We start from the raw sequence: 264360 nt of genomic DNA, 5'->3' as shown, positions 1-264360 counted from the left end.
AGGACTGCAAAATAAAGCTTTCTATTTTAGTCAGAGATTTTTTTTTTTTTTTTACAAAGATGCCAAAGCAATTCATTTAGTGAAAGGAGAGTCTATTCAATGAATGGTGCTGGGACCATTAGAAATCCACATATGAAAAGATTGACTTATATCTTCATCTCAGACCATAAACAAAAATTAACTCAAAATGGATCATATACTTGAATGTAGGAGTCAAAATAATAAAACATTTAGAAGAATATATAGAAGAAAACCTTCAAGAACTTGTGTTAGACAAAGACCAAAAGCATAGGTCATAATAGAAAAAATTGTTAAAATGGACCTCACCAAAGATTAAACCTTTTGCACTTCAAAGACACCATTAACAAAATGAAAAGACAAGCAATAAATAGGAAGTAAATATTATCAAAACACATACCCAACAAAGGACTTATACCCAGAATTTACAAAGAATGCTTATAACTCAATAATATGAAGATAGCCCATCAAAAATAGGCAAACATGTGTACAGATATTTAGAAAAGAAGATACATGAATGGTTAATGCAAAAATGGCATGAGAAAAGATACTGAATAATATTAATTGTTAGGGAAATGCAAATTAAAACCAGAATAAGATATCATTTCACACCTACCAGAATGGCTATAAGTCAGGCAGGCAATAACAAGCATTGGCAAGGATGTGGATAAACAGGAACCTTCCTACATTGCTGATGGAAATGTAAAATAATGTAGTCATTTTGGAAAACAGTTCAGTCATTTCTCAAAATATTAAACATTAAACTACCATTTAACCCAGAATTCAACTCCTAAACCCAAGAGAAATGAAAATACCTATCAGCACAAAACTTGCACAAAAAAATGCTTATAGCAACATTTATAATAACCAAAACTTGCGATGCCTAGATGGCTCAGTCAGTTGAGCCTCCAACTTCAGCTCAGGTCATGATCTCATGGTTCATGACAACTCAGGTGAGTTCAAGCCCCACATCAGGCTCCCTGCTGTCAACACAGAGCCTGCTTTGGATCCTCTGTACCCCCCACCGCCCCTTCCCTGCTTGCACTCTCTCTCTCTCTCTCAAAAATAAATAAACATTTAAAAAAAATAACCAATCAGTTGCATTTCTATAGGCCAATAATGAAACAGCAGAAAGAGAAATCAAGGAATCGATTCCATTTACAATTGCACCAAAAACCATAAAATACCTAGGTGAAAAATCTATACAATGAAAACCACAGAAACCTTATGAAAGAAATTGAAGACACAAAGAAAAGGAAAAACATTCCATGCTCAGGCATTGGAAGAAAAAATATTGTTAATATGTCGATACTACCCAAAGCAGTCTACATATTTCATGCAATCCCTGTCAAAATAACACCAGTATTCTTCACAGAGCTATAACAGACAGTCCTAAAATTTGTATGGAACCAGAAAACACCCCAAATAGCCAAAGAAATCTTGAAAAAGAAAACCAAAGCTGGAGGCATCACAATTCCAGACTTCAAGCTATATTACAAAGCTGTAATCACCAAGACAGTATGGTACTGGCACAAAAACAGACACTCACATCAATGGAACAGAATAGAGAACCCAGAAATGGACCCACAGACCTATGGCCAACTAATCTTTGACAAAGCAAGAAAGAATGTCCAATGGGAGAAAGACAGTCTCTTCAGCAAATGGTGTTGGGAAAACTGCACAGCAACATGCAGAAGAATGAACCTGGACCATCTTCTTATACCATACACAAAAGTAAATTCAAAATGGATGAAAGATCTATGTAATACAGGAAGCCATCAAAATCCTAAAGGAGAAAACAGGCAAAAACCTCTTTGACCTTGGCTTCAGCAACTTCTTACTTGACATGTCTCCAGAGGCAAGGGAAACAAATGCAAAAAATGAACAATTGGGACCTCATCAAGATAAAAGTCTCTCTACAGCAAAGGAAACAACCAGCAAAACTAAAAGGCAACTGACAGAATGGGAGAAAGATATTTGTAAATGACATATCAGATAAAAGGTTAGTATCCAAAATCTATAAAGAACTTATCAAACTCAACATCCAAAAAACAAATAATCCAATTAAAAATGGGCAGAAGACATGAAAAGACACTTTTCCAAAGAAGACATCCAGATGGCTAACAGACACGTGAAAAGATGCTCAACATCACTCGTCATCAGGGAAATACAAATCAAAACCACAATAAGATACCACCTCACACCTGCCAGAATGGCTAACATTAACAACTCAGGCAACAACCGATGTTGGCAAGGATGTGGAGAAAGAGGATCTCTTTTGCACTGCCGGTGGGAACACAAACTGGTGTGGCCATTCTGGAAAACAGGATGGAGGTTCCTCAAAAAATTAAAAATAAAACTACCCTATGACCCAGCAATTGCACTACTAGGTATTTGTCCAACGGATACAGGTGTGCTGTTTCAAAGAGGCACATGCACCCCAGTGTTTATAGCAGCACTATCAACAATAGCCAAAGTATCGAGAGAGCCCAAATGTCCATCGATGGATGAATGGATAAAGAAGAGGTGGTATATATATACAATGGACTATTACTCGGCAATCAAAAAGAATGAAATCTTTCCATTGGCAACTACATGGATGGAACTAGAGGGTATTATGCCAAGCGAAATTAGTCAGAGAAACACAAATATCATATGCCTTCACTCATATGAGGACTTTAAGATACAAAACAGATGAGTATAAGGGAAGGGAAGCAAAAATAATATAAAAACAGGGAGGGAGACAAACCATAAGAGACTCTTAAATACAGAGAACAAACTGGGGGCTGCTGGAGAGGTTTTGGGTGGGGGATTTGCTAAATGGGCAAGGGACATTTAGGAGGACACTTTTTGGGATAAGCACTGGGTGTTATGTGAAAGTGATGAATCACTAAATTCTATTCCTGAAATCATTATTACACTATATGTTAACTAACTTGGATGTAAAGTAAAAATAATAATATAAATAAATAAATAAATAAATAAATAAATAAATAAATAAATAAAAATTTAAAAATAAGTACAATTATCCTATTTGAAAATAAAAATAAAAAATAATAAAAAATAAATAAAATAGAAATTTCAGACAAGCAATAAAAAAGTAACCAAAAGTTGGAAACAACTTAAGTGTCCATCAGCTGGTATGTAGATAGGGAAAAAGGTGGTATATCCATACAATGAAATACTATTCAGCAATAAGGAGGACAACCTACTGATACATGATCTGTCATGCATGAACCTCATACATTATGCTATATGAAAGAAGCTAACCAAAGAGAGCACGTATCATATGATATGAGTGTTTAGAATGTCTTTGTTTATATGAAATGTCTAGAAAAGAGAAATTTAAAGAGATAAAGAGTAGATTAGTGGTTTCCTGGGGCTAAGGGTGGGAAAAAGAACAAACTATATATAAGCATGAAGGATCTTATTGGGGAAAAGGAACATGTTCTGTAACTATTTTATGGGAATGGTAACACTACTTGATAAAATTGCTAAAAACCATTGAATTGTACACTTGAAATAGATGAATTTTATGATAAGTAAAACATACCTCAATAAAGTTGAAAAAAAACACAAAGTATGGTAATGTGACATGTGAAGTATTAATTGGTATTTTCCCTTATCCTTCCTGGTTTCCTATTGATCCTTCCAAATATAACTACATGTGGAAAAAAGTGTGTATTTCTTCAAGAGATTTTGGAGGTGAAAGGGAAAAAAAATGGATGTCAAATTCTCATTTCTAAGCTGCAAAGACCATTTCCAGACAGAAAATATTTTAAAGGAGAAAAAGTGATCTGAACAAGCCCTCATTAGATACAGAATCTTCTGAGCAAGAAGTAGGAGACTTTGGACAGGAAAAAGAGAATTACGCTGAGAAAAAGAGAATTACACTGAGAAAAAGAGAATTACACTGTCTACAGAGTGTCTACAGTGGCCATCTCCAGGACTTCCTGTATTTTCAAACTGAAACTCCTGCATCCTGGGAACTCTTTCATTCTCATCCAAATCCGGAGATTTAGTCACGCTGCTTTTAGTTCATACCTTCTGAGTCAAGTCCTGGGGGATTGGTGTTGGGGTGTTGGTGGGAAGCCAAGAATGAAAGAAACTTATGTTCTGGTCTCTACTTGGGATCTCTGAAAGTCAGGAGCCTATTACACCCTCAAGGACATAGAAAAAGGATGGGGAACTAGACATGGTAGTGTGGCACACTTAGGCGTGAAAGAGACATACACACCATCTCAAGATACCTATGGCAACTGTGGGGTGCAGAAGGGGTTCCAAAAGTTCCTTTTGGCCCCGCACATGGCATGGAAGCTAACTCATTATTACCCTTGCAGATGTCCTACAACTGGGATGAAGAAGAGGTGTATCCAACGGGGCCTATGGGAGCCACCCTCAAAAGAGAAGTGATAAGAATGGGCTCAGGGAGTCACCAGTGGTATGAAGCAGAGGAGATGCCAGGATAGTGCTGCATTCTACCCAGGTTGCCATTTGAGAAAGGATCATACTTAGCTTTTGCCATGAATCTGATAGGATAAATTATTATGTAGAAAGTAAAGATCCAATTTGGGACTGAGCAAATCAAGACCTGGATGAAATCAATCCTCTCTCACACCACCCAGAATGGCATATGCATAAGCCCTTAAAATTGAAAAATCCACCCAGGGTAAAGGATAACAAGAAAAAACTGAAGGCAGGGGGAGGGGAAACATCCTAAATATAATTAAATTTCAAAATTCAATGACTGAAAAACGTCTGAATTTATTTTTACTTCAAAATGACTAACCTAACATTTCTGCCTCAGGCAAAATAAGGACTTTGAGACAAAAACCAAAGTGAATTATACAGACAATAAAGGAATGGACATTTGAGAAGCTTCTAAAGTAAGAACTCTGCCCTCCACTGAGGTTCTCAAACTTTAACTTTTAGAGAACGTGGCAGAACAGTTGGCTTGTCATTTGCATGAAGACAAGTTCTGGCAGTCATTGAATCCCTGTGTATCCTTTGCAAATAAATCTCAAAGTGCCAGCACCATCGCTAGTAATGAGGTACCAGAGAGTGAGATACACCGGGAAACAGCTCATTGCATGTGCGAGAAGATTTAATGAGGAGACCTGGGAACTCATTATATACTCATTTTAATAATTTACAGACTGGGAACAAAGGTTTACTTCTACAAACAGTGATTTTAAAATTAGAGATCTTTCAGCAATCTTGCCCCTGAACTTTGGATTCTGGTTAAATAATGTCTGTTCGGGTTTTCAAATTAATATGAGCAGAGAAACATTGTTTTCATGCATTATTCTAAGCTTTCTTGAATTTAGTGAAAACTGGAAAATATGTTCTGTTTCTCTTATTAATATACTGTCTAAGCGACTGTTCTTGTGCAGGGAAATGGTATGGGCTTGCTTTCAATATGTTTTATTGAGTATTAAGCATTTTTTTCTGATCCTGTTCAGTTTAAAACATTTAAACATACCAAATTATGTTGCTTAATCCTATCTTGTTTCTCAGACACCGATGGAGTCATATCTTTTAGCCAGTATGTATAACATTAAAATACATGGTATTTTTGTACATGTGAGTGGAAAAATATTGGCAAATAATCCAATATAATTATCATTTGTGATCTCATATTTTGGCTTGGATCAAAAATCCACAACTGTCACATAATGGCATGTACTTCAAGCAAGGATTGTGTTTCTACAGAAAAAAAATGGGGGAAATTATTTGAAACTAAAAAATTTTCAAACTTTTCCATTACTGGTTCTTTTGTATAACATGTTGGCAAAATCCCCACAAAATGCATAAGAAAAAATGTCTGCCACAAAGAGACATAAGTACTAAGAAAAATATTGATATTCTTTATGAAAAATATATCACATTACACTGGTAATCAAAGAAAGATAGAAAGGTGGAGAGTGAGAAGATTAAATAAAGAAACCACTGAGAGAGGAAAGAAAGAGTTGAAGAGAAAGAAATTAAAAAGAAAGAATGGGGAAAGGAAGGAGATCTAATTTATCCTTTTGCTATTAATTACATTTTACTATTCAAATCTCAGGAGTTCTTTCAAAGTTTCTTTCATTTTATATTGATTTATAATAATGTTTTGAGGGAAATGGCCAATTTATAAAAAACCACTGCCTATAAAACAAATACAATTTGCCCAGTTCATATAGGTGGTACTTACAATTAGATTTAAAAAGACAAAAATGGTAAATGGAGGGGTGCCTGAGTGGCTCAGCTGGTTGAACATCTGACTTTAGCTCAGGTCAGGATTTCACGGTTCATGAATTTGAGCCCTGCATCGGGCTTTCCGTCAGCACAGAGCCTACTTCAGATCATCTGTTCCCCTCTCTCTCTGCTCCTCCCCCGTTCATGCTCTCTCTTTCTCTCTCTCAAAAATAAACATTTTTGAAAAATAGTAAATAGAAAGGGGAAATGGCAAATTAGTAAATGCACTTTTCAATTTTGACACTGGTCTAGAAATTTTTCATTGCATTGAAAAAAATGGGACAATGTCCAGTCTGGCTTCAGTATCATCATGCTTTAAGTCTTTGGTATAGTGATATTTGGTATAATTATATTTTATTGTATGAGTTAGGAGTATATACAAATCAAATTCTAGGAAATCTGAGTGGCTTTTAAAAATACAGTCTTCTTTCTGCTGGCATCAGAGGAAAACTGAGGTAGACATCAATTTAGTGGCTTACCTCCGTCAAGTTTCCTAATGGTCACAAGATGGCTGCTAGAGCTTGGGCGTAGTGCCAGCAACAAGGGCAAGAGGAAGAGGAGAGTAGCAGTGCTCCCTCACATGTTTCTTTCACCAGAGAATCAAGAAAATTCATGAAAATTCTCCAACTCCAGGGGTAGGAAGAACTGTTGGATCAGCCAACCAACAGTTGTCAGCAATAGTTTTTTAAGATCTGTTTTTAATTTTGTGCTAAGATCCTAACTGTGAAGCAAATCAAGTTCAAGAGCTCCACAATAAATTATAAGAAATCTATTTCAAAAGAAGTAAATATTCTATGAAGTAGGTTAACCTTTAGGTTCCCTAAATGCCAATTATACCTAGTGTTGCAAACCTCTTTCTATGAGAACTCTCTTTCCCTCAACATCTGTGTCTACTAGGAAAATACCTATCAGCAAAATAAACAGTGTTAAATTCCAACCAACTCACCTAGAAAATTAAACCAAGTCCCTTGTTGATTAACAATGGTATTAAGAAGATCAAGGCCCAGTATTTCATATGAATATGCCAAGTTCTACCAGGTGGGAACTTAAAAAATCCTTTTATGGAAAAGAACATTGAAACGTATTTTTTTCTGGACCAAAGTAGTATTAATTTTTTAAGTAGAGAATAATGCCAAAGTTTGGCTCCCTAAGTATTTTGAATATTTATCCTTAGTTTTATTTCATTTCTTTTTCATGTTTTACAATATTTCCACATGATTAGCATTCTAGAAAATATCTCAGCATTGCAATCATTTTTCTTCTTCTCCACTAGTTTCACATACACATATTGATCAGAACTGTTCTCAGGGGGAAAGTTCATAAAATAGATTCAGAAATGCTGGAACCTATCTTCCAAACCTACCAAGAAGTGAGGAGAGCCATTGGATTGTATTGGTACTTCTTCCAGTAAACTATTAGACAAGTTAGGTAAAACAAGTTAATGAACAATATCAGAGTTTCTTAAGTTGTCTATAGAGGAATCCTCAGGCCTGTCTCCATGGCTGTCTCTGATTCTGGCTAAATATTCTAATGGAGGCAGGACTTGGCCACTGATGCCCCGGCCCTATTCCTTATCTTAGAAGTATTTTGTAGAGTGATTCCACTGAATTCAGGGAAATCCATGGGCCTCACAGGGTTGTATACTAACCCTATGTTATTTAGATTTTTAAAGTGTAGTTCATATTTGAAAAAATCATGAGTTTTGCTCTTGTCTCCAGAGACAGGCAAAGGCAGAATAGTCTTTATGGCTCAGTTTCTGTGGCCAGGGAAGGTCACACACATAAACTAGGAAACTATTTTTGATAACTTGGACTTGGAAAGACCAGCTGAGCTCTCTGTAAGCTATTTAAAACCTGCTCTGGATTCTCAGGCAGCACCAGATCTTCTGATTACATGTTTACAAGCCAGTCCTTAAAGATCTGTGTGGCTTTCCAGTCCACAGCCAGGACACCTAATGCTATTCACCTTTAAAGTGAAATCCAGATACTAATGGAATAATCTCCATAAATATCTATGCATGTAAATGAGTGCAGTATTTTAGAGACCAGCCAATAAGCTCTTCATCTAGTGTTACCAGGAGGATCCACATTAAATCTGAGTTCAAATCTTACACTTTTCCAACTTAGTCAAAATGCTCAGCATGAACTTGATGTCCTAGAAATAAAGTATTTGAAGAAATATAAGATAGATCCTGAGGAGCATGAGAAGGTAGTAGTTAAGTTCATAGACTCCAGAATCAGACTGACTATGACCTTTGGCAGTTTGCTTGCTCTTCCTTTGACTTAGTTTCCCCATTTTTAAATGGGACAGATGGTAATAAGCATGCAATAAATCTGTTGTTAGAACAGAATGAGTTTAATGTTTGTAAAATGGTAAGAACAACTCCCTGGAACGTTGTGACTGCATCACAAGTATTAGCCATCATTAGCACAAAGCAAGAGATCTTGTTCTCCAAAATTACTTATTTCCCAAAAATAATTTAGTTACATATTCTCTTTGAACAAAGAGAGAATTGCTTTTCTGTGACACCGATGATCTATTTCTTTTATCTTGCTCTGGAATAAAGATGTTCCTATCAATTGTGAAATAGTGGGTGTGAAGATTTGTAACTACAAATATTTCAAAAGTCTATAAATAACATTTATTTCTCCACAACTGAAATTAATTTTAATCTCAAGCCCTAATTTGCATCTGTGGTAGAAAGTTCATTCTTGTCCATTCAAGGTAACTTTAATCACTTTTAGTTTAAAACTCAGTCTCTTATGACTATCTCATCTTTCTCTTCTCCTTTGCCCCCCTTACCCCTGTGTAAAGTTTCTAAGATTTTTTAAGTTCCTGAGATATTTGTCTGTGCTTGTGGGAGAGGAAGGGTGTTCTGAGCTCTCTCTGGTGTGACTTCAGTGAGGGTAAAGCTTGGGCTACTTTACCTTGGGCATTGCTTTTGTCTCACTTTTTTCCATACTGTCCTCATCTGGTGTAACATGCAGCCCGTTGCCTTGGCACAGCTAGTCCATCCTGCAGACCCTGTTACAGGCTCCATAACTCCAGCCCTGGATTCCTCTCTCAGATCTTAGTGCTTAACCAAAAAGCACTAAAAGGTGGGGATGAACTAGCTCATGCTGTTTTCGCTCAAGCATGCCGCATCACCATTTCTGTTGAAGCCATCTCTTGTTGGTGCTACACTACACTAGTCGTCTATGGCTGCATAACTCATTACCCCAACACTTAGTGGTTTCAAACAACAAATACGTATTATCTCACTTTCTGTTGGTCAGGAATTCAAGAGCAACTTAGCTGGGTGGTTGTTGTTCAGGGTCTCTCACGAAGCTGCAGTGAAGAGGTCAGTAGGGCTGCAGTTATCTGAAAGTTTGGCTGAGGTTAGAGGACCCATTTCCAAGGTCACTCATGTCATTGTTGGCAGGAGGCCTCAGTCCTCACTGGCTATTGGCTAAAAACCTCAGTTCCTCTGAAGATTCCCTAGCACATGGCAGTCAGCTTACCCCAGAGCAAGTGATGTGAGAGAGAGAACAACAATCTTAAAAGACTAACATGTTTTACTTGTAAAATAATGTTACACAGGACTCAATGGTTTATGTGGCTTCCAAAGCTTTTAAGGGAAGTTTGATATCTAGAATTAAAGAGATGATAACCCTGCTCTATGATTAGTCTCATTTGTTATTTACTTATTTATTTATTAAAGTTTCTTTTGAGAGAAAGAGACAGCACAAGTGGGGGAGGGGCAGAGAGAGAGACTCCCAAGCAGGCTCTGCACTGCCAGCATGGAGCCCAATGGAGGCTCGAACCCACAAAGAAGCGATGAGATCATGACCTAAGCCAAAACCAAGAGTCAGAAGCTCAATCCATTGAACCACCTAGGCGCCCCTCCATTCATTATTTAAATAACTGCCAGACATTGTGAATTTGAAGCTGTAAGACTGAATCTGCAAAAATGGGGATAATAACGACAAACTTTAAATCACAAAAATCAAATTTTGCCATATAATTATGGTACTTGAGCAGGAAATTGAGATGAGTATTATTTTAAACTGAATACATACACAAAATAACATTGTTTCTATAAGGCATTTGAAATTTTTTTTTTTTTTAATGCACACACGAAAAAATAGAGATAAATATCCTAACGTATCAGCCTTCTTCCAGGAATGAAATAAGGGAAAAATGTTGATTGGGCAAATGGCATTATCCTCATCCTAGTATCAGTAGAACCATTCAGGAAACCTGAGAGAACATTTCATTTTTTTGTAATTATTTTCTTTTAATCAAGCATAATTGAATTTACAAATTCAACAGAGAAAATACAGGAAGAGAGAGCTGAATATGAGCAACTCTTATTTAACAAAATAATCTTGCAGATCAATATTAAAGAGATATATATTGTTTAAAATAATATGAATCTACAATAGAGGTATGAATTTAGGTCTCATTATACTATTTTCACCATTATTGATTTAGCAGACACTTAATCTTTCTTAGGAATTTGGACCATCCTCACAAAGCTGTGTTGTTGTTTTTTTACAGCTTTCTGTTCTGGTAGCAATTCATCAGCTACATCAGATAAAGAAGCACTTGAAAGCAATTATAAATCAATGGTTTTCATCAAAACAAAATGAAATAGAATTTAAATATACTAAAAGTAAATAAAACATATCCCACAGAGAAAATATTACACATAGATCATCTGGAGACGTGACCATTGGTATCCAAAACAAAATAGGTGAACAGCTTAAATAGGAAAGCCCATAGAAAAATATCTGTATATTTCTCTGATGATACAGAAAACGGCATCTGGGTTAATGACCTAAAGCAACTGAAGCCATGTCTGAAGTTGTGCAATGAAACTGAATAGAAGGAGATGATTTCAGAGGGCATCTGTGTCAGAATTTTGGTTAAAAGGAAGGAGCACTCCTAAGTCATTAAACCCCATGCATGTGTCAGGATTATGACCACTTGCTGCCCTCGCCAGCTTGTGCTTAAGGAGATTTTCTTCAAGGCAGCACAAGCAATCAAATCTCATGCTAGAAAAAGTTCAGGTTATAAACCCATAGACATCATCCTGCTGTGTGACAGTCCGGATGTAGCAGGTTATTGGTGTGATTTAAGAGGCGTGTGGTGGGAGGTGGAGAATACAAAGAGGTGCTTGGACCAACAATTCCCTGAGTCAGTTCTGAGCTTCATTAATTCCCCTCCCCCAAACACCTCCACTGCTGGTGCCACTGTTTCAGCCGCTAATCTCAAACGACACAATTAAGGATTTATCCTTCTGGTGTTGAGTCATTCTGCATGCAGGCATTTTCTCTTCATTTTGAAATAACAGTGTGAAAGGTAAACCTTTCACCTAATAACTTTTAGGAGAGTCCAAAACTGAGAATAACAAAGAAACAGGAATGGACAGACGATAACTAAATAAGGGTACACAAGACAAAGGTTAGCTAATTTTCTCTTATAACTAAGGCTAGCTTTGCCACTTAAAAAATTTTTTTTTATGTTTATTTATTTTGGGGGGCAGAGGGTAGAGAGAGAGGAAGACACTGAATCTGAAGCAGGCTCCAGGTTCTGAGCTGTCAGCCACAGAGCCAGACTTGGGGCTCAAAGCCACGAATTGCGAGATCATGACATGAGACAAAGTTGGATGCTTAACTGACTGAGCTACCTAGGCGCCCTGCTTTGCCACTTTCAAAATGCAAATGTATGTCAGGTAATAAACATAATCATAAAAATTCATCTTTATTGAATGTATACAATAAGCACTATACTAAGTGCTTTGTTGTTATTTATTTATTTATTTATTTATTTATTTATTTATTTATTCAATTACTAAGTGCCAAACACTATTCTTCGTACATGGGTTATAGTAATGAAGAAAGCAGATACTATCCCTGTTTTCCCAGAATGTAGAGGAAGACAGACAAGCTGATAAACCATGTATCAATAGGTGGTAAAGGCTATGTTGAAAATAAAGGGAAAGATGGTTACAAAACAATGTCATTATCTCATTTCATATTCACAGCAAACCTAAGAAGTACAAATGAGAAAACATGAGGTTCTGAGAGGTTAAGCAACTATACCAAAGTCACACAATATTTTTTTTTGACAGTGGTTTAACAAAATTCTTTAATAAAATTTATAAAAATGAATATTTAAGAATTTTCTCAGCTTGAATCATTTTGCTTTCCCACCCCCAAAGAAAATACAAAAGTATTGGCACCCACACACATATACACTCAAAGGACAGTGAGTGACATTCCCTACACAGGAGTCTAAATTGCTGAAAAGCCAAAACAATTCCAAGAAGTGATTAAAAGAATTTTTTTTTCTTTGAAAAACAGCTGACAGTAAAGCTATTTACATAAAATTATTTTCTGTGGTTGTCAAAAGTTTCCTAAAGGTTACATTTCAACCAAAATTAAATCCAAATCAAAATTCTCCCTCCCCTCCCCTTGTTAACACCCTTTAGGGCTATATTTTCTTCCTACTTCTAAGGGAAAATAATTGGATTTCCTCATATTTTCAGTTCTCTATGCACATCCGAAATTTGGAGCAGATGTGTCCAGATCAATGTGAACTTGACTCTTAACCATTGTATGGCTTTCATGGTTATTTTTATGTAATTATGTTCACTATTTGATGAAGGAATGGGACAAAGAATAGCAAAGAAAGGGAGGCACAATACTGTACCTCTTAGAATTTCTAAAGAAGGATAAATCATAGTGTAGTGTCCCCACTGCCAGTGATAAAAACTTCTCCACTGCTAGATGTGGGGTACCTAGCACTCTTTGCTTGTCCCTAGATGGTCCTTACCATGCTATATTTTCAATTCTTTATTTTCTAACAGTTCATTGAAGTACTTGATGGAAGGGATTATTTTTCATTCATGTTTATATTCACAATATCTAACCAAGACCAAATTTGGTGGCCAGTAAATAACTGTTGGATGAATAAATTAGCAATTAAGTTAGAATTTGAGAGAAACCATTTTTGAAGCAGATAATCCACAAAACCTTTGTTCCAGCTCTTCTTTCCTGCAGCCCAGAATACTTACAGAGATTAGGTTAAGAGCTCTGACAACAAAGTCAGAAATCCAAGGTTAGATTCTCAGCCACAGGACTTGTTAGTTGTATGCCCATGGCTCTTTACTCAATTTCTCTAAGCCTCAGTTTCTCTATCTGCAAAATATAGACAATAAAAGCATCTAACTTTTTGCTGATATATTAGATACAATAGTTCATCTTAAATTCGTAGCAATATATCTGATATTTTGTAATTGCTTCATACATATTGCTTGTTATTTTAGGTACTTGACACAAGCTTATAATTAGAGCATCTTGTTCTAACTAGTTTAAGTCAAGAACTTTTTAAGCAATAATTCTCCATAATAAAACCATTGTTACCCACTCATTCTTTCTGTTGAAATCCTCCTATCTTTGAAGCACTAAAGACCAGATAGTTTTCCAGGCCCTATGGAAGAAGACTAAGATGGAAACTGTAAGTTGGCAGGTTGACATTTTGGGGTAGTTCTCAGAGCACCACTTAAGATTCTACTTGCTATATGATGAAGAAGAAACACAGGGTGCTAATTCATGAGTGACCCATTAGTGCTTTTCAAACTTCTATACATGACTAGTTGCATAACTGTTCTTCAGAAGTAGAGTTAGACCCTAGGTTACAGAGTTTCCCCGGGGGTGTTTTGGCTCTGTATGGTCCTCTGAGGAATTCAGAGGCCCTAGTTTGTCTTTGATGGCATCAACATATTGGCCGCTCATAAAAATATAAAAATTTTCAGCATGATGAAATTAAAATGACATCATATAGCTCAGACACTTTAATAGCTTCATTGAGTTCAATTCTTAAAGGCTTATGAGTTATTTTTGTTCTCTTTATAATGCAGTATACAATAGTCGCATTCTTATTTAGGATTTTCTCCTTTCTCACTTGTTCATGTCCAATAATGATATCAATGCTGGCTGCTCCTGGATATCCTTATTTCTACACTTTGCCCTTCTACACTTTTCTACAAGATCATTGTCTGCAAAGAATTTTGAAACAAAACAAAGTGACTTCAAAACTGTGTCTCCACAACATTTAACTACTTGAACCCCCCCAAAAAAGGAACACAATTAAACCAGACAATGAAACAGATCCCATCTAATATTGTGTTCTTAACAAAAATGATGAGAAAAAAAAAAAAAAAAACACAAGATACTGAAGCAAAATTGGGCAATGCACTGTGGTAAGCCTCCTAACCCTCCTGTTCTAACCATTTCCTATTCATTTCCTTGGTAAAGGAGGGATCCTTTAACCCAAATAGTATGATATGGGGGTGCATGAGTGGCTCAGTTGGCTAAGCATCCAGTTCTTGGTCTCAACTTGGGTCTCACAAACTGTGAGATCAAGCCCCACATCAGGCTCTGCACTAACAGTGAATAGCCTGCTTGGGATTCTCTCTCTCCCTCTCTCTCTCTCTACCCCACCCCACTCACTCTCTGTCTCTCAAAATGAATACATTTTAAAAAATAATTTAAATAGTATGAGATGGCTGAACACATGACACCTAACACTGGACAGATGTGACTGACAGCAGTTATCAGTCATGTAACTCACACCCCAGGGAAGGGAGACACCATATGCCCTGCAGGGCCACAGGGATTGCACTCAGGAACAGAGTGAACCAACAAGAGCTGTGGGAGTCAGGTTCTATAATGACAAGTGGATGAGGTGCCATCTGTTTTCCACTGCAGGATGTGATTGTCTTGTTCGAAAAATTTTGCAGGCTGACATGAAAGTAAAATCATTAAGTTGATGACTAGGTGTGGCACCACCGGTCCAGTTGGAAGGGGGACTAGTCAAGTCGGAAGCCTCTCCTGTTAGATGGGAGGCCTATCTAATGAGAACAGGAGAACTCACAGTAAGGCCTTTGGGGTTCATTGATGTCATGACAGCACTTGAAATTTTATGTCTTACTCCTCTATACTACTAAGTCAACAAATCCCTTAGAATTCTCTCTAACACTCCAATACTTAACTTTTGGAGTAAAACTAAGTGAGTCATCTTGTTTTGTCATAGAAATGAGTGATGGCAGAAACCAGTTCAATAGGGGAAACCAACCACGGTGAATCACACTGGATTGAAGAACTGATCAGCAGCCTGATGGTACTCACTCTTCACAATTATTTTGTGATCACCAAAGCAGGGGGTGAACCCACGTTCACCAAACCCATCTAATGCTCCTCTGGAGCACACATTTTCTCTGCATCTTCAAGCCACTCTGCAACTACCTTGGGGTCATGAAACTGAGATTCAGCCAATGAAATGTGGCTGAAAAGTTACAAATGCCACTTCCAGACCTGTATTTTCTCTTCCCTTTCCATAATGACCATAAAAGTCACAGGTTGAAGATCACAGTCTCACAAGATAAGAGGAGTTTAGTCCCTGAACGACTATGGTTCTCTTCCCCCACAATATCCTCATTGGACTAGGACATACTGAACTATCATCACAAACTTTTATTGTATTAAATCTCCAAGGTTTGAGAGTCGCTTGTTACAGCAGATAGTTTATCCTAATAGATAAGCCCAGTACAGAACACGAAGAAAACAAAAGATATGAGAGCACAGCCTAGGAATTGTTGCAAATACTGGATACCATTTCCTCTGATACTGATACCATTTTCTCCCACCATGCTTTGTGCTATACAAAGCATCTCTAACTAGTATCACAGAAAAGAAAGTCAATTCCTCATAGGGAAGGTGGAAAGAGAATCAAGAATTAAATATAATACAGCAAAGATAAGTTCTGAACAATACTACCCAAACAAGAATAAGGTGAAAAGAAATGGGAAGACAGTCTACTATATTAATAAAAAAAAATAAGAACTAAAAACCAAATGATAGGAAAAGGACCGGAGAATAAAGAAGAGATTATAAGAATTTAATTGAGGGTCAAAATAGCATGATTATAAATAAAGCAAATAAATTAGAAACAGAATAGACAGAGACGAAAATTGAATTACTGAGACAAAAGATTTGAGCAAATCACCAGTAAAATCAATCACCAGATAAAAGCATATGAGAGGGGAGATGGGTATTAAAACAGTCAAATGTAAACAAATAGATAAGGAGCATACATATCCACAATTCAACAGAAGGCTCCTGAAAGTAGAGAACTTAACAAACACGACCAAAAAGCCTCAAAAGAAGTACTACCAGCAAATAACCCTCAAAAAAAGAAAGAATGATTCCAGCACACTGAACACACATAATCAACACTAATCAAGCCGTAGCTTAGTACAATCACTCTATTTTAAAGATTAAAAACAAAAAAAAAAAACAAAAAAAAAAACAAAAAAAAAAACAGATAAAAAGGCGGGGAGGAAGAGGTAGAGAAAGAGAGGAACAAAGAAAGGAAAATTTTGGAAAAGAAGAAATTCTTCAGGCATCAGGCAGAAAACAAAAAAAAATCTCTGAAAAGAAAAAACAAAATGAGGGACAGCATGACCCAAGCCTAAATATAGGGGGGAAACATATGAAAACAATTTCTAAAGAAAAAACAAAACAAAACAAAACATATAGCCCAAGGAGATTATACTTAACCAAGATGTCAGAATATCAAACAGACAGTACAAATTTGAAGGAATTCTAGGAATATAGGACTCCCAGGCTTTTACTGGAAGGGAAGAAAAAAGAAAGAAACAGTAAAAAAACAAAATCGAATTACTGAACTCAGAAATGGAAAATCCATATAAAGGGCCGTCAGATGGGATGAAATTCACCTAATCAAGGAATAAATACTAAAGAAGTGTGGTCAAAAAACAGTGGCATGTAAAACAGTATAAGTAATATACATTCTGACAGTAGGAAACAAAAGAGTTCCACGAACGAGTGGGGATGCAGGCACCAATGTGGAAGGAGGCAGTGGGAGTTAGCACCCAGGGCTCTGGGCCCAGATCTGAATTCTCACCCTGCTGCTTTCTTTGTTGTGTGGCCCGGGTCAATTATGTGAATCTTCCTTACCGTAGTTTTCTCATCTAAAAATGAGGATGATATGTCTACCTCATGGGGCTGTTTTAGGGATGACATGATTTAATACACTTAAGGTGTTCAGAATAGTGCTTGGCACATTGTAATCACTCAGTAAGTGTTAGCTATTGTTAGTAATGACCTCATTTCCCATAGCAGGGACTTCAATCGATACTGTTTAAAATGGAAATAAGTAATTTTTAAGAATGACTCTGACTTCTTAATGTGTTTTATTATCTCTTTTGAGCTTAGAGAAATCTTAGAATATAATATTCCAGCAATTTGATTTCTCTTAAACTCAAATTTAAATTTAATATTTTAATTTAGACTATAATCTCATTACAAAATTACTTCCATCAATTTATATACCTATGCTTCCCTCTGTATATATATGTACAAAGACCTCTGGGGTAGTTATTTTTATATAGCAGGATTGGTAGTATTTTTTTTTCTAATTTTTTTTTTTTTTTGAGAGAGAGGGAGTGCACTTGTGGGTGCATGAGTTGGGGAGGGGCAGAGGGAGAGAGAGAATCTTAAGCAGGCTCCATAACTAGTGCAGAGCCCACATGGGCTCAGTCTCACCACAGTGAGATCCTGACCTGAGCTGAAATCAAGAGTCAGAGGCTAGGGGCTCCTGGGTGGCTCAGTCCGTTGAGCGTCCGACTTTGGCTCGGGTCATGATCTCACAGCTCATGAGTTCAAGCCCCACGTCCGGCTCTGTGCTGACAGCTCAGAGCCTGGAGTCTGCTTCAGATTCTGTGTCTCCCTCTCTCTCCTTTCCTCCCCACTCGCACTCTGTCTCTCTCTCAAAAAAAAAAAAAAAAAAAAAAAAAGAGTCAGAGGCTTGACCAAATCAGCCACCCAGGTGCCTCAGTAGTAATTTTTTTTAAGCTTTTTTCATTATCTAACTTCTTTATATTAACCCCATGTTATTAAAATAAAAATAATATTACAATGAGAATAAGAAAAGCTGTTTCTTGCACTCCTTAGATTATGTATCTTTGGGTATTATATACCTAGGTATGTTTAGTGTTGAAATATTAAGGGATTTATGCAATCAAACACTATGCCCTTGGCAATATTAATTGGTTTATAGTCAATAGATCTTTTGTTCACATCTTTATCCTAGTAGCTCCTTCCCTTCAGGAGCTTCTTATCACATTTGTTTTTGTCTTTTAAAGAAATCTTTTTAAAAGTGCTTTACTAGAAAGTAATGTAAACTCTTGGAAAATTTCAAAGAAAAGAAAACGTATTGAGAAAAGTAAATCCTATCCCTGACAATCCTCTTATTCTCATTTCTATGACAACAAGTTCTTACTATATCATTTCAGAAGTTTTCTAGGCATGTACAAGTACGCAAATGTGTGTGTAGAAAACATATGTTGGTTCACCACTTTTTACATACGTAAGATAAAACTACACATATGGTTTGCTGCCTTAAGATCACAGAGGAGTGATCTCAGGAACACCTGTGGGAGGATAACGGAAACAGATTGACCAGAGTGGGGAGTTGAACTCTGATACTGAAAGCATTGGCATACAAGCCACTCTTGGCAACCACAATGATTCTACACAATTTTATCCTGACCTAACCTATACCACCGTTGCTACCAGAATTTACTTGTGTATTAGATTAATATTCGATTCCATTAACGAAGCAACGTGTGAACAAACAGGTCACAGTTCAGAACCTGTGCCATATAAAAATCCACAAGAATGACCTTGTATCTTTTCTTTCCAATCTTGTTTATTTATTATAGCTTTAGATAAGCTGATCAAGAGAACACACTATGTATTAGTTATTGCTACTATAACAATATATAACAAATCAAACCAAATTCAATGGCTTACAAAAAGAGGCACTTACTCTCATGTCCAAAGATTTACTACAGATCAACTACAATTCATCTGTTTAAACTGGACTCCGCTGGGTGGCTCTACTCCTGGCTTGGGTTCAGGCTGTAGGATAAGTTCAGGTTTGTCCTATATGTTTGTTCTACCTGAGGTGTCCTCCCCTCATGGCATGTAACTGTAATGTCAGGACAAAGACATTTAAAGCTTTTGCTCACATCATGACTGCTAGCATTCTATTGGCCAAAGCAAATCACAAGGCCGAGCTCAACATCATGAGACGAGTGAAATATACTCCACCCACAGTGTGAGGGGGAGGAGAGTGAACACTTGCTGAACAACCATTCAAATCACCACAGACTATTTCACTCAACATTATAGATGCCAACTCACAGTTGTTTGATGTCATTGGTTGTTTGAAAACATTCACTCCAGCATTTTTTTAAATTTGAGGAAAAACTGGATTGGAAATACCTTTTCCAAAATAAGAAAATAACGTATGAATAATTTAAAATTACAGTATATGGACACCTGCGTGGCTTAGTTGGTTAAGCATCCAACTTTGGGTCATGTCATGAACTTACAGTTCGTGGGTTTGAGCCCCACATCAGGCTCTGTGCTGACAGCTCAGAGTCTGGAGCCTGTTTTACATTCTCCCTCTCTCTCTGCCCCTCCCCTGCTCATGTTCTGTCTCTGTCTCTCTCAAAAATAAATAAACATTAAAAACATTTTTTTAATAAAAATAAAAATACAGCAAAAATAAAAATCGCCCATAATAACATGAACAACAGGTCATTACTCTTAAGTTTGGTACAATTATGTACCCATAAGTAAATCTATTCTATATCTTTGTTTATATATTTTATGGCACATCTCAGTTATCATTATGAGTATTTTATTAGATCATTAAATATTTTTCATTAACATGGGCTGTATAATATTCCATCACATGTTGATCCCTAATGTCTTCAATAATTCCCATTATTGGACATCAATGTGCATAAATTGTGCACCTCTCATTTTTTTTTTTTTACTACCTATTGCCTTCTCACTCCTTACTCTCTTTGCTCCAGCCACACTTGTCTCCTTGCTTTTCCTCAAAATTCCAGGCACATTCCAGCCTGAAGTACACTGCATTGGCTGTTTTCTACGTCTGGAATACTCTTCCCTGAGATACCTCACATGACTTCATCTCTTACTTCATTAAAGCTTTTTCTCAAATGCCAGCTTCCCTATAAAGCCTCTTGTGACACCCCTTCCATTTGAAACTGTAACCCAAGCTTTGTCATTTTCCCCATTTCTTCTATCTTGCTCTTTTTAAAAAAATAATACTTAATATATCCTAATACCATAAATAATGTATTTATTTGCTATATTGACTATATGTCTCTTTCAGCTAAAATGTAAGTTCCACATGGGGCACCTAGGTAGCTCAGTTGGTGGAGCAATCCGACTTCAGCTCAGGTCACGATCTCACAGTTTGTGGGTTTGAGCCCCCCGTTGGGCTCTGTGCTGACAGCTCGGACCTTGAAACCTGCTTCGGATTCTGTGTCTCCCTCTCTCTGACCCTCCCCCACTCATGCTCTGCCTCTCAAAAATAAATTAAAATGTTAAAAAAAATTGTTTTTAATGTAAGTTCCATGAAAACAAATATTTTAATCTATTTTTATCACTAATTGATCCCCAGTGCCTAGGAAAGAGTCTAGCATACAGTAGGCACTCAATAAAGATTATGAATTAATAAACATCCAGAAGTAGAATCAAAGACTATACTTTAAACTTCTAAAAATTTAATTATGGCCAAACTTGGTCATTAGGCATTTTAAATAAAAGTAAGCTAGGTCACATTTTATTCACTATACTTGATAGTGTTTCTATATCCAAATAAAACTCTTGTACTATATAAAAATTATTTTCTATTCACAATCCATTCTTCTTGAAAGTTAGTTGATCATTATTCATACATAAATGGTTTCAAATATTGTTACCAGAAAAATCGATCCAGCTTTTATCTTGTTGAATATGTTCCTAGCATGGCCAAATTATTAAAATCCAACATCTTCTACTCTTCACATAATTTAAGAACAGAGATAAAACAAAGCCATTATTAAAGTCTCACATAAACTTTCTCAAACCTCTTAAACATTCACTGAAGAAGTAACAGTCATGTATTAAAAGGAATTTGCTTTCACTGTTCATAGCAGATAAGTAAATGAGATTTAGTGTTTTATTTAGGAAATTACTAATTTCCTACTTCCTTAGTTCTCTCTCTTTTCCAAATTTCCTTATCTTCCTTGGATGTGTTACTCCTACTCTTTTTTTTTTTTTTTAATGTTTATTTTTGGGAGAGAGGAGACTGAGTACGAGTGGGGGAGGGGCAGACAGAGAGGGCAACACGGATCCCAAAGCAGGTTCCAGGCTCTGAGCTGTCAGCACGGAGCCCCATGTAATGTTCCAACTCGTGAACCACGATCATGACCTGAGACAAAGTCAGATGCTCGCTTAAGCGACTGAGCCACCCAGGCGTCCCACTCTTATTCCTTTTTTTTTTTTTTTTTTTTAATTTTTAAATTTTATTTATTTTGAGGGAGAGATAGAGGGCATGAGACAGGGAGGGGCAGAGAGAGGGAGAGAGAGAATCCCAAGCAAGTTCCACACTGCTAGCCCAGAGCCCTATTAGGGCCTCAAACTCACGAACTGTGAGATCATGACCTGAGCTGAAATCAAGAGTCAGACGCCTAATTGACTGAGCCATCTAGGTGCCCCACCCCACTGCTATTCTTAATATATGTTCTTACCTTTGAAATTTTTTGTGATGCACGTTCTTATTTTTTGCCCATTTTCTATACTTAACAGGGACTCAAATACTGCTCTGATTGTCCTTATTTTAAAGACTCATTGTCAAACTGACTTTACATTAAATACCCACAAAAATATCAGGAATTATTGATTGTTTACATGTGTTTCTATTAGTCTTCAGTATACACTCTTTCAAAAGCAAACTTTTAAGAAGTAATAACTTAGAACTATTGTTAATAATGGATAATAAAACAGTTTCATATATCCTTGGAGCTTGAACCTAAGGGACAATAGAATAAATGCTTTTTTTTTGCTTTTTTTTTTTTTTTTTTTTGTATCTCAAAAACTACCTTTAAATTATCTTTGTACAGGAAACATTTTATTTCAAACGAAAAATGCCACCCATGCCAACAGTGAACACAGACATTTTTCGAACTGCAGGTCTCTGACAGATTCATTCTCACTGAAACAGCAGTAGTGGGTAACAGACTAGAGGAAAACTTGTCTGTTAATAACTTTTCTAAAACGGTCTTTAGGGAAAGTGGTGTTGACTTCCATTCTGCCCCATCTAGCAGTGGAACTAGAAGAAATTGGCTCTGATTGCAGCCCAAAAGATTTACCGTTATTATGGAAGTTTTCTTCATTCTGCTCTCCCCTCAAATTACCATCCTATCATGCCTTTCTTTCATCACAAATGTCACAAAAATAACTCCCTCTTTACACCATGTAATCCATGCAATGTGGCTTCCTTCTCCTTCATTCTCAGAGATCACTAGAATCTCAAAACAGTTCCAAATGCCCTCCTCCTATTTCAACCTCTTTAATTTCTCTGTGGCATGTGACTCATTTGACCTTCCTTCATGGAACTAGACTAGTTCTCTCTGAACATAATTGTCTACTGTCTTGACTGGATCTCTGTCTTAAGAGTAGGCATTCCCTAGCCTATGTCATCTTCCCTTTGTCTCCTTCATCACACACTTCCTTCAGGACTTTAGTCATTTCCATGGCATTATAGATGCCCTATATTATAGCCAGCTTGGTTATATGACAATTTCAGTACACATCCTATTGTTGTTTTTCCTTGTTTCCACAGCCTCACTTCTATTGTTTGTTCTGGCTCAAAAGATCTCTTTAAGATTATTTTTCAAAACTCAGCTTAAGTAGGCACCTTCTGCACGAAGCCTTCTCCAAATGAAAGTGAACATTCCTTTCCATGAATATCCATAGTAATTTCTTCCACTTTTTTTTTTTTTTTTTTTTTTTTTTTTTTTTAGTGAGAACATGTAAGTTCTGTCTTAAAAACTTTCTATTACAGGGGCCTCTGGGTGACTCAGTCACTCAAGCCTTTGGCTCTTGATTTTGGCTCAGGTCATGATCATGCAGTCACAGGTTCAGACCTCAGGTGAGCTCTGGAACCTGCTTGGGATTCTCTCTTGCCCTCTCTCTCTCTGCCCCTCTCCTGCATGCACACACACACACACTCTCTCTCTCAGCATAAATAAATAAACTTTTAAAAAAAGAAAATTTTCTATTATACAATACAGTATTATCAACTATGTTCACTGTATTATACATTAGATCATCAGACCTTATGTGAACCATTACAAATTGGGCATGCTGGGACCTGAACATCATCGCTGCTTGCAAGTTTTTTCTGAACAAGGCTTTCTCAAATCAGGGAATTCCATTATGAGAAAGTGTCCAAAATACAGATGGCAAAGTGAAAATATCACCTGGTTCTCTCCAGAGACTTGGGCAGCCACAGAGGCAAGCAGGAGATGGTGGAGATGGAAAGCTGGGTCTCCCTTTCCATGGTGGGAGCAGGGCAAGAAGGCAAAAATGTGTGAGGCCCATCTGAGCCCTCAGGGGGTGCAGCCAGGATTTCTTTCTATTTTAAGGTTAAAGAATATTCCATTGCACATATACCACATTTTCTTTATTCATTCATCTGTGAGCGAAAGCTTAGATTGTTCCCCTGGCTATTGTGAAAATGCTACAATGAACATGAGAGTACAGATAACTCTTCAAGATAACAGCTTCATTTCCTTCAGATACATACCCAGAAGTGGGATTGCTGGATCATAATGGCAGTTTTACTTTTGATTTCTTGAAGATCCTTTGCACTGTTTTCCATAGTAGTTGTACCAATTTACATTCTTACCACCAATGTACAAGAGGTGCTTTTTCTCCACATCCTTGCCAGCATTTGTTATAATTTGTCTTTTTCATACTAGATATCCTAAAAGGTATGATGTGATATCTCACTGTGGTTTTGATTTGCATCCTTCTGAAGATTAATGATGTTGAACACATTTTCATGTACTTTTGGCTAATGGAAAAATGTCCATTCCATTCCTTTGCCCCCCCTTTTTAAAATTGGGTTATTTGTTTTTGCTGTTGAATTACATGATTTCCTTATATATTTTGGATATTAACCCCCTTATTAGTGGTTTCTAAATATTTTCTCCCATTACATAAACGTCTTTTCATTTTGTTGCTGGTTTCCTTTTCTGTACAGAAGATATGTAATCTGAAGCAGTCCTATTTGTTTATTTTCACTTTTGTTGCCTTTGTTTTTGGTGTCAAATCCAAAAAAAAAAAAACATTGCCTAGACCAATGTCAAGGATCTGAACCTCTATATTTTCTTCTAAAATTTTATGGTTTCAGGTCTTACATTGAAGTCTTTAATACATTTTGAGTTAATTTTTGTGTATAAGATAGGAGTCCAATTTCATTATTCTTGCATGTGGCTATCCAGTTTTTCCAACATTATTTACTGAGGACAATCTTTCCCCATTGTGTATGCATGGGTTTATTTCTGGACTCTCTTCTGTTCCACTGATTTATATGTCTTTTTTTTTTTTTAATGCCAATATCACACTGTTTGATTACTGTAGCTTTGTAGTATAGTTTGAAATCAAGAGATATGCCTCAAGCTTTATTCCTCTTTCTCAGTATTGCTTTGGCTTTTCAGGGTCTTTTTAAGCTGCATACAAATTATAGGGTTATTTGTTCTGTTACTATGAAAAATGTCATTGGAATTTTGATATAGACTGCATTTAATGTAGTACTGACATTTTAACAATCTGTTAGCATGGAATATATTTACATTTATTTGTGTCTTCTTCAATTTTTTCCATCAACATTTTATAGTTCTCAGGGTAGAGACCTATTACTTCCTTGATTAAATTTATTTCCATTTTCCAGCAACCCAATCTGTGGTAGTTTGTTATGGCAGACTAGCAAACTAGTACAGTACCATGGTGTTAAAATAGAAGGTACCAATATTATTTAATTACAGAAACAAATGCCTAAACGATAAAAGTTAATTATTTTTTCTTATCCCTTCCTTTTGACTTAGACTAAAAATGTATAATTGTAATAGCCAACATATGCTCAAAAAAAGAATTCATTTTCTCCAGGAGAGATATTCAAAGAAAGTGGGTAGAAGTTGAAAATCTGGAAATTCTTCTGCTATTGCATCTGCTTCATAGTATGCTGGTAAGAGCTCCTAAACCATCAGAGAAATACCTGTCTGATGCAAAGACAGATGGTGTCAGAGAAAAAAACTGGGGGAAAACATATATACATATACATATACATATACATATACATATACGTACATGTATATATATGTATACATACATATATATATATATGGAAAATAGTCACAATGTATCATAGAATGAACCAAATAAAAGCAAGACTAAAAGTTGGAGCTTAAGATAGAAGAATAAAGGAAAGAAGGAAGGAAGAAAAGGAAAAAAGAGAGTGAAAGGAAAGGGAAAAAAGAAAAGGGAGAAGAGAGAGAAGAAAAAAAGAAGAAAAGAGCAGGTTAGGAAAGTGAGAGAGAAAAAGTCCATTAAATAATTTTTCTTCTTTATTTAATGTTACTAATAAAATGCCATGGAGTTCTTCCAGAGTGGAAGTGTTTGTATGGGTTGATAACACTGTTTTGGAGAAAGTGGCCAATGTGCAAAAAAATAATTTTGTGAATGTTTATAAAATAACACATCTGGTTTGCTCAGTTTTTTTGCAGAGGTATTCATAACAGCGATAAAGGGTGGGAAAAAATTGTAAATGGAGAAGCAGAAGGTCTCAAATATGATGATTTTCCAAAAAAATTACAATGCATAGAAAACCAGAGAGGGGTTTATCCTGTCAATAATTGGTTTCCACAGTATTGTGCCTTCCAAGCACTTGTTAATACTGTTGCCAATACTGTTTAAATTTTTGTTACTGGATGACAACAACTCATGGATGTCTCCTTTTCCAGAGTGTTGCCCTCAGCCAAACGAGAGCCACCTTGCCTAGAAAGATATAAAAAAGGAGACATTAATTATAACACAGTTTCTGCTCGAGAGCTCCCCTAGGGGAGACTGAAGTTGAGACCATAATTTTGCTTAGCTTTTTATCCTCTGCCCTATCCTGCTTCCTTCCTTCCCCCTATCCTGAGCATATTCCTGCAGTAAATCACTTCAGTAAGATCCTCAGTCTCAGGCTCTGTTTGTGTTTTAAGATATGGTCCTAAGAAGCAGCCTCTAAGGATGAGATGCTGGAGTTGGAGCATTGCTGAAAGGCAATGAGGACACATCATGGGTAAGATGTAAAATACTCATAGTCACAGGCTTGCTATAGCTGTGCCATTGTTACATTTCACCTTTGGTAAACTGTAAAGATTTGTAAGGGCATACAAAAGCTGATGCTATGTTTTGAGCAGTTGAGAAGCATTAGAGAAACAGCAGATGAAAAGACTGGAATGAGTTGCTAAGTGTTATTGATTCATTGAAAAGAAAAACTAACAGTCTTAGATTTATTAATCAACAACTTAAAGCAAAACAAGGAAGTCAAAGGACTTCTTTGGAGGTCTTTAAAGAGAACTTCATTTCCTGTTGCTGAAACACTGAAAATTGGGTACAAGATTTGATTATAAAGTGTCAGGGCCAAAGGGAAGGCTAAATTCTCATTCTGGCAAATCCCCTATGAGCAAGTCTGGGTCTGTTGGGGAAGTAGAATCAAAATTTGGGATGGGTATATCTGGGTAGATGCACTTCAGAACTTTGTGCCTCTAAATTCCCCTGAACCCTTTGGGCGCACAGAATTGACCTATGTTCTCTTATCTGAAAGATAGATCCACCTTCAGTTCCCTGCTTGAAGCCTATGTGGAAGACTCATTTGAGGCTGACGACCTCATTGCCCTCCTCAAGATCTGCTTCCACCTCCCTAGCTACAGGCACATAATTAGGGTCAAATCTCTATATAACCAGACTGGAGATATAGAGGACCTGCTGAGGGAGGAGAGAGAGTATATGTTGAAGGGGCTCTTTAGGACCTGACTAATATGTTCCAGCAGGAATTGAAAAAGTGAGTGTATCTGGAGAGGGTTGAATCAAGAGAGATGGAATATAAAACTGGATATGGGTGTTTGTCAACATGGAGGACATTGTCCTGCAAGGCAGAACTGAATATCTTGGTCAGGGCCATGTGTAAAGGCTCCTCCAATATGCTACTGGGATAGTTCCTGGAAGCTTAGAAAAAATAATGGCCCATATTAAACAAAGTAAAGATGTCAGATCTGCCATGTCATTTTAATAGAGGAAGAGACTGAAAGGCTCAGAGAAGTGGGCACACTAGAATGGGTTCACTATATAAGACTGAAAAACCCACCATGTGACCATGTTCAATTCTAGGTACTTCTGATTTTAAAAGAAGTAAATTCAGAATTTAATCTCAGCCATTGCAAGACTCTCAGTTTCCCTTTGATCTTGCATTGTTCCCAGTAACAGTGTGAGAGAGATGGCAATGCATAAAAGGGGGATCCTTTTTATAGCTTTATATAGAAGGGGCATGAGGAGCAGGTGTCTCATCCCAATGCCTTCTTCTGGTCCTTAAAGGTGTCCACTGCAATATAGCTTCACTAGATTGCTCTTCAGGTTTTCAGATTACTGTCCGAAAAAAAAAATCTGGTTTTTTTCCCCACAATTAACTGGAAAAGGCTTTAAAAATACTCCTCTAGGGGCGCCTGGGTGGCTCAGTCGGTTAAGCGTCTGACTTCGGCTCAGGTCATGATCTCACGGTCTGTGAGTTCGAGCCCCATGTCAGGCTCTGGGCTGATGGCTCAGAGCCTGGAGCCTGTTTCTGATTCTGTGTCTCCCTCTCTCTCTGCCCCTCCCCCGTTCATGCTCTGTCTCTCTCTGTCTCTCTCTGTCTCAAAACTAAATAAACGTTAAAAAAAAAAATTAAAAAAAAAATACTCCTCTATTATCTGTTTGTATAAAACCAAATTTTCTTTATATACTTCAACTGAAACAATATACTGCAAAAGCTTGAATACAGAATAGATATGAAAATTATCTGTCTTCTATCAATCCAAACATGAAAGATATTTATAAAAATATAAATACTATTATTTTTGTTTGGGACAAAATAGTTGTTTTTCATAAGAATATGCTATCTATGTTAACATGTAATAAGCCTATTATTGATATTTTAAAATAAATTAATAAACGAATGTTTTTAAATGTGTCACTTTTAGCTTATAATACAGTAAATACAAATGGATATAACCCATATTAACAAAAGTTCTTTGGAGTCCTCAGTAATCTTTAAGAATGTAAAGAGTTCTTGGGGCGCCTGGGTGGCGCAGTCGGTTAAGCGTCCGACTTCAGCCAGGTCACGATCTCGCGGTCCGTGAGTTCGAGCCCCGCGTCAGGCTCTGGGCTGATGGCTCAGAGCCTGGAGCCTGTTTCTGATTCTGTGTCTCCCTCTCTCTCTGCCCCTCCCCCGTTCATGCTCTGTCTCTCTCTGTCCCAAAAATAAATAAACGTTGAAAAAACAAATTTTAAAAAAAAAAAAGAATGTAAAGAGTTCTTAAGAACAAAAAGCTTGAGAACCATTGATCTATAGGATAGTGATCAGGGTCCTCCTTCTTCCATAAACAAGCTGAACCAAACAGAACCTTGAGCAGAGGATCATAGATTCGGAAAATGAAAAGCATGCATCCCGTTGGATCAATAGCATCCTGACAAGACAATTCCTGCCATGGGCCCATTAACGTGTGGCCTCACTTCTTGCCCATTCTCAAGTCCAGTTATTCAGAATAATGTCCCATATCTTTCCAAAAAGTTGACTTTGCTTAAGTTAGCAGGGGTTAATTTCTTTTTTTTAATTTTGTTTTTTAAATTTACATCCAAATTAGTTAGCATATAGTGCAACAATGATTTCAGGAGATTTCTTAGTGCCCCTTACCCATTTAGCCCATCCCCCCCTCCCATAACCCCTCTAGTAACCCTCTGTTTGTTATCCATATTTATGAGTTTCTTATGTTTTGTCCCACTCCCTGCTTTTATATTATTTTTGCTTCCCTTCCCTTATGTTCATTTCTTTTGTATCTTAAAGTCCTCATATGAGTGAAGTCATACGATATTTGTCTTTCTCTGACTAACTAATTTCGCTTAGCATAATACCCTCTAGTTCCATCCACATAGTCACAAATGGCAAGATTCCATTCTTTTTGATTGCCGAGTAATACTCCATTACATATATATAACTTCTTCTTCATCCATTCATCCATCAATGGACATTTGGTCTCTTTCCATACTTTGACTATTGTTGATAATGCTGCCATAAATATTGGGGTGCACGTGCCCCTTTGAAACAGCACACCTGTATCTGTTGGACAAATACCTAGTAGTGCAATTGCTGGGTCATAGGGTACTTCTATTTTTAATTTTTAGAGGAACCTCCATCCTGTTTTCCTGAGTGGCTGCACCAGTTTGCATTCCCACCAGCAGTGCAAAAGAGATCCTCTGTCTCCACATCCTCGCCAACATCTGTGGTTGCCTAAGTTGCTAATGTTAGCCATTCTGACAGGTGTGAGGTGGTATCTCATTGTGGTTTTGATTTGTATTTCCCTGATGAGGAGTGATGTTGAGCATCTTTTCATGTGTCAGTTGGCCATCTGGATGTCTTCTTTGGAAAAGTGTCTATTCATGTCTTTTGCCCATTTCTTCACTGGATTGTTTTTTGGGTGTTGAGTTTGATAAGTTCTTTATAGATTTTGGATACTAACCCTTTATTTGATATGTCATTTGCAAATATCTTCTCCCATTCTGTTGGTTGCCTTTTAGTTTTGCTCATTGTTTCCTTCGCTGTGCAGAAGCTTTTTATTTTGATGAGGTCCCAGTAGTTCATCTTTGCTTTTGTTTCCCTTGCCTCTGGAGACATGTTGAGTAAGAAGCTGCTGCAGCCAAGATCAAAGAGGTTTTTGCCTGCTTTCTCCTCGAGGATTTTGATGGCTTCCTGTCTTACATTTAGGTCTTTCATCCATTTTGAGTTTATTTTTGTGTTTGGTATAAGAACGTGGTCCAGGTTCACTCTTCTGCATTTTGCTGTCCATTTTTCCCAGCACCACTTGCTGAAGAGACTGTCTTTATTCCATTGGATAGTCTTTCCTGCTTTGTTAAGATGAGTTGGCCATAGGTTTGTGGGTCTATTTCTGGGTTCTCTATTCTGTTCCATTGATCTCAGTGTCTGTTTTTGTGCCATAGCAGGGGTTAATTTCTGTTAGCTACAATCAACTCGTGCTAACAGATAAAGTGTCTAATAATACTCCTTTATTAGGTTCTGAGTCTAAAATCTTTCAGTTATAGTTCAAACTCTATTGTGTCAATGAGTTTCTGCCTATGGAGGCAAGCATCTGTGACACCAGAGGATCCACAACAACAAATGAGGAATTTAATTGAAAAACTTGGAAAACCCAATTCTGTTCTCCCTGGACTACTTTAAACCAATAATGAACTGTAAGCTCACAAGACCTTACCTTTTTTTTAATTATTATTATTACATGTTGACAAACCAGTCATTAAATATCTACTTAGCCCTTTACCCCAGAGTTAGGGTGTCTGTTACATTTTATCTTCAAAGCCTGGTATACACATCAGTGGAATAATCTACACAACAAATATGGGTATTGCTGGAAATGCTATTAGCCCCATTTTGGAAAGTGTAGCAATTAAATCTCTTCCCTCAGGTCCTCAAGAGGATTCATATTTAAAAACTCTGGCTCCAAAGCCCACACCACTCAACATAATCGTGGCTCCCTGAACAAACATGAATGTTCAGTATCTGTACAGAAAGAATTTGAAGACAATTTTTCTGAACAAATTTTCTGTAAGGTCTTATTTTAAAATACAATGGGCAATTCATATTGCAAATTTGCTCCAAGACTAATTTTATATTGCTATTTTCTAACATTGTCATCTAATTTCTATATTTTTCTGAAAGCAGTTGTTTCATGGGAGAACTTATTTACTAATTTTGGCTAACTTAACAATCATGCTATAGATTTGGTAAAAGATTTGTAAAATCTATAAACCTATACATGATCTAAGGATCAAAACACTTAATATAAAGAATTAGCAAAGATATAATCTTGCTGTAAACCCCCTTTGTCAGACTATATATAAAGAAATTGCATTCATTCTTAGGCAAGACACATTTAAAAAGTGTATAAAGAAAATTGAACAGGTTGATAAATCAGACCAAAAGTAGATATTTACAGAGAAATTTGGAATGATTAGCCTAGAGAAATGTGGACTAAGGAGATGATAATGATTGCCTTAAGCTAATTAAATGAAAGAGTCATTAGAGCTCACAAATTCATCACCAATTTATGAAAGCTACAAGCTTTCACAATTTTCTGAAAAGAGAGAATTCCTCATCACTGGGAATATACAAGCTGGTCATGCTATAGAAATGTAAGAATCCTTCCAGTTCTCAGATGCTTTTACTCTAATTCTTCTTGTTTGTTGTTTAAATGCCTTCCACATCTGGGGGTGCCTGGGTAGCTCAGTTGGTTGAGTGCCCAATTCTGGCTCAGGTCCATGATCTCATGGTTCATGAGTTCAAGCCCCACTTCAGGCTCTCTGCTGTCAGCACAGAAGCCTCATCAGATCCTCTGTCTCCCTCTCTCTCTGCCCCTCCCCCGCTCTCGCTCTCTTTTTCTCTCTCTCTCTCAAAAATAAAAATAAACATTTAAAACAAATAAATACCTTCCACATCTGAATCCTAAACAAACTGATGTTGAGTTAATGGGAGCAACTATCCAACTTACATCACACAAAATAATTTGGGGCTTAAAGTTAGTAATCTATAAGAATAAAATAGCTCTAAGTATATATCTTATTTGTAATTATATAAAAATATAGTAATGCTTTTCTCAGACATTTAATACAAGGAAATACACCCAGAACAAAATAAATTAAGGTTTAAGATGGTGGTACTAGAAATTTAACAAGCCAACAGAGCAACTGAAGTTGCCCTCTTAACTTGAAATCAGAGCCCAAAATAGGTTTTCAGAAAGAGAAAAAGATTTTATTTTCAGTAATTTTTAGTAAGAGTGTTGTATAGATTTAATAGAGACAGGAAAGAGAACAGAAGGAACAAATGAGTGGAAGAGGCAGGTTATAATTTATTAAGATATGAAAATGGAAGGTCTATGCCATTAAAAAAGGCACCCTTTCTGGGCAGGTGCAGCCTCTACTTGTGGTCAACAAAGCAAATGTGCATGCCAGCTGTTTGGATTGCTGCCCCCAGTAACCTGCACATCCTTAAGAAGTAGTCCTGTGAATAAAGGCATTTGATTTTCATTTTAACGAAAGAAAGTGCTCTTTAAGTATAGATTCTGTGCAGTGCTTAAAAATATACCTGTTACCATATGCTTGACAGCACATATTGTTAAAACAACAAAAAGAAGGACAACAGGCCCAAAATGGAGTCACTTGTACTAAGCCCCATGTCAGCAAACCTTGAATTAATACTTAACTTCATTGAGTTTCAGCCTTTCCCAAGAATGTAACCTTTACCAGTCAGTCTGGAATTACCTGGTCGGCACTAGTGAGGTAATACACTGGATAGTCTGCTCCTGTCCCCAGTAGGAATGTGACTTTGCCTGAAATAATCAATCCACTCTGGGCCAGAAACTCCCTTTTCCCACCCCCTTCTGCCTATAAAAGCCTTCCATCTTGTATAGATCCTTGGATTTCCTTTCTATTTGTTAGATGATATGCTGCCCAACTCATGAATCATTGAGTTAATTAGATCTTCAAATTTACTCAGTTGAATTTTATTGTTTAACAACATTTAGGTATATAATATACCTAATATAAGATTATAAAATACCTATATATAAAATTACAATATTTAGGTATATATATATAATCTCACTCTTTAAAAAAAAAAAAATGTATAGAACTTTCACACCAGTGGTTTCACCAAGGATTTATCTTTATGTAGAATTGGAGAATCCATTTCCAGATACTTCAGAGAGGAAAGCATTCACTAGGAATTTTAAATATTAAGTGGATTTTCCAAACTAAGTGGAATAAAATTGAAAACACTTTAAGTTAATTACAATAAAAATTCTTCTAGGGGCGCCTGGGTGGCTCAGTCGGTTAAGCATCCGACTTCGGCTCAGGTCGTGATCTCGAGGTCTGTGAGTTCAAGCCCTGTGTCAGGCTCTGTGCTGACAGCTCAAAGCCTGGAGCCTGTTTCAGATTCTGTGTGTGTGTCTCTCTCTCTCTGACCCTCCCCCGTTCATGCTCTGTCTCTGTCTCAAAAATAAATAAACGTTAAAAAAAAATTTTTTTAATTCTTCTAGAAAAAGGAGAAAAGCAAAGATTAAAATATATCTAGGAGACCTGATCATTAGGATCAAAGCCAAGAAGAAATTAAGGCATTCTGGCCAATAGAATAAAAACAGTTTGTTTGTTTTTTTTTAAATGCTATTTATCCAAATCCAGACATCATTTTATGTATCCCCTCCTGAAGATATAGGAAACAGCAAATGATTTAATAGGGGAAAATGAGCTAATATTAAGTTGTCAGCTAAGACTAATTTTCAAAGAGATATTATAGGTTATTTTTTTAAAGAATGTTGGTCCAAACATAACATTTAAGAATCAGATTCATGAAGCAGCATCTCTCTTTTGGAACTAAACATTTTACCGACCAAAGTAGAATGATCATTTATGAGAGTTCCTGTGGAGCTAGTATACTAAGTATCAATATGTTTCATAGAACAAATCTCAAGGCAGGAAAACATCAATGATGAAAAACACAAGTAATATATTTGTGTCTATTATCATTCACAGTTGAAAAAGATCAACAGCAAGTGGTATAATTTCAGGCCTGTGAAAAGATGGACTGTAGAGAGAAAATTTGGAAACCTGGCCAAAATAACTTTCCCTAATACGCTGCCTATAAAAGTCCCTAAAGTCTGTCTGCAGAAGCATAAATCTCCACTATTACTCTCGCCTTTGATTTTGCACTTTGAGAATCGTGCATTAAACTGTGCAGCCTGGGAAAAAAACAATGTAGGCAGATACTCCCACATATAATTTGAGAAAAGCAAGCCCTCTCCTCTACCCCAAAATATCTCCACAGTTAGTCTCAGATTTTGTACCCCATAATTAGATGTGCATTCTTTCTGGGTCCTGAAGGGCTTTTGTGTTTTGTTGTCTTGTGCAACTGGAAAATATTACTGGGAAGAGTAAATCAATTAACACTTTAGAGAGAATTAGTTACTAAATAAGGGAGTGAGAGGTCTGAAGCAACACAAAAGGAAGGTGCTAAGCAGGAGACACCTGAGCCAGATTTCAAATCCTTCTCAGTTGTTTCCAAGGCTTTGTAAATTTATGTGCATAATATGGTTAGTAACAATAAATAATGCTAATTGAACACATTCTATGTGGCAATGTACCAACCCCTCACTTGGGTATCAGATTTGAAATTCACCAGTCGCAGTGACCTCAGATGCTCAAAAAATGCTTCATTAATTTTTCTAGAATTAAATACAAACTAGTCCGTAAGTACCTATGTCCACTAATTGAGGAAAAATATAAACATTCCCAATTAAAGTAATTCTAGGCACTTCTAATTTTAAAAGAAGTAAATTCAGAATTTAATCTCAGTTGGTATAAACTTTCATCCTCCCCCTTGATCTCATCTTTTCTCTATTAATGGTGTGAGACGAAGACGGGCTCAACCCAATGCTTTGAGCCATATGGGGCTCAAAAGCCTCCACTATGAAAGTACAGTTTCTCTGGCCTAGTTTTCAGGTTCTCAGGTTATTGTCTATTATAGACACTAACTTGCCATTTGGAAACTTGAAGAAAAGCAATACTCTTTAAATCTTGACTGAATCCTCCATCTCTACGACTTCAAGGGCAAAGCCCAGATGAAGTAGGTAAATACCAGGAAATACCAGGAATGCAGAATGTCTCTGTCAGTACTTCACAAGGATTCTTCCATTGCACATGCATTATTTTACTTAAAATTGTCCATGGCTTGGGGCACCTGGGTGGCTCAGTCAGTTGAATGCCTGACTCTATATTTCATCTCAGGTCGTGATCCCAGGATCATGGAATCCAGCATGGACCCTGCTTGGGACTCTCTCTCTCTCCCTGTCCTTCTCCCCCATTGGTGTGCTCTCCCTCTCTCTGTAAAATAAAATTAAAAACTTTTTTTAAATAAATAAATAAAATAAAAATTTCCATGGTCATGGGTAGTGAGTGAAAATCTGGGATTTTCCTCACGTAGGACTGACAGCAAAGTCTGAGCAGTTACCTAGCCCTATTTATATTGTCACTTAGAGGAACAACAAAACCACCATCCACTATTAACACCTCAATTTTTATTTCACTAAGTTTAATGGCTGGTTAAGTTTGATGATCTAACAAAGGTCTAGGACACAGCAAAGCAAAAAAAAAAGGGGGGGGGGAAATATTATGTGTTACTCTTAAAGAGAGACCCTAGAAATACACTAAAATGGGGGAGCATGAAAACCTTCCTGTCAAGGTTAGGTGCTCTTCAGGGACTGTATCCATTTGGGGAGACAATTCTCTAAGGGTCTCTCATAATTCTGCACTTGTGTACAGAACCACTGATGGCCTTTTTTCTGGTTTGCTTTTCAAGAATTTTGCATAGCAAACAGCCTAGGAAGATAGAAATGGTGTCTTCCTCTACAGAGGGCAGGTTTGTTTGTTGTCAAATACAATGACGATAATGTCTCCCCTCAGGGTGAAAGTTGGAGAGATTTGCTTGCAGTGCATTAACAAAGTTTTCTTAGCTTGAGTTTCCTTAGCAGAGTGACACAAACTCATTGTATGTGCAGCATCTACCTGGGCTGTTCCACTTCCCTTGTGACTTTCGGAACAAGGGTAACATATATGAACATGAAGCTTATGCTGCATTTTGTGCTGTGAGTTAGTCCATTGTCTCTGATGCAGGTATCTCATGTCCTCTGCCAACATCCACGAAATTGGCAGGCTAATCTGTTAGCTTGCAAGAAGGGTAAAATCTCAGAACATCCACAGTTCCTGACACCCATAAAATCTTGCTCTTGCCTTAAGGTAGCCTCTACTCTAGTGTTATTCTGTTTTAGCCTATTAATAGCTACCATGGGTTATAAACTGTTCGAGAATAGTGTATCAGACAGCTCAGGCAAAGTTGTGAAATGGTAACAAACAACCTAAACTCTTAGTGACTTTAAACACTGGAGTATTGGGAAACCTGTGTAACTCAGTCAGTTAAGTGTCCAACTCTTGATTTCAGCTCAGCTCATGATCTCACGATTCATGAGTTTGAGCCCTGAGCCAGGCTCTGTGTTGATAGTGCAGGGCCTGCTTGGGATTCTGTCTCCTCTCTCTCTGCCCCTCCCCTGCTTGTTCTCTCTCTATCTCTCTCTCTCAAAATAAATAAATATTTTAAAAAATAAAAGAAATAAACATTGGAGTATTGATATATATTTTAACAATAAGCTCTCCAGGAATAAAGTCTTGATTTGTAGTATTTGGCAATTTCCATAATGTAAATACTCCTACCTTGGCCAATTTTAAGCTGCTAATATGGCATCCTAATGCAGAATTGTGAGGAGATGAGTACAATCATTTCCCACAAGCCAGTGCAAGCCAACTCTAGTACGCTACTGGCTTTATTAACAAAGGCTTATTTCTTACTCATGGTACATACTTTTTGCAGTTCAGCTTCAATTCTGCCTAAGGTCATTTTCATTCCAAGATATAGGCTGAAAGAGCTGCCTTTATTTGGGATAGGCCAATTAGTGGTAGAGGAAAAAGAGTAAGAGTGGAGCTGTAGGATGACTCAATGAATCTGCTGCGAATTGATGTAAGTCACTGCTACTCACATTTTATTGGCCAAAGCACATCATGAGGTCAGTGGGTTGGGAAATATACTCTTCCTGTCAAGATAGATCCAGTAAGGAGGGACAGCAAGTACTTTGACACTAATAAAATCAATAATAATATGTATCATATTATATCTTATTTATATTATATCTTATTTCTCTTTAAATTCACACCACCTGAGACAAAACTTTGCACATAGTTAGTGCTAGGTTAATGATAAGACTAAATAAGCAGTTAGTGATCACTGAGTCTTAATGATAACATTAGAAGGGTAGGCTAACGTGTTTGCTGTAATACTAGCTAATATTGTGACTTAAACTTTGTTTTCCTTTTCCCAATGTCTTCCCAGAGGACTACACAGTGCTCTCCAAGGAATGCAGTATATCTAGTAGTTCAGGCTGTTAATTGTCTTAGTATTTTACATTAAACAAAAATTTCTTGAACTCATACTTTTGGGACAAGCATTGTTTTGGACTTGTGAATAGATAGCGATATGAAGGAAAATGAAGACAAAGGCAATATGAAGACAAAATTATTGCTCTCATTGAACTTAAAATCTATCAGGAAACCTATCATAAGCAAATTAATAGACATATAATATGCTATTCCATGATAAGTTCTATGAAGAAAAATAATATTTCATTAACATTTATGAAACCGTTTTTATGAACATTTATGAAACCACAGCAAGAGTACAAAGGGAGAATCACCTATATTGTGTCTTTAATTAGTAATTAAAGCTCCATTTAGCAAAGAATATGACATTGTACAGATTAATGACATGTATAAGTTGTGAATTTGATAAAAATAATTTTCCTACATGTTTTTATTGTTTTGATCATTAATTACATCTTTATTTAATAAAGAATTTGTAATGTGTTTTCACAAATTTTATGTGGCTTGTACTAGATTCATTGTTTCTAGGTTTTAAAATTTTAAGTAGTCTGCTTTTTTGAAGTTTCGCTATTTCAGTTTTCTTTTACTTTGGAGGATCGGTGTTGTATTTTCAAATTTCTATTACGTTTTAAACCTGTCCTCATTCTTTTTTTATTTTTTTTAAATTTTTTTTTTTTCAACGTTTATTTATTTTTGGGACAGAGAGAGACAGAGCATGAACGGGGGAGGGGCAGAGAGAGAGGGAGACACAGAATCGGAAACAGGCTCCAGGCTCTGAGCCATCAGCCCAGAGCCCGACGCGGGGCTTGAACTCACGGACCGCGAGATCGTGACCTGGCTGAAGTCGGACGCTTAACCGACTGCGCCACCCAGGCGCCCCATAAACCTGTCCTCATTCTTAATGGTCTAAAGAATAAAAATATATAATTGTATTCAATGTACTCATAATTTGAATTTATATTTTATCTAAAAACATAAAAAAATACAAAAATTAAAATTATTTGCATTCATGTTTTCAAAAGTGCCCTAGTTTTTTCTGAAATGTTTAGAATTATCCATTAAAATTAAAGGACAAAATTTTAACTATGGTTAATGAATATAAAATTTTAAATTACACTACATGTAGTGCCCTGTAGGCTTTAGTAAAGAATTTAGATTTTATTTAGATGGAAAATCTTTGAAGAGTGTTGAGCAAAAGACTGACCTGATCTTATGTCAATTTTAAAATTATTTTTCTGAATGCAATGTGAAGAATGAATTACAAAACAGCAAAAATAGCTACAAGAAGATCAGTTTAAAAGCTATTGCAAAGGTCAGGTGGAAAATGAAGATGGTTTAGATGGTCTAACCACCATGGTTAGACATGATGGATGTGGTAAAAGTGGTCCAATTCCAGAAATATTTTGAAGACAAAGCCCAAAGGATTGGTGGACTCACACCTCCATATTTCTTTTTTTTTTAATTACAAAAAAAATTTTTTTAAGTTTATTCATTTTTGAGAAACAGAGTGCAAGAGACAGGGAGACACAAAATCTGACGCAGGCTCCAGGCTCTGAGCTGTCAGCACAACATGGTATTGGCACAAAAACAGACACATAGACCAGTGGAATAGAATAGAGACTTTAGAATTGTACCCACAAATGTATGGTCAACTAATCTTTCACAAAGAGGGAAAGAATATCCAATGGAAAAAAGACAGTCTCTTTAACAAATGGTGCTGGGAGAACTGGACAGCAACATGCAGAAGAATGAAACTAGACCACTTTCTTACACTATTCACAAAAATAAACTCAAAATGGATGAAGGACCTGAATGTGAGACAGGAAATCATCAAAATCCTAGAGGAGAAAGCAGGAAAAAACCTCTCTGACCTCAGCCGCAGCAATTTCTTACTTGACACATCTCCAAAGGCAAGGGAATTAAAAGCAAAAAAATGAGCTATTGGGACCTCATCAAGATAAAAGCCTTCTGCACTGCAAAGGAAACAATCAACAAAACTAAAAGGCAACCGACGAAATAGGACAAGATATTTGCAAATGACATATCAGATAAAGGGCTAGTATCCAAAATCTATAAAGAACTCACCAAACTCCACACCTGAAAAACAAACAATCCAGTGAAGAAATGGGCAGAAAACATGAACAGACACTTCTCTAAAGAAGACATCCAGATGGCCAGCAGGCACATGAAAAGATGCTCAACATCACTCCTCATCAGGGAAATACAAATCAAAACCACACTCATATCACCTCACGCCAGCCAGAGTGGCTAAAATGAATAAATCAGGAGACTATAGATGCTGGTGAGGATGTGGAGAAACGGTAACCCTCTTGCACTGTTGGTGGGGATGCAAACTGGTGCAGCCACTCTAGAAAACAGTGTGGAGGTTCCTCAAAAAATTAAAAATAGATTTACCCTATGACCCAGCAATAGCACCACTAGGAATTTACCCAAGGGATACAGGAGTGCTGATGCATAGGGGCACTTGTACCCCAATGTTTAGAGCAGCACTTTCAACAATAGCCAAATTATAGAAAGAGCCTAAATGTCCATCAACTGATGAATATTGTGGTTTATATATACAATGGAATACTATTTGGCAATGAGAAAGAATGAAATATGGCCTTTTGTAGCAACGTGGGTGGAACCTGAGAGTGTTATGCTGAGTGAAATAAGTCATACAGAGAAAGACAGATACCATATATTTTCACTCTTATGTGGATCCTGAGAAACTTAACAGAAGACCATGGGGGAGGGGAAGGGGGAAAAAAAGTTACAGAGAGGGAAGGAGGCAAACCATAAGAGACTCTTAAAAACTGAGAATAAACTGAGGGTTGATGGGGGGGCGGGAGGGAGGGGAAAGTGGGTGATAGGCATTGAGGAGGGCACCTGTTGGAATGAGCACTGGATGTTGTATGGAAACCAATTTGACAATAAATTTCATATTAAAAAAATAAAGTCACTTTTCTCAAATATTCTTTTTCACACCTCTAAATTTTTGCACATTTATATTTCTATAATTAAGAACTCATTGATCCTATTATTTTTCTGTCAAATATTCCTATCTATCAAGGCTTTGAATACCAAAAACCTTTCCAGTCTCAATAGAATGAAGATAAAATGCTGAAAATGGTAGGAGGTTAGTTGATGTTTGGGGGACAGGAGATCTTAATCTCCACAAGCAGTTATCTATTCTACTTATTACCTTCTAAATGTGAAACTGACTATTGAGTACTACAGAATACATATTCATTAGCAATTCATTAATTTTTTTTCAGTCTCACCTGTGTGCATGAATAGATCCACAAAAATAAAAACTAATCTTCTTGTCAAGAGAGACTAGTAATGATCTTTGCCTAACTGCTCCAGGAAACATCTCCCCTCTCATGAGAAAATATTTTGCAGTGAATTACAGAGAACTTATATTGACTAGGGCTTATATATGCTACACACCAATACACTGGAAAATTATACCTAGACTGCATTATCACTATTTGTTTTACAACTGGTAGAGTTGTAAATAATTCTCAATATTGAAGTTCTGAATATATTCTTTCAATATTATAGAACTAAAATTGTCTTCTCAAGCAACTAAAATTGTCTTTTTCCACATAAAGCCTATTATGTCCTAAAACTAGTTTCTCAGTTTTAACAGTCCTTTCATTAATTATATAGTCCAAAAGGGATTTGCAAAGTGAAGATAACTTATCAAAGCAAGTAAACTGATATGATAATCAAAATGTTTGCTACAATAGTCATTAGTGATACACTCTTAACTAGGGAAGAAGGAACTTTAAACTTTGTGAATAGTAAAAGCAGCTGGTCCTTTGGGCTAGCAGTTCAATTCAGTTTTGTAAGGAAAATACATGAGTCAGAAAGGCAGTAAATTCTCAGGTGGAAACATCAAAAAGAATGACCCATGTTATTAAGGGGATAACTCTATTAGCCCATAAGACAGACACAGAATTGCAGAGAATAAAAAAGATATATTTAAAAAGAATCACCAGTGATGTTTGCTTTGATGTATTTTTAAATGACTGCAGGTAATTCTCCTCTGGTGAAGAATACTGACTTCTACTTTCCATGGCATTTAGTTGCATTTAATGCTTCTTCTTAACCATATATCTTGTGCCTAACTCCATTAAAACAATAATATTGTGTCATAAATGTTGATTTTTATCTATTTCTTCTACTAGATTTCGAACCACTTATTGAAATAAGGAGCACTAAGAAAGGTCCTAATAAGGATGTGAGTGGTTCAGTTCTGAATATGTTAAGTTTGGGATGCCAGTGAGGTAGCGGCTTATTTTACTAAAAAGATCTTCCAAGTCTAGGATACATTCATGTTTCCTTGTATGTTGATTAGACGTCTCAGGTCATTTTATATAGTAGATGTTCAATAAATATGTTGATTGATTTAATCACTAATGAAAATTTCATTACTAGGTTTTAAAGCTGATTGTTTCATTCTGCAACTTAATAAAATTCACTCTAACTTCCTACTTTCAAAGAAAGAGATCACATCATCATGATGATCAGATAGAGTAGATCATCTTTTACTGTCTACAAAACGTACTTTTGTTAAGAGAATGCTCTTTTCACTTTGATTACACCATCTAAAGAAAAGTGCTCTTCAAGAGGGCAGTGTTCATGCTAACAAATACAGTCATACTACACGTCAAAAAGTGCTAGGCCAAGTTGTAGTCATGCAAACAATTTTCTAAGAAAGGAAAAGGAAATAGGGAGAGGAAGGAGGCTGACTCAGTGGGAGGCTGTTTGTTAATTAGTAAATATGTGCTGTACACATATTGAGCCATGTGGCTGCTTTTCAAAAAAGCAAAGTACATGGAGAAATGTGGCTGTTTCCTGAAAATATGCTCACTTACACTTCCCCAAAAGAGAGATTGTTTATTGCCTATGAGAACAAGGACTTTGTTTTATTGAGAAGAAAGAAAGAAAATGGGGAAGTGAGAAGTAGATACTGTGGAGTCAGCCTGAAAAAGAGAAAAGGTTTATGGCTGAGGGCTTGTTCAACAGAAACAAGTAGATACATATTCTTCTTACCAGAATGTCACAGTCACATTTTTTCTTCCTAGAAAATTTGCAAAATAGAGTTGAAGACAGAATTTGGGCGTGGATGGGGTAGGAGGCTGGTGACAGTTGTTGGCACCCAGTTAAGTTTTCTAAGTATGTTTAAAATGTAGACAGTTTAATCAAGGACTCTCAGGATCACTAGGGCTTGGACTGTTGTCCAGGTCCTTGGCCCATGACCATGTCACTGAGTTCATGGACTTTTGTTTATTTATTCAGCAAATATTTACTGAGAACATACTAAGAGCCAAATATTGTTCAAGGTGCTAAGAACATAGCAATGGAAAAAAAACAGATTAATGTCTCTGCTCTAAAGGAATTTACATTTTACTGCAGGAGACAGGACAATAAGCAAATAAACAGGATTTTCAGATGGTGATAAGTGCCATGAAAAAAACTAAACTAGGGTGATGTGATAGGAGTGACCTCGACATTCAGTAGAATAAAATCCTCTCCACGGTGCCAGACTGGCTGTATTGGGGTGTGACCCATTAGAGTCTCTGTAGGGATCATGGACCACTCGAAATCCAAGTCTATGCAGAAGACAGCATATTCACCCATATTGGACAACTTCTGTAAAGGCTCCTGACTGGTCCTAGACCCATGCTGGCTAAAGGCTCTTCATGATCCAGAAGCAACTGCTGTCCAATAGCTCTGAGTTGCTCTGAAATTATAGGCCTCTTTAAGCAGATGCTCTTGACTAAAATAACTGCTCCCTCCAAGCATGCCCTGATTTATGGCCGGCTTAGTTTTCTTGATGGCCTTAATGTTGTTGATATCAAATTCCATTTAACCTTGAACCTCATCTCCTTTCTCTACTGCCATACCTAGACTATCCTGCTTGCTTTCTGTAACAAGACAAGCTTACTTAATCCTATCTAAGGCCTAACTCTGTCTAGTTGTAACTTGGATGAAACATGCTACTGACATGCCCCACAATGATGACATCCTGGCAGAACCTGGTCTTTGCTCTCCCTGTGCCAGCACCAGGACTTTTGCCAACTTGCCTATTCTTACAAATGCTCTAGCAATGCCTCTTAAATCTATATATCTAGGATATTTTGCCAACTGAGGTTAAGATGTTATGCTTTGAACACTTCATAGTAAAGGGGCCGGAATAAGATATCTAAACCAAGATTGTGAATTGGCAGATAAAAACTCTATGTATCAATACCAAAAATGTCAACTGTCTGAGAGGCATACCTGTGGGCACAAGAATTCAAACTAAGTGACAGAAAAGTCTGACTCAGAAAGCAGTAGTTGTTACCAGAGCAGTAGCATCAAGTCTGTGCCAAAATGGCTCCAGAGCAAAGCAGAGGTCTTGTTAAACTGAACTTACTCAGAAACAGAAACTCAGAGCCATTTGAAATAAACCGGGCTGCCTAACAGAGAACAAAATGTAGGTATGGATAGAAAGATGCAGAGAAGAGAAATGGTACAACTTGAGAGAAAAAAGAAGAAAGGGGGCTGGTCTGAAGTTTTGGGTTTTTTTCCTCCAGTATTTATGAAGCCTAGTGGTACTATCTACAGTTGGATTGTGTGAGATTTCCACATAGCCTTCCAATAAACTCCTTTTCACTTGGTCTATTGGAAAGTTTTTCTCAGTACCCTAGGCATGTAACATTGGAGTGAGAAGCTACATAGCTCTTTCAGGGTATCTCAAATTCTTTGGTATAATAATCAATCTTGGGGAGTTATTCCCATGCTACCTGTACTTCCTCTACCTGTGCCCATAGGTATACCTCTCAGACAGATGACATTTTTGGTACTAAGGATAGGTAGTTTCTCTCCATCAACTAGCAGATCTAGAGTTCACATATGTTATTCAAGACCCTTTACCACCAAGTATTCAAAGCATAACATCTTAACCTCAGAGTCTCAGAAAGAGAATCTGGTTGGCTCAACTGTACTTTTGATTGTTTTCCTATGAGTTATCTGTCCAGTCAGCTGTGGCAAGACCCTAGAGGTGAGGATCTAAAGACTCTGTGCTACAAACGTGGCAACCATGAGTGTGGTCAGAGGAGAGATTTTCTTAGATGGAGGGCAGGGTGAGGTAGGTAATGATTAGCCAACAGGTCCAGTCATCACTCACAACTATCAATAAGGCTATACTTTCCAGGCCAATGGCCATAAAGAATCTGTGTCTCCAACTTATATGAATGCTTAAATTGTCCATTGTTAGTGAGAATGTAGTTCTAAGTTAAACCACTTTCCAAAGACAAATCAGACTGTAGATGCTGAAGATAGACATTTTGTAAATCTTGATCTAACATAATTAGTCTAGCTAAGCAAGAAGTTGCAAAGTAATGAACAAGAATGTGAATAGAAAAGAATTATAAGGCGGAGTACCGGGTGGCACAGTCAGTTAGGTGTCCGACTTCAGCTCAGGTCATGATTCCGTGGTTTGTGAGTTTGAGCCCCGCGTCAGGCTCTGTGCAGACAGCTTGGAGCCTGGAGCCTGCTTCAGATTCTGTGCCCTGCTCTCTCTCTGCCCCTCCCCAGCTCCCGCTCTGTCTCTCTGTCTCTGAGCACTGGGTGTTGTATGGAAACCAATTTGACAATAAATTTCATATAAAAAAAAAAAAATGAATAAATATTAAAAAAAAAAAAAGGAAAGAAAAGAATTATAAGGGGCTAGAAAATGGTGGCAAGCTTCCTTTGCACTTGCATATGTTGTTTCTTCTCCCTAGATTGTCTTTCCTTCCACCGTCTTGGCAAAGTCTTACTCACTCTTCAATACCTAGATTAACCATCATTTCATCTGGAAAGCCTTTACTGACATGGCCCACTTTCTTCTCTTTCAGGCAAAGATCATCAGTCTCCCCTTTGATCAATTGCAATGTGCACATCGTGTCGATCTTTATTTCAGCAATTCTCACAATAACTTACATGTATTGCTTTACAACACTGCATCTACAATGCTACTTTAAGTCCCTTGAAGGCAGAAACACCATTTTATTTGACTGCATATTCCTGGGCACCTGCTGGGTGCCTGAAACAGGGTTGGTATTCAAGAATTGTTGACTGAATGAGGAAGACTAAAAGAAAGTATATTATTGATTTGGCACAAGTGCAGTCTGAGGAATGTTCCAGATAATTGAAGTTTACACTTTCAGCAATCAAAACTCTTAAAATGTTTTATAAAGATGGAAATCTTTCAGATTTTTCTGTCTGATTTAAAAAAAAATGAAACAATATCATGAATACTTTCTAATTTATTCAAATTCCTCATTTTGAATCAATTATACTTTAATGTATTCTCAAGAAAGCTTCGTTCAGGCACCACCTCCACTAAGAAGCCTTCTCTAACTCTAATAATATATCATCTTATATTATTCATGGGGCTGCCTTGCATACTCTTACAATACTTTATGGAAACAAAAAAATCCAAACTCATATTTACAGAAAACAGATTGCCAGAGGGGTGAGGGGCTTGAGAGTGGAATTGGTGAAGGGGATTATGAAGAACAAACTTCCAGTTATAAAATGAATAAGTCACAGGGATATAATTTATAGCATGTGGGATATAGTTAATAATATTGTACTAAATTTGTATGATGAAAGATGGTAACTAGACTTATTGTGGTGATCATTTTGTAATGTATAGAAATGCCTAATCACTATTATATTAATATAATATTGTATGTCAATTATACCTCATAATAAAAAATATTGTAGTTTGCAACTATAAGCATTCTTATAGGTGACATACTTGCATCATTTTTCAGCAACAATATCACATATTAATAAATATATTTTCAAACATTTGTTTTTCAAGTACCTTTTCCATAATACTATTTAAAAAAACATTTTTTTTACCGTTTATTTATTTTTGAGACACAGAGAGAGACAGAGCATGAGCAGGAGAGGGGCAGAGAGAGAGGGAGACACAGAATCCAAAGCAGGCTCCAGGCTCTGAGCTGTCAGCACAGAGCCCGACGCTGGGCTAGAACTCACAAACTGCAAGATCAAGACACCAGCCAAAGTCAGACGTTCAACCGATTGAGCCGCCCAGGTGCCCCTCCATAATACAATTTTCCCCAAAATTGTTTACTTTCTCATTTTTTAAATATGAAATTTATTGTCAAATTGGTTTCCATACAACACCCAGTGCTCATCCCAACAGGTGCCCTCCTCAATACCCATCACCCATCCCCTGCTCCCTCCCACCCCCATCAACCCTCAGTTTATTCTCAGTTTTTAAGAGTCTTTTATGGTTTGGCTCCCTCCCTCTCTAACTTTTTTTTTTCCTTCCCCTCCCCCATGGTCTTCTGTTAAGTTTCTCAGGATCCACATAAGAGTGAAAACTTATGGTATCTGTCTTTCTCTGTATGACTTCTGGAAAGAGCCTAAAAGTCCATCAACTGATGAATGGATAAAGAAATCGTGGTTTATATACACAATGGAATACTATGTGGCAATGAGAAAGAATGAAATATGGCTTTTTGCAGCAACGTGGATGGAACCACAGAGTGTTATGCTAAGTAAAATAAGTCATACAGAGAAAGACAGATACTTTCTCATTTACTGTGAAAAAAGTTTTCTTTGCTTTAATGATACCTAAAGGATAAGCAACTTGTTTTTAAGATTTGCTAAGTAGCACTTTATTGATAAGTCTTTTGTCATCAGTGAAAAAATCAGAAAATTTTAAACACCTTTTTGTAAATAAAATACCCGATTTGTCTCTAAATTCAACAGCAGTTTTAAGTAATTTTCAATGAAGTAACCAGTAAAATTCTCTATGGTGGCAAATACTATCATTGTTATTCTCCATTTCATTACAAAGTCATGTAAATACTTGACAATATTTTAAAGGGTCATGTTTTTATGAAATTAAAAACAGTGTTGATGCACTTCTGATGAAAAGCTTTCCTGTCAATGATGCAGTTAAGAGATTTCCCATGTAAAAATATTACCTAGAATATTTTTGAATTTTCAGCTGCAGGCAAAGCATCAAAGCTTCAGTTCCATCATAATATATATTTCCCATAAACATTTTTAAAAGAAAGTCAGTAAGGATTCTCTCTTTGCTGAGAATTTATCTTTTTCAGTAAATTCTTCTCTTTAAAGTTTTTATTTAAATTCCAGTTAATTAACATACAGTGTTCAGGTATATAGTAAATTCTTCCTTTAAAGGCACAAAATTGTGATCAATTTTGAATCTCCTTTTTGAAATACAATCTAGCAAATAGATTGAGACACAGTAGAAATGCCAATATATCCATCCAATTCTATCACTACATAAATTCTAATGCTACATAATTTGTCTTAGCTGTTTCTCAAAGTCTTCAGCAAAGTTTTCTACATAAATTCCAGCACTAGTGATAAAGGAATGAATATAACTTTGTGGCTTATTACTTCATGAATTATTTCAGTCTTATTCACTGTGGAAGGAAAAACAGTTTTCCAATTGACCTCTCTCTATTTTTATTTTTTATTTTTAGAAATTCTTTATTTTCTGTCAACCTTATTTCCATTTTGTTTGCCTTTGTGGAAGAGCAGCGTAAGACCATTCAGTGGTTGTTCCTACCTATCCAGTGGCCTGAGCAGTGGGAGCTGCAGACCAGTCTTCAGTGGCAGGCTGAGTGCTCTCGTCTTCGGTAGGAGCTGCTAACAGGCACAGAGGACACGTGCATGACTTCACACCAGTCTGCAAATCAGGTTGAGTAGCGATGAACTCAGGAGCTACAACAGTCCATTCACACTGAAATTCTTCCTTGGTCACAGCCTTTTCAGCAGCAGCCTGCTCTTTCCTTTCAATATCTTCAGAATCTCTGTAGAAGTAGAGATCAGGCATTGGGTATTGTATGTAAGTGATGAACCACGGGAATCTATCCCAAAAACCAAGAGCACACTTTACACACAGCATGTTAGCCAAGTTGACAATAAATTATATTAAAATAATTTAGAATTAACCAAGAATGAATTCCAGCTTACTTTCAAATACAAATACTTGCAAATAATAGGAGAAATTCACAACATTTATTAAACAAAACATATATATATATTTATTATATACATTTCCATATATATGCAATATATATATATATATGGAAATGCCAATAGTAAGTGTATCTGGGTAATGGGAGGGTGTGTAATTTATAATTATTATAAAACCTGTATTTTCCATTTTTCTAGATGAGTATGTGTTACTTGTGTAATTAAAACATTATAAGGACAAAAAAAAAAAAAGTAGAGATAAAGCATGACCTCCCATGGGTGTTCACAGGAAATGGTGCCACACTTGTGCAGAACTTCCTGGGTCTGTGTCCACCACATCAGACCCACTGAGTGAGCTCCCTTGTTGTTGCAAGGGATGGCAATGTCTACATAGCGCAGAGGACAGTCTGTGTTACACAGAACAATGGTAGGCAGATTAACATAAGATGTCTCTGTGAGAGGCTGGTGGTCAAGTAACCACCTGGGATCAATAACCACCAAAAATCTCAGCTCCCAGAAGGCTGCCTGGATTTGGTTAGTGAAGGTTCCAGAGGTGAAATGGCCAGCAGTCCAAGGGGCTCTGGTAGCAGTAGCAAACTTCAGCACAGCTTGCTGACCAGTATTCCTGGGTGATATGACACTGACATGAGCCAGGTTTTCCATGGCAACAATGGCATCAGCTGCCAGCAGAAGCTTCTCCCAGGTTCTCTTCAGATTTATGATGTAGAGGCCATCAATTTTCCTTTTGTAGATGTATGTACTGTTCCATTTGGAAGTCAAGGTTGGTGCCAGCTAAGTGGGTTCCTGCTGCAAGGATTTTGAGGACATCCTCCTCCTCCATTTGCATGACATTGAGGGCTCTGGACATCAGGAAAGTTTCCCTTTAAGTTATGATGGGAACACAGAACAATGTTGTATGGACCCCTGGAAAGTCCAAGTGGTCTTTTTTTATAAGTAAACTTCTAAACATTTGTTATTAAACTAGTGAAATTTCACTAAATGCCAGATTGAGTAACTCTTACCTTTGAAAACTTCTGAAAAATTGCAAAAGACTGTCCTTATGTTTTGGATCCTTAATTGCTTTTTTAAAAATGTTTTTTAATGTTTTCATTTATTTATCTTGAGAGACAGAGAGAGTGCTCACGAGCAGGGGAAGGGCAGAGAGAATCCCAAGCAGTCTCCATGCTGTCAGTTCAGAGTCTGACGCAGGGCTCAATCTCAAGAACTGAGGGATCATGCCTTGAGCTGAAATCAAGAGTCGAGTGCTTAACTGACTGAGCCACACAGGCGCCCCGGGATGCTTAGTCTTTTAAAGTCTTGCTAATTTTTCAAGGCACAATATATGCAGATGAGGTTATTCATTAACAATAATAACACACACAAAAACCCTTGGAAAAAAACTTGGAATAGTTTCATCATAAATTTGAACATGAGGACAGGTGACTTTTTGTTATATCTGATTAGATCTTGTTTAATAATGTAGTTGCCGAAAAGCATGTTCACAAAGAGAAGCGTCACAGCTAAGATTTTCTTTTTAGTCCAATTGTGCTTGTATTATTAATTTTATCTGCTATTTCTTTGGAGGACTTTTTAAGTCACTTGTCCATTTCCTGAAGGCTAGTTTAGTAAAAACTTAAAGCAGCCCAGATAACCCACAATAACTCATGATGAAGAAATGGGAAGAGGTGCCACTTTGTTCTGGGGAATGCAATTCCCACTCCTTTGCTTCCATGTGATACCATGTTAAATCCTAACACCAGACATCCATGGGCTACTGACTATGATGGCCCATTGTCAATCCTTTTTATTAAATGTTAGTAAGGACTGATTTCCTTTTAAATTATTTTTAAATAAATAGAAGTTTTAATATTTTCTTCCCACACTACAGTGGATTGCCTGGTGCTCCCTGAAGTATACACACCTCGCTTTGGAGTAACTGTTCTAATATTTGCTTGAATGAGAAGAGATGTCAAACCTTTGAAAGATTTCCATGTACTGAAGTCCTGAGATTCTTACTATCTTGAGTACCAGAATGTACCATTTATCGTTTGGTGTTATTTTCATTTTAAATATATTTGTCTTGTCTCCTCAGCTAAATTATAAGCAACATGAAACCATGGCTATACTCTTTTCTTTCATTCTTCATGTTACCTAGCATAGTAATTTGTCTAGAAGATGTATGATTCATATGTTTTCTTGTGCTAAATGTTTAGCTTCTCATATACTGTTATCTTGTGTGCCTGAATTGCAGTTTCTGTAAGGACAGGAAACTTTTTATTCGTCTTTGGATTTCCCACATCTGCCACATAACTTATATGAGCTTTTAGTGAATATTTGTTGACTAAAACCAGATAACCAAATAGATTTGACTAATGACCCCATTTTATCCAGAAATTATGCCAATAAACTATGGATCAGGACTCTGATAAAATGAATTTATTCTTTCATTTATTCAATCAAGTAATGTTTACAGTGCATTTTCTATGTGCCACACATTAATTATAACTGTGGTATAGTAAAACAGAAAGTGGAGAACACAAACTAAAAGCATGATAAAGTAAACCTGTTATATAATAATCATATGATAATCAATATTGAATAGAGGATAAAAGACGATGTTACACACTCTTGTAAAACTATTCAATTCCGTATATAACACCCTATGTGCTTGTAAATTAGTTATCCAATATTGGTCTGTTTTCCTCACTGGAAAATAAGTTCCACTGAGGCCCAGACCAGGTCTGACTTGTTACTACTCCACCCCTGGGGTGTAGCACAATGCTGACACATAATCAAGTATTAAATAATCATATGTTGGATGAATACATAGATGAATGTATAGGGAGAAAAACAACACTGACAGTTGCATATATTTTTTAATCCCGAAATAGGGAGAATTATAAAACAGAAGATTAACCTTTGATTGAAGACAATTTGAGAAAGACAAATTATTCAAGTAAATTAGCCTATAAGTAAACTTAAAAGACTAATTTAAAAAATAAGTTTCTATTGGATTTTGGCAGAGGCTGACAAGTTCAAGAATTCAGTAATTTGCTCAACAAATATGTATTGAATTCATATGAAATGTTAGGCACTGTACTGGGTGCTGAGATGCAGAAGAGTAAAATAAATGTGTTCTCTGTGCATGTGGAATTTACAGATATGCAGAAGGTACTAAAAAGCACAAAGACTACTTTTCCAATATGTAAAATAAAACAAAAATCTCTATTACCAAAAAGAATTGCATATTTGATAACATAAGCAAATACCTAACAAGTCTTTGATTATACTTTGGCATACATACATATTTTAGTTATATATGTGTAACTTCTGGTCTCACATTATGTTCTGTGGTTTCCTGTATAATTGATGTTATTCCACACTCCAAATCATTGCTCATACTTTGCTCCTTGCTGGAATCCTTTCTCACCTAAGGCCTTCTTTTACTTCTCTACATCTACTTATCCTTTAAATTTCTTGGACAAATGTAGCCCCCCAACCACCACCTGACACTCTTCAACCACATTTGTGTGTGTGGCTCATCATTGTACTTACCATAGTATTTATTTCTCTGTCATGATTTCTTCGTCTCTTTTCTGAACTCTAAATCTCTCTAGGACAGAGGCTAATTTTCACTGATTTTGTATTTATAATGCCTAGTACATAACAGATGATCAATAAATGTTAACTGGAGCTGAAGCTATTTTCTATGTAGAAACCTGTATCTACCTAATATAAGAGTAAGGACTTCACCTGATAGTCTATATTTCCAAGATTTCTTTCAAAGGCATTCTACAATCTACTAGCTATCAGGAAAAATCACAGCTACAAACATTCACAAACCTGATTACATTCTTATTTCTTCTCACCAACAACTTAAATCCACATGAGAATTTGAGGCAGAGAATATAATGGATCTTTACCATCCTGATCACATAAAATCCATTTATCTTCTTAACACTTCAAGTACCAAAAGACTACATGATAAGCAAAGTCACATTTCTTCTTTGGCAAGTCTAGTGTCTAAAATGCTGCTAAAATGCTACAGGGGAATATTCTCTGTACCATTATCACTCCTGGGGTAATAAATTAGTTTTTCCAGAGACAGAAGAATACAAAAAAAAGCTATCAATATATGAAAATATCTACCATCTGTGAATATTATTTCTGACTTGGTACCTCAGATACACAGTGAGGTCCTCTCATCAATTAATTATCATGTTGGTATCTCTGTATTATCTGTTGCCACAATAATGTTTCAAAACAAACCATTGAAACCCAGTGTCTTAAAATAATAAACATTTATTTAGTTCACTGCAGGTTGTCAATATTGAATAGGTTTAGCTGGAAGCATCTTCTGATCTCCTCTAGATTTTCTCACATACCTGAGGGCTGGGTGACAATTGGCTGAACCAGGATCGCCCTGGCTCAGATGTCTGGAACAACTTAGCTTTGTTTTACATGCCTGTCACATCCTCCCTGCAGAACAGCCAGACATGTTCTCATAGCATGGCAGAGGGGAATAGTGAGCAGGCCCAGTCATGCAAAAAGGCAACAAAAAAGTACATGCACCATTCAAGCCTCTGCTTGTGTCATGTTGGCTAACATCCTATTGACAAAAGCACGTCACATGCTCAAGCATAGTCAGGGTAAGAGGAACGTTAAAGTTATAGGACAGAGACGCTTGGGTGACTCAGTTGGTTAAGCATCTGACTCTTGGTTTCGGCTCAGGTCATGATCTCACAGTTTGTGAGTTCAAGCCCTGCATTGGGCTTTGCACTGATAGCATGGAGCCTGCTTGAGATTCTTTCTCTCCTCTCTCTGCCCCTCTCCTGCTTATGCTCTCTCTCTCTCTCTCTCTCTCTCTCTCAAAATAAATAAACTTTACAAGAATAAAGTTATGGGACAAACATTGTGGATTCAAAGAAGTCATTAAGTGAGGCCATTAATACAACCCATCTATGGACACCTGGATTCCTGAACCTACCGCAAAATTTTAATGACACAAAAATTTAAAAACCTGTATAAGAGAAATTGCATAACATTTCCATATAATGAATTCAGAATACTTCAGAAAGTAAAGTTCTCTAAGAAATATACTGCAGGGTTTTAAATATACTGCAGGGTGTATTTGGAATTTGACACTCAGGTTCACAAAAGGATACATTTTTAAAAATATATTCTCCAGGGCGCCTGGGTGGCGCAGTCGGTTAAGCGTCCGACTTCAGCCAGGTCACGATCTCGCGGTCCGTGAGTTCGAGCCCCGCGTCGGGCTCTGGGCTGATGGCTCAGAGCCTGGAGCCTGTTTCCGATTCTGTGTCTCCCTCTCTCTCTGCCCCTCCCCCGTTCATGCTCTGTCTCTCTCTGTCCCAAAAATAAATAAACGTTGAAAAAAAAATATATTCTCCATCTGACATATTCGCATTAAACATAAGGTAAAGGAAAACTATGCAATAATAGTAATTATAAATTTCAAGTAATTTTGTGAAGTCCAGAAAAGTACAACTGTTAAGACAGATAATATAGAGGGTCCACTAAAGATGGGGGCACCTGATGGACTCAGTCGGTTAAGCATTGACTGCAGTTTAGGTAATGATCTCGCGGCTTGTTCGTGAGTTCAAGCCCCATATCAGGCTCTCTGCTGTCAGTGTAGAATCCACTCCAAATCCTCTATCCCCCTCTCTCTGCCCCCCCCAAAATGAATAAAACCGTTTTGCAGAAAAAGAAGAAAATAGGATGTAACAAAAAGAAAACAAAACCTACAAAGATACATGCACACACACATCAAAAATAGTATAGCCAAATCTTCCAAATGAATACTGAAAAAAAATTGCTTAAACTAGAAAATTGGATCTAGCAATATTTTAAGAAAATAATAGCATTAGTCGGGTTTTTCTGGCAGCAAAAAAGCCACAGGTAGGTTAACTTGAGTTGATTTATGGGAACATATGCAAAAACGGTTTCTCAACAGTCATATGGTCAGGCCTCCAGAAAAACTGGAATGTCATTCAAGATGCTTAGGTGCTCTATATCTCTGCAACTACAGTGATCCAGCCAGAGTGTTGTTCACCCTGTTGTCCCTCAGCAGCAAGTATCTGCTGCTTTTTACTCTAGGTTCTCTCCCATATGGCTAAACTTATCTATGCTTCTGCAATGACTATTTCTATCTCACTGCCACTTCCATCTACCTGTTTTTACTTTTACCTCATTACGTCTGACTACTGTTTTTTTTAATATATATAAAGCCTCTTTGTTTCCATGTCATTCTGTTACCTGTATCTCTCTTGGGGTGTCTAATCCCACCATTATCACCTTTCATCACCTGTTGGCAAAGTCTTTATTCCAGGCCATGTCTGAAGCTACAGGCTAATTTTTAATGTTTATTTATTTTTGAGAGAAAGAGAGAGACAGAGCACTAGCAGGGGAGGGATAGAGACAGAGGGAGACAAAGAAACCGAAGCAGGCTCCAGGCTTTGTCAGCACAGAGCCTGATGCAGGGCTTGAACTCACAAACCCTGAGATCATGACCTGAGCTGAAGTCAGATGCTTAACAGACTGAGCCACCCAGGTGCCGCAGGCTAATTTTTAAATGAATGTCTTTGGCTCTAGACTCTATCATTGTTCTGCTCAGTTATTGTTAAGTGTTGGTGTTATTGGACAAAAACGAATCCCTCAGTTAAGACTATTAGTATTCCCTGCACTCTAAGGCCTCTCAGAAGAGGGTAGCCTAAAATGTCAAGTGCTTTCAATAGACTGTTTAATATAAAAACACTACAAACAAGAAAAAATGAATCCAGGAATGCGAGGATATATCACTATAAGGAAATCTACGATACAATTCCAGTGTGTGTTTTATTTTCAACACCAAGCAATTCTCCAATTCTCAGGGGGCACTGACAGGATGTCTGGCAATTTAACTCAATTCTGAAATTATCTTCCTGGAGATAGCGTCAGATCCCACAGGTTATGAGGTGAGCCCTATAAGATGGCCCCTGCTCTTCCACAGATGCCATTTGCAAGTCCAGGTGGTCACCCGTGCTTCTCACCTACTGCCTTTAGACCGGAGGTTCCCATGATCCCCTTTCGGGGTTTGATTAATAGGCAAGAGTGGCTCACAGAACTTAGGGAAACATTTTACTTACTATTTTACCAGTTTATTATAAAATAATATAGCTCCAGAGTAGCCAGATGGAAGAGATGCATAGGGCAAGGTATGGAGGAAGTGGTGTGGAGCTTCCATGCCCTCTTCAAGCATGCCACTCTCTCCAAATCTTCATGTGTTCACCAGCCAGAATCCCTCCCATCTCTGTCCTTTGGGTTTTTATGGAGGCTTCATTATATAGACACAATTGATTAAATCATTGGTCATTGGCAATTGATTCAACCTCCAGCCCTTCTGCCTTTCTCAGATGTCAGGAGAATGTTTATGGTTTTGGTTTTTTATTTTCTCAAATTAATCTATCGGTTTAGTGCAATCCCAACTGCACTCTTGATGAGTTTTTTTTTTAATTAGATAAAAGTACCAATATAGCTGATAATAACCATCATGTGAGGAAAAAAAACTAGAAATTTTGACAAAGGAAAAATAATGAACATTTTCCTTAAAGGTAGCCTGGTTATACCCTACCATCTGTGTTCAGCCCTCTGTTATGATTGCTCAGTTCATTTGATTCATGCTTGTGCCTTACCAATTGTTAAACGTTTGGTACATTAGCGCTGTTTATAGATATTAAACCATATCCTATAGCTATAGTAATTAAAAGTGTGATACCAATGGTTGCAAAAATAGAAAGATAGATAAAAGGAAGAGAGATTATTGTTTAGTGGAATGAAAAAAAAAACAACCCTAATTTTAACATTTTCTCTTGGGAAAAAAAATCCTTGCGTTGAGAAAGATATCAATATATTGCAGAAGGGTAAAAGATGAGACCCTAGGGGCATAGGTTGGAAGAAGATAATGTAACAAAGAGATAGAAAAACTACTCTGCCCAAAAAATAAAAAGTGACAAATTTGATGAAAAGAGAGCGAATAGAGGAGAAAATCACCATGCTTGTAGAAAGGTGGTCAATGAGAAACTCCTGGCTATAGATTGGCTGCAGACTTTTTGAGAGCAGAGAGTTTTTAAGATAAATTTTAAATTGTTTTCATTGGTACATGAAAATCCCCTTTGTCTCCCTTTAACTGTCAGTGAAGAATGCTACATGATTGAGGTTTTCTTTTTCTGAGGGGCGGGATGTTGTATACATGTGTTTGTATGTGCCTTGAAATTCATGTCTAGTGTGAAGCAGAGAAGAGACCAGCCATGTAGGATGAGATGTATGTAAAAGCAGAAGTTAATTGGTATCTGATTCATAAAGCAAGAAGAGATCATGTGAAAATATTCCCTTGGGGATTCAGAGAATTTGGGAGTGAGATTGGACTTCTCATAGAATGTTGACTAAGGGGTTGGAAACAATTTTATTTAAATATCAAAGGGTGAGCCAGCCTCAACTGACAACTGGGTTAATTCAGCCTATGATAATAATAATTTTTAAAGGTGGCATTATGAATCAGTGGGAAAAGACAGCATAAATGAAAGAAAGAACACACCTTTCTTTATAGGTTTAGCAAGGGAGGGATAAAGTTTTACCTTAGAGTTTAATCAGATGGTAACCTTGTATAGTCAAAGGATCATCCATTAAGAGTAACATATCTTAGAACTTACTCTATGCTAGGCTCTGTGTTAGGCAATGGGGATATAGTAGTGAACATAGCAGACAAAACATCTGCTCTTAAAAACTTTTCATTCTAGAGGATGGAGACAGCCATTTTTAAAGTGAAGTATATACATCTTAGTGGTGGGTTATTTTTGGTCCACTGAAAAATATACTTTGAAAGCAGAGAAAATGAATGAGAAAATATACATGGTCAGCAAAATGATATGAAAAGCTACCTCAAGGTAGCAAGGGAGATGGCCTTGAAATTATGGAGTAATTAATTTATGTTTTAGAAGAAGGGTCAGCAAGCTTATTCTGTAAAGGGCTAGATAATAAATATTTTGGGGTTTGTATATCATACAGTCTATGTTGAAACTACTCACCTCTGCCATTGTAGCTCAAGGTAGCCATAGACACTACAAAAGTGAATGAGCATATGCCTGTCTTGATATAGAACTTCATTTACAAAAATACATGTCAGTTTGCAGACCATAGTTTACCAACTCCACCGCTAGAGTTAGGCTGCCTGTAGTCAAGTTTGACTTCATCTGGTACTGGATGTAAGATTTTGTACAAATTACTCAAATTCTCTAAACCTCATACTACATATGAGGAACATGAGATAATGCATGTAAGTGGGTTTTTTTTTTTTTTTACTGTTGTTGGCTCACAATAAATTCTCAAAAAGTGTTAGCCACTGTTACTAAATTAATGTTTTAGTTATGTATTTACAGCCCTGATAATAAATTTTGTCCTTGATGAGTGCATGTGTGTATACATGTGTTTATATGTGTATTCATGCATACATGGAAATGAGTGTTTGTGTGAGACTGATCTAATAACCACTTCCTGGGTTATAAAAAGATTTAAAGTGTGTAAATCACACTGGTGAAATGACCATCGAAAGTGAAGGTATTGGAGTTTTCATGGCCACAGTTGACTGAGTACCAAGCTCATATCACCTTCTGAGACAATTCTACTGGATTTGGAAGACCAAAAACTAACATGGATGGAACTTCAGGAGTGCCAGGACATTACTGTGGACTGAACAATTTATGCCTGGGAATTTTACTGCTTCAGGAGTAGTAGTAGGGAAAGACTGAATGGATACTAAGGTGAAATTAACCCTCTGAGTTGAAGAGATAGAAAATATAGCTCGGAAAGATTACTGGACTTTGTGGAGTAGAGAAGTGGAGAGGAGAAAGCGATATTTCTTTCATGAAGAAAGAGATATTGAATTCTGCATAGCAGCCCCCTTGAGACTGCTATTGAATACAATTGACACATGCATAAGGTGAAACTCTCCAAGGCTGGACAAAAGATGGATCAGGGAGCTATAAAGTGAATATTTCTCAAAGCTCACAAACAGCTTGGAGATGTTTGAGTTTTGCCAGCCAGATTGTGTGAGCCTTATTGAATACCCAGAGTACAATCTACTCTAAATCAGCCCATTAAAAAAAGCTTGAAAACAAGATTCAAAAGAATCTAGCTGTTTACCAAGTAACTTAGCTAATATATGAAAGTTTCAAAGTTTAGCATTCTTAGAAAACAAGCCAGTACTCAGCAAGCATAACTGACAATGTCCAGCATGCAATAAAAAATTTCCAGACATGCAAAGGAGCATAAACATGTTTCTCACACCAGAAGAATAATCTGTCAATAGAAAAAACATGAAATTATATAAATCATGGAATTAACAGACTAGAATGATAAAAGAGTTACTATAAACCTGTTAAAGTATTTAAAGGAAAAATAAATACAATGAAGAAAGAAGACATTTTTTAAAAGTCAAATGTACTTTCTAGAGTTGAAAAATATAATATCTGAAATAAGAAATTTGCTAAATGGTCTTAATAGTAGATTAGATATTATAAAAGAAAAGTAAAAATCAAGACAGAGCAATGGAAACCATCCAAACTGAAGTATAAACAGAAAAAAGTCTCCAATTAAATTTAATTAAATTAATTAAAATACCAACAACAAAAAAGCAGTAATTAAACAGTAATTATGTAATATATGTTATATATGTTTAATTACAATATGAGTAATCAGAGTTCTAGAAGGAGGAGAGAGACAGGAGGCAGGAAAAAAGCATTTGAAGAAATAACAACCCAAACTTTTCTAAATATAATAAAGCATATAAACCCACAAATCCAAGAAGCTCAACAAACCTCATGCAGGGTAAATACAGAGCAAATCACATAAAGACACATAATAATTAAATTGCTCAAAACCATTTATAAATAAAAATATTTTTAAAAAAACAATAACAAAAAGGAGCAACCCCCTCAACAACAAAAAGGTGTATTACTACAGAGAAACAAAAAGTTTAAATTATTTCAGATTTTTCATCAGAAACTGAAGGCCAGAGGACAAAGCACATCTTTAAAAAACAGTAGGGGAAAAAAAGCAATCCAAGTAGAATTCTTTACCCAGCAAAAAATCCTTAAAAAATGAAAGTGAAATAAAATTTTTTTGGACAAATAAAATCTGAGATAATTATTGGCAGAATTTTACTACAAGAAATATTAAAAGAAGACTTTCAGGCTTAAGGAAATTGAAATCAATTTGTAATCCAGATCCACACAAAGAAATGGATATCACTGGAAATATACATATGTGGGTAAATATAAAACTTTTTTATTTTTTAAGAAAAAAGTTTCTTAAAAATTTTTCAATATTTATTTATTTTTGAGAGAAAGAGAGTGGGAGCACAAGTAGGGGAGGGGCAAAGAGAGAGGGAGACACAGAATCTGAAGCAGGCTGTAGGTTCTGAGCCATCAGCATAGAGTCCAACATGGGGCTCAAACTCATGAATCATGAGATCATGACCTGAGCCAAAGTCAGACACTTCACTGAGCCACCCAGGCACCCCAAGGAAAATGATTCTTTAAAGTAAAAATGCTAATAATGTATTTTAGAGGATATAACATGCAGAGCTTAAACTTATGACAACAATAGCACTTAGAAAAAGAAGGGAGAAATGGAAGTATATTGCCATAAGGTTCTTACATTAAATATGAAGCAGTATAATATTATTTGGACTTAAACTGTGTAAATTAAAGATGTATTCTATAAGCCTTAAAACAAACACTAAAAAACAACTTAGAGCTATAACTAATAAGTCAGTAGTGGAGATAAAATGAAACATTAAAAAATACTCATCTAATCCAATGTAATGCAGATAAAGAAGGGAAAGAAGCAAGAAGAGATGGTGCAAAAATAAAGAAAATTTAAAAGACAAATAAATGTAAAGCTCATTGTTTCAAAATCATTAAATTTAAATTGTCTAAACACTCCAATTAAAAGGCAGAGATTGTCCCAACTAGACAAAAAAAAAAAAAAAAAAAAAAAAAAAATCAAGTTTCAACCAATGCTGTCTACAACAAAACTACTTTGAAATATAAAGATACAGATACATAAAGGTAAAATATGGAAAAAGATACTACACAAACACTCATCATAAAAAAGCTGGAGTGGGTACATTAATATTATCATTAACTCAAAACAAATAAGACTAACAGATTAAGAGGGAAATTTTGTAATAAAGAAGATAAAACAATCCTAAATGTATATACACCTAATAATAGACCTTCAAAATTCATGAATGAATTGCTGACAGAGCACAAAGGCAAAAATGGTACATCTACAATTACAGTTAGGGTCTTCAATATTCCTCTTAGTAATTGATAGAGCAAGTAGATGAAATTCACTAAAGCTACAGAATGCTTGAAAAATACTATCATTCAAATTGACCTAATAACCATCTATAGAACAATTTTCATTCTTCCCCACAACAGCAGAAAATACACTATTCATGTCCAAATGAAAAATTCACCTAGAAGCTGGGGGCTGAAAAAGCATCAATAATTTTAAAAGATAGAAATAATCGAGTATGTTCTCTGACCATAATGGAATTAAATTAGAAAACAATGACAGAAAGATTCTGGTAAGTTCCCAAATATTTAAAAATTATGCAACATACCTTCTAATACCTCATGGGCCAAAGAAGAAATCACATAAAATATCAGAAAATACCTAGGACTAATGAAAATAAACTATATAAAAATGTTGAGGATTAAGCTAAAGCAGTACTCAGAAGGAAATTTATGCTCCAAATGCTTATACTAGAAAAGAAGTAAGGTCCTGTGATGCCTGGCTGGCTCAGGCAGAAGAACATGCAACTCTTGATCTCAGGGTTGTGAGTTTGAGCCCCATGTTGGGGATAGAGATTACTAAAATAATAAATAAATACTTTAAAAAAAAAGGTAAGATCCCAAAGAATAATGTACACTTTCACTTTCAGGAACTAGAAAAGAAAGAGGAAACAAACCCAAAATAAGTCTAAATATGGCAATAATACAGATGAAAGCTAAAGTAAATGAAACAGAAAATGGACAAATTAATGAAACCAAAGTTTCTGCTTTGAAGAGATGAGTCAAACTGGAGGACATTTATTAAACTGATGAAGTGAAAAAGACAGATAAGACATCACTATAATCCTACAAATATTAAAGAATAATAAGGGAATCTTATGGACAATTTTAGGCCAATAAATCAGACAACCTAAATGAAATAGAAAAACATTTTGAAAAACACAAATTGCCAAAACCAGCACAAGAAGATATGAAAAATTGAATTGTATTTTATCTACAAACAAAATTAAATTCATAATTTAAACTCTCACAAAAAGAAAACTCCTGCCCTAGATAGCTTCACTGGTAAAATCTTTCAAACATTTAAGAAATAAATAATAAACATCTTATACAACTTTTTAAAAACAATTTTTCAATGTTTATTTATTTTTGAGAGAGAGAGAGAGAGAGGGCATGGACAGGAGAGAGACAAAGAGAGAGGGAGACACAGAATCTGAAGCAGGCTCCAGGCTGTGAGCTGTCAGCACAGCTCAAACCCACAAACCATGAGATCATTACCTGAGCCAAAGTCAGATGCTTAACCAACTAAGCTACCCAGACACCCCTTATACAACTTCTTACAAAAGTAGATAAAGAGGTTACAGTTCCAAGCTTATTTTATTAGGCCAGCCTTACTGTGATAACAAACCCAGACAAAGACATTATAAACAAACAAACAAACAAAACTACACCAATATCCTTAATGAACTTAAGTTCTTTAAAATCTCTTAAAATTAGCAAATAGAACCTAGCAACATATAAGATGTCTAATACACCATGGTAAAAAATGGTTTATTTCAAGAATGTAAGGTTTGTTTAACATTTGAAAATCAATCAGTTTAACCCACTGTATCAGGATGAGTTCAAATCAAGATGAACCCATCAAAAGCTCATCTCAATGGATGCTCCCTCCTAAAGCATTTGACAAAATTTAACATTCACTCATGATAAGAACTCTCAGCAAACTAGGAAAGAAGGGAACTTCCTCAACCTGGTAAAGGGCACACACGAAAAAAAAAAAAATGTATGTATAACATATTACTTAATGGTAAAACTCTGAATAATTTCCTTAAAATCAGGAGCAAGGCAAGGATGTCCTTTCTTACCACTTCTGTTCAGCACTGTCCTGGATGTGTTAGTGCAATAAAGCAAGAAAAGGAAATAAAAGCATATAGAATGAAAAGGGAAAAAATAAAAGTCTTTATTTGCAAAGGCATGAATGTGTACATGAAAACTCTCAAGAAATCTGTAAAGTATTAGTAGAACCAATAAATTCATTAGCAAAAGTTTCACAGTACAAGGCCAATATTCAAATCAATTTAAAAATACTATCAATGAGCCATTAGAAAATGAAATTTAAAACATCATTTATAATAGCATCAAAAGCATGAAATATTTAAGGATAAGTATATGGATTACCAATACTATATGAAATACAAAATATTGCTAACAGAATTTACAGGCTATCTAAATAAACTGAAATCTATGCCTGGGATTGGAGGATGAAATACTACCAACAGGTCAATCTTCCTAAATTGATCTACATACTCACTATTCCAAGCAAACCCCTGTAGGTATGTCCTAAAAAAAAATAAAAATTAATGAGTTACTTCTCAGATTTATATGGAGATGCAAACAATCTGGAAGAGTCAAACTTATTGTGAGAAAAAAGAACAAACTCAGAATATTTATGTTGCTGATTTTCAAGTCTTTCTAAAGTTACAGTGATCAGTATAGTGTCATACTTTCATAAAGATAGACATATAGTTAAATGAAACAGAATAGGAGTCCTGAAATAGACATTGAGTTTTTACTAAAGTTGCCAAAGTAATTCAATGGGGGAAAGAATTGTCTTTTCAACAAATGGTGTTGAAACAACTGCATATATTTGGGAAAAATTAACATTGACTCTTTCCTCACAACATATCCAAAAATTAATCATAAATGTATTATAGATCAAAATATGAAAGCTAAAAGTATAAAATTTAAGAAGAAAGCATACTAAAAATCTTCATTATCCTAGAGTAGGTAAAATTTCTAAAATATGTCATAGAAAGTGTAAGTCACAAAACAAACAATTGATAAATTGAACTTCATCAAAAACTGTTCTTTAAAAGACATTGTTAAAAAATTAAAATGCAAGTTTGTCTGTTGTGTGAAAAAATTCTTCAAGACATAGTGGTTGTAAACAAAAATAAACATTCATTAATCTCTCACAGTTTTTGTAGATCAAAAATTTGTGACTTGTGTGGCTGACCATATTGCAGTCATCTTAAAGTTTGTCAGAGGCTGGAGGATCCACTTCTAAGGTACCACCCATGGCTGGCAAGTTGCTGTTACCTGTTTATCGACAGGTCTCAGTTCCACTCTATATGGGTTTTTCTAAAGACTGAGTTTCTCTAGAACAAGCACTATACGAGGGCAAGATGGATGCTGCAATCTCTTTTATAACCTAGCCTCAGATGTCACATACCATCATTTCGACAATTTCCTCTTGGTCACACAGGTCAGCTATATAGGGGAAGGGACTCTATAAGAGTGTTGATACAGGGAGGCCGGGATCAATGGGGTCCATCTTGGATGGGCATATAGTTTACAGATGTCTATATATATGGTTTGACCACCACAGTAAGCCACAATCTATGACAAAAGATTTTATACATATACATATCTCACAATCTAGAACATATATAGAATAGATAAAAACAATTTGAAATGGAGAAAAGATTTGAACAGACACTTCACAAAAGAAAATATACAAATGATCTATAAGCAAATGAAAAGATGCTCAACATCATTAGTTATCAGTGAAATATGAGAGAAAATACAATGACTCACCAATACACATCTACCAGAATGGCTAAGATCAGAAAGGACTGACATTACCAAGTGTTGGAGAGGAAACGGAACAACTGGAACATACCTTGCTGGTGAGAACGTAAAATAGTACAACCACTTGGAAAAGCAGGTTGGCAATTTCTTATAAGGTTAAATATAAACTTACCATACAGCTCAGCAATTCCACTCCTAGTCATTATTTACCCAAGAAAAATAAAAACATGTGTCAACACAAAGATTTTTAGCCACATATTCAAGGAATCTTTAGTCATAATAGCCAAACACTGGAAATAAACAAAATATCCATGGTAATAGAACAAAAATTTTAAAAATTTGGCAAATCTATAGAATAGAATAGTAGTGAACAGTAAAGTAGAAGAAACATTGCTACACACAACATGAATGAACCTCTAAAATATTTTGAACTAAAGAAGCCAGACACAAAAAAGTATATAGTGAATGATTCCATATATACCAAATCCTTGAAAAAGTAAAATTATTATCCAGTGATAGAAAGCAGATTGGTGGTTGTTAAGGATCAGGGATAAAATAAGGTGAAGCAGCACCCAAATGAGCAAAGGATATGAAGCAAACCCACCTCTTTCACAAGTACACATGAAAGACGGGAATTTTAAGGGGCAGGGAAAACAAGTTAGTGCAAGGTTTCTCACTTTGGGCACTATATTGTCATTTGTATGTGCGTGTGTATGTGTGTGTGTACTGTCTGGTGCGCCAAAAGGTATTTAGCAGTCTCTGGTCTCTCCCCACAAGATGCCAAAAAAATTTCTCACCCTATCCCCTCCACCAGTTGTGATAATCAAAAAGGTCTCATAACATTGCCAAATGAACCTGGGATGCAAAGTTGTCCCCACTTGAAAACCACTGGGTTAGTGTATTTGTTATCTATTGCTGTGTAACAAATTATCCCTCGAATTTGGTGCTTCAGAACAATAAGCATTTATTATCTCACAGTTACTATGGGTTGGGTATTTGAGAGTGACTTAGTTGGGGGATCTGACTCAACTTTTCTAATGAGGTTGAAATCAAGATGTTTGCATCATCTAAATGCCTGACTGCAGCTGGAGAAACTGCTTCCAAGATGATTTAATCACATGGAGATTGGCAGGAGGCTCAGATCCTTGCTGGGTTTTGGCAGGATATTCTATTCCTTGCTGTGTGGGCATCTGATAAGGTTACCTGACATGTCCTCACGACATGGTGATTGCCTTTCCCAGAGCAAGTGAACTGACAGGGAGTAGGGAGCAGTCATAATACCTTTTTAAGACCTACTCTTGGAACTACCTGTCACTTCTGCTGTATTGTATCCATTAGAAGCAAGTCACTGAGTACAACTCATATTCACTTGGAAGTTAATAAGTCTCTACTTTTTAAATTTTTTTTAATGTTTATTTTTTTGGGGGGGGGGTGGGCAGAGAGAGAGGGAGACACAGAATCCAAAGCAGGCTCCAGGTTCTGAGCTGTCAACACAGAGCCTGACGTGGGGCCTGAACTCACAAGCTGCAAGATCATGACCTGAGCTGAAGTTGGATGCTTAACTGACTGTGCTACCTAGGCGCCCCGAGTCTCTACTTTATAAAGGCAGGCATATCAATAAATTTGTGGGCATATTTTAAAATAATAATGGTTGGAGAAGGATTCTTTAACAAACAAGCTGGGGAAGATCACAGAGAAAATAAAAAATAGATCATCATTCCATAATACATCTGAAAGGATTAAATTATTTAATGAAAAAACTGAAATTATCAAACAAGTAGAAAAATATAAAGATAGATGAATGATATGATCTAAGGATGAGAAAGGACTTGTGAAGCAACAAATAATAGAACAAAACAAATATGGAAAAGGTCAATCGTTTTATCTGGGATCAATATCTGCATACATATAAGTTGCCTTTTTGTGAATACCCCAGTAAGAAAATGAACAATGGACTAACAGTAGGATACATATTTACACATATGAAAATATACTGTCATGACTTTGGCACAGTGAAGGACAATCATATACTCTCAAGCAGTGCTTTGGGAAAATTGATAACAATGTAACAACAGTAATTTATTGATTATGTGCCACAAAATTTTAGGTATTTAATTTGTAGCAATTCATTTGCTTTTTACTACATCACATAGCATTATACCAATTTTCTGGTTAAGGCACTGTCAGATGAAGGAATTTGGCCAAATCTCATAGTTTGTAGGTGGCAGCAAAATTGACTTATCCAATTGTCAGTAGGCATGGTGCCTCAGGATTGCCATACTTTAGGGGCCCATAAAAATGTTTTATATTCTTTTAAAATCAGAAAGGAAAAAAATGAATGGTTAGGTTGAATAAAATGTTTTAATGTATAATATTAATGTTATTAATATGTTTGTCATTATATCAATGTAGTTATGAATGTAATTTTTGATATTGCTTTGTGGAGGAAGAGGTCCACAAAGACCCATGGAAGTCTGAATGTGGCCTTCCTGGGTGGCAGAAATGCATTTTGATCCCAGGCAATGTGACACCTAAGCCTATGTTCTTTCTGGAAGGCAACTTGCCAATGTGTTTCAAAAGGGCTAAAAGTGTTCACACATCTGATTACTTTTAAGGGTTTAAACTAAGAGTAAGTAAGGACAAAGACAATGATTTATTTAAAAATTTTTTTTAATGTTTATTTTTGAAAGAGAGACAGAGCGTGAGTAGGGGAGGGCAGAAAGACAGGAGACACAGAATCTGAAGCAGGCTCCAGGCTCTGAGCTGTCAGCACAGAGCCCTATGTGGGGTTCAAACTCACGAACTGTGAGATTATGACCTGAGCTGAAGTTGGACACTTAATCAACTGAGCCACCCAGGTGCCCTAAAGACAATGATTTATAAAAAGATACTTATTTATATTCATTTGAAACCAAAGAAATGTTGAATAATGAAAAGCTGGTTCAATATTGGCTATCAATTTAGGGGCCTAGGTGACTGTTAGGAGCTTCTGAATGGAAGTAAACCAAGGGGAAACTAAGACTCAGGGGAGCTGAACATGAGAGAGTAGAGCAGGAAGTGGAAGGAGGTCTATAGGCATCCTGGAGATGGAGTGCAGACCTCTGCTGAGTATGTGTATGTAGTATCAGAGATTGCACTTGTAAGCATGTTCCTGAATTTATTTTTAAAGGGATTAGACAAGCAAAATGGTGAGGAAAAGGTTAGAAGAATCAGTACTCATTACAGCAGAGATCAGTGAACACAATCAGGAAACTCTGAAGATAGAGCTCTGAACCCCAAAGACAGAGGAACCAAGCATGCAAGAGTAAAGAGGCCTTGAAGATCATGTTAATCTTTCTCTTGAAAGCTCTGAAGAGCCAATGAAAGATTTTAAACAGTGAAGTGACATGTTCAGATGTATATTTCAGAATAATCATAGTGGATTATTGTACATAGTGGATTACTATACCCTGGTAGGAATTCAGTGTGTAGAAACTGATGGAATGGAGAGGAAGAGAATGTACATTCATTCAATCAAGAGTTATTCAATCCTACAATTGTTCATGGGGTGTTGATGTTGTTCTTGGTATACAATTCTTTTAAAAGCTTAATTAGGACGGAAGAAGAGAGTGAACTAGAAACAGGTTTTAAAGTCAAGGAAAAATTTACAACAGAAAATACTTAAAACATGATCATGCTGAGGGGGTCACAGAAAGGAGCAGACAGTAAAGAGGTTTGCTTTGGAGAGGAGCAGGGATACCCAGCTTTTTAGACAGAAGGAAAAGTAATAAGCTTTGGTGTGGATGTAGGCAATTTGTGGGGTTTGGGTGAGGAAATCAAGCAAAAATTGTAGAAACCCGTGCTCAAAGCCCTTTATTATTTCTTAAGTAGAAGACCAGGTCATTTGGTGAGTAATGTGGTCACCACTGACTTCTATTTGCAGGGTGGCCTTTCTTCTAAATGCAACACTGTACCAACATCACTCCTCCGGACTAGTTGATTCGTTTGTATAAATGGGAATAATAGACACTTTTCCATGGTATTGCTGTGTGAATTTGTTGCATTGACACACGCACTTGCTTAGTATTGATTTATCTTTGTACTCATACTGGAGTAGGGGGAGTGAATGTTTTGATTACTCATAAAAATAAAGTAAAAGTCTTCCAGTATGATCATCTAATCTGTTAAATGCAATATTTACTCTTGCAATGGGTTCTAAGTCAGATACTGAGGTCAAGGAGTATAATTGCTGTAAAGCATTCAACAAAAGAACGCCAGTGTCCCGAGGACTTAACTTGAGGTCATTCACGGGTTCTGCCCTGAACCAGAAAGTCAGGTCAGCAGCACCTACCTCTAGTTTAGAACAGGCTCTTCCCAAATCTCAGCGGCAGCCCCGCCCCTTCCACAGGTTCGGGCCCCGCCCCCCTCTCCCATTGGCTGGCCCTCTACCTCTTCTCGACCGCTCCAAAGACCCGGAGGAGCGGAGTTTTCCAAAAGCATCATCAGGGCGCCCTCGCTGCGCATGCTCGCGGGAAGCCGGATTCCGCGTCCGGAGTTGGAGGTTTTAGGCGGCCGCGGCGCAGCGCGCTGTGCGGGGCCGGCGGGGAGGCGCGCGCTCGCGGCGCGGCGCCGGCGACGCGAGCACGCGGCGCGCTCTTGAGGAGGGAGGTGTGGGGTCCGCTGGGGGTGGCGCGTGGCCGGGGTGGGGGTGGGGGGAGGGTCGGGTGTCGGCGAGCGGGTTCCCAGTGGCTGCAGGCGGCCTGGGCTGCCGGGGCCGACGCCTGGGTGGCTGTTGCCGCCGCCGCCGCCGCGCCTGCTGCGAGATGGCGATCTTGGGTGCGGAAGGGTGAGGGCGCCCGCCGCTGGAGGAGGCGCCGCTGCTTTGGCCGCCCGACCGCCGGGAGCCGACAGCTTCGCGCCGGGTAAGGACGCTTCGGCAAGGGACTGGGGGTGCGGGCAGGGCGGGGGCGCGGGCCCAGAGCCTTCTCGGCGGTGCCGGTAGCCCGGCACTGGTAGCCCCGGGGCGGGACCCTCTGAGGGGCCGTCGGGGACGGTCCGCGCCGCCCTGGCTGCCTTCTCCAGCCCAGGGGCCGGGAGTTTTCTGGGGTGGGGTCACGGGTCTTGCCCCGAGTTGGCCTTGGCACAGGCCCGAGCTAATGATACTGGAGCGAAGTGTTTCCGTGACTCTGCAGCCGCGCTTCTCAAGCTTCCTTAGCCTTCTCAGCGTTCTACCTTCTTTATCTTTGCTTAACACCTCTCCGAAAAACACCAGTGTATGGACTTACTGCCCGTGCCCTGACTTTCACCGCAATTCTGCCGTCCCAAACCAAGGACTCCCAGGCTTCGAACGTCTTTTAATGACGTGTTTTGTTTTGTTTTGTTTTTTTAAATCACTCCGGCTTCTTCACTGACTCTGCAGTACCCCCCCCCCAACACAACCCCCACCTCCACCTTTGTGACCCGGTAGATCCCAGTGACCTTGCAGTTTTTAGTAGTCCTTATCTGTGACTTGGACCGTCTTTCATCTTTAATTTTTTTTTTTTTTAATTTTGTAGTTTGCCCATTGCTTTTACAGCCCTTAAATGATCAGTCTTCTCTTTACTCCATCGTTTGGAGTTGAGCGTCCAATGCTCCCATAATTATATGAAACCTTCCTTACCAAAGACAAGTATCTATTATTTTGACATTTTTACTTTCCAGGTTAAAATATTTTCCAGGGGCTTGATATGGCTTTCTTTTTCTGCTTGGCAAGTTTTTATCTTTTTGTGTAGGCTAATGTGCAAGAAGATTTGAGTTTCTGCTTTAAAAAGCTATTGGTAATAGTGGAAAAGAATAATGTACAAAGTTATCTTTTATCCCCCTTTGGTTTTTTACCTGTTTTTTTTTTTACCAGGTTTTTTACCTGAAGTGCCTGGTGTGCAGTGTTTGCGGATTTCTGTAAGAATTCATCCTGATGTATAAATCCACTTTACCTGTCTAAGTCTCTGTATTATACAAGCAAAATGCACCTTTTAAAAAACAAAAGGCATTCTTTTATTTGTGACTTGTTTTTAGCCATTAAGTAGGTACGTAGCTGTGATTGGAAATTATCACTTTTCGTAAATAGTTAATATATTTTTTAAGTGAAACCTTAGTGACCAAGTGTTGGGAGCTACTCAAATTGAGAAGTGTAAAGTATGTGGAATAGTTACTTGATATGTAGCTTATTAATGTTTTCAAGTAGTCCTTTCTGTAAAATGCAAAACTGTTTATAAGACATCCAACACCAGAACTTAAAAAAGGTTATGTTTTTTGGAAGCCTGGTGTGATAAAGGATGTCGCAAGTAAGTTCTCTGCCTGCAAAGAGATAGTAATTTTTGCTGTTTACCCCATGATGGCTGAAATTTCTTTTACTTCCTTGCATCTACTGCATGACTGTGTGAGGTATTTGGGGGAACGTAAAGGTGCGAATTATAGCAGTTTCTGCCTTCACAGACTAGTTAGGCAGGTAGGACTATACACAAATGCTCCATTTGTCTTTTAATACGTAGCTAAATTTCATATGGAATTCAGATGGGGAGCGGGTAGAGCTCACATCATATTTAGCAAGGTGGGGTGAGAGGTGTTAATTCATAGAGCCTTCAGGCTTCCGAAGTCTTTGTTTTGAAGGATGATTATGACTTTTGATAAGCTGAGAAAGGTAATCCAAGCAGAGAGAAGGGACTGAGAGAAAAGAGCACAGAGTTCATATATTTGCGGAGAGGCAAGTAATTCTATTTGGATGGAACATAAAGTATTTGTGCTAATGTAAAGGGTGATAAAAATTGAAGTAAAAGTTTGAACCAGTTTATGATTGCTTTTAATGCAAGGCTAAGGACCTTGGATTTAGTAGGCATTGGGGGTTTAACAGATGATTTTTGAGTTGCGAATGAAATGATTAAACTTTTGTTTTTAGAGGATGAATTTGGCAGCAGTGTGTAGTGTGAATTGAAGTAGATATCTGGAGGGAGAAAGACCTCTTGATTGCTGTGGTCATAAATAATAGGGGTATGAACTATGGCTGTCATAATAGTAATGGAAAGGAGGAAGGAAGTTGAATGGACAGAATTTGATAATGAGAGAGAAATGAAGAAAGTAAAAATAACTAAGATTCTGATCTAGGTTGGGAAAATACCATTTTGAGCAACATCTTTGGAAGCTTTATCTTTGGCAAACGTATGTTACTTTACAGCAGTTCTCAACCTTTTGATAATTACTAATCCTTGGTTAAACTAAAAAAATCTGGCCTGGAAAACTTCCATATGCACCTGTGCTTTGTGAATGTAAATTTTATTTATTTATTTTTTTAAATTATTTATTTTTTTTAACATTTATTTATTTTTGAGACAGAGAGAGAACATGAACAGGGGAGGGTCAGAGAAAGAGGGAGACACAGAATCTGAAACAGGCTCCAGGCTCCGAGCTGTCAGCACAGAGCCCGACGCAGGGCTCGAACCCACAGACCACGAGATCATGACCTGAGCCGAAGTCGGACGCTTAACCGACTGAGCCACTCAGGTGCCCCTGTGAATGTAATTTTATTTTTTTTTTTTTTTAAATTTTTTTTTTTTTTCAACGTTTATTCATTTTTGGGACAGAGAGAGACAGAGCATGAACGGGGGAGGGGCAGAGAGAGAGGGAGACACAGAATCGGAAACAGGCTCCAGGCTCTGAGCCATCAGCCCAGAGCCTGACGCGGGGCTCGAACCCACGGACCGCGAGATCGTGACCTGGCTGAAGTCGGACGCTTAACCGACTGCGCCACCCAGGCGCCCCTGTGAATGTAATTTTAGAGAAGTCCATGAACCTGAACTCACCTGAGGCTTATCCATGGAACCTGTGGGTCAGTGGGTTGGGCTAGGAGCAACTCTCAGAATTAACTGCGGCTTTTAAAACCATTGAATCTTCAAGTTCTTTCATTTACTGATAACCCTTACTATAGAGACTTACGTCATATACACTTATGTATATATCTCTTTACATTTGTGTTGTGGTTTATGGCTTACAAAGAATTTTGACTATGCTGTGTTATTTGCTATTATGTAACGACAAATTAACCCAAGGGGTTAAATGATTTGCCCTGTGTTTCAGTTAGTATAAAGTGGAATCAGCAGCTGATTGACACTGATGGTTTTCTTTCTTGTTAGATGTATGATTTAGCATTAGTTGCATATAGTTACTGCCTTTAAGTGACCTCATCAGTAAGACTAAATGATCCTGGAGGTTCCTTCTGGTGTTTAACCTTCTGTGATTCTTGGGTCTTTGATTTTCATTGAACTAACTGTACCCTTCTTGTTTTCCATGTGCAGGAGAGCTAGTGAGACAGAATGAATGGGGTGTATGGAGAGCAGCAGAGAGCAATATCAGACCAGTCATTTACTTTTTAATTTCCTTTGTATCTCAGTTTGGGTTTGTGGGTAGGGGAAGGTAAATGAAATAAGAAACCTTAAGAACTTTTATCTTTATTCTATCTTCTGTATTCAGGTATGCCTTACTTAAGAATACTCATTTTACTTCATTCATGAAGCCTTATCAAGTGAAAATAGAAACTTTATAAAAGAAGTGTGGGGTCCTAATCAGTGCATTTTTTCATTTGATTAAGTTGCTAACTCTTCCTAGTATGGTTAAAGCATAATTTGATTAGTAAATAATTGACTTTTCTCCACCTATAAGATTATCTTCCTGGAAGGGAACCTGAACAAGTTATTATTTAGTGTCTTGCATAGCTCTAGAAACTTTGATTCCATAAATATTAGAAAGACTGGGGTCTTTTTTTACCATTTCTATAAAAATATGATGTAATAACAAGTAGTGGAAAAAATAAATTGGCCTTTTTAGTGGTGTTGAAGGAAGTAGTTGCTAATACTTAATGGAGGAAAAATGTCTAGCAAAAGCACATACATAGATGATTTTTCTTCTCTGCTGGCATTAAGAAGAGTATCATATCTTACGTTTGTATAGCATTTGACATTTTTCCATAATGGCTATATAGACTATCATTTGATTCTCATGACAGCTGAGCAGTAGATGTGTCAGGAGATAATTATTGCTTTTTAGATGAATACATTGATGCTCAAAGAAGTTAAAACATTTTTTCAAGTGTATGACTTGTAGGTAGCTAAAATTAGAACTAGAGCTAAAACTCATATTTTTGTTCCTAGGTCAGCAATTTTTTTTTTTTTTTTTGCACTAACTCTTCATCTACAATGAAAATTTAGCTGAAGGCTATATGTGAGGAGTTAGAATTTATCTGTTTGGAATCTGTGTTAAACTTTTGTACTATGTACATGTGAACTTGTCTACTTCCTTTGTGTTAAAATGGTAACCTCATAGCAGTGGCTGTTGTTGGGTAATTTTTTTTTTTTTTTTTTTTTAACGTTTATTTATTTTTGGGACAGAGAGAGACAGAGCATGAACGGGGGAGGGGCAGAGAGAGAGGGAGACACAGAATCGGAAACAGGCTCCAGGCTCCGAGCCGCCAGCCCAGAGCCCCACGCGGGGCTCAAACTCACGGACCGCGAGATCGTGACCTGGCTGAAGTCGGATGCCTAACCGACTGCGCCACCCAGGCGCCCCTGTTGTTGGGTAATTTTGAAATTTGTAAGTATTCATCACAAAATAGTTAGCCTGTCAAGAAAAGAGCTAAAGTTGATTTTTTTTTTCTGAAAAAGTACATTGGTGAAATATAAATATTAATTTCTTTCTGAAAATTTGATTTTTTCTCTTTCTTTTTTTGTTTTTTGTTTTTTGTTTTTTTTGTTTTTTGTTTTTTTTGAGAGAGGGCGCAAATGAGTGAGGGGCAGAGAGAGAGAAAATCCCAAGACTGGCAGAGAGAGAGAAGCAGGGCTCACCTGAAGTGGGGCTTGAGCTAACCTGATGTGGGGCTCGAACACATGAACCACAAGATCATGAACTGCAGACCATGACCTGAGCTGAAGTCACATGCTTAGCCAGCTGAGCTACCCAGGTGCCCCTGAAAATTTGATTTTAATTCAGCTGTTTTTACAGATGAAGTTTGTTCTTCCTTTATGAAAGCCCGGTTTCTGAAAATTTGTATTTTTGGAGCATATAAATCAAGACGTGATTTCCAAAAGTGTGATGATGTTTCGTGATTTTTACTATTACATAAAAAGCTTTATCATTAAAAAAAGATTTGCCATTAAAGCTCTTGTATACACTTCAGATTCACATGATTAAGCAACTTTTGGAATATATTATGTGAAACCATATGCCAGATAATTCCTAAGTTAGAAGGAAAACTAACATTTGTCTTGACATTCCCTAAATCTATTGTTTATTCATAATACAGCCTATTATGTAACTATTACATGCCATGTATTGTGCTGAGTGCTGGGGTACAGTGCTGAGAGGAAAAACATGAAGCCTGTACTCTTGGAACTCAGAGTTTAGTAGACTCACTAACATTAAGAAGGGCATAAGACTTTATCTTACGCGGTTGCGTGGATGTTTGGGACTATAATTAATTTCATCTCTCTCCTTTTCTCTGAGTTTTGAACAAATTAGGTAAAAACACAAGGAACCAGGGGCTTCTGGGTGGCTCAGTCGGTTGAGTGTCTGACTTTGGCTCAGGTCATGATATCACGGCTCGTAAGTTCGAGCCCCATATCAGGCTCTGTGCTGACAGCTCAGAGCCTGTAGCCTGCTTCATATTCTGGGTCTCTCTCTCTCTCTCTCTCTGCCCCTCTCCCACTCATGCTGTCTCTCTCTGTCTCTCAAAAATAAATAAACAGTAAAAAAAAAAAATAAATAAAAAAAACACAAGGAACCAGGTAAACATCGTTTTGGTCATTTATTGCTGTGTGACAATCCTAAAAGTAAGTGACTTAAAACAACCACCTTTTTTTTTTTTTTAATTTTTTTTTTTAATGTTTTATTTATTTTTGAGACAGAGACAGAGCATGAGCAGGAGAGGGGCTGAGAGAGAGGGAGACAAAGAATCCAAAGCAGGCTCTAGGCTCTGAGCTGTCAGCACAGAGCCCGACGCGGGGCTCGAACTCACAAACCGCGAGATCATGACCTGACCTGAAATCGGATGCTCAATGGACTGAGCCACCCAGGTGCCCCAGAACAACCATCTTATTTGCTTACCGTTTTACTATCCTGCACTGGACTTACTTGAGGATTTTGAGTTTTGCTGATGGCTACTCTAAAGGCTGCATTCAGCTGGCAGTTCAGCTGGGAGCTGGTCTTCTCTCTTTTTTTCTCTTACTCTCTTTTTCTTCATGTTTCTCATAGTGTCACCCCCCCCCCCCACGGCCTTTCCAGCAGTTTTGCTGGCCTTACATGGTGGCTTAGGACTCACAACAAGTGCAAAAGAAGAAGCAACCAGGCCTTCTTAAGGCATAGGCTTGAGATGAGCATAGCATCATTTCTGCCACCTCTGTTGATTAAAGCAATTCACGGGTCCATCCCAGATTCAAGGGAAAGAGATGAGACAAGTATGTGAATCCCAGGATTGTACCAGACAGCTGTATTACACCAAAATGGGGCTTCTGGAAAACTGTTTATGAAACTGAGACTTAGGCTGCCTAGTACTTTCAGTACTAGGCCTGTCAGTGGGAAAATGGAGTCTGAAATGCAAAAACAATAGCATATTTGGCTTATTATACAAATGGAAATAGCTGGCAATATCCCTGGGTAGAAAAGAAAATTTTGGAACTCTGGGGTTTCACCCATAATGGGGCAGAATTGACTTGCTCTACTTGAGGGCAGTGGTGTCTAAAAAAGTGCAGAACCCAGAGCCCAGGCTGCTCCGAAGCAGTGATTTACCCAAGTCTCCCAAATTGGATGAGACAAATGTCCCAGTCAGCACACTGTGCAGAGTGGGCTATGGTGGGCAGAGAGCCCTCCTCTTAGCCCTTGTGATTAGATGTGAGGCTTAACGGTAGCAGAGCTCCTTGGTGAGTCACTCTGGCCTTGACAAACCTTGAGCAACCTGGTGCCTCACAAATACTATTTTCTGTTTGCAGTGTCTTGGGGAAAGGTTAGGATAAGCCACTCTTCCTTGGAGAGGAGTTGTTACAGTGGAGAGTATACACTTATAGAGACTGGGATGGGACTTTTCTCTCATTCGGGAATGGTAAGACAGAAAGTAATGCTTTATCCTTTCTAGGAACAAGTAGACTCTGAGTGCTTAGCTGGGTTTTTCCTCACTTTATCTTCATTGCTTTATCAGTTTATCTTAGTCTCAGTGGTATTTTCTTTTTTTTATAGTTCACGTTATCTACTGTATAACGTTATGGCTAACAGTGGGATGAAGAAGATGAATGTTACATTATTATTACAGTATAGTTTCTGGATGGAATAATGAATCAATGTATTTCATTTAAAGAATTTAGGTAGATTCGAAGCATTTCATGTATACTGAGAAATGAACTCCTGCATCCTAGTGTAAATAAATCTCTGCAAATTTCTGAAAATATTATGTTGGCTGTTGTGGGGAGGAGTTTGGTAATTGAATGTACTGAGAAACAATTTATATAAATAGGAAAGGGTAGAGCACAAAGAAGGGAACAGATAGAATTACCTTAAGGTGTTCAGAAATGTACTAGCATTAACAGAATTGTAGGTGTGATAGCTTTTTTATTTAACTAATGAAAAAAGTTCTTTTGATAGCTGTTTAGTATACCCATAATTATGATTAAATAGGGTGGGTGGAAGCAAACTGTTGAGTCCTGACTTGAAGTAGGATACTCCAGTCATATGTTAACCCCAGCTTGCCAAGTTGTACTATTTTTTGTGCTTAGTGTGGGAAGGAGAATTAGTTAAATGAACTTGCTCTGTATAAAGTAGGACATACTTTACCAAAGTAATAAACTAGATCGTGGCACTTCTAAAGTTTAAGAATTAAAGGCATTTTGGCGTGTGTGTTAAGAACTGTAGCTTTAAAGTCAGGTGTAACTGACTTCTGTCAATGCTTTTTAATAGCATTGTTGCTTCAGTTTCTTCTGTAAAATGTCGTGAATATTTTTGTTACTGGATTTTTGTAAGGATTAATTGAGATAATGTTTGTAAAGCTGAAGGCTGGTCCCTGAGACATAAGCAGCTCTTAAGTCATTTTTATTGCTCTTCACAATTACTAATAAGCAAAATTCAAACAATCCACTTTTCTGTGAACCACTCATTTCAACTCAAAGATAGTTTAGGGTTAGTTTTGGCATGAGCAGAGCAGTATGTCTGATCTTACCTTTTAACTTAAAAAAATAAGTTGCTAAAAGGTTAAGAATGAATCTGAGAAGGACACTGACTCAACATGGCTGGCAGTTTCTCAGTGGTGATGGTTTGGCTGCACAGTTTGGGAGCAAGAAATTGTTAATACCATCAATAGATGAATTACAGTATAGAACAGTGTTTATCGGTGCGCAGCCCCTTCATCAGAGTCATCTGGGGTATTTGTTAAACAAGATGTCTGAATACTTTTTGAGAACTATGGTATGGTCCTTGACAGTGGAGTTCAAGAATCTTCATTATTAACAAATATCTCAGATGATTTTATACATATTAGTTTGAGAACTGCTGGTAGAGACTGAATCAGTAATTTGGGGGTTCTAGTGTTCTCAGAGACTGTTTTTAAAGCTATAGTGTTCAGTAAACACATGTATAATGTAAACAGAGAGCTTACCATCTGAACCTTTCAGATGTTTAAAGAGGCTTAAGATAATTGCCAATGACTTGATCCAAACAAACTATAGAAACCTGATACAGGGTGATTATGTAAGTAGTAGGCAGGAGAAGTACCCATGCAAGAAGCATCCATTAGGCTTTCTTGTTCAAAAAAACTTCCCCATGCTTCTACAAAAGAAGATACTCTTTTGAGTAAAGGTATTTCTTCTTGGGATGCCTGGGTAGCTCAGTCAGTTAAGAGTCTGACTCTTGATTTCAGCTCAGGTCATGATCTCATGGTTCTTGAGTTCAAGTCCTGCACTGGGCTCTATGCTGATGGTGCAGAGCCTGCTTGGCATTCTGTCTCTCCTTCTCTCTGCCTCTCACCTGCTTGTGCGTTCGCTCACTTGCTCTCTCTCTCTCCCTCCCTCCCTCTCAAAATAAATAAACTTAGAGATATTTCTTCTATAAAAATGCCTATGGAAACAGTTAAGTTAGATATTGTAATTTTCAGTCTGATTGCTTTTCATTTAGCGAAAATAACTCAAAATAGAGAGATTGAAGTATGCCTACTTTAGAATTTGGTCATTTGGGTAGAAAGTAGGTTGGATGAAGACCATAATCTATAATCTGTCTCTTGTGGGGAAAGCCATTGCTTAGCTTAAGGGTGTTGACTTGGGAAAAATGTTGTGAGAAAAGATTTAATTTTAAATCGTCAAGAAAAAAAAGTTGATGCTTATTTTCTCTAACTTTTGTTTAAGGCAGTGGTTTGAGACAGCCTGGGTCTATGTCACTTAAACCTTCCTCAGTCCTGTGACCATATCTGATAATGGAAGAGCAGATCTTTAAGTTTGGGCTATTCCTGGAAAAACTTAACCTATGTTTATATTAACCGTATTTTTATTGTGTTAGTGCATTTTGTGGTAAAAAAAAAAAAAAAAAAAAAAAAAAACATGCCAGACCCATGATTCTTTCTAAATTTGAGTGGAAAGGATTAGTTGGCATTTGTTTGAGGAACATACTGTTTTTGTGTTTGATTTCACTGACTTTGTGGCCAGTGCTTTGGGGAGAAAAACAACAATAAACTCATTTCTTGTCCTATGAGCTGTGAAATAATATTGTCAATATTTACATGTGAATACCCAGGATGGAAAATGTACATTATACTCCAGAATTTCATTGTTCTAAGTTAAAAGTTTTGGTAATTATAACTTGTTTAAACTTTTGTGTGATTTAATTTTCCTTTAAAGTGTTAGCTATTTAATTGGTTAGGCCTTAAAGTAAGACAAACTTAGATTTGAATTTTCCAAATTCTTTTTTTTTTTTAAGTTTATTTATTTTGAGAGAGGGCACAAGCAGGTGAGGGGCAGAGAAGGAGAGACAGAATGCCAAGCAGGCTCTGTGCCATCAGCGCAGAGCTTGATGAGGGACTTGAACTCAAGAACTGTGAGATCATGACCTGAACCGAGATCTAGGGTCCTATGCTTAACCAAGTGAGCCACCCAGGTGCCTCCCCTCTTTTTTTTTTTTTTTTTATTTTTATTTTATTTATTTTGAGAGAGAGCTTGTGGTGAAGGGACAGAGAGGGAAAGAGAACCTCCAGTGTAGAGCTGACAAAGGGCTCGATTCCATAACCGACCCTGGGATCCAGGACCTGAGCTGAAATCAAGAAGAGTCAGATGCTTAACTCGAGGTTGTTATTGGCTAAGTGATCTTGGTCAAATTAACCTTGGATTAAGCCCTCATATTATCATATGTAAACTAGGTATTCATATGTAAAGTAGTAGTAATAATACGTAGTTCATAGTTTTCTTGTGTGACTTAAAACTGGCACTTAGAAACAAGTAAATAGGATGGGTTCATAATACCTTGTTGATGACAGATAGGTTTCAGAATTTATATTTAATTTAGAATGGTAATGGACTCCATACACTATGTTAGGTAAAACCCCAGTGAAATATAGGGTAGTAGCCTCTACTTTCTTCAGCAGTGTTTAAGTATGGATAAAATAATGAATGACCACACATCCAGTCAGATTGTGCTATTAAATGAGTCCAAGTCAGTTTAGTTTTTGACACCAAATGAGTTATGAATAGCTTTATGATTTTATAGTTTTCTGGGTTTTAGATTTGTGGATAAAGGACTGTGTCCCTGTATTTCTACTGTATTTTATTTTATTTTATTTTTTTTTTTTCAACGTTTTTTTTATTTATTTTTGGGACAGAGAGAGACAGAGCATGAACGGGGGAGGGGCAGAGAGAGAGGGAGACACAGAATCGGAAACAGGCTCCAGGCTCTGAGCCATCAGCCCAGAGCCTGACGCGGGGCTCGAACTCACGGACCGCGAGACCGTGACCTGGCTGAAGTCGGACGCTTAACCGACGGCGCCACCCAGGCGCCCCTCTACTGTATTTTAAACATGAGAAGACTTACATTATTCTAAGAGTAAAGTTTTAGCTGTTTAGTTGATTTTCTCATTTTGGAAAGTTTCTGTGTATTTTAGATTCTGATATTTTTCTCTAAGAGTGAGAATATCTGATGGAAGTTTATACTTAGCAGCCTGCTTTAAAATTCTTAGGAAGAGTAATAGTAAATTAACATTGTGTGTCAGTTACTTGAGTAGCTTTAGAAATCCTGAAATTGTGTATTTATAACAAAAATTTACCATTATTTCTCTTGAGTGGTTACATGTAATTTTGATCTTTACTGCAGATTCAGGGGGTTTTGCTGTGTATCATTTTGCAGCATGGCCATGTGACTGAAATGCCTTTCTTATCCTCTTATCCTCTACTGTTGTGGAAGTATGGTAGAACAGTATTGGAGTTTCTCTGCCTCAGAATCTTGAGAATATGACCAGAGTGGTGGTGGTGAAGGAATAGGGTTAGGAAATAAATACTCATTGCACATCCTCTGTATTCCAGATTCTAGAAACAGTTCTCATTTCCTAGAGTTGATGTTAATTAATACTTCCTTTTTCCTTCTTAAAACCATGTTAGTATCCTCATTTTACAGATGAGAAAACTGAAACTCAGAGGGGTTAATTATATACAAATAGAGTTGAAGTTTGACCTTAGGTGTGTCCTACTCTATAAGTAGTTCTTTATATTACATTACCTCAGTGTGCTCTTCTTACACTGGAAATTGGCACTTTGGAATTGAAGCATTAGCACATTTCCATGGCTACTTAAATGCTAGTAAATTAGCATCTTTAATGTATTAAGAAGAATCAGGAACCGTTTTGGTGTGAACTTAACTTTGGGTCATGATATCTTATCAGTGCAATGCAGAAGAGCACTAACCTCATCAGCAGGCCTGGGTTGGGACTGCCATTAAGAAGCTTTGTGTCCCTGAGTAAGTCTGTTAAATCACCTCTCAGCTTTAGCTCTAAACTTTCATGAGATGTAGCAGATACTGTATATTTGAAGAATATCAAACGTTAAAAAATTTTGGATTCAAAGGAAAAAAGTCTGGAAATCAAGTATTATACTATTAAAATACAGTGCTTTGAAACAATCAACCAATTATTTCTGGAAATCTTTTTGTCATTTTGAAATATGAGATTGTACATAATATAATTACATTAAGTTTGATCCTTGCAAAAGTAGGAATGTTATGTTGCCCTGGATGTTTTTCCCAGAATACATGGAAGTGATTTATTAACCGTGATTCCACAGTTTACCTCTTTCATTGTTAGCATGTTTACGCTTTACACGTTATCTTTTTTAGATTACTTGTTCTTTTTCAGTTTTTAGGAAAAGCATTTTTTAATGACTAGCTTAAAAGCCCCAGAAACCACCTACTTGAAGTTGCTTAATCTTTAAGTGATAAAATAAGAGAATAGTACTGTCAGGTTGATATAGCAAAATGCTCAGTTTAAGGCATGGGTTTAGCTCAGCATTTTTTTTTTTTAAGGTTTTATTTTTGAGAGAGAGAGAGAGGGAGATGGTGGGGGCAGGGGGAACAGAGAGAGAGGGAGACACAGAATCTGAAGCAGGCTCTATCCAGGCTCTGAGCTGTCAACACAGAGCCAGATGCAGGACTCCATTTCACAAACTGTGAGATCATGACTTGAGCCGAAGTTGGATGCTTAACCAATTGAGCCACCCAGGCACCCCAACATTCTTTTTTTCTTTAGTTTATTTATTTTGAGAAAGATACAGGGATCAAGCTGGGGAGGAGCAGCGAGAGGAGACAGAATCCCAAGCAGGCCTCGCTGTCAGTGCAGATCACTGTGAGATCATGACCTGTGCCGAAATCAAGAGTTGGATGCTTAGCCAGCTGAGCTACCCAGGTGCCCCGGCATTTTGTTTTTTTATATTCTGTTTTTGTAGTGAAACGTAGTAAAAAGAACATTGATTTTGAGCCCAAGAGATCAGAGTTCAAAATCCTGACTTTCACTAGTCTTATGGCCCTGGGCAATAAATTCTTAAAGCCTAATTTTCTTCATTTGTCAGTAGGAATAATTAATGACTCTGAAGGATAATTGAAAACATTAGAGATAGTTTTTTGTTTTTTTTTGTTTGTTTGTTTGTTTTGTTATGTGACTGACAAATAATAGGAGTCCAATAAACGGTCACTGTTATTCTTACTGGTTTTGAAGTCAGAGACCTGATTCAGATCCCAGGTTTAAAACTGGCTGTGTTTCTGTGTCACTTAGACACCCCATGTAAGTGCACATCGTCCCAGGTAGTTACACTGTATCATCTTAGACTTACACTTAGGAAGTATTTACTCAGCTCTTTTTATTCCTGTAAGTTGATGATGTAAGTTTGGAACTCAAGTTTTAAGATGCTCTTTGTTACTTAAATTTTATTTTCTTAATTAATGTAATCCAGCACACGAGTGGGAAATTTGTTTTCTACTGATATTCAGTAAGATGGGGAAAAAATTATCAAATACAGAAATTTTTTGCTTGAAAAGTTTTGGTGTTTTGCCATTGTAAACAATACTGTATATTGTGAGAAATTGAGAAATTATAATTAGAAAAGAAGCTATCTCATTCTCATTATTGATATTATTTTGGTGTAGTTTTCCTTTGTTGATGTAAATAAATATTAGTGTCAGTTCTTTTAAAACAAAAATAGGAATCATCTCTCTAAATTAAGAATAACTGAAAAATAAAGTAAAAATGTGTTTCACTTTTTTATGATGACCTGAGGAGGAGGAAGGCAATGGAGCAAGGAGAGAAGGAAAGTTAGTGTGATAAAAGATAGAATAACAGTGCCAAAATCCTGTGTTTTTGTTTTGTTTTTAAGGGCCATCATTGCTTAGCTTAATTAAAATAATTTCTGCTAAATTTCATGTTTTTGTCCTCACTAATGTTTTCTAGTAAATGAAGTACAAGCATTTTTGATATCCCTTGCTTCCAGCAGAATAAACTGTTAATTTCATTTTTGGGGAAGTTTGTATAATGTATTCAATTATATATATTTTTAAAGATGCATTTTATGGAGCAATATCACCATCTTGTGGCCTTCAAGAAAATTGTTGCCAAAGTTATGTTTTTACAACTGTAAGCATAAGTTAGCTTTCTCTGCTGTTTGTCACAGCTCAGTCAAGTTTGTAATAGGCAGTTCTTACTGTAAATGGGGGTGGGAAGTAGAAAACAAAATGACTTGTACACTAGGATTGCAACTTCATAAAAAAAAAGTGTATTGGAGGAAAATAATACTTTGAAAACAGTTGTGGGTTGGGTTGGTGGGAAGATTACGGATGATTGCTACTCTTATGTTCTCATGAAATATGCAGTGTTTTACAAGCAATTGTGAGCTAGAAAATCTCAGAATGTCCTGTGCTCTTTTAATAGGATTTCCAGGGCCCAGAGAAATTTAGATGTCCTGTCCCACTGTGCCATTTAGTGAGACTGTTGCCTAGAGCAGTTTTCTGAGCTAGTAACTCTTGAAGGAATATTTTCTATGGGAACTTTTACACTTTTTCTTTCATTTTGATGATAATTTTAAAAGGGAAAAAGTCAATTTGAGAAGTATGGTGTTTCATTTAAAAGAGGACCTAAAAACTAAATGAGACCATTTGGTTTTAAGTCTGGGTTTATTTAATTGTTTTTGAGATTCGGTTGATACTGATTATCTTTCATTGGCAAATAAGTATTAAGCACTCTGTGTGCCAGGCTTTGTGGTAGGCAGAGTAGGTAAGATGGTGAGAATTTGTCCTGTACTCTTGGAATTTACAGTCGCAGATGCAGTGAGAAAAATAAAGCTATTTCGAGAAACACACAAGGTAGAAATCAAGAATTCTGGATAAAAATAGCTATAACTTTTTGAGCATTTACTGTGTGTCAGGCACCATGCAAAATGCTCTCGGTACTTTTTCTCTATGTCAGAAATTTATTTTGGAATTTTGCTTTGATTTTTGCAGGAACAATGAGTATACACACAAATAAGTATTTGTGGAAGCTCAGAAACATCTGTGTGGAACAATAGGTTTCCTTATACAGTGCAAGTGGTTTAGCTGTTATGGGTCCAGTAGGCTTTTGTGGCTTGGTTTTGGTATCTTACCACCATTTATTACATTTCTGTGGGAAAATTTGTGCTGTGTTCTAAGCAGCTATCTTTCTCCCAGACATTTAGAGTCCAATCAATGTGTAATTTGGGGATTAGCATATAACTTCTGAATTATTTTGAATAGTTAGGGCTTGAAGTTTTCAAGTTTAATGAACTTTCATTAAAATTTATATACTTTTGGATGTTGGAGTATTTAATAAATCAAATGAGCATTTTAGTTAACATGTTTTACTTTTGTATTGGGTATTTTTGTATTGAGCTGTTATTGTGGACTGTGGCAATGAAATCACATTGGTAAGGCAGAAATGGATTACCAGGGCAAAGATGGGAGAGGATATAGAGGTTTATAGGATCTTATAGGATTTTCTTTATAATATTTTAAAGTTTTAGTTCTGTGCTATATGAGTACTTTTTTTTTTTTAACCTACCCACACTAGCCGATTCTACAGGGTTAATGTTTTATTAATTGTGAATTTTTATTTAACATGAATTTATTGAGTGTTCAGTAAGGGCTGAGCACTAGGCCACAGGCTGGAATTATAAAGATAAGTTGTAACAAAAAAATTTACTGTGTAATAGGGGAGATAAAGAAATAAACATGGTTCCAGTGCTGTGAAACACAAAGCAGCTAACTAGTCCAAAATTGGAGGTATGACACTTGAACCAAATCATGAAGAATGGTTAGAAATTAAGTAGATGAGGGTTTGAGAGTACCCAAATGTTTCTGTGAGAATTACCTTGAGCCCCCAGTGTGCATAGTCAGTCCCCCAGATGATTCTGACATGCAGCCAGGGTACGGGAGACTAGTAGTGAATTAGAAATATTTGTCATTAGGGGTACCTGGGTGGCTCAGGCGATTGAGCATCTGATTTCAGTTAAGGTTATGATCTCACTGTTCGTGAGTTCGAGCCCCAAGCCAGGCTCAGAGCCTGGAGCCTGCTTCTGATTCTGTGCCTCCCTCTCTCTGCCCCTCCCCTACTTGTGCGCGCTCGCTCTCTCTCTCTCTCTCTCTCTGAAAAATAAATTAGCATTAAAAATTTTTAAAAAAGAAAAATACTTGTCATTAGTGAGGTTTGGGTAAAGAGCTTTTCTTGAGACTACCAATTATCTTGTTTTCTCTAGCTGAATTTTAATAAATAAAGGTGGCAAGAGTATGTTAATATACATGATACATTTGAATAACCAGAAGTAGTTTGATAGTAGCTAGAGTATATGCCCTTTTCTCTTTTGGAACCTAAACTCTAAACGACTCTAACAATCGGTGTCATCGCTTCTAAGCATGAACTGTTAAAAACGAGTTGGAAAAAAATTCACATGTCTGTGGGGATTGGTGCTACTGCTCCCCTGGGCCTAAGTCTCTGCTCTGTTTGTCTTAAATTCCTTACCTAGCTGCATCCCTTTTCAAACAGAGAATGCCTTGTATTCCCAGTGTCTCAAGAAGTGCCTACTTCATTGAGGAAATGGGTTGGCCTTCTCACCTGTTCTTTTCTCTGTCTATACTCAGTGTGAGCTATGTCTATACCTCTGTGTTAAATCTCAACTAGCCCTGCCTTCTCAGAGATCTTGTCTAGTACTCATCATTTCTTCTATGACTTCAGCTTCTTCCTGTCTGAAAATATATTCAAGTCTCTTCCATCTTTAAAAACAAACCTATGAATACACCCTTTTAAGCCTGTATATGTCTTTTCCTTCACAAACATCTAAACAATGGTTTCTTAAGCCATTAGCTTCTGGTCCTACCACTCTGTTAAAATTATTCTTGCTAAGTGCCTGCTGACATTCATATTGTGCAGTATATAGTTTTCTCTTTTTACCTATCTTACTGTTAACCATCTCTTAGAAGCTTTTCCTGACACCTCTTCTCACCAAATCTAATTTAGGTGCTCCTCTTTTGTACTTCTGTTGTACTCTGCAATGAGCTTAAAGCTGCTGATTTCTGTGTCTGTTTCCACTGCTAAATTATAAACTCATTGAGGGCAAAGAGCTTATCTTAGATGATTTAACACACTACTGTTTAACACGTTATCTGAAGACACATCTGGTATGTATATATATATGTATGTGTATATATATATGTGTGTGTATATATATATATATGCTGAATGACATAATTCACAAAAATTGTTAAAAGAAATGCCTAACATTTATTGATAGATAGCTCCTTTTTGCCCCATGGTAAGTTGCTTTTCTTAAGCTGGAAATATTAAATGAGAGGCTTAGGTCAGGATTTTGTGGGGAGAACATGGAGGCCCAGTCAGTGTTTATTGAATGAACCATTATCTGATGATACAGAGAGGTCCTGGAAGGAATAGGTAGAGGTAGCCACAGTTTGGACATGGAAGATGAGGGGAGATATTTCAGTAGACTGCTGAGGCAGCAACCAAATTGCATGGGTAGAGAAGTGAGTAGGAGGTGAGAAGGAAGGGTGGCTATTCTTTTGAGAAGACAGGGTTTTTTTTCCCCCCCTTTTTTATTGCCATTCTTTTTTTTTTTCTTCTTATTGCACTTGTTTCATCTGGTTTGCTTTTTGTTTGTTTTAATAAAACATGAGCCCCATGCTCATGCTAATAAAGGAGAGTTGGTTATGAACGCGAAGTGGGGGGAAGCCGTATCCTAGGAAGTGAAAGTGGTGTTAAGCACTTAATCACTTTGGAAAGTAGGAGGGTATACTTCATTTTTAAAGACAGAACTTGGACAGGATTGCATGTAGTATAATTTTATAAGAATCTCTGTCAAGTTATTTAAAGTAGGTGGGGTAAGGGTCTCAAAAGGCTATAGTATTAAGTTTGAAAAGGGTAATCTCAGTGTTCAGAAAAATTAACTGATAAATTGCAGTAAATATAGTAGGACTATATATATTTTTCTGTAAACGTCTTTTTTTTTTTTTTTTACTGTTTCTCATATTTAATATTGCTTTTTTAAAGTTTATTTTTGAGACACAGAGAGAGAAAGCGAGTGGGAGAGGAGCAGAGAGAGATGAGGAGGGAGAGAATCCCAAGCAGGCTCTGTACTGTCAGCACAGAGTCTGATGTAGGGCTGCTCCAGCTCATGAACTGTTGAGATCATGACCTGAGCCAAAACCAAGAGTTGGACGCTTAACTGACTGAGCCACCCAGTCCTCCCTCTCATATGTTATATTTTTAATAATTTGGCATTTATACAGCACTTTGTAATTCACAAAATACTTACATGGATCTCACCTAGGCCATTTGCTACTTAGGTTAAATTACTTGTCCAAGGTCTTGTCAGTTTATTTATTAAGCATTTATTGTGTGCTGGGTATTTTTCTTAGTGCTTTGTCAATGTTAACTCGTTAACTCAAGGTAGGTATTGTTACCTTCTTCATTTTATAGACGTAAAAACTGATGCATTATGAGGTAAAGGAGCTTGCCAAAAGTTGAACATAGTAGTCAAGTGGAGCTAAGATTTGAATCTAGGCAGTCTGGTTGCAGAATTTACACTCTTAACCACTGTTTCACTGCCTCTTAGTAAATGTGGGAGTAGAAATTCAAATCCAAATTCAAACTAGACTTTGGTAAATGATAGTTTCTTATATTCAGTCTCCCCCTATGTACCCCTTCTTCACCTTATTAGAAATAATTGGACCACCAGGCACACTGAAAGCCTTCTATAAGTGACAGTTTAGTTGTTGACAGGACTGGATTTGTGTTTCTTGTAACTTCAAACATTACTAGTTATTTAGAGTTTTATATTAAGTTTGTAGTAAAGGTACTTTTTAAAAAATTTGTTAACCTGTGACTTTGAAAAGAGCAAAATGGTACTTTTATCAGCTCAGGATAGAAATATCTTTGATATTTGATCCTCTGGACTGGGCTTTGCTGTGGTGTGTCATAGCTACTGCTAATTTAACCTCTAGTTTACTGTTTAAATTCTCTTTTTAATTATTTATTACCTTTTTTGGAAGGAATTTGCATTCCATATAGACAAGAAGACCCTGTACATTTTGCTGGCTGGAACTTTATATGAAACACATTTTGTTTGAAAGGATGGGTGGTTAGTTTTGCCTTGGATAGGTAACTATCTTGCAGTTATTTCTCAGATTAAGTTACTGTGATCATGGTTGTGCTTTGACTGGAGGCTTGCTACCTGTGATATACAAGGCTGATTTGAAGGCAAGGATGGAATTTGAATTAACCAGAATCCAGAAGGAACTTAATTAGAATGAGAAAGACAATTGAGTCAAATAGTTTAACTAGGTATTGGACCTGAATTTCTGTAAATAGAGTGAATTTTATGTGAAGAGCAATGAGGAAGTAAATTGCAGGAAATTAATGGGCAGCTGTTAGTAAGGGTGTGTGCCATGATAATATGAGGAGACATAGGTTAAATTCAGCAAGGCTTCTGACTACCTCATAACATTCACATTGTTAACTATGAATGTTTGTTGATCTGAAGAAGGGAAAGAAGTTTGTATTAACTATATAACCATGACTTTAGATTGGTCACAGAGTAATTTTGAGAGCAAGGAATTCACATAGTTTGGAAATGGTTAAATTTGGCGATAAGAGAATCTACAGATAGATCAAGGTTTAGTGCTTAGAAAATTAAAATTATGTGTATAGTACATTTCAATGTAAGATTTTTATTTTGTTTTTGTTTATTAGCTTGAAGTGGCAGCAGAAAATATTAATGAGAGCATTTTGAGAAGTTTATTGTAAAGCAGATTTTCTGTGTAATTGAGAGAAATAACACTTAAAAGGTACAGTTGAATATAAACTCACTGTACACAAGAAAATGAGATAATAAAATAGGGAGAGAATGAATTTATGAAAGGGGAGATGTGAGATACATCTAGGGGGAATAAAGCCAAGAAAAGAGGACTAGATTTGTGTTGGTGGAAAAGTAGAGGTAAAAATGGGAGGAAAAATGAAAACAGAACCAAAAAGTTTGGGGAAAATTAATGTATTTGCCTCCTCTGGTTGAAAATCTGAAATTGAGTGGAGATATCAAATAATGAGCTGCAGATACTGATTGAGGAATTTTGACATTTTGAACATAAATACATTTTTCTCATTAAAAAAAACAACAAAAAACTTCTTGTGCTCCTGTAAAGTTCCATAATACAGTGCACTAAAAGGAACTTTGAAATTGAAAGTACAGAAGGATGGAGGAAAGATGAGTTTATTAGAGCCTGTGATTAGATAGTCATTTTTAGATTAAAATAAACCCCAAACTATAGTCAGAAATTAAAAAGTACATGTAGATGCCCATCTTTGTTTGTCCTTTGGCAGATACTGCCAAGTGTTTTTAAAGTCACTGGAATGACACAGTTTAAAAGTGTTAATTCTTTTTTACTCAGTGGCACTTGTAAATTATCAGGAGTGTGTTGTTTTGCATTAAAGAGGATTAGTGAGTGATACTTACATAGATAGGTCTGTGTGGACAAGTAAACTTATTAAGAAATCAGCTAGCTTTCATGGGGCAACTGGGTGGCTCAATTAGTTAAGCGATTCTTTGTCTCTTTGTGTGGACTCCTGCTTTTGGCTCAGGTCATGATCTCATGGTTCATAAGTTTGAACCCTATGTTGGGCTCTGTGCTGACAGCATGGAGCCTGCTTTGGATTTTCTCCGCACCACCCCCCCCCCCCCCACCGCCACCGCCCCTCTGTGGTGCACGCACTCTCTCTCTCAAAATAAATAAATAAGCTTAAAAAAAAAAAAAAATCAGCCAGCTTCCATCCCAAATAGAAATGTATGTGAAAGTTTGAAACTGTGAAGTGCTATGAAAACATAAAATAGTGATGATACTATTGCAGGATTTTTTTTTTTTTACCTCAATAGCCAAGTTCATTGTCTCACTGCTTTGATGAATGAAGAGGTGGACACAAAATGAGAAGCAGGCAAAATTTTATTAGAGTATAAGATCAGAAGGAAAGCTCTCTAAGGTTCTAGTTGCCTCCCCGTGTCCCCCCCCCCCCCCCTTTCCTTCCCCTTTGTTCCTTCTCAGGTTTTACCTTTATTGTCTGGATAACTCTAGGTGCTAGGTTGTCCATTCCTGATTGGCTTGATTGCATTGTATGAGGGGTGGTCTATGGCCATACCGTTCCTTGTTGGTCATAGGTTTTATGGTCCACTTATTTTTAGTCAGGTCTTTTGTCAAATTTCTGAGGAAAACCTGAGGGGGAGTAGGTGGTGTCTGTTATATTCTTAAGAAGGACCTTATGCCTGAGGGGGTTTGCTGTAGTCCGACATTCCCAGCATTGTTCCAAAAAATGTGTTTTTCCCCACCCAGGGATGTCAGGTCCTCATCTTTCCCTCTCTGCCTATTTTATCCTGTCTTTTCCCTATCATAATATTGCCACTAGGCACTGGTGGGAAGAAGGGGAGCTGGAGGGACTGGAGGCAGATTGTTAAGTGGACAGATTGTAGAGGGAGCATGCAGTGGTACAGCTATGGGGTCAGCCCTGCTGGTCAGTGGAATGAGATCAACTTGTGGGATACAAGGCCAAGGTGTTGTTGGCATAGATGTTGAGACAGGAGTGGGGATGATGGTGTAGTATGGGGAAGAACTGTGGGCCTGAATAGGAACTTGGAAATGCCTTTAAATGCCTTTGGATCCTTACGAGACCACAGGGGCAGTTATTTGGAGTTTAGTGAAACTAAACAATCTGAGGGCTAAAAGGCACTGGGTATCAAGAAAGCTTCTTGCCCCTTCCTCTACCCTTTGCCCAACATGTAGTCCCAGTGGCATTGAAGCCCACTGATGAGTTGTCCCTGTAAAGTTGATTTTTCCTTTCTAATTATTTAGGTCATACAGAAATATAAAATTTAATGGGATTGTGCTTTATTGTAACAGGATTCTGTAAGAACAATCTCTTTGAGGTACATCAAAAAAGCTGCCTACACAGAACCATTATACTGTTTACTAAGGTTACCAAATACCCACCCCAGTGTGTCCCGAAGCAAGAGGTTTCCCAGGGAGCAGAACTAAACACTGGATGGTCCTGGAAAGTCAGTATGAGTCACCTTCTTATTTACTCTCTCCCATTTTATAAATTCATTGAAATGACCAATAATATCTTTTTATGAATGATCCTTATGTAGAAGTAACATTCTTGTATTATTTAAAATTACATCTTCTATTTTGTAGCTTACGCTTTTATGAAATACTTATTTCTGCTTTAGAGTTGCTAAATCTTGGATATTTCAGGGGCAGGGAAGCTGTTTTTTTCATCTATATCTTTGCCACTTCCAGTGAGTTTTAGATTTTGTGCAGTTGATATAATAGCTTTGCCTGAATACAGGCTTTCTAACCTTCCAAGTTCCACATTCATTAGATGAAACATCTCTGGCATCTGATTATGTACCATTCTATCTTGTTACTGAAGTGTTTACTATGTGTTAATATTGTCTTCAAAACTAGGCTAAGTATTCACTGGAACTTTGTCTTCTACAGTTTTTGTGTTCTTGCCATGCCCACTTTGCAGACGAGGTAGTACGTAAGCGCGTTTATTAATTGATTCAGGTAGATAGATATGTGACAGTTTTCTGGCTTTTCCAAGCCTTGATGCTGTGTGTAGCATGCGAAATGGATCAGATTTGTTGTTCTTTTTTCTTAAAAGTTGCTTTCTAAGTCAGTTGCTTCTGACTTAAGGATGACATCTTGAAGTAAGCAGGCAATTGAGATATATCTTCTAAGTGAGGATTTGATAGGCCAATAACCTTGGAGGACTGGAAGCATAGTTCGTTATCTACATTCTGGACTCTTCTTTTCTTTGCAGTCGAATAATAATGAACTCTGCTACAATTCTGTGGCATTTTTAAAGGATTGAGCTGGACATAATCAGCTTCCATATAATTGGCCATATCCTCTGGGTATAAGTTGTAACCTAAATTCATTTGGATGAATAACCAGTTTGCTCAAAAATTTGTTAACAAACTCAAAGTTTTGTTTTTGCCTTTTGCCACAACTGGCCACACAGATGTTAAATGGTAGAATTGGAAATGAAATCAAAATAGTATGACTGTGGAATTGGCTCTTAAGCTTTGTACTGTATTGTCTCCCACAATTTGTTCTTCTTATCCTTATCCTGGTTATGGCACCCTTATCCACCCAGATAGTGAAATGGGAAGTTTTGGTAGTTCAGAATCCTTTGTAACCCTCAGCTATCCCATAACCATCTGGTTAAAGATCTTATATATAGCCTGAGTTCCCCCCCCCTCCTCCCACCCCGCCCACCACCACTCCCAGTGCTCTGATTCAGATAAACTCAATATTTTAGATCTAACCCTGCTGCTGCCAGAGTTATTCCCCTCAAATGTGATTCTTGTTATTGAAACCCTTTGGTGTCTTATCAGTTACCTTTATGATAAACTTTAAACTACTACGCTTGGTATATTTTGAATACCATGTAAACTATTCCATAGGATCCTGTGCAGTTTAGATTACTCAGTTTGCCTGTTAACCTTATCACTTGACACTATCCCTACCTTCCATTCTCCAGCCATTCTAATAGTTCTCTGAATGCACCATAATTTCTGTAATTTTCTCTTGGAGAATTATACTTCAAGAAACAGTTCATTCAAAGGAAGACACAGTTCATTCAAAGATACCTTCTCTGTGAACTGTCTCCTGATTCTAATAGTTTGGATTATCCACTTTTTCTTGTGTGCCCCAGATGTTCTACCTACATTTTGCATCTATTTTAGTAACTGTAACACTGAAAGGTATTTATTTGTTTACAGGTTTGTCTCCTCACTAGACTATGAGCTCCTTGAAAGAAGGAATCCTGTCTTACTCATCTTTATATCCCCAGTGTCTAGCACAGCTCCTGGTACATAGTAAGTGATTAGCAACTTCTTTTTTTGAGTAAGACTATATTTTAACACTCTTAACTCCACATATTGACAGTTACTTATACTGATTTAGACCTATATTGTCATAACAAAATATGATTGTAGACTTTTAACACTTTTGAGGCACAATTTCCTCATCCGTAAGATGAGACTAGTACCCCCCCTACTCATACAACGTTATTGTAATATCAGATTAAAGACTATATATAGCAGTGCATTGTATTTTAAGTGTCATACAACTTTATGTTGTTAAGTGTGGGAACTAATCGTATGTTGAAATTGATCATTTTATTTGCTGTGTTCCTTTTAAGGCAAAATGGTACCATTTTTGAACCATTTCTGTCATGTTTTGCAGTTACTGATTACCAGAAGCATGTACTCAAAATAACAAACCCTATGCCTGTTTATCTTTTTTGCTCTGCAGTTACCTTTCTATCTAATTGACTAATAAAGTCCCTCAATTTTCTTTTAATCTGCTTCCAAATGAATTAACATCTTCACCTTTCCTTAGATCCCTCATCCATTGTTCAGAGGAAGAAGTGTCTTTTTCTTGGAAGACTAATCACATCATCTGTGACAGCTATGCCTTTCCCTTTTTTTTCCCTCGCAGGCTATAGACACCATACTTGATGGATTAGTGATCTACACTTTACCTACTTTCTTGCCTTCCATGCATTCTTTAAATTTTTAGAAGTTCTGTAATTTTAACATGCCAGATTATATGTAATATATGGAAGTTAATAATAAAAACAAACATTTGGGAACCAACCACTTAAGAAGTAGGTCAGTACCTACACAGTTAAAGAGCTACCTGTGAGCACGTCTGTAACTGCATGGTCCTGTCTTTCTCCGATCCCTGAAGTAACTGCTGTTTTGAATTTTTTTTTATTCCAATTTTTTTATCTCTTCTTTTCCTTAGTTGCATTACCACAAATGTATTTTTTTTTGTTTTGAGTATAATAAATGTTCTTTTTATAGCCTTTGTAAACCTTGCACAAAAGGCATTTTAGTATAGAGGAGAACCTAATTTACAAATCTTTATACGTTCCAGAGAAAATATTCAAGTATCATAAAAGAATACATAGAAAAATTTCAGTGTGCACATTCATATTTATAATTAAATAATCATAGAGACTTACTTTTGGGCTGTGCTTATTGCCTCACCATATACAAAATGAAGTGCCTTATCCAGAGGACAGAAATATAGCAGAAGTATTCTCACATATTAGTTTCTTTAGTTTGTGCAGAAATGTTTCCATTAGATTCATAGTGTACTCCTTGGAAGAGTGACAGTTTGTCATTTGATTGCCTTTGGACCTTAGCAGTTCTTTAATGGGCTTCATTCAGTTTGTTGATTGTATAAGCATTTGAGACTCAGAATCCACAATGCCACCATGTTTTTGGATTTCTTTTTCAATCATGGAAGTGTGGCATTTTCAAAGGAATTGCATAGCAAAAGATGAAGTCATGATAGCTGCCAAAAGAATTCATTTCTTTTTTCTTTGTGTTTAAGAGTTGGAAGTATTTCTTGATGACCTCAGTTTAGAATGTTAAATCTTAGACGTGGGACTGAGTAAGAGGAAGATGACCTCAGTGGAGAGTGTTAAATCTTAAAGGTGGGACTGAGAGAGGCTCAGAACTCCATTTGTATTTTTTTTTCATTCACTATTACGTTTCTAAGACCCATTCAATGTTGTTGCCTGCAACTGTAGTTCATTCATTCTCATTGCTGTATAATGTTCCATTATTTGAGTTAGCCTAATTAACTTAACCATTTTTCTACCAGTGGACATTTGAGTATCGGGTTTTTTTGTTGTTATTTTGAAGTATGTTTACACTTGGCACACAGGTAAAAAAATTTTCGTATTATATATCTAGAATTGTTCATTGAAGGATATGCAAATGTTCAACTTTATATGATAATGCCAAATTGTTTTCCAGTGATTGTACCAATTTTAACACCTACCAGCAGGATTTTACCAATTTAAACACCTAGTCACAGTGGGGCACCTGAGTGGCTCAGTTGGTTAAACCTTTACTTCTGCTCAGGTCATGATCACATGGCTCATAAGTTCGAGCCCCACATCAGGCTCTGTGCTGACAGCTCAGAGCCTGGAGCCTGCTTTGGATTCTGTGTCTCCTTCTCTCTCTACCCCTGTCATGCTCACTCTCTTTCTCTCTCTCAAAAATAAACAAACATTTGAAAAAAAAAATGAAGCACCTAGCAGCAGTGTGTAAGAGCCACCATTGCTTTACTTTTTTTTTTTTTTTTTTTTTTTGCCATTATTTGGTACTGTCAACATTTCTAGTTTTTATCATTCTAGTGAGTTTAAAAATAACATTTCGTGTGGTCTTGAGTTTCTCTGATGGATAATAAGATTCTGCATCTTTTCATGTACAAATTGACCTTACAAGTTTCCTTATTCTATAAAATTCCTGTTCAGGCTTTTTGCCCATTTGACTACTTGTGTTATTTTATCTTATTTTTTATAGAAGTTCTCATATAGTTTAAATACTAATCTTTAATCAGCTTTATGTTTTATAAATATCTTACAATTTATAGATTGTCTTTTAGTTTGGTTTATAATATTTTATGATAAACAGAAGACCTTGGTTTCTACATAGTAAAAATATTTACACTTTGCTTTTTTGGTTAGTAAGTTTAAGAAATCCTTCTGTTCTGGGAGGGCACAAAACAGTTTTCTGCTCTCATTTCTTCTAAAAATTTTAAAGTTTTCCTTTTGTATGTACATCACTAGTCCATCTTGAATTGATTTTGTATATGATGTAAAGTGAGGATCCAATTTAATTTTTCCATATAGGTAATTTCAGTATTATTTAGTAGTCCCTCTTTTCCACAGATCTGCATTGTTATGTCTGTTACATGAGGATGTCCTTACATACCTTGGTCTATTTTGGGGCTCCCATTTCATTTCATTTAATTCATCTTGTTTATCTTGTTTTATTTACCTTCTATCAGTCTTGGCAGGCGTTTGTTTGTTTTAGTGTTTTAGTGTTCTTTTATTAAAATAATTTTTTTAATGTTTATTTTTGAGAGAGACAAAGAGAGACAGAGCACAAACAGGGGAGGGGCAGAGAAAGAGGGAGACACAGAATCTGAGGCAGGCTCCAGGCTCTGAGCTGTCAGCACAGAGCCAAACACAGGGCTCGAAATCACGAACTGCAAGATTATGACCTGAGGCGGGGTCAGACACTCAACTGACTGAGCCACCCAGGTGCCCCTGTTTTAGTGTTTTCTAAGAACTCTGACTCTGTTGATTCTTTCTGTCACCTTTTTTCTATTTCATCAGTTTCTGTTCTTTATTATTCCATACTTTTTGGGGGTTTTTTGCTGTTAATTTCTTTCTAACTTAACAGATTGACCTATTATTAATTTTCAACCATTTTTCTTTCCCTAGTATAAGTTTTTAAGGCTATAGATTTGCCTCTAAGTTGACTTTTCTTGTATCCCACAAATTTTTATATGGTATGTTTGTTATCTTCCAGTTCTTGCTTTTTTTTTTTTTTTTTTTTTTAAGTTTTCAGCATGACTTCTTCTAACCTATGAAATATTTAGAAGTTTTTTTTCTCTATTTGTGTTTTTTAAAATTTTTCTTCCATTATTGATTTTTTAACTTAATTGTATATGATCAAAGCCTGGGAACAATATGATTGATATATATTCTTTGAAATTCAGTGAGATTTTCATTATCTTCCAGTATATGTATTAGTTTTCTGTATGCTTCATATATGCTTGAGAAATGTTTCTTCTTTCTTTCTTTCTTTCTTTCTTTCTTTCTTTCTTTCTTTCTTTTTCAAGAGTGAGCACGGAGGGGGAGAGAGAGGGAGAGAGAACCTTAAGCAGGCTCTGCGCCCAATATGAAACCTGGGTGGGGCTTGATCTTGCCACCTTGAGATCATGACCTGAGCCAAAATCGAGTTGGACGCCTAACTGAGCCACCCAGGTGCCCCAAGAATGTTTATTTTCTAATTGTTTGGTATATGATTCTGTTTAAGTTCTGCTTATTCATTTTGTTTTTATTTTTATTTTTGACCTATGAAAAATTGGGAGTGTGTTGAAATCACCCATGACAATGCCAATATGTCAGTTTCATATTGTAGTTCTAAAAATCCTTTGAGGCTTTTTTTTCCCTTGCCAAGAGATGGTGAATTTTATTTTGTCTTGTCTGGATAAATATTTGATTTGCTTAGGAATGTTTCAGGGCAGTAAGAGTAGGAAAAAGCACAGGAAGTAGAGGTCTATTCTGAATAATCCTTTCCCCTCATTTTTAATCTTATTCATCAGAGAGAGTGGCATATTTTCAGTACTGCACTTATAGGCTGGATTCTTCAGATCTTTGGCTCAGGTGCAGAGTTGGAATTTTGATCCTTTTAGCATGTTTCCTTTCAGACTCCTTCCAGTTGTCTTTGTTCCCTTCCTATCTTGGGCCATGCTGGAGTTCCCACTTCTACCTTTTTGGACACTCACCCCATCTAGTTTATTTTCATCTTCCCAGGTTCATCCTTCCTGAGATGATAGAGCTGGAGCTATTTTCCCCCCATGCCTTGTAGGAGATTGCTGCTCTGTTTGAGCTCTGAAATCAGCACAAGGATTAGCACTTCACCAAGCTTCCTCTTTTAATGAAGGGGACAGCATTACCTTCAGCAGCTAATCAGGTTTGGGTGGATTAGAAGTTGGAGAGTGGCAGTCTTCTGCCTTACTGTTTTATTTTCCAGACATCTCACTTTCTCTCCTTCATGCATCCTGCTCTGACTTCTGACAGATGCAGCTGAAGTCCCAGTTTGAGATGACTCACTTCCTGTCCTTGACCATTCTTGTTCTGGAGTTTCTTTGCCTTGCCAGTTTGAGTGTCTCTCCGAGGGCTGTCATTCTAGTTTGGGTTTATCTAACTGATGCTGCATTGTCTCCTGTTCCTTCTGTAGCTGCTTTTTTTACTTCTTATTATTCTGTTATAGCTGGGTCAATAGGCTTTTCTGCTCCAAACATAGAAGCTGCTCCAAACATAGAAGCTGCTCCACTAAACTGGGAGGTGCCAGCCAAGGAGTCCTCTTCCTTAGGAATACTCTGCAGCTTTAGATTCAGTTTGGTTCTTTGGGAGAGACCTCTGTCATCATGTCTCTAATCATCTCCAGAATAATTGTCTTTGGAGCTCCTCACTGACCATCAGGTCTATCATATTGGTCTTCATGGTAGTCCCACTCCCTCTGTAGTCATCATCCCTTAGTAGCCACTACCACATTCACTTCTGCTGCCGTTTATCCTGGAGCCATAGCTTCAATCATAGTCTCTGCTGTGTTGGTCATTTTAGCAATCCTGGCCTCCATAATGATCATGATATTTGTCTTCACAGCTGTCATCACCTCTTCTAGGTAGTCATCCAAGCTGTGTGTTTGGATGTTTTCTGAGAATCCTGATTTCTTCCTCAGCCATAAGAAAAACCATCCTTGTCTTTAACTTGAGCTTGATCAGAAGTATCCATTGGAATTTTGTTAACCAGAAACTCTTCATTGAGGGCATTGAGCAAAGAAGGCAAGTCCTCAAACTCCACATAGTCAAAACCTTTCGATCTCTTTGAGTTGCTGGGTTCACATGGTAAATGCACTGCACTGATAGTTAATCCTCTAAAGAATTCCTTAATGGAGACTTCTGTCACATCACCAGTTGTGTTTCCTAGAAAAGTGGTATAGAGTAGCAATTTGGGAAGATGGCTCTGGTCAATAATGGGTTGCCAGGCAGCCTGTAGAGCAGTGGTCAGGATGCAGTGATTAGTTGGAGGTGCCTGATACATGCTGTTATCATTACTGTATCAAGTGGTTGATACATCTTCCAGATCAGTCCCACTTACTGGTTTGGAGACAGGGATGCTTCCCCCACCAGTGCTATCATCCTCAGCCAGAAAGTCTGTTGGGGAAATGGTCTTCCCCTTCTTTTTGCTGAGGCTGCTATGTTGGGGAGCATTTTCTTTTAAACATGCAAATTAAAAATTTTATGTCTGTTTACTGAATTGAACCTCTTGTCATTTTCTTTGTTCTCCTTAATAATGCTGTTTGTCTGCTTTTATAACTAATCCCACCTTTCTTTTTGTTTATATTTGTCTCATATGTTATTTTCCATATTTTTAAAAATTCTGTCAGTATCTTTACTTGGTAAGTGTCTTTTTTGAAATTATCCATATATATTTTTTGTGATTATTTCTGTATTTGGATTCTCTTTGTGCTTTCTGATAGTTCTGGTTATTTATGCTTTTAAAAATCTGTCTAGACTTTTTATGGATTAGTTGAATTCTTGGGTTTTTTAAATTCTTTTCTACTCTACTAGCTTGGAAATTATACTGTCATTTCTATTTTATGATTACCCTTGAAATTCTGCTGAGAGTGCAGTACAGTCTAAAATTAAACCAGATTATAATCCCTCTGCAAGGGATTTACATAATTAGCTCCTATAATAAAATGTTGTTGTTATTTTACTCAGACAATATTTATTTAGATTTACTTGTATGGTTACCAATTTCTTTGCCCTTCTTTCCCTTGCCTCTTAGAGCATCCTTCTGTGGTAATTTTATTTGTATATGAAACATGTTCTTTAGATTTTCTTAAGGTAAAGGTCTACTGTTGATAAACTCTCTTTTGGTTTTTCTGGCAATGTCTTAATGTCTTCCATATTCTCCAAAGAGAGTTTTAGTGGTTGAATAATTTTTGTCTCAGTTCTTTGTAGATATGCTTGTTGTACCTTCTGTGCTTTCATTGTTGTTAAGAATTCTGTCACATTATTCTCTTCCTTTGTAATGTCTTCTCTCTGGCTGCTTTTATTTAACATGGTCCTTTGTTGGTGTCTGGCAGTTTCACTACTGTGTGGCCACATGTGAATGTCTTTATTTTTATCCCATCTCTTTTACATATACATATACATATACATATACATATACATATACATATACATATACACATACACATACACATACGTACATATATGCATGCTGTATTTCTTAGAATTGTGGATAAATGTCTTTCATTGTTTCTAGAAAATTAAGTCACTTTCTCTCCTAGTATGACCTCCTCTTTCTTCATTTTCTGGAATATGAATAGAAATATATGTCAAATTACTTTCATGTCTTTTAGCCTTTCTTTGGTATTTTCCATCTGTTTATTTCAGTACTTACTTGTTAATGACTTTTGCAGATTTATATTCAAATTTACTGATTCTTAAGTTCTATCTGGTCTGAATAAACTATAGAATTTAATAATAATATATTGAGATCATCTCATTAGTTATGATGAATGTGGCATACTGATGTGAGTTTTTATATACCCCACATGGAAGCTGGGTGTGGGGTATATGAGAGCTCCATTATCTTCTCAACTTGTATAAATCTGAAACCATTCTAAAAGAAAGAGTTTAAGCAAATTCTGTCAGGTTTCTTTTTCAAATATGCAATGCTATTTTTCCAAGTCTTTTTGCTTGACCGTGTTTTATCTTTCATTGTTAAAACTAAATTTTTAAAAATTTATACTTAATCTATACTATTAATCATCATAATATGTGAAGTCCATGTAGGCTCAGAGAGTATTATTTTTTGTTTCTACTCATGGTGACTTGTTTTCTTATAAGTTTGATTTTTTTTTTTTTTTTAAACCATAAGCTCATAACTGGTTGCTCTTTATCTTGGGTAATCACTGTGGCTTAAATTGGGGTCCATTCCTGCGAGCATATGTATATGTTTCTGCTGTGTTACAGGTTATAGCAGACTTGGGTCCTTGCTTCTTGTGGGAGTCTCTGCTCCCTTACCTTGCAACAGACCGAGTGCTTTATCTCTTGATCCCAGTGCTGCTATCAGCATGCACATCCAGGGCAATATTCTAGTTAAAAAAAATGTATTTTTTGCTTACTACTCGCTGTTATATTTCAGCTTAGTTAAAAGGTTTTTTTGTTGTTGTTTTTATGGTTTTTGTTTTGTTTGTTTTTTTGCTATTATATGGGGTGGGAGCAAGCTTGATAATTTTTTATACTTCTTGAAAATATAACAGTGTTTGAAAACTATACTTGTTTTAATTTATCCAGGATCTTTTACACTGAAGCAGGAGGACCTTTCAAAATATTTAGTATACCAGCTACTTAAAATTAAAAGCCTTCAGTTTCAAACCTTCACCATTGATTTTCTTCATTGTCCATGGATTATTGAAAGTTTCTATTCCCATTGATTTTCTTCTATGAATATGACACCTGACGTACCTGCAGGTGATGTAATCCTTGAGTTGGTTTTCTCACCTGCAGAATAACAGCATTGGCCTAGATGAGGTTGCAGAATCTGTGAATAAATGTTAACCAAAGTTAATTAATCAAATAGTAAGCAACTGTTTATCTTTTTTTTTTTTAATTTTTTTTAATGTTTTTATTTTATTTTTGAGAGAGAGAGACACACAGTGAGAGTAGGGGAGGGGCAGACAGAGATAGAGACAGAATCTGAAGCAGGCTCCAGACTCTGAGCTGTCAGCGCAGAGCCCAACATGGGGCTTGAACTCACAGACTGCAAGATCATGACCTGAGTCGAAGTCAGACGCCCAACTGACTGAGCCACCCAGGTGCCCCAACTGTTTATCTTTCTATACACATACACACATATATACAGACACATAATATATGCAACTATAAATAAGTGAAGAGAAAGTATAATGATTTTGAGAGTATTAGATTCCTGAATTTGGGGGAATGATCTAAATGGAGCGTAAAAAAGACTGCAAACAGGGAAAAACAAGATAAACATTATGTTCATTAATTTCTCTTCATCTTGACTAGAATGTTCCATTTTATCCTTCCTTTAGTGGGTTAAAGGTGGATAGAAATTTAGTCTTAAAATATTTGCCATGTAGAAAAAAGGTGAAGTAGCTCAGCTTTGTATTTTACTTAAAAAGTAAAAACTGAGGTGAAGGAATGAAGTAGAACATGGAAAAAATTAACTATATAAAGAAATGTAAGATTTACTGGAGACAGGATAACAAATGCAATATATAAATCTGAACTAGGTCCTATAGTGAAAAAATATGATAATGCCTTGTTTGTGACAGTCGAAATTACAGAATATGGACTGTATAATAGAGAATAGTAATGTACTAGTTAAATCCCTGAATTTGGTCGTTGTTCTTTTGTTATTTAAGAGCTTTGTATTAGGAAATACACATTGAAGTATTAAAAGGTGAAGTGCCAATTTACTTAGGTGGTTCAGATAAGTAAGCAAGTAAATAAATGAAGTATATCTTATATAATAAAAACTATTTGTATGTTTATTTTTTTTATAGACTAACCCTGGATTCTTAGTATCATCATTTATTTTGTCCAAATTGACCTAAATTTGGTTTATTGGCCATATTCTTCTTTAATGCTTATAGTACTAAGTTTTCATTTTAAATGGAAGACAACTGTGAATATGTCATTTGATGAGTTGAAAATATTGTATTAGGTATAGTTTCCTGATTGATTTAAACTGTTTTAATCATATTGAAAATTACACTCCCTTGTCTAACACCTGAATACACTTTTTAATAGGTTTAAGCTGAATATTGGGACATGGCCACTGCTTCACCACGTTCTGATACTAGTAATAACCACAGTGGGAGGTCACAGTTACAGGTAACTGGTAAGTTATTTTCGTAATAACTTAAAATAGCAATTCCCTGCTGAGCCTTCCTTTTTAATACGCAATTCAGCAAACTTATTCCATAAGTGTCTTTTCTTTTAGTTTCATACTGTGGTATGTTTGTTGCAATAGGTCTTAAAGGTAGAGATCTTCTAAAGTATTTTATTTATTCAGTAAATATTTATTGACCCTGTGCTGGATGCAGGGAAGATATATCCTCTTTGGTAGTGGGAAAATTTGGGTATTAGAAAAAACATCATTGAAATGGTTCTTAAATGGTTACTAGAGTAGAGAAGGATGCTGAAGGCTGTTTTTCATTTATTTAGCCATCCAGTCATAGGCCAGAATTTAATTGGAATTACATATAAGAAAACATAAGGCCCTAGTTCTCCAGGAATTTACTGTGTAGTATTAAGACAGGTTTGTTTTATATGGACAATTATCATACAGAGTGATTATTAACTAGGTGCAGTGAGAACTTAGAGGAACGTGTCTTTACTCTGCTTGGGATCGGAGATGGCCTGCAGACACAGGAGAATAGGGTAAGAGAAGGACTCAGAGCATAACACTTTAACTCTTGCAAGAGGAGTCAAAATTCATCTCAAATTAGATTGGAAGCAAAGAGCATTAGAGGGAGAGGGAACAGCATTTGCAGAAGATTAGAGAGTCTTGGTTAGCAGGTGAATTCATTCATTATATATCAACAATATAAATAACTGCAAGAGAAAAAATTCCTGGAGGTAAAATATATATTGGGGAGAGGGAGAGGGAGGGAAGAGAGTTTATAATAGCAAGATTGGCAGTGGAATTCTAGTTAGACAATGAAATGAAATAAATACATGTACCCAAAGGAACCAAGTTCTAAAATAATAAGTGAAAGATGTGGAGTAGTGTACATAGTATACAACCATATGGATATAAAAAAGGAGAGATGTGTGTATGCAGCTCTGTGCTTAGAATATCAGAACCAGTATTTGCCTCAGGAGAGGTGGGATTGAGAAGATACTGTAAGAAGATACTGTAATTCCTATGGTACTTATGCTATGAGGTCAGTTGTTCCTAGGGTTTTCAGTGACCAGGGCTAGGAAATGTTTGTCTTAGAAAGCAAAAACCAAATCCTGAGTTCATGCTGATATTTCAAATTCAAAATGACTGTAGTCTCTACATACCATTTTCCACTAAAAGGAGAAAAATGATATTTTTACTTTATTTGACTTTATATTTCTATCTCTCTTTCTCTTAACCCAAAAATCTTAATTCCAGATGACATTAACATAATTATGTCTGTTTTATCCTAATGCACACATACAGATTGGCAACATTAAAATTACTAAAAACAATAGACCCAGTTTATGATTTCTTTGTGAGTTTCCCTCCTTAGGGTGTATAGTCAGAATACCATGTTTCAAAGTAACTTAAAATAGTTTCCCATTTGGTTATACCACCAAGTTGATAATCAGTTGGGCTTATTGCTTTCAGTTATTTTTATTTTTGTTTATTGCATGTAAAACATTTATATAGTTCTGGAGTTAAAACTGTTAAATCAAGGTATATTTGGAGAGGTCTGGTTACTCCATGCCACTCCTCCCCCTTCTCTCCTTACCTAAAAATGTACATAAACATTTTTATTAGTTTTAGTTTGCTTTTCCATTGCTTCTTTTTGTTTTTTTAATTTTTTTTAATGTTTATTTTAGAGAGAGAGAGAGAGCACGAGCAGAGGAGGAGCAGAGAGAGAGGGAGACACAGAATCTGAAAGGTTCCAGGCTCTGAGCTGTCAGCACAGAGCCCGATGTGGGGCTCAAACTCATAAACCGTGAGATCATGACCTGAGCTGAAGCCCGACGCTCAGCCGACTGCGCCACCCAGGCGCCCCTGCTTCTTTTTGAAAATTTAAGCAGATATGTATAGTATATGTGTTCATATCTCTCCTCCCAATCACCACTTCTTAGGCACTTTTCTTCATTTTACAGTATTATCTTGGAGCTTGCTCCATAGCAGGATATATACCTTTCTGTTGTTGCATAGTATGTACTCTGTTGAATAGACCTACCAAAGCTAATTCAACTAGTCTCCTGTGGATGGACATCAGGATTCCATTCTTTTGCTATTACAAATAGTGCTACAATAAAGATTTATGCAAATGTCATTTCTTGTTTTTGCTCATGTGTCTTTAGGATAGAATCCTAGAATGAAATTGCTGAGTCAGGGAGTAGACACATGTAATATTGCCATTTATTGGCAAATTCCTCTCCATACGGTCTGTACCATTTTGTGTTTCCGGATATCTAAGAGAGTGCCTATTTCCCCATTGCTTCATCAAAAGATGTTATCAAGCTCTGGGTTGTTGACAGTTAGGGAAGAAGTAGTATCTTGGGAGCGCCTGGGTGGCTCAGTTGGTTAAGTGTCCAACTTGTGGTTTTGGATCAGGTCATGATCTCATAGTTTGTGAGTTCAAACCCTGTATCAGGCTCTGTGCTGAGAGCACAGGCCTGCTTGGGATTATCTCTGCTGCTCCCCCACTCGGGCTCACTCTTTCTTTCAAAATAATTTTATTTTTTAATGCTTATTTATTTAAAAAAAAATAGTAGTATCTTGGTGTCATTGTAAATATCATTTCTCTCATTATGAGTGAGGTTGAGCCATGTTTAAGGGGTATTGTATTTCATCTTCTGTGAACCATGAGGGTGTATGTTTTGAAGCAATTCCCTGGATGATTCTGATGTGTACTTCACTTCACAACCACCTAGGTAGGTAATTCCTAATATTTCTTCTTTTGCTCTACATAAGAGGCTTACAGCCACATTTTTCATTTTCAGTGTTATTTGTGCAGGACCTGTGGCTAACATATCTGAGGTGTAACTTTGTTTTTGGTCCTGACCTTTGTGTGAGTTCTTAGTTGAAATAACAAAAACTTGATCTGATTGATTTGAGCCAAAAACTAACTTACTGAACAGCTATCAAGTAGCTCATAGAATCACCATAAGTCTAGAGAACCAATTGGAAAATAGTTGTGGACCAGAGAAGTGCAAGTAGCCAAGATAATGCCACCATGGTATTTATCATTTTGAGTATCAATTACTCTTTTGAAATATAGTGATAGTCTTGGGAAACTGAACTTGGACCTATGCTAAATGGCACCAGATTTTAGTCCTTGCTTTTCTCTTTTCCCCTTTCCTCCCCTCCCCTTTTACCTTTCTTTCATTTTGTTGATCTAATTTTTTAAAAATACGAAGCACCGTAAAATCCACAATCTTAACTGATTTAACAATACCTTTTGGAATAAATATTTACTATTTTACCAGTTAAGACTGAGAATCAGATCAAGTGTCTTCTGTTAGGAAAATCCCAAGGTTTTAGGAGTCTAAGTTGTCTGTCGCTCCTTTTATTAGAGAACAGTGACCTCTGTTGATATTTCTTCTTTTTTTTTTTTTGTTTTGTATTGATATTTCTTTTATTTTTAAAATAATCAGTACCATGTTTAAGACCCTTCTGCTATTACAGTTTGGCAGGTATGATTTATAAACTGACATATTCTATTAACTGATTTATTTTTATTCCTATTTCTGTTCTTAACACATCTGATTGGCAGTAGCAAATAAGAATGTGAACATTGATCATGGAAAGAAGGAAAACTGTAAAAAAATTAAAAGAAAGTTACCCACCGTAATATGGTGATCTACTAGAGTAAAGCATGCACATAAGCATAGTAGCAAACATACGCATACCATCTAAAAATAGTTGAGATTTCAGGCTTTCTTTAGGAAAGGATAAGAAACAGAGTGCAAGGCATATAAAAACGTAAGACTTGAGATTGAAAAGCTAATGCACTGTTATGTTCACATTTGTAAATTTTTAGCTATTGTGTCTTCTATTACTTTCACCTTTTAAATTGTGATCATATGTATCATAATTTTGTATGAGTGTTTTAACTTTAACTTTATTTAGCTTTATTCTTTTCAAATGCTTCAACATTTATGGAATAATCTATCTTTTCCCATTGATTTGAAATGCTACCATGATCATATACAAACATCTTATTCTTTTTTTCATCTCTGCCCCTTACATCATAGATTATTTTAATTTTCATTTTTTTTAATCTTTTTTTTAACGTTTATTTATTTTTGAGACTGAGAGAGACAGAGCATGAACAGGGGAGGGTCAGAGAGAGAGAGAGGGAGACACAGAATCTGAAACAGGCTCCAGGCTCTAAGCTGTCAGCACAGAGCCTGACACGGGCTTGAACTCACGAACCGTGAGATCATGACCTGAGCCGAAGTCGGACGCTTAACCGACTGAGCCACCCAGGTGCCCCTTTAATTTTCATTTTGTAGTACTTTACAAAATATATTGGGAGAAGTCTCATTACTTGGTATTTTAAAATATATCTGCACCATTCTCTCTTTTTTTTTTTTTTTTTTACCTTTCATTTGAATTTTTGAGTCGTGCCTTCCCTTTTCCTCTGCTGCCATGCCGTCCCAAAACTCCCTCAAAACCAATGTTAATGTTTTCATTTAGATCATTTAAAAATAACGTATTAAGGGTGCCTGGGTGGCTCAGTCAGTTAAGCGTCCATCTTCGGCTCAGGTCACAATCTCACAATTCATGAGTTTGAGCCCTGCATCAGGCTCTGTGCTGACAGCTCAGAACCTGGAGCTTGTTTCAGATTCTGTGTCTCCCTTCCCTCTCTCCCTCTCCCCTGCTCCCAGTCTGTCTCTCTCTCAAAAATAAATAAACATTAAAAAAAAATAATGTATTAAATTAGAGATAATTGAAATCTTTCATTGTTAAAACTGCCAAATCCAGGAATATATCATGTCATTCCCATCAAGTCTTTTATGTCTATCTGTGAGGTTTCATAGTTATTTTCATGTAGATCCTCTACATTTATTAAATTTATTACTAGATTTGGGGGGGTGGGTAGGCGTTATTATTTTTTCCTGTTTTTATTTAATTTATTTCTTGGGGTATTTTTAATTTATTTTTTTAATTTACATCCAAACTAGTTAGCATATAGTGCAACAATGATTTCAGGAGTAGATTCCTTAATTCCCCTTACCCATTTAGCCCATCCCCCCTCCCACCCCCTCCAGTAACCCTCTGTTTGTTCTCCATATTTAAGAGCCTTTTATGTTTTGTCGTCCTCCCTGTTTTTATATTATTTTTGCTTCCCTTTCCTTAGGTTCATCTGTTTTGTATCTTAAAGTACTCATATGAGTGAAGTCATATATTTGTCTTTCTCTAATTCGCTTAGCTTAATACCTTCTAGTTCCATCCATGTAGGTGCAAATGGCAAGATTTCATTCATTTTTATTGCTGACTAATACTCCACCATATGTATACGTGTGTGTGTGTATACACACACACACACACACACACACACACACACCACATCTTCTTTATCCATTCATCCATTGATGGACATTTGGGCTCTTTCCATACTTTGGCTATTGTTGATAGTGCTGCTATAAACACTGGGGTTCATGTGCCCCTTTGAAACAGCATACCTGTATCCCTTGGGTAAATACCTATTGCTGGGTCATAGGGTAGTTCTATTTTTAACTTTTTGAGGAACCTCCATACTGTTTTCCAGAGTGGCTGCATCAGTTTGCATTTCCACCAGCAGTGCAAAAGAGATCTCTTTCTCCACATCCTCGTCAACATCTGTTGTTGCCTGAGTTGTTAACGTTAGCCATTCTGACAGGTGTAAGGTGGAATCTCATTGTGGTTTTGATTTGTATTCCCCTGATGATGAGTGATGTTGAGCATTTTTTCATGTGTCAGTTATCCATCTGGATGTTGTCTATGGAGAAGTGTCTATTCATGTCTTTTGCCCATCTCTTCACTGGATTATTTATTTTGGGGGTGTTGAGTTTGGTAAGTTCTTTATATATTTTGGTTACTAACTTTATCTGATATGTCGTTTGCAAATATCTTCTCCCATTCTGTTGGTTGCCTTTTAGTTTTGCTGTTTGTTTCCTTTGCTGTGCAGAAGCTTTTTATTTTGGTGAGGTCCCAGTAGTTCATTTTTGCTTTTGTTTTCCTTGCCTCTGGAGACATGTTGAGTAAGAAGCTGCTGCGGCCAAGATCAAAGAGGTTTTTGCCTGCTTTCTCCTCGAGGATTTTGATGGCTTCCTGTCTTACGTTTAGGTCTTTCATCCATTTTGAGTTTAGTTTTTTGTGTATAGTGTAAGAAAGTGGTCCAGGTTCATTTCTCTGCATGTCGCTGTCCAGTTTTCCCAGCACCACTTGCTGAAGAGACTGTCTTTATTCCACTGGATATTCTTTCCCGCTTTGTCAAAGATTAGCTGGCCATAGGTCTGTGGGTCCATTTCTGAGTTCTCTATTCTGTTCCATTGATCTGAGTTGTCTGTTCTTGTGCCAGTACCATACTGTCTTGATGATAACAGCTTTGTAATACATCTTGAAGTCCCGGATTGTGATGCCACCTGCTTTGGTTTTCTTTTTAAATATTGCTTTGGCTATCCGGGGTCTTTCTGGTTCCATACAAATTTTAGGATTGTTTGTTCTAGCTCCTTAAAGAATGCTGGTGTTATTTTGATAGGTATTACATTGAATTTGTAGATTGCTTTGGGTAGTGACATTTTAACAATACTTGTTCTTCCTATCCATGAGCATGGAATGTTGTTCCATTTTTTTGTGTCTTCTTCAATTTCTTTCATAAGCTTTCGGTAGTTTTCAGTGTATAGATTTTTCGCCTCTTTGGTTAGATTTATCCTAGGTATTTTATGGTTTTTGGTGCAAGGAATTGATCCCGTGATTTCTCTTTCTGTTGCTTCATTATTGGTGTATAGGAATGCAACCGATTTCTGTGCATTGATTTTATATTCTGCGACTTTGCTGAATTCATGGATCAGTTCTGGCAGTTTTTTGGTGGAATCTTGGGTTTTCCGTATAGAGTGTCGTGTCATATGCAAAGAGTGAAAGTTTAACCTCCTGCTGGCCGATTTGGATGCCTTTTATTTCTTTGTGTTGTCTGACTGCTGAGGCTAAGACTTCTAATACTGTGTTGAATAACAGTGGCGAGAGTGGACCTCCCTGTCTTGTTCCTGACCTTGTTCTTGAAAAGCTCTCATTTTTTCCCCATTGAGGATGATATTAGCACTGGGTCTTGAGGTGTTATTATTATGAGTGGGTCTCTTAAATGTTGTCTCTTTTTTTTTTTTTTTTTTTTTTCCAACGTTTATTTATTTTTGGGACAGAGAGAGACAGAGCATGAATGGGGGAGGGGCAGAGAGAGAGGGAGACACAGAATCGGAAACAGGCTCCAGGCTCTGAGCCATCAGCCCATAGCCTGACGCGGGGCTCGAACTCATGGACCGCGAGATCGTGACCTGGCTGAAGTCGGACGCTTAACCGACTGCGCCACCCAGGCGCCCCAAATGTTGTCTCTTTAGATACACGCATACGGACTCTTTCTGATAGATTTTTCAGTATTTATGTAATCTTAGAAGAGAGGACGTTTTGTGTATAACACCAAAGGAAACTTATTAAATGGGAAAATAAAGTTTATCCTGTGTATTTCACTAATTAGAATCTTACTTGAATTAACAAGGTTATCTTTTAGTTACTTAAAATCATAGCATTTTAGTTATTTATATTAAATTTTTGCCCAAATTGTCTTTTAAAAATCACTTTCTTTACCTTGCTAGCACCTAGTATTATTGAAGACTTTGCCAATAAAAGGTGTAAAATGGATAGATTTTGAATGTATCTGTAATTAACTCAGAAGAGTTAATTCTATACAGTAAATAAGAATAATAATAATGATAATAATAATAGGTAATAGTTACCATAAGTGGGTGCCAGGCATGCATTTATAATAATTGTACTTTTAGGCTTTCCTTCACCAATCCTAAGAATCAGATACTATTGTTCCCCTATTTTTCAAATGAGAAAATTGAGGGTCAGAGAGGTTAATTGATTTACTTAAGGTCAGATATCTAGTAAGTGGCAGAGTTAAAATATGAACCCAGATGTGTCCACATCACTTATTTTTTTTAAAAGCAGCTTTAGGTTCACAGCAAAATTGAGAGGAAGGTACAGAGATTTCCCATATACCTCTGATCCTACACATGCATAGCCTCCTCCATTAATAATCATTCACCAGAGTGGGGCATTCATTACAATTGATGAACCTACTTTCACACATCATAGTCACTCAAAGTGCATAGTTTACTTTAAGGCTCATTCTTGGTGTTATACCTTCTGCAGGTTTGGACAATTGTATAATGACCTGTATCCATCTTTAGTAACATGGAGTGTTTTCACTGCCCTAAAATTCTTCTGTGCTCCATCTGTTCATTCCTCACCCATTCCCCAAGCCCTGGCAACCACTGATCTTTTTACTGTCTTTCCTGGAATGTTGTATAGTTAGAATTATGCAGTATATAGCCTTTTCAGATTGACATTTTTCATTTGGTAAAACTAAATAAAACTTAAATATGCATTTAAGTTTTCTGTAGGTTTTTCTGTGGCTTGATAGCTTATTTCTCTTTAGTGCTGCATAATATTCCATTGTCTGGGTATACTACAGTTTGTTCATTCACCTACTGAAGGACATCTTGGTTGCTTCTAAGTTTTGGCAGTTATGAATAAAACTGCTGTAAATATCCATGTGTGTTTTTTTGTGTAGATACAACTTTTCACCTCCTTTGGATAAATACCAAGGAGTACAATTCCTGGCTCATATGGTAAGCCTGTGTCTAGTTATAAGAAACCAACAAACTGTTTTTCAAAGTGGCTGTACCATTTTGCGTTCCCACCAGCAATGAGTAAGAGTTCCTGTTCCTCCACATACTCCGCAACGTTTAGTGTTGCTGGTGTTCCAGAGTTTGGCTGTTCTAATATGTATGTGTAGTGGTATCTCATGGTTGCTTAAATTTGTTTTTTTCAGATAACATTTTAAACAGCTTTTCATATGCTTACTTGTTGTCCACATACTTATCGGGTAAAGTGCTGTTAAGGTCTTTGGCCCATTTTTTAAAAATAAGGTTGTTTTCTTGTTGAGTTTTAAGAGTCCTGTATATATTTTGGACAACAGTTCTTTATCAGATGTGTCCTTTGCATATATTTTCTTTCATTCTGTGGTATGTCTTCTTATTCTCTTGACATTGTCTTTTGCAGAGCAGAAGTTTTTAACATTAATGAAGTACAACTTATCAGTTGTTTCTTTCATGGATCATGCCTTTGGTGTTGTATTTAAGAAAGCATCACTATACCCAAGGTCATGTAGATTTTCTTATCTTCTAAAGAGTATTATGGTTTTATGTTTTACATTTAGGTCTGTGATACATTTTGAGTTAATTTTTATGAAGGATGTTAGGTTTGTGCTTGCATTAATATTTTTGCATGTGGATGTCCAATTGTGCCAGCACCATTTGTTGAAAAGACACCTTTTGCTTTTAACACCATGCAGTATTGCCTTCCCCTTCTAGTGTATCGATAAGCCCTGCTTATTTTGAGGAAATCACTCTTCAATTTGGAGTGAAGAATCTTGGGTGGGGGACTTTTTGAGAGAGAGATGTCTGTGCCTTCTATGTCACTACAGTGGTGTTGAACTTAGAGCAATTTGCAACAGAAGGATGGGAATGAGTTTTGCCAAGACCCTGATAATAGCACTTCAGGCATACCATTGAACACTCTGATTGTTTTATGTTACCAGTACTTAATTATAGTATTTCTTTGAGTCTCTCTTGCTGTACTTCAGATATTAATTAAAGATATACTATATTTCAAATACTTGTGGCAGCATTTATCACTTTGTATTTCAGTGATTTATTTGTGTGACTGTTTGTTACTATTTTCTCACAGTAGAATGGAAGGCATTAGCTTATGTTCCTATCCTTAACATGTGATACAGATACGGCATGGAGGAAGTGTTCCACTTTCTCATCTCAGACCCATGTATTCATAGGTAATAGATGATAGAGGTGATCTTGATAAGTTATTACTGCTGGTAGTCGTAGTTTGCGCTGAAAATACATACTCCTTATTTGAATTAGTAGTTGTAAAAATTATTTAAAATTAATTGCTTAGCTTAAATTAAATAGGTCTTCCTCCAAATCAGGTCAATTTGGTATAAAATTCACTTTTTAAACTTCATAAACCTGTGAAGGGTTATGGTTAATTTCTCAAATGACATTTTGATATTAATGTTTTTATATGAAAAAGCAAATACTTCCCTTTTTTTTGGAAACCAAAAAACCGGATAAAGCATTTTTTTAAATATTGCCCAAGTTCATATAATTTTCAGTAGGCAAGTATGAAACACTACCTGTAGTGCACAGGTTAATAGGTATGTTGAATCTGAAGATACTTACCTTTCTCTTGATGCTTGATGCAGTTCATTATTAAATTCAAATGGTTGGCAAGGATGTGGAGAAATTGGAACCCTTATATCCTGCTGGTGGGGATGTAAAATGGTACAACTACTTTGGAAAACATCTGGCATTATTCAACAGAGTTATCATATGACCCAGTAGTTCCACTCCTAGGTGTATGCCAAGAGAAATGAAAACATATGTCCACACAAAAACTTGTGCATGAATGTTTATAGTAGTATTATGCACAATAGACAACAACCCAGTAGAAACAGCCCAGATCTCTATCAACTGATGAATGGGCAGATAAAAAGGATACCTGTACAGTGGAATATTATTTGTCAATAAAAGGAATGAAGTACTGATACATGCTACAACATGGATGAACCTTGAAAGCATGCTAAGTGTGAAAGAAGACAGTCACAAAAAACCATATGTTATATGAATCCATTTCTGTGAAATGTCCAGAATAGGCAAATCTATAGATGGAGAGTAATTGGTAGTAGCCTAGGGCCAAGGGGGAGGGACTGGGAGGAAATAGGGTGACTATGTGGGGTTTCTTTTTGGGGTGATGAATATGTTTTTAATTCGCTTATGGTGATGGTTGCACAACTGTGAATATATTAAAATCATTGAATTATAGGGGCGCCTGGGTGGCTCAGTCGGTTAAGCATCTGACTGGCTCAGGTCATGATCTTGCAGTTTGTGAGTTTGAGCCCCGCGTCAGGCTCTGTGCTGACAGTTCGGAGGCTGAAGGTGCTTGAGATTCTGTCTCCCTCTCTCTCTGCCCCTTCCCCCGCTTGTGCTGTCTCTCTCTGTCTCTCAAAAATGAATAATGTAAAAAAATAAAAAAAAAAAACATTGAATTATACAGATTAAATGGGTGAATTATATGGTATGTGAATTTTATTTCTGTAAAACTGTCAAGAATTCAGATGATTCTTGGGCATTATCAATAATAGCCCTTTTGTATTGTTTCTTCATTCTCCAAGGAAAAGAGTTTAAGTTGCTTAAGAAGCACAGTTCCGTTTTTATTGATTTATTACTACAAAATACTATTTGTTTACATGTATTCACTACTGATTACCATGTTTCTGTTAGTTTCTAGTGCCAAACTAAAAAGAAAAAAGAACTGGTTTGGAACAGCAATATATACAGAAGTAGTTGTAGATGGAGAAATTAAGAAAACAGCAAAATCCAGTAGTTCTTCTAATCCAAAATGGGATGAACAACTAACCGTGTAAGTACCTTGCATAGAGAATGCAAAATTTCCAAAAGGGAAAGTATGCTTGAAAATCTTTTGTGATTTTGTTGTTGTAGTTGTAAGATGACTTCAAAGTAGGAGTGCGATTTTCTAGTGTGAATATACAATTTTAAGTATGATGAGACTTTTGGTTAATTTTATTTTCTTTAGAGAGGAAGTATAATAATTCTTGCTTTTTGTTTTATTAACTGAATTATTCCATATACCCATATTTTCTGTTACTGTCTTGTAAAAATAGTGTAAAAAATCAGTTATCCTTAATTTTGTCATTTGAAACATAATGTTGGCATAGTAGAAGTGTTAAAAAATAATGCCATCAGTTGTCTTAAATCTTTAGGAATTCGTTCAAATAGAAATAGTGTTATTGTGAAATCTCAACAGGACTCTTGATCTATTGCTGCTATTTTGGTTTGCTAATTATAAAAACTCTTAGTTACTGAAGTCCTAATATACGTGAAAGCAAATCATTATTTTTATTTATAATTCAGATAGTTTACTGTTTCATACAGTATTTTTTCTCAAACTGAATTCATGGCTTTTTAAAAATTATTGAAGTAAATGTATACTCCTGTATTTTTGTTATAATTTTACCCATACAGAAATGTGACCCCACAGACTACATTGGAATTTCGAGTTTGGAGTCATTATACTTTAAAGGCAGATGCTTTATTAGGAAGAGCAACCATAGATCTGAAACAAGCTCTGTTAATACACAATAGAAAATGTAAGTTTTTGTTCTGATCTTTGTTTCTTTAAAAACTTATTTTAGACTCTTTACAAAGTATCCTGAAGTCCAACAGCAAAAAATAGTTTTGTATTTACAAAAGAGAACTTTTAGTTATTGCCTGTGATTGCTTTTAAGTTTGTGGTATTACATGAAATAGGAAGTACTCTGACCTTTCTCCATCTAGCAGATTTACAGGATGATCTTAGTTATCCGTGAGTACCCTGTTATCAGTGATCATCAGTGATTTATTACTTTCTTATTACATACTTTAAAACTTGACAAAATGATCATAATTTGAGCCTATTGCTAACTTTTTAGTAATTTGTACAGGATAAATTCTTACTCACATTTTCTTATTATATAACTAGTTCATTATAGAAAATACAGAGAATATACAAAATCATAGAGGAATATAAATTATCTGTAATTCTATCCGAGGATAACCACTCCTAATAACTTGGTCTCTTGTCTTTTTACTGTTCATAGATACATATTTCTTTTTTTGCATCTACTGGTTTATCCCCTGCTTTTTTCATTTAACAATGTAATATGAACATAATGTTTACATGATACTAAATATTTCTAGCCTGGGTAAGATGGTTTAAGCTTCAGTTATTTGTAAATCTCCTGCAAAAATTTTGGGGTATCCTTATGTTCATAATTCTGGGATAAGAGTTCATTTCTTTTAGCAAAATCTCAAAATATTGGGTGGTCCAAAGAGTCTGGTTTATGATTTAACTTATCCCTTATTATTTAACATTTAGGCAGTTCCTAATAATAGTTCACTCAAACCAGTGCCCCTGTTCAGATATGTAAATCTTCCTGTGCACTCCTTTATTTCTTTAGAAATTTTCTCATTTCCAAAAGATGTGCTGAGTTACAGGCTAAAATGCTAATGTTTTAAATAATGAGTTGATTTTTTAAAGTTTTTTTCTGTTTTTAACAAAAATCCACATACAACCTAAAAATCCGTGTTTGATGTAGTTTTTGGACATAAGGAGTTATGAGTCAAGAAAATGTAAAAGCCTTACCAATTTTTATGTGTACAGATGTTTTAAAAAAAATACTCTTTTGAAGCAATGGAAGTTTAATTCCCTGCTATGCCATGGCTTTTGGTCATGCAATTCTCTCTTGGTTCTAGAAATAAGTAGTAGGTCTTTTAAGCATATAATACCCTGCCTGGTCTGATGGTGGCTGGATTTGTGCTTTTTTCTTGGCTATATGGCATTATTGGTGTAAATATATAATACCTCAGTTAACTTCTGTTATTTCAGAATTATGTTTGGTTTTGCCAATTTATATTAGCGCTTTCTGCATTTGATTAAGTTTTGCATGAGACTTTTATTTTTTTTTGAGTATACTTGATGTACAATGCTACATTAGTTTCAGATATACAACATAGTGATTTAACAACTCTATATCTAGGCTGTGCTCACCACAAGTGTAGCCACGGTTACCATACAAAGCCATTATAACACCACTGACTATATTCCCCATGCTGTACCTTGTATGCTTGTGACTTATTCCGTAACTTGGAGCCTATGTCTCCCACTTCTTCACCCATTTTTGTCCATCCCCCATCCTTTCCCCTCTGGCCACCATCAGTTTGTTCTCTGTATTTGTGTGTCTATTTCTCCACATGTAAGTGAAATCATATGTTATTTGTCTTTCTCTGACTTGTTTCACTTAGCCTGTAGGTCTGTCCATGTTGTCGCAGATGGCAAGATCTCATTCTTTTGTAGGGTTGAGTAATATCCCTCTGTGTGTGTGTGTGTGTGTGTGTGTGTATGCGTGCGCACACACGTGTATATAGATACATATACACACGTATATGTGTATATACGTACATATATACACACACATACTCCACATCGTTTGATTTTTTAACTTTTTTTTTTTTAAGTTTTATTTATTTTGGGAGGAAGGACTGAGATAAAGGGAGAGACAGAATTCCAAGCAGTCCCCACACTGTTAGCCTGACACAGGGTTGAACTCACAAACTGTGAGATCATGACCTGAGTCCAAATCAAGAGTTGGACACTTAGCTGACTGAGCCACACAGGTGCCCCCACATCTTTTTTATCCATTCATCTATTGATAGACATGGGTTCTTCCATATCTTGGCAGTTGCAAATAATGCTGCAGTAAACATAGGGATGCATGTATCTCTTCGAGTCAGTGTTTTCGTTTTCTTTGGGTAAATACCCAGTAGTAGAATTACTGGATCATATGGTATTTCTCTTTTTAATGTTTTGACAAACCTCCATACTGTTTTCCACAGTGGCTGCATCAATTTATATTCCCACAACAGTGCACATTCCTACAACAATACATTCTCCACATTCTCCCCAATACTTGTTATTTCTTGTTATTTCCACATTCTGACAGGTGTGAGGTGATACCTCATTGTGGTTTTGCTTTGTATTTCCCTGATGATTAGTGAGTGATGTTGAGCATCTTTACATGTCTGTTGGCTATCTGTACGTTTTCTTTGGAAAGATGTCTGTTTAGATCCTCTGCCCATTTTAAATGTTTATTTATTTTGAGAGAAATAGAACAGGCCAGGGAGGGGCAGAGAGAAAGAAAATCCGAAGCAGACTTTGCTGTCAGCTCAAAGCCCCGACATGGGGCTCACAAACTGAGATCATGACCTGAGCTGAAACCAAGAGTTGGACACTTAACTAAGCCACCCAGGCTCCCCTCTACCCATTTTAAATCAGCTTGTTTGGGGTTTTTTGGTGTTGAGTTGTAGAAGTTTTTTGTTTTTGTTTTTATTTATTTATTTTTTTTTTTATCAGTCCCTTATTGGATAGATCATTTGCAAATATCTCCTCCCATTTACTAGTTCCCTTTTTGTTTTGTTGATGGTTTCCTTTGTTGTGCAAAAGGTTTTTCGTTTGGTGTGGTCCCAATAGTTTACTTTTGCTTTTGCTTCCCTTGCCTGAGGAGACCTTTCTATAAAAATGTTGCTAAGGCCAGTGTCAAAGAGATTACTCCCTTTATTTTCTTCTGGGAATTTATGATTTCAGATCTCACATTTGGGTCTTTAATTCATTTTGAGTTTATGTGTGTGGTTTAAGAAAGGGGTTCAGTTTCATTTTTTTGCATGTAGTTAGCCAGTTTTTCCAGTACCATTTATTGAACAGACTGTCTTTCCCCCTGTGAATTCTTGCCTCCTTGGTCATAGAATAACCATATAAGTGTGGGTTTATTTCTTGGCTCTGTATTCTGTTCCATTAATCTATGTGTCTATTTTTGTGCCAGAACCATACTGTTTGATTATTATTGCCTTGTAGTATATCTTGGAAGTCTGTGATTATGATACCTCCAAGCTTTGTTCTTTTTCAAGATTGCTTTGGCTGTTTGGGCTCTTTTGTAGTTCCATACAAATTTTAGGACAATTTGTTTTAGTTCTGTGGAAAATACTATTGATATTTTGATAGGGATGCATTAAATCTGCAGATTGCTTTGGGTAGTATGGACATTTTAACAATATTCTTCCAACCGATGAATATGGTATGTCTTTCCATTTCTGTCATCTTCAATTTGTTCATTAGTGTTTTATAATTTTCACAATATCAGTCTTTTACCTCCTTGGTTATATTCCTAGATATTTTATTCTTTTGGTATAATTATAAATGGAATTGTTTTCTTTTTTTCTTAATTTTGTAAAAAAAATTTTATTTACTTAAAAATTTTTTTAATGTTTATTTATTTTGAGAGAGAGAGCGCACAAGCCGGGAGAGACAGAAAGAGAGAGAGAGACAGACAGAAACCGAAGTAGGCCCCAGGCTCCATGCTGTCAGCACAGAGCCCAACATGGGGCTTGAACCCATGAGCTATGAGATTATGACCTGAGCCAAAGTCAGATGCTTAACCTACTGAGCCACCCTGTTGCCCCAGAATTGTTTTGTTAATGTCTCTTTCCCCTGCTTCACTATTAGTGTATAGAAATGTAACGGATGTTAATTTTGTATCCTGAAAGTTTACTGCATTCATCTATTAGTTCTGATAGATTTTTGGTGGAGTCCTTAGGGTTTTCTGTGTGTGGTATCATGTCACCTCCAAATAGTGACAGTTTGACTTTTTTCTTGCCATTTTGGATATCTTCTCTTCTTTTTCTTGTTTGATTGCTTTACCAAGGATTTTAAATACTATGTTGAATAAAAGTGGCAAGAGTGAACATCCTTGTCTTGTTCGTGATCTTAGAGGAAAAGCTCTCAGTTTTTACAGTGAGTATGATATTATTAGGTGTGGGGTTTTCGTATATGGCTTTTATTACATTCCCTGTAAACCCACTTTGTTTAATTTTTATTATGAATGTATGTTGAACGTTGTCATAAGCCTTTTCTGCGTCTATTGAGATGATCATGTGGTTTTTATCTTTGATTTTGTTAATGTGGTGTATCACATTGATTTGTGAATATTGAACCATCCCTACATCCCCAGGATAAATCCCACTTGATTATAGTGAATGATCCTTTTAATGTATTATTGAATACAGTTTGCTAAAATTTTGTTGAGGCGTTTTGCATTTGTGTTCATCAGGAATATTGGCCTGTAGTATTCTTTTTTTGTAGTGTCTTTGGTTTTGGTATCAGAGTAATTTTGGCCTTGTTGAATGTATTTGTAAGTTTTCCCTCCTCTTCTGTTTTTTGGAATAGTCTGAGGAGAACAGGTGTTAACTCTTCTTTAAGTGTTTGGTAGAGTTCTCCTATGAATCCATCTGGTTCTTTGTTTTTTGGGAATTTTTTCCCCAATTTCGTTACTAGTAATTGGTCTGTTCTGATTTTCTGTTTTTTTCCTTATTCACTTTGGAATATCATATATTTCTAGAATTTATCCATTTCTTATAGGTTATCCAATTTGTTGGCATATAATTTTTATTTTTTATTTTTTAACGTTTATTTATTATTGAGAGACACAGAGAGACAGAGCATGAGCATGGGAGGGGCAGGGAGAGAGGGAGACACAGAATCGGAAGCAGGCTCCAGGCTCTGAGCTGTCAGCACAGAGCCCGATGTAGGGCTCAAAGTTGTGAACCGTGAGATCATGACCTGAGCTGAAATTGGACGCTTAACCAACTAAGCCACCCAGGCACCCCTGATATGTTAATTTTTATGTGTTGTGGCATGGATCCCCTCGGGTCATCTTGTTTAGAACCCTCTGTGCTTCCTGAAACCATGATGTCTATTTCCTTCTCCAGGTTGGGGAAGTTTTCAGCTGTTATTTCTCAAATAACAGGGACAGAAAACTGTCCCTTTCTCTCTTTTCCTTCTGGAACCAATATAATGTAAATGATTGCTTGATTTTGTCCAAGAGATCCCATAGCTTATCCTCAATTTTAAAAATTTCAGTTTTCTTTTTGTTGTTCAGCGTGGGTGCTGTTACCCTTCCTTCCAGATCACTGAGTTTTTCTTCATTGTCTAATCTGTTCCCTCTAGCGTATTTTTCATTTTTGTTTTTGTATTCTTCAACCCAGATTAGTTCTGTTTTATATTTTCTTTTTTTTTGTTGTTGTTTTTAATTTTTTTAAATCTTTATTTTTGAGAGAGAGAGAGACAGAGTGGGAGCTGGGGAGGAACAGAGAGAGAGGGAGACACAAATCTGAAGCAGTCTCCAGACGGCTATGAGCCATCAGCATAGAGCCTGACGTGGGGCTCAAACTCACGAACTGCGAGTTCACAACCTGAGCTGAGATCGGACTCTTAACGGACTAAGCTGCCCAGGTGCCCCAGTTCAGTTTTATATTTTCTATGTCTTTGTTGAAATTGTCACTAAGTTCATCCACTTTACTCTCCAGTCCAGTGAGCATCTTTATGACCCTTACACTCAGTTCTTTATCAGGTGGATTGGTTGTCTCTGTTTCATTTAGTTCTTTTTCTGAGGTTTTGTCTTGTTCTTGTTTGGAGCATATTGTTCTATCTCCTCATTGTGCTTGACTTTCTTTTTTTTTGTGAATTAGGCAAAACAGCTCCTCTCCTAAACTTGATGGAATGATTTTGTGTATGGTCGTGCATGGCACCTCTTTTTTAGTGCACATGATCATTTCTCTTAACTCAACCCAGAGATAATAATGACTAAAAATTGGTGAATTTTGTTTGTGTGTGTATAAGAATTGGGATTGTATTCAGTTTTGCATTCTGCGTAGCTCTCTTAATGTTAATGTGTTTTTCCCTGTATCATTCAGTGGTATTCTTTGTAAGCTAATGTAGTAATTCTATATTTTATCACATACTAAAATTTATTTAACCATACTTCTATCCTTGCTGTCTAGATACTTTCCAATTTTATTATATTAGACTGTATTGAACCTTCATATAAAGATTATAATTTTCCTCCCCACAAAGATTATCATATTTATCTGCCAAAATGACTTTGTAGGAAGGCTGTAATGTTCAACATACTTTGAAAGGAAACTTTTATAAATGGTATAAATTTGAAGTTATCTCTTGTAATTTAATTGAGCAGAGTATGCTCAGAGGAAAAATAAAATTTTGTAAACATTCATACATTTCTGAAGTTGATGGATTCAGAACTGCTAGTAGCAGCATCCTGTAGACCCTAGGCAATCTATTTTTTTTTTTTTTAATAACTTAAAGGTGTATTAGTTTACCAGGGCTGCCATACCCAAATAATAAAGACTGGATGTCTTAAAGACCAGAAATGTATTTTCTCTCACAATTCTGGCAGCTAGAAGGCTGAAATCAAGGTGTCAACAAGGTTAGTTTCTTCTGGGGACTCCTCTCTTTTTGGCTTATAGATGGCCATCTTTTTATAATCATATGGTCTTCCCTCTGTGCATGTGTCTGTATCCAGGTTTTCTCCTTTTACAAAGGCATCAGTCATTATTGGATGAAGAGCACCCTAGTAATATCATTTTAATTGAATTACCTTTATTTAAAGATGCTATTTCCAAATAGAGTCACTTCTGAGGTACCAGGGGTTAGGACTTAAACATTTGAATTTGGGGGCAGGGGGAAATAACTCAGCCTACAACAAAAAGTAAATTAATTTTTAAAATTAAAGCTTGTGAATCATGTTTTAAAGGTAGAAGAAACCTGTGAGTCCTGTAATCCCAATGACTCATTTATTAAATAACTTTTAAGGTAAGTGGCTTGCTCAAGAACAGAAGTAATTGCAGAGTTTTGACTAGAACACAGGTTTTCTGATCATTATTTTTTATTTTTAATTAGAATAATGGAGAGTTAATGTTCTAAAATTAAGATGGCTTTGTAGAATTTAAAAGTGCACTCATAATTGATCACATTCTTGAGTGCCCTTGATTTAGCCTGTTGGCTTGGCACTTGGACATTGTCCCTCTTGAAATTTATAAGTCTAATTTCTTCCTGTTCTCAAGGCCTTGACATTTTCTTCTCATAAATTCATATTTTTACTATCCCTTTTCCTCATATGTTTTAGTTAAGGGTAGAGGCTTCATTCATTTGAATAGGTATTTTTCCCAGTTTTGAAGGTAATTACTTTTTCAGCCTTCATGGTGTAATATGAGTTGTTATAGTCTTAAATAAAACCCACAACTAACAACATAAAATCATCTCCTCTCCCCCCCCCTCCCCAAATCTAACTGTGGCTTACTAGGTAAATTCTTTCACTTCACATTTATATCCCAGTGAGCCTTCCAGTTCTTAACCTTTATTTTTTTCTTGTTGTAAGCTAGTTGGATGGTGTCCAGAGTTTTTGCTCATGTGATCCTCTGAAATATTGTTTCAGCGCTTTTGTGGATTTAAGCCTCATTTGCCCTCCAACCTTTAGTTATGTGTTCAGATCACCAGAATGCCATTCTGAATTTTGGAAATTATTTCGTTGGCTCTGCAGAGATATGTGGTATATTACCAGCCGTGGATACTGATATCTGAGATGTATTTCTTTCTATCAATTCCACTATTTCTTAAATCGCAAAGGAAAAATCCCTCTATTATCAAAGATAAACAAGCCTAATACTAGTTAAAGTGGTAAGGACAGATTTTAATCAGTAAGATGCTATTGCAGTAAGGAAGAAGATTCAGTTTAATCTGAACTCCTTTTTGTACAGAAGTAACTGGGCATTTCAAATGGAGAATGAGGGAGTAGAGAGGTGGGTGGAAGCTAAGTAGAGTCAGAGAAGTGAAAAATTATGAAGTGTTGATTGGTGTAAATGTGATTAGGCCAGTTTTCTCTACTAGTTAGAATTCTGTTCTCCCACTTGGACTGTGAGTCCTAGGCCCTGTCCTTCCTGATGATTACATTTCATAAGAGTGGCTTTCAGGTCTTTAACAAAGACACTTCTGAGTTATAGGAGATGACATATACAGTTGACCTTTGAACAACACAGATTTGGATGCTGTTTTCTCTTCCTTATGATTTTCTTAGTAATATTTTTCTTTCTTCCTAGCTTACTTTACAGTAAGAATACAGTATATAATACATATATCATTTTAAATATGTGTTAGCTGACTGTTTCTGTTATCAGTAAGGCTTCTGGTTATCAGTAGGCTATTAATAGTTAAATTTGGGGAGAGTCAAAAATTCTAGGTGGATTTTCAACCGCACTGGGAGTCAGCACCCTTAAACCCTGCTTTGTTCAAAGGTCAACCCTACATCTCAAAGAGACAGAGGAAGGATTTACCATTGTAAATTGTCTACAGGTGTACTGGAACAAACAGTAAATTCTTTAAGCAGCCCTGAGCTTTCTCAGGCAGACACTTTAAGTGGGGCATGGTCATTCCTGAGTTGTTAGAACCAACATAGTGTGTATTCAAGTTTTTTTAATTTGCAGGAGAGGTGGTGGGTGAGATCATTTGTGCTGTTTGGAGTTTTTAATAGGCCAGAGTTGAGCCCTACTTGAGAAGATGGCTCAGAGGAACTTGACTAGAGTTGGTTTAAGGAAAGAATCTTTGTGCACCATGGGTGAAAAGTATATACATCAGAGTGTATATAGACTCTTTGTATAGAGTCTTTGTTTTGTATTTCAATTTTGAGACTGACAGAGCTACTTTAAACACCCAAAAGAGGAGTGAGATGGCTGCTACTCAAACACTGGGGACCACACTGAGTCTTTTTATGGTATTAATAGAACTAAGAACTTCGCTTTTGTTGAGGAAAGCATTTAGAAATCCATTAAGTTCACTTTAAATTGAATTATGTCACAAATGTTTTACAATAATCAAATAATTTGAAAATTATTTCCTTATATCAAATGGTAGGGAAACACAGTAGAGAAATGTGCCATTTATGATAGAGGACAGAGCATAAGTCAAATATAATATTAGTTAAAAATTTGCTTTAGTCTTATATACTTAGCTAATACTAATTTTAGTTTACTAAGTCTCAAGTTCTCTTCTTTAAAACTCCCTTAGTATCAGTGCAGACTAAGATATATTAAAACAAGGTTTTGAGCAAATCGTATTCTCATACCTAGTGATATAACCATATTTATATTCTTTTAGAAAGATTTTTATGATTGAAAATACTAGGTGAGAGGGAATGAGCAGTTTGAAGCCTCCAGCTATGCATAGCTGTCTCACTTGCCTTCCTGAAATATTATGCTAATTTGTACACACAACAAAGTATATGAGAGTGCCCATTTGGAAATATTTGCCATACTAATAGATTTAAAAAATGAATGTTACTCTTTTCAAAGCTTTTTTTAATAATTGAAAAACTCACATATTTATTGATCATCCATATTTTATCATTTGTGTCTGATTATCTTATAATCTGTACATTTTTTATTGGTTGTTCCTTGTTTTCTCACTGATTTATAAGAGCTCTTTTTTCTGCTAATAATTTGCCACTATTTTATTCTTGGTTTTGACTTACAGACATTTAATATTTTTTCTGTCATTAAAGTTTTTCCAACTTCCATTTTTTTGTGTGTGTTCAGAATATTTTCTATACTCTATTATTTCCATTATTTTCTTCTTATACTTTCATTATGTAATTTTTTATTTCTTTTGTAAATTTTGAAAATAATTTTTTTACACCATAGGAGATGGGAACTTTGTGAGTTATTGCACATTGACTCATAGTGTGATATAATGGAAAGACTTGGGATTTAGAACACCTGGTTATTCTTGGGACTGTTACAACTTGTAACCTAATACACTCATTTTGTTTCTAAAATTCTGTTGTAAACATACATAGCTGTATGTTGGCCATCCTCCAGAATGGTCCCAAGCGTTCTTACCTTCTGGTGTTTGCACCTTGTGTGGTCCTTCCCACATTGAATCAGAGATGGTCTGTGACAGAATATGGTAGAAATAATGGTACAGGACCTCAAAGACTTGGTCATAAAAGACGTTTCAGCTTTTGCTCTTGTCTCTTGGATTATATACTCACAAGTCACTAAGGTGAAGACTGAAGAAGCCCTATAAAAAACGTAAATGGAGAGGAACTGAGGCCTCTTCTCAGCTCTCGGCACCAGCTTGTTAGCTATGCATATGAGTCATTATTTAAGGGGATTTTCTAGCGCCTCCCAAATTTCTATCCCATAGGAACTGAGCAGTAATAAACGGTTATTGTTATTTTAAGTGACTAAACTTTAGGATAATTTGTGCCTTTTTTTAATCTTTATTTTTGAGAGAGAAAGAGAGAGAGTATGCATGCTGGGAGGGGCAGAGACAGGGAGATAAAATCCTAAGCGGGCTCCAGGCTCTGAGCTGTCAGCAGAGAGCCCAACGTGGGGCTCGAACCCATGAACTGTGAGATCATGACCTGAGCCAAAGTTGGACGCTTAACCGACTGAGCCACCCAGGCACCTCAGGATAATTTGTTTCTTAGCAATAGATAATACAGTGTGCAAGCAATTTTTTTAATGTTTTATTTATTTTCTTGAGAGAGAGAGACAGAGTACGAGTGGTAGAGGGGCAGAGAGAGATGAAGACACAGAATCTGAGGCAGGTTCCAGGCTCTGAGCTGTCAGCACAGAGCCTGACACAGGGCTTGAACTCAAGAACCACGAAATCATGACCTGAGCCGAAGTCAGACACTTAACTGAGCCACCCAGGTGCCCGGCAATTTTTTAAATGGCTTCAATTTGACTCTTGAGTTAAATCTAAATATGTGAAACACCTTAAAAAACAAGATTTTTGAAGATCTTTATTTTCTGTAGAGATAGAGTGTATTTTTTCAACAAACCTATGATGGATAAATTATATAGTCATATTATCTAGCTTCTCAGAGACTCCGATTGTTCTGTTGCCCTATTAAAACTAAGAAAGAATGTCTAGGATGGAAGAAAAATCAGATTCTGCCTTCTAAGTTTCCTGAGGACAGTCCTATCATAATAATTTAAACATTTATTAAGTACCTACCTTTTTTCAGATACTGAGGATACATGACTAAATTAGATGTACACAATTTCGGCTCTTTTGGAGACTGCAGTTTTAGGTTGGGGAGGTCAGTCCCACCCCTCACCCGCACCCCCCAAAAAAATTCTGGTGATAAGTCTGTTAAAAGAAATAAGTGGAATAAGTAGGTAGGTTTACTTTAGGCTGGTCAAGGTTTATCCTGCTTTCTCAGTATAATATCTGGCACACATTAGGCATTTACATGTTGAATAAATGAATATGTCTGAGTTGGTTTGTTTATATGTTAACATAATACTCTCATTCCCCCTGCCAACATACATATATGTACATGTAGATGGAAATATTATTATTCCCAGTTTTATGACTCAGATGTTATATCCCAATTTTCCATGTTCGGAATTGTGAAAGACTAGATGCTGTAAACAGCTTCCTGCTGCATAGTTATGTCCCTGATAGAACAAATTTTTGTGGCATTAATGATCTTTGCAAAGAGGCAAAGTGATCTTCAAGGCCTCCCTTCTTCCAAATAAAGAAAGAAAAAGCAAAATCTTACAAATTGGAGTTAGATGATGCTGATAGTAGTTTTCAAGGTACTAAGCTTTTGGCTCACAGCAAGATAGGGGAGCTGTGGTTGGATTCCTGTAGTCTAGACTCTTTGGGGTGCCCTCAAATCACTACCAGCATTAGAAACAGACCTGACTGTACTTACGCCCAAAGACTACCCTTGGTCTAATATCAGAGAATGAACTCACCATCAAAGATTATAAATTATAAGAAGCCATCATAAGCAGAGGTTGATAAATGTGTTCTGTAAATGGCCAGATAGTAAATATTCAAGCTTTGCAGTCTCTATTGTGTACCTATTCAGTTCTTCCATTGTAGTGGGAAAGCAGCTATAGAAGATCTATAAATGAATGAGCATGACCGTTGAAATAAAGCTATTTACAAAAACAGGTAACAGGCCAGATTTGGCCTGCAACCAGTTTGCTAACCCCTGCAATGGAAGGTGGAGTAGAGGAGGTATTTTAAGAGATAATGGCTGTTTGAATACTGATGAAAAATAAATTCTTAGGTCCATAATCTCCCTAGTAAGATGATAAAGAGAAAGTCATGTTTTCATCAAGTGAAATGCATGACACCAAAGTCAAAAAAAGCAGCTGTAGAGAAAAACATCATTTGAATGGAAATTATGAATTAGAATTATAGAATTAACAGTAATAGAAGATAGTAGAAAAATATCTTCAAAGAGCTGAGAGATTATCATCAATATAAAATAGTATGCTCAACAAATCTTTTGAAGATGAGAATCCAGGCATTTATAGATTAAAAAATGAGAGCATTTACCATCAAGAGACCTACATTAAAGGGATTTTGAGAGGTTATTTTTAAGAATCTACTCAAGCTAATGTTAGGAACAAGAGCTAAATCTCCACATTGCATAGTTTCAATGGAGAGTAATGACAAAAATGAAATAGAATGGTAGTCAGTATAGTTTTCTTCAGCTACAGATTGTTAGAATCTAGGTAAAGCTGAAATTCATGCTTTTGTAGGTTTTCCCCCCTATACTGTTGTTTTCCTCCTAGTCTCTAATTGTTTTAATTAATATTTTTGTGATGTGGGGTGAGGTTTGTAGTGGTATAATTCTATAAGATTTTTTATTATATAGTTCTTAAATTTTTTGCAAAGAATTTCTGTTGTGATTATAGTGGTCTCAGATATTTTTTTTGTCTTTTCTGTACTTGGATAATTGGTTATGCTTATGCTGGACATTTGATAAATGGGGAAAAAACACCCAAATTCATTAAATGTAGAAAAGACCAAAATCAAGGATATGATCTAAGAAGAAATATGTTCCATGGTTTCAAAAGCTGCAGAAAGCCAGTGACAATCAGACTGAAGAATTTGGATAATAAAGGGATCACTAAAAACTTAATATACTTCTCTGGGATAGCTGTTGAAGCAAAATGACCTCAAGCTTAAATAAGAATTAGATATCCTCATAACAGGAAGGAAATATTTGGTCTCCTATGAAAAAGAAAAAACTATTGTCATAGTACTTACTATTTATTGAGTACTCAACATGTGTCAAGCATAGTGCTAAGAACTTTCTGTGTGATTTTTGCATTTGGGCCGTATGATAATCCCTTCTAGTTTGATGCCTTCATTATCTCCGTTTTGTAATGACAGGAACTGAGGCTGTATATAGTTTGACTACTTAAAGTACAGCAGTAAGTTCCAGGGCTGGAATTAGTAACCAGACCACCTGACTCCCATGCAGAAATTATGCCTTAACCACAAACGTTGTGGGCTGAAGAGCAAGTTTAGGTAGTTGTTGTGATTATTATCTGTGTTTACTTATATGTTCTCTGTGCTTTTTACTGTGCAAAGGAGCAATTAAAGATGATATTGAAAGCATGTGGTGAGGGGCAAAGAGTTTTTCAACTTGGTGTGATAGGGATTGAGTCTGGTGTAGTATAGAAAGATCTACTGATATAAGTGCAAACAGTTCTTTCCACTTGTAGCTGTGAAGTACTGAGCTAGAGTAATTCTTGATAGGTAGTTTTGATTTCTAGCACATAATTTTGTATGTGGCAAAAGCTTTTAAATTAGAATTTTTTTTTTCCTAGTGGAAAGAGTGAAAGAACAATTAAAACTTTCTTTGGAAAATAAGAACGGCATAGTGCAAACTGGTGAATTAACAGTTGTGCTGGATGGATTGGCGATTGAGCAAGAAAATCTAACAAACTGCAACTCATCTCCAACCAGTAAGCCAACTTTATGTGTTTTTAAAGTTTGAAGTGGGAAAAAAACCTGAAAGAAGTATATAAAAACCTGCTTTATTTCTTTCTTGTTTAGTAGAAATACAGCAAAATGGTGATGCCTTACATGAAAATGGAGACCCTTCAACAAGACCAACCTCCAGGTAGAATATTTTATTTTAGTATTTGTGGCAAGGTAATGTAACGTTTCCCATATATGAAGTTTTACATTTTAACCTTAGAGTTTGCCATAGAATTTAAAAGCTTGTATCTGTACATATCATTTGTTTAAATTCTTTTAAAAGTAGTTTTTAAAGAGATAAACTACATTGAGATATAATACACATATCAAAAGGGTTACCTTCTATATATTTCAGTAGATTTGGGTATAACAGTCACGACTATCTAATTTCAGAAATTCTCATCACTCTCAAAAAGGGACTGGGGGCACCTCGGTGTCTCAGTCAGTTAAGTGTCCCAACTTTTGATTTTGGCTCAGGTCATGATCTCACGGTTGGTGGGATAGAGACTGCCTTGGGTTCTGCACTGACAGCTCAGGGCCTGCTTGGGATTCTCTTGTCTTCTCTCTCTGCCCCTCCCCTGCTTGTGTGCACGTACTTGCTCTCTCTCGCTCTCTTTCAGAATGAATAAACATTTTAAAAAGTGGGGTGGGGGGCAGGGGTGGAAACCTGGGTGGCTCAGTCCGTTAAGTGTTAGACTCTTGGTTTCAGCTAAGGTCATGATCTCATGCTTGGTAGGTTCAAACTCCACATCAGGCTCTGTGCTGAGCCTGCTTGGGATTCCTCCGCCGCCGCCTTCTTCTTCTTCTTCTTCTTCTTCTTCTTCTTCTTCTTCTTCTCTCTCTCTCTCTCTCTCTCTCTCTCTCTCTCTCAAAAATAAATAAACATTAAAAGAGAGAGAGAGAGACTCTGTAGCCATGAGCAGTCTCTCCCTATTCCTCTCTCCCAGCTCCTGGCAGCCCTAACCTACTTTTTGTCCAGTGGCTTGGCCTGTTCTGGCCTTTTCTTAGAAATGGACAGATATGTCACTTTCTATTACTGGCTGTTTTTACTTAGCATGAGATTCATTCATGTTGTAGTGTGTGTCATTAATTCATTCTTTTCTTTGTCACCTTCTATTACTGACTGTTTTTACCTAGCATGAGATTCATTCGTGTTGTAGCATGTGTCAGTACATCATTCTTTTTTATTGGAAATGGCTTCTTAAAATCTGTATTTAGGCATATTATATCAGTAAATAGATAGGTGCAGATAATGTGGGAAAATTGGCATCTTTTTGCTATCTGAATTGGCAGCTTCCAGTAGATCACTAGACGGTACATGCTCCACAGATTGTAGTCTTTCCTCAGAAATCATCCTGCCATCTCAGAAATTCCCTTTGCTTACAGTTTGATGACCATAAAAGCTTTCTCTTTGGAATAGTTTAAATTAGAATAAAAACATATAATAGACTGGTTATAATGAATCCTTCAAAATATAAAAATACATTGCCATAAAAGTGACTTGTTAATGTCTGAAAAATATGCTGGTATATGACAAAGTGTGACTTCTATTAATATATAAAATTACTAACATCATTACTCCTAAATTGTTATTAAATGATTCTCATAGAGCACAGATAAGTATATTTTCTGAATATGTATTTGGCTTAAATAAATCTATTTAGTTTCCATAGGAAAAAACTAAGAGCTAAAAGGGTACAACACTAGGTAGATTAAAATATTTTGTGTGTGTGTCTAAAATATGTATCTGTTTTTATAATCTTTGTAATACAATCTTAGATGGGTAAAGAAAATTGAGTCATGACCAATCTGAAAACTAATTTATTGCATAGTAAGACATTTTGAATGAAAGATTAGATCTATAGCACCAGGAGAACTTCACATGAATTCTTCTACTTAGACTCTTGGATCACTGATTTCTTCCTGAGTGGCTGGGGAGGGCTGTGCAATCAGAAGAATCACTTGGGAACTTCCTTTCCTTGTCCAAACTTCCTGAAGACATCTCATTCCAAATACACAGGTAACAAAGGAAAGCAGAGTTTCATTCATTCATTCATCATCAGATACTTATTGAGTGCCTGTTTGTTTGGTGCTCGACACTAGTCCAAGCACTAAGAATACTGGCCCTGTTCCTGTGAAATTTCATTCTGGTGGGATAAAGGTAAAGAGTAAATAAGTGAAGAAATGAATTAGCGAATTGGAAATAGTATTAAGAACTGTGAAGTCATTGAAATAGGACAAGGTGACAGGAATGAAAGGGAGTCTGTTTTAAAGAGAGATGTTGGGGGAATTATCTCTGAAAAAGTGTCATTTGAGCTACAATTAAAAAGCCAAAAATGTACTATCCATGCAGAGTTCTGACAGGAGAGCATTATTCTAGGCAGAGGACATAGCAAGTGCAAAGACCGTGAGTTTATTTTTAGTTAATTCATGCTCTACAAATTCTTCCAACTCGAGAATATAATATTTATCCTTTTTTTTTTCTGGATAATCCTATAGTCATTATAATATTACTGCTTGCGTATGATAATTTGTAATAAACAGGAAGGCTTTACAGCATGTTTTCATGTTCAGTAAAATTGATATATGGTATATATATCAAGGTAAGAAAGGAGGAACTTGGAGACAAAGATAGCTAGACACAATCTGATTGATATATTTTTAAAAACATTAAGGCTGCTTTGTGGAGAGTAGATACACCATGGACTGTGTATTTGGAAAAAACTCTCCTGTTTATTTACATGATATCACCCAACTTCCTATCCATTGCCAATAAGGTTTAAAATATTTGATTTTGTAGTTGTAGATTTATTTATTTGCAGTTCATGTATTTGCTATAAATTCTTCTAACTGCGATACAATATTTAGCTTTTCTGATTATCATGTGCTCATTATTTTAGTACCTAGTACACTGTAATTTGTAATCAATATTTGAAGACCTTTTCAGCTTATTTTCCAGTGTTTAATAAAATTACAATAGGTTGGCAATCCCTATCAAAATAACACCAGCATTCTTCACAGAGCTGTAACAAATAATCCTAAAATTTGTTTGGAACCAGAAAAGACCCCGAATAGCGAAAGCAGTCTTGAAAGAGAAAACCAGAGCTGGAGGCATCACAATCCCGGACTTCAAGATGTATTACAAAGCTGTTATCATCAAGACAGTATGGTACTGGCACAAGAACAGACACTCAGATCAGTGGAACAGAATAGAGAACCCAGAAGTGGACCCACAGACCTATGGCCAGCTAATCTTTGGCAAAGCAGGAAAGAATATCCAATGGAATAAAGACAGTCTCTTCAGCAAGTGGTGCTGGGAAAACTGGACAGCGACATGCAGAGAAATGAACCTGGACCACTTTCTTACACCATACACAAAAATAAACTCAGAATGGATGAAAGACCTCAATGTAAGACAGGAAGCCATCAAAATCCTCGAGGAGAAAGCAGGCAAAAACCTCTTTGACCTAGGCCGTAGCAACTTCTTACTCAACACATCTCCGGAGGCAAGGGAAACAAAAGCAAAAATGAACTACTGGGACCTCATCAAAATAAAAAGCTTCTGCACAGCAAAGGAAACAAGTAGCAAAACTAAAAGGTAACCGACGGAATGGGAGAAGATGTTTGCAAACAACATACAAGATAAAGGGTTAGTAACCAAAATCTATAAAGAACTTAACAAACTCAACACCCAAAAAACAAATAATCCAGTGAAGAAATGGGCAAAAGACATGAATAGACACTTTTCCAAAGAAGACATCCAGATGGCCAACTGACACATGAAAAAATGCTCAATGTCACTCATCATCAGGGAAATATAAATAAAAACCGCCATGAGATACCACCTCACACCTGTCAGAATGGCTAACATTAACAACTGAGGCAACAACCGATGTTGGCAAGGATGTGGAGAAAGAGGATCTCTTTTGCACTGCCGGTGGGAACGCAAACTGGTGCAGCCATTCTGGAAAACAGGATGGAGGTTCCTCAACAAATTAAAAATAGAACTACCCTGTGACCCAGCAATTGCACTACTAGGTATTTATCCAAGGGATACAGGTGTGCTGTTTTGCAGGGGCACATGTACCCCAATGTTTATAGCAGCATTATCAATGATGGCCAAAGTATGGAAAGAGCCCATATGTCCATTGACAGACAAATGGATAAAGAAGATGTGGTCTATATATATACAATGCAGTATTACCCAGCAATCAAAAAGAATGAAATCTTGCCATTTGCAACTACGTGAATGGAACCCAGAGGGTATTATGCTAAGCAAAATTAATCAGAGAAAAACAAATATCTTTTGACTTCATTCACATGAGGACTTTAAGATACAAAATGGATGACCATAAGGAAAGGGAAGCAAAGATAATATAAAAACAGGGAGGAGGACAAAACATGAGACTCTTAAATTTACAGAACAAACAGAGGGTTACTGGAGGGGTTGTGGGTGGGGGGGTGGGCTAAATGGGTAAGGGGCATTAAGGAATCTACTCCTGAAATCGTTGTTGCACTATATACTAACTAACTTGGAAGTAAGTTAAAAAATAAATAAATTATTTAAAAAATTATAATGGTTGGAATTGATTTTTAAAAGTTCCTTGAGCTTTTTGAAAATGCTTTTTAGAAATGCTTTTTAAAGAGCACTTTAAAGATTATTCTTAGATTAAATATTTAAATACATATACACACACACACATTTTGTTGTTGTTACATTTATTTATTTTTGAGAGAGAAGCAGAGATAAAGGGGGACAGAGAATGAGAGGGGGAGGGTCAGAGAAAGAGAGAGACATCAGAATTCAAAGCAGGCGCCAGGCACAGAGCCTGACACGGGGCTCAAGCTCATGAACCATGAGATCATGACCTGAGCCAAAGTTGGACGCTTAACTGACTGAGCCACCCAGGAGCCCCTTAGACTTAAATATTTAAAATGTACAACTTGATCATTACTTTGAGGGACTGAAATTATTTTGATTTAATACATTTATATATCTGAGTATATATATAGTTATCTGCTAGTGTGGATACACTTAGAACTGAAAGTAATTTAAACTTTAATGTAGTAAAAGCGTGCTATATCTTGTGTTCATTACTCTTTCTACCTATCACTTTGCTTGAGTACTAAGAATTTGGTAAATCTTTCTTATGACAATTCTGATGGAAAGTCACTTAATTGCACTTATTGAAGTAAAGCATCTTTTTTTCTTTTTTTTAAGGTTGGTTGTTGAAGGTACCAGTGGAATAGATAATCATACACCTACAAGCACTCTAGTTCAAAACTCATGCTGTTCATATGTAGTTAATGGAGACAACACACCTTCATCTCCGTCTCAGGTTGCTGCCAGACCCAAAAATACACCAGCTCCAAAACCACTCACATCTGAGCCTGCCAATGACACTGGTAAGTATGGTGATTTATGACTCATTGTTTAAATGGAAACTAAATTAAACTTTATCTATGCCTACACTTCTCTTACTGTACTATCTTTCTTAATCTTCAGTTCTGCAATAGGAATCTAAAGATCTATATAACTGAAATCTTTTCCTAATGTTTTGAATTTTTCTAGATTATTTAGGAGGATATTCCATATATATATTAAGTGTAGAAATAACAATACATTTCATTGGGGCGCCTGGGCAACTCAGTTAGTTAAGCATCTGAATTTGGCTCAGGTCATGATCTCGCGGTCCATGAGTTTGAGCCCCACATCGGGCTCTGTGATGACAGCTCGGAGCCTGGAGCCTATTTCAGATTCTGTGTCTCCCTCTCTCTATGCCCCTTTCCCCACTCACGGTGTCTATCTGTCTCTCTCTCTCTCTCTCAAAAATAAATAAACATTAAAAAAATTAAAAAAAAATAACAATACATTTCACTAAGCTTGTACTTATAGATTCTTAGGCTTTATGCCACATGCAAAAAAAGTTCATTATATAATATTTCTAAAAGAACTTTTGTGAGTTTATTAATTTGTTAGTAATAAGTGGTTTCTCTTGGGGGTGGAGAGAGGAAGGGAGTGGGGGGGAGAGACAGAGGGAGAGAGGGAGAGAGGGAGGGAGGGAGAGTGGGAGGGAGGGAGAGAGGGAGAGAGAGAGACAGAATGAGAAAGAGAGAATGAATCCCAGGCAGGCTCCACACTATGAGTGCAGAGCCTGATGCAGGGCTCAAGCTCATGAACCATGAGATCATGACCTGAGCCAAAATCAAGAATCAGACACCTAACTGACTGAGCAACCCAGGTGCCCTAATAAATGGTTTCTTTAACCTGTCTTCAGTACACAAATAATTTATTTCTTTGTATTACAAGTTGTTAGAAAAATGTAGTTTGAGCTGATAGAGCTCTCAGAAAGTTCTATATTTTTCAGGAGTATTATTCCATTACAGAAGGAATGCCTATGGAAGATTTTTTTCTATAATCCTGTATTCCGATGGACTCAGCTGTAAAAATTCATAAGTAATTTTCTTGTTTCATCTTTATATATACTTTTAGATGAATCTCTTCAAACTCAAACATCTTAAGGTTGATTATGTTTGGGAGCTAGCATTGTAATACTGGTCTTTTATTTCCAGAGTCTATATTTTTTCCTGTGTTTTTTGTATCTATGGGAAAGTATTCAAAAGTAGAAAAAAGTAAAGAATCAATTCAGGAATTGAATGAAAATACATGGGATTATAGATAAGACAACTGTATATTTATACCCAGGATTGGAGGGAGACTTACTCTGCTCTATCTTGAGAGTTTTTGTAAACATGGGAATTGACCTCTGAATGTTTTTTGTTTTTTGTTTTTTTTTAAATTTTTGTCTATTTTTGAAAGAGAGAGAGAGAGACAGACAGACAGACAGAGAGACAGAGTGTGAGCACTGGAGGGGCAGAGAGAGAATTTGAAGTAGGTTCCAGGCTCCGAGCTGTCAGCACAGCACCCGATGCAGGGTCCAAACTCACAAACTATGAGATAGGACCTGTGCTGAAGTCAGACGCTTGCTGATTGAGCCACCCAGGTGCCCCTCTGAATTTTTTTTAATATAATTTCTTGTCAAATTGGTTTCCATACAACACCCAGTGCTCATCCCAACAAGTGCCCTCCTCCTTGCCATCACCCACTTTCCCCTCTCCCCTACCCCCCATCTATCCTTAGTTTGTTCTCCATCCTTAAGAGTCTCTTATGGTTTGCCTCCCTCCTCTCTGTTACTTTTTCTCCCCCACTTCCTCTTCCCCATGGTCTTCTGTTAAGTTTCTCAAGATCCATATATGAGTGAAAACATATGGTATCTGTCTTTCTCTGACTGACCTATTTCACTTAGCATAAATCCTCCAATTCCATCCATGTTGCTGCAAATGGCCAGATTTCATTCTGTCTCATTGCCAAGTAGTATCCCATTGTATATATAAACCACATCTTCTTTATCCATTCGTCAGTTGATGGCCATTTAGGCTCTTTCCGTAATTTGGCTATTGTTGAGAGTGCTGCTATAAACATTGGGGTACAAGTGCCCCTATGCATCAGCACTCCTGTATCCCTTGGGTAAATTCCTAGCAGTGTTATTGCTGGGTCTTAGGGTAGATCTATTTTTAATTTTTTGAGGAACCTCCACAGTTTTCCAGAGTGGCTGCACCAGTTTGCATTCCCACCAGCAGTGCAAAAGGGTTCCCATTTCTCCACATCCTTGCCAGCATCTGTAGTCTCCTGATTTGTTCATTTTAGCCACTCTGACTGGCATGAGGTGATATCTGAGTGTGGTTTTGATTTGTATTTCCCTAATGAGGAGTGACGTTGAGCATCTTTTCATGTGCCTGTTGGCCATCTGGATGTCTTCTTTAGAGAAGTGTCTATTCATGTCTTCTGCCCATTTCTTCACTGGATTATTTGTTTTTCGGGTGTGGAGTTTGGTGAGTTCTTTATAGATTTTGGATACTAGCCCTTTGTCTGATATGTCATTTGCAAATATCTTTTCCCATTCCGTTGGTTGCCTTTTAGTTTTGTTCATTGTTTCCTTTGCAGTGCAGAAGCTTTTTATCTTGAGGAGGTCCCAGTACTTCATTTTTGCTTTTAATTCTCTTGTCTTTGGAGATGTGTCAAGTAAGAAATTGCTGCGGCTGAGATCAAAGAGGTTTTTTTTCTACTTTCTCCTCTAGGGTTTTGATGATTTCCTATCTCACATTTAGGTCCTTCATCCATTTTGAGTTTATTTTTGTGTATGGTGTAAGAAAGTGGTCTAGTTTCATTTTTCTGCATGTTGCTGTCCAGTTTGTTAAAGAGACTGTCTTTTTTCCACTGGATACTCTTTCCTGCTTTGTCAAAGGTTAGTTGGCCATACATTTGTGGGTCCAATTCTGTGGTCTCTATTCTATTTCATTGGTCTATGTGTCTGTTTCTGTGCCAGTACCATATTGTCCTGATGATTACAGCTTTGTAGTAGAGGCTAAAGTCTGGGATTGTCATGCCTCCCACTTTGGTTTTCTTCTTCAATATTACTTTGGCTATTCGGGGTCTTTTATGGTTCCATACAAATTTTAGGATTATTTGTTCTAGCTTTGAGAAGAATGCTGGTGCAATTTTGATTGGGATTGTGTTGAATGTGTAGATTGCTTTGGGTAGTGTTGACATTTTAACAATATTCTTCCAATCCATGAGCATGGAATGTTTTTCCATTTCTTTGTATCTTCTTCAGTTTCCTTCATAAGCTTTCCATAGTTTTCAGCATACAGATCTTTTACATGTTTGGTTAGGTTTATTCCTAGGTATTTTATGGTTTTGTTGCAATTGAGAATGGGATCAATTTCTTTATTTGTCTTTCTGTTGCTTCATTATTGGCGTATAAAAATGCAACCGATTTTTGTACATTAATTTTGTACCCTTCAACTTGCTGAATTCATGTATCTGTTCTATCAGACTTTTGGTGGAATCTGTCAGGTTTTCCATGTAGGGTATCATGTCATCTGCAAAAAGTGAAAGTTTGACTTCATCTTTGCCAGTTTTGATGCCTTTTATTTCATTTTGTTGTCTGATTGCTGACACTAGGACTTCCAATACTATGTTAAACAACAGTGGTGAGAGTGGACATCCCTGTCGTGTTCTTGATCTTAGGGGGAAAGCTCTCAGTTTTTCCCCATGATACTAGCTGTGGGCTTTTCCTAAATGGCTTCTATGATGTTTAAGCATGCTCCTTCTATCCTGACTTTCTTGAGGGTTTTCATTAAGAAAGGGTGCTGCATTTTGTCAAATGCTTTTTCTGCCTCTATTGACAGGACCAGACCATATGGTTCTTATTGTTTATTTTATTAACGTGATGTATCACATTGATTTGCGAATATTGAACCAGCCCTACAGCCCAAGAATGAATCCCACTTGATCATGGTGAATAATACTTTTTATATGCTGTTGAATTCGATTCGCTAGTATCTTGTTGAGATTTTTTTGCATCCATATTCATCAGGGATATTGGCCTGTAGTTCTCTTTTTTTGCTAGGTCTCTGTCTGATTTTGGAATCAAACTAATGCTGGCTTCATAGAATGAGTCTGGAAGTTTTCCTTCCCTTGTATTTTTTTTGGAACAGCTTGAGAAGGATAGGTATTAACTCTGCTTTAAATGTCTGGTAGAATTCCCCAGGGAAGCCATGTGGTCCAGGACTCTTATTTGTTGGGAGATTTTTGATAACTGATTCAATTTCTTCTCTAGTTAGGGTCTGTTAGTTTTGGTAGTGTGTGGGTGGTAGGAATTTGTCCATTTCTTCCATGTTGTCCAGTATGTTGACATATAATTTTTCACAAAGTTACCTGATAATTGCTTGTATTTATGAGGGATTGGTTGTAATAATTCCATTTTCATTTGCGATTTTATCTATTTGGGTCCTCTCTCTTTTCTTTTGAGAAGCATTGCTAGATGTTTATCAATTTTGTTTATTTTTTCAAAAAACCAACTCTTGGTTTCATTGATCTGTTCTGTTTTTTTAGATTCTATATTGTTTATTTCTGCTCTGATCTTTATTATTTCTCTTCTTCTGCTGGGTTTGGGGTATCTTGCTGTTTTGCTTCTATTCCTTTAGGTGTACTGTTAGATTTTGTATTTGGGATTTTTCTTGTTTCTTGAGATAGGCCTGGATTGCAGTGTATTTTCCTCTTAGGATTGCCTTTGCTGCATCCTAGAGGGTTTGGATTGTTGTGTTTTCATTTTCATTTGTTTCCATGTATTTTAATTTCTTCTCTAATTGCCTCATTGACCTGTTCTTTCTTTTGTAAGGTGTTCTTTAACCTCCATGCTTTTGGAGGTTTTCCAGACTTTTTCATGTGGTTGTTTTCAAGTTTCATAACATTGTGATCTAAAAGTGTGCTTGGTATGATCTCAATTCTTTTATATTTATTGAGGGCTGTTTTGTGATCCAGTATATGATTTATCTTGGAGAATGTTCCATGTACACTTGAGAAGAAAGTATGTTCTTCTGCTTTGGGATGTAGAGTTCTAATTATGTGTGTCAAGTCCCATCTGGTCCAACGTATCTTTCAGGATCTTTGTTTCTTTACTGGTTCTGTGTCTAGATGATCTGTCCATTGTTGTAAGTGGAGTATTAAGGTCCCCTGCAATTACCACATTCTTATCAATAAGATGCTTATATTTGTGATTAATGTTTTAAATATATGGGTGCTTCGAACTCAGTGCATAGACATTTATAATTGTTAGCTCTTCCTGATGAATAGACTATTATATAATGCCCTTCTTCATCTCTTGTTACAGCCTTTAATTTAAAGTCTAGTTTGTCTCATAAGTATGGCTACTCCAGCTTTCTTTTGACTTCCAGTAGCATGATAGATAGTTCTCCATCCCCTCACTTTCAATCTGAAAGTGTCCTCAGGTCTAAAATGAGTCCCTTGTAGACTAGCAAATAGATGGGTCTTGTTTTTTTAATCCATTATGATACTCTATGTCTTTTGATTGGAGCTTTTAGTACATTTACATTAATGTTATTAGTGAAAGGTGTGGGTTTAGAGTCATTGTGTTATCTGTAGGTTTCATGCGTGTAGTGACGTCTCTGGTACTTTGTGGTCCTTGCAACATTTCACTCACAGAATCCCCCTTAGGATCTGTTGTAGTGCTGGTTTAGTGTGATGAATTCCTTCAGCTTTTGTTTGGGAAAATTTTTATCTCTCCTTCTATTCTGAATGACAGGCTTGCTGCATACTTTTCCTGTTCATCACAGTGAAGATTTCCTGCCATTCCTTTCTGGCCTGCCAAGTTTCAGTAGATATGTCTGCTACTACCCTTATGCTTCTACCTTTGTATGTTAAGGCCCATTTATTCCTAACTGCTTTCTGAATTCTCTCTTTATCCTTGTATTTTGCCAGTTTCACTATGATATGTCATGCAGAAGATCAATTCAAGTTACGTCTGAAGGGAGTTCTCTGTGCCTCTTGGATTTCAGTGTCTGTTTCCTTCCCCGGATTGGGGAAGTTCTCAGCTATGATTTGTTCAAGTACACCTTCAGCCCCTTTCTGTCTCTCTTCTTCATCTGAAATTTCTATGATATGTATATTGTTCCATTTGACTGCATCACTTAGTTCTCTAGTTTTCACCTCTTGATCCTGTATTTTTTTCTCTCTTTTTCTCAGCTTCCTCTTTTTCCATAATTTTATCTTCTAATTCACCTATTCTCCCCTCTGCCTTTTCAATCCGCACTGTGACTGCCTCCATTTTATTTTACACTTCATTTATAGCATTTTTAAATTCATTATGACTATTTTTTAGTTCCTTGATCTCTGCAGTACTAGATTCTCTGCTGTCTTCTATGCCTTTTTCAAGCCCAGCAATTAATCTTATGAATATTATTTTAAGTTATTGTTCAGTTATATTGCTTATATCTGTTTTGATTAATTCTTTAGTTGTCACTTCTTCCTGGAATTTCTTTTGAGGGGAATTCTTTCATTTCATCATTTTGGCTAGTTTTCTGTTCCTTATGAATTTTAAAAGCTCGTTGTGCGCTCGGCACCTGCAAGCACTGCTATATTAAAGGGGGGGCCATACGCTGTCCAGGGCCTGGCCCTTCAGGAGGTGTTTTTTTGGAGAGTGTTACTTGCTCTCTGTTGTTGTGACCTTGGTTATTTTATTTCTCTACTGCTAGTGATGTTTTGGACCCTCTACGAAGTGTGCTTTGATTTGTTCCTTGAAGTAGTCCTGTAAAGGAAAACAAACAGGAAACAAAGACATATAAGCACACATACAGATAAAACAAACAGACAAAAAAAACCCACACACAAACAAACATACAAACAAAAACAGTCCAAAAGCAAAAAAACAGAAACACCAGCTACAAGTAAAGAACAAGGTAGAGGCAGTGCTGATGGAGGAGCACATACAAAGAGAGAAATGACAGGGGCGGGGACAAAGAGAAAATAAACATTGACCGGGCAGAGAGACTAAATGACTTAATCCAGAGATAGAGAAAGGAAAATAAAGAAGGAGGTGGCGGGGGTGGGGGGACAAAGATAAAGTGACCCAGGCAGAGAAAATATATGGCTTGATTATTCCAGAGAGAAAGGAAAGTACAGAAGGAGATGTAGAACATGTATCAAGGGAATGCATTAAATATGTCTGCTTCAACAAACCAACAACCAGAGCAACCAGCCTAGAGGAGGGAAGAGATAGGAAGGGAGAATATATCTAAATAAGAATTGTCCTGGAATTAAAGAATTGTCCTGGAATTAATCCAGGCTATGCGGCATCACTGGTCTGGATTATGGAGCCCTCTGGTTGCACAGCATGTATCTGGCTCCAGCAGATAAGCTGTTACCTGCACGGAGGGGCGTGGTTTGGTGTAGGCTGGTCCCACCTCCACTATCAGTCCCACCCCGGGACTGATCCCTGAGGTCCTGCCTTGGTGGTGATGGTGGGGGGGAATGGCAATCCCCCAGTCTCTTCCCGTGACCCAGTGGACTCCATTCCAGTTGTCCTCACTGTGCCACAGGCACAGACTGGGCGGTCCTTCTCCACCAACTCCCCTGGCCCAGTGCTTGGCTAGGGTTCAAAGACCCGCTCCAGGCGCTCTGGCACTGAGGAAGTACCTCTCTGTGCAGCTTGATATGTGGTCCCACCTGGCTTTGCCTGTGCTGCCGGACTTCAGGGAGGACCGCCTTTTCCTGCTGTGGACTGCGCTGCTGACCTTGCTGAGGTGCATGGGGGTGGTATACGCAGGCAGCAGATAGGCTTTGTTCTCTCCCAGCACACTCCAGGGAGGGGGCCGGTTTCTCCTTCTGCAGACTGCACCCTCGACCTAGCCACTGAGCCCCAGGGGGTGGAGGACGCAGGCAGGCTTTGTTCTATCGCACAGCCCTCCAGGGAGGGGTCCACTTTCTCCTGCGGACTGTGCCCCTGATCTACCACCGAACCTGGGGCTGGCTCCCCTCCTCCCCAGGTGCGTGAACAGGGAGATGGCCCCAGTCTGAAGAAAGCCCCACAGTTAGAGATAGGATCCCTCTCAGTTCCTGTCCTGGGACAAGAGTTTGTATCTCTTGTCCAGATACAGTCCTACACTTCCCCAGCCATGCTTTCTCTTCCCTTCGTCTCTCAACAGAAGGGGATCTCTTCCCTCCGTGCCTACTCTGCGGGTTTTATTTCCCCCAGTTCACAATCACCCACCTGTCCTTTCTCAAGTTGCCCCATTTTCTTCTTGGTAGATTTCAGCCTCTTTTCCTCCCAGACTCTTCAGGTTTAAAGTCCTTTGGCTTCAGCACTTCTTTGTTTGAGAGACGCGGGAAGTATGGATCCCCCTACTTCTCTACCATGTTGGCCCATGAATCTGAATGGGTTTTTAAATTTTAATTTGTTTATTAATGCCTTTTTTTTTTTTTTTTTGTAAGATGGACTTAAAGATCCTGAGTGGTCACAATAAGTAGAACTCTTTGGTCATTAATTTAAGGTGGCTGGAAAATGAAGAGAAGAGAAATACATATAACAAGAGTGACATTAGTGAGGCAAATGCATTTATTTTCTGATTTCTGATCTGCTTTGTAGTAGGAACATTTGTCTCAAAGTTATTAGCAAAGCAGAAAAGGAAACATCACCTTACTTTATTTGGAACTGTGTCTAAATTAAGAACAGACCAGTTAAAACAGCTACTGTTTCTGATATTCTATCTTCTATGGATTGTATGAAAAAACAGCGTAGTGTGAGCAACCTCCTCAATAATTCTAGGAGAGTAAATGTAATAGTTTCAGAGAACTGTGACTTATGTTATCTATCCTAAATATCCTAAAAATATTACGATTTTTAAAAATAGTCTGAGTACCTATAGAAAGGACCGATAATTTATTTTTTTAAGGTTTATTTATTTATTTTGAGAGAGAGCGAGAGAATGACCAGGGAAGGGCAGAAAGAGAGGGGGACAGAGGATGTGAAGCAGATTCCATTCCAATAGTGGAGAGTGTGATGCGTGGCCCAAACACAAAAACCACGAGATCATGACCTGAGCTGAAGTTGGATGCTTAACTGACTGAACCACCCAGGCACCTCAGTAATTTATTTTTTAAAAATGTAAACACATAGAGGTACTTGGGAGGCTTAGTTGGCCTGACATGACTCTTGATTTCCCCTCTCCCTGGCTTGTGTGTGCTCACTCTCTCTTAAAAAAAAAAAAAAAAAAAAAAAAAAATTCAAAAAATACATATCAACACATAGAAAAGTGGTTTATCTGAACCAGAGTTTTTCACAATGAAGCTTAAATCTAGTGCTTTTTGGTCATGAATTTTTAAGTTATTAAGTAATTATCCATCCCAAAAAATTTCAAGGAAAGCCTAATTATTCATAAATTTGCATTATATTTTAATTTTTTTTAACGTTTATTTATTTTTGAGAGAGAGAGAGACAGAGCACAAGCAGTGGATGGGCAGAGAGTGAGGGTGACAGAATCCAAAGCGGGCTCCAGGCTCCGAGCTGCCAACACAGAGCCTGACGTGGGGCTTGAACTCACGATTCGTGAGATCGTGACCTGAACCGAAGTCAGATGCTCAACTGAGCCACCTGGGTGCCCCAAAATTTGCATTTTAAACAATATAACTTCCTTAACAACACTCCAAAGAAGTTGTGAAAAATAAAAATAACACTGTTATGTAACCAGGATTGATTTGTTATTATGGGATTATCATTACATTCAGAATGTAGTTCCAGTTCCATCATTTCTGAAAGTAATTAGATAAAAGGCCAATTATTTGTAAAGTTCAGTCCTGATTCATGAAAAGAATAAGAAGGATGAATGATCATTTCAGAAAGGCTTACACCGCCATTCTGTCTCATTCTTATCATCCTCCATTTAAAATCTATGGAATTTGGCGAGTTAACTCTTCTTCCTAAAATATTTAGCTGTTTGAGTAGATTGGTGAAAGTGTTCATGGATCACTGGGTAGTTGCATGTTTTAATGTTTGGGTATATTCAGATGCTGGTACAAAAGAGAGGAAGACTTACGGAGGCTTTTCAGAAATCTCAGAATCTCTTACACTCCATGGTTTCTCGGGTTCTCTATAGACTCTTCCATTGAGAACAAATACACTTCCCACGTTTTTTTTGTTTTTTGCCTTTTTGATATTTATTTTAGAGAGAGAGCATGAGCGGGGGAAGGGCAGAGAGAGAGAGAGGGAGACAGAGGATACAAAGTGGGCTCTGTGCTGACAGCAGAGAGCCCGATGCAGGGCTCGAACTCACTGTGAGATCATGACCTGAGACAAAGTTGGATGCTTAAACAACTGAGCCACCTAGATGCCCCACTTCCCACGTTCTTATTTATCCTTGCCCAAAATTTCAAGGTGAATATAAAACATATGAGGAACTAGAATTGAAGGCTCCATGGTAAGTAATTCCCATAACATTCACAGTAGCTATTAGGAAACCTAGGATAATCATAATGGCTAACATTTGTGCTATATATGTTGTAAACACTGTATATCTATTTACTGATTGAACTTTCACCATAACTAATTGAAATAAATACCAGTATCTTTCCCTTTTTCCCAAGAGGAGCGAAAACACAGAGAGATCACAGCTAGGGAGTAGAAAAGCTGTAATTGACATCCAGTTATATCTCTCTGAGCTCTCTCTGCCTTCTGCTTCTCTGTTCACTTTGATGTGTGTGATTTTTATAGTGTCTCAAAGGTATAGTGTTCAGCTTTTATACTTTGATAGACTTCAAATAATATTTCATCATCCAACTTAGCGATTGTGTTTTCACCTCCTCTGATAATTGTTGGCGGCATCTGACAAAACAATCTGTCATCATTCTATTGGCCAGTTTTAAAAGGCTTCCAGAACCTACTCTGTTGGTAGTAACCACTCTGCCAGTGCCTTTAGTGTCATCCCTTGGTAGGAGGATGAATTCAGGTACTTTTCAAGGATTGGGATAATCTTTAAGGCCTTAGTACAAAAATGGTATTCCTTTTTCTAATCATGGACTTTTAAAATCAGTTTTTATGTTACAGAGGGGATACGGATGGGAGTGTGCATATTCTGTATATAACACATTACATGTTTTTAGTCCCTTACCTACAATTCAGAATCCTAAAATCTTTAAAACCAAAGGTTTTTTCGTGAACTCCTTTGATGTCAAAGTGACTAGAACTGACTTAAATGTATTCATAGTTTATCATGCTTAGTGTGAGTATCTCTACATTTTGCCACAGAAATAGTATTGTGTTTAATTACAATGTGTAGCCCTCAAATCTGCTTGGTTATTAGTGTAATATATAGTACACATGCCATATTACTTTTCTAAATTTCGAAAACTAATGGATTCTGGAACATACTTGACCCCAAGGATTTCAGACAAGGGATTATAACCCTGTGCTAAGGAGTTTAAGACAAATGATTTCATTTCACCAGAGACAGTATCAATACAAGAAGGCTTTTTGGTGGGAATTTTTTTTCTCCCTCCCTTTAGATCAGGAGGCTCCATTTGAAGGGCACCTGGGTAGCTCAGTTGGTTGAGCATCCAATTTTTGATTTCGACTCAGGTCATGATTCCAGGGTTGTGGGATCAAGCCCCTGGTCACGCTCTGCACTGAGCATGCTGCCTGCTTAAGATATTCATTCTCTCTCTCTCTCTCTCTCTCTCTCTCTCCACCTCTCCCTCTCCCTCCAATATGCATTCTCTGTAAAATTAAAAAAAAAAAAAGCTCCTTTGATAAGTTTAGTTGCTATAAATATTGATAGTTTTTTAAAGCTAAAATGGGAGGCAATCCTGGCATCTGATAGGACTAGGTTCAAATCCAGCTCTACTGTTTAATGTGTTAACTGTGTGATCTTAGGCAAACTTAATATTCTCAAAATTTAGCTCCTCCATTTATAAAAAGAAGATAATCCTCAGTTAACCACCTGATAGGATTGTTTCAAAGGTTAAATGAGATAATAAAAAACATCTACCATATTCCTTGGACGGTGATAGATATTTAAGAACAATACTATTTTCTTCTCCACTTCCCACTATCTGTAACTTCCAGTGTGAAATGACTTTTTCTAACACATAATTATTCTTTTATTAATAGATCAGAGCTCTGTATGGTTTCAGGCAGAACTGATTTCACAAGTTTATTAGACTTTTGTTTATAGCTTTTTATTTTGAAATAATAGAAAGTTGCCAAGAAATGTATAGGGAGCTCTCCCTGTGTGAACATAGTGTGTAACTGCAGTACAATATAAAAATCAGGAAATTGGTGTTGACAAAATCTCCACTTTGCCTATTGTACCTGCACTGTGTGTGCATTCTGTGCGGTTTTATCATGTATTGCTTCGTGTAGCTGCTACTGTGATCAAGATATAGAACTATCCCATCATCAAAGCCTCCCTCGAACACTACCCCCTTTATAGCCACCCACTTACAAGCGTGAATTGACTTTAAAGAAACTTAAGATGCATATACACCAGCAGTTCTTCGTGTCACACCTTTTAATTTTATTTATTTACTTTGAAAGAGAGAGAGAGCAGGCTGGGGGAGGGGCAGAGAGGAGAGAGAGAATCGCAAGCAGGCTTTGCTGCCAGCGCAGAGCCTGACGTGGGGCTCAAACTCACGAACTGTGAGATCCTGAATGACCAGAGCCGAAATCCAAAGTTGGATGCTTAACCTACTGAGCCACCCAGGTGCCCCATTCATGTCACACTTTTAAAAAGGAGTAAAAATGATACTCAAATCTTGAGTATTTCTGCCTTTTTCTGCTTTATTTGAACAGTTATAGTAAGGACAAATGTGTGGTGCTTTGAGATGTACATATCATAAAGTACAAGGAAAAGTTCTCAAGGATTAAACATGAAAGTAGGGAGGTATGTCCTGTAACTTAAATGTCATAATGGCTGAAAGTAAGGGTTTGGATACATTCATTAAGAAACCAAGTCTGTGGGTGTGGTCTTATATCTGTAGAGAAGAAAAATGCTTTGCATAAACTTCTAATTTCCCACCTGTTACACATTTCAAATACTAGCTTACGTGTAATTCTCCATATTCTTTCACGAGCAAGGAGCCTATGATTCTGACCTCCCTCTCTCTCTGCCTTCCCTTTTTGTCTTTTTTGTTAGTTTGTCCTTTCACTCATCCTTATACCATTTGTTAACAGATGTTTGTATTGCAGCTACCGTAGACAGATGTTTATTTTGCAGGACACTGCCTGGTGGCTGGGTATGCACACGTCAGAGTTTCTCAACTTCACACTGTTGACATGGTGGGCCAGATAATCCTTTGTTGTGGGTGGCTGTCCAGTGTATTGTACATTCCTGACCTGTACCCACTAGATGCCAGTAACATCTCCCTTTCCCCTGGCTATGACAACCAAACATAGCTCCAGACGTTGCTAACTGTCTTTGAAGTGGGGGGCAAATTTGTGTCCAGTTGAGAACCACTGATGTGTATCAGTAATAATCTCTAATCAAAGATATGCCATCCTGCCCCACTCAGAACTTCCCATTATTAACAGCTTGCATTACTGTGCTACATTTCTTAGAATTAATGAACCAGTATAAATACGTTATTGTTAACTATAGTCCATAGTTGACATCAAGGCTCACTCTTCGTGTTGTATGGGTCCTATTAGATTTAAGAAATTCATGTTGTCGTGGACCCAACATTACAGTATCCTACAGAATTGTTTTACCACTCTCCAAATCCCCTGTGCTCCGTCTATTTATCCTTTACCCCACACTCCTAACAACCACTGATCTTTTTGCTGTCTCTGTAGTTTGGCCTCTATAGTTGGAATCTTCTTTCACTTAGCAATATGCATTTAAGGCTCCTCCATGTCTTTTTATGGCTTGACGTCTCATTTCTGATACTGTCAAATAATATTCCATTGTATGAATGAATGTACCCCAATTTTCTTACCCATCTTGGTTGCTTCCATTTTTGCCATTATGAATATAGCTGATATAAACATTCACATGCAGGTTTTTGTGTGGACGTAAGATTTCAACTTAACTGGATTGAAAACCAGGACTGCTTTATTATATAATAAGAGTATGGTTATTTTTGTAAGAAACTGTTCAAACTGTCTTCCAAAGTGGCTGGACCCTTTTGTTTTCCCACCAGCAATAATGAGAATTTCTCATGCTCTGCTTCCTTACCAGTATTTTTACTAGTTAATTATTATCACTTTTTTTTTTGCAGTGCTGAATCTTCCCACCCAGAGATATTTTATGTGTCTCTCCATTCATTCTGTGTTTTAAAATGTCTCTTAAAAATGTTTTTTAGTTTTGTTTAGATAAGTCTTGAGTGTAATTTTGATGTTGAACTTCTATCTGGTCATTGAGCTAATACATTTTGGTCAAATTAATTGGGTACTAATAGCTTTTCAGTTGATTCTTGTGAGTGCTCTTTTTTTATTATTATTTTTTTTAATGGATCAGTTATTAGGGTCTTTTTAAGAAATTTAGAACACCAGTTTGTGAGGGTGAACTCCATTTGTGAGAGAAAACACAGAACAGATATAGCCCTGAAGCTAAGGGACAGCTTTGATTTGTGGGAGCATTTGCGAGTCTGCAGCTTTCTGATCAACTCTGTGCTGTTCTGTAATCTCATATTTCCCTTTCTCCATGTTGAAGATCTCACCTTCCTGGTGTCTGGGTTTACTCAGCTGCTGCTTCTTGAAGTAAGCATCAGTGAGATGTTTTGGGATTTTCACACTGCTGATACCAGTTTTGGAGGAGGTGGCAATGACAGATTTCTGGTGTGTTCTACGCAGAGGAAGTCGATTGAGGGCCAGAGGTCCGATCACAAGTAGCAAGCCACTGCTCAGTCACTTCAGGAAAACCACCCTCTTGCCTCTGTGGGGCACAGTGAAGGTGATCAAAATGAACCCAGGAGTGATGCTAGCTTGCAGTTTCCTCACAGGCTGACTGAAAGGGTTGTTGTTGTTTTTTTGCCGTGGCTCAATAGCTTTCCAGGAACATCTTCAGTAGGATAATACCTAGGCACTTTGTGAATTTTAACCACTCGGGTACCACCATTCCTGTTACCACCAACTGGTTTTGTGACAGTAGCAAGAACCTTCTCCTTTTTCTTTTCAACTCTGTATTTAGCTGCTGAATACTTCTTCCTCTTGTACATGGCCTTTCATAGCTGATCAGGAATATCTGCCAATTCCTTTGCCTAGGCCAGGGTTTTGGCTGCAGTGGGGCTTCCTGTTCTTTGGCATTTTAGCCCTGAGGTTACTCTTCTTAACCTTGCATTAGTCTGACCTTCTTGGCTTTGATTTTTTTCTCCTTAGTATTTGGCTTCTCAGCTATTTTTGCCTACCATCTTGCAAGATGGGTCAGAGATCCTGTCGAGTGTTCTAAATAAACTTATCCTCTGTGAGTGAGCATTTTATTTCCAGTATTTTTCACTTCTTGTCTTAATGCATCGTCAAAGTAATCAGCAGTATTGGAGTGGTGGTTGTGATCTTCCTTGTTTTGTTCCTGACTTTAATTTGTTCCTGACCTTAATAGAAATTCTTCTAATATTTTATAGTTAATATACAATGCTTACTGTGGGTTTCTGATAATCTAGACTATTTTTCTTGATTCCTCTTATCAAGTGTTTTATCAAGGTTTTATTGAATTCTTTTTGGTTTGTATTGAAAATAGTCATGGCTTTTATCTTTTAATATGTTAGCATAGTCAATTTCCTAACATAATATCCTAATATTGAACCATCTTAGAATTAATATTGAGTTTCAACTTTAGGGTTAACTTACCCTTACAAGAGTAAACTAAGAAACTCCTTTTTACTCCTTGTTACTTTAAGTAACATTGAGAGTGATCTGTTCATTGAAGGCTTCATAGGATTTTCTCAGAACACTAAGTGAGCCTTGTGCCCTTTGGTGGAGTGGTATGATCTTTTATCACCTTTTCAGTTTCTACTCTGATGAGTCCTTTCTTTCTTTTTATTTTATTTTTAAAGATTTTATTTTTAAGTAATCTCTACATCCAATGTGGGGTTTGAACTCAACCCCAAGATCAAGAGTCACATGCTCCACTGACTGAGCCAACCACGTGCCCCATGATGAGCCTTTTCAATTTTTCTTTCTCTTGACTTAGATTAGTTAATATGGTTCAGACTTACAAAGTTGTATGTGGCATTCCTAATGTTATTCATATTATATATTCTTTATAAAACTTGGAAAGGTATATTTCATGGTTTCTCCATCTTACTGGTAAGAATTCATCCGAAGCATTTGTTAAAAATACAGATTCCCAAACCTTCCTTAGAGATTTCCCCTAGAGATTCAGTAAATCTAGAATGGGAACTGAGATCTATACTTCCAACAAGATCCCAATGGGATCCCATTTCTTATCAGTAAGTTTGGAAATTCTGATCTGTTTTATTGGTTTTTAAATTCCTTCTACCATTGCCCCCCACTCCCAATGGACCCTCAGCTCTGGAATTGAGTGCTAAGCTCATTTATTGCCATTCTTTCTTATATTCGTGGATACTTGTTAGGCTTTGTCCAATAGCCTTTGATACAAGTGTTTTCATTGCCATTAATTTCCCTAAAGTCTATAATTTCATTATTTCCTCTTTAACTCAATAATTATTTAGTTTATCTTCTAAGCATATTGATTGTGAATTGGGGGAGAGTACTATCATTTTTATGGACATAAAAGTATCCGTTTTCTGGGGCATCTGGGTGGCTTAGTGAGTTAAGTGTCTGACTCTTGATCTCACCTCAGGTCGTGGTCTCACAATTTGTGAGATTGAGACCCACATTGGGCTCTGTACTGACAGCTTGGAGCTTGCTTAGGATTCTCTCTCTCTTTCTCTCTCTCTCTCTCTCTCTTTCTGTCCATCCCTAGCTTGCACATGCATGCATTCTCTCTCTCTCTCTCAAAATAAATAAACATTTAAAAAGAAAGTTACCAGTTTCCTCACCAGTAAAGTGGAGATAATGCTGGTATCTGTCTCAGCATAGTTCTGTGAAGATTATTACATAAGATAACCCTTAAAAAGTGTTTAACAGATTCTGCCAGACTTTCAGTAAACATTTTAATAAGTTGTATTTTGTATTGCTTGTTTCTAGTTTCATTGCATTGTAATTAGAATGTGGCCTCCTTATTATATAATTGAGGATTTTCCTTTGGTCTTTTATATTGGTTTTCTAAAAATTCTCAGCGTGTTTGGATGGAATATGTATATAGTAGAAACTCAAAGCTACCTCTCTGTAATTTAAGTCAGATGTATTGTGTTATTAAATTTTTCATATAGTTAATATTTCTACTGATGCTCTTTAATCTGCATAGTTTTGGGAGAGGTATGTTCAGTTCATTTCTTCCTCTGTGATTTGTCTTTAATTTATTGATTCAACAAATATTTACTGTGTTCGTATGCAAAGCATTTTCTAACAGTTGGGAAATGCAAGAATGACAAAGTTTTTGTACCATTCTGAACTTAAAGAAATGAAAACAAATAAAATGATTTCAGAACATGAGAAATAAAACAGGTTAGGGCGTGGTGGAAACAACAGTAAATAAGGTACTCAAGCACTGCCTCAAGCACATTCTGAAGGTATAATTGGGCATGCACTCTAAATGATAAGAAGCCAGTCATGAGATATTAGGAGGCCACAGGAACAGCAAGTGCACATCCCTTAAGTGGGAAGGAGTTTGCTATTCAGGGAACAGAAGGAAGGCCATCATGAGAAGTCAGGCATAACTGTGGAGCAGATTAACGTAGTCATTGTCATAGGCTGTGGTAAAAGAGTTTGGAATTTATTCTGGTGGTAATGGGAATCCACTGATGTGTTTAATTAGGGGAATGAAAAAATCTTACATGTTGTGAAAAAGATTACTCTGAGCCGTCATTTGGAGAATAGCTTGTAGCTGGACATGAGAAAAAGCAGCAGACTAAAATTAGGAGGCTGTTGATAGTAGTAAAAGCAAGAAACGATGGACCATAAGGTAGTGGTACAGATGGAGAGAAGAGCTGAGAGCACTCACCTGCTGTTGAATTATTGTAGGAGAGGAGTTTTTGCCTTGAACAACTGAACAGTGCTGTTTAATATCTCATTTTATTCCTCTCTAACAGTTCGTTTTTGTGTGCTGTGTTTTAGTATGCAAAAGATTTATGACTTTTTTCTTGGACTGGATTATCTTATCTCAGTTATTCCTCTTTTCCCATTTAGTGTTATTTTGCTTTGAAAAGACTGCTGCTAACTAAGCTTTTTTGTTTTTGGAAATTAATTTCTGCACTATTGAAGAGTAAATATTAAATGAGGTAATTATTTAAGTGAGCATTATATAGGAGACACCAGAAGTTAGCCTCTCTATGCACATTCTTTTTTCATTTTACTGTGTTATCTAATAGTATTTGGTACAGGGTAACTGTAAATACTTTATTTCTTTTATGCATTTTTTTTCCCCAAAGCCATTCTCTTCCTCATATTTAGACAGTACTTGACTCATTCTCTTAATATTTTGTGCTTACCATTCAATTCCTTTTAATACTACACTTTCCACTATTTAAGTCTTCCCTCTGAAGATGCCATTACCTTTAATTAGGTCTCCCTTCCCCATTTCAATTAGAACGTTATGTGGAATTTTCTAATACGTTTTACTCAATAATCTATGTCTCTTTCCAGTTTTAATTTGACTTCACTTTAATAGTGACACATAATTGAAATGCTTTGATCACATTTAAAATGAACATTAAGGGGCTCCTTGGTGGCTCAGTCGGTTAAGCATCCGACTTTGGCTCAGGTCATGATCTCATGTTTTGTGGGTTTGACCCCTATGTCAGGCCCTGTGCTGACAGCTCAGAGCCTGGAGCCTGCTTCAAATTCTGTGTCTCCGTGTCTCTCTGTCCCTCCCATGCTTGCATGTGCTCACTCGCTGTCTCTCAAAAATAAATAAAAACATAGAAAAAAAATTTTTAAATGAACATTAAGAGGGTGCCTGGGTGGCTCAGTTGGTTAAGTGTCCGACTTCAGCTCAGGTCATGATCTTATAGTTCGTGAGTTTGAGCCCCATGTCGGGCTGTGTGCTGACAGCTCAGAGCCTGGAGCCTGCTTCAAAATCTGTGTCTCCCTCTGTCTCTGTTCCTTCCTCACTTGCACTCTGTCTCTAACATTAATAAAACAACCAAAAAATTTTTAAATGAGCATTAAATTGTATTAGTGGATCCCAGTAGTGAGTCATTTCTTTAGAAGGTGTAGAATGAATTTCTGTATCTTCTGGCAGTCCACTGTAGTACTATCTAAATGCCACTATTTCCCCCCATTGACATTTTTGATAGTAGCTACCATTTGCATAGGAGAAGGAGATTGAAAGGGATCTTTAAAAGTTTTTATATATAGGGGCACCTGGGTGGCTCAGTCGGTTAAGTGTCCAACTCTGGCTCAGGTCATGATCTTGCAGTTTGTGAGTTCGAGCCCCGCGTCAGGCTCTGTGCTGACCGCGCGGAGCCTGGAGCCTGCTTCGGATTCTGTGTCTCCTTCTCTCTCTGGCCCTCCCCCACTTGTGCTCTGTCTCTATCAAAAATAAATAAATGTAAAAATTTTTTTAAAGTTTTTTATATAAACCATGCAGACTTTCAGAATTGATCATTTGGAAAAAAAAAAAAAAAAAGCATGTTATCCTCATACTGGTTTTTCTTTTCCCCAAGTTAAAGTTATTAGTGTGTGTGTATACAATTTACCCTTGAACAATAAGGATTGGAACACCAACATCACCCCCCCACAATTGAATGATTTTGTATAACTTTGGACTCCATCCCCCTCCCTGCCGCCAGGTTTTAACTACTAATTGCCTATTGTTGACTGAAGCCTTACTAGTAACATAGTCAATTAACACATATTTTGTAGATCTGTTATACACTGTCTTCTTACCATACAGTTAGCTAGAGAAAATGTTAAGAAAACCAGAGAAGGAAAAAATACATTTACAGGTTTGTACTGTTTTTATTGGAAAAAATCTACATATAAGTGGACCTGTGAAGTTCAAACCTGTGTTGTTCAAGGGTCAACTGTATTCTTAAATTTTTATTATTTATATATTCATCCCTAAATATGAGCAAGAAAAAATATAATCTGCCTTATTTATTTTCATCAGTATCTGATACATTACTCACCGTCAGTTAGGTACTGAATCAGTGTAACTGGCGAGTTGTTTGCTTTGTCATTTCCTGATAGTTCGTCTTATTGATTTTCTCTTTTCAGTTAATGGAGAATCATCCTCATCTGCACCAACTGATAACGCTTCCACTATGGATACTGTAATAGTATCTGAAGAAACCGCCTTGTCTTCAAATTGCACTAATACTACTGTTGAAGATCCTCCAGTTCAAGAAATAATGACTTCCTCAGAAAACAATGAATGTATTCTCTCTACTAGTGCAGCATTTGGATCTGAAGCTAGAAGTACTTTAGACCCTGCCACCTCTAATTCTGGAAGTAGTTCTGCTTTTGAGGCAGCCAAATTAAGACAGCCAGATGGCTGTGTGGAACCTGTACGGCAACAGTCTGGAAATGCCAACACAGAAACCTTGCCATCAGGGTATGTTAAATATATTTTTTAGAAGTTTGACTTAATTTGAATAGCAACTTTTTGATAATACGACTCTTGAATGTGTATGTAAAATTTTTCAGTTGTTTAGTAATTTGAAATCAAAGCTGGAATCTGATTGATAAAATTTGTGTATTTGCCACAAAGTACTTTTTAAAACTAAGAATGCTCACTTATGAAATATGTGCATTATAAAGGGAAAAGAAAAAACCTGGGGTTAGTTTGCAGGACACTCTTGATTTGATTCTTGGTTTATTTTTACTTTTAGATAAGAATGATCATAACACTATGTAATTACCTCAGTTTTCCAGCTTCCTTTATGGTCTGCTCCCCAGGCCCCAACATAGCCATCCTTTTTCTTCATACTGAGTGCTGGGGAAAGTCACTTAACCCTGCTGATTAGCTCTGTTACAAACTCAGGTTTTCATTGCTGCTTAATAATTCTTAGTCTCTTTTAAATTTCCCATTGCAATTATTCAGCTTCCCAAGATTTCCTTTAAAGAGTATTCTGTGTGTGTGTTCCATTTGGTCACCTATTCCAGCTTTACTTAACATGTTTTTTTGATTCTTTTCTTGGTTCTGATGATACTAATATTACTGAGTCTTTCTTTGTCTCCGACTTCAAAAAGCTTATTTATAGTGGCTCAGACTTGTAAACATATATGCAGTACAATTTGACAACACTGTACTAGAAGTACAGCACTTTCCTACACAGCTTACAGCAGTTAGAATGTCTTCTCTTAGAGATATTGAAACTGCACTTCTGGAAGGTCTTATTGCCCTCATTTTGTCACCAGTCACTGTGTTCACAGCCCTGTCTTATTTTCTGAACTGTTTTTCTCAGTGCTCTCTACTGGCTCATCTGATTTTGGTCACTGCCTAATCGTGGTTTCAGACTTTGGTCTTCTGCCTGTGCTTCTTCGTCTTTTGGATTTCACACTGTCCCAACTTTATTAAATCTGTATGTCCAGGCCAGACCTTGCTCTGAGCTTATTTTCAGCTGCATTTCAGACTGTACAGTATCTTCCTTCTCTCTCAAAAATTTCTCATTGTCCCTTTGTTTTCTATCTTTGGCAGCCTAGTCATTTATCCTCATTTCATGTCTGCCACTGTGATATATATATGTAAGAAGCTGTTCTATTAACCTCATGGTCTGATAGGAGGATAAAGATAAGTAAACAGCAACTATACAGTACAGTTAAAGCCGGGCTAGAGGTAAGTTTAGCAGGCTGTGGGTGGGAATATATACAGAGAGAGCTTGCAAGGGAGTAGCTTACACTTTTGAGATCAAAGAAAACTTTTAGGAAGAGATGACCCTTAAGTGGATTCCTGAAAGAGGAGTAGGAGTTAGCACAGCAATAATGGAGGCACCGATAATGGAAGGCTGACTGCATGTTCAGATCTCTAGCATTTACAAAAACGTGTAAGTGAAGCTCAGGAAGTAGTATTTTGTTAGTTTGAGTTCAGCATTTGAGGAAGTGACCGATGTAGCACTGAAGAGTAAATAATCCTATGAAGAATTTTGTTTACTTTTCTAAGAGTGTGGGAGGTTTTCCTTGAAAACTGTGGATAAACATTAATTTTGAGCAGGGGAGTGGCAGAGTTATGTTTGCATTTTAGTTAGGTTATTAATTCTAGCAGTGGTATAGATAGATTAGGAGTTAAGGAGACAATTGGGGTGCCTGGGTGGCTCATTCTTTTGAGCATCTGATTCTTGGTTTCAGCTCAGGTCATGATCCCAGGGTCATGGGATTAGACTCGCATCTGGCTGAGCATGGATTGTGCTTTGGATTCTCTCTGTCTCTCTCCTCCTTTCACATGCACTCTATTTCTAAATTAAAAAAAAAAAAAAAAAAAGTTGAGACAAGTAAGTAAAGATAGCAGCCAGACTGTTTTATAAATGAGAGAAGCAGGGGGGTACCTGAGTGGCTCAGTCGGTTGAGTGTCCGACTTCGGTTCATGTCATGATCTCACACTCCGTGAGTTCAAGCCCCATGTCAGGATCTGTGCTGACAGCTCAGAGCCTGGAGCCTGCTTCAGATTCTGTGTCTTCCTATCTCTCTGCCCCTCCCCCGCTCATGCGCTGTCTCTCTGTCAAAAATAAATAAACATTAAAAAATTAAAAAAAAAAATAAATGAGAGAAGCAGGCATTATGATTTAAAGTGATAATAAGTATATATATTTAATTTTGTGGGGGCCAAATAAATGCTTCAGCATGTCTGTAGCTATTATGTGATCTTTATGGTAACCTATGTGATTTTCAAATTGCAGGTTGCAACCCATTAGATTATCATCAGCATTTGAACATATAATTTAAGTAAATCAATACAGACAAGAACAGAAAATACTGAAAAAGTATTAGGTGTAGTAAGAGTAAACATTTCCAGAAAGTTTATTTTTCTGGTGTGTGTTTGTGTGTATAAAATCTGTAGGGAAATAGCAATCTAGTACACACAGATGTTCATGTAAAACATATTTCTTACTCTGTTAGCTGTCATCAGAAAAGTTTAGAAGTTACTAATCCAGGTGAGAAATTAAAAGAGCCTGCAGTAAGAGATGCTAGTCTCTTAGGGTGATGATAAGATGTGTCCTGGTAATTAGTTGTAAGGAGGTAGAAGAAAAGAAGAGTGGAACCAAGGTTGATTCCTCTGGCTTAGGCAGTATTCTTTGTGTAACTGAGTTAGCAGTTTTCAAAACTACATCGTTTCTCTTTCCTCAAAAATCTTAGTTCCTGTGTTTCCTCTCTTTGGTAACTTGCTCAGTAATTCAGATAACTACCAGTGGAATCAGAGTGCCTGGAATCACGAGTGTTCTCAAGGAACAGTGTTCCATCCTGGAGATGAATTTTGAGTGTTATGCCAAGCATGATCTCACCCAAAGACCTTTGCATTTGCCCAAACTTTTGTGTGGAGTGTTATACCTCTGATATCTGCACGATTCATCCAGGTCTCTGCTCAAATGTTACCTCATTACAGGGGCCTTTCCTGATTTTCTCTGTTTAAATCAGGCCCCTCTGCACCCATCCCTTTACTTTGCCTTATTTTTTCCTAACCTTTTCTTAGGAAAATTTATAAACATGCAGAAAACTTGAAAGAATTTTTCAGTGAACATCCCAATGTCTACCACTGCATTCTGTAATTTACATTTTACCCTATTTGCTTTATCTCCTATCTCTGCCTCTCTCTATCCATCTAATTTTTAAATGTAATTCAATAAGTTGCAGACATCAGTACATTTAGTTCCCTCAGTACTTTAGCTTGTATGTCATTAACTGGAGTTCAATATTTGTGTAAAGTTTTTTAGGTAAAGTTTACATAGAAGGACATGCCCAAGTCTTAACCATACTATTTTGATGGGTTTCAACAAACACATACATCGATTAACCCAAACCCTTACTAAGATTTCAGATATTACCATTATCCCAGAAAGTTCTCTAAAGTACCTTTTTCAGTCAGTCACCGTTCTGATTTTTTTTTCCACTATAGGTTTTAGTTTTTCCTGTTACAGAATTAATATAAATGAAATCAGTGTGAACGCTTTTGAGTAGGGTTCTTCTAATCAGCATAACTTGTGTTATGTTAATCACCACATGACACATATTTGTTGTCAATTTTCTTTCCACTAGACTAGAAAGGGCTTTAGTTTGTCCCTTTCGGTATTCTTTGTACCCAAAACCATCCCTGCTATGTAGCAGGTACTTGATAAATACTTGTTAAATAAGTGAGTTAGTGTTTGATTAAATGATTTTGAGTGAGTGAACAATTGGGCAAAAGCCCTGGCTTGTAAATGCTTCTAAGGAAATGATTAACAAGGCCAAAAACTACTGAAAAATTCAAGTAAGATAAGAACTGAAAGTCACCAATTGAATGTAACTACAAAGAGATTATTGTTGACCTTTGACAAGCAGTTTCTGGGAAATAGAGCTGTATTCAGAGTGCTGTGTGATGGAGTGAATGGGAGGGGTAGAAGTGTGTAGTAAACTTTTAAGGAGTAAGAGCTAGTGGACACAGAGAAAGAGGAATGTTTGGGGGAAATTGCAGGAAAAGATACAGAGCTGAGGGTCAGTTTTTCTTTCATAAAAGGAGAGAGACTTTTAAAGTAGTGAGCTTCTGATGGGTAGGAGTTTGTGGACATAGGTTAGCAGTAGAGGAGAGAGGTAACCATTCTTCATGGTTTATGAGTAGGCAAGTCTTACTATCTACCCCATTATCGAAGTTTGAAATCAGCAGTTATTCAAGAAGTAACTAAATTCTCTTATTCTTATTGTAATATATTTCACAAAATTCTTCCACATTTACTTATTGTTTTAAAGCAAGTTCCTTGTTCAGTGGTAGGTTTGGAAATTTTATATACAATGTCTTAGTGAGACTATATCTAAATACTAGAAAGGAGAGTATTATGGTTGGGTGAAGTGTGGCATTTATAAATTAGCACCTAAATCTATGAAATTAAAGAATTCTATTGAGAAGTCTTATTCAGCCAGGTAATTTGCACTTACTGGGAAGTATTCATGAATTTTCACTACTGGGATGTTCTGATCTCTTGCCAATTCCAGCCCACCACTTGTATATGACCCACAGGCACAGCTCTAGCTGGCTGTCACTGTGAGTCACCCAGACCAATCCAGAATATCACCCTTTGCTCTGTACCATCCTTTCTCCCCACCAGTACCTTCTTCTGTCCTTGCTGCCCAATGCCTTAGTCACCACCTACACATTGGGGACTCACTTGTGACAACTGCCATGCTCCAAGAGGTAGAATCTCACTTTGGGAGTGACAGCTCAGCAAGTTGCCTCCCCTTGGACTGGCTGCTAGGAAAATGAGGTGGGGCCACGACAGGAGTTTTTGCTCTTATTATGTAAGTACTTACAAATATTATTGACTTTGCCTTTTCACCCACAAAGCCTAAAATATTTACTCTCTGGCACTTTACAGAAAAAATTTAAGAAAGGTAAATTCTGTTCAGAGCAAAAACACTGAAATCTGGAAGTGAACCCGTTTTGGAAAAATTAAGAACCAGTGGCTAGCATTATGCTTGGAACGTGAGTGCTTACTGAGTATTTGTTGAGTGTTAAGTTGGGAATATTTGCAGTTTATCTGAGATAAACCTAGAAAAGGACTTTGTAGCCCATTATATAGATGGAATACTTGGTTATGTTTATTTTTTCCCTCAATTTTAAAATTTGTTTCTGATCACAAAGCTAAGACATGACCAAATAAAATACTTAAGTCATACAGAAAGACTCAGAGAGTGGTGTCTATATTTTATTCCGGCAGTAAATATTTGAGAGCTTCTCTGTATCAGACTTTATTCCAGGCCTGGGATATTCAGAGGGCCAAGAGAGCCTAAGACTCTGCTGCTGTGAAGGGTGTGTAACAGCAGGCTGAGCAGCTGGGGCCTTGCATACATAACCTACTCAGTAATGTCATATAGTGACAGATTCTATGAGGAAAGATAGAAGTAGGTGAAGAGGTTAGAGAGTAACTGTGTAAATTACTGTTTTGCATACATTTATAGAATTACTTTAAGAAACTGGTATCACATTCTACATGGTGTTTTTCAGTTGGTTTTTATTTATTTTTTTAAGCTTTCATTTTAATTCCAGTTAGTTAACATATAATATAATATTAGTTTCAGAAAGATTTTTTTTAAGTCTATTTATTTATTTTAAGAGAGAGTGAGAGCACAGGAAGGGTAATGAGAGACGGAGGGATAGAGAATCCCAAGCAGTCTCCTCACTGTCAGTGTGGAACTCGAGCCCATGAACTGTGAAATCATGACCTGAGCTGAAACCAAGAGTCAGATGCTTAACTGACCAAGCCACCCAGGCAGCCACCCTTTTTTAGAAAGATTTTTTTTTTAAGTCTATTTATTTATTTTGAGAGAGCTAGAGCGCAGGAGTGGGGAGAGAGAGAGGGAGAGATAGAGAATACTAGTTTCAAGTGTAGGGTTTAGTGATTTATCACTTACATGTAACACCCAGTGCTCATCACAGTAAGTGCCCTTCTTAGTACCCATCACTCATTTAACCTATCCCCCCACCCACCTCCCCTCCAGCAAACCTTAGTTTTTTCTCTGTAGAGATTTTAAAAAGGGACTGAAAGCACATCTCATACTCATCAGAATGGCATTAGAGTTCTTAGAATCAATGCAAAAAGCTGTTAAGCCAACTTAAAATGCTGAGGGAAACTAAATGCAACCTGATTTCTGTAATCAGCCAAACTGTTGAGTGTGTGCACAGAATAAATACATTTTCAGATATCCTCGGTTTCCAAAGTTCATTTCCTGTGTATCCTTTGTTAAGAAGCTACCAGGACTCGTGTTTCTCTAAAATTAGCTACTGAGGGGTGCCTGGGTGGCTTAGTCGATTAAGCCTCCAACTCTTGGTTTCAACTCAGGTCTTGATCTCACGGTTTCCTGAGTTCGAGCCCCACATTGGGCTCTTCCCTGGTGGTACAGAGCCTGCTTGAGATTCCCCGTCTCCCTCTCTCTCTGCCCTTCTCTCACTCATGCTGTTTCTGTCCCTCTTAAAATAAATAAATGAACTTCAAAAAATAAATAAATAAAATTAGCTACTGAATGTGAAGGGCATGGGCTTCAGATCTCAGGTGTCTGATAGAAAGGGAGTGAAAGGAATCACCAGCATGATGGTAAAAGGGGGCCCAAGATGGCAGATGTGCCACAAGCTTCTCAGTTGGCCAGACAGGATCAGCAGCTCATTGTGAGGCAGAGCTGTGATTGGTAAATACCTGATGAGTCTGAATATTTTGAGAGGACATATATACAGGTGGAGAAGTTTTGGGAGTGAAATTTTTTTTTTTTTTCAACGTTTATTTATTTTTGGGACAGAGAGAGACAGAGCATGAACGGGGGAGGGGCAGAGAGAGAGGGAGACACAGAATCGGAAACAGGCTCCAGGCTCTGAGCCATCAGCCCAGAGCCTGATGCGGGGCTCGAACTCACGGACCGCGAGATCGTGACCTGGCTGAAGTCGGACGCTTAACCGACTGCGCCACCCAGGCGCCCCGGGAGTGAAATTAATAAATACATAGAAACTAAGAAAATGGGAAGAAAGGAGACAAAAGAAATATTATGTTCCATGACTCAGCTGTCAGGAGAGTTTTACATCACATAAGGGAAGGACACAGAATATGTGTGTATGTGGAATGGTCGAAGGAGGGTAAGTGTTACAGTTTATGTGTAGATGGATGCAGGAGAGAGACTTCAGCTGAATCTCTCATAGTGAGAAATTAATATACAATGTTTGAGATGAAATCTAAAATAGTAAAATAAGCTTATTAATATAAAAAGAGGTAAGTACTAGAAGAATTGGCTGAAACAGTTGAAAATGTTGCTTTTGTGGAATGGAAAATGAAGTTAAGGGGACAGTAGGCACTGTTTTTTGTAGTGAGCCCTGTATGTGTGAAGGTGTATGTATATCATTATACAACTATGAATGTATAAAATTATGTGAAAGTATGTATAATTTTGATAAAAATATTTGTAAAAGATGGAAATCTGGAAGTTTTGCTATAGAATTGCAATAAAAATTCAAGAACTGATTATAGGAATTAATACCTAAAAATAACAAAACTACCATTATCAGGAGGTTCTTGAAATTTCGTGTGTATGTGTGTGTGTGTGTGTGTGTGTGTATATATTTAACATTTATTTATTTTTGAGACAGAGACAGAGCATGAACAGGGGAGGGTCAGAGAGAGAGGGAGACACAGAATCGGAAATAGGCTCCAGGCTCTGAGCTGTCAGCACAGAGCCTGACACGGGGCTCGAACTCACGGACCGTGAGATCATGACCTGAGCCGAAGTCGGATGCTTAACCGACTGAGCCACCCAGGCGCCCCAAAATTTTGTATATTTTTAAGACATTTGTTTTTGGCTGTTGAGCTTTCATACAAATCAATAGCCCATTGATAGTGTTACAGATATTCCCGAAATGTCTTTAAAATGAAATTCCATATTGGAATCCTGCCTTCCAATGAACTTTTATTATTAAGTGAAAATACATAAAATCTGAAGTTTCAGAGGTTTTTTTTTTAGTGAAATGTTTTTTTGTAAGAAATATTTGAATTTTTGTAGTATAGGGTAGCATGAATATTCCAAAGTAGGATTTTATACAGCAGAGATTTTTTTTCATTTTAACAGTTTTTTATTTAAAGTTGTATATCAGGTTACTTTATTCTTGCATCTTCTCAATTGCCCTATTTCTCAATTTGCCCTATTCCTTTCCTAACATGGCAAGATTTGGCTTTACGTTCAAGGATCTTTTTGTAGTCTTTGTCCAGTTTTAATCTAGTGATAACCAGCTCGCTTGGGTGAGTGCCCACAAGGACAGTTGTGCCTTTTGCTTTCTCTTGCTGAACTCGTTAAATGTAAATGATGTATTTCTTCTGTAAACCTGGACTACTTTGCCAATTTGCTGACCTTTGTAGTGTCCTCGCACAACCTTACTTTATCATCCTTTCAGATGGGCATGGATCGAATGTTGTACTTCTGTCTCAGCTCTTTGGAAAGAGGGGAGGATAAAATCTTCTCCGAATGTGGGAGGTGCATTGAAATGTCTTTCATGGTTCTTGCTCTGGTCAGAAGTCACAAAGGGATTGAACTTCATTTTGGCCACTGGTGCTTCAGCAGTGGCCACAAAAGGGAAGAGAGCAACAGGGATTTTTTAATAGATCGATTTAACAACTTACATGATTCTGAGTCAGTTGTGAAGTTGGGCATTTTTATTATTCATAATTCTGTTGAAACATTTTGTGACTTGTTTGTCGATTAGCTTAATTAAGCAAACTATTAAATTTTTTTGCATGCCTTTTTAAAGTAAATGTGTGTGTATGTGTATACCTTGCTTAGGGAATAGCTTAATATTTATGGTCATTGTGTAAGAAAATAATAATGACCTCTGTAATCTAAAAAGAATCAAATTGGGCCCCTGAGTTTAAGAGAAAACAAAATTCTTCCATTTAGTCTACTTTCAATTGAAAACAAAAACTCAGAAATATTATGTTTTATATTTAACATTTTTCTTCTATACCATATTACAGAAAGAGAAGAAACAGGAATCACAGAGGAGAAAATGAGAGTAGGGAAAGTAAGAGATTGAGAGTCTTTGAGATAAAAAAGGAAAAGATGAAATTGGAATGTTCATAAACAGAGTTTTACTGAAAACAAGAGGGAGATAGCTGTACACAAAAAGAAGACACTATGCATATAGAAGAATTTTCATGGAGCAGTGTCACCACCTACTTCTTTAATGCAATATCTATAAAATCTTATAGATGTGTATTTTTTAAATTGCAGGCGAAGTGGATATTACCTCATTAACATTTTGTGCCTTGAGTGTGGTAATAGGCTGAAAGTTCCTCTACCTTTAATTAAATTTGTCTTTTCTGATGAATTTCTGATAATTTTCTGGTGATAAATTATATAAATTAGTAACTTTTAAAAACATTAGGTATTTATCCTCCTGTACTGACTATGTATCTACTGAGTTGCCAGTACTGTTAATAAAAAGGTAATAATTAAGAACTGAAAAGACACTAATAGTTGGGAAAAGAAATTTTATATGCGTGTGTGTATATTATATAAACTTTTAAAGTAAAACTTATTTGCAATTTTCCCGAATATAAGAAGGTTGTCTTATTTTGGTATCTTTTAGTTTCATTTTTGCATTTTTATTAAAGGTGGGAACAGAGAAAAGATCCTCATGGTAGAACCTATTACGTGGATCATAACACTCGAACAACCACATGGGAGAGGCCGCAACCTTTACCTCCAGGGTAAATTGGCATCTTTATTCATCTCCAGTTGTGTTTTATCATACATTTGATTTCTTAAATTTATTACAACATAAAATGATTCTTTCCTTGTGCATGTTATATTTTCCTTCATTTATTTGTGAATAATGACTGTTCAGTAAATGAGATTTGTTATAGTGTATCTCTTTTACTATTAGTCTGAAGGGGCTTCCTCAAGAGGTTATCAAACACTGGCATGTGTACTGTAGAGTAGCTGTAGAATTTTGGTTCAGTTTTAGTGCTTGTCATTCATTATATTTTAAGGAATGAAAAGCGTATTTAAGAAAATTTGTGTGTGTGTTCTCCAAAGGTAGTGATCTAAGCTGTATTATTTCATGAGATCTAATGACATAAGAGACGTTAGAGTAGTTCAAAGTTATGATCTAAAAGATTGCTACAAGTAAAATTATATTACATTATGGCTAAAATTATAGACAGTCTTAAATGAATAAAAATATTTCTATTACACACTATATAAATTCATGCCGTTAGGCTGTATTCACAAAATTGGTCTTCCTTTTCATTTGTGCTCTTATCTTTAATAGCTCTTCATACATATTGTGCTGATAACTAGTTGAATTATACTGTTTATATTCTCCTTGAACTCTCTGCCTGGACTGGCAGTATCTCCTTATTGTCTTTGCTTCTTAGAATATGTCCTTCCAGATGCAACTTAAAGTCCACCAATATAAAACACATTCAAAGTCCAGAATATTCACAAAAATACGTTATTTTCATGTGATGGGTTGCTGATAGGATTCCTAAATCATTGTATAAGTTAATGGCTTATAGAAGTGTTTGTGAGAGAGGGGATGGGGGCATAATAGGAGGACCCTAGGCTTGCCTCATCCCTCGAACATAGCTAGATAACTAAGTTAATGGCATGAATTGGCTTTAGGGTTAACTGAACCCTGGAGGATGGGGAGAACTCTGGTTGGTGGAGAAATAGGGAAGGGCATTTTGTTTTGAGGGAATATTCAGAAAAAAAAAGGATGACAAAATGAAACATATACATTTGAGACCAGCAAGTAGTTGATTTGGCTATTATGTGGGCCTCTTAAAAGATCTTAGGGGAATTGAGGCTGAAATGGTGAATGGGTTCATTTTTATGCTGTGCTGGAGAGCCATGATAGGTGGAATGACATGATTCGATCTGCATTTGTGTTCAGCAGCTGTGTAACAGCAGGATGTTGAAGACCTGTAAGAACTGAGTTACAACCCTGAATGTAGGCAGTGGCTAGAGGGACAGATTACTAGGCGCTCAGTAACTTATCAAGAAAAAGAGGGTGGTCAGATTGATACAGAGACTGTTCAGTCTTTGGCCCCCTTTTTAGAAATCATGTAGTGGTAGAAGGGGAAGATAATTTACCTAAAAAGCAAGTTACATGTTTGTAATTTCTCTGAAGAATATCAATGTTTACATTTTTTTGAAGTTGTTTGCTCATGTCTCAGACTTGATTTTTAAATCATGTGAGTTAGGTGTTAACTACTTTCCAGTTTCTTATATTAAGACATTCTTGCTTACTTTTTATTAATGCTTATCCTGTGGTAGTTGGGAAAGAAGAGTTGATGATCGTGGAAGAGTTTATTATGTGGATCACAACACCAGAACAACAACCTGGCAGCGGCCTACCATGGAGTCTGTTCGAAATTTTGAACAGTGGCAGTCTCAGCGGAACCAATTGCAGGGAGCTATGCAACAGTTCAACCAACGATACCTCTATTCGGTAATTAGCACATTGTACGATATCAACACAACTTTTTCCTTCAGGCATTTGCTGTTTTCGACTTTGGTGGTTTTTAAATGTTATAGACTGCATTGCAAGATATTTTTTATTTACTCTTTAATAAGATATAAGTATTTCTGATACACATACACACTTTAAGCTTTTTTTTTTAATTCTAGTTTACTAACATTAAGTACATACTGTTTTTGTCTTTACTAAATGGTAGTTTTCATAAGTGAATTTCTTAATGAAATAATTTGTCTTTACTAACTTCCTAATCCTCCACCTTTAATTAGAATCATTTTGCTTGCTTTAAACCAAACCAGTTACCTCCTGATTTTACTTAAGGCCAGTCTTGCCATTTTCCAGCTGTTCTCATTCCCATCTCAGAATCTCAGAAACAATACTTTCATGTGTTTTGGCCTACCGAAGAGATTCCTGGGATTGGAGATGGTTTTGTCCAAAAAATCTAATGCTGTCTGAAAATTTGACCAATTGATGGTTCATTTATTGCTGTAAACAAACATCTACAAGAAGACTTGGGGTAGCGGGTAATCTCTGTTAAATAGGTTTGATCACAGGAAGTAGAAAATACAAATTTTAAGTACTGGGCATCTCTGGATAGTGTTTTGAGGCAACTTGAAAACCCAACATGTGGAGGCTAGCAAATAGGAATTAGGGAAGACACAAAAAGAAAACCTAAATAACTTTTTTCAGAATCCTGCCTCAGGCTGGCTCTTTCAACTCCCATTTTCTTCAGAGGTTAAGTAATAAGTTCTCATTTGCAGTCTGACCCACTCACCTGGTTTTCTGTGGCCAGCAGAGAGGGACAGGGCCAGCCCAGCCTTCATAGCGTCTCCTGCTGCCACCAGTTTCTGGTCCTTCGGTAACTTGTACAGAAATCTGTGCTAAGGTTTCACTGTTCAGCTGTATGTAGTAAACAAGAAATTATGTACTTTGTGCTTTTGTACGTTATGTACTGTGTGCTTTTGCTGTCTGTATACATGAAAACCTTAGGGAAACAGGGCAAAATTAGGTCAGAGGGATGTATTAGAAATGTGTTCTCCTGCATAGAACACCTTTAAACAGATTGAGATGTAATTATCTAAGTATATACAAGTCTGGGGTGAAAGTCCAGAGCTAACACTACATTGGCTCAGTAATGCCACCTGGTACCCAGGTTCTTGGTACATCCTTATCATGCTTCATGCTTCACCTTTATCATACAGAGCTGTTGCCCTTTGGACTTCATTCTCTGTTGTAGGCAAGAAGAAAGGGAAAGGGGAATGAGAAGGGCAGATGACTTTTATCTAGTAAGCCCTGCCTTTTTGCTTGGAAAGGGATGCCCTTACCAGGGACTTCTGACAGTAGCTCTCTGGCCAGAATTGGTCATTCTACCAACCCAGCTGGGAATGGAATATTAGATGGATACATTTCTGCCTCAAAGAAAACAGTGGTTTGGGTGTCAAGGAGGGAGGAGTGGGAAATTGATACTGGGTAAAATTAACAGTATCTGTTATAAGGTTATAAAATATGTATCATTTTATCATATACTTTATCATTAAGAAATAATTTTTCAGGTGATAGTTTTTGTATTTGTCATTCTTACAGTATGTAAGCATGAATGTGTTTTGTATATGAATACACAAAAGATGCTAATATTAAAAGTATTTGTATAAAGATGACACTGGATTTTAATATTGGTTTTATTAATAGGCATTTGTTTAAAAATTTTTTTTTAATGTTTATTTTTGAGAGAGAGAGGCAGAGCACGAGTGGGGGAGGGACAGAGAGAGAGGGAGACACAGAATCCGAAGCAGGCTCCAGGCTCTGAGCTGTCAGCACAGAATTAGGCATTTGTTTTAAAAAGAACTGATTAGTATTGTATTTCTAAACAAGTAGTTTTCATTTAAACACAATTTTCTATATGCTCTTCTCTCATTTCACTCCTGTAGATTATTATGGAAGGGCTAAGAAATTAAAATATTGATGTCAGTATTAGTTATTTCTAAGTCATCTTTAAAAAACTAGTAATTTTATCAACTGATTGACTCCTCTTAACTCATGACATGTTTAAATGTACTTTGTGTCTTGAAATGACTGTATTCACATTCCTTTATCATTTTTTAGAAAATTATTATAAAATGTGGTTCTATCAAGTATTCGGTTTATCTCTGCTTTTATATTAAAGTACTGTTCTTTTTTTTTTTTTTTTTCCCCCTCGAACCCTTTCTCCAATCAGGCTTCAATGTTAGCTGCAGAAAATGACCCATATGGGCCTTTGCCACCAGGCTGGGGTAAGCTGATATGTTGTTGGTAAAAATATCTGAAGATATATGTAATAAATAGTTATTAAATGCTGTGCTCACTCTATTTTTTAGAAAAAAGAGTGGATTCAACTGACAGGGTTTACTTTGTGAATCATAACACAAAAACAACCCAGTGGGAAGATCCAAGAACTCAAGGGTATGTGTGTACTACAGCCTTACTTAAGTAATATTACATGCATCTGTAGGTAAAATCAAGTAAACCTTGATTCAGATGTTTTAGTACCTAGAAAATGTTCACCCTGTGATTATAACTTTATGTATTAGCTTACAGAATGAAGAACCCCTGCCAGAAGGGTGGGAAATCAGGTATACTCGGGAAGGCGTTAGGTACTTTGTTGATCATAATACAAGAACAACAACATTCAAAGATCCTCGCAATGGGAAGTCATCTGTGTAAGTGAAAACCTAAAGTACTTAAGTGTTGTTTAATGACATAAAAATTTGGCCTCAACTTCAGCAACAGATTGTACTCTGTCAATCAAGAAAACCTATACAAGTAAATAGCTCAGTATACGTACATCTTTGCTTTATGTTACTACAGAATGAATTTGTAGTACATAATGTGTTAATGATGGCAAATATTTATCTAGTGATTACTGTATGTGGGGGATTGTTCTAAGCACTTTGTATAAACTAGCTCATTTTATTTCCCAGCAGCCCCTTGAGGTGGATACTATTATTTTCCCTTTTTTAGTGCAGAAACTGAGGCTTAGGGGACATAACTAACTTGTGCAAAATCAGATGGCAAGTAATGGAGCTGGTTTCAGACCGAGGTAGTCTGTGCACAGATTTAACAGTCACATCGTGCCACTGCAGTGTGAAGGAATGAGATGTCAACAAATTTGAATCTTCCAGATAAAAAGACCTTAAAGTAGAGCTCACCTTCATCCTTACTCTTAAGTGTGGTATCTTTGCATCACTAATAGTTTTATGAAAGGTTTTTTTCAAATTTCCTACTGTCATATCTACCCACCTACCAGCATCTGTCTTCCCTCTTAATCCTATAGGTGAACTATCATTGTTCCTATCAAAGGCCAGTGCCTTTACTGGCACACTAGATCTTTCCCCCTCTTCCCATTTAATTGTTGTAGCAATTGTCATCTTTCTATCTTCCATCATCAGTTTTTCTTCCTCTACTGAGTTATTCTCATCACCTGTGATTTCTCCTAGATTGAAAACAAATAAACAGGGGTCCCTGGGTGGCGCTCAGTTGGTTAAGCAACAGACTCTTGATTCCAGCTCAGGTCATGATCTCACGGTTTGTGGGATCAACCCCTGCGTCGGGCTCTGCACTGATAGCACAGAGCCTGCTTATAATTCTCTCTCTCCTCCCTGCCCACCTGCCCCCCCTCCCCACTCTCTGTGCCTCTACTGCATACACGCTGTCTCTCTAAATAAAGAAATAAACCTTTTAAAATAAAATTTAAAAAAACACAACTTTTTACCTTTCAAATTCATTCCGTGAAAATTCATTTTTATTGTTGCCCCTTACAGGAAAAGTACCTGAAAGCGTTGTCTCTATATTGCTGTTTCTAATTACTCTTTCAAACAGATTACAAGGAGTTTTACTGACCCTGAACTTGTTAAGGGCACCAGCAACCTCCACATTGTTAATTGTTAATCCAGGGGTTGGTTGCAGTCCTGTCTCATTTGATTTAGGAGCATTTGACATAATACATTTGACACAATACGTTTTTAGCCATCTCAACTTCAGAGTGTGTCCAGAATCCCGTTATGTCTTACCATGTCCACTGCCACTACTTTGGTCAGCTGGAGTGCACGGTGCCTCTTGCTTTCTGTCCACACCTCATATAATGTTAGAGCAGCAAGTAGTAAAAAGTCATTCCTTTGCACAAAACTTTCCAGTGATTTCCATCTCAGTGAAAAGCAGATTCCTCACAGTGGCCTCCAAGGCCTTAAAAAATGTGATCCCCGTTACCTCTTCAACTTCATCTCTGTTTTCTCTCCTTATTCACACAGCTTCAGCTTCACTGGCCACGTAGCTCTGCCTCAAGCACCTGGACTTTTACTTCTGGGTCTTAGCTGTTATTCTGCTCTTTCCTCAAATATGTACATGGCTTATGCCCTCCATGTTTTTGTTCAAATATTGATCTGTGAGCCCAACTCTGTTCACCCTTTTCAGGATTAAAACATCTCCCTATACACTGTGTATCCTTTTACATTGCCTTTTCCTCTCTCTCTTTAAAAAAAATTTTTTTAATGTTTATTTTTGAGAGAGAGACAAAGCATGAGTGGGGGAGGGGCAGAGAGAGGGGGAGACACAGAACCTGAGGCAGGCTCCAGGCTCTGAGCTGTCAGCACAGAGCCCGACGTGGGGCTTGAACTCACAGACTGTGAGATCATGACCTGAGCCGAAGTCAGACACTTAACCGACTGAGCCACCCAGACGCCATTCTTGTTTTTTCTTTTTGAGGAGGAGTGGTAAGACATTTATCCCCTTCTAACACACTTTGTATATAATTTACTTATTTATTCTGTTTCTTGTTTTTCCACTTCACTGGAATATAACCTCCACAAAAACACATTATCATTACCTGTTAACACATAACACTCTCATCAACTAGAAGAGTGCCAGGTAGTAGTATGTCTTACGTAAATATTTGTTGAATGAATTCACTTGAACCTGACAACACAAGAGAACATTTTGCATCCATTACAAAATGTTCCCTAAGATCATGAAAGTTCTTTATGTATGTATCTTAGGCTCTCCCTCAGTAGGCAGAAGACCCAGGCCTTCTCAGTGTGACTCACACCTGTCCCTTACATGCTACCCACTCTGTCTCTTCCCTCATTTACCAGTTGAGCTGTGTGACCTAGATGTCACTCGTTCTTAGAAATTGATTTTGCTTTGCATACTTTCTCACCAATGTTTAGTTTGAATTGGGCTTAAGATGTGGTAGAATTTCCTTCCCTGTCTTTTCTGTCTAGAGCCTCTATCCTCCTTAGATTTAAGTTATTATCAAAGTTTTTTTTTAATAGTAACAGACTTTAATATTTCATTTAACTTTGTTACAAAAGATCCACCCATATATATATAGTCTTACTTTTGTGTGTGTCCTCATTTTTCAGGCCTCTTAGCCCACTAAATTTATCTTCTTTCCCAGCAAATAGCTTTCCTGTGGTCATTTGTAGGACTCTGGTATACTCCACAATATTATATATCCAACTCTATTGTGAATTAACATGTTTTGTTTTGTTTTTCCTTTAGAACTAAAGGTGGTCCACAGATTGCTTATGAACGCAGCTTTAGGTGGAAACTTGCTCACTTCCGTTATTTGTGCCAGGTACTACAGTGGTAAATAAATCTTATGTTTGTAATCATTTAGTCTTATCTTTGTACTATACAAATACTATAACTTACATGATATCACGATACTATTTTTGTTTTTAGTCTAACGCACTACCCAGTCACGTAAAGATCAATGTATCCCGGCAGACATTGTTCGAAGATTCCTTCCAACAGGTAAGGAAGATTTTATCAGAATAAATAGTACAGCTTGTCAGATTATATTCTATATATCTGAAGGGAGTTACAGTTTAGAAATTTTAAACCATGAACTGCCACTCACTGAGCGTGCATTATAATAACAATCGTAATAAACCCCATCATGTATACAGTGATTACCAGATGCTTGACACTGGCATCTTAGGTTTATCATTTCATTTAATTCATCCTCACAACATCCCTTTGAGATAGCTATTATCATTGTGTCCATTTTAAATAAACAGCTTCTGGAGCAAGTTGACACACTTTGACATTTATTTACTTCTCTAAGACTTTATTAACTCAAACAAGTCTTGGTAAATACTACCAAATTAAAATTAAATCAGTATAGATACTCTCTTTCATTCAAGTTTTCCTTCAGTAACCTTAATGTTTATTCTTATCTCTTGTAGCTTTCTGTTTAAAGGTTATGATCTAAAAGAGACCTCATCTGAGCACACTAGTTTAAAATGGCAGTACCTGCTCTCCTATGAGACTTTATTCTTTTCTGTAACACTTATCTGACCCATTTTATTTGTCTCCCTTGTTAGAATGTAAGCTCCATGGTAGCACAGACTACTTCATTTACTGCTGTTATGCTAGTGCCTTGCACATAGCAGGTATTCAGTAAACATTTGGTGAATGAATGAACGAATGGAATATGTCTACCTTTCCTGAATCATCTGCAGAATATTTAAAGATGATAAATCAGGGGTACTTGGGTAGCTCAGTTGGTTAAGTGCCTGACTCTTGATTTCTGCTCAAGTCATGATCTCATGATTGTGAGATACAGCCCTGTGTGGAGCTCTGCACTCAGTATGGAGCCTGCTTAAGATTCTCCCTCTCCCTTTCTTTCTGCCCCTCCCCCACTTGAGCATGCTCATACCCTGCCCCCCAGTATTACGTTGATAAACTAAAATTCCTTTTGTATACAGGCACACAAGGACTTTTACATAAACAAGCCCAAATAGAATAACAGCATTCCAGACTCAACAATATTCAGATCCTAGCTGAATTTTACTAGCTGTTGGAATTTGGGTATGATATTTAATATAGCTACTATCAAAAAATTTTTTGGTTTGAGTTAAGTTTTTGGTTTGAGTTAATAAATTCTTAGCTTGTTCTAAGCTCTGTTTGAGCTTTATTTTAGTAAGTATCTATCCAAGTTCATGGAAGATTTACTTTGCTCTGTCCTCTGGTGTGGGGAGAATCATGGTCAATTTGATGTGCATGGTTGCCTACCAAGCGAAGTCCTGCTGGTAAGCTGTGCCATCACCCAGACACGCCAGTCTTGGCTTCGGTTTTATCATATGTGTGGTGGAATAATTCATTTTTATTCAAAAGTAAAGCCTGTTTACTAGTATCGCTAATGTAAGCCACTAAAGACTATGAAAATTGGGTATCTGTAAATAACTCTTTGATTTAGCTGAGTTCCTTTCCTACTGATAAATGAAATCCGTGGTATAAGCAGGACCTACAACAAGCTCTTCTCATCAAATGTTGCTAGTTACAAAAATTTATAAGTCAGCTTTTACAAGATTTTGGTAAAATTTGGAGAGTGACAGGTGACTGAATATTTTCTAAGCTTAAGAACTTTCTGTGTGACTCTTCCTCTTGCCACTAACCCAAAGTAGAACTACCATTTAATATTAGAAGAGGGGAAAGAGATTTTAGAAAGTGAATCACAGGAGGCATAAGAGTAAGGTACATCTCTACTGGTTTGTGGAACACATCAATAGATCTCTTTAATTAAAGGCATTGTATGAGATAAGGAAATGTATAATCCTGGAAATACAAATGAAATTTAAGTTGAATGATTTTGGAAGAAACTTGCACTGTATATGAGTGTTAAAATATCCATGTTTTTGTTTTTAATTAGATTATGGCATTAAAACCCTATGACTTGAGGAGACGATTATATGTAATATTTAGAGGAGAAGAAGGACTTGATTATGGTGGTCTAGCAAGGTAAAATAAAAACACATATCTGCTTTGCAATAAATATATCTCCATTGTAGTGGATGTATTCTTGAAAAGATACATTTTTTCAGTAGCAATCCAGAGTTATTTTTAGAAACAAAAATTAAAATATTAGCACAGTTCTAGAGGTAACCATTATTATTCCTGTCTTGGTTATCCTTTACATTTTCTCTGCATAGAAATAAATTTGTACGTATGTGTGATATAGTACATATGCTGTTTTTTGGGTTTTTTTTTTAACAGCTGTTAATATAACATGCACAATGTAGTAACTTGATTTTATCATTTTATATCGACGTATTTTCCTATCATATATGGAGATAATACTCTCCTTTATTTTAATGGCACTGATACTCTTATTTAATGTCTGCATAATATTACATTGTATGCAGATATCATAATTAATAGATCAACATGCATAAGGTTAATTTTTACTATTCTAACAGTGTATGTTGGTTTTATGTTTGTGTTTTAATCCAGTATGGATCCTTTTGAGAATAGTTTTACATTTATTAAATACATTGTTAACAGAAAATGTGAAGCAATATGATGGGAAATCCTTTTAATTTCAATTTTTTTTAATGAAAACCTTAAAAAAATTTTTGCTTCACCCAAACCTAATTTGAAAGCAATTTATTTTTCACCAGAACACACCTTCCTTAAACCTTTTAAAAGAATTAAACTTGCTTTTCATAGAAACACATCTTTTAAACCAATATGTCATAGTTGTACAGAATTACAAAATCACAACTTTAGTACAGTGAACAAAAACAGAAATAGGTGGGAGCATATATGTGGAGTTATCAGATTTGGTTAGTTAGCATATTTTCTCATCCAGTGAATTATTAAGCTTTTTCAGAAAGGAAACTAAATGTTCATATTACATCTATTTTGATTTATCTCAATTTCAGAAATTTTCAGACATTAAAAAGAAAGGTAGACGTTAGAAATGAAATGTGTTATTTTTAAAATGTCTGACTTTATAATACTCCTATTCTTGTCTGCACTCATACTTACCTCATTGGTTGGGTTTAGTTTTATATTTTGACATTTTAATGCATTTAGCCAGTTACTCCATAGTATGATTTTCTTATTCCCAAATTCTTAATTTTGATTCATGTATTAGTTTTGGTTTATTCAAGAGTTTACAAGGGTGATATACTCCTTTAGTTTTGCATATTTGAAAATGTGTTTTTGTGCTTTTGTATATAAACAACGTCACTAGATATAAATGTCTTATGCAACACTAGTTTGTCCCCTTCTCTGTAGACCTTGCTTCACTGTCTTCTAGCATCGAATGGTACAGCACTGTGAAGTGGAAAGCCAGCACCTTATAGGAAACTTTTTTCTTTGGATGCCCACACAGTCCTTTTCCTTGAAGTTCATTAATTCATTAATTGTTGATTGTTTTATATCTTTTCTTAGGAACCTATTAAGATCTTTCTTAATTTAAGGGAAATTTTCTTCTATTATGTCTTTGAATATTTTTTCTGTTCCATTTGTTCCATTTTTCTTCAGGAACATCAGTCATGGGTATGTGGAATCTTCTTCGTCAGTCCTACCTGTCTGTCATCTTTTCTCTGATTATTTTTATCTTTGTGCTTTTCTATTTTGTTTTGATTTTCTCAAACCTATCCTCATGTCACTGTTTGCAGTACTGCCCTACATTTTGTTGCTTCTAATGTGATTTTTCTTCATTAGTGGCTTTACTGTTTTCTTCATTTTCTTCTCTAGGCTCTGCTAGCTAGCTCATCTGTTGTCTCATAATTTTTTTAACCTCTTGTATCTCTAGTTTATTAGAAAGTATAGAAAAGGATATGTTGAAAGTGAACTCTTCCACCTCTTATTAATTAGAATTTTTTCTTCTTTTAATGTCAGGGTATATAGGTCAGATACCATGTTATACATAAACATTCTTCTTTTAAATGTATTCCGTTTTCTCTGGGCTTCTAGTTTGCTAAAAGTGATCTGCCGCAACTGGAAATTCTATTTCTGGTTTTTCTGTGTCTAAACACGTTCTCACAGATCCGTCAGCCCTTTTCCCTGGGGACATGTCTTACCTCAGCCTTGTCACAGTGGAAAGTCACTTAGTTCAACTACTATGTTGGGACTGGATTTAGTTTTGTGGATTAGTGTTTATCATTTCTTAGTTGATTTTGTTTAGGGAAAGACTGCCTTCTCTACCTGTCAGACAGTTTCTGAGATTGTATTTTTAAAGCTTTAGAACAGTGTTTGTAAAAAGGCTTCCAGGCCAGACCTAGCCTGCCTAGTAATGGCCCCCACTAGGATTTAAAAAATTTTTTTTCAATTATTTGATACATTAAAGAAAATCACTAAATTATGCTTAAGAATCAAGATTTCTGGGTTCTCTTTAAAAACCGTAGACCCATGTTGGCAGCTTCTCACGTGACATCAATTGGCTGAATCTGAGTAGCTGATTCAGTCCTATAGAGTGGTATACACTCTTTTTCACTCTGTGCCCACCATTCCCCTGTCATCTAAGGACAATGATTATATGCCCAGAAATAATTCTTCCTTAAAACTGGTAATAACTTTTATTAGGGATACAGTGAAGAATGGGAGATTGGGGCTAGGTAGAGAATTGGAGGCTGTGTACAGAAGGAAGCCACTTGCTAATCACTGTAAGCATTTGAGCTTGGAACCCTGCTTTAGAAGCAATTACCGTTGAAGAGAATCTTGCAAATTGGGTTTATTTTGATATGTAAATTATTAATCTCTTATCTATTTGGATCTCATATGTATTGGACTTTGCTACATGAGGCAAAATTGATGGTAAAAAGTTAGAGAATGCTTATCACATTTAAAGGTTTCATCTTTTAAATTTTTGTTTCATTTGTAATACATTGACAATAAAAACCGTTCCTTAGCATCAGTGCTGTGTCTGTCAGTATCAACAGCAAATACTTATTAAAGCCTATTGCGTATAGATCCTAAAATGCCTATGAGTCGGTTACAAAAATATATGTAAAGACGTGGCTTTTGCTTTTGAGGAGCTTATAGTCTAGTGGATGGGCAGGTCATGTATAGGAAAATGAATAATATTGTGGTTGTTACCACAATACCACAGAGTACTCAGTGATTGATACAAATAAATATGTTGAAAATTGCTTCGAAAAATTGCTTAAATGGGATGGATCTACGTTGTGCTGAAAGAAAAAGTGGGACCTACGTAGGCTGGCTTGACACTGAGGAGACATAGCCAGATGAAAGTATGGCATAAAAATAAGCATGTTATCTGTGAGTGGCACTGAGTTTGTAGTCTGGCATCATAAGAACTGCAGGTAACTGACTGGAGGGCCAGATCATAGGAAGACTTAACTGGAGGGCTGAGGAATTGGGCAGCCAAGTTACTACAGGCTGTTGAGCAGAGGTATGATATGTACATGGGTGTATTTAGGTTTGTTTTTAAGTTCATGTATGTATGAATGCTAAAAAATTATCTTTTCTTTTAGAGAATGGTTTTTCTTGCTTTCACATGAAGTTTTGAACCCCATGTATTGCTTATTTGAGTATGCTGGCAAGAACAACTATTGTCTACAAATAAATCCAGCATCAACCATTAATCCAGACCATCTTTCGTACTTCTGTTTTATTGGCCGCTTTATTGCTATGGTGAGTCCTGATTTTCCATTATTTATTTATTCATTTATTTACTTAAACTTGTTTATCTCAAAAGTATTTTAGAGAAGACTAAAAAATGATCCGCATTATCCCTTATATATATTCCCAAACTTTGTTACCAAGGAAGTCTGCCTAGAAAGGAGAATACCAAAATACAATTTATTTTTTGAGTACCTATATGAAATCAAGATTATGAATACGAGGATTATTGATGTAGCCTTTTGGTCTTTAAAAGTCCTTTTATTTTATAAATTAAAGCATAATTATAGTGTGACTACTTTTGTATAAAAGGAAAATCTGAGTTGTATAACATTTGGACTTGACTGATGTGCTGGGAATTTTCAGAGCTTTACAGAAGCTCTTGTGGTGTGGAACTGTTATCTTTTCAGAAGTGTTTGTATTTGTACTTTCTTACCTGTTTATTCACTCAGCAAATATTTATTGAGCACCTACTATAGCATGGTAGTATGACAGAGGTGAGACCATGATAAAAAGACATTGTCCCCGTTCTCTCTCTAACCCTTCTGTTAGAAAGGTTAACACATAACAAATACAGAATAACACATAAGTATGTGCCGAGGAACAAGGAGTGTTGCTTTTTTATATGGCACGATTAGAAGTGGCCTCTCTGAGGGGTCACACATGAACATAAAAGTGAAAGCAAAGAATTGAATGATGCATATATCTTGGAGAATAACATTCTAGACATAAGGAAGAGCAAGAAAAAGTCTCCAAAGTGTAGTTACATTTTTGATTGGGAAATGGCATGCCTGGAGCAGAGTATATGAGAGAGAATGTGGTGGGAGATGGGGTTGAAAGGTACTGTGTGGGACCTCTAGGAAATTCACTTAAGGGTTGTGAGCAGGAAATAACATGATCAAAATAACATGATCTGACTTGGCTTTTATGAAATTTATCTTGCTGCTGTGTAGGAAAGAGACTATAATTGCGTGCAGAGGAGAGCAACAGTAGAAGCAGAGAGACCATTTATGACAATCCACGTGAGAGATGATAGTGGCTTTGGACTTAAGTGGTGTAGCAGTTGAGATCGTCGTGAGAAGTGGTTTGGATTCGGGGATATATTCTGTAGAGTTAACAGGGTTTTCAAACAGCTTAGATGCATAGTGTGAGAGAGTCAAGTATGGCGTCAAAATGTGTCTGGTTGCAGTGGCTGTCTCCTAAGGTGGCACAGCTGTGGCAAGAGCAAATTTGGGGGATTGGGAAAAATCAAGAAACTGGATTTGGTTTGTTAAGTTTTAGATACCTTTAGATCCAAATGGAGATGTAGAGTAGGTGGATATAGAAGTCTGGGGATGAGAGGGTATCTATATAGATAGGGCTTTGTGATCTTTTAAGGAATAAGTGTGGACAGAGAAGAAGGTTAAGGACATTGCAGGTCAAGGAGATGAGAAGGAACCAGGAAAAGAGCCAAGGCCATGGAGCAGGTAGGAGACTCAAATAAGAACCTTGCTAGAAGATGAGGGAAGATGATCAGCTATGTTCGGTTCTGGTAGGCTGAGCAAGATGAGGTATGGGAAGCAACCATTTGATTTGGCCAGGGGAAAGGCATTCCGGAGCAGTACAGAGGAATGGTTGGTGGGGGTGAAATCCAGAGAGAATGGAAGTGGAAATGGAGACAACAAATATAAACTTTTTAAGGAAGTTTGCTTCCTTTTAGGGAAATTGGGCAGTGTCTAGAAATAAATAAGGAATGGGTGGGGAATAAACCATTTATCTGCAGATGATGATGGCCAAGTAAGAGGAAAGAATTTGGTGAGGTCAAAGAGATAGGGACTATGGGAGCAATGACCTTGAGTAGGAGAGATGAAGAGATCTGTGTAGTCCACATAGAAGTAATAGATGACTTAATACAGTAAATAGATTCAGTTGCTTATAGTGAGCAGATCTGATGGAACACACAAAAATTCTCTTCTGATGGCTTCTTTTCCCTCACTGAAATAGACGGCAAAATCATAGGCTCAGTGGGAGTGGGGAAAAGAAGTATTTGAGGAATGAAATAGTCATCTGGGAGAGTGAATGTAGTGGAGCATTAGGATTACCAGGTAGCACTAAGCTCCCACTCGAGGTTGTTGGTCATGAACCAGTCACCATGGTTGTATATGCATTTCTAGCATGTTTCAGCGCCCAGACACAGGCAGGGAGTAGGTTAAGAGTTGTGTTTAGCAGGGTTTTATATTTTGCCAGAAATTCATTGAAGGGAAGCTAGGTTTGGAGGTATACGAGGGAGTAATTTTAATGACTGATGGTGGAATCAAAATTGAATAAGGGGAGAAATAACTTTTTTGAGAAGCTGAGAAACAGTGATAAGTTTCTATGTATTTTTTAGATCCCAGTGGGGTCAAAAGTTGTAGGTATCACTGCAAAAGGCAGTGAGCTGGCAAATTAGGTGGTGGTTGGAATTGAGTTTGTGAAGAAATACAGTGGTTGCTAATAACAGTATCTAAGGTATGATGTCAAGAATGTTTAGCTAAATGAAAAACTAAGATCACTGAAAGGACTAAAAAGTCAGGAAAGTAAGAGAATCATCATTATAGATGTTAGACTGTCCAAAATTATTTATGACGGTAGCACAGAAGAACACAGCATTGATGGAGTAACAAGGAGAAACCCAGAGATCTAGGGATGATAGCAATGAAATGCGGACAGCGGTGGGATGGTTAGCCACCAATGACAGTGTGAAGGCATGAGCTTAAAGATAGGCAGATTTAGGGAGGAGGAAATAGTAATGAAGAGCAACATATGCCTTACTTCCAGGCCTGGTGACATGAGGGGGATGGGAGAGAAACAGCACCCCTTTGGGAGGACGTAGAAGCGGAGTCCTCAGAAAAACACTAGATTTTTGTTAAGCAAGATGCTAAAGGATCTTCAAAGAATGATTTGAGTATATGAGCAATTTTGCTGATGGATCACGAGCCTCACAGGGTAGAGCATAGAGATGGTTTTGGGAGTTAGGGGAGGTGTGAGAAATGGAATTAGATTTTTAGATGGATGGGCAGTTGGTGGCGAGAATTGGGGTGCTGAGGGGATCTGGCGCTTCCTGCTTTGGCTGTTGTGAGCAGGTGTGAAAGCAAATGCTGTTAGTCCTGGAAATCTCTTAGGCAACTGTGGTCAGAAGAGGCGTGAAGAAGAGGTCTTGCCAGGTGTGTGCACAGGAGTGCTGAGGCTCCTTCTGTATTTCTGCATCCAATTAGGTTAATTTAATTTATAAAACACTAGAAAGAGTGGGGGTTTGGGTACTGGTCTTTTATTTTCCTTATAGTTATCAATAGGACATGATATAGTCCTATTGATGATATAGTTAAGTGTTTGTTATTTAACTCTGTCATTTGTTTTTCATACTTAGCATTTTATATATAATTGGTTTTCATGATTTACGCTGGTTACTTATTTAAGTGCTTATTTTGGCCTGTGAAAATCTCATGGCCTGAGAAATCTCATGATTTCTCTGTTATTGTGTGCTTTGAATAAGAAAATTACTGTTTTATAAATTTTTAAGTAAAATTTTTTGTTTTTCTTGGCAGGCACTTTTTCATGGGAAGTTTATTGATACTGGTTTCTCTTTACCATTCTACAAGCGTATGCTAAGCAAAAAACTGACTATTAAGGATTTGGAGTCTATTGATACTGAATTTTATAACTCCCTTATCTGGATAAGGTTTGAAGATTTGTCTTTCAGTAAGGCATTTTCTTGAAGACAATTTAGATATTTGGTTAATTAGTCCATATATGTTTTTATCACCCAGAGACAACAACATTGAAGAATGTGGCTTAGAAATGTACTTTTCTGTTGACATGGAAATTTTGGGAAAGGTTACTTCACATGACCTGAAGTTGGGAGGTTCCAATATCCTCGTGACTGAGGAGAACAAAGATGAATATATTGGGTAAGGTGATATACTTGGTTGGCCTTAATTTCTAGAACTTCTAAAGCATGTCAGAACTAACAACTCTGTCTGTACCCTTCATTTGATTCCACGTTCACTCCTCTGGGAAGCTGTTCCACATTCATTCCCCCTTTCACATATCCTTTTCTGTCATTTGCTCTCTACTCAATCTTCATCTCAGTTTATAAACATGCTCTAACAGGACTGAAAAATTCAAATGTACTAAAATAACTTCCCTTGCCTCTCATAGCTTAACATTTATTTAAGTTCTTCTCAACAGTACCAATCAGTGTTCTAGAAATGAGAATAGTGACCTTCAGTTTCCCACTCCTGCTTGCTATATGCATTCCCATCTTTGTCCAGATCAAAAATTATAGAACATTGGTGCTAAAAAGGACTATGCAAAGACTGTGCAGTTTCATTATTTCTAGATGAAGAACCTAGGGTGCTCTGTTATAACGGTAGTAGCAAAGCCCAGCCTGTAGCCCAAGCCGTGACCAGTAATCTAATGCTCGATTCCTCTTCCATCTCACGTTTCCTCTTTAACTTTTTTCACAGTGCCCACCACAGCCTCTGTTTTGAAACTGTTCCTTTGAATCCCGTGATCTGCACCTCATGGATTTTCTTTAATTTCTCTTTAACGATGGTTATCTAAAACTCCTTTTCCTAAATGTGGATATTTTTCCAAGGTTCTTTATTCAACCTGCTTCTCTAAATAGACTGGCACCATGGCTTCAGCTTTCTAATAAAGTAATATCTGAACTTTAGAAATAATTTCCAGGTAGATCCATACTTTTCTGTGAAAGAACCAGATAATATTTTAGGCTTGTGAGCCGCATACAATCTCTCTTGGAACTATTCCACTCTGCTGTTGCAGCACAAAAGCACATAGACAAAATATGAACAGGTACGTGTTGCTATCTATGTTTCCAACAAAATTACTGTGGACTCTGAAATTTGATTTCATATAATTTTCAAGTCAGATAATCTTTGAATATTTTCTCAATCATTTTTAAAAAGTAAAGACTATTCTTAGCTTACATGCTGTACAGAAAACAGGTGATGGGCTGGATTGGGCCCATGGGCAATAGTTTGTCAACTCCTAACTGCTAAATCAAGTTAAAATCAAATTTCTTTCTGTTATTTTTCCTATTGCCTTACTTGGCCTTGTTATCTCTATTAATGGTACTACCCTTGGATTCTTGGTGCCATCATCGTCTCAGACTTTATGTTCTTGATATTTGTTTCAAAAATGGGATCGTATCATACTCTCTAGCTTGCTTTTTCCATCCTCTAGGTCAGTAGAGATAGACCTAACACATTTTCTAATAGCTAGATAAATTATGGTATACCCATTCTATAGTAGTCCTTTCTGCTAGTAAGTGTCATTCAGATTGTGTCCAGTTTGGGCCACTACAAACAAAGGCAAAGAAAACTTCCTTAAGTAAAGCTGTTGTGTATCTGCTGCTTTTGTCTTTGTGGCATAGATTTCTAAAGTGAGGTAATTTCGTCAAAGACTGTTTAATTGATGTATTGCTTTTGCAAAAGGACATAGCTAACAATCCTTTCTTCCCTTTTTAACCCATAAAATTGCTATGGCCTTTCAATTTCACATCCTTAATGTCTCTTTGCTTATTAAGTTAATGCAGCTATTCCAGTGTGGCATTCTAGGCCTCTTCCTATTTTTCTGCTTAATTAGTTTTCTCTGAGAGGAGAAAAACAGTTTAATAACTGATTTTCTTCTTTATGTATCTTTATATTCTCTGAGGTATTTTTGTTTTGCTTCTTTGTCATATAGTGAGCATTTATTACTCGTAAATAGCTAAATTGTTTTTTCCATTTTGAAAACAGTATGTTTCCAAAGATAGTTCCATAAGGCGCTGGGCTTTTTGTATTCAAGCCATAAGCTTTCCACAGAAACCAACAATAGCTATTAAATAGCACATCCGAAGCATTTTTAAAATGCTGTCAATGTTTTCAGATATCAAAAGCAGATTAAATAAAATTTCATCATATAAAGGCCATATTTAGTTTGCTACTTTATATTTTATATTTTGTGTTAAGGTGATAACTGGTTTTTAAAGAGTTGCCCATGTAATACCTGTTATATAAGAGTTGATATCTAATCTTGAATATAACAATTTTTGCTTAATTGTTTCAGTTTCTGAAACAATAACAGACTTTAATCTTTTTTTTTTAATCTTGCTCTTTAAAATTATGTAAGAATACTATTCTTTTTTAATTGTGATATTTTGGTTTTAGTGTACCACAGTTAATCTCTGAGTAAATGAATGGTAGAGAGATGTATGAAATGCTGTCAGAATCCAAAGTGGGATTGATTCTGCTAGGACTCAGGAAAGTTTTTCCCACGGCATTGCATGTTAGGTCTGAAAAGATGGAGTGCTTTTTGGAGGGAGGGAAATAGCAAAAGCAGAGGAATTGAGGTATTAAAGGGATTAGTTTATCCCAAGAATCTACAGCCACAGAGGAGATATAGTGGCTAGCTAGGAGCCTTGAATGGTAGCCAGATTTGCGTTAGTCTAGGGAAACTTTTATGTCTAAGAAACCTGGATTTTTGCTCTAATAGGAGAGTCATCAAAAATAAACGAAAACTAAAATGAAATGATCAGAATTATTTCTGGAAGGCTAATCCTAGCATCTTTGTGGAGGATGAATTGGGAGGGATGGATGGAAGGGGGAGTAGTTAGAGATCTGAACATAGTTAAAAGGCTCTTTCAAACTTCTGGTAGTTGGTATTGTAGACCTACCTGAAACAGGTGAGGTAAAAATGAGGGAATGGATTTTTGAGGATATTATAGGAATAGAATAGTTCAGATTCAATGATTGATTACATGTAGTGGGGGAAATACTAGTAAATGAAATATTTGAGGTTTCTGAATTGGTTAACAGTTGAACATGTTAATTATCTTTTTAAGTAGTAAAGAGCTAGAAAAGAAAAGGCAGAGAGCTCAGTGATGCCAACATTTATGGACCAGTGAAACCAATGAAAGGAACAAAGTAGCTAAGTCAGATAAGGAGCGGTGGTATTGTCAGATCAAAGAACTCTCTCAGGGTTGGGAATGTTAACACCCAGTGTTACAGGAAGTTCATGAAGCAGGAGTAATTTTGAAGAGGGCATTGGGCTTGGCAATTGAGACTTCTTTGGTGACATATGTGAAGAGATTTCTTTATCCCCCAGAGCGAAATCTTGAAAACCCAGACCATTACAGTGGTTTAAAATTTGGATGAATAGAGCTGAGAAGTGGAGACAGGATAGAGTACTCTTCTAATAGGAGTGGTGGTAAAGAGAGCAAAGACAGTAGTTAAAAGCAAACACTGGGTTGAAGGGAGGGTTTTGAAAAATAATGGTCTGAGCATCCATGTGGGCAAATGGGAAGTGGGGTAGGAAGGTAGAGTTGAGGGCTTGGGCAAAGAAGGTGAGTTATTGATGAAGAAAAGTTGTAGAGGCAGCAAGGATGAAAGGTTTGCCTCAGAGAATAAAATCAGCTTCCTTTGGGACACGGGAAGAGGCGTTTGGAAGGGGAGGAATGTGGATAATCGCCTTTCCCTTTGTCTGCTGTTTCTAGTGTCTTCTCCTCATCAGTAGTCTGTGCTTCTTCCACAGGGACCTCCAGACCCACCTACTGTCAGGGCCCCTTGTATAGATTCTGTGTCACTATACAGATTCTCTTCCTTACTTCTTTTTATTACACTTCCCTCCTGTATGTCTGCATTATATGTCTCCTCAGAATGTTTCTTCTCGTCTTTTCTATTCTTTTAGGAAATCTTTGTGTTCTCTCTAATGAATTAACATGTAAAGAACCAGTTCCCCAGCTTTAAGCCTTCTCAGACAGAGGGACCATACCGCATTTAAGCATATGGCCTGCAGACAGACTGTTACCGAGACAGTCCCTTGCTTTCCCCGCTGTGCAAGGCTGAGTCAGAGTTCTCAAGTCTCCCTTGGCAAATGGTTTGCTGGGAGGAGAACCTGTTGAATGACTGTAGCCTTTCCCTTACTGTGTCAGTTAGACAATATCTGGAATTATTTGTTACACATGAACAGGAAATAGTAAGTGTTGAACTGTGGCTGTCTTACTGACAAATAAAGAACTTCCTATTTTGAAAAGCATCCTTTCTAGCCACAGAGGTGCTAGAACTGATTTCCTCATGGAGAAACGTGTTACATACATAAACACACAAACATGTATATGTTACATATGTATGGTATATTTGGAAAAAGAGACAGAATTTTAGAAGTAGTTGGTGTTTCTAAGCTTTTACCTCACATGCAGATTAACTATTTTTAAATATTGTTTTTATTTTCAGTTTAATGACAGAGTGGCGTTTTTCTCGAGGAGTGCAAGAACAGACCAAAGCTTTCCTTGATGGTTTTAATGAAGTTGTTCCTCTTCAGTGGCTACAGTACTTTGATGAAAAAGAATTGGAGGTTAGGCTTTTTTATTATGCTGTTTAGAAAATGTTAATGGGAGGAGGGACTGTTTTTGCGCTTCTACAGGATGTCCACACATTTTTAAATGATGTGGCACAATCTTGAGTTCCCTTATCCATCTCAGTGTTCAGGATGTATTAAAATCCCAGCATGGGGTGATGGTCTTAAGTTCTCTAAACCATGATGATGTCATGGACACAGTCATTAATCAGTGCCCCCTATCCTGAAGAATGAGTTCAACCTTGTTAATGACTTGGGGAACTTAATAAAATCCTGGGTTAGTAGTGAGTTGCCCCAAAGATCAGTTTTTTAAGTCATGAGTTCTTAGTGGTCTTAACTGTATTCGGACTTATTAGAAGTATATCAGAACTTCTTTTTTTGGAGGGATGTGGAAGTACACACGACAAAATTTACCATTTTGAATATTTTTAATTGTACAGTTCAGTAATGTTAAGTATATTCCCATTATTGTGCAACCAGTCTCCAGCACTTTTTCATTTTGCAAAACTGAAATTCTATACAGGTCCCCATTTCTCCTTCTTGGCCCCGCCATTCTACTTTCTATGAGTTTAACTACTCTTGGTGTCTCCTGTAAGTGAAATAATGCAGTATTTGTCTTACTATGACTGGCTTATTTACTTAACATAATGTTCCTCATAGTTGATTCATATTGTAGCATGTGTAAGAATTCCTTCCCTTTTTAAGGCTGAATAGTATTCCATTGTATTATACATCTATACATTTTGTTTATTCATCAGTCAATGGATATTTGGGTTGCTACTACCTCTTGGTTTACTGTAAATAAAACTGCCATGAACATGGATCTATAGATATCTCTTAGAGAGTCTGTTTTCAGTTCTTTTAGATGTATACTCAGGAGTGGTATTGGTGAATCATATAGTAAATCTATGTTTAATTATTTGAGGAACTACCACACTTCTGTAGTGGCTGTACCATTTTACATTCCCACCAAAAGTGTGCACAGGTTCCAGTTTCTTCACATCTTTGCCCACACTTGTTATTTTCTGTTTTGTTTTATTATAGTAATGGGTATAAGGTGATATCTCATTGTGGTTGCGATTTATATTTCTCTAATGATTAGTTATGGTGAATTCTTGAAGTCTTCTTTCCCCATATAGATTAGAACACAAGGCAGGGCTGTAGGGAAAGTCCTTGGTATTTCTTCTCTGCCTCCTTTGGGTATAGTGTTTTAACTTTAGCCATCTTTGGTTCTCTGTTAAGACACCATAATCAAATGTGCATATAAAAAGTTAGCATGATGATTTATATATACAGTAATATTCCCTTATAGAAATTTGCCTTCTGGTAACTGACAAGTATATGAAAATAAGGACTTTGAGCCTGGATGACATGCAGACTCTATAAATCTGGCTAACATCTCTTTCTTAACAGCTTGACTACACAGATTAGCAGAAACACATCAGAAGAATAGAATGGAAGATATCAGTATTTAATCTTTTTTTTAAATCACACACTTCATTAAGAATCTGAAGAAAATTAAGTAATTTTGTGTCTTCAAAATGTATACACCTAAAGTATTCCATACCATTAAGAGCTCCTATTTTAACACTTTTCCAAAGAAGACATCCAGATGGCTAACAGACACGTGAAAAGATGCTCAACATCACTTATCATCAGGAAAATACAAATCAAAACCACAATGAGATACTACCTCACACCTGTCAGAATGACTAAAATTAACAACCCAGGCAACAACAGATGTTTGTGAGGATGCAGAGAAAGAGGAAGGAACTCTTTTGTACTGCTGGTGGGAATGCAAACAGGTGCAGCCACTCTGGAAAACAGGATGGAGGTTCCTCAAAAAATTAAAAATAGAGCTACCCCACGACTCAGCAATTGCACTACTAGGTATTTATCCAAAGGATACAGGAGTGCTGATTCAAAAGGGCATATACACTCCAATGTTCACAGCAGCACTGCTGACAATAGCCAAAGTATGGAAAAAGCCCAAATGTCCATCAACTGATGAATGGATAAATAAGATTTGGTATATCTATACAATGGAATATTACTTGGCGATGAAAAAGAATGAAATCTTGCCATTTGCAACAACATGGATGGAACTAGAGTGTATTCTAAGCAAAATAAGTCAGAGAAAGACAAATATCATATGATTTCTTCACTCATGTGGAATTTAAGAAGCAAAACAGATGAACATAGGAGAAGGGAAGCAAAAATAAGATAAAAACAGAAAGGGAAACAAACCATAAGAGACTCTTAAATATAGAGAACAAATTGAGGATTGCTGGTGGGGTGTTGGGTTGGGGGGATGGGCTAAATAGACGATGGGCATTAAGGACGACATTTGTTGGGATGAGCACTGGGTGTTATATGTAAGTGATGAATCACTAAATTCTGTTCCTGAAATCATTATTATATTATGTGTTAACTAACTTGGATTTAAATTTTTTAAAAACTAATAAAAAAGCTCCTACTTTGGAGGCACACCTAGTGAAAGAGGGATATTACAGCCAGAGTCCAACATTAGAGCAGAGATGAAACTAAGACAGTAGATCTGAAAGGGTATGAAGAGACGCATACTTTCATATAGCCCTTGGTAGATACAGTTGTCTCATGCATAGCCCTGTGAAATAGTTTGACCATGTGTTAGTTTCCTTTTACATATAAGGGGACTAAAGCTGTTATTGTTACTGATTTGCCTTTAGTTCATGGTACAGAACTGTGAGAAAATATAGATCTTTTTTGTTGTTATTTTTGCTTTATCTTGATTTTTATTGTTCTTTTACATCCATTCATCATCTCTCTTAACCATGAATAATACCACAATAATGGGCATGTATACCATTATTGAAAATAATGATTATTGATAATCATGCCCCTTTACAAGTTAAAATGTTTCAACTATGAAGATGTAACAATCATTCTTTATAAAAACTCTCATCACAGTAGGAATAGAAGGCCACTTTCTCAGTTTGTTAAAGAGGATCAACGAATAAGATAAACCCTGACATCATTGTGAATGGTGGTATCTTAAATATTTCATATTGAGATTAGGAACAGGGGCAAAACTCTCATCCTTTATATTACGCACTGTACCAGATATTCCCCACTGGCCCAGCCAGTGCAGTAAGGCAAAAGTAGAAACAAAAAGCATAAAGACTGGAAAGAGTAAAATGGCCTTTATCCATGGATAATAAATAACATATGATAGTCAACTTAGACACTCCTAAAGAACCTACCAAAGAAAAAAACCACTAGAAATAACAGCAAATTTAACAAGACTGTAGGATAGAAGGCCAGTAATTAAAAAATCAAGTATATATTTTCTATGTACCGGCAACAAACGCTTAGAAATTGAAATTTTAAAGTTTTATTTACTAACGCATCAAAAAAATAAACGTAACCAAAGGCATGGAAGACCTCTGTACTGAAAACACAAGACATTGCTCAGAAAAATTAAAGATGACTTGAAGCGCCTGCATGGTTTCAGTGAGTTAAGTGTCCAACTCCTGATTTCAGCTCAGGTCATGATCTCATGGTTCGTGAGATCAAGCCCTGTATGGGGGTCTGTGCTGATAGTGCAGAGTTTGTTTGGGATTCTCTCTCCCTCCCTCTCTTTCAACATAAATAAACCTTTAAAAAATTATTTTTATTTAAAAAAATTTTTTTTAAGTTTGTTTTGAGAAAGACAGCACGAGTGGGTGGGGGAAGGGCAGCTAGAGAGGGAGAGAGAGAATCCCAAGTAGGCTCTATGCTGCCAGCACTGAGCCCGATGTGGGGCTTGAACCCACAGAGCTGTGATATCATGACCTGAGCTGAAACCAAGAATATGATCCTTAACTGACTGAGCCACCCAGGCGCCCAACCTTTAAAAATGTTTTAATGTTTATTTTTGAGAGAGAGAGAGAGAGACAGTGTGCGACTGGGAAGAGGGGCATAGAGAGAGGGAGACACAGAATCCATAGCAGGCTCCAGGCTCTGAGCTGTCAGTCCAGAACCTGATGTGGGGTTCAAACTCAAACTGCAAGATCACGACCTGAGCCAAAGTCAGATGCTTAACCGACTGAGCCACCCAGGTGCCCCAATAAACATTATTTTTTTTAAAGAAAAAGATGACTTAAATAGATGGGAAGATACATCATATTATGTGTTGGAAGACCCTATTATAAATGTCAGTTCTCTCCAAATTGATCTGTATATTCAACACAATCCCAATCAATATCTGGAATAATTTTTTGTAGAAGTTGACAAGCTGATTTTAAAAATACAAAGAAATGCAAAGGCTCTAGATAAGCTAAAACAGTTTTGAAAAAGAACAGACTTGGAGGATGTTCACTGCCTGATTTCAAAAATTATTATTAAGCCATAGTCATTATAGCAGTGTGGTGCTTTTGAAAGGATACACAAATAGATCAGTGGAACACTAGAGAGTTCAGAAATAGATCCACACATATATTGTGAACTGATTTTTAACAGAAGTCTACTATTTTTCAGTGAGGAAAGAAAAAGTCTTTTAAAATGATGCTGGATCAACTAGATGTCCATATAGAAGAAAATTAACATTGACTCCTACTTTAGTCTATGAAAAAAGATGAAATCATAAATGTAAATATGAAAGCTATAAAGAAAACATAGAGTAATCTTAATATGGGCAGAAGTTTCTTAAGAATACAAAACAATAAACCACACATACACAAAAAGGATAAAGACTTCATCAAAAGTAAAACTTCTGGGGGCGCCTGGGTGGCGCAGTCGGTTAGGCGTCCGACTTCAGCCAGGTCACGATCTCACGGTCCGTGAGTTCGAGCCCCGCGTCAGGCTCTGGGCTGATGGCTCAGAGCCTGGAGCCTGTTTCCGATTCTGTGTCTCCCTCTCTCTCTGCCCCTCCCCCGTTCATGCTCTGTCTCTCTCTGTCCCAAAAATAAATAAACGTTGAAAAAAAAAAAAAAAGTAAAACTTCTGCTCTTCAAAAGATACTGTTAAGCAAATGAAAAGGCAGTCTACACACTGGGAGTGTGTATATGTATGTGTATGTGTGTACACACACACACATACACACACACACACGTATTTTAACTCTTAAAACTCCGTAAAAACAATTTTCTAGAATGGGCAAAGACCCACTTCACAAAAGAAGCTATGATGGCAAGTAAACACATGAACTATAACTCATTATTGGGGAAATGCAAATTAAAACTAAATGAAATTAAAACTGCAAATTGAAACTGTAAATGAAAACACTTTGGGATCGTGTTGGTAGTTTCTTACAATGTTAAACATATATATCAGCTGCTTATGTCCTGGCAGTTCCACTGTTAGGTATTTATTCAAGTGCAATAAAATATATATTTATACAAAGATTTTTACATAAATGTTCATCACAACTTTATTCATCAAAGCCAAAAATTTGAAGTAACCTAAATGACCATTAAGAAATGAAAGAATAAGTAAATTGTTGTATAATGAACGCGAATCTCATAGACATGGTGTTGACGGGTGGAGGCAGGGGGTGGAGACAACAGAAGAGTGTTAATTGTGTAGTGTGTGTGTGTGTGTGTGTGTGTGTGTGTGCACACGCATGCGCATGTGTGATATTCTCAAAAACTTAACCTGTGATGAAATCATTGATTACGTAGAGCCAAAGACAAAGATGGTGTTTTTCTCTGCAAAAAGAGGCATAATGGGAATATTCTACATCTTGATTGTGGTGGCAGTTACATAGGTGTATATATCTGTCAAAACTCATCTAACTATACTTAAAATACATGCATTTTATTGCCTATACATTATAGCTCAAAGTTAACTTAGGAGAAATGAAGTATTGGACTACCTCATTATGCCAAAAATAGCTTTCATCCCCTATGTAATTCAGTGGGCTTATTTGAAAATTTCACATAGAATATTTTATTCCCAAAGCCTGGAAAAATTAATAACAGGAATTAGTATATTTTTAACTTTAAATGGAAGATAGCATAGATGAAGAAGAAAAAAAAAAGAACCAGAAATTTACATTTGAAACTTAACAGTTTGGACACCTAATTTGGGATACATTTTTAGTAAGAGATTCTTCTAGCATAGCTAATGTTTTTCTTGAAGAATAAAAACTCTAAGTGTTTTCAGTGTGAGTTCAATAAACATGGAAAAGATAAAGTACCAAAGAATCCTTGTTCTAAATTGCTACAAATTTTCTTGGATTTGCTGTGATCATTAGTTGTCATGCATGCAGCTGTTCACATAATTAGGCCATGTGCACAAGTGTTTGTTAGCAAATTTCAGTCCTATAGTTATTCGCTTCACTAAATCTGTACTGTGACCTGCTACTGTGTTCATTTCCCAGGTTATGTTGTGTGGCATGCAGGAGGTTGACTTGGCGGATTGGCAGAGAAATACTGTGTATCGTCATTATACAAGAAACAGCAAGCAGATCATTTGGTTTTGGCAGGTATTTGCTTTTATCTTTTTGAAACAAAGTGTTCAAAGAAAATGTTTTACCGTGAAACAGTAGTTTAAAAAAAGTTCATTTTTAAAATTGAACCTGACATTTGAATTCCAAATCAGAAGTGAAGAGTTTGTTGTTTTTTTTGTCTTCCTAAATGGGAGAATGAATGACAGGATCTTCTTTAAGTAATAGTTTAATGGTAATACTTGTAGGTGTAGCATTTTTTCCCCCAGTAGTATCATAGCATTCTAAAAATTCTACTTAGTTCTGGAAGTAAATGAGGAAGTATGGGTTTTTTTTTTTTTTTTTTTTTTTTTTTTTAATGAGAAAGTCAGTGCAGATACATAATTCCTGTGAAGGTGATAATATGCTAGGGAATGAGAATGATCTGGAGGATAATATCCAAGAATGACTTCCTTTTCTCTTTCCCTCCCTTGGGTCCCTTTCTTTGTTTTGTTGGTGTTTTAGCTTAAACTACAGTAGGGTGGTCTCATCCAAGTGCTGCAATACTAATATTGAAGCACAGTTTATTTTATTAGATTTTGCATTTTGTGTGTTTGAGAATTTAAAATCTTTAGGCCAGGGATTTTCTTCACATAAATCTACTAATTGAGACTCATTTGAGCAGTTTAGCGGCGGAACTTCTCGTATACCTATGCTTAACTTTCACTTTCAAGTGAAAACTAAGCCTGGGACTTAGATTTACTAGAAGTGGAATCTTTTTGTAAGGATATGTGTCATTTATTTATTAATTAATACTTTAAAGAAGTGTAGACACTTGTAGAAATTTATCTTACGTACTTCAGCATGTGCAAAATGGCACATACTATTTATTGCACCATTATTGGTATACTAACAGAGACCTGAAACACCTAGATGTCTGTTGGGAGGGGACTAAGTAAATAAATTATGATATATCTGCTCTGTCTGTAATTCTGTACCTTGTAATCATTCTTTTTTTTTTTTTTAATTTGCTTATTTTTGAGAGAGAGAGAGAGCGAGCGAGCAAGCAGGGGAGGGTTAGGGAAAGAGGGAGACACAGAATCCATAGCAGGCTCCAGGCTCTAAGCTGTCAGCACAGATCCCGATGTGGGGCTTGAACCCACAGACTGAGATCATGACCTGAGCCGAAGTCGGATGCCCAACTGACTGAGCCATCCAGGCACCCTAGCATTCTTTCACTTCTTTTAATGCAAATTAATAAAAATATTGGAAAATATGTTTCAGTAGTTTTGAAGGGGAAAGGAACCTGTGTATAATGTGCTATTTGGTTAAAAGGAAAATTTACATTCTGTATATTCAAAGTGTATGTTGGTACAGCTGACCCTTGAACAATAAAGGGTTTGAGTTGTGCTAGTCTGCTTCTGTGCAAATTTTTTATAGCACAGTACTGTAAATGTTTCTGTAGCTTCTTTTGTTACAAAAATATAGTATATGATATATATACAAAAATATGTGTAATTGGTTATCAGTAAGGCTTCTGGTCAACAATAAGCTATTAAGTTTTGAGGAATCAAAATTTGAATGTGGATTTTCCCAAAATTTCAACTACATGGGGTATCTGCACCTCTAACTGCTGCATTGTTCAGTGGTCAACTGTATATGAATATAGCGTCTTTGAAAAAAGGTAGAGAAAACTGGCAGCAAGGTGTGAAAGCTGTTCTTGATGCTGTACCTTTTACTACCTTTCAGTTCTGTACTGGGCGCTGTGTATATCTATTACCATTTATAAAAACTAAACAAGGGCCACCTGGCTCGCTCAGTCATAGAGCATGTGATTCTTGATCCTCAGGGTCAGGAGTTCAAGCCCCACGCTGGGCACAGAGCTTAGAAAAAATAAATGAATAAAAAATCAAAAGGGAATAAACCCATTTTCAAGCCTAAAATATCTGAATTGCATCACATACAGAATGTATGCAGGTGTCTGCAGTCTTCCTTTTTAGGGTCTTTACTAGCTTCCTTACTAGTCAGGGACTAGTAAGAACATGAAGTTCCCTGACTTTCCCTTTGGACATTTGTATCTGTATACCTGAGAAGCTTCAGCTTGAGGTCCTATAAATCCAAATGAGTAGTTGTGTTTTGCGAATTGAGTTTGTTTTAGGGAAAGGGTTGGTTTATGCCAGACCTGGTAATGAGCTGTTTCTTGTGCCTTGATGAAATGTGTACCTCAACACAGTTTTATGCAGAAGTGTTTTTGGTCATTATTAGCACTTTTGTCTCATCCTTAGGTAATGTATATTCTTGTTTGCTTTTTATAAGTTTTATTTTTAGGATACATTTCTACTCTTAGACTGCTCCAGAAGTTGACTTGCCTTCTATTACAAGACAATCAGATCAATTCAAATCAGTATTCCACCACATTACACATTTATGTCTGTCTTTGAAAAGATAGTAAATGAACTAAATATTTTTAACAAAATGCATCCTTGTAGTTTTCAAGTATGAAGAATCCAAAGAGTTGTGTAAATAGTAGTATCTAGTAGGAGAAAACAGATCAAACTATTGAGAATGGCGACTGTTATAAGGGCTAAACACACAAAAAGCATATAGCACAGAGGTAGGCAGGAGCCCTAACTAGGTGCTAGCTGTGATATTGTATTCAAACAAACAACATCTGTCCTGGTTACCTTTTAGTGGTTTGACATTTATAAGCCTCCCGTTTCCTGTCTGTATGATGGATGTAATAATACTGATGGACAACCAGTGTTGTAATTGTGAGGATTAACTGAAGTAAGATCACTGGTATATTTAACATGTGCCTAACCTTAATAATTCTTGAAGAAATTTAAGAACAATTTAAGTGTCTACTATTTTAATTACTGAAGATAATTTAGTATTTTATATTAAAGTAAATTTGATTTTGTTACACAGTTTGTGAAAGAGACAGACAATGAAGTAAGGATGCGACTATTACAGTTTGTCACTGGAACCTGCCGTTTGCCTCTAGGAGGATTTGCCGAGCTTATGGGTAAATGCAGTTTTTCCTGCAGTTTCTCTGTAGCTAACTTTGTGATGATAATGGCCTTTAGACATACAGTAGACTTGAATCTAAGGATTATTCTTCTGTGCTTTCTGTAGGGTATCTGCCAGAAGACTACTTAATGGTTACTATCAAGTACATCTGTAAGCCAATGAAAGTCTGCCTACATAGTCTGGTTGGCCATTGCTTTGCTCTTTAGGGTGATTGTGAAGGAGCAAAATTCTTTAGAGCTACGTCTCTTTCCACTAATTTAATTCCTGTTGCTGAATTTCTGCAGCAATAAGAAGCTTCTCTAGGCAGAAGCGATTTACATTGTATTCTGTGTCATTCATGATAATGTGACATGTTCAGTCATTTAACTAGTTGTCAAAACCAAAAAGTTTAAAGGACCAGATAAATTTTGTCTTGTTTTCTTGATTTAGGAAGTAATGGGCCTCAAAAATTTTGTATTGAAAAAGTTGGCAAAGACACCTGGTTACCAAGAAGCCACACGTGGTAAGTTCAAGAATCCTAAATTGAAAGGTGAAAGTCAGAGAATGTTTTGTTTTTTTTTTAAATACGTAAGACCCAGTATTAGTGCTTATTCATTAACGTAGCCAGAATTTCAGTTTTTAGAACATACTGATTAATACAGCATTCTGTAACTAAACCCTTTGAAATGATTTCTGTTTGGTTAATATACTGAGAAATATATCTAGTGATTCACCAGTTATTTAGAGTAACCACTATGTATAATATACGATTGAAGTGCTTCCTGCCTTTTATGAAGTTTGCACTCCCCTGGGGGAGGGAGCACAAATGACAAACAAGTAAGCTATTTGAATTCTAGGAAAGTCTTTCAAAGGAAATAAAGAGGGTGCTGTAGATAAGAACCAGAGGGAACCTCTTCTAGGTTGTGTGGTCAGGGAGATTCTTAGCACAATGTTTGAGTTGGATAAATAGAATGCTGCGGGAAGAAACAGAAAAAGCACATTCTTTGTACAGGGACATTTCCAAAGACCTTGTAGTAAGAAATAATTTTTCAAGGAAATGAATGATGACTGGTGTCATTGGAACTTAGTGAATGAGGGGAGACAGGGATAAAAAGAATTTGGAAATTTAGGCAGGGCTAAATTATGTAGAACCTTGTAGGCTGTTACAAGTCACTTGGATTTCAATCTAAGGGTAGTGAGAAACCTTTGAAAAGTTTTAAATAGCAGCTAATGAAATTCAGGAAAAATCACTCTGGCAACAGAGGAGGAACTGGATTCAAGACCAAATGCAGGGAGATTAGTTAACAGAACTGTTTTAGTCATCCAGGGAAAAGAGGAGGATAATTTAGGAGGTACATGGTTCTTTTAGAAGGTGAGAACTATTTTCCTACTGAGCAGTTATTTGCCTTTTTATTGTTTTGACACTTGCATTTATGGTGCAGAAGCAATGGTAGATAAAACTAGTGCCTCAGCACAAATCAGGGCCGTGGCACCAAAATGCCGTCTCCATTGTTCAACATCACATACCTGCAGTTTAAAGCAGAAAGCAGAAAGCAAAAAGGAAAAAAAAAAAAAAAAAATCTCTTTCAAGATTGTTCTTTATGAAGCAGTAGAATATACATATGTGTGTGTGTATATATATATATAGAGATATACACACACATATATACTAAATCTTGATGCTTGAGTATGTATCTCTTTAATATTCTGTATGACAAAATGAGAAGCCTGCATAAAGCACTTCTTATTCACACCAGAGAATTGTGGTTGTCTTGAGGGGAGGTTCTTTGGCAATTGAGTTGAAAGCTGAACCAGCTTGCTCTTTTTGATGGAACACCATTTTTATTTGAGAGAGTGACTGACAAACTGTTTATTCAGACATGTATTTGGCAGACATTTTCTTGAAAAGTAATGAAGGAAGCTTATCACTTCAAGGGAAACAACTGACAGCATTTGTTGGCAATGATAAAAGTTGAGGTTTCAGGCAAAAATTAGAATTTGGGAGAACTTGTTTATACCATCATGAGCTTGAAAGCCTTCCCAAGACTTTCTGATGAGATTGGTGGTATTATTAAAAATGAGATTTTTTTCTATCATGTAATTTAATGTGTCAACATTTAGAAATACTTTATAACTTGGTGAATCACTGTTTCCAAATGACCAATGCATGATGTTATAAAATCATGCATGGGTAAAAAGAGCCATTCAGAGTACAAGATAAACCAATGGGTTTTACATAACAGAGTAGAAAAAGTTCTTTGGTATGATTTCAGAACCCATATTATGTATAATATTGTCAAATTTATTTAGTACAATAGTCAAGAATAATAGCCACAATGACCTGAAAAAACTAAATATACATCTCTGTTTTCTAATCACATATCTGTGTGGGGGCAAATTTTCATATACTGTACTTAATATAATGCAACAAAATAAATGCACATATAAATATCAGAAACCAGTTGTCTTCTATTAGGCTAGACATCAAGATTTGCAAAAATATATAACAGGGTCACTTTTTTTACCATTTTTTTTTGAAAATAGTCATTTTTATCAATAAACATAATTCACATAAACAGAGCTCGTGGGAATTTGCAATATTTTAAAGTGTGAAAAGGATCATAACCAAAAAAATTTGAGGACACCAGCCTAAATTGTTGAATCCAGTAAAGGAGAGATTGTTGAGGTAGAGGAGAGAGTTCAGAACCAAAGAAAGATGAAAAGAATTGAGATGCTGAGTAAAGGTTAAGGAATTAGCCTTTGATAAAACAGGAATACTTCCTTTGTTGTAACAGGAGAGGAAGAAATGTTGGATGTAAGCTGTAATTATCACTGTTGGTTTCTGTTTATTCAAAGTATGAAGTGAGGTCACTAAGAATGAAGAAAGTAAAAAAACTCTGAGGAGAATGAGAGTTGTCAGAGCAGACAAGTATCTACTAGAGAAATAAGGCTGAGAATGATGTGTGATACTGGATCGCCTACTTGGATCTAAAGTGACACCAATCTGTCTAGTTGTAGGATTCTCCCCTCCAGGAATTTTCAGCTGTTAGGTCCAAGGAGTGAAAACTAGAAGGCTGAATTCATTCAGTTTGAGTTTTGATTAGTTAAGTTCAAAAGGGGGAAGAGACAGGGATTTGAAAGTACTTGCAAGGTAGTGGATATAAGGATGGTCTGTAGCTTAAGTACAAAATAAGGACGGGAAGAGTCTGTGGACGGCTAGGATGGTGACAAAGTAATGGATTAATGGGTTAGCATTTTAATTGAAGGAAGCTGGAAAGACAGAATTGAGTTTTTGAGGGTGCCTGGGTGGCTCGGTTGGTTGAACATCGGACTCGATTTTGGCACAGGTCATGATCTCAGTCATGGGATCAAGCCCTGTGTCAGGCTGTGCTGGGCATGGAGAGTCAGCTTGAGATTCTCTCCTTCTCCCTCTGCCCCCACACCTTGTGCTTGTGCACTCAAAAAAAAAAAAAAAAAAGTGGAATTTTTTTAATTAGAAATTTCCTGCTGGTGATGACAAGGTTCAAGGTATGTTATCCTAAAGTCAGTAAATGAGAGGAACAGGTCACTGAAGATGAGAACTTGGGAGGTCATGCATGGGTGTTGCATATCATCAAGTGAATGAGAGGACAACCATGAACCCAGGTGCCAGAACTTTCAGTGAATGAAAGGAATATGACCAAGAGGTCAACAGAGGGTAGCCAAAAGTTCAGAAAAAGGTTGCATAGGTAGATTGTATGTGCCTCACAGGAGGGAAGTTTTACTGCTTGGCTGCAGGGAAATGGTTATGTTTCAGACTAGCTGGGTTTTTAGTTTAAGGCAAGTTATTAAGACCTTAGAAAACTGCAAATCATAAAACAGAAGTTCAGAGGAATGGAGATCTGAGGTGGAAGAAAGGGAAAAGGTGAGGATTTAATTCAGATCAGTGGAATACAGTTAACGGTATTGGGATGAGAATTTGTATGAACGTAGATCCCGAGACACCAGAGTTTAGTAGTGACAAAGGTAAACACTGCTATGATCTATGGCGGAAGTCTTGATAATTCTCGGAATGAGTTCTGCTGTCCTCTCCAATGCTTTGCTTATTGAGGTGGCCACTTTCAAAGCAGAGGCTGTGTACACTGGTATAGAAAACCAACAGTCCATTGCAAAAGTATTGGTAGGGTCTTCCATTTTTATAGGTTAAGTAGAAGTATCAAATTTGACTCAGCTGGAACTAAAACAAAAGCTAAACTAAAACAGTATTCTGATATCTATATAGTAAGTACCCTTTAAGATGAAGAGATTTTGGTGTGTCTCTGTCCTTTGGCTGGTGTCTTAAAATAGAACCCTGTTTCAGATGTTTTCAAGTAATGTACTTTCTTATGTAGTTAACTCAACATTTACTAAATGAAATGGATAAGTGTTAAAAGAGTAGGGATGACTGCCCCTCATGGGTGTTAGAACATAATGGAAGAAACTAGTCAGTCATAATACAGAGCAAAGAAAATGCTAAAAGCAAAATAAAAAGAGCTTATGGAGAGGAGAATTGTTAAGTCTGTATAAGATGCTCAAGGAGAATTCTTGGAGGAAGTTTTAGCATTTGGACTGCTTCTTAGTGAATTAATATTTTCATATCGGGAAAAAGGTATTCCCGATCGTGAGAGAGCCATAAGAGCATGTCGTGAAACAGAAAAGCATGTGATATTTTGGGAAAACATTAAATTAATTGATGGGGGGCTATACCAAACAGCTTCCTTCCCCCATACCTTCAATCCATAGTAATTAGAAAACTAAGAGGTTTTTTTTGTTTTTGTAATGGAAGGCTCCATGAATTTGTGTTGTCATTCTTGTGCAGGGGCCATGCTAACCTCTGTATAGTTCCAATTTTAGAATAGCACAACAAAGGTTTTTTAAACTGGCAAGTCTTTTTTATGAAAGGACCTCTGGCAGTGATGTAATAAGGCTAGATGGGTTGTGGAGAAGTCAGGAAAAAAATGGATGCAAGATCAGTAGACAGGAAATTTTGATGGTCCATATAAGAGATGTTGGGGAAGTAGAGACACACAAGAGTGCAGTTGCCAACACAAACGATCTGGATGGAAGAGATACAGAGATTCAGTAAAGAGAAAGAATTTGGCAAAGGCTATATTTGAAAGATGTAAGAATTAGAAAGTGACTGGTTGTCTTAATATAGGACTGTATTGAAAAATTTTTTATTGACTTCAGCTATCAGTGTGACGGGGGCATGGGGGAGAGAAGGTACATGGTCTGCTTAATTGCTACCGTTAATAGATTTAACTTTTCATACAAAGAGAATAAAATGGTGTTCTCAGGCCATTTTAATTGGCTGCCTTGTTTCAGAAACTCAAAAGGCTCTTGATTATTAAGTTTTCTGACTCTTAAGCAGGAGTGGAGACAAGGGCAGAGGGAGAGTAGTAGGAGGGAACCTAGATAATCTATAGAAATCTTCCATGTGAGAAAATGAAAATACAGAATGGTTTTACCTACATTAGAGCTGTTTCATTAGATAGAGGGGAAACTAAAACCCTAGACCCTCTCTCCACCCAAATCTTAATCCAGCTAAACAGAGCAGCGAATTCTTTTAAGTATGGCAGGAATGGAAGCACTAAAGTATGTATTTGTTTACTGGCTTCCCTCCCCCGCCCCGAAATATAAGTTCCACAAGGATAGGAACTTAGTTTTTTATCATTCTATCACCAGCTCCTGGACAAATATCTGATATATAATAGATTCTTAATAACTGGTAAGTGAATGAAATAAATGGACTTAAAAACCGAAGAGAAGTTAGAGGGACTTATGACAACTTGTAATGTCAGTTTTTTCTGGGAAATGTTAAAATATTTTTATGAGTAAAAAATCTGTATGTGTTAATATAATAGTAAATTGTTAGAACACCTCTGGCAAAATTTTTAGATCTCCTCTATCCATTTAGTTTGTCAAATGTGCTTTAAACAATATTGTATTAGAAATCTTTTCAGAGTTTGTTTTATTAAAAACACATCTGTTTTTGTTTTTGTTCAGTTTTAATCGCTTGGATCTACCACCATATAAGAGTTATGAACAACTAAAGGAAAAACTTCTTTTTGCAATAGAAGAGACAGAGGGATTTGGACAAGAATGAATGTGGCTTCTTGTCTTGGAGGAGCTCTTGCATTTAAATACCCCAGCCAAGAAAAATTGCACAGATAGTGTATATAAGCTGTTCATTCTGTACAGTGAATTTTCTGAACCTCTCAAAGTATAAATGTTTTCCGTTCTTCCACAGAAATATGCAAAACAGTTCATCCTTTTCTACTTTATTTATTGTTCCCTTGAAGTGACTGACTAGGAAAAAGATCATCCTTAAATTTTGAAGCAAGCAAGAGACTTTATTAAAAAATAAGTATATATCTATATAAGCATATATGATAATGGCTCTAGTTTTATAGAGCTCTGGGTATATTAAACATGACAGCCGTTCATTCAAAAATAATCTGGATTTGCTTTACCTTGTTTCTGTTATCCAGAGAAAAAAGTACAAATTGCTTCATGATCTTCTCCCTTACTTAACACCTCCTGAGGGTGTTTAGTTGCATGGCTGTTCAGGAAGGTATTAAGGGCTTAGGCCAAATCTTACTTTGAGTATGTTAAAAAAAATGCTGCTGGCTTTTCTGAAGACAGGCATTTGAACCTGTCAATTTGTTTTAAATAAGTACAATAGTTGAAAAATTTCCCTCTTTGCTATATCACTAATACAAAGTAATGAATGAAACCCTAACTTAAATGTAAGGCACATACTAGATCCAAAGCCATTTAGTTTATTCTAGAGATTGGAAAGAATTCATTAGGCAGCAAAGAGGTTTGTTTACATGTTACTTTGGGATGCTAGGTATTTGTGGAGTTAAAAAGAATCAGGTACTTATGTACTTTTGTTTTTAAATCTGTGATGTTCTTTAAATTTAACTCATAGTAAATTGATGCGGTTTGATACTTAGGAACATACAATGTAATGTGAACAATTTTGCTTTTGTGTTCAAAGTTTTGGTTTTATAAAACTGGATGGACTGAAGAGTTGTGTAAGCATTTGAACACTCAAATGAGTATTTTCTATTAGTGTTCGAATATCTTCATTCCTCTTAAATTCATGAAAATTTTATCTGAATTATATAAGCATATTAAAAAATCTTTTGGTTCCCCACCCCCCCCTTTTTACACAGATCATTATTTTTGTCCTAATAACTTTTTAATTTTTCATTATCAAGGGCATTTGCTGAACTACAAAGATGTATAACAAATTAAAATCTGATGTGAATGATATTAATGCTATTTTAGCAAACTGGGCTTCCTTACTAATACAGAAATTTTAATTTCCATTTGTATCATTTCAATATGCAGTGTAAATTTCATTAAGTTTTTTATAACGACAGAACGGACATCTTACAATGTTATGTGTAACATATTTAACTGCTAAGTACATACGGAAAATACTATACAATTTAATTTCCCTAAACAGTTTTTGTTTTGCCAAAATTTTATTTTTCTACATATTAGATTGTGTTCTGCACTTCAGAGTTCATAGTAAAGATGAAATAAAGGCAGTGATCCACTATGTTGAATAGACTCCTTTCCCAAATCCTAGTCTGACACTGGCTATTTTGAAGCATAAAGAATTAAAAACAAATGCTAATGTATATGGCATTATGTGACAGAGGGTGACCAATCTTCAAAAGGGCTAAATTACACCATAGAAAGCACCACTGCTGAATGAATTTTGCCATGACAGAAGTTCTCGAACATCATTCAGTGGAGGTATGTGAGAATACAATTAGCAGATTTGACTGAAGACAGGCTTTCAGGGTGCTGAACCTCTATCCTTTCTTCAGGTAAGAAATTAGATGACTCTACACAGAACCCACAGACCAAACCAGCTTTCTGAAAAAAGCTATTTGGGAGAACTTATTAGGGCCTTCTACCTTTCATACCCAATTGCAGAAATCCAGGCCTACAGGCAGGATTTATTATGTCTTGATTTATATACTCAGTGGCAGTGAGAGAAACCAAAGATGTATCCATCTCTCACCTTTTCCCCTGTCTTCCCATCCTGGTCCTGTGCTGCACTAGACAGGCTCACTATGCCTGAAATGAAAAAACAGGCAAAAACAATGAGGCTCAGAGACAGATTCATAGTTATTTCATTTCAGCAAAACTTAACGGCACCACCAAACTGAGCCCAGTGAACGGATCACAGGAACAATAGTTTCATCAATCAGATTAGCTATCTTCCAAGGAGAGCAGCTACAAGGGTATTTTGGTTTTAGTGCTTCCTAGGCAGTTTAAGCTCAGAGAGTTATTAATAAACCTTTTGCGCCTTGCAGCCTTCAGTTAACCACCCACCTCTTCTCTTCAAAACTAGATAGGGTGGTATGTGTCAAAATACCACTAGGCAATTTTGCTTTTGTTAAAAATGACCCCTGACTGGTAAGTTGCATCCAGACTGGGAAATCTCCAGATACTTGATGCTGCTGTAAGGTCATTTTCTGAAATGTAAGGAGTCCTGACATTGACTTTCTGGCTAGCTGTGGTTCCTATCCTTACAGCTTTCTGAGTAAACTGGTGCCACATGAAGCCTTTCACAGACTTTGAGTCTGAGGGTTTGGTTTAACCTAAGAAGATCCCCTGGTGAACCTGCAGAAGTAAAAAAATCTTCTCGTTGAAATATGTAGATGAGAGAACAAAGGTCTTATAACACTCCCAGTTTTCTTAATCCATTGATCTTAAAAGCCAAACTTAAGATATTAACTGGGGATTTGGACATCTCAAGGGAAAAGCCCGGACCATATCAGAGCAGCTCACGAAGGCTCCTCTGTACCAAGTGTATTCTCCTCAGTCACAGGATAAAACACACTGTTCACTGCTCTCAGAGGGCAGTGCAATGGACCAGAACAGGGCATTCATTCAAATGGTGTCATGGCCCCTGACAAAGTAATCCATCCCTATTTTTTCTTCCCAACAATGCCCTGGCACATAGTCCAAAATAAATTTTACGGTGAATCTCACATGAAAGCAAAACAATACCCTCCCAAATAATGTAGTACCAAAAACACACATCAAAAAGTGGGATCTCCTAAATTCCAAAATTTCTCTTCCTAATCTCAACCAAGAACTCATAATACCATTTAAAAATATTTACTGATTGGGGCGCGTGGGTGGCTCAGTGGGTTAAGCGTCTGACTTCGGCTCAGGTCATGATCTCACAGTTCATGGGTTTGAGCCCCGCGTCGGGCTCTGTGCTGACAGCTCAGAGCCTGGAGCCTGTTTCAGATTCTGTGTCTCCCTCTCTCTCTGCCCCTCCCCTGTTCACTCTGTCTCAAGAATAAACAAAAAAAATTTTTTTTAATATTTACTGATAAATCCTTTACATGTTCTCTTTCATCGTCACAACTCCCTAAGGTTGGTGTGTCTGCTTTTTCTTTGTTGTGGTGATGCTTATAGGTAAGAAAGTGCATCTGAAAGAAGTCATTTTTACAAAATCCATAGCTAGTTCACAGTCTGTGATTAAACACTCGGGAAAATTTTGCTAACAAGTTAACAGAGCTTTCAGATTTTTTATAGAGTAGCCACTTTTCAAATCCGTATTTATTCTCAATCCTCAAAAGAACGAAATTAGGATACCCACAAGAAGAGGTAATTATAATGACTAACAGCCCATGTCTGTAATATGTTAAGAATACTGCAAACATCTGTCCACATGCGTGTGGGGAAATCATCTCAAACTAGCAATCACGTCTGGAACATACACAAGAACAGTTAAGTGGGGACTGCACAGGAAGAAGAATAAATGGGGTCCTAGGGTTTTTTCCCAAAAGTAGTAGGTCTCACTGTGGGTGAGGAAATGCCAAGAACCACTGTAAAACCTGGTGAATCAAACTCCTGGAAAGTCAAAAAGTAGAGACAAAGTGCACATAAATCAATCTTAAGAGCCATACCACATCTTGGAGAAGTGAGCTTATCCCTTATTATTAGAAGGAAGATAATAGCTCTATAAATTAGACCCAGCAACCACACACTCCTGGGTATGGATATAACTTGTACCTAATGTTCATAGGAGCCAAAGATTGGAAACAGCCTAAATACTCTTCAGTGAATGGTTAAACAGGTACACTAAAAACAGTGAAATAGAATCAACAGTGCAAAGGAATCAACCACTGACTAGATTTAGATCTTAAAGGAATTAGGTCAAATGAAAAAAACCAATTCTCAAAAGGTCACATACACTATGATTCCATTTTATGACACTCTTTAAGACAAAATTATAAAGGAGAGATTAGTGGTTACCAGGATTAGGGATGGTGGTAGGAGGGAAGGTGGATGGGTGTGACCATAAAAGGATAGCACTAGAGTTTTTTGTGACTTGGTGGAACAGTTGTATAGCTTGATTGTAGTATCAGCTAAAAATCTACATGTGACATAATTACATAGAACACACACATGTGAGAGCATTTAGAAGTAAATCTGAATCAGGTCTGTGGGCTATACCCATTTCCTGGTTTTGATATTGTACTATAGTCCTGTGTTACCTCTGGGACTGCTGTACCTTTAACTGCTTGACTCCCTATGAATCTATGATTTCAAAGCAAAAATTTAATAGCGCTAAAAAATATCAGATGACTCCCCCTCCCCCCGCCAAAGGCTCTCACTGAATTTCACAAAAACTACTTACCAGAAGTTATCCTTGAACGAATCAAAACCCCTCACTTCCCATTTGATTACTTGGTATGGCTGGTAACTAAACACACACACACACACACACAAATCACAGCTTCAGAAAATATTGAAAGTCCCTCTAATGAGAAAATTAAAAATGAGAAATTTTCAGATGAAAATGCTGAAAACAATTCTTTAACACACTATACTGATATGAGTTAAATATAAACTGTAGAAACAAAAAAATTCAAATTAGAAATTCAAAAAGAACTGGACAAACTACATGAAAACGTGAAATGCCTGCTGACTGGAATCAGAAAAAAAAAAAAAAAAAAAAAAACAAACAAGAAAAAGACAAACATCTCGGAAGGAATGTATCAGAGGAAGAAAACGAGACCTGGAAGAAATAAGGAACATGGGAGGAACAAACTCAAACAGACAAGAAAATGAAAGAAATAAAAAAAAAAATCAGAGAAGTTTAAAAAATTAGGCAAAGAAGATCTAACATATAATTAAAATCACTGGAAAAAAGATGGAAAAGTGGTTCTCAAAGTTGGTAAGATAAATCTTGAATAAGGGACAATTGAAGATAACTTCAAATTGAAGACAATTGAAGGGACAATTGAAGAGTCCTCTTCAAAAAGTCAATAAATGATGTGAGGAAAAAAAAAAAAAGATGGGAGAACTGTTCTGGATTTTTAAAAGTGTAAGACATTCTGGGACATTTGAGAAAATCCGAAAATAGCTGGATATTAGATGTTAAAACAATTACTGTTAACTTTTTGTTGTGATAATGGGTTTTTGTTTAAAGGATGTCCTTATTCTAAGAAAACGCATGCTGAAATATCTAGGGACGAAATATGTTATCTACAATTAATTCCAAATCTTTAGAAATATGTATATATGTGAATATATACACATGTAAGTAAAATATAGCAAAAGATTAGCAACTGGAGATGAAGTTTTCAAGTTTGAACATACATACACATCCTGGTTTTATCGAGGATAACACAGAAACAGCCCCTACCAATAGAGTTTACTTTAACAATACAATTCCCAAATCCTTTGGGGGAAAACCCACCTCTACACATACTTTGGTTTATCTAAGTTACATTCAAGATTATCCTTTTTATAAAACAGTTCTGCAGTGGGGGCATCCCAGCCTCAAGTAGTACTGTCCTGTTTAAAACATCTTCATTTCAGGGCGCCTGGGTGGCGCAGTCGGTTAAGCGTCCGACTTCAGCCAGGTCACGATCTCGCGGTCCGGGAGTTCGAGCCCCGCGTCAGGCTCTGGGCTGATGGCTCAGAGCCTGGAGCCTGTTTCCGATTCTGTGTCTCCCTCTCTCTCTGCCCCTACCCCGCTCATGCTCTGTCTCTCTCTGTCCCAAAAATAAATAAACATTGAAAAAAAAAAATTTAAAACATCTTCATTTCTATTTCACCCTTGAGTTCTGCGTTCCTTTCACATTAGAAAATAGAATTTGGGTTTTGTCTAGTGACAAAAATCAGTCCTCCACTTGAGGGTCTATGTCACATTAAAAGAAGAAACCACTCCCATTTTCCGTCCTCTCCTGACTTGAGTTTTTTCCTTATGCAGGTTGGTTCCAAGATCCATCACTTAACTACTTTATACCAAGAACCCTCAACATCCTAACCTCCTAATTTTCACTGCACTTTCTCTGCAAGATCTCAACTTTGCATCAGTCCAACTTGACAATGCATTCCCCCAATGCCACCTCTTAAACAAAACTTTCTTTTATTGATGTCCCATTCTGATGTGATTCATCCTCCCTTAGAAGTCTTATACCACTTTGTATTATTGGTGTCCTAAGTGCACAATATCTCTGCTTCTGAGCCAGGGAGATGTCCTTACCACTCTTATGGCAATTATTTCTTTTGCCTTGTTACCTGTGAAGAAACTTAGGATTTTGTATATTTAAATTTGTTAAATGGTTACATTAAAGAAACTGAGAAAACAGCCATAGAACACATTTATGGTTTATATATTATTTATGTATTATCTTTGTAATGTGATGAAAAGGCAGTGTTTCTTAGATACTTCATGTACTTTCTTCTCTGACAAAATCTCATTTCTGGTCACTGAAACCTGTAAGCAACTGAGCAGCTTCTGTCTGTATCTAAAATGGAAAAATACACGTTATAAATAAACAGCACAGCATAGATATCAACTTGTGAAATCTAAGTTCATAAAGTGGGCTCTGGTTTGTTTCTAAGAGTTCCCAAAAACCAGGATAGCACATTGTAAAAATAAAATTTAACAGTGACTGGGTAAGACTCTTCCATGTTAATACACATCCGTTGCCTTTTGTTTTAGAAATCTTATTTGATCTGTCATGTATGTCAAACAGGAATAAGGCAGCAAGTAACTCATAACATCTGTTAATAGTAATTAAACATTTGCATACAGAAATTAATGGAAATGTTAATGAACTCACATTTGAAATGAATACTCTTGTTTTCAACAATGTGCATTTAGATAGTTTTTAAAGAAGTTCTTACTTCACGTTTAATAGTGCCTCAATAGAAACCTATCTGCCTTAATTTATTGGAGATGTGTTACCTGTTTATCCTCCTCTGTGTGTGCTGGATAGTCCTTGGCTTTCATTAGCCAGAAGGCAGCAAGCTTTTTGTTGTGTAACTTCAAATAGGTCTTTCCTAAAAGAAGCAAGTTTTTGCTGTAGAAGTTTGGATCCACTGTACAGAAGAAAGAAAACTTTATTTCAGATGACATACTTGTAGAGGCTTAATTTTTTCAGTCTAAATTCCAATAATAAATTTATGTGGTCAATAAAAGATTAGGCTAACTCGAATTCTCTTTTGTTCAACTATTCCTATCTCAGAAAAATGCTGGTTAAGTATCATTCATTCAGTGTCTACTATATGATGGGAGAAGTAACAGGTAATGGGAGCCTAGGAGGAGCTTCTAAACCAGATATGGTCCTTAAAGAAAGGTTGCTCAGGAGAACTGACCTGGAGTAAACTGACCTAGAGTAAAACCTGGAGATGACTATAATTATTGAGGATTGTTTTAGCTTTGTAAGACATGACCATGCTTTTTTCTCAACACCCCAAACCCTTATTCCTTTAAGGCTCTAGGTTTTATTTGGCAATTATGCTTCTAAATCCCTCTGAGGAAATTTTATTCCCAAATTCATATTCATGATCTATAGAACTACCACCATAACAGGTTATCAGTGAAAGACAGTAACAGCATATCAGAATATATTACTGACACAGTTTAACATGCAGACTCAATTCTTTATAAGAAATGTTTTTTTTTTTAATGCTTTGCTATCAGAAAAGCATTTGAACAAGTCCATATAAGTAGGCTCTCTAATACAGTCTTTAATATTCTTCTGATTAATTTTATAGAAATAAAATTAGAGTGGTTTCTTGGGTGTATTTGGTAACATATGCTTATGTCCTTTACTTTTCTAATTGTGCTATTAAATTTAAAAAGGAAGAACTTAGGATGGGCTGGTGTCAGTTTTGTAGGGCTGGCCATTTCTTCAAAGCAAGAGTGACATGAAACTCTTCACAAAAGAAGACAATATCTGTAACAAAACAAAAACTGGCCTGGTTTGAAAACAAGACGTCCTATTTAAGTGCTATTTGAAAGTTGCTAAAAGAGTAAATCTTAGAAAAAATTTTTTAAAAATGTGATAGTCATTAACTAGACTTATTGTAATCATTTACAACATATACAAGTATTGAATCCTTATGCTGTACACCTGAAACTAACATAATGTAGTATGTCAATTATGTCTCAATAAAAAAACTTTAAACATTTAAATACATAATAAATGTTCCTAATCAGCTGTATAATCCTGAATAAGAGAGTTAACATATCAAAGCCTCCTCTCAAAAGGAAGGTTAAATTACATCAAATAAAGGACCATTCCAGAACTGTAGCTCTAAATTCAGCAGCAACCTACTTCTTAGGTGATCTTTACTGAATAAAGACTAACAAATATTTGATAATGTCTACTGCAAAAAGAAGTAGATCAGAATAACATTTTATTTTAAAAATTTCTATTATAGGGGTGGCTCAGTCAGTTAAGTGTCCAACTTCAGCTCAGGTCACGATCTCATGGTTCATGAGTTTGTGCCCTACAGCAGGCTCTGTGCTGACAGCTCAGAGCCTGGAGCCTGCTTCAGATTCTGTGTCTCCCTCTCTCTGCCCCTCCCTGGCTCGTACTCTCTTTCTCTCAAAAATAAACATTTAAAAAATGAGGATATTAAATAAAAATTTCTATTCTACATAAAGCATTCATACAATTTTAACTGTATTAGTATGTGAAATTAAAAATGTTACCTTGCTCTGCCCTGTGAAAGTAGCCTAAGGCCTGTTAAAAACACAACCCAAACATAATGAAAAGGGTTATAACAGAATATTAAAAAAAACTTTTGTTCAAAAGTCAGGAAGTAAATTAAGATATCTTTAAGTCCAATTCATTGACAGAGTTAACACAGCAAAATTGAACATATTATTAAATCATCGGAGCACAGATTACGGTATATGGACCACTTCAAGTAATAACTTGATTGCTGTTCAGAACTTGTACCAACCAAGCATCAAGTGCAGAGAGGAAAGAACATCATCATATGCAACAGAGCTATTATGATCTTTCTCTTCTTAAATCATAATAGTCACTACCAGTAAAAACTTGATAAAATCAAAAGCTAAATTTACTCAGTGGTATATAGGTTGTACCAATAAATTTTTAAAACTCCTTTATTACTGAAATTCCAACATAAAATGCTATTGTGAATCTGAAACTCTTAGTTCTTTTTGTTCCACTTCGACTGTTTTTATAATGTATTAACTGATTTCTTAGAAACGTAACTAACTTGTTATAGTAGAGCTGACAGTATTTTCTTAGAATATATTCTTTTTAATAGCAGTATTTCCCCACTGTGTTCTAATTTTTCAACTAAATATTTTTACATCAAATTCTACAATATTATTTCCCAGAAGAAAAACATAGCTCCTTGTTATGGTATAGGTATTATGGAAGCTTTTTCAATGGCCTTATCTCCTTACTCTGAAAATTTTAGTGATGTTAACTCAAAATATTTGCCCAGAAATCCCTTTCAAATTTTATTTTTAACAAGGAAGCAAAAGGCCTTGAAAATATAAGAGTATGAACCTTTCAACCCCACTTTTTAAAAAAAGTTACAATTACTCTTTATACAAATACACACTTTCTTCTCTAGGTAAATTGTAGTGTGTAGAACATGTACCTAAAACATGCTGAACAGCAGCTGTTGAATTTCTTGTTCTATTTTATGACTTTTATATGGTATATAGGTTTCAAATAGAAAATGATAAATTTTAGCCATGAGCTATTATAGCTAACAACATACCAGAGTCATCAGCCACTCACCTAAAGAAAAAAAACCACTCACCAGTCATAGATTATAAGTATTAAGCCTTGGTGATAAGATAGTTGCATTGGATGGTTAGAAACGTGCTCAAATGCCTCACTGATCAGAGCTCCAGATCTGGACACTGTAGAATGGCACTGCAGTTAGGAAACCAGTACTAAATTAATAAAGGACAGCACACTACCTCCTCATAGGTGGAACTAGGAGGAGTTGCAAACAGCATTTTAGCAATTCTTCTTTGATACCAAGGCATTTCAGCAAATGTATAACACCTATAGAGAAATAAAATAACATCTATATATCTGAAATTCACCTTTTTTTTTCTCTTAAGAAAACTAAGCATCTTAACATATAAAACATATCTTCTCCTGTTGTACGTTTGAACAATTTGTACTTTACATAATAATATCCAGTAGGTTAATATGCCTACTAAATTACCCAGAGACTGGTTTATATAGATCCATCAATTAAGGTATATTTTGTGATTAATATAAATAGTAAGCAATAGTACTAGTAATGATAACAGCATATATCATTCATCACTAAGTGCTCACTTTGTTTCAGGTGCTAGGTGATTATCTCTCATCCACTCCTTACAAGGACTAAATGAGTTTGGATCATTACCCCTATTTTTTGCATTAGAAAGACTAACTCAGAGAAGTTTTTAAAAAATTGACAAAACCAGGGGTGACTGGGTGGCTCAGTGGCTCAGGTCATGATCTTGTGGTCCGTGGGTTCGAGCCCCACATTGGACTCTGTGCTGATGGCTTAGAGCCTGGAGTCAGGTTCAGATTCTCTGTCTCCCTTTCTCTCTGCCCCTCCCCTGCTCACGATCTGTCTCCCACAAAAATAAACATTAAAAAAAATTTTAATTAAAATAAAATGACAAAACCAAACATGATATGCATAAATAACAATGACAAAACACAACTTAAGCCTACCTATTTGAAAGAGTGAAGCAAATGATTAACATCCAAAGATCTTGACAACTTTCTGATAGAAGTAGGGAAAAAAGTGCTAGATCTCTGACTATAGTCTGAATTCCTTGAGGTAGACTTGTATCTCATTCATGTTTACTCCCTAGCATCTGACTTAGTAACTGTCTCTCCATTATCATTAGTCCTCAGAAAGCGTTTTGTTAGTTTAATATGGCCCTGAAGGATATTTAACTCTTTTTTAAGAGTCTGATACAAGGTTTTTTACACCAAAAAGAAGACAATAAAATATTCAGATCTGCAGACTACACCCAAAGAAAACATGGCAAACCTGTCTCAAGAAAGACTCTTAAATCAGCAAGCATTTAAACAGATTGGTGTATGCTCATACCAGCAAAATAATGTTATACATTGGATAAATGGAAAGATACTAACAGTCAAAATTATATTGTTGTTCAGATGAATCAGACTGTATTTTATACACTTTGAAGATCCAAAGACTCTCTTAGAGCATCAAACTGTATTGCTACATAATTAGATGAATCCAATTTCATTGGATAAAAATAATCTTTCCCAACAAAAGGAATTTCAAAGTCTAGCAAGAAGTTTTAACGCCTTTTTCATCTTAATATTTACTTCTAAGTGATCTGAATAACAATGGTTAACACAATTACAATCAAATTTAGTATTTTCCAACAATACATCACAACTGCTAGTTAATATAATGAACTAAATACTCATGAATGTCAAATACTTTTAAATATTTTACATCTTGTTTCATATACTACAAAATAAGATCATACTAAATATGACTGAAATATTTACTTAAGAAATTTTCTTACCAAATACCCATAAGGTGAATGGAGGTAGCATCTTTTGGGTTCAGTTCAATTGCTTTCTAACAAGAAAGGAGAAGGTCAATCATATCTGTGTTCTAAACACAAATAATGCTTGTGTTTCAGCAAGCATAAAGCCATGATGTAAAAAAGTTTTTTGGCAACCCTGCATTTCAATCCTTCTAGGATAATGAATATCAGCTTTTTCCCTCTTGATTCTTTAATTTGGTTAATAAATTCATTTCAATACACTGTTAATGACTTGTATTAAAGGTTCTGTTTTATAAAGTTTGGCAATAAATCCTGATAGGATTTATCAATATGAGAAAAAACATGAAATCTGTAAATCAATCTCATTTTGAAAACTATAGTTCTCAATGTTTCTTCTAGATAAGAAAAGGAAGTTATTTTTGGCAAGTTCTATATGAATATTGCATTAAATAGCATTATTTACTAAAATAAGAAAAAAGTTACATAATAATTTTACAAAGTCTCTTCTTGTATTTAGAATTTATTCAACCTCCCCACTTATCCTTAACAAAGGAAAAATGCTATTTAGTCACAGAATTTATTAGTAAAATAATTATATGCAATGTAAAATACATTGATAAAGTCTCCCTAATTTCTATTTACTATGTGAAAGTCCTATGTGAATTAATGTAAAGCATAAACTACAGATTAACTTTAACCCAACTATTCCTTTTTTCAATTACTTTGTTGAACGCCACTAAGAATATCTCAGATTAATGTTAACCCTATTAAAAATAAAAGACCCTTGTTAAAAAATTGAGACCTTCTATTTTATGCTTTTCAGTAAACCCACATTTTCACTTTCAGTTAGTAATTATGAGATACGCATTTTAAAATATTTGTAACTGGTTATCAATGTGAGGTCTGAAGCCAAGACTGACAGAATTTAAATCACAGCTCAGTGACTTCTACCTTTTTGACCTTGGCAAGTTCTCTCTTCTTGCCAAGGCCTGAGTTTGCTGTTTTATAGAATTGAGAGAATAATATACCTACTTTATAGTGTTGTGGTAAAAAATTAAATGAGCAAGTAATAGAAGGTACTTAACACAGTAATATCTTCTATCACCAACATCATTAATTTTACTTGTCAAAAGTATCAATTTACTACTGACATTGATTAATGGAAGCAGAAGTAATACCTAGAATAAGGCTGAGTAGGACTTAGAAATCTTGCTTCAATAATATGGGTAAGAATCAGCACTGACCTTATTTTACTTTTCCACTAAATATAGTCATATGATTTATAGCAAAATATGTTTTAAAGTATACACAACTTAGGGGCACCTGGATGGCTCAGTCAGTTAAGTGTCCGACGTTGGCTCAGGTCACGATCTCACAGTTCATGGGTTCAAGCCCTGAGTTAGGCTCTGTGCTGACAGCTTAGAGCCTGGAGCCTGCTTCAGATTCTGTGTCTCACTCTGTCCCTCCCCTGCTCATGCCCTCTCTCACTCTCTCTCAAAATAAATAAATTAAAAAAGAAAAGTATACACAACTTATACACTAACCATCCTTTCCTAAGTGGAGTTCCACTAGAAAATTAAGCCCTACAAAAAATTATATGAATAACTAACTTTCTCCAATCTACCAAGAATGGTATAGAGCTAGTACCATTCTAGATGCAAGGGAGAAAAGTTAACTCGTAACATACAATGGATGCCTAGGGGAATTTAATTTTCTTACAGGAGGGGTTGAGAGGGACTACTCTCAAGTAAACCCTTTCTTTTATAATTCTTCCTGCCATTAGTTGAAGTGTTTTTAAAAAACCATCCAAAGATAGGAGTGCCTGGTTGGCTCAGTCAGTGGAGCATGCAACTCTTGATCTTGGGGGCTGTGAGTTCAAGCCTCATGTTGGGTGTAGAGATTGCTTAAAATAAAATCTTTAAAACAACAATCCAAAGACAGTAATTCCTTATGGCTTTGGATATAATAATGGAATTAGAAATAATAGTATAAATGATCTTTTTAGTATGTAAATACTAAACATTATTTTTTAAATATACTTAAACACACATGAAACTTGCAATGCATCATTTTTAAAAAATATAGCCTTTTCTGTTTCCATTAATACAATTTTCTGCAATTTTTAATTTTTCATATTGAATTTATTTGTCACATATTTCTACATCATATAGCACAGAATAATTTAGGCAATTTTTTTTAATGCCACTGAGCAAACTATGGCATTTCACCGAATCTAAGATACTGTGAAAGTTACAATGTATCATTATTATATGTACCACTAAAAAGAAAAAAGCACTGCCAATTATAGGATACCATTGATTATATAATCTGATTTTAAAGTTCTTAAAATGTGAAAAATGTTGCATATTATTAAATGGAAATATATATATATATATATATGAATACACACACATACACGTGTGTGTGTGTGTGTATACATACATATATATATATATATATATACACATATATACTATTGATGTCTGAATAAAAAGCTAGGACTCCTGACTCCTAGCTTTTCTACTACCCATCATATAAACTATGAATTGAGACTATAACTATAAAATTCAGAAAGGCTAGTAAAGAGCTTATCTAACATTCTCCCCATGTATGTTTCCGTCATATTCTCTTCCTTTGCATTTTTACAATGGTCTAAAATATCACAAGAGAAATAAATATGCTGGGTTTTTAGTGTCAGTTTTTTGGGAGTTTTTTGTTTAGTTTTGCTTAGGACAATGAAGTAGTGTTTATGCGCATCATAAAAAATACAAACTCCTAGAAAACATCTGACACCTAACAAAGAGCTTACTATAAAATAAGTAACTGGAAATATTAAAATACAAAATACCCACACAGAGATAATACTGTTAACAGTACTATTACTATTGGGTTTGCCAATTGTGTTAGATTGTTAGACTAGACCACACCTCTGGATATTCAGGACCTTATATAGCACCCTCTCACAAGCTCTTGTCTTGGCCACATGACTTGTTTAGGTCCACAGGACTTTACTAAGTGTGATACAAAACAGAAGCCTGATAAAAGTTTCCACACTGGAATTTTACCTTGGAATGCTCATTGTTGGAAGCCAGCTACCATGCTATAAAGAAACTTGGGCTAGACTACTAAATAATATAAAGAAAAGTGGAGAGAAACAGTCACTTAACAGGATATCGTGTGCATTCCCGTCCCAGCTGAAGACAGAGGTGAACACAGCTATCTAAATGATCTCAGTTACACCAAACAGATCAAAGCACCACTACAGAGTAAACCCACAAAATTTTGAGAAATAAGCTGTCACTGCTTTAGGTCTCTAAATTTTAGATGGTTTGCTATACAGCAATAAATAAGTGAAACAGAAATCTATTAAAAAAAGTAATGACTTTTAAAATTCATCAGTACCTCAAAATGCTCCTTGATAATGTAAGCATTTGCAATTTTAGCCTTGATGCCTTCATAATCTCCAACATCACTAATACAGATTGCATACCACTAAAAATAGAAGGAAAAAAACATATAAGAATAATAATACCCCACTAATACTCCACTCAATACAAGGTAAAACTGAATATTTATTCCTCAATAGTCATTCTCATTCAACAAAAACTTAACATAAAAACTGAATAAAATACACTGTCATATACAAAGGAAAGTAGACATGGCCCTTAAGGAACTCAAGGACAGGACGTGTTCTATAGTTCTCTATTGAGAACTATAATACAAGGTAAAGAATACAGAATCTCTAAGGAAGTTATCAACACAATGAGGAGACAATGATTCATGTTTATAACCAGAGTATAAATTTTTAAAAATTTGCAATTGAATAACTATCATTTTATTTTCTCATCCTCTTTTCTACAAGCTGCTTCTTCTCCCACATCTGCACGGTTCTAGTAATAAGAGCCACATCTGTCAATTGTGATGTTGTCCCCATAGCCACAGATGGGACAACAGACCCAAACTGAGACAATCTGAGTTTTGTCCCTAAGGACTAAATACCTAATATCCAAGCTTCATAAATTCAAGTGCTGTAGAAAGTCACAAGATGTAGAATGAGAAAAAGAGTCTGCAGAGAAAAAGATGTGCAGGTAACAGCAAAGAGATAATATAAACCTCAGAGCAATCAAGCCAGGTTTTCCTGAACCAAAAACACCCTGCCTTTGGGTTTTATTAGAAACAGTAGTTTCTAATAAACCGCCCCTCCATTTTTATTTGAGCTTATTTCTGTGGGGTTTTAAGAATTATAACCACAAAGATTTTAACTAAAACAAACTTCTGTTTAAATCTATTTTCTGCCAAAATCTTGGTAAGTTTATTGAAACTTAAAAAGTATAACTTAAAATGTAACATAATTTGTGCACGTGTGCACACACACACACACACACACCCCTCTATAGGCTATGCTCACTTAATCTCCACTGAGAGTTACCCAGCTGCCTAAATCCAGGGGACTAGGTGGTTACACAGGGTTTCAAATTTGCTGTTCTGATCTTCTCCCACATATCAGGACTCTGGATAAAAACACCTTCTCTTATGTATCTCACCATCTTCTATATGCAAACAAACATAAGCTTATGGATGAATCCTAAACATTCTTCCCTGATTAGACTGGCAGTATTTTGAGATTTTTGACATATTTTAAAGATATATTACAATAATAGCACAAAGAGCAGTTATTAACATATGAAGTGCTATATCACTTGATGTGGACTGTAAGTTAAAGATGTATGCTATAAACCTTAAAGCAACCACTAAACAACATGACACAGAGTTATAGCCATTATGTCAATGAAATAAATAAAATGGAATCCAAAAACTTATCAATAAAAAAGGCAGAAAAAGAAGATGAACAGATGGAACAAATAGAAAGATAGGAAATTTAAACCCCAAAATATCATTAATCACATTAAATGTAAATGGTCCAAAACCCCAAATGAAAAGCAGACTGCCAAATTGGATTAAAATTAACAAAAACTAAGAGTGACATAAGTGAAAAAGGCAAAGTAAAGAACTCTGGATTCTGCTTCTCCATAAAAGCACTGAAAAAAAAAAATGAGCAACAACTATCAAAATCAACTTATTTTTGGAACTCTGAAATTAACCTAAGGCTTGAGGTGACCTGGGAACGCTTATTCAAAGTATCAGATTATTCCTAATGAGAATAGTGAATTCTGTGCTGTTTTATCATCCCACACTCCCAATCTCAGCAAGAGCTATAAAACAGCACCCACCCCCCCATCCCCCGCCATTCCCAATACCTGAGGGTACAGAACAGATCTCACTCATGGAGAATTGTAATCTTTGTTCTGACTTGTTTGGTGGCTCCTTGGAAGACTGGCCTTGTACATATTTCACCTAACTTGAAAAGGCCCTAGTGATAAAACTGTCTCTGGGGTGCCAGGGTGGGGGGGCATTTACTGAAAACATTTATAAACTAGTATCTTAGATTGCTGCTGTCTCCAGCAAATAAACTAATGAAAAGCTTGGGAGGAAAGGCTAGGTAAAGAGATGTCCCTAAGGGTGCTGGAAAGGTTCAATAAAGAAAAGCCAAAAGATGGGGCACCTGGGTGGCTCAGTCGGTTAAGCATCCGATTTTGGCTCAGGTCATGATCTCACAGTCTGTGAGTTCAAGCCCGCGTCAAGCTCTGTGCTGACAGCTCAGAGCCTGGAGCCTGCTTCAGATTCTGTGTCTCCCTCTCTCTCTGCCCCTTCCCCGCTCATGCTCTGTCTGCCAAAAATAAATAAACATTAAAATAAATAAATAAATAAATAAATAAATAAATAAATAAATAAGAAAACCCAAAAGGATACTTCATGACATACGAAAATTATATTGAATTCAAATTTCAGTGCTCACAAATAAAGCTTTACTAGAACACAGTCACACTCACCACTTATGAATTGACTGGCTTTGCTCAACAATGGCAGGGTTGAATTGTGATAAGAGATCATATGTAATATTTTAACTGATTCTTACTGCTGCTCCATACACTGTAAATCACAGTGATAGTGTTATAACCTGAAAGCATTTGGAGTGCCACGCATACTCCATACCATGACACTTTATTACCAATGCATAGGTCAAAGGAAGATAAAATGGACTTCAAATGTCATGCTTTGAAAGCATCATGAAGTGTGAATTATTTTGTTATTGAATTAAATGGCAAAGCATTTTGCTAATTATGCAATAACACCATAGCCAAAAACAAAAACAAAAAGCTTAGGAAAGATCTGAGAAGGCCCTGAGCTTAAGGCTCTTCACAAATTGAAAGTGAAAGCCAAGGCACAGTTTAAAACTGCCCAGCTAAGGGCTAATGGTATGTCCCAACACATACAGAGAGCCCCATGACCAAGAATGGAAAACATTTTGGCTCCAAACATTTTATAAAATGTACGCCCAATCATTTGGTGACCACTAAACTAAGAGAACAGAGACTTCTTTGGCTACATATAACAAAGAACACAGACTTTACAGAATCTGGTCAAGAAGTTACAAGAAAAACAACACAAGCACCTGGCTGGTTCAATTGGTAGAGCATGCAACCCTTGATCTTAGGGTTGTTTGAGCCCCATGTTGCGTGTAGAGATTACTTAAAACAAAATCTTAGAAAAAAGAAAAAAACAACACATACTAAAAGCAGCAACAACAAATTCTGGGAAAGGAGAGAACCTGATTTCCAGATTTACCGTATTATAATAGTTAGCATGTCCAGTTTTCAACAAAAAAATTACAGGGCATGCAAAACATAAGAATATATAACCCACATACAGGAGGAAAAAAATCAAAGGAAGCTATGCCTGAAGAAGCCCAGATGTTGGGCTTCCTAGACTTTATGTATGTTCAACAAGGAAATTATGTCTGAAGAACTAAAGTATACTAAGAACAATGTCTCATTAAATAGAGAATTATCAATAAAGAGGCAGAGATTATAAAATGGAACCAAACATATACTTTGAAGGTGGGAAGTACAATAAATGGAATAAAAAATTCACAACATTGAATTAAGGGCTCAACAGTGGATGTGGACAGAAGAAAGAATTAGCTAATTTGAAGGTATCAGGTCAATTAAGATTACACTCTATGAGAAACAGAAAGTAAAAAGAAAGAAGAAAAATGAACACAGACTCAGAAGCCTGTGAGACACCCACATGTCTACCAAAATACACATAAGAGGAGTCCCAGTAGGAGAGAAGAGGAGAGAAAGGGAGTAGAATGAATACTTAAAAACATAAATGCCAAAGACTTCTCTACTTTGATGAAAACAAAGAACCCCAAATAAGATAAATTTAAGAGATCCACAACCAGAAACAGCAGAATCAAACTGTCAAAGATAAAAAAACAAAGAGATGATCTTGAAAATAGGAGAGAAATGACTTGTCATGTACAAAGGGTCCTCAATAAGATTAACAGCCAAATCAGAAACCATGGACACCTGCTTTAGTCTGCTTGTCCTGCTAGAACAAAACACTAGAGTGGTCAGCTAAAATAACAGAAATGTTATTACTCATCATTTCTGGAGACTGGGAAGTCCAAGATCAAAATGCTAGCTGACTGTGTCAGAATAAGGGGATGGGAGCAGAGATATATAAGAGCAAAGTTGGTATACTACTGAAATTAAGTTGACATCCAATATGAACTTGGTAATTACAAATTATGATGGTAATGGTATTAGGATAACCATTAAGAGTATAACTCAAAATGTACAGTATAAGAAATAAAAGAATGAAAATGGCAAAACAAAATAAATCTATGGAATACTAAATAAAGGACACTAATGGAGGACTTAAGAAACAAAAGATCGAAAACAAACACCAAAATTGCAAAAGAACTTCTTATTGTCAATTACACTTTAAATGTGAATGGGTTAAACTCTCCAATTAAAAGACAAAGATTAGCAGCAGAATGTATTAAAACACATGATTCAACTATATACTGTCTACAATACAATTTAGATTCAGATGTATATATGTATTCAATATACATATATACATATATATTATATATATATATATATATATATAAAAGATATATGTATTCAAATGTATATACATTTAAAGTAAAACACAGGTAAGTTTTAGGGCACCTGGGTGGCTCAGTCACTTAAGCACCTGACTTTGGTTCAGGTCATGATAGTCCGTGGATTTGAGCCCTCCATTGGGTTCTATGCTGCAGCTCAGAGCCTGCTTCAGATTCTGTTTCCCTCTCTTTCTACCCCTCCCCAGCTTGTGTTCTCTCTCCCTCTTTCCAAAATAAATGAACAGTAAAAACAACAAAAAACAGGGAAGTTTAGCACATAAACCGTACTCACAAGAAAGCTGAAGTGATATACTAATTAGAATTAGATAATGATCTAATATCAGACAAAACAGACTTTAGGAACCAAACTGTTACATGAGAGACAAAGAAAAACAGTATCAAGAACATATAACAATTATAAACAAGTATATGTAGAAAGAGACAATTCAACTATAATAGTTGGGGACTTCAATACTCCACTTCCAAGACTGGATAGAACTAGTCAAAAATCATCAAATTAGTTCTAGGAAAAAATCATCAAACAGAAGACTCAAACAATACTATATACTAATTAGACCTAGCTAGCATACATGTACAGAACTCTACCCAACACCGTATTCTCAATTCACATGGAATATTTTTCAGGATAGACAAGATACTAGGCCATAAAAAAGCCTCAAATTTTAAAAGACAGAAACCAAAGTATGTTCTCTGACCACAGTAAAACGAAAATGGAAATTAATAAAAGAAGGAAATTTGGATGATTCACAGTTATGTGGAAATTAAAAAAACACATTCCTAAATAACACATTCAAATAAGAAATCACAAGAAAAAATTTTAAATTCCCTAAGAACAAAAACAACACAACATAACAAAATTTGTGGGATTTAGCAAAATTGTATTCAGAGGGAAACTTATAGCTGTAAATGGTTACCTTAAAGAAAGATATCAAGATGTGGCTGGGTGTCTCAGTTGGTTAAGCATCCCACTCTTGATTTTGGCTCAGGTCATGATCCTGTAGTTTGTGGGTTTGGGAGCCTGCCTGGGATTCTTTCTCTCCCTGTCTTATACCCCTCCCCTGCTCAATCTCACATGCTCTCTCTCAAAATAAACAAACTTAAGAAAAAAAAATAAAAAATATATATTTAAAGAAATCAAGTCAATAATCTAACCTTATACCTTAAGAAACTAGAAAAAGAAGGGGCACCTGGGTGGCTCAGTCAGCTGAATTCCCAACTCTTGATTTTGGCTCAGGTCATGATCACAGGATCATGGGCATGAGCCCCATGTCCGGCTCTGCACTTAGCATGGTGCCTGCTTAAGATTCTCTCTCTCTCTTCCCCAGCTCCCCTCCCCTGCTCACACACTCTCTCTCTAAAATTAAAAAAAAAAAAAAAAAAAACCTAGAAAAAGAAGAGCAAATTAACCTAAAGTAAACAGAAGGAAGGGAATAATAAAGATTAGAGTGGAGATAAATAAAATAAATAGGAAAAATGGAGAAGAGCAGCAAAACCAAGTTAATTTTCTGAAAAGATCAACATAATTTATAAACCTTTAGCTAGACATAATAAGAGAACAAAAGTTAAATTACTAAAATCAGGAGTCAAAGAGGGCATACATTACTACTAACCTCAGTAATAAATCTAGGAATAAAAAAGATTATAAAGGAATAGTAGCAACAATCATATGGCAACAGATTAAGTGACCCAGAAAACCTGAAAAATTCCTAGAAACAACAATCCAACTGATGTAAAAATAAGCAAAAAATCCGAATAAATGAATAATAAGTAATAATAAAGAGTTAGTAATCAAAAGAACTTCCAACAAAGCGAAGGCCAGGACCAGATGGCTTCACTAGTGAATTCTACCAAATGTTTAAAAAGAATTAACACCAAGCTTCTATCAATTCTTCCAAAAAAAAAAAAAACCCAGAAAAAGTAAACATGCCTCTAAGTATTCTATGACACCAGTGTTACTTTGATATCAAAACCATCACAAAACATCACAACAAAAGAAACCTAATATAGTTGCAAAAACTGTCAGTAAAATACTAGCAAACCAAATTCAGTAGATCATTAAAAAAATCATTCACCACGATCAAGTGGGATTTATCCCTGCGATGCAAAAACAATTCAACATACACAAATCAATCAAAGTGATGTATCACATTAACAGAAAGAAAAGAATCATATTTTAATACATGCAGAAAAAGAATCTGACAAAATTCAACATCCCTTCATCATAAGAAAAAAAAAAAACTCCTAACAAGTTGAATTAGACATAGAAGGAACATATCTCAACATAATAAAGACCATACGTGATAAACCACAGCTAACATCATACTCAGTGATGAAAGGCTTAAGATGTCCTCTAAGATCAAGAATAAGTCAAGGGTACCCACTTTTACCACTCCTATTCAACACAGTACTTGAAGTCCTACCCAGAGCAATCAGGCAAGAAAAAGAAATAAAAGGTATCAGAATTGGAAAGGAAGAAGTAGAATGTCTCTATTCGTATATGACATGATTCTATATATAGAAAGTTGTAAAGATGCAACCAAATTCAAACAAAAATCTGTTTAATCAACAAATTCAGTGAAGTTGCAAGATATAAAATTAACATGTAAATATCAGTAGCATTTCTATATGCTAGCAACAAATTTTCTGACAAAGAAATAGATCCCATTTACAAAAGCCTCAAAAACAACCAAATAGGATAAATGTATATAAGAAGGCCAAAGATTTCTACTCTGAAAACTGCAAGACAGTGATGAAAGAAAACAAAGATACAAATAAATTGAAAGGTAATCACTATTTGTGCCCTGGAAGTATTAATATTGTTGAAACGTCAATACCACCAAAATCTGTGTATAGATTCAACACAATCCTCATCAAGATACCAATGGCATTTTTTTTACAGATGTAGAAAACAACATACCTAAAATTTATAGGGAACCACAAAGACCCTGAATAGCCAAAGAAATCCTGAGAAAGGAGAACAAGTATAAAGCTATAGGCATTAAAAGAGCATGGCACTGCATAAAAACAAACAAATGAGACAGAACTAAGAACCCAGAAATAAACCCAAGACTATACAGTCAACTAATATCTGACAAGGGAGCCCCGAATATTCAATTGAGAAGGACAGACTATAAAAATGGCACTAGGGTTACTGGATATTCACATGTATAAGGAATAAACGTTACACCACTCACAAAAATTAATTCAAAATAAGTTAAAGGCTTAAATGTAAAACCTGAAACTATGCAACTCCTAAAGAAAACAGGAATAAAGCCTCTTAACATGGGTCTTGGTAATGATTTTTTGGATATGACACCTAAAGCACAGGCAACGAAATAAAAAATAAACAAGTGGGACTACATCAAACTAAAAAGCTTCAGCACAGGAAAATAAACCATCAACAAAATGAAAAGTGTACCTAACGGGAGAAAATATTTGCAAATGATCTATGTAATAAGGGGTTAATATCTGAATTATAATTCATACAATTACATACAATTTAACAGCAGAAGAAAAATCAGTGCAATTAAAAAGTGGGCAGAGGACCTGAATAGACATTTCTTCAAAGATGATATATTGAGGTGGCTGGGAGGCTCAGTGGGTTGAGCGTCCGACTTCAGCTCAGGTCATGATCTCACAGTTTCTGGGTTCGGGCCCTGTGTCGGGCTCTGTGCTGACAGCTTGCTCAGAGCCTGGAGCCTGCTTCGGATTCTGTGTTTCCTTCTCTCTCTGCCCCTCCCCTGCTCATACTCTGTTTCTGTCTCTCAAAAATAAATAAATGTAAAAAAAAAATTAAAAAAAATTCAAAGATGATATATGAAAGACCAACAGGTGCATGAAAAGATGCTCAACATCACTAGTCATTAAAGAAATGCAAATTAAAATAGCATCGAGGCATCACCTCAAATCTGTTAGAATGGCCATCATCAAAAAGAGATAGAGGCACTTGGGTGGCTCAGATGGTTGAGCATCCTACTCTTGATTTCGGCTCAGGTCATGATCTCACAGTCATGGGATTGAGCCTGACGGAGCCTGCTTGGTATTCTCTCTCTCTCTCTCTCTCTGCCCCTCTCTCTCTCACACGTGCGCTCTCTCTCTCTCTCAAAATAAACTTAAAAAAAAAAAAAGGAAATAAATGCTGGCATGGATGTGGAGAAAAGGGAACCCTTATGCACTGTTGGTGGGATTTTAAATTGTTACAGCCCCTATGGAAAACAGTATGGAAGATCCTCAAAAACAAATTAAAAATAGAATTACCATATGATCCATCATTTTTTTTTTTTAATTTTTTTTTTCAACGTTTATTTATTTTTGGGACAGAGAGAGACAGAGCATGAACGGGGGAGGTGCAGAGAGAGAGGGAGACACAGAATCGGAAACAGGCTCCAGGCTCTGAGCCATCAGCCCAGAGCCTGACACAGGGCTCGAACTCCCGGACCGTGAGATCGTGACCTGGCTGAGGTCGGACGCTTAACCGACTGCGCCACCCAGGCGCCCCTGATCCATCATTTCTACTTGGGAATTTATCCCCCCAAAATGAAATTACCTATTTGAAAAGATATCTGTACCTCTATGTTCATAGTAGCATTTACAATAGCCAAGACATGGAAACAACCTAAGTACAGATCCAATAGAAGATGAATAAAGCAGTTGTGTGTGTGTGTGTGTGTGTGTGTACACATACACAATGAAATATTATTCAGGTATAAAAAAAAAAGGAAATTCTGCCATTTGCAACAACATAGATAGACTCTGAAGGCATTATGCTAAGTGAAATAAAAGTACTGTATGATTTCACTTATATGTGGAATCTTAAAAAACAAACAAAAAAAAGGCATAAGACTTGTGGCTACCAGAAGCGGAAGGTAGGAGGAAGGGGAATTGAAGGAAGATGGTCAAAATGTATAAACTTCTAGTTATAAAATAAATAAGTACAGCTGAAAAACACAAATTTAAACTGTGTGGATCCACTTATGCATGGATTTCTCTTGAGAAAATACAGTGTGAATTTATTTTCCTTATGATTTTTAATCTAATGACTGGTGTCTTTATTGGAAGGCCAAGTGAAGACAGGGAGGAGACACACAGGGAGAACACCATGTGACAATGGAGGTAGAAATTGGAGTGATGTATCCACAAGTCAAGAAACACCACAGACTGCTGGCAGCCAGCAGAGGCTGGGATAGACTTATCACCTGTTTACAAGTATATGTTAAATATAAGGACACAATCAGTTAAAAGTAAAAGGACAGAAAAGGATGTAACATGCTACAAATTCTTTCATTAATCAAAAGAAAATAAGAGTTGCTATGTTAATATCAAAGTAGACTATAAAACTAAAAGAAAAAGAAAAAAACAAACAAAAAAACCCAAGAGTTATTTCAAAGATAGAGGGGATCATTTCATAATGATAAAGAGGTCAATGCATCAAGAAAATATAATCAATCCTAAATGTTTATATTCCTAATAACAGCACTTTAAAATACATGCTGCAAAAATTAATAAATTGCAAAAAGGGGCACCTGGGTGGCTCAGTCAGTTGAGGGTCCTTGATTTCAGCTCAGGTCATGATCCCAGGGTTATGGGATCAAGCCAAGCATCAGGCTGTGTGCTGACCATGGAGCCTGCTTAGGATTCTCTCTGTCTCTCTCTCTTTCTCTCCCTGCCTCTCTTCCCCTGTTAATGCTCTCTCTCTCTAAAAAAATTTTTTAAATTAAAAACAAAAACAAAAACGCAATGCCTATCAAATTAACCAGGGTTCTTCACAGAGCTAGAACAAAAAATCCTAAAATTTATATGGAACCAGAAAAGACACTGATAAGCCAAAGCAATCTTGAAAAAGAAAACCAAAGCAGAAGGCATCACAATCCTGGACTTCAAGATGTATTACAAAGCTGTAATCATCAAGACAGTATGGTACTGGCACAAAAACAGACACTCACATCAATGGAACAGAATAGAGAACCCAGAAATGGACCCACAAATCTATGGCCAACTAATCTTGACAAAGCAGGAAAGACTATCCAATGGAATAAAGAGTCTCTTCAGCAAGTGGTGCTGGGAAAAATGGACAGCGATATGCAGAGAAATGAACTTGGACCACTTTCTTACACCATACACAAAAATAAACTCAAAATCGATGAAAGACCTAAATGTAAGACAGAAAGCTATCAGAATCCTTGAGGAGAAAGCAGGCAAAAATCTCTTTGATCTTGGCCACGGCAACTTCTTAACATCTCCAGAGGCAAGGAAAACAAAAGCAAAAATGAACTACTGGGACCTCATCAAAATAAAAAGCCTTCTGCACAGTGAAGGAAACAATCAGCAAAACTAAAAGGCAACCAACAGAATAGGAGAAGATACTTGCAAATGACATATCAGATAAAGAGTTAGTATCCAAAATCTATAAAGAACTTATCAAACTCAACACCCAAAAAACAAATAATCCAGTGAAGAAATGGGCAAAAGACATGAATAGATACTTCTCCAAAGAAGACATCCAGATGGCCAACTGACACATGAAAAAATGCTCAACATCACTCATTATCAGGGAAATACAAATCAAAACCACAATGAGATACCACCTCACACCTGTCAGAATGGCTAACATTAACAACTCAGGCACAACAGATGTTGGCAAGGATACGGAGAAAGAGGATCTCTCTTGCATTGCTGGTGGGAATGCAAACTGATGCAGCCACTCTGGAAAACACGATGGAGGTTCCTCAAAAAATTACAAATAGAACTACCCTACAACCCAGCAATTGCACTGTTAGGTATTTATCCAAGGGATACAGTTATACTGTTTTGAGTGGGCACATGCACCCCAATGTTTATAGCAGCACTATCAACAATAACCAAAGTATGGAAAGAGCCCAAATGTCCATCAATGGATGAATGGATAAAGAAGCTGTGGTCTATATACACAATGGAGTATTACCCAGCAATCAAAAAGAATGAAATCTGGCCATTTGCAACTATGTGGATGGAACTAGAAGGTATTATGCTAAGTGAAATTAGTCAAAGGAAGACAAATATCATATGACTTCATTCAGATGAGGACTTTAAGACACAGAACAGATGAACACAAGGGAAGGGAAGCAAAAGTAATATAAACACAGGGAGGGGGACAAAATATAAGAGACTCTTAAATATGGAGAACAAACAGAAGGTTACTGGAGGGGTTGCGGGAGGGTGGATGGGCTAAATGGGTAAGGAGCATTAAGGAATCTAGTCCTGAAATCATTGTTGCACTATATGCTAACTAACTTGGATGTAAATTTTAAAAAGTAAAATAAAATACAAGAGAAAAGAAAGAAAAAATTTAAAAATACTGCAAAGAAACAAACCTACAACTATACTTGGACATTTCAACATCCTTCTCTCAATAATTTATACAGCAAGCAGACAGAGTATCATTAAGGATACAGAAGACTCAAACAGCACTATGAACCAACTTGACCTGAATGACATTTATAAAATACTCCCAACAAGAAACTGAATAAGCATTCTTTTCATGTGCACAAAGAAAATTTACAAAGGTGGACCATATTCTGGGTTATAAAACAAATCTCAACAAACTTAAAGAATCCTTATTTTTTATTTTTAATATAAACCAGTATTAATCAGGGAGGGGGTGCTGAGGGAGACTGGCCTCTAAGAAGGGAGCATTTAGAAATGGTGGAGATGGAATTTGGCTGTCACAATGACTTTGGGGGTCTGCTGAGGATAGTCCAACATGATAACATGATGTCCTAATCAAAAGACAAATAATGTCCCCATGTCTCCCTACAGTGTCCATTGAAAAACATTATTCTAAACCAATTAGGAAATTCAGAAAGTAGCAGAGTTACATGTGAAAGTTACACTAGGTCTCAGCTGTCCAGCCACTCTACTCTCACCTCTACATAAAACAGAAATATAATGTGAGGAAAATGAGTAAACAATTGTCAAGTGCTTTTACTACTAGGAATAAAGGTATAGGTAATTCATGAAACTATTAACTGTTTAAAAATAAGCATACACAGGGGCGCCTGGGTGGCTCAATCGGTTAAGCGTCCGACTTCGGGTCAGGTCATGATCTCTCAGTTTGTGGGTTCGAGCCCTGCGTCGGGCTCTGTGCTGCTAGCTCAGAGGCGGAGCCTGCTTCAGACTCTGTCTTCCTCTCTCTCTGCCCTTCCCATGCTCATGTTCTGTCTCTGTCTCTCAATAATAAATAAATGTTAAAAAATTTTTAAAAATAAAAAAATAAGCATTCACAAAACTAAGTTATCAACACACTAATAAAGTTAGAATAAATGTTCAAGAATGCAAAGAAAAAACTACATCTTTTTGAACAAATGTTATAAAAATAAATCTCTTCCCTACTTCTTTAATACAGATAAATTTTCTTTCCCACGTAAATCAGGAATCATAGGTAGGTATAGACTAATGTACCTCTCAATAGATAGTAACAGTTTCATTATATTAAGGACCTCACCTTATGAGCTGCAAAACTGCGTTCATTTTTTTCTAGTGCTCTTTTTGCATACTCTAGGGCTTCATAGACCAAGAGCTTTTTCTCCTCTTCTGAGGTTCCACTAAGCTGAGCTATATCACGTGATGCCCGTGCCAAACGCCACAGTAACTCTGCGTCTTCACTAATTTGAAATAAATATAAAATAACCAGTTTAGCTCAAATGTAAAAATTGTTAAAGGTCACAGCACTAATGAATACATAATGATGGTCTTACAGGTCAGTGAAGATTTAGCAGTGTCAAAAGTCATTATTCACAATGCTATATTCTTTCACACAAAAACTTTATTTGCTAAAATTTCCTACAAAATACTACACATAAATATTAAACTTTCTTATGATATCTAAAATATTAACTTCCTTAGAAAAGACCTTTGTATTTTAATTCTCCAAACACTTGCACTACAAATTCAACATGTAACTTAAGGCTTTGGCACTTCAGACAACTCACTACCTGGTTCAGATAGTCCCATAAAATAAATAAGTTTTATAGACAGGATCATGCTTTAAAAAACAAAACTGCTATATCCGTAGACCAAAATACAGTACCTGGCACACAATAGGCATATGATAAATATGTGTTAATAAATGACTGAATATAACAAAATCTCAAGATAAATCCTATGTTTGCGTGTGTCATCCATTCCATGATGCATGAAATATTTCAAGTAAGGGCACTGGACCCCTTGAAGAACTTCCATTTGAAAATACTTTTATAAACTAAGAAATGGTTAATAAATGAAATAGTAACCATAATTAAGAGTTAGAAATATTTTTTAAAACATTAGACTTTTTATCCTTTTTATTAAATATCTGCCCTTAAGCCCATTATATATTTCTTAACAAAAAATGGTATTCACCTGGGGGTCCTGTGTGGCTCAGTCGGTTGAGCATCCGGCTCTTGATTTCAGCTAAGGTCATGATCTCACGGTTACGGGATCAAGCCCCGCATGGGGCTCTAAACTGACAGCAGAGCCTGCTTGGGATTCTCTTTTTCCCTCTCTTTCTGTTCCTCCCCTGCTCACGTTCTCTCTCACTTACTCTCTCAAAATAAATAAATAAACTTAAAAAAATGGTAGTCACATAAAATTTTGAAACTAAAGGTAGCAACTGTATATCTATAATTAAATATGGGGTAACTATCTTACAGCTTGCTTTTCAAGTAATTACTAAAATGACTATAAAATACCAAACCAGCCCCTACAAGTAACTAAGGGGAACATGGAGAGGAAAAAATGGATCCTATAGACATTTGGGAAGTAAAATTGATGGGTTGTGGTGGAAAACTGGTCTTGGGAATCTAAGAAAGGTAGCTGAAAATGACTCAGTATCTTTAGCTTAGAAGATTAAGTAAATATGTGGTCTGGCAATGCCATTTTAGCCTTATTTAACCTATTTAATAGGGTAGAATCTCCTGCCACTTGAATCCTCCCCAAAACTGACTACATAGAGATACTCTGGACTAAACATGTAATCTAATACTTAAAATAGAAAAAGGAGGCATTTTTAGTTTCTCTAAAAAACTGCTTCTAAATTGATACACAGGGGCACCTGGGTGGCTTAGTCATTAAGCATCCGACTTCAGCTCAGGTCATGATCTCACGGTTCATGAGTTCAAGCCCCGCAATGGGCTCTGTGCTGACAACTCAGAGCCTGAAGCCTGCTTCGAATTCTACATCTCCCACTCACTCTGTACCTCCCCTGCTTGCACTCTCTTTCCCTCTCAAAAATAAACATTAAAAAAAAAAATTTGAAGTGATACACAGATACTATTCAATGGTGGCATATGATCATCCTAATTCATTTATATCCTATGCCAGTAAGAAAGAAATATACAACATAGATATATGAGATAACCATATATACAACTACCTCATATGATCCAAAGCAAAATAACAAATGTAAAAAAAATACTTCAACATTCTACTAGAATAACTATGAAGAATCACCTTTATTAAATCACTGAGATACATGTAGCACTTGTGAATCATTTACTGAAACATTATACTATAAATTAAACACTAAGAAACATTATTTTGAAGTAAGATTTTTTTTAAAAATTATAAAAATTTCAAGCACCAAGAACCATCTTAATTGTTAAATAACAAAAACTTGGAGGAAACTGCAAACCCAAGCCTATCATATATTCCCTACCTTTCCTTGTATTGAGTCAGCAACTGATAAAGTTTTTCTGTTTCTCCACTCTCATATAGGTAGTCTGCTTGTTCAAGAATTTCTTCAACTCCGAACACTAAAAATGAAAAAGACACAATAAAGTAGGTCTTCCCAAGCCAGATGGCAATAATGCTAAGAAACATAAACACTTTCATATATAAGAAAAAAGAAAAATTAGATATAGAAATCACCTATAAAGAAGTATCAGAAATTCTGAAGAACCTATATTTAAGTGTAGTAGAAATAAGTAAATGAAGCTATCGCAGTAAGTGTTTACTGAAACCAGAGAAAAGAAAAACATAGAAAACTTATTGTGGAACTGACTAAATATATTTTTTAAAATGCAATTTCCTGCAAGAAAGTTATGGTACCCTTACCCTCCACACACACAAACTCTCTGTTGTCGTTGCTAAATACCATCCATTGTTGAAAATGATGATGTAATATCCACTTCCAGTACTGAAAATTATTAATTTGAATGGACTGCACCACACTGTTTCACTAGACTCTATGATCTAACTTATACAGATGCTGTTACAGAAAGAGTCAAATCTGTCATCAAAAACTTACATGAATTTAACTACACAGAGAATCTGAAACTACCCTCACTGGCACTATACACCAACCAATTCATTAACTAGTTTATACATTACTACAAAACATTATAGACAACATGATGCTCTAAAAAAAGTTGATTAGTTCCTGAAAAAAACAGTAAGCTTGAATTTCAGGATATTCCAATTACTACTAAGGAACAACATACTGAATTGTCTTCTATAAGGGTACAGTATTGCTTAGTCCTACAGATAAGCCAACATTTCAATATGTTCAATTAAGTTTATTATTTACCTTAGTATGCTTTAATTGAGAAGAATGTATTTGAGGTTTAATTTTTTTTTTTAATTTTTTTTTTCAACGTTTATTTATTTTTGGGACATAGAGAGACAGAGCATGAACGGGGGAGGGGCAGAGAGAGAGGGAGACACAGAATCGGAAACAGGCTCCAGGCTCTGAGCTGTCAGCCCAGAGCCCGACGTGGGGCTCGAACTCACAGACCGCGAGATCGTGACCTGGCTGAAGTCGGACACTTAACCGACTGCGCCACCCAGGCGCCCCAGAGGTTTAATTTTTTTAAAAATTAAGCTCTAGACCAGAAAAAAATCTGCTGAGTTTGACACTATATGAAGTACTTTTTTACTAAGTTAACACCATGATATACTTATAACTAGCTTAAGAAAAATTAAATGAATTAGCAAATTCTTCTTTAATCCTACCTCAATCCGGTTGGGTGTTAGAATTTAATATTCACATGGCTGGTTAACTTTCTTAAGTTTGCTTCCATTTTATTGTATATTTTTATCAGTGGCTGATTGTGCAAATTTGGGTTACAACAACCCAAAGATTTTTTTTTTAAGTAATCTCTATACCCAAGCTGGGGCTCAAATTCACAACCCCAAGATCGAGAGTTGTGTGCTCTACCAACTGAGCCTGCCAGGCACTCCCAACAACCCAAAGATTCTTAAAAAGTAGTAATCTTAGCATTCTTAGTCAATATTTGTGGTAGGCAGAATAATGGTCCCCAAAAGGTCTACATCTTAATCACCAGAACCTGTAAAAATGTATAGGTCTCATGGCAAAGGGGAATTAAGTTTGTAACTAGAATTAAGGCTACTAATCAGCTAACCTTAAGATAGGAAATGATCTTGGATTAGCCAGGGGGCCCAATATACTCCCAGGAGTCCTTAAAAGTAGAAGAGGAAGGTGGAAGAAGAAAGTCAGATGAGGTATAACAAAGAAAACAAGGCCAGAGTGAAATGATTGCTGGTTTGTAACATAGAGGAAAGGGGTCTTCAGTAAAGGAATGTGGAAAGCCTTTAGAAGCTGAAAATAAGAATCCTCTCCTACAGCCTCCAGAAAGAAATACAGCCCTGCCGACTCCTTGATTTTAATCTACCGGGAGCCATTTTGGGGACTTCTGAACTACAGAACTGTAAGATAATAGATCTATGTTGTTTAAGGTTACTAAATTTGTGGTAATTTGTTACAGCTGCTGTCACACAAAACTTATACAATATTAAATATACTGATCTGGCATATTTGAATGTATACATGGTATGTGTAAATAGCAAAGCTATATTTAAATCTATTCACTGATTTTTCTCAGACTTTCCAAGAAGACTGATAGAGATTACTGTCCTTAACGTGATCTAGGAATGCTTCAACTCATCATCCACACAATTAAAAGAAGAATGTAGAAATAAAGTTAATAATTTAAAATGATTTAAATCTTTTGTGCACTATTCTTAACTTCTTAAATCACTTACTTCCTATTTCTTTATTATACAGTATAGTACCATAAGCTATAATATCCAGGGTTTAAATATGTTTTTCTTAATTCTTAAACAGAAATTTCTAAAATCATACAGTGTGCAATTTACAAGAAAAAAAATGCACTTACTCTGATACTACAGACTCACATAGGCACTAGGGTGGGAGCAAACTGTAGACCACTCATATCTGCAAATCAGCTGTGTTTTGTTTTGGTTTTTTTTTTTTTTTTACTTGTTTAATGCTCTGTACTTTTCCTGAAAATATTTAAAAATAAGCTATGTTACTGACATAAAGAGACCATATTCTATAAAATGGACTACACTTTTAAAGTAAATTACTTTTCAACTTAATAATGAATATCCAGGATGAACTGAGATATTAATTCAGCTGTGCAATGAAATCTTAAATTTAGCCTAAAATGAATATGCACAAGATCATAATTTTTAGAATTTAAAAAAATGTCACTGATGTGACCTAAGTTAGTAAATTTTGGCTTTCTGGTTTTTCTTGGTACGTGTACTCTTAACCACGTGAGAGGTATCTGGAGAAAAACTCTACTCCTCTAAGCAACCAAAACAGCTCTATTTCTAGAAGTTTCTCCTTATAGAACTTACAAATGAGTATCTAGATTTTTTCAGATACTCTAGGATTTTTCTAGGGTTAGAAGACTCTAAGTAGCAACAACATCATCAAAATTTAAGGCAAATTTTTCACATCAACAATACTGTGCCTAAGCAGTACTGGATGCACAGTACCTCTTTATGCCCTGCTGTAGTACAATGAAACACAGATGAAGGAGCACTAGCCTCAGTTCTGTAGATTCATCAAAGAGGAATCAATACAGGTATATGAAGAGAGACAAGTGAAGTGATATGACGAATCTTTATTTACTAATGGGCCACTTATAATTATCTTTTAGGTACTTTACAAGTGAACTTTCACACACACACGTGCGCACGCACACACATACACATACACACACACACACGAGTACTGTGACTGTATTAGCATATCTTTAGGAGTTTTAAATTTTGTCTATTTTAAGGAAATAATGAAAAACTTTCTACTGGAGTTCTTCAATTACGACCAAGTGGGTATTTGCATTATCTTGTGGTAAATATAGACATTACCATTTTAAAAATGAGTCCCAGAATCCCATCGAAATGAAAGGTCAAAAAAATATATATACCCTTAATTTCTAAAAACATCTCACTTCAGAATAGGATTTTATACCAGTATATTGATGAGGGGAAAAAAATTTTAATTGGCTTCAATGGTGAAGCAGCTCTAAAGAGAAGTTTTGATGAGCAGAATTCTCTAAAGATCATTTCCTAAAAAATACAAAGATCACAGCACACCAAATGGGAGTCAGATATATGACAGAGTAAAACTTGTAAGGAGTGATGGAATTAAGACTTTATAGGAACATGAATCATTTTCCAAGTTAAAAGAAAATCTGATCTCTATATTTTATCAATAATTGAATTTTTTCCCCAAGGGCTATGGCCTAGTCTCACAAATTATAATGAGCATGCCAATCAACTAATTATAAAATGACATTTTATGTAAGAAAACAAAGCTAAAGAAAATCAAAGTAGGCTAATATCCATACTCCATATTTTGTATCAACGTTCTAAGTGCTCAAAATATGCTTGAAAACACAGGAAGGATTCTAAAATATAAGGCAGCTTTCATTAAAATCTGTAATAAAGACAATACATTTAGATTTCAGAATAAGTTACACCTTAGAATATTAAAAATTGTTTTTCAAGGTCAAATCAAGGTTTTATTTGGTGTTAGAATTGGAATCAACAGAGCTATTTTTGTTTGTAAATACTTTTATTTTTACATTTGTAGAAGAAGTTACAACTTTTTTTTAAAACACCATATAAATGAATACAAAATCCAGCCAGAATGAAAGAATTGGTATATACTGGATGAAAAGAACCAGAACTTCTATAACACGTTAAACACATACATCATACATTTAGACCAAATAGCAACTACTATATATACACATATATGAATTCAAGTTTATTCAAAAGTTTGATATATAATCCTATAACTACTATCTCTCCATCAATAACTTCATAAGGGTGGCTTTAAACAACTTTAAACCTTGATTTCCTTCTGTATTTCCCAGAGCTTTTCTGCACTCTTTCAAACAGACCGCCTCTTCAGGGGTCAGGTTTATTTTTAGAACGTTTGCAATACCATCCTCTCTCAGGATACAAAGAACACTAAGGAATACCTTTTCATTTATTCCATAGAGGCCTTTAGTTATGGTGGAAATTGGATGCACTCTCCTAAGATAGTTCAAAATGCTTTCCATTAAATTAACTACAGATAAGCCAACAGACCAATTAGTATGACATTTCATTTTAACCATCTCGTAACCACAGGTTATCACTTCTTTGGGGACATTTTCCCAGTGCTCAGGATCTTTATCCATTCCTATTTCTGAATTCAGATTCTTCAAGGGGATACCAGCAATGTTAACTCCACTCCACACAGGTACACTTGAGTCTCCATGTTCTCCAAAGATCCATCCATGACAACTTCTGGAGTGGATACCGAGCCTTTGCCCAATAAAGAAACAGAAATGGGCAGTATCCAGATATAGCCACTCCCAATAACAGGGGAAATGCACTCAACTTCCGAGCTACATAAGTTAAGATATCCACTGGACTGGAAACCACTATCATTTTGCACTGGGGACTATACTGGGTAATGTTGGGAATCATTAATTTAAAGTAGGACACATTTCTCTTGACTACATCAAGGCATGTTTGTCCTTTTCCTGGACATGCACCTGCTATGATAATCACTGGGTTGGAGTTTGCACTGACAAGGTAATCTTTGCTGGAAAACATATTTGGCATTTTCATGAAAGAGCTGCCATGTTGAAGATCCACTGTCTCACCCTTCAGTTTGCCTTCATCAACATCCACAAAGGCAACTTCATCACTCAAGCCTTTGAATAAGATGTTGATACCACAGGCCATGCCAACTGATCCAGTTCCTATAATGGAGATCTTATTGTGATGAACCGTCTCCTCTGAAGTGAAATTCTTAGTAAGTTCACACCTGACAGTTATAATCTTGGAGATTGGACTGAAGGACCAGCTGCCCCTAAGGGGGATGCATGCCACCTGGCAGGGACACAGAGCCATCCCTAGGCAAAAGAAATTCACTCCTATGGTGCCTGGTCTCTGGCTTGCCCACAGGATTCCCCCAGCCCAGCTCATGGTGTCTCATGCAAGAAGCAGAGGAAGAGAATGGGGAAAAAAGCCACATCAGTGTTCTTTGAGGCACAAAGAAACAGGTTTAACACACTAAACCCCTAATTCTCCTCCCCCACCCCACCCTGCCAGCTAGCTACTGTGGCCACGCAAGACCACACCCAGTTTGTGCGACCCTCACAAGCTGTCTAGCACATTAAAATGTTCTTTTTAATCTACTGTATACACAGTAATTTTAAATAAAAACACCTTTGAAAAAAGGGGCTATTACCATTAAAGCTAAAATTAATTTCAGCTTTGCCTCTCAAAGTGCCATATTTTGTTGCTCAGGGAAGCACTACAAATTTGCACTAATTTTCTGTAAGGAAATGTGCTAAAGCACACTGAAACTGTGACAGACGAAAAAAAAATTGATTAAAGTTCTCATTTCTGCTCTGACACTTTGACTTTGAAGAAGTTTTAACTTTGAGCTTCTTTTCAAAAGTTAATACTATAATGGGTGGAGCCTGGCTGGCTCAGTCAGTAAAGAGTGTGACTCACGATATCTGGGTCCTAAGTTTAAGCCCACCTGGGGCAGAGTTCACTTTGAAAAAAATAGTAGGGGCGCCTGGGTGGTTCAGTCGGCTAAGTGTCCGACTTCAGGTCAGGTCATGATCTCACAGTTCGTGGGTTCGAGCCCCACGTCAGGCTCTGCGCTGACAGCTCGGAGCCTGGAGCCTACTTCAGATTCTGGGTCTCCTCTCTCTGCCCCTCCTCCACTCATGCTCTGTCTCATTCTGTCTCTCAAAAATAAATAAATATAAATTAAAAAAAAATTTTTTTAAATACCATAATGGAATACGCACACACACACGCGCGCACACACACACACGCACACACACACACAGAAAAATCTTAAAACTGCAACACCTCTCAAGGATAAGTTTTAAAAAACTATCATGTCATAATACACTTTTGTCCTAACTACTTTACAAGGTTTCTATGAGAATTGAGGTTAGGGTGAAAAGTCTAAGGAATCAAATCCTCTACTTTATCCTTCATAAAAATTATCCATTAAAGAAAAGATAAAACAAAAACATAGTAATTCTCAATTATTTGCTCTTTTAAAGATAAGAATAGTCATGGGCAAATGAAATCAATAAATAACTAGTAGTTTTTGGCTAATATTCTCAAATTCTTCATTTATCACAACTTTAAAAAGAACATCTATTCAAAATAAAATCTCTGCTTCCTTCCCCAGTCACTTTCTTGATGATTAAAAGGTGGGGACTATAAAAAATAAAAAGGTTTAACCCATAAATTAAAAGTTTTTTTTCTGGGGCACCTGGGGCAGTCTGTCAGTTAAGTGTCCAACTTTGGCTTAGGTCATGGTTTTGTGGATCGTGAGTTCAAGTCCCACACCAAGCTCTCTGTTGTCAGCCCAGATCCCAATTTGGATCCTGTCTCCCTTTCTCTCTGCCTCTCCTCAACTCCCTCTCTCTCTCTCTCAAAAATAAACAAACATTGGGGCGCCTGGGTGACGCAGTCGGTTAAGCGTCCGACTTCAGCCAGGTCACGATCTCGCGGCCGTGAGTTCGAGCCCCGCGTCAGGCTCTGGGCTGATGGCTCAGAGCCTGGAGCCTGTTTCAGATTCTGTGTCTCCCTCTCTCTCTGCCCCTCCCCCGTTCATGCTCTGTCTCTCTCTGTCCCAAAAATAAATAAACGTTGAAAAAAATAAATAAATAAAATAAATAAAAATAAACAAACATTAAAAAAAGTTTTTTTTCCTAATATACTGAAATTATGGCTCTCTCTACATACATAACTGTTTAATTACATTTAATTTTTTACATATGGCAAGTCTATGTTTACTTATCTACAGAATGCCAAATAAAAAATTTGATGGAATTTTTTTACTTTTCTATCAGTTACTTGATATTTAGTACAAACTTGCATTGTTGGTAAATAAAATACTTCTACCTCAAAGTAATTGGGCCTTTCCTAACTATACCAAGAAGAGTGTAATACCTTGGAATTAAGGAAACAAACAAATCATTGTGTCATAAGGGCCAGATATAGTCTTCGTGGTATATATATCTCTCCCTGACAAATCCCTCAACCGTTTAAAAATGTAAAAAACATTCTTACCCCAAGGGTCCCATAAAAGTACAAAGTATTAATAGAGTATTTCTCACTGAAGGAACTCTAATTGCTAGAAGAAATTATATATATATACAGATATATATACATATTCACACAGATATAACACACACAGATACATACATATATATACATACATACACATATATATTATCAGACTAACAAGTAGAGAAAAGCAGAAAATAATATAGCCTTTAACAATGTTAGTTTCATTACCTATTCAAAAACAACTCTAAGTCATTAACAAAATATAAAAAACATAAATAACTCTAAGTAGTCCACATGTTTAGCTTAGGCTTACCTTTGGCTATGGCATGAACCACAGCAGCCTGGGAAAATACTTGATATGCTTCAAAACCCAAATAAGATAAGGCTGAGAATAAAAGGCTTCTTTTGAAAGCTCCTAGGTTTTCCATCACCTATGGAAACAATTATGGTCAGAGTTATCAAACACAAAATTTGCAGGAACAGCTACTCCTAGCAAAAATTCCATTCATAAAAAAAAAAAAAAAATCACATCAATTTTCTCCTACCCCCAAAGCAATCAATCCTAAGCATATTGGAAGTTCAGGGGTACCTGGTTGGCTCAGTCAGTTAAGCGTCCGACTCTTGATTTTGGTTCTGGTCATGGTCTGGCACAGTTCCTAGAGTTTGAGGCGTGCATCAGGTTCTGCACTGACAGTGCAGAGATTCCTTGGATTCTCTCTCTGGCTCCTCCCTGTCCCTCCCTCTCTCCCTCAAAATTAATAAATAAACTTAAAAGAAAAAGAATATTGGAAGCTCAAAATTTATCTCATCAAATTCTTCAGTGAAACTATTTCACAAAGTTACCTTATAGGGAGAGTATATCCTTTTTCAAGAAAAGTTTCTTAACAATGGCTAAGGCTAATGATAGTAACATCTAACAATCACAGTTATGCTGGTAAGTGCTGCATTATAAGATCTACATTTCATTTTTAAAATTTTTTTTCAAATGCTTATTTATTTTTGAGAGAGACAGAGACATAGCGCAAGCAGGGAGGGGCAGAGAAAGAGGGAGACACAGAATCTGAAGCAGGCTCCAGACTCTGACCGGTCAGCACAGAGCCTGACGCAGGGCTTGAACTCACGAACTGTGAGATCATGACCTAAGCCAAAGTCAGATGCACACCCAAATGAAGCACCCAGGCACCCCAGATCTATATTTCATTTGAGGAGGCATGGATATTGTAACTGCATGAAATAAAATATAAGATTCTAACATATAAGTACCAATCTTAACAGATGAGATGAAAATTATCAAATATGGTGATTACTACACATAAAAAATGTACATGGCTTTTAAAGATATCTTCAAAAGTGATCCACAAAACCCAGTTTTTTAATTAAACAATGAATAAAATAAAGAGCATATTCAAACATATTTATAAATTAATTTTCATAATTATGGCCAGAATTCTCAAAACCAATGGTAAAGAAGGAGTATATATATGGACATCACTCCACCAATTCTTTGCTACAACAGTTCTTCTCTTTCACATAAATAGTATCATTTTTTCCCTTTCTGTTGATTCATTCCCACTGGTATGAGCCAAGCTATACTATCTTTATAAGTTGTGGTTTTCTTGTAAAAATTAAAACTTCCTCTTGAATTCACTTCTCTCTCTAGTCTCATTTCTAACTTCTCTTTACAGCAAAAGTTTTAAAAAGTTGTCTCTACTCAGGGCGTCAGTTAAGTTTCCAACTCAATTTTGGCTCAGGACATGATCTCATGGTTCATGGGATGGAGCCCCATGTCAGGCACCACACTAACAGTGTGGAGTCTGCTTGGGATTCTTTGTCTGATTCTCTCTGCCCCTCTCCCTGCTTGTATATGTCAGTGCACTCTCTCAATATAAATAAATATAAAAAAAAAAGTTGCCTGTGCTCTGTCTCCACTTCCTCTCTTCCCATTCACTCTTGAACTCACACAAATCACTTTTATCCCCACAACTCCACTGACAGTGTTCTAGTTAAGGCAACCTAGGATGCAGCTATTTCCTATGGTCAATTCTGAATTCTCAGCTTCCTTGTCCTATCAACAGTATTGGACAGCTGATCATTTCCTTTTTTTTTTTTTTTAAAGTCATGAACGGCTCTTTAATTTTTTAAAGCAACTTTATTGAGACATAAGTGACAAAATAAATCGCACAAACTTAACATGTACAATTCATTAAAGCATGCATATAAACCCATAAAACCATCACTATGACCACAATCAAGATAATGAAAATATCCACTACCACCACCACCCTCAATTTCCTCATGCCTCTTTCTAGTCTATCCAGCCCCTTTCTTCAGCACTTGCTGTGTTCTCTCACTCTTGGAACACTTTCCTCTTGGCTTTTGGAAACTACTATCATTATCTGCAGTTTCAGCAACTGCTCCTTTGCTTTGGTTGGTTCCTCACTAGCCAGGAATATTCTGGGCTTAGTCCCAGATCGTTTCTCTACTTGTTTCATTTTGGTGATCTCATGTCTTTAAATACCATCAATGTGTTAAAAACATACAAACAAAATATGAAGTCTGGATGACTCCTCTGAATTTCACAATCATGCATCCAGCAGCTTAATCAACATCTACCTCCACATGAAGTACAACAGGCATCTCACATTTATAAGCTAAAACAGCTACTGCTTCCTTTAACTTTACCCACCTTACAACTTCCCTTTTCAGGGTAAATGGAAACTAGAGTTTCCATTCTTCCAGATGTTTAGGTTAAAAAAAAAAAAAAGCCAACAAAAAACCTTGTAGCCATTCTAGAGTCTCTCATGACTCACATCTGACCCATATTTTAACTTCTTGCTGAGTGCTTTGTTTACTTTTTTGAGCATGAATATTCAAGATACTGCACAAAACTGGATTCAAAACAAAACAGCAAAATAGGAAAACTGAATTTGACAAAGTTACAATTTTAACATTTAATTTTCTGAGTTAATTCATATTTACCAAGGAGAAGCAAGATGGGGTTAGGGACACAGGGTATGGGGAGTGAGTGTGTATGGTGGTAGTGATACTTAGAAAAAGAAGGAAAAGACTAAGATTTCATCAGTAAGTCTCCTAGTTCCCTATTTTTACTGCAGATGTATCACAAGGTAGAAAAGTTTGCAGAGATTATTATAACTTGAGAAAACTATACATTTACAGTGTTCATCTTCCATGCTGATGTCATGCTCAACAAATAATATTCTAGCTTTCTGAGAGGGGAGAAAATGCAGTATTGGGCAGCTGACATTTATATTTCTTACTGTAAATTAATGAAGTGACAGTTTACCAGTTGTACTCTTTTACTAGTTTGGTTAATGTGAAGCAGCTCTCTGCTCATCTGTGAGAAAATAGATAAAAATCATGTTTCTGGAACTAAAAAAAAGTCAATTAAAAGAATCAGGACTCAGTGGCCCCCTAAAGACACTAACAACTTGTGAGACTCTGAGACAGTTAGAATGTGCCATTTTACTTTGCACCTCCAATACTCTGTACAATGCCTTTCATATAATGAATTCCCAAAAAATATTTATTCAACCAAAGAAGCAGGCTATGTCCTAGATAGATCTTTTCTTCAACATTGATTATACTAAGTTCAAGCTAGAAGGAATTCAAAAATACAAACTCATCACTAGATAGAAAGGAATGTGTGCCTACCATATCTCCTTGTTTTCTTCCTAATTTCCTGTCAGCTCCTCCTCCTCTTAAATGTTGGAATTTCTCCATAGTATGTACTAGGTCTTCTTCTAGTCTTACTAGAAAGTACTTTCAACCTCTACCATGTCATCATTTACAACTATATGCTAAAGACTCCTGAATCTGTATCTCCAGCTCAGACTTCAGAAGGTAAACACCAAACCTATCAAACTACTGTCTATTCTATACATCAACTTGGCTATCTCATGACAGTCACGTTAATTAGCCCAAAACATAGCCCAAAACATCTCATCTCCCTCTTTACCTCTCCAAATTGCTTCTGTCCTCCTATTCCAGCAAATGGCGTCACCATCTATCTTGCTGTTCTAGCCAGAAACTTGAAGAACTAACTCGACTCCTTCCTTTCAACTTCCACATCAAAGCTATTTTCAGGCCCACTAAGTTCGCATCCTTAATGTACTTTGAATGCATCCACTTATTTCCATTTCCATGGCTACCACTAAAGTTCAAACTACTACATTTCTCACCTGTGCTATAGCAATGATCACTTATCCAGTGTACAGAATACACTCTAACCTATCCATTCTTGGTCCTAGACAAAGTTATTTTTTGCACAAAAATCTGATCAAATAATTTCCCTGTTTAAAACTTTTTCATGGTTTCTTATAACCTTTAGAAAAAATTAGGGGTGCCTGGGTGACTCAGTCGGTTGAGCATCCAACTTTGGATCAGGTCATGATCTCATGGTTAGTGAATTCGAGCCCCACATTGGGCTCTGTGTTGACAGCTCAGAGCCCAGAGCTTGCTTCGAATTCTGGGTCTCCTCTCTCTGCCTCTCCCCCACTCACATTCTTTCTCTCTCTCTCTCTCAAAAAATAAATAAACATTAAAAAATTTTAGAATAAAATCAGAAATACTTAACATCATTAATAAAGTTTTCTGAATCTGGTGAGGTAGGCAGCCTCTAAAGCAGTCCCCAATGGGCCTGGTTCAAGATGGCAATGTAGAAGGATCCTGAACACATGTCCTCTCACAGACACACCAAATCTACAGCTACAAGTCAAACCATTTCCTCTGAAAGAAACGCAAAGATTAGCTGAGTGGTTCCTTCACACTACACAAATGGGGAAAAAAATCCACATGAAAATGAGGAGAGGTGAAACAAAATCTTGCTATAAACCCCAACTGTGGCATGCTAACCCACAATCAGAAGGGAACTCACAATCCCAAGCTTCTCCCTGAAGAGAATTTGAAAACCACATCAGGTACCCCAACTTTTAAGAACTACACCCAAGAGACAAGCCTCCAAACATCTAGCTTAGAAAGTGAATGGAGTTCACATCCATGAGATCTACAAGACTATATATGGGTAACCAAAAACAGTTCTTAAAGGGTTTGTGCAAATTTGCCCACCCCAGAGCCTAGCACAAATGCAACTAATTGAGAAGTACCCACACTTTCTGTGAAAAAGGCTTACTTGTGTATCTTAAATCTTCAGCCTGAAGGACAAGCATCTAATTTAATACATATCTAGAGGCCTTCAACAATTTCCTCCAGAGTCCTCAGAGGAAAGGTGCAATCATCGTGCTCTCCCTCTGCCGTGCTCCAGGTCACTGGGATCAACTGAAAAAGATATGTACACTCCTAGTACCCCAGCTTCTTTTGCAACTTCCACTTAGGGGATGCCACTTGATTGCCTGGCTCTGGTGGCCAATGGGGCTTACATTTGCGGGCATAATAGGATTTCAACAAATACTAAAACAGTTCTTAACAGGCTTTCCCCAAAGCCGCCGCCGCCCCCCACCCCCAAACCAGGGCACAGCAGACAAAAACACATCCCCAGTTATTCTGTTAAAGAGGCCTATTGGCTTATCTTTATAGCTATGGACTGAGTTACAGGCTTCTACTTAAAAACACATCTTGGGGCCAACCACAGAGACTAAGGAGGCTGGTTGGTAGGCAGCATTTTCACACTCTCTCTCTGTCCCATCCCACACTGTCAATGTCTTGAAGAAAACAGCTTGTGTAGGCATCTGGCTCACAGGGTTTTGCAGCTGCAACACAGAGGAAACGGAAATATAGCCCACCAGGCCCCCCACCCACTCTAACAGCCTGGTTCTGAGGGTCAGCAAGGCTTGTGCTCAGGGGTTCAATGGAATGGTAGCAAACAAAGAAATAGTTATTAACTAGCTATCACCCCAGAGCTCAATACAAAGGGAACAGACAGAAAGCCCAACTCCCAGTCTTCCCCCTGAAAAAAGGATACTGGCATACTTTAAAAGCTACTGCCCTAGGGTCTGGCTTCCAATCAGTTTGACTCTAGGTACTAACTGAAATCCTCCCTCTTAGGACACTGACAGGTCTTGGCACAACCTCAACTACTAGGAACCACTAAGAATAAAGCTGCCTGGATAATCACAAAGGTTTGAGAGACAGCAAAGAACTAGGGCAGGATTAAATAAAGCTACAACGGCTTCTCCTACAGAAGCCATTCGTTCAAGAATGGAAGAGATAGCTGTTTTAGCTAATGCATAAAAATCTCAGAGTCAAGGGGGAAAAAACAGAAGAATTATGCTACAAACAAAAAACAAAGTAAAACCTCAGAAAAAGACCTTAATGAAACAGAAGTAAGTGAATTACCTGATAAAGAGTCCAAAATAATGGTCATAAAGGTGCTTACCAAGCTAATAAGAATGAAAAAAGTGATAATTTTGAAAATACAGGAAAGTACCAAAGAGAAGTCACAGAGCTGAAGACAATAACTACATTGAAAAGTAACTAAGAGGGGTGCCTGGGTGGCTTGGTCGGTTAAGCGTCTGACTTCGGCTCAGGTCATGATCTCACGGCCCGTGAGTTCGAGCCCCGCGTCGCGCTCTGTGCTGACCGCTCAGAGCCTGCAGCCTGTTTCAGATTCAGTGTCTCCCTCTCTCTCTGACCCTCCCCTGTTCATGCTCTGTCTCTCTCTATCTCAAAAATAAATAAACGTTAAAAAAAAAATTAAAAAAAAAAAGAAAAGTAACTAAGAGATTCAACAGCAGACTAGATGGAATGGAAGAAAGTATGCATGAACTCTAAGACAAGGCAGTGGAACTCATCTAATCAGTGCAGCAAAAAGTAATGAAAAAGAGTGAAGACAGCTTAAGGGACCTACAAGGTAATATCAAGCAGACTGACATTCATATTATAGGTGTCCCAGAAGGAGACGAGTAAGAGAAAGGGGCAGAAAACTTATTTCAAGAAAGAAAAGGCTAAAAATTTCACTAACCTGGGGAAGAAAACAGATATCCAGATAAAGAAAGCAGAGTTACAAATAAGATGAGCCCAAAGACACCCACACCAAGACATATTACTACTAAAGAATCTTAAAAGTGGCAAAAGAAAAGCAACTTGTTATATACAAAGGAAACCCTTCACACAAGAATGAACATATATTTCAGAAGAAACTGCAAATCTGAAAAAAAGTGGCACATATTCAAAGTGGTGGAAGAAAAAAAAAATTGCCAATCAAGAATAGTCTACCAAACAAAGTTGTCCTTCGGAATTGAAGGAAAAAATAAAGAGTTTTTCAGATAAGCAAAACCAAAGTAAGTTCATCACCACAAGACCAGCTTTACAGGTAATCTTAAGGAGTCTTCTTTAAAGAATCTGAAACAAAAGTGCTAATTGATAACAGGAAAACATGAGAATGCAATGAGCTCTTTTAATTTTTTTTTAATCTGTATTTTTGAGAGAGAGAGAGAGAGAGAGAGAGAGACAGACAGACAGACAGACAGTGCAAGCAGGGGAGGGGCACAGAGAAAGGGAGGCACAGATTCCAAAGCAGGCTCCAGGCTCTGAGCTGTCAGTACAGAGCCCGATGCAGGGCTCGAACTCACAAACCGTGAGATCATGACCTGAGCCTCAGACGCTCAACCAACTGAGCCACCCAGGCATCCTAAGAATACAATTAACTTTTGAACAACACAGTTTGAACAAAAAGGTTTTAATTTTATGGGTCCACCTATACCCAGATTTTTTATAGTATGGTACTGTAAATGTATTTTCTCTTCTTTATAATTTTCTGGATAATATTCTCTTTTATCCAGCTTACTTTATTATAAAGATATAAGAATATTATAAAAATTATAAGAACATATAATATTTAAAATGTGTTAATTCCTTATGTTATTAAGGCTTCCTAGTAAGCTGGTAGTAATTAAGTTTTTGTACAGTCAAAAGTTATACACAGATTTCATCTGCATGGGGGGGAGGGTTTGCTGCCCCTAAGCCCTGTGTTGTTCAAAGATCAACTGTATAAATCTCATAAGTAAAGGCAAATATAGTAAAATACAGAATAATCAAATGTTGCAAAGGTGCTAAGTTAATCACTTACAAAGCTAGTAAGACTAAAGTATGAAAGTAAAAATAATTGTAAATTCAATAATCTGTTGAGGAATACACAAAATGAAAAGAAATAAATCATGACATTATGACACTGAAAACACAAAATGTGGAGGAAGTGTAAAAATATAAAACTTTAGAATACATTCTACGGGTACCTGGCTGGCTCAATCAGAGAAGCATGTGACTTTTGATATCAGGGTCATGAGTTTGGGCCCCATGTTGGGTTTAGAGACTACTTAAATAAAGAAATAAACTCTAAAAAGGCTTTTAGAAAATATTTTGACTAAGTGGCTCTCGACTTCAAATAGACTGTTGTAACTTTTTTTTTTTTTTTTAGGAAAATACTTCATTTTGTCATGGAAAAAGGCATCAATCAAGATTCATGCTTGAGAAAAAAACTGAAAATTTATTAATTAGTATGTGGGCATCCTGTTCCACATGAAAATGAGAAGATACTATAGTTTCTCTAAGTATTGCAGTCTGGGAAAAAAATAAAAAGGGAAGGGAGAAGAGAGGTAGAGAAAAATAAAATCACGTGATTTGGATAACCATCTTACATTATGAATAACCTACCAAGAAATATTTTTTTAAAAATCCTTTGTTTCTACAGTAGCTTTGAGTTTATAGTTCTTGGATTAATTGTATTTCATTGAAGACAGCTCAGTAACAAAAGCTTCATTTCAGCAATCCCATGTCAAATATTAGTTAAAAAAATATATGAAATAGGGACACTTGGGTGCTTCAGTTGGTTAAGTGTCTGACTCTTGATTTCGGTTCAGGTCATGATCTCATGGTTCCTGAGACTGAGCCCTGCATCAGGCTCTGTGCTGACAGTGCAGATCCTGCTTGGGAGTCTTTCTTTCTCTCTGTTCTTCCCTCACTTGCAGGCATGCACGAGTGCTCTCTCTCTAAAAATAAACTAGAATACACATATACATATATATGTTTGTGCGTGTGTATGTGTGTGTGTTGTAAAATAATGCGATTTATTTTTTCCCATCAACCCAGAAATCATAACATTTGTGAAAACTGTTTCGTTTGAAAAAGGGTTAAGCTGTAAATTTTGCCTGAAGCACCATATTTGCAGCCCAATTGAACGCAACATCCACTAGAAGCTGAAATCCACTAAAATCCTAGTTGAGGTTCAGTGCAGTAGGGGAGGAGTGTTGAAAAGACCACTCTGTATATTTGTACTTTGTCTGGATTTACATGTGTCCTTTCAGCAAATGAGGGAGGTTGTCTGTAAAGCGGCTTGCTGTATTTTCCTGTATAACTGTGTTTTGTTCCATAGTAACTGGCTGGCAGAGACAGAAAGGTATGTTTTTCAATGCAGTCACAATCATATGACAAATCATTGATGGACGGGCCAATATTGATCCTGGGGATGACGGCTTGGGGACAGTGGCCTCCCTGGGGATGGGTTTGGTCCAGCTGTACAGGAATGAAATGAGCTCTCTGCTAGAGATGGTATAAAGTTTTTGACGCACATTGCTGACTCCACAGAGCTCACTTCAGAAATCCTGACCCCATGGCAGGAAACTGTGAACTGATTTGGATCTTTGCCATCTTTTCTCAGCATATCAGTGAAGTGTCTGCAGCAAGTGATGATAAATCAGTTACAAACATGTAGTGTAGATAGGCATGTTTGTTGGAACAGTAATGCTTTTTCTTGCTCTGAAGGATAGGCATTGTATCAGTGCTCATACAGCCAATCACAGAGAATCTGAACAGATTCCTTGAGCAGGTTGCCCTTCTGCCTTCTCTTGCTGCACCAGCAGAGGAAAGGTCCAGGGGGACATACATGTTGTCATGATCCTCCATCTCACTGTTCGACAGTGAAACAACACCTTTCTTGCTTTTCATTCTGGAATTCCCTCCTCCCTCCCCCCAGTTCCAGCATAGGGCAATGTGAGGATCTCCAAGGGCCAGGAGTGGAGACAGAGTGGGGTGTCCCTTCTGGCCAACTCTCCTGTAACTTATAACTTGTAAGATGAGCTCCAGCCATTATTGTTAATCAAGGTGCTCAGTTCCCAGGCACCTGCTCCTTGAATTGAACTTAAGTGACACTTGGACTTCCTCCTGCTACAATGTTCTGCCAGCCAGCCAGGGGCTCTCCCCTGCCCAACTCACCATCCTCCCCACTCCTCTCCTTTGTTCCCGCTCCTGCTTGGTGTATCTCAGCACTGTCAGAATAAGACAGCTATTATAACTCTTAAAATGTTTTGTGTAAGGCTCATGGTAACTGCAAAGCAAAAACCAATAAACACACACAAAAGAAAGTATTCTAAGCATACCACTACAAAAAAATCATCAATCACAAAGGCTGAGAGCAAGAGAAGAAAGCAACAAAGGAGTAACAAAACAGCCAGAAAACTATAAACAAAATAGCAATAGTAAATTCATACTTAACAATAATTATTTTAAATGTTAATAGACCAAATTCTCCAATCAAAAGACAGTAGATGAATGGATTAAAAAAAAAAAAACAAAACAAAACAAGGGGCATCTGGGTGGCTCAGAGGGTTAAGCATCTGACTTTGGCTCAGGTTATGATCTCTCAGTTCGTGAGTTCAAGGCCTGCATCGGGCTCTGTGCTGACAGCTCAAAGCCTGGAGTCTGCTTTGGATTCTGTGTCTCCCTCTATCTCTGCCCCTCCCCCACTCACACTGTCTCTGTCTTGCTCCCTCAAAAACAAATGTTAAAAAATAAAAATTAAAAAAAAAAAAAAACCCAACAATCAGACTCCTCTATATGCTGCTGCCTACAAGAGACATACTTTGGCTTTAAGGACACAAACTGAAAGTGAAGGGTGCAAAAAGATATCCGATGCAAATGTGAACTACAGAAAGGTATACTTACATGAAATAAAGTAGACATTAAGACAAAGATTATAATGAGACAAAGTCATTACATAATGATAAAGGGCTCAATCCAACAAGATATAATACTTGTGAATATTTATGCACCTAAGTATATAAAACAAGTATTAACAGACCTAAAGGCAGAATAGCAATATGGTAATAGTAGGGGACTTCAAGCTTCACTTTCATAAGTGGCTAGATCACAAAGACAGAAAAGCAATTAAAAAATATAAGCCTTAAGCAACATATTAGACCAGATGTACTTAACATATACAGAACATTCCATCTCAAAGCAAGAGAATACATATTCTTCTCAATGGAACATTATTGGGGACAGATCATATATTAGCCAGATCATAAGATCATATATTAGCCAGATCATTAGATCATATATTAAGTCTTAATAAACTTAAGAAAACTGAAATCATATCAGGTGGTTTTCCAAACATAATGGTATAAAACTAGAAATAAATTACAAGAAGAAAACTGGAAAATTCATATATATGTGGAGATTAAACATCATGCTACTGAACAACCAATAAGTCAAAGAAGACATCAAAAGAAAAATTTAAAAATACTTTGAAGCAAGTGCAAGTGGAGATACAAACTTATCAAAACTTATCAAAACTTATCAAAACTTATGGGATGCAGCAAAAGCAGGTCTAAGAGAAAAGCTCAGAGCAATCTATTCCTACATTTAAATAAGCAAAAATAAACCTCCTAATATATAACCTAATTTTACATCTCAAGGATCAAAACAAAAACAAAAAAACAAAAAACAAACAAAAACACCCTGAAAGCTAGTAAAAGAAATAACAAAGATCAGAGGAGAAATAAATGAAATAGAGACTAATAAGATAACAGGAGACTCACTGAAGTAAGTAGCTGGCATTTTGTAAAGATAAAACAGGGTCACCTGGGTGGCTCAGTCGGTTGTCTTCAGCTGAAGTCATGATCTCACGGTTCGTGAATTCAAGCCCCACATTGGGCTCTGTGCTGACAGCTCAGAGCCTGGAACCTGCTTCGGATTCTGTCTCCCACTCTCTCTGCCCCTCCCCCACTGCGCTCTGTGTGTGTGTGTGTGTGTGTGTGTGTGTGTGTGTCTCAAAAATAAACATTAAAAAAAATTTTTTTAATCAGAAGTGAAAGAGAACAAACTGACACCTTAGAAATACAAAGGACTTTAAGAGAATATTAAGAAAAATCATATACCCACAAACTAGACAACCAGAAGAAGTGAATATAATCTCCCCAAATTCAATAAACAGAAAATCTGAACAGACCAATTATCAGCAAATTGAATCACTAATCAAAAAATGCCAAACAAACAAAAGCCCAAGACCAGATGGCTTCATAGGTGAATTCTACTCAACATTTAGAAAGAGTTAATATCTATTCTTCTCAAATTTCTCCAAAAAATACAAAAGAAAAACTTCCAAATTCATTCTGTGAGGCCAGCATTTACCCAGATACCAAAACCAGACACAACAAAAGAAAACCCTAGGCTAATATCTCTGGTGAACACAGATGCAAATATCCTCAACAAAACATTAGCAATCTGAATCCAAAAATAGATGAAAAAAACAACAAAAAACAAAAACCCTCACCACAATCAAGTGAAATTTATTCCCAAGATGCAAGGGTGGTTCAATATCTGCAAATCATCCAATCTGATACATCACATCAGTAAGGAAAGGATGAAAACTGTGGGGAATAAGCTTAGAAATTCCCTGGGCTTGCACCAATGGGTTAGCAAGGCATAAAGAATTATAAAGCCATAGGGTGCTCTCACCCAAGTTTGGGTAAACAAGGTAAGACCCCTAGAATAAAGAATGGAGGGGCAAAGGCCCCAGAAGAAAGTAGGGAGGGGCCAGGGCCCCCAGAATAGAGAGGGTGGCAAAGGTCCCCAATATAAAGGTATATGAGGCAAGCAAGATTAGGCATTCATGGCAAAAATGCCCCCCAATTTAGTACTATAGTAGAAAGATGCTTTCACTTTCACAGGAGGAAAGGACCAAGTTTGGTAAACAGGTAAATAGGGCTACAGACCCCAGCGCTGTGGGTGATGATGCCCAGAGCAGAGCTGATTAGCAAAAGAAAAGGTGCCTTGTTAACCCTGAGGTTATTTGCCCTGTTTTATCCCCTAGGCTAGCTAAGATAAACAGACATGGCGCCTCCTGTCTGCTGTTAACAACCATCTGCCCATCTGCTCAGTGCCAGGATTTTGTTTTATATTGACCCAAACCCCAAACACCATATATATTCAAAACCCCTTTCCCTTCATGCCCCTGAGTTAATGTTCACAGATTCATTGTCTCTTTGTGCACGCCCATTATGTTTGTTAGCCCTCTGATCTTAACAAATACGGAACAAGGACCCTTATTCGAGGCTCTTGTCTTTTCCCGGACATTAGCCATCTCTCGCTTTTCATCCTGTGTCCCACTCTTTCATTGACCAAGAGAGAACTTTAGACTTAGAGTCTACAACAGAAAACCAAATGATCATTTCAATGGATGCAGAAAAAACATTTCACAATATACAATATCCATTCATGGATAAAGCAGGTTTAGTGGGAACATGCCTTAATATAATAAAGTCCATATATGAAAAACTCACAGCTAACATCATTACTCAAAGGGGAAAAACTGAGAGCTTTTCCACTAAGGTCAGAAAGAAGACAAGGATGTCCACTCTTACCACTTTTATTCAACATAGTACTGGAAGTCCTAGCCACAGCAGCAATCAGACAAGAGAAAGGAATAAAGGACATCCAGGCTGGTAAGGAAGAAGTGAAACTTTCACCATTTGCAGAGGACATGATACTATATACAGAAAACCCTAAAGTTGCCAACAAAAAGCTACCAGACTGATAAATGGATTCAGTTATTACAGTATTGCAGTATACAAAACTGCAGTATACAAAATCAATGTACAGAAATCCACTGTATTTCTATACACTAATAATGAACCAGCAGAAAGAGAAATTAAGAAAACAACCCCATTTACAATTGCACCAAAAAGAAGAAAATACCTAGAAATAAATTTAACCAAGGAGGTAAAAGACCTGTACTCTGAAAACTATAAAACATTGATGAAAGAAACTGAAGACAACACGAACAAATGGAAAGACATTCCATGCTCATGGGATTAGAAAAACAGATATAGTTAAAATGTCCATACTACCCCAAGAAAGCTACAGATTTAATGCAATCCCTAACAAAAATGTCAACAGGATTTTTCCCAAAACTGGAACAAACAATCCTAAAATTTGTATGGAACCATAAAAGACCTAGGAGAGACAAAGCAATCTTGAAAAAGAAAATCAAAACTGGAGGTATCACAATTCCAGATTTCAAGTTATATTACAAAGCTGTAGTAATCAAGACAGTAGAGTAATTGCAGATAAACAGATCAATGGAACAGAATAGAGAGACCAGAAGTAAATCCACAATTATATGGTCAATTCATCTTTGACAAAGGAGGCAAGAATATGCAATGGGAAAAAGACAGTCTCTTCAACAATGGCGTTGTGAAAACTGGACAACAGGCAAAAAAATGAAAGGTCCTAAATGTGAGACCTGAAACCATAAAACTCCTAGAAGAGAACACAGGCAGTAATTTCTCTAACAATGGCTGTAACAATATTTTTCTTTCTTTTTTTTTTTAAATACTGTATTTATTTATTTTTAAGCAAACTTCATGCCCAATGTGGGGATTGAACTCACGATCCTGAGATCAAGAGTTGAAGCTCTACAGACTGAGCCAGGCAGAGCCCCCCACATCATTTTTCTTAATGTCTCCTGAGGCAAGGGAAACAAGCAAAAATAAGCTATTGGGACTGCAGTAAAATAAAAAACTTCTGCACAGGAAAGGAAACCAACAAAACTAGACAAGCTACTGAGTGGAAGAAGATATTTACAAATGACATATCTGATAAAAAGGGTTAGTATCCAAAATATATAAAGAACTGTCTGCAACTCAACACCCAAACAACAAATAATCCAATTTAGAAACGGGCAGAAGCCATGAAAAGACATTTCTCCAAAGAAGACATACAGAACCCAACAGACACATGAAAGGAAAATCAACATCACTCAGCATCAGGGAAATCAAAATCAAAATCACAATAAGATATCACCTCATGCTTGTCAGAATGGCTAAAATAAAAAAATGCAAGAAACAACAATGTTGGCAAATGTGTGGAGAAAAAGGGACTCTCATGCACTGTTGGTGGGTATGCAGTGGTGCAGCCACTGTGAAAAACAGTATGGAGGTTCCTCAAAAATTTTAAGCAGGCTTCACGCCCAGCACAGAGCCCAATATGGGGCTTGAACTCACAACCTGAGATCAAGACCTGAGCTGAGATCAGGAGTTGTATGCTTAACCAACTGAGCCACCCAGGAGCTGTGATTCCTCAAAAAAAAATTTTTAAATAGAATTATCCTATGATCCCACAATTGCACTACTGGGTATTTACCTAAAGAATATGAAAGCACTAATTCAAAAGGATAAATGTACATCTATGCTTACTGCAGCATTATTCACAAGAGCCAAACTAAGGAAGCAGCCTAAGTGCCCATTGCTAGATGAATGGATAAAGATGTGGTGTAGATGCAACGGAATATTATTCAGGCATAAAAAAAATGAAATCTTGCAATTTACAACATGGATGGATCTAGAGACTATAATGGTAAGCAAAATAAGTCAAAGAACACAAATACCTATGATTTCACACATATGTGGAATTTGAGCAACAGTACAAATGAACCAAAGAGAGAGAAAACAAAACAAAACAGACACTTAACTATAGAGAACAAACAGATAGTTACCAGAGGGGAGGTAGGTGGAGGGACGGGTCAAACAGGTGAAGGGGATTAAGAGTACACTTAATCTCTATGAGGACTGAATAATTTATGGAATTGCTGAATCACTATACTGTACACCTGAAATGAATATAACATTGTATGTTAAGTATTAAATTAAAAAAAAAATCCATTGAGGGGCACCTAGGTAGCTCAGTTGGTTAAGCGTCCAACTCTTGATTTTGCTCAGGCCATGATCTTGTGATCTAAATCTCATGATCTAACAGCACAGAGCCTGCTTGGGGTTCTCTCTCTCCCTCTCTTTCTGCCCTACCCCTGCATGCGTGCATGCATGATGTGTGCTCTCTCACTCTTTCTCCAAATAAATAAATATATTTTAAAAATTCATTGAAAAGATAATACATCATAATTAAGTGGGTTTTAATCTAGGGATGCAAGATGATTCAACATCTGCAAATCAATCAGGGTGACAACAAAATGAAGGCCCCAAATCCCATGATTAATTCAACAGATACACAAAAAGCATCTGACAAAAATTCAACATTTATTCACAATAAAATTCTTACTAATGTGGGTACAGAGGGAACATATCTCAACATAATAAAGGCAATAAATGACAAGTCCACAGATAATATCATAATCAATGGTGAAAAGACAAGTTTTTTTCTCTAAAATGAGAATCAAAATAAGAATGCCCATTCTCATCACTTTTATTCAACACAGTACTATAAACCCTAGCTAGAGCAATGGGGGGGGGGGGGGGGGGGAGAAAAGAAAAGAAAATGGAAGGAAAGAAGTAAATTTGCAATAACATGGTATTAGATACAGAAAACTCCAAAGACCTCATCAAAAAAAACTGTTGGAAATAATAAACAAATTCAGTAAAAGAATTTACTTTCTTCAGAAAAAGAAATTAAGAAAACAATCCTATTTATAGTTATATCAAAAAGAATAAAATACCTAGGAATAAATTTAACCAAGGAAGTAAAAGCCTGTACACTAAAAACTATAAGACACTGATGAAGACACAAATAAATGGAAAGATATTCTGTGCTGATGGGTTGGAGTATTGTAAAACTATACATACTACCTGAAGCAATCTGCAGATGCAATGGCATTTTCAAATTCCAATCGCAATTTTCACAGAAACAGAACAATCAATCCTCAAATCTGTATGGAACCACTAAAGACCCCAAATAGCCAGAGCAAACTTGAGAAAGCAGAACAAAGCAGGAGGCATTGTGCTTCCTGATTTAAAAATATATTACAAAGCTACAGTAATCAAAGCAGTATAGTATTCACACATTTATAGACACATAGATAAATGGAACAAAATAGTTCAGAAATAAACCTATGCATATGCAGGCCAACAGATTTAAAATATAGGAGTCAAGAATATACAACAAGGAACAGCAGTTTCTTGAATAAGTGGTGTTCAGAAAACTGGACAACCACAAGAAAAAGAATAAAACTGGCCCACCCTATTATAGCATACACAAAAATTAACTCAAATGGACTAAAAACTTGAACATCAGATCTAAAACCATAAACTTCTAGAAGAAAACATGGGGGGGGGGGTAAGCTCCTTGACACTGGACTTGGCAATGACTTTTTAGATTTGATACCAAAAGGCAACAAAAGCAAAAACAAACAAGTGAGACTTCATCAATTAAAAACTTTGTGCACAGGAAACTATCAGCAAAATGTAAAGTCAACTTAATAAAAAAAAAAATCCCACATCATATATCTGATAAAGGGTTAACATCCAAAATATATAAAGTCTCACAATTCAACAGCCAAAACAATTTTAAAAACTGGGCAGAGTACCAGAAGAGACATTTTTTCAAAGATATACAGATAGCCAACAGGTACATGAAAAGGTGCTCGTTTGGGAAATGCAAATCAAAACCACAGATACCACCTCACACCTGTTAGAATGGTACTGTCAAAGAAGACCAGAAATAACAAGTGTCGGTAAGGATGTGGAGAAAAGCGAACACTTGTGTGCACTGTAGATGGGAATGTAAATTGGTGCAGCCGCTATAGAAAACAGCATGGAGGTTAATCAAAAAATTGAAAATAGAGGGGCACCTGGCTGGCTCAGTCGGTTAAGCATCTGGCTCTTGGTTTCAGCTGGGTCATGATCTCACGGTTTCTGAGACTGAGCCCCACATTGGGCTCTGCACTGAAAGTGCAGAGCCTGTTTGGGGTTCTCTCTCTGTCCTTCCCCTGCTCCTGCTCTCACTCTCTCAAATAAATATATAAACTTTTTAAAAATGTGTATTTTAGAATTCAAAATAATTAAACATCTAGTTCAAATAATACGTATCATATGCACTATTGCCCTTCCAGTCCCCTGTCAGAGACAAACGAATAGTCTTAACAATTGAAAAGCCAAAACTGGGACGACAATCCAACAGCCTTCCTGAACATTATGCAGATAAAACAAAGGACTCAAATAAAAAACTTTAAACTTTAAATAGTACAAAGTCTCTTCTGAGTCATAGTAATTTTTTAAAATCACACCACAAACTTTTCTAAGTCTGGGAAACTTTAGCGCCTCAGGAGCTGTACTGAATCTCCAAAAGTAAATATTTTCACAGCGGTCAAGTTTTTTTCCCCCTAAAGTTCTCTGCTTTCATACAGGAAACTCGGGTAGAAGACAGAGTCTCGGGAGAAGGGGAAAGGAGGTCTCATACCTCCTCCCACCCCCGTACTGAGAGAGAAAAGTAGGCTTGCGAAAAAGAGAGGACCGGTCTGTCGGTCCTGGAGTCACCTGGAGAGCTCCGGGAACACCTGGCCCTGAGTTCCTACCGCAGTTCACTACAATTCCCCAAGGTGGTGCGGGGCCGCCCGTCTGAAGAAGGGGCTTCTGCAGCCCAGCAAGTAGTGAGGGGAGCGGGAGTCGGGGCAGTGGGGTACCTCAGAGCCGCGGAGTCGCCAAGTACAGCACCGTCCCCAGCTGCCAGCAACACCCGTTAACAGCCAAGGTTTCCGGACAGTACCGTGTGCCAAAGGGAGAAAGCGCCAGAGTCGCGCGGCCAGCGCCATGACCTACAACTCTCTGGCCTGACCCCTCACCCTTTTGGGTCACTATGGAGCGCGTCAGAGCTAAAAGACACCAAGTCCTTCCCGGGAAAACCGTGTCTTGCCGCTTCCTGGCCGGCGCCTCTTCCACCACACGACTTCCGGCCGGCAGTTTCTAGGGGGAGGGAAATACTCGGTTGGGTGGGATTTAGTGGCCCTTACGCGCCTGCGCACGAGTGGACTTGGGAGCGGGTGATTGTTCCCTTCTGAGTACAGTCTCCTTTCTGTCCTTTCCCTGAGGGTGCGGGGTGGGGGGAAGGGTCTGTCAACGCTTCAGCACAGGATTAATCACCAGAACAAAACTGAAAGTTCTCAGACCCGAGAATTTAAGTAAGCAAGAAGGAAATATTTATTTATAATTCTCTGCAGCCTTCAAAGATAGGGAGAATCCTAGTAATCGTGGTATTTCCTTTTTGGAAATAAATGCTTGGGAGAATTAATCTGTACCACATAAAGAAGGGAAAGGAAGAGATTGAGAGATTGGAGGGGGAGTTCTAGGGGGAAAGAGAGAAGCCGTAAAAGACAAAGAATGAGAAGCCCAAGCTGGTCTTAGTAGAAAAGACAAGGGAGAAGAGGCCTCCTGACAAAAAGGTGATGCCCTTGTTTGCTGTGGGATGTGTGGTACAAAACCCCTGGGTTCCCCTCAAAATATTTGGTAAGATGGATACCTCTCACCAGAATGGAATACTTTTGGAAGCAATGAAGAGGTTTTGAATTCTAGTTTGGGAATGATGTGGGTGAAAACACAAGCTGCAAGTGGATTACATGCACATTTTTGATGGGCAATAAGGGAAGATAGTCACAGTTTTGTTTTTTTTTTAAATTAGGTTGCAAACAGGGCTCCTGGGTAGCTCAGTCATTTGAGCATCCTACTCTTGATTTCTGCTCTGCTCATGATCTCACAGTTGGGGAGATCAACCCCCGCTCCCTGCGCCCCCACCGTGGGGCCCTCCGAGGGCTGACAGCACAGAAGCTGTTTGGGATTTTTCTCTCTTGCTCTCTCTGCCTCTCTCTCAAAATAAATAAACTTAAAAAAAACAAAAATAAATAAAATTAGGTTGAATTGATATAGTACCTATACAGTATTACACAGTGAAATAACACATACTTAGTTAACTTGGTCTTCCCAACTACCTTGTGAAATAATGGGTATGCCAAATTAACAAGTGAACTGTAGCTCAAAGAGATTTATTAACCAAAGATACATAGCTAGTAGGTATCGTTGGAAGACTGGAATCCATGTTTTTGAACTCCAAGCCCAATCCTCCCTATATGATTTCTGCCTCCACCACTTCCCATTAAATCAGTCACATTTCTTTAGGATTGCATCAGTAATATTTTTATTTTCTTTGTTTTGAAAGTATATTTTAAAAAATATAGAGAGGGGCGCCTGGGTGGCGCAGTCGGTTGAGCGTCCGACTTCGGCCAGGTCACGATCTCGCGGTCCGTGAGTTAGAGCCCCGCGTGGGGCTCTGGGCTGATGGCTCAGAGCCTGGAGCCTGTTTCCGATTCTGTGTCTCCCTCTCTCTCTGCCCCTCCCCCGTTCATGCTCTGTCTCTCTCTGTCCCAAAGGTGGATAAACGTCGAAAAAAAAAAATTAAAAAAAAAAATAATAATAATAATAAAAAATATAGAGAGCCTCTTCTTAACTTTTTTTGAATGCGAGTCTTTTTTTTTCCAGAGGGAAACATGTTTACATATTTCTACTGGTAGCTACCTCAGTATTCCTGGATAATATATTCATATAACTGGATGCCATGATAATCCTGAAATTGAGTTTCTGGTATCTTAGCCAGAGTGAAGTTTTGTTTAAAGATTTTATTTTAGGCGTGCCTGGGTTGCTCAGTTGGTTGAGCATCTGACTTCTGCTCAGGTCATGATCTCACAGTTCGTGAGTTCTAGCCCTGCATCAGGATCTCTGCTGTCAGCACTGAGCTTGCTTCGGATCCTCTGTCCTCCTCTCTCTCTCTGCCCCTCCCCCACTCGCACTCTCTCTCAAAAAAAAATAAACATTAAAAAAAAAAAAAGATTTTATTTTAAAGTAATCTCTACACCCAACGTGGGGCTCAGACTTACAACCCTGAGTGTCATATGCTCTACTGACTGAGCCAGCCAGGCACCCCAGCCAGAGTGAAATTTTGTTTTATTTTATTTTATTTTATTTTATTTTATTTTATTTTATGTTTTAATGTTTATTCAATTCTGAGAGAGAAACAGAGACAGAAATGAGTGGGGAGGGTCAGAGAGAGAGAGGAAGACACAGAATCCCAAGCAGGCTTCAGGCCCCAAGCTGTCAGCACAGAGCCTGACACAGGGCTCAAACCCATGAACTATGAGATCATGACCTGAGCCAAAGTCTGACGCTTAACCTACTGAGCCACCCAGGTGCTCCCAGCATGAAATTTTAATTATTTTTTTGAAAAAATTTAGATCCTTAGAAATGTTGCAGGAACTCCCATTTCTTTTTTCACTTAGATTCAGCCATTGTTAATATTTTTTCACATTTGCTTTATCTTTCTTTACATATATTATATATAATATACATATTATATTCCTATTATTATTTTCTGTTGTTAAATCTTTTGAGAGTAGATTGCAGATAATCATGACTCCTCATGCTTAGAAACAAAGACATTCTCTTATTAGTCCCAGTACAATTATCAAATTGAGGAAATTGAAATTGACTGAGTACTATTATTTAATATATAAATTTTGCTTATTGCCTCAATGCTGTCTTTGATAGCAACCATTTTTTCCCCAAATCAGGAAATGTTTATGTGTTGCATTTAACTATTATGTTTCTTTCGTTTCCTTAAGTCTGTAATATTTCTCTCTTGGCTCCAGGCACACTATCTTTTCTTTCTTACAGTGAGCCTCAGATCTCCCTACATGATATTCTCTCTGTCAGGATTCCTTCCCATTCCTCTACTTTGGTACCCTCCCCCTTGCTCCAACCCCACTCCATTGTTTTTTACCTAGTTGATTTTTATTCATCTTTCTTGTTTAAAAAAGATTTTATTTTTAAGTAATCTCTACACTCAACATGGAGCTCAAACTCACAACTCTGAGATCAAGAGTCACAAGTCTACCATCTGAACCAGCCAGGCAACCCTCTATTCATCTTTCAGCACTCAGCCCAAATGTACCTTCCTTAGAAAAACTTTTCTTGATTCCCCCTACTATACTTTCATTCCCTTCATGGCTCTAAGCTCATTTTATAATTTCACATGTATATTTGTGATTATTTGTTAATCTGGAGTATATTTTGGAGGTAGAGTTGATAAGAATTGGTAATGTGTACTTCACTATACTGTAAACTCAGTGACATCTCTAATTTTTGCCTATGTCAGGACCTGGCACAGTTTCTTCACTCAATCAACAAGTATGTGTTGCATATCTGTAATATACCTCGTACTCTTCTAGATGTCAATGAACAGTTCCTAGTGGAGTATATATTTTAGTTAGGGAAATACAGTAAGCAAAATAAGTAAAAGATGTACTAGATGATGATAAATGCTAACGGGGAAGATAAAACATGAAGGGGTATAGGGCATATTTCTGTGTAGACATTGCAGTTTTACGCAGGGTGGTGGCCACAGAAGACCTCACTGAAGGAGACGTTTGAATAAAGATCCAGGGAAGAAGGAGTAATCCATGAAGATATCTGGGGGCACAGCATTTCATGTAGAGAAAAAGGAAAGTGCAAAGGGCTGAACTAGGAAGGCAGGTAACATTTTCCATGAACACTGAGTTCACTATGGTTAGAATAGAGTGAGCAAGGAGGAGTATATTAAGAGATAAGGTCAGAAAGGAGATGGAGACCAAGTATCATAGCCTAATTTACATTTTAATTAGATCCTTCTGTTTTGAAAATAGACTAAAGGGAGCAAGTAGGGAAAGAGTTACTAGGGTATTACAATAATCTGGAAAGAAATAGTGGGCTTGGATTAGACTAGAGATATGAGTGGTTAGAATCTGGATATATTTTGAAGGTAGAATTAGTTGACAGGAGTAGCTGACAGACCAGACCAGATATCAATGGGGTATGAGAGGAGAGAGTCAAAGATGACTTCAAGTGTTTTGGCCCAAACAACTGGAAGAATGTTTTGCCATTATGCAAGATAGAGAAGACTGTGGAAAGACAGCTTAGAGGAGGAATATCAGTAAGTTTTATTTGTACATTAAGATCAGAAAAGCTTATTAGACATCTGTGTTGGCCAACCTCCAGTGTGGTCCTCCATGATCCTTACCTCCTAGATTTATCCCTTTGTGAAATCCCCTCCCACATTAAATCCAGACTGGTGTGTCTGACCAATAGAATACTGCAAAAGTGATGGTGTGCGACTCCTGAGGCTAAGTCATGAAAGTCATTGAGTTTCTGCATTGATTTCTTGGATTGTTTGCCCTGGGAGAAGCCAGCAGCCACGCCATTAGGGTACTCAGGCAGCCCTCTTAGGCGGCCCACATGGAGAGGAACTAAGGTCCCCCATCAACAAAGAGCATCATTGCTCATGTGAGTAAGCCACCTTGGAAGTGGATCCTCCAGCCCTGTAAGATGACTGCAGCCCTGCCTAATACCTGACTGCAGCATCATGAGAGGTAACGGACTAGAACTGCTCAGCTAAGTCACTCCTCACTTCCTGAACCACAAACTATGACAGATAATAAATGACTATTTAGTTTTAAGCCACTGAATTAGGTATAACTGTTAGTTATAGAGCAGTAGATAACTAATATGACATCCAAGTGTAGAGTAGGGAATTGGAATATGGAATTTCAGGGTTTGGAAGTTTGGTATCCTTCAGAATATAGATGGATTTCAAAGCTGTAATACTAGATGAGGTGACTAAGGATGCAAGTAAAGATAGAAAAAAGGAAAGTTCAAGAACTTAGCCCTAGGGCACTCCAGGGTAAAAACTAGAATATGAGGATTAAAAAGCAAAAGAGATAAGGAGA

The 264360-nt window shown here is 36.8% G+C and overlaps 3 protein-coding genes, 1 non-coding gene and 4 pseudogenes across 14 annotated transcripts; 1 reads left to right on the top strand and 7 right to left on the bottom strand.

The window, feature by feature from the left end:
* Positions 1-48099: 48099 nt before the first annotated feature.
* On the bottom strand, positions 48100-49440 carry LOC123586632 (annotated as a pseudogene).
* Positions 49441-69018: 19578 nt separating this feature from the next.
* On the top strand, positions 69019-203884 carry WWP1 (WW domain containing E3 ubiquitin protein ligase 1). 7 transcript variants are annotated; one of them, XM_045454571.1, is made up of 25 exons: positions 69195-69417; positions 93364-93459; positions 103037-103127; positions 114569-114707; positions 115331-115455; positions 129395-129532; positions 129624-129690; positions 134770-134954; positions 155198-155534; positions 165247-165342; positions 166913-167087; positions 169330-169384; positions 169469-169553; positions 169682-169810; positions 172647-172722; positions 172830-172901; positions 174802-174890; positions 178376-178535; positions 182087-182220; positions 182309-182449; positions 186776-186896; positions 193240-193344; positions 196213-196309; positions 196744-196816; positions 202318-203884. In XM_045454571.1, exons 3-25 carry the CDS (start codon positions 103058-103060, stop codon positions 202415-202417), a joined length of 2769 nt encoding a protein of 922 aa, XP_045310527.1. In that variant the 5' UTR covers positions 69195-69417; positions 93364-93459; positions 103037-103057; the 3' UTR covers positions 202418-203884. The 7 variants fall into 7 exon arrangements, with proteins under 7 accessions (XP_045310526.1, XP_045310525.1, XP_045310524.1 ...); XM_045454572.1 differs by lacking the exon at positions 69195-69417 and adding an exon at positions 94988-95090; XM_045454570.1 differs by lacking the exon at positions 93364-93459 and having other exon boundaries at positions 69019-69417.
* On the bottom strand, positions 97825-99467 carry LOC123585737 (annotated as a pseudogene).
* On the bottom strand, positions 148886-150636 carry LOC123585736 (annotated as a pseudogene).
* LOC123587077 lies at positions 201085-201188 on the bottom strand. The gene has a single exon (XR_006707137.1). It is a non-coding gene; the product is annotated as a U6 spliceosomal RNA (small nuclear RNA).
* A 5086-nt stretch (positions 203885-208970) lies between the features above and the next one.
* RMDN1 (regulator of microtubule dynamics 1) lies at positions 208971-259504 on the bottom strand. 5 transcript variants are annotated; one of them, XM_045454577.1, is made up of 10 exons: positions 259240-259503; positions 240892-241009; positions 232858-232954; positions 230668-230827; positions 217553-217642; positions 214166-214221; positions 212573-212660; positions 211316-211346; positions 209561-209694; positions 208971-209117 (listed from the first exon to the last, which is right to left on the bottom strand). In XM_045454577.1, the coding sequence occupies exons 1-10, from the start codon at positions 259366-259368 to the stop codon at positions 209067-209069; spliced, it is 954 nt and encodes a 317-aa protein (XP_045310533.1). In that variant the 5' UTR covers positions 259369-259503; the 3' UTR covers positions 208971-209066. The 5 variants fall into 5 exon arrangements, 4 of the variants coding, with proteins under 4 accessions (XP_045310533.1, XP_045310535.1, XP_045310534.1 ...); XM_045454579.1 differs by lacking the exon at positions 259240-259503 and adding an exon at positions 252368-252505; XR_006706481.1 differs by lacking the exon at positions 211316-211346 and having other exon boundaries at positions 259240-259504.
* Positions 235479-238985, bottom strand: LOC123585903 (L-lactate dehydrogenase A-like 6A). Its single transcript, XM_045454576.1, is given in 3 exon segments — positions 235479-237370; positions 237372-237827; positions 237829-238985. Coding segments are annotated over 3 exon segments (1134 nt in total). The 5' UTR covers positions 238458-238985; the 3' UTR covers positions 235479-237321.
* Positions 249540-250934, bottom strand: LOC123585905 (annotated as a pseudogene).
* Positions 259505-264360: the final 4856 nt, after the last annotated feature.

Source organism: Leopardus geoffroyi, chromosome C3 (genome assembly GCF_018350155.1).
Source record: "Leopardus geoffroyi isolate Oge1 chromosome C3, O.geoffroyi_Oge1_pat1.0, whole genome shotgun sequence".
NCBI classification, from domain to species: Eukaryota; Metazoa; Chordata; class Mammalia; order Carnivora; family Felidae; genus Leopardus; species Leopardus geoffroyi.
This window is presented reverse-complemented; position numbering and strand designations above follow the sequence as displayed.

Excerpts from the sequence above, each read along its gene's own strand:
- RMDN1 (XM_045454577.1), bottom strand. The coding sequence starts at position 259,368 with ATGGCGCTGGCCGCGCGACTCTGGCGCTTTCTCCCTTTGGCACACGGT. Across the intron at positions 209,695-211,315 it reads CTTTCACAGGGCAGAGCAAG|TGGATCCAAACTTCTACAGC; the intron begins GTAACATTTTTA and ends TCTTCTGTACAG. Across the intron at positions 209,118-209,560 it reads ACACAGAGGAGGATAAACAG|ATACAGACAGAAGCTGCTCA; the intron begins GTAACACATCTC and ends TTTCCATTTTAG.
- WWP1 (XM_045454568.1), top strand. The coding sequence starts at position 93,384 with ATGAGCTCCTTGAAAGAAGGAATCCTGTCTTACTCATCTTTATATCCC. Across the intron at positions 129,691-134,769 it reads TCAACAAGACCAACCTCCAG|GTTGGTTGTTGAAGGTACCA; the intron begins GTAGAATATTTT and ends CTTTTTTTTAAG. Across the intron at positions 174,891-178,375 it reads GATTATGGTGGTCTAGCAAG|AGAATGGTTTTTCTTGCTTT; the intron begins GTAAAATAAAAA and ends CTTTTCTTTTAG.